The 288,358-nt window shown below is 41.6% G+C and overlaps 5 protein-coding genes across 14 annotated transcripts; 2 read left to right on the forward strand and 3 right to left on the reverse strand.

The window, feature by feature from the left end:
* Positions 1-3,345: 3,345 nt before the first annotated feature.
* Positions 3,346-50,103, reverse strand: PDE6C (phosphodiesterase 6C). 2 transcript variants are annotated; one of them, XM_072131124.1, is made up of 22 exons: positions 49,438-50,103; positions 35,389-35,541; positions 35,186-35,275; positions 34,339-34,479; positions 33,948-34,022; positions 33,305-33,369; positions 33,154-33,220; positions 31,977-32,024; positions 31,545-31,694; positions 23,328-23,471; positions 23,173-23,238; positions 22,403-22,549; positions 20,278-20,385; positions 19,739-19,848; positions 19,563-19,650; positions 18,569-18,669; positions 17,149-17,256; positions 16,219-16,282; positions 12,787-12,861; positions 12,355-12,438; positions 9,421-9,577; positions 3,346-3,627 (listed from the first exon to the last, which is right to left on the reverse strand). In XM_072131124.1, the coding sequence occupies exons 1-22, from the start codon at positions 49,912-49,914 to the stop codon at positions 3,566-3,568; spliced, it is 2,580 nt and encodes an 859-aa protein (XP_071987225.1). In that variant the 5' UTR covers positions 49,915-50,103; the 3' UTR covers positions 3,346-3,565. The 2 variants fall into 2 exon arrangements, with proteins under 2 accessions (XP_071987225.1, XP_071987224.1); XM_072131123.1 differs by having other exon boundaries at positions 3,349-3,630; positions 49,438-50,102.
* A 5,968-nt stretch (positions 50,104-56,071) lies between these two features.
* Positions 56,072-64,286, forward strand: RBP4 (retinol binding protein 4). Its single transcript, XM_072131125.1, has 6 exons — positions 56,072-56,227; positions 56,362-56,518; positions 59,469-59,605; positions 60,483-60,589; positions 61,095-61,307; positions 64,012-64,286. The coding sequence occupies exons 2-6, from the start codon at positions 56,393-56,395 to the stop codon at positions 64,020-64,022; spliced, it is 594 nt and encodes a 197-aa protein (XP_071987226.1). The 5' UTR covers positions 56,072-56,227; positions 56,362-56,392; the 3' UTR covers positions 64,023-64,286.
* A 2,322-nt stretch (positions 64,287-66,608) lies between these two features.
* FFAR4 (free fatty acid receptor 4) lies at positions 66,609-80,262 on the reverse strand. Its single transcript, XM_072130525.1, has 3 exons — positions 79,478-80,262; positions 69,714-69,842; positions 66,609-68,332 (listed from the first exon to the last, which is right to left on the reverse strand). The coding sequence occupies exons 1-3, from the start codon at positions 80,039-80,041 to the stop codon at positions 67,940-67,942; spliced, it is 1,086 nt and encodes a 361-aa protein (XP_071986626.1). The 5' UTR covers positions 80,042-80,262; the 3' UTR covers positions 66,609-67,939.
* An 8,003-nt stretch (positions 80,263-88,265) lies between these two features.
* Positions 88,266-104,710, reverse strand: CEP55 (centrosomal protein 55). Of its 3 annotated transcripts, none has more exons than XM_072131259.1 (8): positions 104,558-104,710; positions 101,843-102,010; positions 99,827-100,057; positions 94,928-94,987; positions 92,234-92,378; positions 90,845-91,155; positions 89,874-89,999; positions 88,266-89,061 (listed from the first exon to the last, which is right to left on the reverse strand). In XM_072131259.1, exons 2-8 carry the CDS (start codon positions 102,005-102,007, stop codon positions 88,858-88,860), a joined length of 1,242 nt encoding a protein of 413 aa, XP_071987360.1. In that variant the 5' UTR covers positions 102,008-102,010; positions 104,558-104,710; the 3' UTR covers positions 88,266-88,857. The 3 variants fall into 3 exon arrangements, with proteins under 3 accessions (XP_071987360.1, XP_071987359.1, XP_071987361.1); XM_072131258.1 differs by lacking the exon at positions 104,558-104,710 and adding an exon at positions 104,474-104,552; XM_072131260.1 differs by lacking the exons at positions 99,827-100,057; positions 104,558-104,710 and adding an exon at positions 104,474-104,544.
* Positions 104,711-114,037: 9,327 nt separating this feature from the next.
* Positions 114,038-230,373, forward strand: MYOF (myoferlin). 7 transcript variants are annotated; one of them, XM_072131255.1, is made up of 54 exons: positions 114,038-114,117; positions 136,538-136,593; positions 140,440-140,531; positions 151,336-151,444; positions 153,702-153,795; positions 161,177-161,331; positions 161,587-161,715; positions 162,999-163,061; positions 163,171-163,221; positions 165,569-165,599; positions 165,697-165,812; positions 166,214-166,340; positions 169,876-169,979; positions 170,059-170,127; positions 170,211-170,254; positions 170,922-171,004; positions 173,662-173,700; positions 178,716-178,837; positions 179,872-179,985; positions 180,093-180,270; positions 180,973-181,097; positions 181,878-181,984; positions 183,509-183,701; positions 184,833-184,988; positions 187,943-188,074; positions 188,749-188,912; positions 189,740-189,854; positions 191,398-191,503; positions 191,760-191,902; positions 193,484-193,657; positions 194,207-194,318; positions 198,221-198,298; positions 198,929-199,110; positions 199,203-199,361; positions 200,298-200,396; positions 200,485-200,646; positions 200,866-201,031; positions 201,797-201,873; positions 206,469-206,480; positions 214,944-215,042; positions 215,398-215,523; positions 216,086-216,241; positions 216,324-216,415; positions 217,703-217,873; positions 218,901-219,049; positions 220,590-220,729; positions 221,661-221,749; positions 222,649-222,744; positions 223,982-224,123; positions 224,980-225,079; positions 227,343-227,518; positions 228,979-229,088; positions 229,397-229,544; positions 229,863-230,373. In XM_072131255.1, the coding sequence occupies exons 1-54, from the start codon at positions 114,090-114,092 to the stop codon at positions 229,899-229,901; spliced, it is 6,099 nt and encodes a 2,032-aa protein (XP_071987356.1). In that variant the 5' UTR covers positions 114,038-114,089; the 3' UTR covers positions 229,902-230,373. The 7 variants fall into 7 exon arrangements, with proteins under 7 accessions (XP_071987356.1, XP_071987352.1, XP_071987353.1 ...); XM_072131251.1 differs by lacking the exon at positions 114,038-114,117 and adding an exon at positions 119,241-119,445; XM_072131254.1 differs by lacking the exon at positions 114,038-114,117 and adding an exon at positions 126,526-126,580.
* The last annotated feature ends 57,985 nt before the right edge of the window (positions 230,374-288,358 follow it).

Consider the following 288,358-nt stretch of genomic DNA (forward strand, 5'->3'; position numbering starts at 1 on the left):
ATTGTCTAACCAGAAATAATTCTTGGCACATGTAATTGGCGCAGCATGAGTTCTACGATCCATCTCTTTCCGTTAGCCCTCTCCGTCTGCTCTTTATTGACCTGGAGGCACCTGGTAAGCATGTTACATTTGTAAAGGGGTCAGCGAGACCCTTTAGTCTTTACCTTACCTCCTATAACAACATACATTTTGTTGAATCTTCTTCTTTCCTTTTTGTAACATTTTCTTTCCTATGTGAATAATGATACACATAATGATTGCACATAATGGTGCAAAATAATACAATAGTGTAAATATAAAAACAAATTCCGTTCCAATTATTTCTCGATTTTGCTACAGTTTCCACCAGATGGGGACATGTTCAGAATAGTGCAATTTTCAGTAAAGGAATGTCTGTCTCTAAGGAGAACCTGAGGTTAATTCTCGAAAGCCCTGTTAAAAGCCAAATCCAATATACAACAAGCAGCTTATGTTTATGTAAGTCGTCATCTCCAGCTCCTTGTACAGCCAGGCCCCTCCAGGTGCACTGCCGAGGAATGGAAAACACATATATAGCATTCCCTTAAGTTCTGCTTCTACGCTGTAAATATTTATAGGTAAAGTTATATGATAGAGATCTTGTATACTGTGTGTTGCAATTGTTATGAAGGCAAATGTTTCTCTCAACTTGTGCAGAAGTAGCACATGCGAGGTAGATATTACACAGTTACAGTAGATGAATAGATATATACATAACATACACTTAGGTGCGAGACATTCCATAGATATTACCTATTCTTGAGACTGTTGGAAGCACATATGAGATGAAACTTGTTGAGGGGTATTTCAGGTTTTAGATATTGATGACGTATCCATAGTGTCTGTGACCCCCATTGATTAGCTGACACGGGCAGCCATGGTAGCAAAAGAAGCAGAGGCCTCCATCCACTGGAGATCTGTAGTAATCAGTAACAGCCATTACATGATGGACAATGTTGTCTGATATTAAAGTCGAAGCTAATTCAAGGTGTAGGACCTGAAAGGAGGAGCATGACTCTTTCATTTTATTCTTGTTAGAACCTGGAGTCCTGCTCCTCCCTTGAGGCCCTGTGCAAGGTATAATTCAATGATTGAGGCCCTCCAGAGAACCTGATAATTATGGAGACATCCAACACCACATGGGAACTAGCAATCCGACATAAAAAAACATCATGGTTTCCAAGAGAAGATGACCATCGAGCAAAGTTTGGCTGGAACCTCTATACCTAAAGGGAACCTGTTGCCAGGAATGTCATTTTGAGCAGGTGACAGGTTCCAATAGTCTCTGCTATGCTGATTTAAAAAATGCCTTTGTCAGCAATCTGAATCCTTTGAGTAGTTTAAATCACATCACCTAGCTCCCTGCCAGCAGCATTCTGTGAGTCCCTGGGTAGGAGGCAGCTGCTGCCTGTGTGTGCCTGTTTCAGTCTCCTCTAAACTCATCCAGCTCCCTCCCCACATGTGCATTGAGCAGGCAGGGGAGGGAGTGGGACGGTGTGGAGGAGAGGGAGAATGCATCCAGGAGACTCAAAAAAGGCTGCAGCTGCCAACTCCCTGAGACATGCTGACAAGTACTGAAATGATTGAGAATGCTGACAGAGAAATTTTTAAAAATTGGCATAATATAGACTTTTGGAACCTGGCACCTGCTTAAAATGACATTCCTGATGATAGGTTCCCTTTAGAACCCAAAATAAACGGTTATTCTAGTTGGCCTACATAGTAGCTGTATAAATTTGATTTATCAACATAGAATTTCCTCACCTTGGAACAGTTCACCCAAATTTTTTTCTTACCCTAGCTGAAATCTAGAAACTGACAGAAAAAGTTGACTGATCATAAAGTCCTTGACCTCTCAAATCCATTAGACTCAGCAATTGATTATAAAATATTTAAATGGTTTTCTTTCTGGATGTGAATGTGGTTGAAATGAAGTAACCCCTCAGACTAATACGTATTTTTAATGTGTTTTACAAGTTTTCATTGCACAAAGTTGTGGATGAGGTAAAGGCATATGCACTGCTATCATTTATAGTAGTGAAAAAGAAGGGGATTCCCATCTTTAGAATTAAATACATAACATTAGGATTTGAGGGTATCACTCCTGGGTGGATGAGGGTCACACTGATATAATGTGCACTGTGTTTTTTTTTTTTTTAAATATTCTGAGACTTTTGAGTAGTATCTGAGGTAAAACTGTTCTAATTTCTCATGGCATCCAGTCAGAGCTAGTCTTTCATTATATATACTGCTGTTGTAAAATGAAAGCTGAGCTCTGATTGGTTGCCATGAGAAACCAGAACAGTTTTGCCCTCCGACACTTCTGATAAACCTTCCCTCAAAGTGGTTGACCACTTTACCTCATGTTATTTGTAATGTGTGTAAGTGTGAGGGGTGATTTACCAATATACATCTATTAATAGTTTCTTGATATGTAAGGTGAAAACTCCTGTCTTTTACCTCATCAGTCAGAGATTCCTGTCCATAAAATGGCTGGAACTTCCGGCGAGGAACTTAATCTTATATTCATGAATGCTATCATAATGTCGTGGCAGGGCAATTCTTCATGGACAGTTAGAGATCACATGACCCTCCATCTGCGGCCATTTTATTGATAGGACTGTCTGGCTGATGAGGTAAAAGACTGGAGGCTTCACTTTACATATCAAGAAAGTGGAGCAGAACTTTTACTAGATGTATATTGGTAAATTACCTAATATCCTCCCCCCCACACACACACACACACACACACATTACAAATAACATGAGGTAAAGTGGCCAATCACACAAACACTGCCCTACTTTGGACCATGAGTTGAGTGTGATGTCGAACTTCATATTGTGTACCCATAGGGATTCTTCTTTAGGATGTGCCTTAAAAATCTGATATTTTTGTATCTCACCTGTTCCAAAATGGGATCCTGAGGCGATTTTTTATTTTTTTTTATTTTTTTTTTTCCTGTACTTTCTATACATGTGAATGAAGAGAAATTGCATGTACCTAGATATAACAACGAGCAAATTGGGAGCCCTGTTCTGACCTCCATCTTATAGCTCGTGTCCATATGCCATAACTTGCCAAATTGGGAATACTCCATAAAATATGCCTTTTTTTTCCTATTTATTAATGAAAACCACGCTTTTAAAGTATGGGGCATCGTTCCCATGTCCTCATTATGCCGGTTGTCTCTTCACTTCCCTTTGAATAGCCCTGGGGTATTTAAAAAAATACCCAATTTTTCACAAAAAAATAACAAACCACTAAATTTTTGCAAAACAACAGACACAGTTGCATCCAGAGACTGAGAGTTACTCCCTTTGTGGCTCCCTTTTTTGTGCATTTATTATACAGAAAAGATTTTTCGCTGCCCCAAAATACAACTCCATTAAATCCTTTTTAAGTGACCAGTTTTTTAATAGCGGTGACACCCAGTACATAAAAATAGGTTCCTTACAACTATGCTAAATTCTAATTCCATCACTTTCCCGAACTGGGGGCATTGTCGTCATGGTGTCAGTCTCTTGTAGTTGTCTTTGTGGTGTTTTTCTACAAAACTGTACATGTTTTAGATTTGCTTGGTCCATTGTCTTCACCTCCAGCTTCGCCGTCTGCTAAAAAAAAAAATAAGATATAGGAGGAAAGTTAGGAGCAGCTGAGGGGTCCACATTCTGTATATTCCCCTTCCCTCACTTTATGATTCCTAAATGAAAAAAAAAATTCTATACTGTACTGTAGCAATTCTTCCCTCTGCATTTCTTCCTGACAGAATATAAAGTCACATACACAGTATACACGGACATTGAGTATACTCTGATTGATATCTATTACTGCTTATCCTCAAGCAATGATTAAATGTTACAGAAAAATTTCCTTCGGCTACATTCACACACACGTACACATGTACATTCACACATGGGAACAGTACAGTACAGTGCAGCACACATACGGCACCGTGCCGTGCGCTGTATATGCCTATGGAGAGGGGCGGGGAGAGCTGCGCTCATCCCCTTCTCCTCTCCGCTGCGACGATGTATGGACGCTGTACTACGGTACGGCGGGCATACATTGTCTGAATGTAGCCTTAGACATCAGAGTGAATTGGTCAAGTGTTAAAGAGAACCTGCCATTCAAATTGACCCCCCCCCCCCCCCAATAAATACTCAGAAAAAATGATGATGATTAAAAAGCCCTGCCCTTATTTCGAGGCTAAATTCACACTATCGTTCCTTACCTTCGTAAAAAAAAAAGTAAAAAATCCCATTGACATCAATGTAAATTTTATGTCATCCATTATGTTCTGATTATCCATGCGTTTATGTTAAAAGTAGGTTTAACATATCCATTCTTTCCTTCTTTAACAGAGGGAAGGAACGGTAGTGTGAAATGATCCCTAATCAGTGTGTAAACTTATTTGCAACTTACCTGGTGAGTCCAATGATATTAATGGGGTCCTGCACATGCAGTGTTCCCTGTCTCCCTTGTCCTGATTGACAGGTCTCACTGCTGCCAGTACTTAGGGACCATCTACCAATATTCAACTACAGACACATACAGCTCTGTAGGAAATACTGAGGCTCATTTACTAAGGGTCCACGGCCGCACTTCAGATTTTGCAACGTTTTCAGGATTTGCGCCGCTGTGACGGGTATTTAGCAGGGGATTGTGTCACACACGATCGAATTTTGGCGCAGCTTTCATGCGACAGAAATCGAGGACTGACAGTCCGACTGATTCGGACTGAGCACTTACACGCACCAGGAAGAAGAACGTTACATCATTCAGCACTTCATGTCATGTGATGTCATCTAAGGTCCAGGGGTGCTCTGGTAAAACCCCCAGAGCCCTTATGGCTCATTAGCATGATTTTTAAAATTCATTTTATAAGGAATGGGTACCATGGATAACAAATAACAGTCACAAAGCCTGAATCTATAAGTAAGTGCCCCTCGTTCATCATGCTTGATCTTCTTGAGATCTTTAGATTTACTTTAAGTTAATATCTCACAAGCGTTGAGTCTCAACAAACTTGGTCCTTCATGTACAAATTAAAAAAAAAAAAAAAAGTAGCCCAAATATTCAATATACAAATGAGTGTGACTATTCTCTTTGACAAAGAGTCTTTGGTGGCACTACCCTTTTAATGGCAGAACCCAGTTGTTGTCCACCATCATCCATATTATTTTGATTGTATAAGCTAGTGTACACAGCTATGGCCACATTCGTTTTTCATGAGATTTGATTGGCCAATGTTTACTGCGTATTCTCTGCCAGAACAATACACCCAGGTTGAGGTGACCTGGGCAGCGTGACATTGGCATATTAAAAAAAAAACTAGTATGCTAAAAATGCTTTTAATTTTATTTTTCACCGCCATATGGTCACTATAGGGATCAGTAAACATCCTCTATAAGCCCAGCATTCTAGTCCTAGAATACAGTTGACTAGACAAAGAAAATATAATAAAAATATCCTAAAATAAAGACCAGCGTGTTCTATTTGGATGGTTTCTATTAAGTTAAGCCATTATAACGCTTGAGTTTAAGAGACTATACATAACAAATATATTGGCAGGATAAATCTGTTGAGTATTGAGTTTTAGACACTTCAGCTCTATTATTTATGATTGTTTGTGATCTGGTGTGTCTGCTACTGAGAAGAGACAGAGCTAAACGTGTCTGTGGAATGTAGGAAACATTCCTCCTTGAAAAGTGAAAAACAAAATACTAAATCGTGTGCCATTCACGGGATGGATGGACTGCCAGACCCAGACCCAAAACTTTCAGTCAAAACTTTCAAGTCCTTTCCGTTTTACATGGGCCAATAATTGATCATCCAAAGATTGGAACCTGAAATGTGCTCCTTGGTGCCATATCTTGGCAATATACCATAAAAGGCTTTTGAGTTATCAATCACAATTAATGGAGCCACTCTTTCCACTGTTCCAAAATAAAAAGTGTAGAGCCTTGGACTGACCTTTGACTCTGCCCTATATTTTTAATGTCAAATCCAAGTCCTTCATCTTTCTCCATCTAGAAAACATCTCCTGTATCTGAATTTCCCCCCTTCCTCAAGTTTACAAAGTTACTAGTCCATGCCCTTCTTATCTCCTGCTTGGACAACTACAATATTCTTCTTTGTGGTCTCCTAGCAAACTCTTCCAATCCATCCTAAACTCTGCTGCCCAGCTCATCCGTTTCCTCACTTCTCCTCTGCCTCTCCTCTCTACCAGTCTCTCCACTGGTTGCACATTACACAGTAAGTTCAGTATAGAATATTAACCATGACTTACACAGCCGTACACAACCTGTCCTCTCGTATATCTCTGACCTCATCAGCCAATACTGTCCCACATGTAATCTCTGATCTTCATGAAACCTGCTTCGCTCTTCTATTTTTGATTCTTCTAACAACTATCTCTGAAGACATCTCTGATTCTCTGGAACTCACTACCTAAAACTGTCAGATCGTCCCCTAACTTCCAAACCCTGAAACGTAACTTGAAAACCCACATGCTTAGAATTGTCTTCACCGCACAGTTACGCCACTTGCTATCCTCCCTCATCGAATGTCCCCATCTACCCTCCCATATAGATTCCTCATGAGTTCTCCTTCCTCTAGTGCCTGTTCAGTCTAGTGTTGTGTCTCTTTTGTACTTTTTTTAATGTTTTTTTGTATGTTTTTTTAATTTCCTTATTAATATACGTGCAAAAGAGACAATTACCAAATTACATCTGTTTTACAAAATAATTACATTGTCTTCATTACATTGTTTTTTTTATATGTTTGTGAACCCCTTTTCACTGTGGGATTATTGCTGCTTTATAAATATTAAATTACTTAAGAATTCCATAAATGGAGTATAGAATGGATTTCCTATGGTAAGTGGTAAAAATGTTTCATACACCTAAAGCTTAGCCATAGAAAGTCATTTGCTGATTCCATTTTCCCCAGACCATCAAACACTACGTGAACTGAGTGTGGGAAACTATTGGCCAATGAATTGGCTGACATTAATTAAATTCAGCCTGTGATTCCTTTAAATGAATGTCATCTAGACTACTGTAACTCCCTACTAATTGGTCTTCCACTCTCTAAACTCTCTCCTCTACCATCTATTCTCAATGCAACAGCCAGGCTTGTCTTTAAAACCAAACGCTACACGGATGCCTCCAGTCTGTGCCAATCACTGCACTGGTTGCCCGTCTCCTACCGAATACAGTTTAAGTTAATAACTCTCATCCACAAAGCTCTGCATAATACTGCACCCCCCATAACTCTCTTCTCTCATCTCAGTCTATTGTCCAACCTGTGCTCTCTGATCTGCTAGTGATCTTAGATTATTCTCTTCCTTAATTTGAACTTCCCACGCACGTCTCCACAAGTTCTCCAGAGCTGCACTAATTCTCTGGAATGCCCAACCCCACTCTATCACACTAATACCCATTACCCAATGCTTCAGACGTTCTCTTAAAACTCATTTATTTAGGCAGGCCTATCACACTCGCTAAGAGCATGCAACTATAAATCTTTATTAACCAATTCTGGGTACTCCCCCTGTCTGTTATCCAGAAAATGCTTCTTTGCAGTCTCCCTGACTATGGACTTTTGTATATAAGATGGCGACTGATGGCTGGTTTAAGCAGCAGCATTTTTTGATTTATTAAATTATTTTTATTCCATTCACTCATAAAAATGGCTGGACCATTATACAAGCTCTTAAACCTCTTTTGGCACCCCCTCATCCTCATAGACTGTAAGCTCTTGTGTCACCCTCTCATCCTCATAGACTGTAAGCTCTTGTGTCACCCCCACATCCTCATAGACTGTAAGCTCTTGTGTCACCCCCTCATCCTCATAGACTGTAAGCTCTTGTGTCATCCCCTCATCCTCATTGACTGTAAGCTTTTGTGTCATCCCCTCATCCTCATAGACTGTAAGCTCTTGTGTCACTCCCTCATCCTCATAGACTGTAAGCTCTTGTGTCATCCCCTCATCCTCATAGACTGTAAGCTTTTGTGTCACCCCCTCATCCTCATAGACTGTAAGCTCTTGTGTCACCCTCTCATCCTCATAGACTGTAAGCTCTTGCGAGCAGTGCCCTCACTCCTATTGTTTTACATGACTGTTGTTTCTATATAATGTCTTATTTTTTTTGTATGTGTCCCCAGAATCTGCGCTACGGAATTTGATGGCGCTATATAAACATTATTATCAATAAATGTTCTGGAAGCATCTGAGGCCCTCAGCAATGATAACCAAGTGGTAATAAGTTGTTCTTATATGTGAGACATGTCAATGTTTTGACTCTTTTATCAGTCACCTAATCTCATTCTACAAACATCATGTATCATCTGCACGTTGGACTTTGAGTCCCTTTCATGAGATCACTTGTTATTTAGCCCACAACCTGGATTCATGTTCTCTTGTTACCTAACCAAAATCAATTCAGACGCCCACCGATGAAATATCGGGGCGGAAAATTAGTTGCTGATGCAAGACCATGTCTGATGAGATGATTCTTCTTATACTGAAGGTTGATTGTACTAGTACATATATTGTTACACCAGTGATGGCTAACCCTATTATTCCATGGAAACTTGTTTGAACCATCTCGAGTAAAGAGGATAGGAGACTCATGGCTGGACTGAACAGAGAATTGTCTTTAGATGTTCAACATTCCCTCTTCAGGTCTATAGGATTGCCAAAAATACCCAAGCAAACAGCCTGAGAACCATAGTGCTCGCAATTAATGGTCCTTATGGGAAAGTCCCCTTAAAGGGAGCCACCACCTTCCCATACATTATACTCTGCTGGCAGCTTGTTATAAAGAAATGCAATGCGATTTCAAAAAATACCTTTATTATTTATGTCCATTTATCCATTTCCAAGAGATTCCCATTTTAATCTATATGCTAATGAGCCAGTTGGTGCACCCGGTTGTGTCCTGTCTGGACCACTACCATCTAAATCAGAGAAGCAGGAGACATGGCCTGTTGGAAGAATGGGGCAAAACAGGAAGAAGAGGGAAGCGATTTAAGCAGGAATTTTAGTTCTATGGGTGCAGTAGACATGACCCGGGTGAACAACTGCCTCATTAGCATACAGATTACAATCTGAAATTCTGTGAAACTACAAAATGGACAGAAATTATAATAAAAGCTATGCAGGAAGTCATAGTGCATTTCTCAACAATGTGCTACCAGCAGATTATAACGCTCCAGGGTGGTGGTACACTCCCTTTAAGGGCAGGTTTTTCTGAATTTGTTTTGGATATGTGGTAGGTGTATCATTTCATGAAGCGTTATGGGAGAAGAAACACAAGTATATGATTGAAGTGCATACAAGGTAATGCTTTTAAGAAACCTCTGTTGAACGTTGTACTGATATGAGACCCTAGTTACCTTTCTTCGCTCCCACATCATTTTCATGCTTCTTCTGCTGTTCTTCTAGAGCCTTCATCTTTTCATCGTACACATCAGCTTGGGTTTTCCATTGGACTCTGTTATTCTGAAGTCCATCAAACATTGGTGTGATTTCTTTATGAAACCGTGAAAATTCCTAGAAGAAGCGGTAAGTAAATAATTATAAAGTTGCTGTGTAATCACAAGCCCCTAATATTGTGCGACCACCTTCAAATCCCTCAGACGTGAGATCAGAACTGAACATAAGATTACCACGACCTGCCTTAACTACATTGGTAACAACCATAGCAAATGCTATGGGACCCACAGTGTATTGGGTGTGTATATGCTGTGTGTATATACTATATGTATATTCTATATACCTCTATATGCTGATGTGTATATGCTATTTGTGTGTTTGTGTGCTGTGTTTATAAAGTAGGGTATGTATTTGTTTTTGTTTTTAACTTATATTTACCTCCTGGGGTCTTAAAAGACCCCAGGGGGAAATTTCCACACTTTTTATTTTAATTTTTAAATTTCATCTATAAGAGCCCCAGTTACGAGGCTGATGTCTGATCATAGCTGTACTGAGTCTGATCCAGCAGCTCCGATTTATCCCCTGAAGAAACAGGGATCACACGACCACCGGATCTATAGAGCCGGCGGCAGCTTTATGTAGTGGAGGAAGTAGTGGTAATAAAACTTCTCCATGGGGTCTCTAGCTGAGCCTGGCTGCTCTTAGCATGGGAGCAGGAACTGAAGAAACGTCGAAAAAAGTTTGTTGTCAGTGGGAGAGGGAGAGGTAAAAGAAATTTATCATCAAAATCCATTATGGATAAAGCAGTGGCATTTTCTCATAGGTTCAGTTACAGTGACTGTGGTAATCGTCTTATATTTGTAATCCATGACCTCCTTGCTTCTAAAATCAACTTTTATAATTATGCTAATGAATCGGGATGAGCCATGGATAACAAGATATTATGGTGCTTGCATCTATAAATAAGTGCCCCTGGTTTATCATGATGGATTTTGATGGTAGATTTCTTTTACCTCAATCCTATCATCCCACTGACGAAATGCTTCTTTTGATGTTTTTGATGGTAGATTTCCCTAAATAAAGTTGAAAAACATGGCTGCTGTCATCCATCCCTGACCAGGGGTATTGCATCTTGGCTCCATTAATATATATAAAGTCGCAATACCAATACAAATGATGGTCCGGTGTGGCACTGTTTTTGAAAGAAGCAGCCGTGTTTTTCAATCTCTGGATCAACCCTTTAATTATGCTGTTATGGGGGCACCCTCCTGTTAACTGGAAAACCCCATTAAGGGTAAGTTGCCTTGTGAGGCTACATTACTGCTTCGATCTTTTATGGCAAAAATCTAGCAGCATGCTGCATGTTTCTTTCCTCAACTTGTTGGGAAACACAATGGAACTCTATTACAATGCGTCTTATATCGCGTGGAAGCGACGACTCACATGTGAACTAATAAAAGAAAAACATTTCAGATTCTTATATAAAAAGCAAATTTGCAATGAACATAATAACATCGAATCTGGTGAATGTAATGAAGTGACATTTTTCGAAAACCCGTACTTCCCGTATGATTCATAAAACAACTGCAGGGCATCTATGAGTAGAATTACATTTTTATCAACCTTTTAACGTAATAAAGCATTTACCTGTAGGGTATTTTTATATATAGATCAGGGAAATGATTTCAGCAATTTACAGTTACTACCTGAAAAACTGCTTTCACAAGTAAGTGCAATTCGGGTAATAGAAGCCCGATCCTCTCCGTGACGTGGTCAGAATTCAGATCTCCATTTACATTGTTTTGTTGCTCTCAATAAAATGAAAGTTAGAAAGTTTAGATGTTGTTGAAAGGAAAACTGTGGTATTTACTGGGTAAAAGTTGATGGCCGTAATGGCTACTGAAGAAACTGCAAAGCACTATTAAGGGAAGGAACCGGGGGAGCGGACACTCACTACTGGATGTAACCCAGTCGACAAGTTGGAAGAGAAGACAATAACTGCTTGGGAAAGGAGTGCAAATAAGTTTTCCAAGGTTACATAGAAAACAATACCTCCTTTTGCTACCTTGAAAGGCAGCCCCCTTAACACCAAGTATGACCTACAAGAAATCTAAAACATGGTGTGGGATTAAGCCAATCCAGTATATCTATTCCATAAGGAACAGACTCCCAACTGTAGACAGCACTGTTTCCACCTGGTTGGGTCTCCTCAGTACAGTGTAGGGAACCGAGTACACTACATTGTACTGAGGAGACCCAACCAGGTCGAAACAGCGCTGTCTACAGTTGGGAGTCTGTTCCTTATGGAATAGATATACTGGTTTGGCTTAATCCCACATCATGTTTTTAGACTTCTTGTAGGTCATACTTGGTGTTAGGGGGCTGCCTTTCAAGGTAGCAAAATGAGGTATTGTTTTCCATGTAACACCTTGGAAAACTTATTTGCATCCTTCCTAGAATTCCCTAGTGGAGCATCTATTGCTTTAAGTCTCCACACGCCTTTAAGGTGGCCTTAATTGGCAATGTCTCCTTGGGGAAAGGAGTAACAGGCTCTGCTGTGACTGAAGGAGGATTAGGGGAAATTTACCAATATATGATAGGACAAGAGGCGTGACCATGAGTCGTAGTTGTAGAACGGTTTTTGAACCAGTATTTGTTAAAGAATGCCAAGTGAACATACCCATAAAGAGGTCTGTTTCTCATAATCTTTGGCGTGTTCCATATACCCTACCTCAAATTTGTACAAAGGTCTGAAAGACAAGCCCCCATGAAGCCGATATGTGGGTAGTGATATAGATTGGATGTGTTAAGTTTTTAGCTCTTGGTTTATGTTTGTCATTTTGTGCTTTTCTGACGGAATTAAAATAGTTTAACAATTTACATCCATCGCTTACCTTATACACAAATGTACATACAAAGTCAATGAAACCAACTTGAAGCTTGGGCAGCTCTTCCGCTTTGTTTCTGTCCATCATTGGCTGAATAAAGAAAAAGATCAAAGCTTTAAAAAAATAAATGTAAAACTAGTGTATTACAACTCACTAAGTAAAAAAAAATTATATAAATTGCACTTTATCTAAGACTTTCTATAAATTGTTACTAAAATAACAAAAGAAAACAGTGAAACTGTTTGTGAAGTTAAATATAATTAGGGAAAAGAAAATTACATAATAGAGAAATTTCCATACATATACTCTGTAGTTGTAGGTATGTATCCCCTAATACGTAATACGGAAATGTATAACTTGACATGCAGTGAAAAGAATGCTCAGTAATAAGATTACAAGATGACGTCAGGGAATCAAATAAGAACTTTACAATCTTACAATCGGCTGCTGTTGAAGAACTGTCCTCTCCAGGTCTCCTTGTTCCCAGAATTCATTAGCCACCATAAGAGCAACCTAGAGGCAAAAAGAGTTCAAATGATAAACTGCATGGTGGAAACCGTCAGAACAGTTCCAGAAAGTTGCAGAGGGTATTTTTGGTAAATATTTTCATAGGTCAATACGGTAATAGAGTATCATAGAGTATCTGTAAATACAAAAAGAAGCTAGACATGCCGGCCCAATCCAGTTTGACATGGGCAATATCATAGTAAAATTTAGAAACTCCAAGTCCAACCTATACATTGGGGCTAATTTACTAAGGGTCGCGCTGCTCACTTTCTTCGGACTGTGCCCCGTTTTTGGGAATTGCACGGCTTGGACGGGTATTTAGCAAGTGTTTGCACTGGGATTTTGGTGCACGCGATTGTCTTTTGATGCAGCTGTGCCGGCTTCCATGCGAAACAAATTGGGGGTCGTGCCATCTGACGATCCGACTGATTCGAACTGAGTGCGGGATTTAACTTTCAAATTGTGTTGCAAGCCCAAGCACTTACATGCACCACTTAAAAAAGGTGAACTCTGTTGCACCTGAGCGGGGAAGCGACATTTGTAGAATATCGGGCGTGCGATCTTAGTGACTCGCGGCAGAGTGCATTCTCATCGTACAATGCACTTTTGGTGAACTCCAGTGGCCTGGTGAGTAAATGAGCCCCATTTATTGCGTTGATCGAGGAGAAGGTAAAAACCATGCAAGGTTGATGCTTATTGGCCCAAAGCAGGGAAAAATTCCTTCCCGACCCCTAATATGGCGATCAGAATAATGTATAAAATAAACCATTTACCATAGTTTTTCTTTGGTATACTGTATGGTCCAAAGCCACAGTTTATATATAGAAAAAAGGTGTCAGCTCACCTGGATATCGTAGAGCATGCGGCAACAGCGTGGACGTCCGTGAGCACGGAATACTGTGGCTCTGAAGTAGTGTGCAGACAAAGAGGAAAGAAGAATCCAGCTTCAACGGAACCCACGTAAGTATAAAAGTCAAAATTTATTCGGAAATTTCTAAAAAAGGGGAAAAATCGGCATACAGCAAAAGAGCTCAATAGTATGTATACAGGGTAGTGGGGAGACCAACAATCGCCTACGCGTTTCAGAGATACATCTCCTTAGTCATGGCTACTGTGGAAGCATAAACGGGAAATAGATATACTCGTTTTCCCCGATCACGTGATGTGGAATACTGTGATGTCACACCCCACGTGTATGCTTCCATTTGATTGACAACCCTTTCAAATCAGATTGATACATAAAAGCAAACAATTATGATTAAAAATACAAGGCAGGTATTTGTATACACTATGGGACATATTTGATGATGGCATGCAAGTAGAAAGTATGAACTAATATTGGTGAATTACATCTTGCCTCTTATTCAGGCCCTCGGGAACAGGTGTCTGCAGTGTAAAGATCCAGAAGGTTTCTCTATTGAGAAGTTTCCTTCTGTGATTGCCTCCCCTGACAGGACGTGTGACTTTTTCTATAGCGGTAACAGATAGCCCTAAGCAGTCGCCCTTGTGGATATTTTGAAAATGCCGGGATACCATAAAAACATTAATGGAATCCTTTTTACCCGCATCTGATATGTGACGACGTATTCTTGTTTTGAGTGAGCATGTTGTGCAGCCAACATATTGCAGAATGCAAAGAGTACAGGTAATAAGATATATAACAAACGTTGTATTGCAATTAATGTACTTGTGTATTTTGTATCTTTGTTGTGTGCGCGCTGATTCAAATTGTTTATTTGGTACAGAGTAATTACAACACATACATTTCTTGTGTCCACATTTAAAAAAGCCTGTGACCTGAAGCCACCTATCCTGAGACCCATGCTGGGAGAGAAATAGACTGGGGGATAATTGCATACCAAGTGTGGGAGCTCTTCTGGCCACACAGTTAATTTTGTTGGGAAGTAAGGACCCCAGATTGTCCTCCATGTGGAGTATAGGAAAATGTTTATTAATGATCTGTGTAATCTCACGAAATTGTAGGCTATATGTGGTAGAAAATGTGATTTGTGACATACATTTGTTGTTAAATCTAGCCTCTATTTTGTCTTTTTCTTCCAATAGCTTCTTTCTGGGGATGTCCTGTACTATTTTATGTGCTCTATCTAGCATCCAGTTGGGATAATCTCTTTGTTTGAGATCTCCTTTCTTTTTGTCGATTTTGTTTTTTAGTGTGTTCTAGTCAGTACAGTTCCGTTTAATGCGGACCATACTAGTATACATACTATTGAGCTCTTTTGCTGTATGCCGATTTTTCACCTTTTTTAGAAATTTCCGAATAAATTTTGACTTTTATACATACGTGGGTTCCGTTGAAGCTGTATTCGTCTTTCCTCTTTGTCTGCAAAGCCACAGTTTAACTAAATTTTAGGGAGGGGGGTGGGGAAGCAAGAATACCCCCAATAAGCCTTTTTGAGTTAATTCAACATATTTTCAGGAGAAAATATTGCCCACATATGCTAATGACAATATTAGGTTGCATTCACTTTTTTCTTTTGAACACATGTATTGTGTATGCCAGATAAGCTCCTGGTGTATATGTCTCCTTTTTGCCTTGGCTCAGTTTGCCTTTACTCATTATATGGTGTGTCCACTACGAAACGCTGGATAAATATGCCGCAGTATGCTCTAGATCATTCCTGCTTCATCATTATACACTCAGTGAAGGCCAATAGAGTCTATGGGGGATGGATGCAACTCTATGGCAAATTGTGTAATTTGGGAGTCATCCGGGACTGAACCAGAGATTGTATCCCACTGAATGAGATGCATGCGCTACAGCCTTCTATTGTAAGGTTACGACGGGAATCATGTTGTATCATTATAATGGTGGAAAAAAAATATTATGTGAATTTTGCTTTAGGTTCTGTGTATACTCCATCTGAGCCCTATACACATCCAATTACCCAGCAGAGGCCCAAAGTGTGAATTTTCAGCTCCTACCGGGAATGTATATATTAGTATTATTTCTATCTGCGATAAAAGACAGCGCCACTCTGCTTTCATATACAGTGGATCTTCGCAAAAAAAAACACAAAAACACGTCTGGGAGATATATGCAATGGCACGTCCAAGCAGTGACATCCATCATTGATACATCTTCTAAATATATACAAAACATCTCAAGGAAGACTAGAACACCACCTAAGGGTCATTCCTTTCACTTTGTATAACATCTGTTAAAAAGTACTGTATGTGCTTTACACAACTCGAAGAACTTTGGTTTCGAAGAATGCAACATTTAGTCTCTTTAGAAAGAAATAATTTGGAATGAGAATTGAGGAATTGTTCCAGTACAAACCCTGCAGATTTGTGGTGTGGTATCTGTAGAGCTGATTGGAGTGCAGTACAGGGATGACCTACCTTACTTTGTACTTCCCAGGGCTTTGTAATGGCGGACAAGTCACATCCTGTCATCATCATGGCCCTGCAGATATAGAAACATGGCTGATAAGTCGAGATAGCCGACAAAATCTATCACATATAAAAATATATAGATGTAGCTTGAAGTAATTGATCAGATAAGGTACTGAGGGGCCAACGACTTATCTGGAGAGCTGCCAAGGATACACATTCTCATATGTCTATGGACAACTTTAGTTTGTCTTGTGGATCAACTCAAAGTGGTATGGATCCTACAGGTGTGGGGTATGTAGGTGTCTTATAGGAATATGAAACTACCTGAATGCCTCCAGTGGTCCACTGGAGGTGGACCGAGCAGAGACAGACCATCTACTCCACCAGTTTATTCACATGAGGCACTTGTTTACTCTTATTCCCATGACAGCTTAGGAATATAACAGTCAGACCCCCAATGATTAGAGACCTTCCTTATCCTGGATACCATCAGTACGTAGTAGTAGTACGTCATTAAATGGTTGGCTATACGGTGTCCCACAGAATGAGCACAAACATGCTTGTTTGTGACACAGATTTCCAGGATGATGGCCCCTTATGGGAAATAACTCTTCAAACAGTCTAGGTGGTGGATGTGGATGGCCACAATGTTCTTCAACCTTCTGTAACTTTTCTCTAACCTTCCACATGAGCTACAGAGCTGCCTATGCAGGCTGCCTGGACAGCAGTCTACAGAAAAATCAGGCCAAAGGTTGATCTGCCTTAACTTTGGTTAAAATAAAGTACTGGTCCTTGACCCTTGCACACAGGTCAATGAATGTTTGTTGTCCTTTTCCTTTTGGAGAAGATTGATAGACCGTATACTGTGCACTTTTTGAATGTCCCTTTTTATGCTTTGGTGACTCAAATTTCATGGATTCAGTCCGATGCACTCACATGATAATTTCCTTTTTTGTTTGGTCGGTGATAATATATTTTATCACTTCCTCCTCTGACTTCATCTGCTCTGCCGCGTCCACTATCTTCTGAAACATAGTCCTTTTCCTGTGTTCAACCAGAATTAGACAGTGTCATTGTATTTAGCTAGTAGATTTGACAAAAACAACATATTTTCACTTCACTGGCACCATCTCTGTATGTAGGCATCAACACTGATACATGGTAGGCGATCGGTATTGAAGTTGTCCCCATACTTCTGCTTTTGATAAATTACTGAATATAAAGCATTTGGTTCTACCTTTTCTCAATAACAATCAACGTATACAACGGTGTACAATCTGTAAAGGCCCTGCTATGCAGACAGACACTAAAACGTAGTTATAGGTCAATGGGTCATGAGGGTCACAGTCTCTTCCCTCTCTTACTGGCAATGGTTGGGAATCAAATATGTATCACGTGGAACCATTGACCACCATAAACAGATATATTTTAATAAAACTAGTCTCTAGTCAACTTTCATTGCACTAACGACCAACACAAACTGGCCAGGATTAGCAAAGAGATTATAGAGACCTGGGATTAACACAGATTAACATAGCTATTAAGACTCACTCTCTACCAACTCTTTCTATGCAAAGAGGTCAGTAAAGGTGGTTATGTAATCAAGGACTCTTTGGCCAGTGGTCAGTCACTTCATGGGTCCAAGAAATTTAGGGCATTTTAACTCAATTATCCCAAAAATATGCCCTTACCTATAGTAAATCAATATGACTTAATAACCTCCTGTCCTTCACCCCATCAACCAATCGATTATATTGTAATGGAATGGCTATTGAATTTGGGGTAGGAGTTGACATGCCCGATTGTGATGCACAATGTGGTGCCCTTCTCTTATCGTCTCTTTACATGACGGAGCAAGGCAATGATCATGAATGGATGTCTCTATCAGCAAATATGGCTACCGTATGGAGTCGAAGGAATTGTGCACTATTTTACAGTTTAATTTTTGTTGGCAAAACATTTGCCGATGCACACAGGGGGATGTGATTTCGACAAGTTCCATCTAGTTAGCCCAATAGTCGGCCAATGCTGAGGGTGTTTAGGCGCCTGAGAACATTTTACTATATAGGACTTAAATATTTTAAATGGTGCTACAGTAAAGGTTAACAACCCTCAAGAGCTTATTGTGTAGGAACCTGCCTGTATCTAGTCCATATAATATATGTGTCAATACCCTTGATATGCATTATACATCAAAGGTGTCACTTTACAGATCTCGATTGTGCAAAAAATACTTGTTACCTAACGTGTTATCAAACCAACTGCACTTGTACCCGAGCCAACCAGTCAGTCAGCTGGCGTGCACGTGGTAACTGGCACTATAGCCTGGCGCAAGCTCTTGGTCACAAAAACTCACTTGAAATACAGTGCCAGGTCGGTTGCTATGATCGCGACTTCAAACAAATGAATTACATTCTCAAACTGCCTCTTGTTTAGATTCTGGAAAATGTTTAAACTCTGAAAGATAAAAAGTTTGTGTTATCGCTGCTCAGGATGAGAGGCTAAAGGGTCCAACTGCAGAACAAATATTCCCAGGTAGTAACTTCCTGAACGATGGTGGGGAGGTGGGGGTCTAATGAACACTAGGATGGAAGATGAGGATGAACACTATCATGTTTGAATGGAGAAGCAGGCTGAGCATGTTCAATGCCACTACATTTATTGCTATGTTTATCTGAGCATTTTGTAACCCCATAGACATTACGCAGCTACATGCATGTCCCATTCAGAATGGAAACTGGAACCCCCCCACCTTTCGCAGCTTTAAAACTCGAGCCAACTCCTTTAATGAGTTATAACCGGTTGCAAATAATCTAAAATATAACCTAATTTCAGCTAATTTCCTTGGCAAATTATCCTGTTTTCCCTCTCTTTTCAACCAGATGGGATTAGCCTCCTCTATTTAGAATATAGCAGTTTGGTACTTTTGGGCTCGGAATGTCTCACTACCCTATTCAGGGGTATGCAACAGCACTTGATTCCTTATGGAACTCATGGTCCCATTCTCGTGATCACGGAAAGTCCCAGCAGTCGGAACCACTGTGACTGGACATTCTATACCACGTTAAGTCCTGAAGGATCTTTGAAATTGACCTAAATTCTTGGAGTCCCAATGGCCCCACGGTGTGTTGGTGGAAGCACAGGTGGGCCCTGCCTCCTTTCAGTTCTGACCCCTGTCAACTGCTGACTATGCCGCCTGACAGCTGTGACAAGACTTGAAGTCTATCTGTGTCAGAGGGGTGACACTTCTAAAATACAAGGAGAAATTGAAGGATCTGGTAATAACAAATAGGTAGAGATAAAATTGTTGTCATCAACCAACATATGCAAAAAAAGTAAGATACCCTTACCTCATCTTCCAGTAGAGTTTTGCTAAATTCTAAGTGATGTCGCTCCAAAATAGAAGACCCATGAAGTTTTGCAAGGGGGGCTGCTGACCTGTATGAAGACAGAACATCTGTAATAGTTGACAATTTATGATTTCATTGGAATTTACAGTAAAATGAATTAAAACCACGGCGCTTACTTCATTTGGTACAAATTATTGGTTCCTCGATGATCAATATCATGGCAAAAAGCAGCAGCCACCATGGCAAAGGCCTCCAGATCAGAATAGTATTTCTTGAGTTTACCTGTCTTTTAAAAATTAAAGGACTTTTATTAAAGAGCATCTGAAGCTAAAATTTTATTTTATGTATCTCTTAACCAGTCTTTATAGAAAAAGATGATATACAATACATACAATACAATGAATTGTGGTAGCTAGGCCAAAAATATCTTCACCTTCCCCGAACTACAAACTAACAAAACTATATGTAAAAAAATTGCCTTCAGCTATCTATGTAGTCATTAGACCCTTACACAGGGTGTGAATGACAATCACCTCTGTATGCAAAGTGATAGAAGTAGGGGCTTTAATCACCTAAAGTATTGGTCATCCTGAGATGCACATATCTGGACATCCAGCCAAAAGGAAATAAGGGAGGGCATCTCTGTGTGTTTGGTTGGCCATATCTTACTATATTGAGATACATTACAATTACACAGCACAGTAACATTACATACCATTAGCAGGGTGAACATTGTCTGTCCCACATTAAATCCATGCCGCCAGTTGTGATACGTGATGTCCCGGTAGCCCTTTCTCACGGTGTACATCCATTTTGTCATGACCTAGTAATGGAGTCAAAATCAGTACAGTTGGTAAAATAGGGACAGACTGACCACAGACCTCCTCTTGTATCACATGCAAGACCCCCTTTTCTGATAGCGAGTTACCAACAGTTGCTGGGGCCCCCTCTAAAATATAGGAACTATTGCATCTAACTTGGGATTAGTTGCCAACAACATGGTCAAAACTTGATATTAAACTCTAGTTTTAGTCTAGATGGTTCCAATTTTCCATTTTATAAATATTCATGATAAGCTTTAATAATAATACTCCTAATAGGAGTATGATTGTGTAAGAGTGATGGGACATATTATGATGCTGAGGTATAACCCCTTAGAAGAACTTATAGTAGAGGGGCAGCACGGTGGCTTAGTGATGGCAGTGGCATTACAGTCTTGAACCCTTGGGACCTGGGTTCAAGTTTCAGGGTCAATAGCTGCAAAGAGTTTGTATGTTCTCTCCGTGTTTGCGTGGGTTTTCTCCGAGTCCTCCAGTTTCCTCCCATACTCCAAAACATACTTGTAGGTTAATTAGATTGTGAGCCCCATAGGGGACAGAGACCGATTTGGAAGAACGCTGTGCAGCCCCGCTTAATTTGTGTGTGCTATATAAATAAATAATAATTATTAATTAATAATAGGCATATAGAGAGAACCTCAATAAAGTATTGTTATCAACCACCTGCCAGTTTATTGTCGGGCCTAACTGTTAGGCATGATCAGACCACAAAGAGTTTTTTGTAATCTGAAAACTTGGGAAATACATAGGTCTGCATAAGCACTGCCGACACAACCAAGAGGATTTTTAACAAGAGTATTCATAATAAGAGCTTCATTAAAAAATGTCTGCAATACTGGACCTCTTAGGTTTCCAGGTTCTCTTTTCTTTTAGCTATTTTTCTGTCTATGCCAGTTCTTGCTTTTAGCTTTCAATATAAATATTAGGCAGAAGGCCCAAAAACGAGGAGAAAGTAACATCCCGAGGCTGCCAGTAAGCTGATTTTTTTGGATCACAGAACTGCCGATCCCTGTCCTCAAGCCATTCTTTTCAGAGACGACTTGACATGTCATTAAAAAGACTTTTGCAAACTTTTCTCTCCTTCACTCAACGCAAGTAAAATCAAGAAGCAGAATAAAGTTGAGGAACCGCAGTTTTCTGGCAGAGTAGTAATAACAGGGCAGTTATAACTTCGAAATACTTGGGCTCACAAAATACCAATTCTCCCCCTGAATACTGATGTCCTATCCTTAGGAAAACCAACCACAATTGCTGGCTCTCTAGAATTGGTGCCCTGCTGGTTGTCTGGTAGCAGCAGGCCTGGTGCTCCCTGCTGTGGATTCAGTAAGACTGGCATTTTAAACAGCAGTCTTATAATTCTTTAGTGCTCCAGTGTACTTATCTACTACGAAAAGAGTAGTAGATAAGTACCTATTAGTAAATATGAGCCCCTGTCTGCGCACCGCCCTCCCCACCCTGACATGCCCGTAGTGGCTTGCATGGATAAGCCAGCATCTCCCCCAAAGTTTCTTCATCCAGTTATCATATATTGATGACCGGAGGAGTCCTTTATATTACAGTCCCACAAAAAGTGTACAAAAAAAGGATTTTTCTCCATTTCTTCCCCCTCATCTTCTCATTTTGGTTCTCTTAACTGAAGAAACTAAGAAATCTCTACAAATCTTCTCCAAGACCATAAATAGCTATGCGGCAAGCGGTAGGAGAATACCACAGAATATATCCAAGGGGTTTTTCAGATAATTTTAAGGTCAAACCCTGCTGATGTAATACTGATGACCTTTCTTATGAGTGTTCAATGATCTTTTGATCTTGGAACCCCTTTACTTCTATCCTTTTTTACACATGATGAGCAGATGAACTCAATGGTACACCAAGTAGTAGACAAGAAGTCCATGACAAGACTAAGGTTGAGACTAAGTAATTATTGAGACTCTATAACTATATAATAACTAATATTATAACAGTACAAAAAGAAGGCAGTTTCGGGGTCAGATGACTCACCTCTGCGGGCACCTTAAACTTGTCCAGAGCATTTAGTTCTACAAAGAGTCGTATCCCGCTCTTGATAAGCTCGTGCTCGGACACCGGCAGGTCACTAAAGTGAAATTCATAGAGTTCCAGCGCCGCTGGATCTGGCAACTCTTCTTTCTGTTCAAAGGAAGATAAACACTTGTGAGCACATGGATCTGATTAGTTGGGTCTAAAACTTTTCCTAATCTATGGATTTGTTTTCCAAAGGTGCTTTTGTAGGCAGTTTGATAGAACAGAAAAAAACCCAATAGGCTTTAGGGTGATGCATTGTGAATTTATACAAGATGTTTTAGTTAAAGAAAAAGACAAAGCACTATATTTATTCTTCACAAATATGTTCTTTTGTATCATATTTTCATAGCATTTTCAATGTAGCAGGAAGATCTTTCATCTCTCTGGCGAAATTTGTAATTAAGCATTTGCAGTACTTTTTATATTTCCTAATAACTTTGCGGTCACTAAGAAGGCGAATAAAACATAAATGACTTGAGAAATCAAGGGCTATCCCGGGGAATAAAATACAATGGAGCCACTAAAATTATAAGAAGTTACTCACCTATCCCAGATCCCCCACTGCTCTAATATAGATGTTGTTGAATAGGCATCTACAACCATTGCCTGTCTATGTTTTGGGAGAAACCAGGAAGTGGGGCACTCATGTTTCTACATGAGGTCAGCATTGTAGATTAAGTAATATCTGATAAATGTAGGCACAACACATGTTCTTGTAGACATCTTACCAATATCTTCATCATCTCTTTCTGCTCACAGTCGTCTACATTCTTATTTAACTTTTCGTTAGTTTTCTAAAATGAAAATAGTGGCTTGGTCAAACATAACTTGCTAATGTTGTTCAAAACTAAAAAAAAATATATATAAGCTGTAAGTCATTTACCAAAATACTCTGAAGTTCTTGGGGTGTGCACTTCAGGTGGTGCATCAGCATCTCTTGGGCAATGTCTTTTCTGTTTTCTAGTTTATTCATCTTGTCATATGTATCAGTGTTCAGAACCGACCATCCCAGAAACTGGGTCAGGGTCTGGAACAGAAAAAAGACAGTCAGTACTGCCAAAGACATTGTAACTGCATCATGCAGTCATCTACCTTCTAAGAAAATATCAAAAACCTTGATCAATTAAGAATTTCCGAGTCTCCTTAATGCTGTCCTAAAACAAAAAGTCAATGGAAAGTTTCTGGTACCGATTGCTCCTTGCAGATATCCAACTGGTGTAGTAAGCCTTAAAGGGGTTGTCCAGGTATTTTAATTTTTTTTTAAATATTTGACTGGGGGCTTTAAAAATAATAAACAGCATATACTCACCTCTCTCCCTGCTTCCTTTCAGCTGTGGTGCCAACCATCACTGCAGGGTCTCTGTTTGTTCGTAGAGGCCGGCAGTGCACTCCTGGCCACAGCTGCGCTCAAGGCCGGTACCAACCTGTACAACCCCTTTAAGTCCCTGCTTCTTGGGCAAAAAATGCATCTCAGCTCTTATTCAGAGAAATGGACCACAATGGTTAATGACTGACTTCTTTTTTTTTTTTTTTTTTTTAATAATTTTTTTATTTTCCAAATTCATGATACAAAAATGTATTCTACAGACATTATTACAAACATTTCTTTAAAAACAATAGAGAATACAATCAGAATTATTATTATATCCCCCCCCCCCCCACTTCTTATTATTTATACAACCATCATAGTGCTTTTTAATAATCAATTACGATCGGGCAGACATGCAGTCCAGCCAATTTATAAACTCATACCCATAATTAGCACATATATAATACCACCCTTTACCCCTCACACAACCCATGCTGGAGATAGTCGGGGATAAAACAAACAAACCAAAACAACAACAAAAAAAAAAAAATTTGAAAGTCAATTTCCTCTATATCATTATCCTATATTTCTCTTCCTCCTCATAACTTCCAGAGATCCCATAGATCACATAGACCTCTTCCCCTTCTATAACGCTTTTCATATGCGCATTCATATGTCTTTATACGTTCAACTAAATGATGCCATTCCTTCACTGCTGGAGCCTTATCGTCTTTCCAATGTTTAATCAGAACCAGTCTTGCCAAAAATAGAACCTTTAAAACCAGGTCTCTTTTACATCCCGAGCCTATATTAATTGGAATTAATCCCAAGATACCAAGGGTTGCTATACGTGGTAAAGAACAGCCTATCTGCACCTCAACACACTCAAAGATTTCATTCCAGTAGTTCCCGATCCTCGGGCAATCCCATAGAACATGGAGAATATCAGCGTTGTTCATCTTACATCTCATACAATTCGAATTATCCTTTAACCCCGCCTTAAACATAATTTGTGGAGAAAAAAGTGTCCTATATAATATATTTAATTGTGTGCATCTATGATTTAAGTTAATAGTACTCCTAATTACATTCTTGTAAATCTCCCCCCATTGTGTTTCAGTAATCAGTCCAATCTGATTGGACCACTTAACTTGACTAATGTGACCCATTACCTTGTCAATATTATTCCGAAAAAAACGATATAGCCTAGCTAAATTTTTTGGAATTACTCCTAACTCTATCAGTGACGTGAGATTGCTACTCCCCTCTACTTTAAATATGTCTTGATTTTTTTCACTTCTATATGCGTGAGCAAACTGCCAATATCTAAATAAATCCCCTTCTTTAAGTATACCCTTATCAACCCAGTATTGAAACAAAGGTAATTCCCCATTCCTCCCCAAGTGCTCCAGAGAGGTAATATTCCTCTTTTCCCAGAATGCCACTTCCTCCATTTTATACAACTCCGGCATATTAAGATTTCCCCATAATGGTGTAAAACTAAAACCCCCGTGAATCCCTAGGCTCCCCTTCACCGCTTTCCATGCATTTATCATTAGTGCTATAATTGAAAGTTCCCTCCTATTGAGCGGCTTCAATTGACCTGACTCCAGCAAGGCAAAAATAGATTTAAATCTTCTCCCCACCATACTAGAAAGTAATCCGAACAAAATACTATTATGATTATTTTCAATTAGAAACTGGATCTGAGCAGCTAAAAAATAGTGATAAAAAGACGGAAGAGAGAGACCTCCTTTACGCTTATCCCTCATCAAATTTTCTTGTTTGATACGTACTTTTTTCCTCCCCCATAATAATTTATTAATAATGGCCCGAATAAAAGCAAACCATTTCTTATCAATCCAGCATGGGCAGTTACACAGCACATATAATAATTGTGGTAACAGTATACTTTTTGTTAGAGTAACCCTCTCTGCTCTATTCAGAGGCAGGGAGCTCCACGTATTTACCTTACACTTCAACTTGGTCAGTAGAGGGACCAAATTCAATGCTATGTAATCGCCCACCTTGGTACCAATCTTTAAACCTAAGTACTCCATAACTGGAGAGACTTTCAAGTCTACTTGTCCTAAGTTAATTAATGAATCCTCATCGAGGGGCATCAATATAGATTTTTGAACATTGATCTCAAAGCCGGAATACCTACCGAACTCATTGATCAATCTCAATACAGACGGAACTGATTCCATCGAATCTTTAAGACAGAGGAGAATATCGTCGGCATAAAGCATTATCTTATCTTCTGGGCCTCCAACCCCTGCCCCTCCAATCTCTCTACTAGCCCTGATCTTAATTGCCAGAGGTTCAATGAACATGGCGAATAAAAGAGGGGACAGGGGGCACCCCTGTCTAGTGCCCCTTGTTAAGGAAAAGAAGGAGGAAAAGTCTCTATTTATCTTAATACAGGCTCTAGAGGGGGAGCGTAACGGCATGACGTAGTCACGCTGCACGCCGGTTCCCCGCCCGCTCTCACCTCCCCGATGGCCGTGATGAGGGAAGATAAGTGAAGGAGCCGACATCCTGGGGACGCTCCTTCGGCTTTCCGATTGCCGGCTACATTTGTCTGATGCCGTGGAGGACACGGAGGCCGGTGTATGTGATGTCTTTTTCTGTGAGGAGTCCCCTGGAAGAGCTTTAGAAAGGAGCCTGGAGAAGCTGTGGTGCTTTGCGGTGGGAACGTCCGTGCGTCCGAGGGAGCGCTACCACGTGTGGAGGATCCTCGGGTGCGGCGCAGGAGCGACGCGACCGGAGGAGGTTTCCACGAGGTCGGTGTGACCGGACCGCTGGGCGGTATTTGTTCTTATTTACAAAATTATTGCCAGACTGCTTATTGCCTGCCTATTGCCTGCTCACAGTGAAGACCCGGATCAGCTTGGAGTGGTGTACACACAGAGTGGTAAGATGGCTTGGCTTGTTACTCTCTTACCGTGTGGCAACCATTAATTTGAGAAATTGGACACTGGATGGGGGCTCCTCTTATTTACGTGTTGGAAATTAACCAGCTTAATACACATTAACGTCTCTTGTGTGCTTACTACTAACTTTTACTCCTGTACGGATGTTCAGCTTTGATACTCAGCGTTGAGACCGCTCTATGCCTTGATGCAGCCGTGTCATTAATTACTAATTCGCTAACTACTAACTTCTTCTTTTGTGTGGATATTCAGCTTTGAGATCACTCTTTGCTTTGATGTAGCCGTGTCATTAACTACTAATCTGCTAACTATCAACATCTTCTCCTGCGTGGATATTCAGCTTTGATATTCAGCCCTGAGACCGTTTTATGCCTTGATACAGGAGTGTCATTAATTCACTGATTCGCTAACTACTAACTTTTTCACCTGTGGTGATATTTCAGCTTTGACATTCCGCTTTGTGATTGTTTTATGCCTTGATGCAGCAGTGATTTTTATCCACTGAACAGTTTCATAGATTGTTATCAACCTGTATCAATCAGTATCTGTTAACATCTAATAACTTCTAATAACTTCTGCAATATATTGCTTACTAAAGAGACTAACTAAGCTTCTTCAACGGATATTCTTCAACTAACATTTGTCAAGGCCTATTAATTGGTTTACGGCAATAGCGCTTACTAAAGAGCCTAAACCATCTGTCCTTTCCGTGAAATCTATACTCTCTTGGTGGCTAAAATCTGTTTTCTTCTAATTGTTGTACCTGTAATAATTTGCTGTTATTTCATCTGTATCTCGGGTAAATTCTGGGTAAATCTATTTGTGATTGACCACCTGATTGTATATGAAGTATTTCACATTTTTAGATCTGTCTGTTAACATAGGATTTCTCTGTGTAAATTAACTGGTTTCTGTATATAGATATTTTTAATACAGTCGGTATATGGTATTGGGATTATAGGTGGCTTGTGATCTAGGCTATTAAGTCAATACTAGATTATTTGTATTGTATTATCCGCATTGTAGACCCCTTCTGTGTCTCCTGGGAAGGGGGTTAGAATGGGCCCCAAAAATGCATCAAGGAAATCTCTGGGGTCACCCTCCCCGAAAGAGAAGGGGGGCTCAAATAAAGCTGATAATTCAGCAAAAATAGACAAATTATGGAAATCTCCATCCGTAAAAACAAGAATGGTGGTAAAAAATCAGGGAGTGGAGGGTCAAGACCCTAGAAATAAGTCTCAGGGCTCGAGATTTGCTGTATTAGAGGGAGAAGAACAAGGGGAAGAGGAAATAGAGATGGGAGCTGAAAATGCAATGTTAAAAGAAATACTGGCTTCCATCAAGGTTTGCAGCAATGCAATTGGAGAATTAACAGAACAGGTTGGGGCCCTAAGAGGAGATGTATCCTTGCTGAGAGAGGACCTTAATAAGGTTAGAGAGAAACAAAAGCTGTCAGAAGAGAAAATAAACAAAATAGAAAAAGAGGTGAACGCTGTAAAGAAAAACGTGTTTTCTATGGAAAAAGAGAACACCTCTCTTAAAAACAGACTGACAGAGTTAGAGGACAGGTCCAGGAGGGCTAATCTAAGAATGGTAGGGGTCCCGGAGCGATCAGAAGGGGAGAACATGGTCAATTTTGTTAGGGAATGGTTTATCGAGAAAATAGGCAAAGAGAATTTATCAGCCAATTTTGATATTGAGCGGGCACACAGAATCCCGACGATGCTGAAAGTTCCAGGGAATACGCCACGAACAATTATATGTAAAGTACTTCTTTCAAGAGACAGGGACACGATACTGAGACGAGCACGCGACCATAAAGAGCTCACGGTTCATGGCGTCAAAATTGCGTTGTATCCTGATTTTTCTAGGGACACCTTACAAAAAAGGAGAAGTTTTTTTGAGGTAAAAAAAAGGTTAAGAGAAAAAGATATTATTTATTCCCTTCTACACCCGGTGAAATTAAAAATTCTATATCAAGAGCAGTCCCATTTTTTCAGTACTCCTGAGCAAGCCTCTGATTGGATGGATTCGAAAGGGCTGTGATATGGATAAAAATAGGTTCAGTTTAGATATGGTATCACTATGGGGGGAGTCGGGGAGCGGGTGGGAACGGGTTAGTGGCTCAAGTAGGTAGAGTTCTACAATGGTAGGACAGTTAGTAGGGAAGGGGGGGGAGGGGAGGGGAGGGGAGGGTGGGGGGGAGGGCAGCTGGAGGTAGAAAGGGTTTTTTTTTTTTTTTTTTTTTTTTTTTTTCTCTCCTCTCTCTCTCCTTTTTGAGAAATGGGAATTATTAGGATTATCTCATGGAATATAAGAGGGTTGAAGGACCGGTTGAAACGGTGTATCATTTTTGATTATATCTGTAAACAACTGCCCGCTATTGTTATTCTGTTGGAAACACATCTCAATAAAGACACTACATATCTAATGGAAAGAAGATGGGCAAGCCAAATTTATAGCTCGGTTTTTTCCTCCTTTTCTAGGGGAGTTACAATTTTGATTCATCGGGCTATTGAATTTAAAGTAATTGATTCCCAATGCGACACGGATGGGAGATATGTTTTCCTTCATGGAATACTGGAAGGTACTAGATGTGTTGTGGCAGGGATCTATATACCTCCCCCTTTTAGATATGCGGTTCTGTTGAGTCTATTACGGTTCATGGAGAAAGTGGGTGAATGTCCTATCCTGGCGTTAGGGGATTTTAACTCAGTATTCTCCGACAGGGAAGATCGACTGGGGAAAAGTCAGTCTGCAAAATTGATTGCTAGGGGCCCCCCCTTCTCTAGATTTTGTCACGAAATAGGGTTGCTAGACGTATGGAGATTGTTATATGGTGATAAGCCAGCTTATTCCTGTTTTAATCGTGCTCACGAGTCTTTGTCTAGAATAGATCTTGCCCTTGTGAATGAAGCAGCAGGGGCCTGGATTAAAAAGATGAGATATGATAATCGCTCGATATCAGACCACTCCCCGATAGTTCTGGAGTTATCAGGCTCAATTGAACCACCGTGTCGATTTTGGAAACTTAATCCACACTGGTTATCTCTGATATCGAACGAAGATAAAATTAAGAAAGAGATCGGGTATTTTATTGAAGTGAATAAAAGTGGTAATAATTTAGCCCTGTTATGGGACTCATTAAAATCCTTTTTGAGGGGCATTCTTAATTCGGAGGTGATATTTCTACGAAAACAGTTTGTAAAACGGGAAAGACAGTTAATGGAAGAAGTTAGAAAGAGTGAGAAGGATTTTCAGGGGAATAGATCACAAAGTTTCTTAGATAATTATAAGCAGGCACAAGAACGGTATAACAAATGTATCTCTAATAAAGCAATGCAAAAACGTCTGCGAGAGCGGGTTATCATCTAAAAGGCTTCTACAGAAAGTAAAAAAACAACAGGAGGTAAATAGAATACAGGCAATTAAGAATAATTCTGGGGAAATAGTACACAGTCAGAGTGAGATTAAAGAGGCATTTTTGCAGTTTTTTCAAGGTGTATACACCTCTGATTTGGAGGTTTCTAGGGCTAACATAAAGACATACTTAGATAGTATTGGTATACCTAAATTGCAAGCGGATAAGAAAGATCAACTCTCCTCCCCAATTACAATTAAAGAGTTAGAACAGACAAGATCCTCTACAAGACGTAGTGCCTCACCTGGTCTAGATGGATTACCATTAGAGATATATGAAAGATTTGGCGCTATACTCCTTCCTCTCATGGTAGAGGTATGGGAGAATGCACAGGTTGAGGGACGATTCCCTGAGTCCTGGTATGAGGCAGGTATTGCCCTGATCGGGAAAAAGAATAAAGATCCACTAGAAAGAGAATCCTACCGCCCTATCTCGCTCTTGAATGTTGATGCAAAATTGATGGCCAAACTACTGTCCAATAGACTGAAAATGGTGGTCCCATTTTTAGTACATCAAGATCAGTGTGGCTTCGTGGGAGGGCGCCACATTGGGACTAATATTAGGCGGCTCTTTTTGAGCCTGCAGATGGGTAAAGGGGGGTCCCGCTCCATCCTGTCGTTGGATGCTTCGAAGGCCTTCGACAGGGTGGAGTGGGACTTCCTCTGGGAAGTATTGGATAGGTTTGGATTGGGAGATGGATTTGTGGAGTGGGTGAAACTGTTTTATGTAGATCCTAGAGCCTGTATTAAGATAAATGACTGACTTCTTAAAGAACCGTAATGGAAATAGGAACAATAAAAAAAGGTTCATCGTAGAACATCCGAATAAATCACGTTGCTTTATTTCTCATTCATTTAAAAAAAAAAGTACATCAGTGTACATTGTAAGTACAAACACCTATGTGTTCTGGCTATATAGTAAGCCTTAATCATGGATGTACAGTAGTTAGAAACCAAGTCAGACTCGGTTTGTTGGCAGCTGTTTTGGGAAAGTCATGGAACAACGCTTCTTTGAAGTTGGATCTTCAGTGCTACCCTCAAAATGGTGCGGTTAGAGGCATAGTTTTCCTTCTCTCCATTAGGAATAAATTTTATAAATATTTTTTCCCAAAAACTTAATAGCACATGAATCGAAAACTACAGACACTTTCAAAGGTGGCTGACATATACAGTCTTCAGGCCTAGTGCGGCTGATATCCTTGGTAGTTTTTTAAGACTCTTAGTGACTTACACGTCCTACAGATGATATTATTATATAAGTTTCCCTACATTCAGAAAAAGAACTACAACAGACATCGGGAAATTCTGTCATCTTCATAATTTTCTAAACTTACATTATAAAGCTCAACCAAGATATTTACCTACAAAGATATTTCCAAAATTTCTAACTCTTCCCCTCTAATGTCTATCTGTCTAATCTAACAATATGACTTACTTCAGTAATTTGCTCGTCATACTCATCAAATGGTTTTCCATCCTTCCTGTTATAGAATGTAGCCACACCCACAATCTCCTCCTTTTTGTTCACAATCGGCAGAGACAAAACATTTTTAATAGTCCATCCCGTCTCATCCACCGGCCCTTTCTAAAAGAACAAAGCAAAATGATTATATTACTGTGATTTTTTTGGGTAGAAATCTACAGAAAGTATATAATGATACAACTGTAGGAAAACTAGGGGAGTTGGCTTAGTATGTACAAGGCAAGGCAGGGTGCAGAAGTAATAAATGTGATCTTTGCCATTTACCAGTTGTGGGACAAATTGACAAAATTCTGATTCACTTTTAGTAGTGAATCTATAATCATGGTCAATAAACCAGAATTGTAGAAAAATTGAAGGAAATAAAAGAAATTATATTTTTCTTACCTGAAACTTAAAATAATCATCTGCGGGAGCATTCATCATGTTGCAAATCTACATGGAAAAAATGTATTTAGGTAAAAAAATCTACTAAAACTAGATACTAAATATAGTCAGTTCGAAAATGTTTTTGGGAAAATTTGATGACTAGTACAAAGTAGACTTAATCTAATTATTGATGAAATTATATATTTCCTATAAACTGTATACAGGCAGTCCTCTACTTTTGGACACCCAACTTACAGACAACCCCTAGTTAAAGATGGACCCCTCTACCCACTGAGACCTCTGGTGAAGCTCTCTGAATGCTTTACTATAGTCTGACTGCAATGATCAGCTGTAAGGTGTCTGTAATGAAGCTTTATTGATAATCCTTGGTCCCATTACAGCAAAAAATTTTGAAACTCCATTTGTCACTGGGGCAAAAAAAAATTTGCCTGGCTCTACAATTATAAAATATACAGTTTCGATTTACATACAAATTTAACTTAAGAACAAACCTATGGAACCTATCTTGTACGTAACCCGGGGGCCCTGTATAGTACTGTTCCTCTCTTATTTGTTCTAAAAGTTGACAACTTTGTGTAAGCAGTAGGTTGGTGTCCCTTTAAAATCTGACTTTGTCAAACAGGACTACCCTTGTCAGACTATGTAAGGACACACCCCTAACTGGTAAGACACTGTCCAATCAGTCTGAGAGGGCGTAACGGGACAAGGAAAATTGTACCACCCATGAGGAATAACTGAATACTGATTTTATGGTGAATGTGAATATTATATTAAATTTAGGCTGGCGCTGGAAGTGTCTACATGTGCCATCCTCAGCAAACATCACAGATGCCTAAATGGTTGTGCAAATGTGGTGTATCTGTCCAGCCAGGCAGTGATAGTCAGATCATACTGCGGAGTCCAGTCTGAGGGGGGAAAGTTTTAGGAGTCTAAAAGGCCGGGAGGAGGTGGGGTAGTTTGACTACACGGACGGGTTCCCCCACCTCCTTGACTTAGCAGAGACAAAACATGAATAAAGGTAATTTTGGAGAAATGCTGGATTGCAAGCTATAAAAACACCTAGGTCACACTTGGAAAGTAGCGAATAAGGTTCTCTATGAGATTCGTGGGGGTTTCTGATGTGACGGGGTCCCTTTTAAATATGTATTTAAATATAGGCTAATATGCAACTTACAAATCCATTTTCAGCAACATAGGTGGGCAGTCCGCTCACAAGACACCAGTGATCCTCAGGGGGGGAGCTGCAATGACAACACATAGTAATAGTGAATGACGGCATGATCATAAAGTAACAGTCATTATGGTACAAGGGGTTATTGTCTTACGGGATGACTTTGATTTCTTCTTTCCCATGTAAAATATAATCAATAATCTTGTAAAAATTAACTTCCTGAGCAAGAAAGAGAAACAGCAGTTGAGTTTTGCTCATGACAAAAAGTATAAGAAATTAGTTTATGTTCAAATCTATCCTAGTTTGTGTATGTGGGATTATAATCTAGGGAATTGATCTTTAACATTTGGATCTCGAATTTGGGGTCGTCCATTACTTGATCAGATCAGTAATCTGATCTGGAGCTAGAGTATTATTATATCTGCCCCAGAAAACATCATTAGACCGAGGCCACGTGGGAGGATGACATGGCAGAATTTCAGGTGGTTTTTACTCTGGCTCCTATTTTTCTGGTGACAGGTTTTTCCTAATTGAGTCCATGAAGACCCATGTCTCATCCATCACAGGCATCAGATCTTCTAGTAAGGTGGAGTGTTCCTCACAAGAACCTCCACAGAGGAGACATAGACCCCTATCATAGTTACTAATGATAAACCCGTTCCTGTCACACAGAGCGTCCCTGACTATATACTTATGGTGTGGAGAATGTAGATGGAGAGGAAAATCAAAAGTGCATTCCCAAATAGCAGAGATGGTTCTGGGACAAAATAAAAGAATAGAACAGAAGCCTTACAAACCCTTCCATCAGGGGTCTTTGGTCCTTTATAAGGTGGTACTTCTCCTAGCAAGATTGGCCATTGTTCGTAGAACTCCTAGATAAAAGAAAAATGAAATGTTAACGGGAAACATGGGTGAAGGCAAATTATATATATATGTGTACATGTATATACGGTATATATATGTGTGTGTGTATATACATACATATAGATGCAAAACTGAAGACTGATTGCATAAAATAAGCCGTTACTCTATATGAACACCTACTATGATGTAACATCTGACCTGAGCTTCCAGTAGTTCAACACTATGAATATGCCAGTTACGTGTGTGTGTGTGTATATATATATATATATATATATATATATATATATATATATATATATATATATATATATATGCAGAAATTACCTTCTCTTTTGTCATGTCCAGCAATGCCACAGAGTAACGTTCACAGTTCAGATATATCCTGACAGTATAGAGGGCCTTGTGAAACTGACGCTCAATGTCAGTAAGTTCCTCAAAGACCTTGTTGGCGCACCAAAGCAGGATCTGGAGAGAAGAAGGAAACATGGGCATTGGTCACTGTTATATGCAAGACCTGACTGATCAAATTTAGGTTCATTGCCGATATATTTTGCACATCGGAAGGGTTACCACTGTTAGTTTCTGATATATTTTGCACATTTGAAGGATTACCCCCTGTATTGTGTCTCAGTAATTAACTCAAATACTTTTTATGGAAAAAGTGATTTTGTCATCTAGATCTTTTTTTGCCCAAAACATTTTTAACAGGATTCACCTATGACAACCCCTTATCACCTACTCGCATCATAGATAATAAGCACCCGATTGCTCAGGATTTCACCAGTAGGAACACCAATAATTACACATTTATTATTACACGTCACTGTTATTATCTACCCACTCTGCACAATGGGATCGAAGGTACTAAAAAAAATGAATTAGTCTTGGATAGTCTTACAGACATGATGTCAATGGGTTTAAATGATAAAACTTTGGTTGTTTGCTACTACCACTAGGGGGAGCTCATTGCATACAGATTTCTATAGCTCCATTTAATGTAATAGGAAAGCTGTCTTCAGAATAGTTAAAAGTTAAATAGTTTTGGAACAACCTAGACCACCCATTTATTGATATACCGACACTTAATGGAAATTACTTTCAGTAAAATCCATTAACAACATGTAATGTAGCTAAACATTGGACAACCATCACCTATGATTAGTCTTCTTACCTGACTTTTCCTGGATTCAATGCCATGAAGGTAGTTGATGTGATAATGTTTAAGAGCAAGGGATATAAAATCTAGATACTTGGTGAAAACCTGCAAGAAATGGGAAAGATATACTATGTCGCATTTCTATTTATGATATATTATAGGTGTCTATTTACATGGGTATATACTAATGAAGATATGTATATGATTCCGTATCATACCACTTCATCTTCCTTGCTAAAGGCGGGGGCGTTCTGTTTGTTGATAGCCATTACGACCGCTAGAACCTCCTTTCCATACATGACGGGTGTGGCCAGTAGATTGGTTGTTGTAAAGCCAGTTTGCTTGTCCACAAAGTCGGAGAAATGTGAATTCTGCAGGAAGACACAAATATACACATATATATGTTGTTTTTTTAAATGTATCCAAACCAAAGCCTAACCCCTGGGACTACGCAGAAGATTCTGTCAGGGTGCAAGGTAAATTATAACACACATTTATATTGTAATGCAAATGCTTATAAAAGGCATTTTTGCACTGCAGCTGTAATGGGCTTCTGCAACCTGTCAACCTGTCAGCGAAAATGAGGTCCCTGGTGACAGGTTCCCTTTAAAAGATAGTGAAGTACTCATCATGGGGGGCATCAACTACCCTGATATAGACTGGGGGGCAGAAACCTGTAGATCCTTCAAAGGCAGAAGGTTTTTGGCATTGGCAAAAGACCCAAGATCCAACGGGGGGAAAGTGGGGTGGGGCAACAGGAATTCTGAACTTCAGAAGAGCATATTTTGAACAGCTAAGGTCATAAACTGGAACAATGTCCTCAAAAATAAAAGCATCTGAAAATAAGTAGGAGGTTTTAAAACATATTCTAAAAAGGTCAAAGACATATAGTCAAAGACAAATAGCATAAAGGAATAAGCACAATAGAACTGAAAAAAACCTATGTGGTTAACTAGTACTGTGAGGCAGGAAGTAAAAGAAATCCCAAATTATTTAAAAAAATTATAAATAGTAAAAAATTAAAAAGAGAGTGTGGGTCCCATAAAAAATAACCTGGGGATCGTGGTGGAGGGACATGAGGAAAGGGCCAGTCTATTGAATGTCGCCTCTTCAACCCTCTTTACCTGGGAAAATCCCATGGTGGAAGACATGATGAGGGATAATGTAAATCTTCTATTAAATGTCAACAGTTTAACCAAGGAAGAAATATGGTGCCCCCTCAAAACCGCTAAAATGGACAAATCAACAGGCCCAGAAGGTATACACCCTCAGGAAACTGGAGTTCTGGGCTAAGAAATGGCTAATGAGGTATGACGCATATATACGCCACACTTCGGCTGCGGATATTCTGAGGGGGCTCACAGGCTGCAACTGGAGAGTGTTTGCTGCATATTGCAGGAAACACCCACTGGCAACACCACTATTGTGCAAGCACCGATTGCATGTGTTAACCCTGCAATCGCCAGCAAAAAGCCAACATCGCCATTTTGGCATTGATCGTTGCTCCCCATGACGTCATAGGGGAGCAACGATCTGTCACTTTGTAAGACCCAAGGCTGTATGATTTCTTTGCATTTGTTACAATGTACCAATGAGTAGTAAAATCCCAATATACTTCCATACTGTAGTATGGCAGTATATGGTAGGATCAAGCAGACAACCTAGAGTTAAAGTACCCTATGGGGTCTGATAAATATAAAAAAAAATGTTTAAAAGTAAAAAATGTATTAATTTAACCCCTTCTCGCACCTTGAAGTGATTTTACATCATAGGGTGCTTGTAGTTCCCGCACTTTGACGTAGAATCACATCATGGCGATCACCAAGGCTCAGATGCTGAGACCATGCGACCACCGCAGGATCCGGACTGTACGCAGCAGCGGGTATTCTGCAGTAACAGTCGGGATCATGTCTATCGCGATCCTGGCTGTTTCACCCTATAGTCTATAGTGCATTGGTGCGACAATCGGGACCCCGATAAGGACCCTATGGCTGCCTTCAGTAGCAGCCTGTTAGGATCCTGCACTCAGGATCCTAGCAGTGCTAATGTCAGCCTATGCAGAATACATATATGTAATATGCTGAAATACATTAGTGTTGCAGCATATGAGATCAAATGATTACTTGTTCATGTCCCACCCTGAGACGAAATAAAACCGTGAAAAACTGTTAAAAAAAAGTGCATTTAAAAAAATTATTCAAAAAGAATAAAAGTCCCCTGAATTCCCTTCCCATGCAATAATCAAATAAAACATAAAAAGAGAAAGTCACCAAAACAACACAACATATCACCCCGTCTGTAACAACCCGTACTATAAAATTAAATTGTCACTGAACCCATACGGTGAACTCTGTAAAAAAAAAAAAAAAAAACCAAAGAAAGGCACAAATTTTCACATCTGACCTCATAAAAAAGCGCATAAAAGTGATCAAAAAGTAACATTTAACATAATATCATGAAAAAGTACAGCTTGTCCAGCAAAAAATAAGCTCTAAAACAGCTCTGTAAACAGAAAAAAATGTAAACTTTATTTCCATTGTTACACAGTGATGCAAAAACAAACTAATTTCTTAAAAAATGGGTTCTATATTCTGCAAAACAAGTTAACCATAAAAAGCTATATAAATGGGGTATCGCTGTAATCACGATGGCCCATAGAATAGAGATAACACATTATTTGTATGGTATGGTGAACGTCCAGGAAAAAATGATAAAAACCATAAACAAGAATTAATGATTTTTTTAACCACCACTAAGAAAGAGTTAATAAAATCTGATAATTAGCTATTGCACCCCCCAGAAATGATGTACCTGAAAAGTGGATCTCATCCACAAAAAAGTAATCCCTCGTGTCCAAATTACAAAAAAATAAACATTTTATAGCCTGTAAAATGTGACATTGCAGATCTGCTCTGAATGGCGCATCTTCCATTCTATGCCCAGCCGTGTGCCCATACAGCAGTCACCACCACATGTGGGGCAGCCTCATACTCGGGTATCAAACTCTGTGGAGTTTTTTGTCTTTTAATACTTTGTGACGGTTAATTTTTTGGCCAAAATTAATATATTGTCTAAAAATAATTACAACTTGTAAATTGCACCTCCATTTTGTTTTAACCCCTGTGAAACATACAAAGGGTTACCACACTTTTTAAAGTTTATTTTTCACACATTGAAGGGTGAAGTTTGTAAAATGGCGTCATTTACAGGGTTTTACTGCTATTTAGGCCTTTCAAAGTCACTTAAGGCTAAGCAGTTATCATAAAAATGAGAAAAATTGCACACAAAATTCTTAACCTCCTAACAATGTAGAAAAGAGAAAGGATGCATAAAAAGCCATAACAATATAAAGCAGACATTTGGGAAATGTTAGTTATAAAGTTACTTGGGTGCTATGACTATCTGACTGAAAAGCGGAAAATTTTGAACTTTGAAAACGAATAATTTTTAGAACTTTTTGCCAAATGTTTCTATTACTTTGAAGTACAATGTGTGACGAGAAAACATTCTCAAAATCCCCTGGTTATGTTAAAGCATTACAAAGTTATAACCTCCTATAATGACACAGGGCAGATTCTAAAAATCACACCTGGTCCTAAGTCCCAAAAATGGCTTAGACATTTAGAACTCCCCTCCCCTTCCCTAGAACTGATAAATATAAATAAACTTTTCGAAATCATAAACATGTTGGGTATCGCCGAGTCCCTAAATGTCAGATCTATTAAAGTATATTAACAGTTATTGCAGCATTTAGCCCCATAACGGAAACTTTCGGCCGAAGTTGAAACATATAATATTTTTTTTATAAAAAACGATCAAATGGCCATACAGTCCTCAAAATTCTAGCATTAAAAATGTCATCTCAAGTAACAAAAAATGACACCACACACAGCTCCAGTATGAAAAAGTTATTACAACCAGAAGATGGCAAAATAAAGATTTCTTTTTTTGTACATGAGGTTTTAATTTTTGTAAATGTATGAAAACATTGTAAAACCTATATAAATTTGGTATCCCTGTGATCGTACCAACCCAAAGAATAAAGGATACATGTCATTTTGGGCATACAAAGAAAGCTGTAGAATCCAAGCCCACAAGAAAATGGCGCAGATGTGTTTTTTCACCAATTTGAATGCATTTTTTCTCACTTCCTAGTACATGACATGGAATTTTAAATGCTGCCATTATGAAGTGCAATTTGTTATGCCGAAAAAAAAAACATACACTAAAATAAGGAAAACAATCAGAATGAATAATAATGGTGTATACTGTATGAATGTACATGGTACAAGATAGGTTCCATGGGTTTGTTCTTAAGTTGAATTTGCATGTAAGTTGGAACTGTATATTTTATAAGATCCAGGAGAGACTTAAGGGAACACTCCAGTCAAATACTTGGTGAAGGGCCTGGGGGGAGGAGGAGGACTCATTTTTATCGTATTCCTAGAGCAAGGTGTTATGATCCTCTCTTCAGGCAATGCACAAGGTATAAATTAATGAATTGGCTGTGATTGGAGGATTGAAAAACATGGCTGCTTTCTTGAAAAAACACTGAGGTACCTGACTGCGGTTGGTGACTGTATAGAAATGAATGGAGCTTAGTGACAGAACCACACAGCTGTTTTTGGAGGAGAGCAGCCATGTTTTTTCAACCTATTTCAGGGCACACGCGTTGTAGAAAGTGATTAACCCCAAGAGGATAATCAAGAAATTTGCATATATTTACGCCTACTCTGAAAGTAAGTTTTATTGTTGCTATATGTTCCTTGTATTGTTATAGGGGAATTGTGCCGGATTTGTTTCACGGATACACCTCGTGCACCTTGACACAACACTGTGCACCTAAAGGGGAATTCCAGTGTGGATTCACACCAGGCGCTACACTTATGTCAAAAGTCTGGACATAGACTGCGTTCTAAATCAATTATAGGTAAACAGTACAGTAGAAAAAAATACATATTTTCACGACAAGTTCAACCGAGTAAGTGATGTAAGGGAAACAATTCTATAGAACACTACCATAATTGTTATTTTTTTCTAAAAAGGCATCTAGACTATTGTTGAAGCTCTCTGCTGTTACTGCTGTCCCAGCTCCTGAGCACGGCTATTCCACAGATTCACTGTCCATACAGTGAATGTCCAACGATCATGGATTGTGGTGCGATTCACTACGAGCATGCGCGGGATATCCTGCATCTGTCACTCAGCTCTGCCGGACCTTGCGACACAATTTAAATGTTAAATCCCATGCTTAGTCCTAATCAGTCACATCGTCCGACGCTCCACTCCCCCATTTGTGTCGCATGAAAGCCAGCAGAGATGCGCCAAAATACGATCGCGTGCGCCAAAAACTCCTGCTAAGTGTGAAAATAAGCCCAAGTGTCGCTTTGTCTTTTCATTTAACCTGGAACAACTTTCCACTATATTTTTATATATTTTTATATAAATGAGTCATGACGCCCTTAGTCGTCTCTTTTTGACACTAAATCGCTAAGTATCCGGAGAACAGCACAGTTTAGCTGATGGATGTTTTCCCGTAAAACATAACAAAACTTGTGCAACTCAAAGTTTATGTAAGGATAACCAAAACCAGAAAACATCACATGTCACGGAAAGGTAAAGACTTGATTTTTTTTTCTCCAACCTGTCTCTATCAGGTCCTGGTTTACACAATTTCAGTTGCCCCTAGGCACGACCCTGTAACTTCTGACATCAGGGTCCGGCCACCATCTTGGATTCCTGTGTGACGACCGCCAGCTGAGTTTCTGTGTCTCTCTGCTCTAAGTCTGTAGCCACGCCCCCTGCACGGAGCTCCAGACACTCCCTGATTCACTTCCTGTCAGAGAGAAGCTTCAAACTACAAGGAGATAAATTATCCAGGGAAAGGGGGAGGCAGGCACATATCAGGCTCATTAGGCTTCGCTCACTAAGAAGAGGCGGCTCTTCGGGCTCCTGAACGGCTCCCTATTCAATATATAATAGGGAGCCGCAGGCCAGTCAATCACCCCACGCCACTCCAGTTTTAATACGGTTGTATCAGGTTAAAGGAGGCTTGGTGAGCCGGTTAGGTGCAGGGTTAAGTGAGCCAGCTCAGGTCATTCGCAAATGACACATCACTAACACAGATGTAGCAGAGCTGATAGTGTTTAATAGGTATCTCATGCATCTCATCTCTCTCTATGTGTCAGTGTGTTGGTACAATGTCAGAGGCCAGATGAAAGTGTATATGCAAATGTACCCTGATAATGTAACCACATTGTCACCCCACAGAACTAGATGCCCCGCCCACACCCTGTAATTTTACACTGAGCAGCCTAGGGAGAGATAGGAGCTAAAACAGCAATAAAACTGAGTAAAATTGTTAAGTAAGGGGTTAAAATGATCTTTATTGTGTTGACATCACTAGATGATTGAGATGTGAGAATTTTCTTTTGTGGGAAATCTCCTATAAGTTGAACTTGGATGTAAGTCTGAACTGTAAATTTTTAATTGTCGCTCCAGGCAAAAATATTTTTGTCCCAGTGACTATTAGATTTTCAAAATTCTGTTCTTTCATGGGAACAAGGATTATTAATAAAACTTAATTACGGACACCTTACAGATGATCATTGCAGCCTGGGACTATAGTAACATCCAGAGAGCTTCACCAGAGGTCACAGGGGGCAGAGGGGTCTGTCTGTAACTAGGGGTCATCTTTAAATCAGGTTCCTGAAGTAGGGGACCACCTGTACTTATAAATGTGGTCTGATTGATATCTATATCTCTATTATAGGCATTACAATCTAAAAAGACTTCCATAGTACAGGGAGATAAAGTAAGTGACCCCTTGAGTATTTATCTGTAGATCTCCTTCTAGCATCGGTCACCTTCCTGTAGCAACAATAAGGATATGAATGGAAATTGAAGAGAAATTTTTGACCATTCAGTTAATCAATATTTTTGGGATAACTTGAGCACACATCCCTATTTTGGTAATACCATTTTTCAATTTTTACATTATTCTATGGGCTGTTGTCTTTTTGCATAACTTAGAGTCTCATTAGCTTGTGGTAACTGATGTCTTCCCTTATATTCTCGTATAAAATACGTCATATATTCCTTAGAAATTGAATCATAGTTTTCAGGCCATGACGCAGCAAAGTATCTTAAACCCTAATGCTCCCTCTATTATGCATCACAGATGGAAGGAGGTTTTAGCGTTCATTGGCGCACTTCCCCAGTCCTGCGGAGTTCACCAAAGTGCATTGTCCGGTGATAATGCACTGTGCCACGATTCACTAAGATCGGGCGGCCCATATCCTGCATGTGTCGCTTCCCCGCTCAGGTCCGACAGAGTTCACCACCTTCTACCCGGTGCATGTATGTGCTTAATCTTGTAATTGTAATTTGAAAGTTCATTCCCGCACTCAGTCTGAATCAGTCGGATCATCTGACGGTACGCCCGAATTCTGTTGCATGAAAGCAGCGCCAATCGTGAAAAGTTGGAAAAACGAGGAAAGTGCGTCCCCGAACCCCCATTGTCTTCTTTTTCCCCAAAAAATATTGTTGTGCATTATTGCGAAAAAGTTACATTTTTAACACATCTGGTATTCTCTAAGAATTTTTATGGATCATCCAGGAGGTCTAGGACAGACTTGAGATGGACAGTAGCAGCTTCTGTTTTTATGTTCTACCTTGAATATTATTTTGTTCCGTTGCCCAAAAAAGTGGGCAAATTTTTCCACGCAAGAATCTGTGTCAACTGTCTTTTATTGTGCATTAACTGTCTTTTGATAGGTCTTTTGTAGCCCAGGATTGTCCATAGTTTTTTCCTGGACTCATCCAGTCAGCTCCATAGAGATGAATGGAGCAGAATGGTTTTGCACGGCCGTCTGCTCCATTACACTTCCATAGCAACGAGGGGTCCGACTGAGGTAATTGGGACCCCATTGGACACCTCGTTTTCGGGATCTGTGGGGGTCTCATCACTGAGACCCCCACCGATCAGCAAGTTAGGTCATAACCTGTGATTCGTGGGAAAACTCCTTTAAGACAGTTTGAAAATCGCACACAGAGGAGAGGTTTCCCAACGGTGGGGGGTGGAGGGAAACTACTCCTCTTCAGACCCGCCCAGGGGGCGACTTGACTAGTTACAGAGCACATGTCATTTTAAGGTAATATATAACTTATCTTTTGTTCTGTAAAACAGATTTTTCATACAAAAAATGGTCAGTAGTGTATTTACAAAGCTCTATGGTGACAGGTTCTCTTTAAACGAAACACTTTTTACCAAATATAGTTATGTGCACAGTTTGATATACTTTTTCTCCATCATTTTCAAGCCTCATGCACACAACGGTTTTTATGACTGTGAGTTGGCCACACAAACAGCAGCGAGCTCACGGTCCCACAATCATTATGCGGTACGGACGACGTCCCTTTTGCACACATTTTCATATACAGTACATGACGTCTACAGTACATTAGCCATCAGCTATAAGTCCCCAATATACTTGGTAAACCAAGAGGGAGAGGGGAGTAACTATCTGCCATATTCCTCTTCCTTAAATACATAACATTGGGTTTATGACCCATGATCTGTTATTGCAGGAAACTTTGTACACCCAGATAGTATCAAAATTGGTAAGTTTAGGCAATGTTAGGCCCCTTATACTGAATCAAGTCAAAAGGCAACTTTTTATTTCACAAACGAAAAAGCAAATTACATATTTGAATAACCAGGAAGTAATGGGTGATGAGGCCCATCTTTTATGCTATGTCTGTAACATGGCCGCCATCTTGACCGCTGCAGGCCAAGGGCAAATTTGGCCAATGGGAAGGTGGTGATGTATCATATAAAAGAAGACCGCAATTGTCTCAGAAATTGGTTCTGCATTCGGATTTGCTACATCTCTTGTGGTTAAAAAGTTATTAGCACAGGGTTTCTCTGGAAACTCTCATGCTTGTTCATAAGAAATTGGATTCTGTTCTGTGTTCAGCACCAGGGAGAACGTCTGATAGCTGTGTTTCACAGGGAATATCTCTGGTTGTTGTAGCAATTTTCTAAGTTGACCACACTCCCATGATCCAATAACTTGCCCATGATCCAATATAGTGGGGGTCATTTACTAAGGGCCCAAATCGCGTTTTCCAACGGGTTATCCGAATATTTCCGATTTGCACCGATTTTCCCTGAATTGCCTTGGGATTTTGGCAGTGGCCGTAAGAAAACCCGGTGGATTCGTAAAAACTGCCGCATTTTAAAAAAAAAAGTGTCGCTTGACATGCGCTTACCTGCACCCAGCGTAGGACAGTGAACTTCAGTGCATTCCGATTAACTTCAGCGCAACAGTGACACCTGGTGGACGTCGGAGGAACTACCTTAGTGAATCGCCAGAAGACTCGAATCCTCCGCAGAGAACGCGCCGCTGTTTCACGAATGGACCGGGTAAGTAAATGAGCCCCAGTGTCTTTCAAGATGACGTGGACCATGTTCCAGCCTAAAAGATAACCCCCTCTCATCCACTCAGATGTACAATGAAAGGGTGATTATTCATTGAAAATAAGCATGTATTTTGAAAATGATAAGAAATTGATAGAGAATGTGTAGTGGAAATCAGTATAATTTAAAGGGGTTGTTCAAAGGTTGGATTCTTTCTTCCAAAAACAGCTCCCCTCCTCACCATGGTTTGGGACGGTACTGCATCTTAGGTGTATAGAGATGAATAGGGCTTAGTTGCAATACCATTCTCTACCCACAATCAGACGAGGAGCTGTTTTAGAAGAAAGCAGCAATTTTTTAACCTTTGGACCACCCCATTAAAAATATGATTTTTTTTCTGACTATGCCTTCAATAGAAAATGTAATAAACTTCCATCAGATTCATTACTAAGAAGAAGATGTCTATCACGCAGCCGGTCATACATAACTGAAGAGCTCCGGCAGAATCTGGGATAATCTTTATATTACTAGGATTAGCCGCAGTTCATACGATTACCTTGTTATCAGATTTTATACCTGATATTTAGTCATCTGCACAATTTCCCTGACGGGAGAGACGCAGGAATCTGGTCAGATGATATCATACTAATTCTGCTAGCAATAATTAAATGCGACCTGATTAAATTAATATAAGAGGGGAGCGATATATAATCTACAGTCAGATTACATCATGTGCATCTACTAATTAATGAAAGAGGAGGGCAGACAACGATTAATTATATGAAACGTCTGTGCTGAGGACTGGGTGACGTAAACCCAGACCCTTAAAGGGGATGAATGTTGGACTGTAGGGGGTCAGTACCCCAGTGGTCATCAGAATGGAGTTCTGCAAGTCCCTTTAATCTATCTGTACTACAAAGGACTGCAAGGATCAGCTCGTACTGTTAAAAAATCCCAGAAAATCCCATAGAAATCTATGGAGCACAAGACAAACTAGTCACAAAACACAGATTTCAGGAATAATCACCCTCCCCGTCACTGAAGATTAGCATGTATGTCTATACATATATGGGGATAGGTATAGACATACATGTGGAGATTTAGCAGAAGTGTCTGAGAACAGGACTGTTGCTCATTGGGAACCAGGGGGTAACTAGAGGGGGTGCAGAGGTTCCGGTCGCATCCGGGCCGAAGAGGTTTAGGGGACCCTTGGTGTCACTTTCCCATAAGAGAAGACTATTACTATAAATCATACATTATAGTCGGGGGCCTGGCACAGACTTTGTACTAGGGCCCATCAGCTTCTAGTTACAGCACTGATGGCAAACAATTATAGCTCAGATTTCACTATGCCACATCAGTTTGTAAAATGAGATCTGAGCTCTGATTGGTTTCCATGGGCAACTAGAAGCATTTTACCTCAAGGTCTTCTGATAAATCTCCCCCGATCTTGTACATAGACATACACATGGGGCAAGAGGGATGCTTTTACTTTCAAAAACCTGACAATCTGCCATATTGTCATCTACTTGTGTCACCAGGTTTTAACTTATTAAACTAGAAGCCCCCTCAGAAGTATTCCTTTCTAGAATTCCCTCTTGTGAAATTTAACCCATTTACTTATAAAACAGGTCACTCTAAATGACACCTCTGCTTTATTCTTTGGGTCGGTCACAGGGATATTTATATAGGTTTTAAAATGTAAATCTTTTGTACAAAACAAAAAAAAATAAAAAATTCTGAGTTCAATAACTTTTTCACTCTTCAGTGCACGGACCTGTGTAAGGTGTCCATGGCCGTCACTCGGTCTACCTGACTGGTATTCCTTCCTACACTGATACATAACATTATACACAATTTTTTTATGGACCAAAATATTTTGAGCCATGACAAGCTAGACAGGTCCCTACTCTACTGTACATGCCAACTCAGTATATAGGTAGCCCCTGCATGTGCCCACTCAGTATATAGGTAGCCCCTGCACATGCCCACTCAGTATATAGGTAGCCCCTGCATGTGCCCACTCAGTATATAGGTAGCCCCTGCACATGCCCACTCAGTACATAGGTAGCCCCTGCATGTGCGCACTCAGTATATAGGTAGCCCCTGCACATGCCCACTCAGTATATAGGTAGCCCCTGCACATGCCCACTCAGTATATACAGAGCTCCTGCATGTGCCCACTCAGTATATAGGTAGCCCCTGCATATGCCCACTCAGTATATAGATAGCCCCACCAGTCCACAGTCAGCCCCCCCCCAGTTCACAGCAGATGCCCCCCTTTAATGAAATGTCCTGCCAGAAGCCTCCTTTATACTGACTTTCCGGCTTCATCTTCTCCTCGCGGGGCCGGCGGGGAGAAGATGCTGGAAGGTGAGTACAGATTTTTCTTTTCTCATATATGTCCCAGGAATGGTGGGTTTAGTGGGTACTGTGAGCCCCCGGACCCCCCTTTTGATAGGAAAACAGGGGGAGGGCTGAACCCAGTCTGACTAGATCCCCCCATGATGGCAGCCCTGATGGTGTCATTTTTAAGGTGTCATATCAACTTGGGACCAATATGACGGTTTGATCATTATTTTATTCCAATATTTACAGATGGAAAAATTCCCAAAAAAAGTGTCTGATTCAGACATTTGAGCCCTATTTTCCGTTACAGTGTTCATGGCCGGGAATAATCTTTATATTTTGATAGATGGCAACCAATCGGTGTCCTCCAAGATGGTGGCGCCCACCAGCAACGCTTTGAGGTGCCGCGGTAGGTTAACCTCTGCAATTGGTGCCAGCACCAACCAGGGCAGTGTGAGTTGTGTTATGCCGCCCATGAGCTCTTCCCATACATCCCCCGCAGCACCATGAAGTTATACACTGCACAGATTCTACTTGATCTTTACTCCTATAATCTGCCTTATGCACTTATCAGGATTATCTGCGCTTGCCATGTGCCAGGGGCCAAATTACGACAAGGACTTGTGCACAGAATATACCAGGAAAAACGGATAAATGTATAATTACATGTATATTGGTATCATCATCCTGACATAGTCATAGATAACAGCTTTTACAATAGATATACAGAGAACAATGGTACAAGGCTTCCTGCTCTATAACATGCTGTTTGCAGGTAGGACGCTATGTACAATCTACTCAGCTCCTTCCAACTTGACATAACACAAGATGCTGCCTGCAGATAGGACACTATATAAAGTTTGCTAAGTTCCTCCTGCTCTGTAACATGCTGCTGGCATATCTGACACCTACTTAGAGATAAAAGGTTTTCTTTTCACTTTCTTGGGCGGGAGGATTGTCAAAGGCACAGGTATAACAAAAGTGTGCACAAAAACGTGTGTATGAACCCAGTTTTTGCGCAGAAACGTAACTTTTTGCACACCAGCCACTTTTACAAAAGGTGGGTAGAAGGGCATAATGGGGCAGGAGGGGGCACGGCCTGCAGTGGCCTAATATATTGCATTGCACACATTATTCATATGTTTTATTTGTCATTGTAGAGGACACAAATATTTAATATCTTGTCTACAAGTTACCTCAAATAACCTGAGGTTTATCAAATGAAAATGAACATTTTGCAATACATTGCATCAACAAGCCCGTTACAGACACAATATTGAATTTGATACAACAAAAATAGGTGGATTCCAATTAAACAATGAAAAATAATATAGTGGTAGCACTGCACAGACTAGAAGCATAGTAGTCACTAGTCACAGGGAGTAACTTGGTGGATACATGGCATTACTTATCTGGTACTTGTTACCCTCTGTAGGGCTGCATTCACATTCTGCAGATAGGACACTATGAACAATCTGCTCAGATCTTCCTGCTCTATAGCATGCCTCCTGCAGATAGGACACTATTTACAATCTGCTCAGCTCCTCCAGCTCTATTACATGTTACCTGCAGATAGGACACTATGTAAAATCTGCTACACTATGTAAAATCTGCTCAGTTCCTCCTGCTCTATAACATAGCAGCAGATAGAATACTATGTACCATCTTCTCTATAACATGCTGCCAGGAGATAGGACACAATGTACAATCTGCTCAGCTCCTTCTGCTCCATAACATGCTGCCTGCAGATAGGACACTATGTACAATATTGCCCAGCTCCTTCTGGTTTATGAAATGTTACCTGCAGATATGACAATCGAAAATCTGCTCAGCTCATCCTGCTCTATAACATGCTGCCTACAAATAGGGCATTATGTACAATCTTCTCAGCTCATTCTGCTCTATAACATGCTGCCTACAGATTGGGCACTATGTACAATCTGCGCAGCTCCTCCTGCTTTATAACATGCTGCCTGCAGAAAGGACACTATATACAATCTGCTCAGCTCCTCCTATTCTATAACATGCTGCCTGCAGACTGGTCACTATGTGAAATTTACTTTAGTTCCCCTGCTCTATAACATGATGCTTTCAGAGCAGACACTATGTGCTGTCATCTTATAATTTCCTAGGAATATGATCTATTTGAGAAGCAAAGGAACTATAAACATTTAACATGGCAGTAACTTTAACATGAAGTTCTTTCCATCAGGAAGTTTCTTATCTTTCTTAACTTTTTCAAGTTAGTAAAATATTGGCACAATCATCATCCAACCAGGGCCACATGGATATAGTCAAGGAACCTGCATTTTCACATTGACCTTGTTGCTAAACTCAAGACCTGACAGTCAGGTCTGTATCTGAACAGCCAATCATTTCTGGAAACGTGTTTTTGAAGGACATTTGGAACTTTTTTTTAAAGTCAAAAAATCTAATTGGTTTTGGTTGTATTTATAAGTAACCTATGGATTTCTCATCATTAATATCTCTCACTTACCTTTTTCACATCAGGGACATTGAAAGTCTTCTTTGTATGAGCCACCCACCCCACAATACCAATATCTAAGGGAAAAAATATTTCACTTTCATGTGCTACAAGGTTATCTTCAAATTTGGAGTCCTTGGTGACATTGAAGAGCCTGGTGGCCAGTTCTGGAGTTCCGTTCCTGGATCTATAGATAAACAAGCTACAATAACTGGCTTGTAGGAAGAACGCCAGCCTTTGGAGGACTTTATGAATGGTCTTCTCCATGTTACTGTCATCTTGGATCTCACGCACCAACTCTAACAACACATCAGCCTCTTCTAGTTTCGTTAGGTCATGAAATGACACCCCATCTTTTAAGTCCAGCTGCTTGTTGTTGAACAAAGCTCCAACAGCTTCACTTCTCAATTTTTTATCAAAATAATCCTTGGCAAATTGAGGGTTGTTTTCTAGATATTTCTCCACATCTTCTTTCTTCAACTCTCCCATTTTCTCGATGACGGTTTCCTAACAATGCATATTTTTGTCGGCTAGAAATATTTCTGAATATTTTTGGTCATAAAAGACATGGCCAATTGGTCATTCTGTGGACTCTCTCTATGAACACTGGTCTATCCTTGAGAGCTTAAAAAATCCTCGCCAACCTTCTTGAGGTTTGACAGAAGGCACTAGCTTAGTGTCTTCTTAGCCTCGGATTCTCAAGACGGCTAATTAAACAGATGTCAGGACACTAAACCCCTGGCATGCTTTTAGCTTGTAAATCCTACAGGAACCATTTTAGACAAGGCAATCCATTTTGAGATCACAGCTCCACTCCCCTTTAAGGTACCAAAGTAGAACGTGCGTCTACAACGTTGAGTCCCGTGATTTACTTACGTATTTGTGAATGGAAGAAGTAATCACATATTAGTGGAGTGAATAAAGGTTGATGGATCTCTAGTTTGACATGGTTTGTCATGATGATAAGACTCTACATTGTCAACTACGTTGCGTGTATATGTTTGAAAAAATGCCGAAAATTTATGCTGGAGACACATGTTATGTTATGACTGGGTGTGAGGCTGCAGGAGTAGGCAGATGCTGCAGATCTCCATTTTCCTGCCAACCCTCAAGGTCCACCAGGTGGAATGAAGGGCCAGATTTATTTAGCTGTCTGGTCTCTTGACTACTTGTAGATTTACTATTTTATAAATGAACTCTGTACACATATCCACATTTCATCAACTGGCATCGACCCCATCTAATTGTAGAAATAATTAAAAATGATGCTGGATATTTTACGCTGGTAGGCATATCTGTTCTGACAGATCCATCACCCCACCCAAAGCAGAGCAGAGATGTAGATCTACCAGAATAACATAAAATAATGTATTGAAAAACAAATTAAGGGGTTTTCTGTGCTAAATAAAAAGCTATTAGTGGCTGAGGGAGGTGCAAAGCAAAAGAGAAGTCATAGTCGGCTCCATTTCACCGGTGGGGCCCATGTGTCCCCTACGTCTGGTCTTCTCCTAACTGGAAATGCTTTCGGGACCATTAATGGCCAATCTCTGGCCCAAGTAGTCTCATGTTTACAGAGATGGTCCCACCGCTTCACTGTTTTGCATATAAAACGTCAGACGTATTTCAGCACTGGCCACATGGAATAATAATAATTTGATGACCCTGACAAAAACTTCCGACAAAAATGATAACTACCGTAGTACCGCCGCCTAACCATTAATGGCATCTTGTATCTCTGTGTACACTCTGTGTACACAGGATTGTAGTGAATAAATCCTTGCACCGTTATGAGCATGATCTAGGCATCTCTTCATCTGAGGACTTGCAAGTACAATTTAATATGCAGGAACCATCAGGTGAGTTGAATATAAGTTTACAAACTGATTTTTGTAAAATTGTAGCCAGAGAAAGGAACCATTTAGGGATAAAGGCAATGCTTTTTAATCCAAGCTTTTAATGAAGTATTTAACCTTTGTCTGGAAGAAGTTAATTCACACTGGATTCACACCCGGTTGGGATCACACACCAGTAGGAGCAGGGAGTAAGAGTTCTCCTTAAAGGCTACATTCACACGAACATATGGGGGACATATATACGGTGTATATATGTCCCCCATACACTTCTATGGGCTCACGACCCTGTACGGGAGCGGTACGGTGCAGCACTTTCTATCCTTTCCGGAATACTGCACCGTGCACTGTGTATTCCTATGGAGAGGGGCGGGGGTGAGCTGCGCTCATCCCCTGCTCCTCTCCGAAGCGCCGATGTATGCCCACCGTACTACGGTACAGCGGGTATACATGATGTGAATGTAGCTGTCAGTTAACAGCCGTTGTGGGTATGTATATACACCCCCATAAACAGCTATGGTGACCCGGCATGCTCTCTCTTTCCCTGTACGTACGGCCTGGCAGCGCTATTTCCTATGGAGAGCTCAGGGGTAGGCAGCACACACCCCTCCCCCTCTCCAGCTTGCCATAGCCGAGCAACCATACGTGCATGTAAATGAGGCCGCCTTGCAGGTGTGTGCAGACTTATTGACATTGATGCTCCACTAGAGGATTATGGGAAATATACAAACACTTTTTCTAGTATGGGACAAGGAAAACCACGCCACATTTGCGACCTTGTAAAGCAGTACTTTTATCATTAAGCATGACTTTCAGGAAGCCTATTGACATGATGTGGGATTAAAGCCAAACCAATATATCAATTCTACAAGGAACAGATTCCCAACTGTAGACAGCATTGATTCTATGTGGCTTCGTCTCTTGAGTACAGTGCCGGGAACTGGTTTAGCGGAGTAAGAGGATTTTTGACTTGGGTCAAGGAATCCCATCTAGGAAAACTTATTTGCGTATATATCCCAGAATCCCCTAGTGGAGCATCAATAGCTATAAGTCTCCGAATGGCTGCAAAGTGGCCTTAATTGGCAGTCTCTGTAAAGAGAACTCTTACTCCCTGACCCTAGTCACAAGCCTCTCACTCAGCCAAACTAGTTCCCTACACAGTACTGAAGGAACCCAACCAGGTCTAAACAGCACTGCCTAGAGTTGGGAATCTGTTTCTTCTGGAATAGATGTACTGGTTTGGCTTTTATCCCACATCATGTCATTAAGCTTCCTGAAGGTCATGCCTAAAAGTGGGCTCCTTAGAAGAAAACCAGTAGGTAGGACAACAGGCATTTTTACTATACATTTAATTTGCAATGGTAGTGGGTGAACACAAGAAAAGGCGGTAGTTGTAGCAAACCTCGAAGCCTCCATTGATCTCAGAAAAATATGCACATTGCACAGCACATTCTGTAAGTGAGGGGTCAGGGCTGAAGGAGTCTGATATGTTTCTGTGTAATATCAACAGTAAATAGCTAGGTGAGCATGGCCTCTGCTGTATCAGTCTCTGGGCTGTAGCTCTCAGGACGCACACTGCTGTATCAGTCTCTGGGCTGTAGCTCTCAGGATGCACACTGCTGTATCAGTCTCTGGGCTGTAGCTCTCAGGATGCACACTGCTGTATCAGTCTCTGAGCTGTAGCTCTCAGGATGCACACTGCTGTATCAGTCTCTGGGCTGTAGTTCTCAGGATGCACACTGCTGTATCAGTCTCTGGGCTGTAGCTCTCAGGATGCACACTGCTGTATCAGTCTCTGTGCTCTAGCTATCGGTATGCACAGTGCTGTATCAGTCTCTAGGCTGTAGTTCTCGGGATGCACAGTGCTGTATCAGTCTCTAGGCTGTAGCTCTCAGGATGCACACTGCTGTATCAGTCTCTGAGCTGTAGCTCTCAGGATGCACACTGCTGTATCAGTCTCTGGACTGTAGCTCTCAGGATGCACACTGCTGTATCAGTCTCTGAGCTGCAGCTCTCAGGATGTACACTGCTGTATCAGTCTCTGTGCTCTAGCTCTCGGGATGCACACTGCTGTATCAGTCTCTGAGCTGTAGCTCTCAGGATGTACACTGCTGTATCAGTCTCTAGGCTGTAGCTCTCAGGATGCACACTGCTGTATCAGTCTCTGAGCTGTAGCTCTCAGAATGCACACTGCTGTATCAGTCTCTAGGCTGCAGCTCGAAGGATGCACACTGCTGTATCAGTCTCTGGACTGTAGCTCTCAGGATGCACACTGCTGTATCAGTCTCTGGGCTGTAGCTCTCAGGATGCACATTGCTGTATCAGTCTCTGAGCTGTAGCTCTCAGGATGCACACTGCTGTATCAGTCTCTGGACTGTAGCTCTCAGGATGCACACTGCTGTATCAGTCTCTGAGCTGTAGCTCTCAGGATGCACACTGCTGTATCAGTCTCTGGACTGTAGCTCTCAGGATGCACACTGCTGTATCAGTCTCTGTGCACTAGCTCTCGGGATGCACACTGCTGTATCAGTCTCTGGACTGTAGCTCTCAGGATGCACACTGCTGTATCAGTCTCTGTGCACTAGCTCTCGGGATGCACACTGCTGTATCAGTCTCTGGACTGTAGCTCTCAGGATGCACACTGCTGTATCAGTCTCTGTGCACTAGCTCTCGGGATGCACACTGCTGTATCAGTCTCTGAGCTGTAGCTCTCAGGATGCACACTGCTGTATCAGTCTCTGTGCTCTAGCTCTCGGGATGCACACTGCTGTATCAGTCTCTGTGCTCTAGCTCTCAGGATGCACACAGCTGTATCAGTCTCTGTGCTGTAGCTCTCAGGATGCACACTGCTGTATCAGTCTCTGGACTGTAGCTCTCAGGATGCACACTGCTGTATCAGTCTCTGGACTGTAGCTCTCAGGATGCACACTGCTGTATCAGTCTCTAGGCTGTAGTTCTCAGGATGCACACTGCTGTATCAGTCTCTGGGCTGTAGCTCTCAGGATGCACACTGCTGTATCAGTCTCTAGGCTGTAGCTCTCAGGATGCACACTGCGGTATCAGTCTCTGGGCTGTAGCTCTCAGGATGCACACTGCTGTATCAGTCTCTGGGCTGTAGCTCCCAGGATGCACACTGCTGTATCAGTCTCTAGGCTGTAGCTCTCAGGATGCACACTGCTGTATCAGTCTCTGGGCTGTAGCTCTCAGGATGCACACTGCTGTATCAGTCTCTAGGCTGTAGCTCTCAGGATGCACACTGCTGTATCAGTCTCTGGGCTGTAGCTCTCAGGATGCACACTGCTGTATCAGTCTACAGACCTACAAGCCATTCTTTTGTATTTAAATGTTGACTAATGCAACTAAACTCAACCTTTAATGTATTTTACTTTGTTTTTATTCCAAATAGTGTAGTATGCACCACACAAAAGTGCAAAGGGATGTGGTCCATCACCAGGTCCACTATTAAAAGAGATGGGTCCCATTCAAATATTTCCTATTCCTCCAAAGCCGGAAAGCTTGATTATGTTAATATTATAATTTATTACTGGTAATATGACCAGTGAGCATAGCCACGGGCAAAACTGTTGGGGGGGAGGGTATTGTTCGGGGTCAACAAGGGCATAATCCTCAGTGCTGGTCGTCATGAGGGAGCCAACAAATAGACAAAGGGAACTGGACCTTTGACCCTGATGAAGGAAAGTCTAGCTACAGCTCTGGCTTGGCGTATACTGAGAACATTTTCACATGCACGAATTTTTGGAAAATGTTTAACAGAAGGGCAAGAACATTGTATGACATGATGAAACAAAAAGCAAATATTGACCAGGAGGCCGGTAGAGGAGCTACGAGAGTAGGATGAACGTTGATTTATACAGATTCCTAAACCTTGTGAGCAGAAAAGTGTTGAAGAATAAGGTCACCTTAAGTTCCCACAACCCCCAAAGCTTCAAAAATATTCTTGGTAAGATCTTCTCCAAAATCTTAAAGGAAGACTTTTTTAAGGCATGGGAAGAGGTCCAATGGGCGTTCTCATTCAATGGTTAGCATTCTTTCCACCCACAGAGGTCACTCATAAGAACCGCCCAATGGACTCTAACTCCCAGAAAACCCATGGATTTTGATCAATAAACCTCTAAAATTGGCTCCAAATTGGGTTGTGTACTAATAGTTTGTCACAGCCTGGGTCACCCGAGGGTTCTGCAGTACACTGCTCCAATGGCATGGCCAAATATTGGATGCATCTTCTTGATGTCATATTTGCATCATGTACCTTTTATGTTTCTCCGTTTTGTAATTTCTGAATATATATATATATATATATATATATATATATATATATATATATATATATATAATTATTTCTAACGCCACTAGCGGCCCATCACGAGGTTCCAATTAATTTGGGGCTGACACCGCGGTCACAGAGAGACCTAGAATTTTATATGTCTTAGATTAAATGCCAAAACAAATCTTCCAGTAAAAAGCTTAAACTTGTCCTGAGAGGAGGCAGGATGATGGAAAGTCGTGTTTGTATGTGAAGAACAGGACTGCACATGAATGGAGTTTGTGTGTCCTCCCGGAGAGCTGGGTGACTGCCAGACACCTCCGAGCCACAGACTACGCTCCTAAATATGTTTTGGCAGATCCTTCTCCCCCTCTCTATGTGTTCTCACAGGGTGTCATATTTTCTCTCCTTATGAGATAGCTTTAGGGTTTTTGCTTTTTTTTGTCGGGAGTGATGGGTTGGGGGTCAAAGTGCACAGTTTGATGTTATGCAAGTTTGTTGAAGTGGGCCTCTATCCAGCTAGGACTGGATGCAGGGGCAGCTTAAAACATAGGTCTTTTACCTTGTTCTGATGCTGTTACGAAACCGTGTGACTGCGGGGCTGTATATAAACCTCCCTGACGCTGCATTCCAGGATTTCTTACATCTGGAAGCAGCAGGATTCTCTGTAAGCTCCTTCTCTATCTATTGCCTGAACCATCCGGATGAACATTCATCCACCTTCCACATCCATATAGATTTTACATTACAGATATTGTTATTGTATACCATTTAGTTTACTTTTTTATCTTTTCCATACAGTTTCTACAGGTGGTTACGAGGAGCCACAAGGATGGACCTTAAAGTTTTTGGGCTGTTTATTGCCCTGTGCTATTTTGGAAGCTCTGCAGCCTACAAACACCACAGAGACTGCCGTGTCAGCCACTTCAGAGTGATGGAGAATTTTGACAGACTTCGGGTATGTGCCAGAATCAGTTTTTATGATTTTTGCAGAAAAAATATGTTTAGTCTACAGTTATGTAAAAAGTCAGGCAAAAGAGGTTCAGTCAGATGTGGTTTAGGGCACCACCAGTGATGAACGCGATGAACTCCTACAATTTGATAAACCCACCTCTCCTGTCCCTCGACATACATTCAAGCAAAATGTATGTCAGAATATTCCACGCACCCAAATTAACAAGTCTCTGTTATCAAAATTCAATTCTTTAATTTGAGACAGGAAAACACTTTTCGGGACACTATCGTTCTCTTCTTTAGGACCAGTCACACACGGTAGTTTCATGTGTATGTAGGATGTAAAATGTCTACTACTGCTCACAGTCCCAAAACACCTCGCCCTGTTTCAAATTATTCTTTTGGATGACAATGATTAATTTGGGTGCGCATACTAATTGGGGTTAGTCTGATCACCCACCAGTAGGGTAGGGTCAGGATGGTTGTTACAACAGTTTTTTTCTTATTTATCCAAGTACACCTCAGTGCTCAGTAGCATTGTGCTGTTATAGCACATCCTGGTAAATTAATCAATCTGCTCCTCTTCCTCTATAACATGTTACCTGCATACAGGACACTACATAGAATCTGCACAGCTTCTCTTGCTCTATAAAATGCTACCTGCATATAGGACACTACATACAATCTGCTCAGATCCTCCTGCTCTATAGCACACTACCTGCAGATAGATCACTCTGAACAGTCTGCTCCGCTCCTCTTGCTCTATAACATGTTGCCTGCTGATAGGACACCAAGTACCATCTGCTCATTTCTTCCTGCTCTATAACATGCTGCCTGCTGATAATACCCTATGTACAATCTGTTCAGCTCTTCCTACTCTATAACATGCTGCCAGCAGATAGGACCCTATGTACAATCTGTTGAGCTCTTCCTGATCTATAACATACTGCCTGCAGATAGGAACTATGTACAATCTGTTCAGCTCTTCCTGCTCTATAACATGCTGCCTTCTGATAGGACACTACATACAATTTGCTCAGATTCTCCTGCTCTATAGCCCACTACCTGCAGATAGAACACTCTGAACAATCTGCTCAGCTCTACCTGCTCTATAACATGCTGCCAGCAGATAGGACACTATGTACAATTTGTTCAGCTCTTCCTGCTCTTTAACATATTGGCTCTTTAACATCTTCTCAGCTCCCCCTACTCTGCAACATGCTATCTGCAGATTGGAGACTTAAACTTAAGCTCAGTTTAAGTTGGTAAGGCTACTTAAGAAAATTAAATAAATGTTGGGCGAATTCTCAGTCAGCTGACAGCTTTTTCTTCCAACACCCCCATATACGTGTATGCTCGGTCTCATCAATGAGTTGTGGAGAGAAAGCTACTGCCAGACTTCTTTTACTGCTGATTCTTTCCTCGGATAACAAAGGATTGGATATCTTAAGGTCCAACAGCCGAAACCTTCCTCCTCTCACCTACCATGGGGAAAGTGTAGACCCCTTTTTACACATCATAAGGCCATTAGTCCCGGACAGGGCAGTCATCAGGGGAGGTTTAGTGTTACTGTGTTCAGGGGGCCCCAAAGTGGAAAAGGGGCCCTAAGTCGCAGAAAACCCTCCTCCCTTTCCAGGTGCAGGGAACTCACTGTGTACACAGGGGTGGATGATCATTGTGTGTGAAGGCCCACAAATTTGCCGGTCAGGGGCCCCAAACTTTCTAGTGGCGGCCCTGGTCCCCGGATAACTTTAATCCACTGTATATGACTGGCCATAGAGCTGTTCTGCTATCTAAGTCCATGTAACCATCAAAGTCCCATGTGTACAGCCTGGGACATAATATATTACTGTTATCAGCTGGGGCATTTGCATATTTATTACCTCAATTATAACAGTCATTTAATACCTCCATTATATTAGTTATTTTGCACATGTCATGGTGAAATCCTACCTGAGGTTTTCCATAAAACTGCAAGTCAGGTCAATCCAATGACAAATACATCCCTGTAGCATCTCTAGACTTGAGTATATGTAGTTTAATCACATGATCTGATGAACTTACTTATTGACTTCTCAGTAATCTTCTATTATTACATACCAAGGGGAAGCAAAGAGCAAGAACCAACAGGAAACAGAAGTTTTTGATAAATCTTTGGAAAATCAGTCAACGCCGCTTTATACCATTTCTTGTGTACATTTCATGTAGTCTCTGGATTTTTTTAAGTGGAATAATTTTTTTTTTTTTAATTTCCTCCTTGTTCATTTCAGTTACACTCTTATTATAGCGCTTAATGGTGTTATTTTCATTTCCTCTCAGAACGTCCACCCAATGTGTGCTGTACTGGTGGTCGCTCATGCTCAGTTTTGTTCATATTAGTTAAATACTTCTTATAGGACCACCTGGTGTTATTTTGGATTTCCTCTCAGAATATCCACTTCATAAGGGGTATTTATCAGGACTACTATGCCACAAAAGTGGCATAAAAGCCCTGAAATAATTGCAAATGCTTGCACATCGTTAGAACTTGCCATTATTTTCCCCTTTCCCGCCACCTCCACACCAGGTGTGAAGCCAGGCGGGGGAGAGGGCCAGCGCTGCGCGTTAACTTTTCACACTTACTTTATACATCAAGAGGTGGCGTATGATAAATAACCCCCATTGCATCCAGTGCTGGTGGTCGCACATGCTCAGTCCTACCAAGGAAATTTTTATGAAACCTGCTTATGTCCTGAACAACCTATAAGAATCTAAGAACCTAAAGCTGTTTCTTTTCCTATGTGCTTGACACCTTCGAGGGAATTTAAGAAATTTTCCTATATTTGATGGACATGTTAGTCAGGGACAAATGTAGAACATAGGAGTTAGCATGACACTGACTTGCTTACTAGAGCTAGAAATTTCTTGTATAAACCCTGGACTTGGTGTATATGTTACATGCTGTTCTTTTTCAGTATTCCGGGACTTGGTATGCAGTAGCAAAGAAGGACCCAGAAGGACTGTTTCTTATTGACAATGTTGTGGCCAAGTTCAATGTTGAGCCTGATGGAAGAATGACGGCAACAGCCAGAGGCAGAGTTATGGTTTTCAGGTAAGAAATTCATGGCCTGTCTACTAATGGTCCATGCAGTCATCACATACTACAGTATGCAGGGTTCAGTATCTGCTTCTCATACTACTGTAAAGAGAACCATAGATTTTGTTACTACTTTTGGTAGCTGTAAAGAATTTTTGGCTAGATGCAATGTATTTATTAGTTAGTATAGAAAACCCATCACAGTTAATAGAGAAGTGGGTGTCCCCTAATCTATACCCTCATATTCTACATAGAGTGTCTTTCTCATGTACATTACATGGGCAGCATATACATTTCAGATGTGTAATACTTTATTTCGCCTGTGGGGGTGCTATAGGAAAGTTAAATGCTTCCTTCGTTAATCATAGATTATCACTAGTGGTTCTGGCAGTAAGTCACCCTCTAATATGATTTCTGGGACTCCCACTATACATAATAACTAGACTGTTTGGTCCCCTGTAGGAAAAATAGCAGAACGTGGAGCATATACTGTATATTGAAAAACCATTTATATCTATAAGACTAATGAAAATAATAAAGAGTATATCACTTGTCTATCTTCCAGTGTTGGACTGGAATGACAAAGTTACCAGATGACCTTCTAATGGGCCCAGACTCTAACCCTATATTGGAATTCATATGTCAGACAAAAGATTTTGGGTATATTTTCTATTATTTGATGCAGAATGGGCCCCCCTAGAATAATTTTAGCAGAAGAGTCCAACAAGCCCCAGTTTGACATTGCTCTATTTATTCTGGGCCTCCATTTTTGTGTTCAGTGGGGTCCCTGGGGTAAATCCAATTTATCTATCTTAAAGGGGTGACTTTCTTTGATCCATTCCATTAATTTTGCTTCCGCTATTTACTTTTACGTTTTTTCCTGTCTTTTCAGAGGAGTGAGTACATGTGCCGATATGGTTGGCAAATTCCAAGAGACCGATGATCCCGCTAAATTCAGGATGCAGTATTATGGTGTCCTCTCATACCTGGAAAAGGGACGTAAGTAAAAGATTTTCGGAGAATTCCAAAATACCCAGGGAGGCGGGGGGGTTTGGGAGGGGCAGGAGTTAAAATTAGTTTTAACTATTTCCTGCTTCAAATTCCGTATCCTGCATTGTGGCCAGGGTAGATGTGCCAGCCGTGATAGGACATGCTACTGCGGAACCATTCTGGTGATTGGTAAAGACACGTCACCTAAAATCATACCACTCTTGACAAGTGGGCTGTGTCTTCTCATTCAAATAAGAGTCCTGACCTCTAATTCTATATACAATATAGTCTGTCTAGAAACGATTTTCTTCAAATTTCTAAATAATTTGCTGGTCCCGTACTGTTGTTTTTTTTTTTTTTATTGAACCATAAATGAAAATGGTTTAGGACCTGCACCAACCATGAGCACCTGCTCAATCTGTTGTGGGGTAATGATCCTGTACTGTATATATACGTTCACATACTGGGATGTAAGTCTCCTGTATAAATGTGACCACGTCCTCCTTGCTTCCAGTTGATGACCACTGGGTGGTGGATACTGACTACGACAACTACGCCGTTCACTATTCATGCCGGGAGCTTGCTTATGATGGCACATGTCTGGACAGCTACTCCTTCATCTTCTCCCGTGACCCCACTGGCCTGACTCCAGAAATACAAAGAATCGTCAGAAAAAGGCAGGAGGAACTCTGCTTGGACCGAAAATACAGAGTCGTTGTCCACAATGGTAAGGAGAACTCATGTCCTGTTATACGGCACATAGGATCAGTAATAATTTAGAGACAACCATTGTACATGACAGAAAAGCATGAAAGGGGCCGATCCATGGGAGTAACATAAAACTACAACATCATAGTAGATATCCATTGCAAAAAATGAGCATGTTTGTTTGGGCCAGAATAGCTCCACCATTGTTCCAAGACTTCATCTGGTATTGCAACTAAAGGTTATTCAATGTAATAGTAAGGAGCTGTGATACCAGATATGGCCAATGGATGAGTGTGGGGCCGTTTCCTCTCTATGAAACATTAAAGAAAATCTACCTGTTGATTCATACCTTATAAAGCAGCATCACTGACAACATACACGTTTAACCCCTTAACGACCAGGCCCTTGTTTAGTTTTTGCGTTTCCATTTTTCACTCCCCACCTTCAAAAATCTAGAACTTTTTTATTTTTCCGTATAAAAAGCTGTGTGAAGGCTTGATTTTTGCGCAATTCATGGTAATAGTATTTAATATTCCATGACGTGTATTGGGAAGCAGGAAAAAAATTCCAAATGCAGAGAAATTGGTGAAAAATGCATTTGTGCCATTTTCTTGTGGGCTTGGATTTGACTGCTTTCACTGTGCGCCACAAATGACACTTTTCCTCAATTTCGACTTTGGGCACTATTTTCTGTTACAGAATTAAACACCTGGAATAACTGTTATTATATTTAGATAGATCAGACATTTTGGCAGGTAGCGATGCCAAACATTTTTGTGATTTTTAATCTTTAGTTATATTTATATCAGTTCTAAGGAAAGGGGGTGATTTGAATTTAAAATTTTTTGTTTTGTTTTGTTTTTTTTGTTTTTACTATTTTTCAGACCCCCTTGGGTCTGTCTGATTGATCCTACTATCTATGGCATTATATGGGAATTTACCACATCATCTACTACAAAGTGCAAACCAGAGTAAAAACCAGACAGCCTCCAGTCTTTGTGCGACCTGAGACAGATCGCTGCTCCCCGATGACGTCACGAGGAGTGACGATCAAAGCCAAGATGGCAGCACCCTTGTACTAGCATCGATTGCGGGTGTTACCGTTGGGTCTTTGCCGCAACATGCAGCAAACACTCATCGGCTCTGTAGAGGGCTCAGCCCCACAGCCGACGTGTGATGTACTACGTCACACATAGTTAAAGGGTTTAAAAAAGTGAACAAAAAGTAGTACAGTCTTCAAAATGGTAGCAATGAAAAAGTCAACTGATCCCGCAAAAAATGACACTGTACACACCTCTGTACACATATGAAAAAGTTATTAGCTTCAGAATATGGCAAAATTAAGAATTTCTTTTTGTACAAACGATTTACATTTTAAATCTACTTAAACATAATAACAACCTATATAAATTTGGTAACTCCATGGTTGTACTGACCCGAAGAATAGAGGAGAGGTGTCATTTGGAGCTCAAAGTGTAAGCTGTAAAATTAGGACCCAAAAGAAAATGGAGCAAATGTGGGGTTTTTTTGACAATTTTTTCCAGCTTCCCAGTACACGGTATGGAATATTGAATACCATCAGTAGGAAGTGTGATTTGTCATGCAGGAAACAGGCTTTTTATACAGTTCTGTATGCGGAAAAATAAAAAAAAGTTTTGGAATTTTTAAAGTGTAGAGTGAAAAATGGAAACACAAAAATGAAATGTTAGGGGTTAATACCAAACACAGGAGAAGGACAGGGGCCACAATATGAGGGGGATGGAGGAGAGGGGCCACAAAGTGCAGGGCTTGTTATATCCCTGGTCATGTGATGTCATACAGGTGCACGGCTCATTAGTATCACAGAGAGTAATCAGAGACACAAACAGCTGGGTGACATCACATGACCACGGAGCAGTGTTTATCCACAGGAAGTAATCATAGAAGCTTCCTGTTGAATGACAGCAAGAAAACATCTAGAAAATTGTGGGGAATTTATACATAAAGTATGTTGGAAAATTGTTATTGTTTGCATGATAACAAGTAATACACTTTTTTGCTAAAACGGGAAAACCCCTTACAGGTGTATAAAAAAATAAAGAATTTTATATTAGTGCAGTGATTACTTGGTTATTTTCGGAAGTGACATAGAATTGAACATAGCAGCCCTGCATTCACATGAGAGTAGAATGTATAACTCCTACAGAGGTTACAGTATTTAAAATTACCTGATGCTGTTCATGAGTGTTAAGCCTTTAAAGGGGTTTTACAGTCATAGCAAGTTGTCCATAGGTTAGAACTTGCTGATCGGTGGGGATCTCAGTGATGGGTCCCCACAGATCTCAAGAACAGGGTCTGTTGTACCCCCCCTCCCCCCTTAGTACCCTAAGATGAAAAAAACAAGCCAGTCGCACATGCCCCAGTAGCTAAGTTCATCTCTATGGCGCGGCGGAGATTGCCAAGTATCATAATCAGGAATCAGATAAATAGAGCAGCCGGCGCATGCGCGTCTGCCAGTCCCCTTCATCTTGAGAGCAACTGCGTTAAAAAGGTCCCCCATTCTCGAGATCCATGGGGGTCCCATCACTTAGACTGTGGATAGGGTCATATTTGCTATGATCGGACAACCCCTTTCAGTGCCGTGATCAACTGGCATCTCTCACCCGCTTGTTGCCCCCCATAATGTATGTTGCCCAGACAGCCAGGAGCCTCCATGACTGACTTTCTTGTCTCCTTCCTTACAGGGGATTGTTAATCTCACATTATATCTACAAGGAGCTTTTTGATTTCCATCTCTTAAGAAGATCCTTCTTCTGCATCTTACTTTTTTGGCAAATAAATCTCTAATGGAAGCGGGATATGAAGCGACGTATTGGGATGATTATAGCAGCAATGTACATATTTTCTACGGTTTAATTGTATGATGTTCCTAGCCCTGCACACATGAGCTGTCCCAAGCCTTTCCGTGATATATTTGATTCACTATTTCCAGATATTACGAAATAAAGATTAATTTCTATGGAAGGTCTTTTATTTTCACGTCTCTACTTCATGCGCTGCACAATAACCTAGATTTACTGAGACCTGAAATAGACTCCTGAGGAGCTGGCAGCGTGAGGTTTCCAATGTGGAAAATACCTGCTTTATGGAATTTAAATGATCCATTCCAAAAGTTGGCAGCAAATTTGGAACAGAGAGCCCAGGCCTGGCATAGCTGACCAACGTCTGCCTGAAAATGAAAAGAGATCCCAAATGAAGCAAATGTACAAATGTGGTGCACATTCCAGGGTCTGCAGCCTAAAAGGGGGTAAAAGGGAACCTGTCAGCAGACCTTGACCCAATAAATTACTACTAGTATGTTGTAAAACGAGTTAACACCTTTCAGTTCATGTGAGATTTACAGTCTAGATGCAGTGACCCTTTAAAAAGTCTTGTCTTTCGAGGAGCAAACTATCTGATTGGTGTTAGCTTCCAGTCAGGCCAATATACTAAAGTCAAAGTCATGTTTCTGCCATGAACCAGTGTGGTGGCATCATTCAGGAAATCTATTCTGAAGTGAGATTTAAATTGGATGTCTAAAGCCAAGAAGTCACAGTAAGGCCTCTTGCACACTAGCGTTGCGTTTCACGTGCGGGTGCAATGCGTGAAAAACTGACGTTTTTGCTGCGTTTTTGTTGCATTTTTCCTTGGAGTAATTTGCGTTTTTTTTGCGTTTTCGGCGCATTTTTGACGCGCGATTCAATGGGAGACTCGAGCATATTTCAAAGGGACCATGGTTTGGGATTAAAATGTGTTATTTAATTGAAAAATAATGTCTTCTGATAATTTGCAAACATCTGCGATCTATTCTTCACTGTTCCGCGCGTATATTATCTCCCGACAATTTAGCAGATGTGAAGAACAGTGAAGAATAGAATAAAAACATTGTACACAGTGAACACAGTGAACACAGGATCATTTAAGATAAAAACACAGTGCAGAACACAGTGCAGAATAGATTACAGATGTTCGGCACATCTGCTTACTTGTCGGGAGATACGCGCGGAACGGCGCGAACAAAATAGCATGTGAAGAACAATATATATGTGTGTGAAGAACAAATTGCAGATGTTTAAATACATCTGCAATGTGTTCTTCACACATATATATTGTTCTTCACATGCTATTTTGTTCGCACCGTTCCGCGCGTATCTCCCGACAAGTAAGCAGATGTGCCGAACATCTGTAATCTATTCTGCACTGTGTTCTGCACTGTGTTTTTATCTTAAATGATCCTGTGGTCACTGTGTTCACTGTGTACAATGATTTTATTCTATTCTTCACTGTTCTTCATTGTGTTTTTTTAATTAAATGCTCGATCGCGAGCAGGGGAAATAATGTTATTCTGGTCACCTAGCAACCCTTACGTTTAAAACGCATTGCACTCGCATTGCACTTGCAATGATTGCGAGTGCAATGCGTTCTTGATGCATCTCCATAGACTTGAATGGGGCGTGAAAAACGCGCGTGACCCGCAAAAATAGAGCATGCTGCGATTTTGACGCGCGTGCAAACGAACGCAAGCACGCGCGTTAAAAACCACGCTAATGGAGAAAGACCCATTGAATACAATGGGACAGAGTGCAATGCGAGTTCTGAGCGTCAAATGCACGCGCAGAACTCGCGCGTGAAAAACGCCAGTGGAGAAGGGGCCTAAGAGGGGAGCTGCTAGGGAGACACAATAGAGGTGGCTTTAATATGAGAAGAAGATAGGGACACAATATTAGAGAGGCGATAATGTGACAAAGAGCTAGGGGGACAACATTTAAAGGGAACCTGTCACCAGAGACCTCATTTTCACTAAGACAGGATACAGAAGCCCATTACAGCTGAATTACAAGTATGTCTTTCTGCTTTTTCCAAGCATTCACATTACAATATAAGTGTGTTTTATAACTTACCTTGCATCCTGGCAGAATCCTATGTGAAGTCCCAGGGTTTGGGCTTTAGTTTGGATGCATTTAAAAAAAAAACATGTGACTTGCCAATGCTGCAGACTCCTCAACTCTCAGCCCCCACCTTTGTGCTCCTACACAGCTCCTCCCTCTTGCATAGAGCTCTCAGCCTGGTGAGCTGACATCAGTGAGGGAGCTTTACAGGTGCACAAAGCTGAGAGCTGAGCAGTCTGCAGCATAGACGCATGTTGTTTTTGGAAATGCATCCAAACCAAAGTCCAACCCCTGGGACTACACAGAGGATTCTGTCAGGGTGCAAGGTAAGTTATAACACAACATTATATTGTAATGCTTATAAAAGGCAGAGAGGCAGATTTGCACTGCAGGTGTGATGGGCTTCTGCAACCTGTCTTTAGTGAATATGAGGTCCCTGCTGACAGGTTCCTATTATGGTGGAGATAGGGGGCACTAAGGGGGAAATTATATTTGTGTGGGTAGATTAAGGTATGGCTTAGGGCACAAAAATTTACCATGGTGCGCATAGAGTGCCACATCTTTTGACCCTCTTTTTCTGCTATGGAAGTTGAGAGGTATGAATTACTGTTATCTGCACCAACACCTCTGTGTCCATGTCTCCTTGCTTGGCTTCCTTCTATTCTTTTCCTCTTCATAGGTTTTTAGAAACGACATCAAGTTGGGCAAATAACAGGTTCTGGCTAGAAATAAAGGGAATGATTGGTCCTTTAGGACGTGCCGAATACCAGTAACATTATGAAGCTTATGACCGTCAGTCTTAGGCTACATTCACATAGCCACATGGGTGGCGTATATCGGGCCGACATATATATACACACATCATATATACGTCCAGCATAGACAGCAATGGGCACACAGCGCCGTATTACAGGGAAAGATAGGACATGTCTCCCGTACAGCCATTGCCGTCTATGGGGGACGTATATGCGGTGTATATTTGTCGGCTGTGTGAATGTAGCTTAAGACTGAAAGGAGACATGTCCTATCCTTCCCCGTAATATGGCGCTGTGCACCTGACATTACTATTGACAGGGGCGGGGGTGAGCAGTGCTCACCCCCTCCTCCTCTCCCAGGCACAGACGTGTGCCCGCCATGCTACGGTACGGCGCCACACAGTTGTGTCAAAGTAGCCTTAATGTGATCTGGCTACACCTGCGTTTGTCAAGCCCATGCAAAACATCACCAAACTTGTAGTTACCAGAGATTCTATGACCTCTACAAATAAAATGATGGGAACCAAGGTTAAAGGGGTTGGCCACTCTATTTACTGCCTTAATACTTATCCCTGAATGTTCAGCAATGGATGATTTTTTTTGTGCGGTTTCTGGATTTTTGTGAAAGTCTATGGTGACAATGTTGGGACAAAGTAAAAAAAAAAATCCACTGTTGATCAAACAGAAGGCATGACAGCATTATAGAAAACCCAACATGTGTTTTTCACCCTATAGAACAGCATAAAACATTATTGGATGGTAGAAACATGTATTGAAACTCTCTTAGAAAAAAAGTGCCTATACCAAAAGCTTTTGCAAAAGAGTAAATGAAGCATAACCCAAATCTATGTACAAGGATAAGTCATCAAAGTCTATAAGGTCTCCTAAGTGGTTATACCCATAACACCTTTGGGGCATCTCATTTCAGCAACGTGTCCTTTGGATTTTGGCATGTACCCTCAGAGTCCTTTGAGGCAATGTCCAGATTTTTATTTACTATCCGTTGAGGCATTTTGGTTGCCATTGCGCTTTGTGGTGGTGTCGGTATCCACAATGTCCTCAGAGTTTCCACAAAAGACGACCCTCCACCATTTCTGCCTGAGCAAATTAATGTTGTACAAAATTGGGTTAACTATTGAGTTGCAAAACGTAAACAACGTGATCCAGAAGAAAACAGTTGGCGACAAGATAAAGTTCTCTTTCAGGTTATGAAGGAGGAGCAAGAGAACAATTATAAACACGGGGGTCCACATGACAAAAAAAGAGATCATGAGAATGAAGAGGGTCCTGAAGAGTCTGTAGTCTCGCTTGGAGACCCGGTACTGGTGGACTTCAGAATAAGCCGTACTGCTGATCATCCGCTCACGGATTTCCTTTGTGATCTATCAAAAATAGAAATGTGATAATATGTAAATTGCTTCTGCAATCATTAAATGGTGCAATATAAGGGTAATAATAATAATTCCTTTATTTATATAGTGCACACAGATTACGCAGCGCTGCACAGAACTTGCCAAATCAGTCCCTGTCTCCTGTCCTCACAATCTAATCAATTTACCAGTATGTTTTGGAGTGTTGGAGGAAACCGGAGGACCCGGACGAAACCCACGCAAACACGAAAGCTGACATAGAACCAGCTTGTATCTATCCTACAGAATTTATCATGTCTGTCCTCTTCACTGGTTATGTAATCAAGTGAATGTATAGTTAGAGTTTAGACTATCACAACTGTTGCTGTTAAAGCATTGGATTGGTTTCATGAGAAGAAGCAACCCATAACCAAATTTTATTTGGGTACAGGAGGTCCAGCCACATTCGATGCCATGTTTGAAAGGCTTGGATAAGAACAACTTAAAAATAAACATGCAAAAGGAAAAAATGCAAAAAAAAAAATCCTTGTCTTAACTACATTTTAACCCCTATCCACAGAATCGGCAATAATATATGATCATGGAGGGTCTCAGCTGTTGACAGAATGGTGTATCACAAGGTTCCCTTTTTAGCTCCATAGCGCAGGATCTTCCAGGTTTCAGCCAATCCAGAAGTCCCATATGAGTCAGTGGAGCACAGGATAGAGAGGTCCGTCTATTCAGCTAACAGAAGGACCAAATCTGGATGTCCAGAACAGACATGGGAAACTTCCCCGTTCTGCTGACTGCGGGCTGTCCAACAGCCAAGACCCTCCGCAAACATTTATCTATCCCCTATGCTGGGAACAGGGAATAGTTATTGTTAATGACACAACCACTTTAAAAAGAGTTTCTTTGTTATTTCCCAATTTGTTGTTGCTTGAATGTGCTCACAAAGTGAAGTGATGGTTGGGGGGATCAAATTTGAGAATTTCTGAGATGGCTGCACATCCTAATCTTACTAGTGGAAAATCCCCACAGTGATCCATTAGATATTGATTTAGTAATTGATATTAAAGCCCTCTTATCTGTTTTGAATCAAAATGAAAAGATCAAAAATGAAAGAAGATTATTAGAAGAACAAGTTATTTGTCAGACTTCAAAATAGCATCTTCTAGAGTGTGTTTTCAACATCTTGTATCATATTCATTAAAAAAATACTGTGAAAAATACAAAATATCAGTCTCCTCTTTGTCGCTATCATATTATTATATTATCATATATTCCATCAGCCAAACATGGAACAGAATAGCAGAAATCTGTTTTTCTCCCACAATTCTAAAACCTACAAGGTGCCCATAAAAGTCATGAGTGGATGTGGAGATAAGGAAACACGTTTTTGATGTTCCATTACCTTATAGATTTTCGTGTAGCTGACTATAATACTTAATCCTGGTATCAAGAAGTCCAAAACTATGAAAGAAATATCCCATGCAATTTCTTCTGTAATTGTTGGCCACACGAGAGTGCAGACCTGGACATCCTGATGGGAGGAAAGGAGAATTTTAGGTCATTGTAAATCAAGCACAATTCTTAAAATCCTGACTGTATTGAGTGAAGGTTCATCTTTATATTTATCTGTTTATGTTCCTCTGGTCATTGTGGGCCTGAAGAATAAGAAGCTATTAATGAGTTAACAGGAACAGGAGTCTAATTAGGAAGCTCCAAGCAGAAATGGAGACTTGTGGTTCTTGTGGGCTACTGCTTATTTTAAGGATTTTAACCCACAATGACCACAGAGCCCTGCTAATGATATTAGCTACCATACAGACATATGAGTCATTACAAGGTTCCCTAAAAAGTACCTCGCACTGATGACTGTTTTCCTTTCCTTATTTCTATTTTTTAAAAAGATTCCTGATGTAAAAGAATTCGTCAGAAAACTTATTGGGGCACATTTACCATATTTTTCGGACTATGAGGCGCACAAAAAATCCTTTGATTTTCTCAGAAATAAGGAACCGTACTTACAGACAACAGCTGCCTTGAGCTGTGCTCAGGTCTGCCACCTGCTGGTCATTCATCCTTATAATCAGGTGCGCCTTATATATGAACCTAGACGTTTTAGCAGGCATTTATTGATGGTGCGCCTTATAGTCCGAAAAATACGGTACTTACCCGTCCCCGAGGTGCGTTTTCCGACGACGATTCAGAGATGCCGCGATTCACTAAGATCGTGCGCCCGATATCCTGCATGTGTCGCTTCCACGCTCAGGTCCGTCAGAGTTCACCATCTTCTTCCCGGTGCATGTAAGTGCTTGGCTTGCAACACAATTTTGAATGTTAAATCCCGCGCTTAATCCGAGTCAGTCGGGTTGTCCGACAGCCACGCCCCCTGATTTGTGTCACATGAAAGTCGGCACGATTGCGTCAAAATCCGATTGCGTGCGCCAAAAACCCCAGTTAAATGCAGCGCAAAACGGAAAAAGACGGGAAACCCAACGAAAATGCAGTCCGCGGACCCTTAGTAAATGTGCCCCATTGTTACATTCGTGTTGCGATCTTTTGCTGTTCAGCTGAGAAGGCGCTGAATTCTATTCAGTGCTTTTAAGTCAGCAGTCTGAACTGCGCTCTATTGCTGGATCTGCAACTTTACACTCTTTCTCACATGGAGATCTCGGATTTAAGCCCTGTGTGTGTGTCATCTTTCCTTGCTGATTAAACAGTTGTCTGCCTAACTCTCCGTCTATGCAATTCTTGCTTTCTACTGGTTATTTGATATTGGCTACATTCTTGACTATTCTCATGTCTTTTGGATTCTGTACTTTACTTGCTATCTAGTTGTGACGATTGTTGACCTCCCCTTTGTATTTTTTTCTGTTTCTCTGTTTGTTTGTCCTGTTTTGTGTAGATGCATAAATATAAAGTAGATCATAGATGATATAATATTGATAGGTAGATTGATGGTAGAAGATAGATAGATATGAGAGATATAAATAGGAGATAGAATAAATAGGAGATAGACAAAAAAATAGATAGATAAATGGTTAGCTAGATATATAGATAGAAAATGGACAAATTATAGGAGATAGATAACCAGACAGATAGATGGTAGATATATAGACAGGGGATAGATAATGAGCATCTAACCCAGGCATTCAACAGGTAATAAAAGAGCAATACATTCTCTGCCCACAAAAATTCACACACAGGAGGCCCCTTTCGGCAGGGGGCCCTGGGCCAATGCCCAGTTTACCACCCCCTAACACCATCCCTGCTGGTAGCATGGAAACACATAGGATTGCATTGGAAGAGTAGAAACTAAGCAATGAAACACTACTAAATTGGCAACACTGCTTAAATTTTCATCTTGGATGTATTGGAATGTTAAGAATTCCCAGTTCTTCTTTAAGCAATGATTTTAAATATTACAAGTTCCTATAAGCCATCTCCACCGCAGAAGACATCTTTCTGTCTTTTTGTAACAAATTATGATGTTTGAACACCAGAAAGAGGAAAGGTAATTTTCCGATCAGAGGATTATGTCTTGATCTTTTTAATACTCCATAACACCAGGTAATAACCATGCAGATGATCATTTGTTAATGAGATTTAGGTGCTGAGCTATAGAGAAACATGAGGATTCTCCCCTGTTCTGTAGATTTAGCTATTACTAAAGTCATGACTGCTGTTAGCATGTTGTAGAGAAATGCACCTTTATCAATTATGTTTTTTCCAAGATATTCCTGGTTTAATCTGTACGCTAATGAGGAAACTGCTGCAGGGTGTGTCTTTAGCAACTGGAATCACTTCCCTCTTCCTCCAATGTTGCCTTATGCTTCAAATCTCCCTACTTCTCTGATTGAGAGGGTAAAGGTTCTGACAGGTATAACAGTTCTCCTGGACATGAGGACACAAACTTGCCTAATTAGCATAAATATTAGAATGGAAATTTCTCAAAATGGCATAATTGATAGAAATAATAAAGGTAAAAAAAAATATGGCAAGCCTGATATATATGTCTCATATAGAACTAAAAATTTTTTAATGCATCCTATCATTAAAAGTGGGAACATACAACATTATAGGTATTTTAGGGGTGTGAAATATTGAAGAACTATCTTTGGCATAGGTGTTCCATATTAGAAAAGTAGGTGCCTAACTCCAGTTGATGAGCTGTATGAAGTGGCAGTGAATCATTGGTGTCCCCACTTCTTCTTCACAGTCGTCAAGACAGAGAAAAAGTGTAAGTCTTGCACTTCCCATAACCTTGCTGATGAAACAGTTGTCTGCCTAACTCTCTGTCAATGCAATTCTTGCTTTCTACTGGTTATTTGATATTGGCTATGTTCCTGACTATTCTCATGTCTTTTTGATTCTGTACTTTACTTGCTATCTAGTTGTGACAATTGTTGACCTCCCCTTTGTATTTTTTTCTGTTTCTCCATTTATTTGAATCATTGGTGTCCCCACAGATTCAAGACAGAGAAGAAGTGTAAGTCTTGCACTTCCCATAACCTGTGTCAATGCCTAATTGCTGACCATGAGCTAAGCCACTGTCAACAAATGATTCGTAGTCCCTACCCAGGATACATGCACAGAATAGTAAGACATATAAACAAAGAAAGAATAGACAGATAACAGTCAAACCAAGTCAAAAACTTAGATTGTGGCAAGATACAAAATTGTAAGGTAAAAAATAGTCAGAAACAGGCAAAAGGTCAGTATCAAAGTTAAACACAGTAGATATAGCACAGTAATATAGATCTACACTTAGTAATGTCAGCAAAGAGATGATGGAGGCAATGAAAGATTTTATACAAGTTGATTTTAAGGATTTCAATTACAGGACATATTGTCCAGACACCCCCTTTATTACAAAAATTAAAAGGAAGATCACATATCTGAAAACCCCAGCAGGTTATAGGGTGTGAGACTATCTATTGTACTATGACCGGAACATGGTTACTATATTGAATCAGGAGCAAATTTGTCTAGTGAAAATGTGATCATGTATAATATCAGGGAAGACCTGAATATTCTCAGAAATTGCCTGTGATGCACAGATGGATTTGTTGTCTATGGTGGTGCACACAGAGCTGAAGGCACTGGATCCACTTGTTATGCATCTCATGAGAATCGCTGAAGAATCTCTACGTTGATAACTTTTATACCTCAGTTCTTGCCAACTACGCCATTCCTCTCTAGCTACCTAATGCCACCCTCACCCATTTTCATGTCATACATTAGGAGAGATAACAATTTATAGTAAGGAGTGAAGTATTTATTCTCTGGCTTTATGATCTTTTCCCATGTGAGATGACCTTTCAATTGATTTATATGTTAGATTTTATCACGCTACATAATAAAGAACTGATTAGGAGATACAACCACCTCGGACACAGTCCGTAACGCCCCGACGCGACGGTAATGTCATCTCTTGTGATCTCTAAAGATCTATGTGACGAATGTCTTTGAAAAATAAACCTAAAGTAAACCTATTCCTCATGAGTCACTACAGAAAGCCTGCAGATCAGTAAATGGATTTATATGGGCTGTGTGTACTGGGAGAACAATGTGAGCAAATAGACATTTTGAAAAGGAGAACCCCCAAGCTGTGTGTGACTTGGCACCAGTACATATAGTTTAGTATGTGTCGCTATCAGTGAATGTGTCTTGTTTCCTGATAACTGACATGCTTGTAATCCAAGCCACATCTAGTGTTATTGCACTTAACCCTTTCGTATCATGGAGATTTTCTCATGCACTGCAACATGAGGATGAGATATTTTGCTTCAGATGATGTGTGTGTTGTCCCATTCACTTCAATGCGCTCCAATACCAGACAAAACCCATGGACAGTGCTGTGTCACATAAGCAGATTTACAGTAGTAGTATTTATGTTCAGTGCCTATATATGCAGGCTCTGTGACCACTTATAGGAAACATCACTGTTATTACTGGCTACTGAGGCAGGCTCTGAGACTACTGGTGGGGGGGGGGGCACGCTCTGTTTCTACAGGTTGCTGGGGACAGGCTCAGAGTTTACTGGGGGCATCACTGTGACTACTGGTGACTGAGGGCAAGCTCAATATTTACAGGGGTATCACTGTGGGGACAGGTACTGGGGCAGACTCTGTGCCTACTGGATACTGGGGGCATCACTGTAAGTACTGGCGACTTCACTGTGGACTTCAGGGGCATGCACTGGGACTATTCAGCTTTATATATTATATATCTACCCTTGAAAAATGTATTTTCAGTACAGACAGGAAGAAACACTGTTTTCATGGAATAATACAATTACTCTTCCCATGTGCCAGGTTGTAAAGTTGAAGCATGCACTTGACCGTGAATTTGTTTGCATACGTCCTCGGCCTGTTGCCATCACTGCAAATCCCTCACTACCATAGTCTGTTTCTTCCATACATCATTTGGCTCAGTAATTACCCTGTATACATCTGTCATGCTCCATTTCATCCCATGCATCAGCCTGATGTCTTTATCAGTTTATTATTTTACATTCTGGTTGCATTTACAATGTATCTAAGCTGTTCCCAGAATAAAATGAGCGTCAACCAATAATAAAAATATTTATTAGCTGCTTTCATCCCCAAACCTCAAAAATTAAGGTTTCATCTGTATTCTAGGAACCTTTCTAGTAGTCACTTGTACTATTGATTTATACAAAGCTTACTGACCATTGGATAGCCATGTTTCAGAATGTTTTTCAGTGCAAAGTCAGACAGAAAACTGCTGCAAAAACTTTGAGGGCCCATGTGTGCTGGGATCATAAGAGCATGTAAATCATCAATGTTTCCTCATGTTTAGGCTAAACGTGAGGTTTTTAAAGTGTGTGTGTTTTACTTGGAAAACCCCTTTGAAGAACTATATTTAGGATAGGCGATCAATATTTAAGTCAGGAAAGCCCCTTTAACTCATATTGGCTACAATTCCCTTTTAAAGAGACCCTATCACCCAATTTTCCCCATTAAACTACAAGCCCCACTCAGGTAGGGTAGGAAAAATCATTTTTCTATGTAAAATCCCATTAACCATAAAAAATTCCTCTGAATTATGTGAGCAGTGAAAAGTCATGTTTTGCTTGAGATTAGTCACTTTTAGAAGCTGCAGTGGCGGTCTTAATTAAAGATAAGAGTCTCATCTTTCACATTAGATCACATCAGGCTTGTGATTCTGTGATCTATAGAACCGGAAACACAGGCAGATAAAGAAATGGATAGGAACTGGATCTTTATCTGCAGGTCACATTTACAACTAGGTCTTTAACTGCTTGTATTTCCAATCCTGTAGCTCACAGGACCACGAGCCTGATACAATTTGATATGAAAGGTGAGATTTTATCTTATCTTTATTGTGACACCAAAGGCAGGTTTTTAGGCAATATAGAACCCCAGATAGGTGTGTCGGAAGTGGGCATCCCTCTGCAGCCTTTAAGCACGACTTATCTCAGATAAAATATGGAATTACTGGTTGTCAATGGGAGGATTTTTATCTATGAGCTTCACTAGAGCCTCCATAGAGTTACACAAGCTCAATGCACTGGTATATAGAGATGTATCTTCTCAGAGCTCTCTCTATATATCACTATGTTATTTTGTTTAAAGGGCACCTACCTACCTACAATTTTACCCCTCACACCAGTAATATCTTCTGGTAAAGGGTTGAAACTCTTGTCACCTAAAATGATCTGCCAGTGAGGCACTGTATCTTAAAGTGCACCTACCACCCCGATTCCACCTATAAAGGTAGAAGGGGTGGTAGGTGGATGAATGGGACGTGAGGATAGCCCTTTTTGGGCTAATCCTCACGTCCCAGCTATCTTTTAGAAAACTTTATTGCAGGCATATGCAAATTTATTTATGCAGCTACTGGGGCGTGGAGTAGCCGGGCATGAGGCTACTAGTTGCGGCTACTCCACGCCCCTGCGCCGAAGATGAAATGGTAGGCAGAGTAATAGTAGGCGTCCTAGTCCCCTGCGTTCTGTCGCGGCTGCGCGGCCGCGGCTCCAGGGCCGGAGCTACTGCGCATGCGCAGAAGGCCGCAGATGCCAGGGGACTCGGACGAGGGCGTGCATCTACGAGGAGCTGCGCAACGAAGATTACCTGGTAGGCGAAGTACCGTGGCTACTGGGGCGTGGAGTAGCCGCGACTAGTAGCCTCATGTCCGGCTACTCCACGCCCCAGTAGCTGCATAAATAAATTTGCATATGCCTGCAATAAACTTTTCTAAAAGATAGCTGGGACGTGAGGATTAGCCCAAAAAGGGCTATCCTCACGTCCCATTCATCCACCTACCACCCCTTCTACCTTTATAGGTAGAATCAGGGTGGTAGGTGCACTTTAAAGTATATAATTAAAACAGTTAAACTGAATTAATAACAATACTGTATAAGACACTCATTGATACAAAAAAATCACACTACAAAGCTATTACTAAAGATATTAGTATATATAATAATAGCTACATGTCATAAAATATAGTTATCTGCCCTTTATACCGGCATTACTGTACATAGTGAGAACATCTATTTGGAAGTTATGTGTATGCAAATAGCAATATAAATGGCCGTCTGTCTCATGCTGGAATCAGATTTGTATACAGGAAGCCAATGTTTCCACAATGAGCTCATATTTTTTCCAAAATGCTAAATAGAATATGTCAAACTTCTTAGAACCCAAGTTATGTGTGATAAATGTGCTATTAGGTAATGGGAGGTGGAAAACTTAGGGGATAGAGGTGAAGTGCAGAATGATAAGACACAGAAAAATTATTATATAGTCATTATAGTGGAGTTAGTGAGATGGCACCTGGCCTCATCCACACGAAAGTTGGGGACCGTTGATCACAGCCCCCGTAGACGTCTATGGTACCCGGTCACTGTGACCAAGCCATCTTTCAATGGAAAGGAACGGGGGGACACATAGTTGACTCCAGGTTTCGGTAGGCCCCTGGGCGACAGAGCCTCAGTAGGACCCTGTGCAGTAAACTTACAAGGTGGCATTAAAAATTCTGAAACTAAAACAGTCTCATGTTTCCTAAAATATTCCCTAGTTTATCATCCCAAACAGCCCCCCTCACCTCCTATGGATTAATTTGAAACAGCCTTATGTGAACCCCCCCTATCCCCAGCAGCTCTGGGTCCGGCACTTGCCCGGGTATGCACAGTGCTGGCCCTGGGTGAGGAGCACCCGCGGGAGCATAAGTTCAAGTGCATGAGGCCTTAGAGATAGACATCTACAGTAAACATTACACAAGGGAATCATAGTATCATAGTAAAAAAGTTTAGGCAAAGACATCAGACCATCACGTCTAACCCATTAAAGATAACCACACTTCTAGATGACTGTAGTTGTATTTTCATGTGTGTATTCTGTACATCACAGCTTCACCCCAAAAAACACTTTTATTCAGCCTGTTTTGCAGTCACGTATGTGGGAGACCAGTCAAGGTCTCTCTCGCCCCCTCACAGCCACTGTGTCCGGTAAACCCACCAAACCACACGTCCCTCGGTACTGCTCCCTGTTCAGGTCACTGCGCTTGAATTTGAAAACTGTCGCATGCGCGGCGCAGCTTAAGGCGGGCGGCTTGTCCACAGCTGTATCCAGAGCTGGAGTAGTGTGGGCAGCGCCAGGTAGGTGTAAGTGCTAGCTAGCTGTGCATGGCGAAGCATGGCCAGCTAGTTATAGCGCATACACAGAACCGCACGCACTACTCGAGTATGCGCCATACAGCTCTGGTTACGCTGGGGACAAGCCGCGCTACTCATGCGCAGAGTTTTCAAACACAAGCGCTGTGACATGTACAGGCAGCAGTGCCGAGGGACATGTTTATGGTGGGTTTACCAGGCACAGCAGCTGTGAGTGGTGGGAGAGAGCTTGACTGGCCTACCGCCTCCTTGACTGCATTGATGATAGAAACCAGGCTGAATGAAAGAGACGAAACTGCAACATACAGAATACACAGAGGAACCATGGAAATACAATGACAGTAATCTAGGAGATCCTGTTTGGGGTTTATAGTGCGGTTCTGTGGTTTCCTTTAAGCAGTGGGATTCTGCAGTGAATGTTACTGAAATTAAAAGTTGCAACTGAAAGAGATTTTTTTCACCTAAAAGAGGGCATTCAAGAAAGGACATTTCACGGGGTAAATCTGAGTCCCTTTAAGCAGTGATCAGCCTCAGTTGATTGGAGATACACAGTTTGGGAGAGCTCTTATATGTTCAGTTGTTTGCCATTACTTCTAGTAGCTTCATGTGAAGTGTAACATGAAGCAGAGGTTATGATAGATCACATCACAAATATGATATTTTGATATTTTGGCACAAAGGAGAAGAAACGAACCAAAGGGGAGAGCAGTACTGGGTGTAACACCAAGGGGTGGACAGGGAGGGTGCAGGTCTTTATCCTACTCCTTCATGGTTCTCTAAACTCCAGCCAGTCCGGGTGAAGTTAGATCCATCCCTGATCTCTGGTAGCCCACTCAATTACTGTGGATGTGTTGCAAGTAAAATCTGCAACAGTTATTGTGGCACATTTACTTACCCGTCCTGTCACGATCTCCGAGGTGCGTTGTCCGACGAGGATTCAGAGCTGCAGCAATTCACTAAGATCGTGCGCCCGATATCCTGCATGTGTCGCTTCCCCACTCAGGTCCGCCGGAGTTCACCTTCTTCTTCCCGGTGCATGTAAGTGCATGGTTTGCGACACTATTTTGAATGTTAAATCCTCCTCTTAGTCTGAATCAGTTGGGTTGTCCGACGGCCACGCCCCCGATTTCTGTCGCATGAAAGTCACTGCGATTGTGCCAAAATCCGATTACGTGCGCCAAAAACCCCACTCACAGCAAGAGTTAACATCTCTGAATCCAAGAATATATTTGACCGTCAAACAGAAGTTATTTGCTACTTACAAAGAGCAAATGCAGTGAAACAGAAACATTGGGAGGACATATAAATTCCATTTTGTTGCCCTTGTTTGGATTTGAACCAAGAATCTCAACATTGCAGGAGAACATTGGGAACTGAGCCAACATGATGTGACCAAGTAAAGAAGACGGTATAAACCCTCAAGTAATTTACTTTTTTTTTCATATTTAGAGTTGAAATCTCTAATCGGTAAAGCCAATATTGGATTATATATTATTAAAGGCACTTACCTTGTTATTGACTCTCTGCGTTATCACTTTGAAGAACAGACACATGGGTAAGGCAGTCATGGCTGAGAAGCTCCAAATGGTCACAATTCCTACCGTCACCACTTTTACATTACAGGTGGTGGCTTGGGACACCTTCATGATACAGATCATCCTCTCCAGACTTACTGCAGACAGGGAGATCAGGATAACGCAACCACTGAGGCAAATTACATAAAAAAGCAGATGGCAGAAGAAATCGCCCAAGATCCAAACCTCCGACCAACGGATGACCAATATGAGGGGTATCATGCTGATGAACAGCAAGTCTGAACAAAACAGGTTCAGTACAAAGCAGTTGGCAGTCACCACTTTCTTCTTCCGGACCAGTAAGAATATGGCAGAAATGTTTACAAAGCAGGAGAATAAGAAGACTATGGAGAGCAATATGGTCTCCACCACTTTCACCACCAGGGTCTTGTCAAATTCAGAATAAAAGTTGAAGTAGGTGAAGTTGCACTGTTCTTCAAACTGACACGATAGAAGCAAGTAGCCCATTGTGGACAGGGGTGATGAGCCGGCAGCCATATATGAAGCACATAAAGTGTGACTACATCCAGCGGTGGTCAGGTGGCCTCACACTTCACCACCACTCTATATCCGTCTGGCATGGCTGAGGGGTAAGGCAGCAGTACAAGCTCTCTGTGGCTTTCTAGAGTCCTGCAGTCGATCCCTCTGTGATTTGAAACAAGGAAGTTACACGATATTCCTGTAAATATCCACCCATCTAAAACAAAGATGAAGGTGTCGTTCCTTTACGATGCCAGCTCTTGTATTAGGAAATATTAGCTATGTTTCAATGTCTCCTGGAATATTTACATAGTAAAAGATTCTCGTAAAATTGCCTGTTCTTGCGTTCACAAGTGAAAATAAAGAGATAAAGTGTTTCCTGTTCAGATACCGTTTCCACATCTGTCTACGGAGAGAAGCCACTAGTGCGGCAGCTTGAAGATTTTATCTTTTAGATCAAGATTTATAAAGAGTCTAACGTTACCAAAAAAAGACAAAGCAATAATCGCCTAAAATGGAATACAGAAAAGTTCACGCCTTACTGATGCAGCTTTTAGCTCTTGTAAAAGGGGTGTTCCAGTCATTAAGTTATTAGCATCCATTATATACAGTAGGAAACAACCTGAACTACAGAGGTCTGAAAGGCATCATTCCCTTGAGGAAACAAATGGGCAGGTTGTGGATGTGTGTGTGTATACAAATTAAACATCAAATAAATAATGGGAATAGACAAGTGCGGTATATGACACAATGGGGGTACGAAGAATTCCCCTTGTTGAGTTCAGCAGGGGCTTCACAGACTCATAAAATACAGAATTGCTGAATTTTACCTGAACGCCTTAGTTAAATATGATTTTATGCCTCATGAACTAAAATAAGTTGAGCAACTTTGTAAATAGGGCATTGTACCCACCCCTTTAAGAATGTGACTTCCTGAATAGCCCAGAAAAACTACAGCCAGCAGGGGGTAACATAGTGACCATTCACATGACTCAATTCGGGATGGGTTGGGGGTACCTCAATGGATTCGATTTGTTATAAGAGGCCAATTGGACAGTGACTATCAATCAACAGATGTTTTTTTTCCATGAAACGATTAGGTGAAGCTTTGTGTAAACTCTCGAGTCTGGAAACTACTTTTTTTCAGCAGTCCCAGAGGTAGATGTCCACAGATGAGCCACATGGGCTATCTTTAATCATTTCTGAGCTAGCTGCTGGTAACTACACCGTGCAATAAACTTTGTTGCGTTTTTATGCAAATTACCCTCAGAGGCCATCGCTAGGACTGCGGTTGCAGACCAGAGGGAGCTTCTGCGCATGCTCCTGGTCACCTTGCACTTGGGTGGTCGATGCTTCCACAGACTCCGGAGTTCACAGAGGCTGCTCCATGTCCCAAGTAGCCTCAGAAGGTAATTTGCATAAAAACAAAGTTTATTACACGATATAGGCAGCCAGTTCAGAAATTATCATAGATGTCCACAGATGAGCCACTGTGGAACCTCTGGAAGTACTGAAAAAATGGGAATTATTCTCACCGTTAATTCGGTTTCCATTAGTCCACCATGACGGCCCCACTTGGAGGATGACCCCTTGACCTCTGTAGGGACAGGAAGCAGAGAAGTTAAATACCCCACCCCCGGCATCCATACTCCAGTGACTACCAAATAACTACACCGGCAGCGGATGCAACTCTTTTATTGTATGTTAAATCACACACAATTTTTCCATAAAGTACAGTATAATATACATGGGTGGGAATATATATGGGCCGTCATGGTGGACTAATGGAAACCGAATTAACGGTGAGAATAATTCCCATTTTCCATTGCGTCCCCCATGACGGCCCCACTTGGAGACATAACAGATTAATTTTTTTCAGGGAGGGACAACAGCTTGAAGTACTTTTCTGCCAAATGCTAGTTCTTTTGTACTCTGTAGGTCTAACCTATAGTGTTTTACAAACGTCATTTGACTAGACCATGTTGCTGCCCTACAAATTTCATTAATGGAAGCTCCCCTTTTTTCGGCCCATGAGGTTGCCATGGCCCGTGTGGAATGAGCTCTAATTGTTCCAGGTATAGACATATTTTGAGCTACATAGGCATTTTTAATGACAGTTTTGATCCATCTCGCTATAGTGGATTTTGAAGCTCTCGTGCCTTTGTTTTTCCCGCTAAACTGTAGAAGGATATTTGAGTCCCTTCGCCATTGCCTTGTTGTTTCTAGGTAGAAGAGAAGAATCCTTCTGACATCAAGGGAGTGCCATTCTTCTTCCTTCGGAGTTTTCGGATTTCGACAGAATGTAGGTAAGATAATCTCCTGGCTTAGATGGAAGCTAGAGGACACCTTGGGAATAAAATTTTTATCAAGCATTAATGTTATTCTATCTTCAGATACTTTCAGGTATGGTTCTTTGATAGATAATGCCTGGATTTCTCCTAGACGCCTGGCTGATGTTATGGCAATGAGAAAGGTTAATTTGAGCGTCAATTCTTTAATATTTTTTGAGTCTAATGGCTCAAATGGAGGACCGGTAAGATAATTTAAGACAACAGATAAGTCCCAACTTGGGACAGCTATTCTTACGGTAGGTTTTAGTCGGGAAGTAGCTCTTATAAATCTCCTTACCCATTGGTGATCCGCTAGAGGACTATCGAAGAAGGCACTCAACGCAGATATCTGGACCTTCAAAGAGCTGGTCTTCAGGCCCTTGTCAAACCCTGCTTGGAGGAAATCCAATACCTGGGAAATATTGGGAGAGTTCTGGTTAGGAATCTCAGGTCCACAGAATGTTACAAACTTATTCCATATGCGGAAGTAAATAGCCTGAGTGACAGGTTTCCGACTCGCCTTTAAGGTGGAGATAACCTTGTGGGACAAGCCCTTGGTTTTTAGCAATTCCCTTTCAGGATCCATGCTGATAATTGGAGAGCCTGGGGATTTGGATGTAGAAGTGGTCCCTGGAAAAGTAGGTCCGCACGAGGAGGGAGGTGAATAGGTTCTTCCAGAGATAGCCTCCTGAGTGATGGAAACCATACCTTCTTTGGCCAGTAGGGCACTACGAGGATTACTTTTGCCTTCTCTCTTTGGATCTTCTGAATCACTCTGGAGATTACTGGTATTGGTGGGAAGGCATACATCAGTGCCGCATTCCAGGGATGTCTGAACGCATCTGGTTGGCTCATAGGTGTTGAATTGTCTAGCGAGAAGAAAAACTTTGTCTTTGCATTTGTGCGGGTTGCGAATAGATCTATTTTTGGAACACCCCATTTTAGGGTTAGATGTTTGAAGATCTCGTTGTTCAGGCACCATTCGTTCTGGTTGATGGTCTTCCTGCTTAGGTAGTCTGCTACCGTGTTTTCTTCTCTGCAGATAGGGATAATATGTTCTGTTCTGACCAACTGAAGATCTTTTCTGATAGAAGAAGAAGATCCAAATTCCTTGTGCCCCCCTGGTGGCGTAGATATGCTACTGTGGTGACATTGTCTGAGTATATTCTTAAATGATGGGATTTCATTAAATCTCCGCTGACTTTCATGGCTTCCCACACTGCTCTCAACTCCCGGTAATTGGAAGAACGTTTTTGTATGGATAGAGGCCATTTCCCTTGAAGAAGGGATCCTTCGAAATTTGCCCCGCATCCAGACCGGCTTGCATCTGTCTGGAGTGACCACAAGGGCAATGGGTGCCAGGCTATCCCTTTTTGTAGGTTCTCTTGATGTGTCCACCAGGCTAAAGCTTCTTTGACTTTTGCAGGGATCTCTATCTTCCAATCTAGATGAGTCGGATCTTTGTCCCATACTGATAGGAGCCAACTTTGTAATCTGCGGGTATGAAACTGACTCCACTGTACTGCTTGGATACATGCCGTCAGTTGGCCTAATAACTTCATCACATCTCTTATGGAACAGTTGACTCTGTTCTGAAATAATTCTACTTCTTGACAAAGTTTTGATACTTTTCCCTGAGGAAGGAAGGACATCTGGAGTGATGAATTTAGAGAAATCCCCAGGAACGTAATAACCCTGCTGGGATTCAGATTTGATTTTTCCCAATTTATGATCCAACCCAACTGTTTGAGGGTGGTAATTGTGAAATCTCTGTGATGTATTAGCTCTTGTTCGGATCTTGCCACAATTAGTAGATCGTCCAGATATGGGATTATGATTATCCTTTTTGTTCTTAAGAAGGCGACTATTTCGATGATAATCTTCGAGAATGTCCTGGGAGCTGAGGATATTCCGAAGGGAAGTGCCTTGTACTGGAAATGACTTATGATGCCTTCTGGGTTGAGGACCGCAACCTTGAGAAATTTTTGGGATGCTAGATGTATTGGCACGTGATAATAGGCATCCTGCAAGTCGATTGTGCACATGAAGGCCTCTGGGGGAATCTGGGTGATCGCCGAGTTCACAGTCTCCATTTTGAATTTCCTGTATAGGATGTATTGATTCAGGTCTTTCAGGTTGCATATCATCCTGAATGTCCCGTTGGTTTTTTTTATTAGGAATAATGGGGAATAGTGACCTTCCCATATTTCTGATTCTGGAACCGGAATGATGACATCCAGATTCAATAACTTCTGAATTTCCGACCATAACTGAAGAGCAAGCTCTGGAGACGGTTGTCTGGTGAGGAAGAATCTTTGGGGAGGAAGAGATGTAATCTCCAGCCTGTATCCATCTTCCAACATCGATAAAATCCATGGATTCTGTGTAATTTTTATCCAATGTTGGTGAAATTTCAGGAGTCTTCCCCCCACTCTGGCGTCATTTCCTAAATGATGGGGTGGTGTTGCTTGAACTAAGGAGGAACCCCCTTCCTCTACCCCCCTTTGGGTAGCTCCATTTCCCCTGCTTTCCTTTCCCTCTATAGGGAAATCTCTTTTCTTTTTGGTCCCGAAAGGGCTGCTTCTTCTGAGTTGTTTTTGCCTCCGGAAAGCCCTTCTTCCTATCGGCTGCCTTTTCAAGAATGGTATCCAATTCCTGTCCAAATAGGTATTCCCCTTGGAATGGAAGGCCACACAGTTTAGATTTTGACCTGAAGTCTCCTGTCCACTGTCTTAGCCACAGTGTTCTCCTTGCCGAATTGGAAAGTGCTCCTTCTTTGGCGCTAAACCTTACACCTTCCGCTGAGGCGTCCGCAACAAAGGCTGCTGCTGATTTAAGTACAGGAATTGTTTCTAAGAGAATTTCTCTCGGTGTTCCATCCTTGATGTGATTTTCTAGCTCAGATAGCCAGTAAAAAAGGGTACGAGAGACTGACGTAGTGGCGATGTTCAATTTAAGATTCCACATAGACGATTCCCATGTCTTTTTCAGCAGGCTGTCTGCTTTGCGGTCCATGGGATCTTTGAGCTGAATAGAGTCTTCAAAGGGGAGATCGGTCTTTTTCGCAATTTTTGTGACCTGGACATCTACCTTAGGAAAGGAATTCCAGATCTTTGATTCTTCTTCCCCAAAGGATAGACGACTCTTAAACTCTCTTGATATAGAAATTCTATTTTCTGGTTCTCTCCATTCTTCAAGGATTAGATCCTTCAGGGTCTTATTGATCGGAAAGACGCGTCTCTTTTTAGCCTTAAGGATCCCAAAAAGCTCATCCTGAATAGATGTTGGTTCTTCAACCTCTTCAATCTTTAGGGTGTCTCTCATGGCTTTCAATAGAGGATCTAAATCCTCGGACATAAACAGGTATTTGGATTCCATTTTTACTGCTGATGTAGATGGAATTGAATCTAAATCTAAGGAGTCCTTGACCGAACCCTCTAGTGATTCTATATCGGACTCTGATTGATATTCAACTCTCTGTCTTTTTTGTACAGGTTCCTGAGGTATTAGGTTAGCTAGAGATGAAGCTAACGAACACTGAACCTCCCCTTTTATAAAAGTCCTCATTTCGTCCATAAAGGATGACTTTTCCTCTTTCAAGAGGCTATCAATACAGTCCTTGCAAACTGCTTTTTTATAATCGTTAGACAATTTGTAAAAGCACATGTTGCATCGACGGGAGGTAATTTTTCTTTTCCCCGCATCTTTGGGAGGTGGATCCTTAGATTCTCTATGCTTCTCCTTCTCTTTCGGTTCCTACCAACAGAGAAGGAGAACAGTGTTACTATCTAAGAATAGTAATACTAAATCTTTAGGCATAAATAAATTTGTGTATGTTAGGATATGACCCACAGTAACACTTAGATACCCCGAAACCACTCACAGGAGCTATAGGCGGGGGATCTATAGACACAGCATCCATAGTACAAGATTCCACGTTGCCAATGGTAAAAAACGGCACCTATGTGTACACATATATATATATTAGCATATTTCAAATAAACGTCATATATATATATATATATATATATATATATAATGGACTGCTGTTCATACTTGCCTTGGACACACAAGATCGTGAGGTAAGGCAAAATTTTGGCCCAATATGGTGGTGCCTGAAAAATATACAGCCCATATATAATACTGAGTCATTGTATATTAAATGTCTCAGGCCGAATTTACAATGAAAATACCTTAATAGACCGCAGTGGAGGATATGGTGCGCCGGAATACAGGAGCATTAGACCTCAGATCATTGTGCGTCCCCGCCAGCTTTAAATCTTACCGCTCCACGCACCTGTTTCCGGACCGTGCGACAGATTACCTTACTTCCGGTGCGCCACCGGAAGTTGTCACTGGCGTCCGTGTCAGGCACGCCGCCGCCATTTTGTTGAAGTGCGGGTGTTGTTAACCTCACGGGGTCGCGGACAGAGCCGGAACTACCGGCCCCAACATGCCGACAAGGGAAGGGTCGTATGCACCGATCGCTGTCCTGGACCGCAGGGGTAAGAGGAGGATCCCCGCGCCACACAAGCTCCCCTCTCACTATCCCTCTTGGATGGAAGGATCAGAGGAGAGATCTTCTCTACAACCTGCCCTGTGTAAGGACAGGAAGACACTGGAGTATGGATGCCGGGGGTGGGGTATTTAACTTCTCTGCTTCCTGTCCCTACAGAGGTCAAGGGGTCATCCTCCAAGTGGGGCCGTCATGGGGGACGCAATGGAAAAGTTGTTTCCAGATGGTAGATTTCCTTTAAGGAAAAAGTTGATTACCTTTAGACTTCTTCAATCTGTGAAATAGGCATTAGTAGAATTATGGTCCCATTAGGACTAAGGACTCTTTCACATGACTGTATATGGCAGCTGTATATACGGGGACTAGCATACTGCCTCCATTGCCGCAAAAAAGATGCTCGCTCTTTGGCTGCGAGTACGGCCGTGCTGCACTGTTTCCTATGTAAAGGGAAGCAGCACCTCTCCAGCCAAACATGTGCAATGCCCAAGTCCCGGCCGTATCACCCATCAGTGTGAAAGCAGCCCAAGGATGAGCAACTTGCCCAACAATGCATCAGATTAATTACACTTCATCTGTACATTTTTGAAGGTTTGTTATTGAAGGATACCTACCACAAGGGTGAAGGATTGTAAACCAAGCAAAATCGACATACTGGTGTGTGCCCCCTGTGGTAGGATCTGCCATTCTTTTTGCTTTTTAGACCCTGGTTTTACCAAAGGAAAAAAAGGCTTTATAATTATGCAAATTTTCCTCCCTCCATAGGTGTTATTTGAATAATTTTTAAACCATTTTTGTAAAAACAAGGGCGTAAAAAGCTAAAATAAGTGCAGATCCTACCAAAGGGGGCACACACCAGCATGTCAGTGTGCTTGGTTTACCATCCTTCATCCTGGTGGTAGATTTCTGTTAAAGCTTTGGATTATGTTGTGGTTGCGCTGGGAACAATCCTCCTTTTGCTTCTCATATATCCTGAAGTGCCATCCATTTTGGGACATTAAAACACCTTCATGCACTTATGGACTGGTGTTTAGGCTCCATGCACATGTCCGCATGAGCAGACATGTGCTGTGAGCCGCAAGCTGACTCCATAGGAAGTCGTGTAAATGGGCAACAAATTGGGCAGAAATAGGGCCTACCCAATCCTTTGCGGTGCCTGGTAGCAGTGTGCATGTAGTCTTAGTCATAGCAAGCATTCCTGTGGTTGATTGTGGTGTTGTGCTTTCTGTATTACCAATAAGAGAATGTGGCTGATTTGCTTCCTCATGACTTTCTTCAGAAACTGAGAAAGTCAAACAGGATGTCTAAGATTCAGATCAGAATAATATCTCTTCACCATATTTCAAAAAAACAAAACACGAAAAAACACACCAAAACCACACACACACCACAAAATATATAATCTTTTTGCAACTTTTATTACATCAAATCTCTCATAGAATCAATCTCCATGTTAAAAGTTAAACACCTCAAAATGTTACTGGCACCGAGTTTAAAATATGGCATGTAATACAAAATAAAGAAAAATATATTAAAAAAAAAAAAAACTTAACATCTCAAGAACAGATTTATCACAAAAAAAGGAAATAAAAGTGCAATGTTAAGAAAAGCAGAAAGTTCATCATTCAGACATAGATCAGTGCAGCAGGAGGGATTTGTTCTTTCGAGGCTGGCGACTATGTGGATATTCTTTACAAGTGCAAAATGCTAGCCAGAGCTTTGTTGTGTCAGTTCAGTTAACCCCAGTGTGGTTGGGGCAGGTCACCCAGTGTAGACCCTACAATTCATTGCCACATTTAGACATGACAATGTAAGATTATAATGACCAACCTGGGACAGATGATCTCTACAGTACAATATACAATGTATGAAAAACAATGACCTATTAAAAGAATCGAGTGTCTGCTGGTAGAACACAATTTTACAAACGTAAGGTGGAGGGGTGGAGTGTAGAGGAGACCGGTCAGTCCAGATGTAAACATAAGACTTCTTCAAACGGTGCAGAAATCTATGTGTGCGAGGAGCTCGCGGTGCTGGCTGGTGGGGTACATGACCCGACATCTGGGACACTCCAGGAAGCTCTCATCTAAGACATTTCTCTGCTTCGGAGATTGTTGCTCCTCTCGAAGGCTCATCTTGTCATTGAAGTCCGAAGCAAAGTTGTAGGACGAGTCAACAAAGTATATGTCCCGTTTCTGTCAGAGAGAATTTATGAAAGCATTACATTATAGATCTACACTTTATTTAGTGGCCATTATGCAGAGTTTATAACCTTTAAGAGTGGGGGTACCACTACTATGGCCCATTCTGACCAGCTGATGATCAAAAGGAACAGCTCTTCCCGGCTAACCTCGCTGGGGTGATTACAACACTAGAGGCCCACACAGATTTGATAAAGATAAACTACCCTCATGTGCATAGAGCTTAATTAACCTGGAAATCCCAACACAAAAGGAGTTTTCACGATATTGATAACCTACCTATAGAACAATTCCTCCATTTCGGATTTGTGAAGGTCGAACAACCAGCACCAAACAAGAAGCAGGCAGCTCCGTTCCCTGTGTAGTGGCTGAATCGATTAACTGCAGCCAAGCATCCATTCAAATGCAGTAATCAGGATTTACCACTACACATAGAACGGAGCTGTCCACTTCCTATTCCATTCTCTATGTGCCACAGATGATCTGTAGTGGTGCTGGATGTGGGAGCCATGCTGATCTAAAATTGTGGACCTATTTTATAGATCTGTTATAAATAAATATAATGCTCAGTGCAGCTGCCAGCATATCACAGGACTTCTTAGAGATACATTGAGGACATGACATCACTGCCCATACCAACTACAATGTGTGATCGGACAATGGGCATGGATTGGATTAAAATTCAGAAATCTTGTATGGGGGGAGGGGGTGGGTTATAGAAACGCATATACATCAGCCCAAGAGGTTGGATGTCCTAGAAGAAGAATGGTACCAGTATGCATCCCATGTACAGCTACTGGACTTACTGCAGGCTCCAGCTTTGTGATTTGTTCCCTTGTTTTCCTCAGTTCTTTCAGGACTTTATTCAGTTGCTGTTGTACATTTTGTTGGTCAATCTTCCCGTTTTCTAAATCAGCAGTGCACCTCTGAATCTGGACAAAAATATATGGAATATCAACAGTATATATCAATAAACATGCACAATTCTCAGAAAAAAAAAGGTTCAAACCCGTTCAAAGGCTCTCAGCCGGAATGATGGACATGTACTGTATTCTTTTTAAGATGTGCAAACAAAAAGCAATTTTAACTAGAGAAGATCACCAAGTTATTGTGCTGGATTAGACTTTTTTTCCTTGTGGGTCTATACCAATAAATGTCTAACTGAAGCAGATCCCAACCCCTGGAACATCTTCAAAATGGACCTACCAGTTGGAGAGCTGCTGTTTCCATCTCACCTTGTCTGATCTGATAAGACAATCGAGTCCAGTTGGCAGCGGGAGACTGCTGTCCCCATACGAGTCTAAAGGACATCTACCATCAAAATCACCAATGGTAGATTATTAGTACTCACCTCCAGGTCCTGGCCCCCTGTGCTGGAATTTTTGTTTATTATTTGCTGGAACAGCCACATTTTTAATAAAATCTCTGTATAATATGGAATTTAGGCTGATGGGCTCTGCATAGACCCAGGGATTATTCACCCCCTAGTCCATTATTGCCTTGCATAGAGAGCCGATGACGTCACTGGCTCTCTGCAAATTTTGAAATCCTGTGCATTAGGACCACCGTAAAAATACAATACGGTAGTCGTTCAAGGAAATCTACCATCCAATTCAAACATGATCAACCAGGGACACTTACTCGTGGATCCAGGCACCATGACTGTGGTAAACTTTCTATATTCGTTATCCATAGCCGGCTTCCTTTAAAATTACGCTAATAGGCCAGAAGGCGTGTGTTACCAGAGCCCCTCTGAGCTGTAGCTTTCGTGTTGTACCTGATTTGAAAGGTCCCAGTTTTTCTTCTTTTCCTCCTCATACTTCTCCCGATACAAATCGAGTTCACCCTTTAACCTCAGCATTTTCTCCTTAAACCGCCTGCGGTCATCCTCCCGCTGCCCCTTCTCTCCTTCTCGCAGTGAGGTCAGGGTGGTGGATGCATATTCCAGCTCTCTCTTCTGCTCCTCGTACTTCATCCTCATGGCAGAAAGCTCAGAATTCAGCTGAGCCGTGATCTGCCTCTCCCCTTCCAGGTCTTTCTTGGCAGTGAGCAGGAGCCGGTCATAGTATTTCTGTTTATCTTCTTGTGCTGAAATCATCAATATAAGAGGGTAAGATTGAAAGGATGCACAGTTTAAATACCCAGTGCCCTCCCTTTTAATTTATTGGGTACAGCTAGGGCGGGCTGTTTAAAAACAAAACAAACCTGAACTTACTCCTGTGGTGATCCCAGACTCATGTGCCGTGGTCAGTTGGACCTATGCCCCCGATACAGCTCCGGCAAAGAAGGCGTGGCAGGCACAGCTCTGATGGAACACGGCACGGAAGCCCAGGAGCACCAGAGGATGCAAGTACAGGTTACATTTTTTTATTTTATTTTTTGCATATAGTGGGACAACCCCTTCAAATTCAATTCCACGTCTAGAGGTCACTAAAATTTTTCTTACCGTATTTTTTCCCACCAACAACAGAGGAGATAAAAGCATAATATTTATTTGCATAATACTTTATCAAGGAGTAAAACCGTATTTGCATGCGACTACAACACTTGTACAGGCGTAAATGCAAGTGCTTTACCCATCTCGTTCATAATTTGAGCCGAAAATCTAATCTAAGGGTTCAAGGCAGTTTAGAGAGACTTGGCACATAGTAATGGCCTCTTAACTAAAAAACTGCTGTGCACCAAAAATGCCCCAGAATTTTGCCACAATTTTCTGCCACAAAGTAAGCCCCAAATAATAAGAGTTGCCAAGTGCGACAGACCCGCATGGATCACAAGAACGGGGGACTGTTGTACCCTCAAACCAACAGAGAAGTTGGTGGCTCCTGCGCCTGGTGCTTCATTTATGCAGAGATGGTTGATTGCAGGACTTGCTACGTCCATCAATGGACCGGCAGTGCACATCTCCGACTTGTTGCTTCATGCATTTGGGGTACAATGGATCCCGTTCAAATGATCCGTGGGGGTCACACAGCTGGATCCCAATGAATCAGCAAGTTATCCCTTATCCTGTGGGCAGTGGAACAGTCACTGCAAATGGACAAATCCTTTAACTAACCAATGTACCTTCATAGTCAGTTTTTTTTTGCAAATATGGGAGTCCCTTCAACAAGCAAATTAGTGGCCCTAATAGGTAAAATGCAAAAATGAAAACTGCACCACGGACCCTCTGACTTGCTCTCTTTGACTTGTTGAGTTTGCTTGGCACTGGCCACTTGCTTCTCCAGCTCCGCCATCCGAGCCATTAACCCTTGCACGTACGCTTCTCGTTGCTGGTCATACACCAACCACTGGCCGTTCTTTTCCAAGGCCTATATGATATAAAGGTAAATACCTATTAGTACATTCACTTAGACTGTATATTCCATACAGCTCCTTACTAAGTGACTACTATGGCTTCTCTGCATAACTAGGCCACAATATACCAAAACATCACTAATCTCTTTGTATTTACTACAATGACAGAAATCGTCATAGTATCCGAATGAGATGACGGCCGCTGCAGGTGACAGCTGGTCGCCTTATCACCAGCCTTTATATTGCAGGTATACATCTATGGTAATTTAGCTTTATAATGAGCTGTACACATGACATGATGACCTGCAATATCCTCTCCCCGCTACTTATCACTGACATTTAGCGCTCATACAATAGCATCTGTTGTGGAGAGGCTAATAGAAGGCATAACAATTGCCCTGATGCTGAGCAAATATCATTACACCAGGGGCAGAGGACAGAAGTCGGGCGATTCAATTACAAAAGGACGGAACAAAACCTATAGTTTTCTCACTGTACCCTGGAGCATGGATGCAAAGATGAAACAGGGATCTGTAGATAAATTGTCCTAATGATTGTGTATCATGTGAACTGGAGATACCGAGCAAACTTGTGACAACCCCTTTAACAACCAATGTTAACCCCTTCCCGACGCAGCCCTTTTTAGTTTTTGCATTTTCATTTTTCACTCCCCACATTCAAAAATCTGTAACTTTTTAATTTTTCCCATGTACAGAGCTGTGTTATGGCTTATTTTCTGCGTAACAAATTACACTTCATAGAGATTGTATTAAATATTCCATGGCGTGTACTGGGAAGCGGAAAAAAAATTCCAAATGCAGTGAAATTGGTAAAGAAATGCAATTGTGCCGTATTCTTGTGGACTTGTCATTTGGGGTGCACAGTGAAATCCGTAAAATCCATGTCTACTTTATTCTTTGGGTCGGTACGATTAGGAGGATACCAAATTTGTATAGGTTTTATAACGTTTTCATACATTTAAAAAAATTAAAACCACCTGTACAAAATTTTTTGGGGGGATTTTGCCATCTTCTGGCGCTAATAACTTTTTCATACTTTGGTGTTTGGAGCTGTGGGCGGTGCCGTTTTTTTGCGGATTTTGATGACGTTTACAATGTTATCATTTTTAGGACTGTACGACCTTTTGATCACTTTTTATAGATTTTTTTTTTTTTAAATGGCAAAAAAGTGCAATCTTCGACTTTGTGCGCAATTTTCCGTTACGGGGTTAAACGCAGTGAAAAACCGTTATCATATTTTGATAGATCGGGCATTTTCGGATACCTAATGTGTTTATGATTTTTACTACTTATTTATATTTATGTCAGTTCTAGGGAAAGGGGGGTGATTTGAATTTTTAGGTTTTTTTATTATATTTTTTTTTTAAACTTTTTTATTTTTACTATTTTTCAGACTCCCTAGGGTACTTTAACCATAGGGTGTCTGTACGATCCTATCATATACTGCCATACTACAGTATGGCAGTATATGGGGATTTTACTACTCATACATTACAATGTGCTGATAGCACATTGTAATGTATGAGTTAACCCGAAGTAGCTTCGGGTCTTCGTGAGACCCGAAGCTACCATGGCAATGGATTGCCGTTCCCCGATGACGTCACGGGGAGCGACGATCCTCAGAAAGATGGCAGCGTCACCATCTTTTTGAAGCCGCCGGCACCTTTGCCGGCGGCGATCTGCAGGAAAACACCTGCGGTCGGTGTCGACACAGATTGCAGGTGTTATCAGTAAGCCTTTGCTGCAATATGCAGCAAAGACTTACCAGCTATGGGGAGGGCTCGGCCTACGAGCACTCTCCATGCACCGGGTCCCGACATGTGACGTACTATTACGTCACATGTCAGTAAGGGGTTAAAGGAAATCTACAATTTGATTTCATGCATTATTAACCAAACATACCTTGAGAATGCTGTAGCCACACTGATGCAAAAACATATATTGTTCAATACCCGAGTTGAATGGTTTTACTGAAAAACAATGACGTTCAGGACCTTGGGAAAGCTGGATTGCATGCTTCTTGCAGTACATTAAAAACATTACACCAGCTGTCTGCACTGTCCAGACAGGACTAATCAACCTGAGCTGGATCGCTCATACACAGCAGCTGGGGGGGATGGCACAGCGATTGATTACTTCTGCCTGTCAGTGATTACATCATTCTCCTGAGCAGCATAAGAAGAGAAGTGTTGAGCCAGGCAAAGGAGCGACAGACTCACTATCCTGAATTTTATAATTGTTTTTTGAGCAAAACCACTCAACGCAGGGATTAAACAAGATATGTTTCTGCATCAGTGTAGCTACAGCATTCTCAAGGCATGTTTGCTTCATAATGCATGAATTCAAATGGTAGATTTTCTTTAATGGCCAATTATTGACCAAAACTGGACAACCCCTTTAAAGGCAGTGCTAGAAGTAAATAAAAAAGCTGGCTTTAATTTAAATGAATAAGGTTTTTCCCACCTTATTTTCCCTGTGCAAAAAAAAAAAAAAAAAAAAAAAAAAAGAAAACCCCTGGACAAATACAAACAAGTGATACCCACGTCTTTCAATTGCGCCTCCAGGATGTGGAGTCTGTTCATATCTTCTGTCTTGGGTACATTCTGGAAAAGAAAAAAGACAAGATCCCATTATCCATGACAATCCATATGGAATTATCTCAAATATCTATCCAATCACTGACAAGGCCTGCAGACAAACAGCCATAGCAAGGTAATAACCTGTATACTACCTATTATATAAAGGGATGTGTTTTATTTGATGCATTGTTCAAAATCGTAACTAGCTTGCTACTGATGAGCTGCTGAAGTCTCCCCTGTTATCTTGGGACCATTTTTAGTTTTTGTCTAAATCAATGTTTGCATTAGTTTTAACATATATGAAATAAAAATTTATAATGTTTTTAAATGTACTATTCTCGAGTTCCCCTTATTGTAGGGTATTTGATTAGAGGTTAGGGGGGAATTCACCCTGACTAAACTAAAGGACGCACTAAGTTTGGGTTAGATACTATAATCAATCCTTATCTGCCATTAAAGTCCATCATGATAAACCAGGGACTTACTCGTCGGTCCAGGTAACTGTGGTAATCTTATTTTTGTTATCCATTACCTCCTTCCTTCTAAACTTTTAAAATTATGCTATGAGCCTGATCATCTGGGTCATAGGGGTTTTACCAGAGCCCCACTGTGCTGTAGATTCACTGGCTGTTGAACTGTGCAAGAGCACTTTCCCCTCCCCAGTCTTATTTGTAAAATCAATTTTAAAAAATTATGCTAATGCTCCAGGCCCCGCCTGGTGGGGGTGCTACAAGAGCCCCGCTGTGCTGTAGCTTCACAAGCTGTTACGCCATCTCACCCTTCCCCCTGCTCAACCACTTCTCCCCCTCCAACTGCCTCATATGATCTCAGGGCAGCACACAGTGTAACAGCCTGTGAAGCTTCATCACGGATGGCTTTGGTAACAGCTTCCCCCCCCTCCAGGCACTTTGGGCTCATGATTATAAATTTTTAAAAACTTATTTAAGAAAGGAAGAGGCCATGCATAACAAATATAAGATTACCAGTGTCACGGTGCTTGGATTTATGAGTAAGTGTCCCTCATTAATAATGATGGGGTGTGGATACAGGAGATAAGACTGTTGTGTGGATTGTTATAAAAGATTATATTGAAGAGCTTTTCCAGGAAATTGAGAAAAACTCTGTGTCATGGAATCACTAGTAAGAGGTTTGTCTATGATTGCCCTCATAAAGATACACCACACATCCATCCACCCATTCCATATTCTAATGTCAGATGGCCCAGGGCTGGTTCCATGGACACAAAAAAAAAAAAAAAGGGGGGGGGGGATTTTTCAGCATGTATATATTGTAATGTGAACATGGTCCTGCATAGTAACTGTGCAACAGCATCCTGACCTTTTCTTCTGTCTATTCTTTTAATTATTGATTTTGGCACACACAAAGAACTCTGGCTTTTCTCCAAAAACAGCACCACAGCTGCCTATTTGTTATCTGGCACAGAAGCCGTTAAATAATCGCAAATTCATGTGTAGTGCAAGAATTTGTGATTAAAATAGAGAACATGTTACCCTCACACTATCATTTAATCAGACAGTGGAACGTCGCCATCTTGTGGATGAAGTAATAATCATCCAGGAATACGGAGACCATAATCATAATCTGACCATTTACACACAGACTTTGTTGGCAGTAATAAAAGTGCTTTTTAGTAATGACTTCAAGTTGCTGCAACTACTACTACTTCTAGATTTGTACCACTGCTTTCATTATTTCTGATAAAGGCAGCACAATAAGCCTCTCAGGCTCCATGCCCACACACATATCAGGGGGCAAACATCTGACCTATGACATCCAGTGTTTGTGGTGTGTGTAATGGCCATGTGATATCCCCCTCACCACTGCCCAACCTGAGAACAGTGGCAGAGATAGGACCTGCTCCAAAGCCTGTGGCTCAAGCAAATGGCCCACATATGTAGATGTGTGAATGAGCCAACAGAATATCATGGGGAGGTGTGCTAGCCGTTAAAACACACTGCAAAAAATACGTAGCCTAATGCCTCTTGCACATGGATAGTTTTCCCCCATCTGGTAACATTTTTATATGGGTAGCACATGACCACCTCCACCTCGGTGAGAAACACACTCTTCCATATCGCTCATCGCACCGTGTCAGCCACTTTATCGCACCCCTCGACTTCCTATGTCGAGGGATGAGGAGCACTCAACCTCCCCCTCTACCCCCAGCCATTTGCCATGCCCAGGAATAATAATACAGGCGGTCCCCTACTTAAGAACACCTGACTTACATACAGCCTCTAGTTACAAACGGACCTCTGGATATTGGTAATTTACTGTACTTTAGCCCTAGGCTACAATAAACAGCTATAACAGTTATCACAGGTGTCTGTAATGAAGATTTATTGTTAATCCTGGTTCTTATGACAACCCAATATTTTTAAAATCCAATTGTCGCAGAGACCAAAAAAATTTTGGCTGGGGTTTCAATTATAAAATATGCAGTTCCGACTTACATACAAACTCAACTTAAGAACAAACCTACAGACCCTATCTTGTATGTAACCCGGGGACTGCCTGTAGTTTATTTATATATACGACACAGATTACACAGCGATGAACAAAGCATGACAAATTGGTCCCTGCCCCCAATGGGGCTCACAATCTAAACAACCTACCAGTATGTTTTGGAGTGTGGGAGGGAACCGGAGGACCCGGAGAAAACCCATATAAACTCTTTGCAGATGTTGACCTACCCCTTTGCAAGGGGCCAGCTGTGTGTAAATAGATAATGTCTCCCTCTATCCCCCCATTCCGCATGCAGATTTTTCTCAAGCAGTCTCCCACTAAAATGAACAGGAGGCAGATTTCGGACACTGAATTTCCATATCAAGATGCATCCATTTTGACACTGAAAACATATCCCCTGTAACACTAAAATTCATTATCTTATGTCTGAAGCATGTCCTTGTATATCCATCACATGTACAACAAAATCTGCATGGAAGATTCAATCTTGTTACTAGCAGGCCAATACAGACAGTCCCAGATTATGTACAAGATAGGTTCTGTAGGTTTGTGCTCAAGTGGAATTTGTATGCAAGTCGAAACTGTATATTATAGAATTGCAACACCAGCCAAATTTTTTTTGGTCTTTGTGACAACTGGATTTTAAAAAAGTTGGAACCAGGATTAACAATAAATCTTCATGCAGACACCTGTGATAACTGTTACAGCTGTTTATTGTAGCCTAAGGATAAAGTACAGTTAATTACCATAATCCAGAGGTCTGTTTGTAACTTGGGGTCGCCTGTAAATCAGGTCTTCTTAAATAGGGGACCACCAGTACTGTGTGTATTTTAACCGGTTCGCGCCCGCCGTGTATTCACGGCAGCGGTCGGGTCGCACTGTACTGAGAGGGCTCACGGGCTGAGCCCTCTCCAGAGCCAGCAAGTCTTTGCTGCATATTGTTATCACAGCGATGGCTGCCGGCAGCCCCAAAAAGATAGCGGCGCATGGGCGCCGCCATCTTACCTGGGATCGCCGCTCCCCTTGACGTCATCGGGAATCGGAGATCCGTCTCCATGGTAGCCTCGGGTCTTCTGAAGACCCGAGGCCATTTCGTTTTAACGACTTCATTACAATGTGCTGATAGCACATTGTAATGAATGAGGAGTAAAATCCCCATATACTGCCATACTGTAGTATAGCAGTATATGATGGTATCGATCAGACAACCTAGGGTTAAAGTACCCTAGGGAGTCTGAAAAAAAATTATAATAAAAAAACCTAAAATTTCAAATCACCCCCCTTTCCCTAGAACTGGCATAAATATAAATAAACAGTAAAAATCATAAACACATCAGGTATAGAGGCATCCAAAAATGCCTGATCAAAATATGATAACGGTTTTTCAATAAGTTTAACCCCGTAATGGAAAATAGCACCGAAAGTCGAAAATGGCACTTTTTTTGCCATTTTGAAAAATATTAAAAAATCTATAAAAAGTGATCAAAAAATGTCGTACAGTCCTAAAAATGATATCATTGAAAATATCAAATTTGCAAAAAAATGACACCACCCACTCCGTACAACAAAGTATAAAAAAGTTATTAGCGCCAGGAGTTGGCAAAAATAAAAAAAATTATTTTTGTACAGGTGGTTTTAATTTTTGTAAATGTATGAAAACATAAAACCTATACAAATTTGGTATCCCCTTAATCCTACCAACCCAAAGAATAAAGTAGACATGTCATTTGGGGCGCTCAGTGAAAGACGTAATATCCAAGCCCACAAGAAAATGGCGCAAATGCAGTTTTTCACCACTTACACTGCATTTGGAATTTGTTTCCCGCTTCCGAGTACATGGCATGGAATATTTAATACCATCACTATGAAGTGCAATTTGTTACGCAGAAAACAAGCCGTCACACGGCACTTTACGTGTAAAAATAAAAAAGTTATAGATTTTTGAAGGTGGGGAGTGAAAAATGGAAATGAAAAAACAGGAAAGGGCCTTTTGTACTTTTCATTTAAAAAAAAAAAAATCCCACTTTTCAACGACCAGTGCAGTAACCTTTTCGCACAATTGTCAATTGTCTTCATCCCTCCTTTCCAGATATACAGTTCCCGTAGCAAAGCCCCTTTTGCCTAAAAAGTATAACTGCGACACAGGACACTGGGTGATTTCTGATCTCTAGCTGCAGACGAGGAGGGGAGAGCGAGCAGCACTGTAGTTGTTGTGGAGCAGGGGTGATTTTGGCTAGATAGAGGTTTAATGGTTCCTGCAGTGTTATCACTATTCCTATTGTGAGCTCTTCTTTAATCAATCCATCTAGTAAGTGGACAACCCCAGAACAATATCACCGGGATGAAACAATATACACTGGTCACTGCTGGGAGTACCTGCTCATCAGATCTGCTAGCTGGCCACTGACCCTTACGATGTAGAACATCTAGAAGCTCCTTCCAGATCTCTGCAGAGATTTCTTCTAGTCTCTTGGCTTCCATCGCTAACAGCTGAACCTGTCCGTTATTTCTAGCATTGAGGACGTCACTGAAGTTCTGTATCACTTCACCTTGTCTGGCCCTATCATCACAGTCTTTCACATTTCGGGTTTCCAGGTCAAGAATTTTCTGCACCCAAGGAATAAAACTGTGTGACCATTATTGACATTCTGTACAATTCAATACTTGTACCGGCATTAAAGAAGCTCTCGTCCTGTCTCAGTTGCAGCCATATATTTCGGGAACTCTTACTAGGGGCAGGTGGGTCACGTGACCCTCAGTCTGACCATCAGTATAGTATATGCTCTCCTGTACAGGCAGGTGCAATTCTATACTGGTTTTATCTGCCCATTCAAAGAGGTTGTTCATAACTTCCAATAATAAGCTCTGTCCAAATCAGAACCAGAGATTTATGCAGCATTTGTGTGAATTCTGCCTTCTACTTGGAAGAACTAATAGGAAGAATCCAATCATAAGCAGGCGGCAGGGGGGTGACAGGCTGAAAATGAAAAATAGAGGTTCTAGTTCCCTGGACCATTCTCAACATTAAAAGAATCTTGTTAAGGGACAATAAGGAATGGAGATTGCAGACAATGATACATGAGGACATTAACTAAAAGATGGCCTCAACATTTTTTTTATATGTACATAGGCCAAAAACAGGTAGAAAGCTTCTTTAATCCAATGTACAATTCTATGATAACAGACATTTACTACAGCAGATTCACTAAATCAGAGGTGGACAATGGTCAAAGATGTCATATCGATAGCATCCGCCAACAAGATTCTCTACACCTGAACCTGTGACGGGTCCCATGACTCATCAACGCTCATTTATTTTACTGATATTATCCAACATGGGTTTCCATGTTAACAAAATATGATTGTTCAGCCAGTATTACTGCTAACAGGGGACAATGCAATTGTCTGACCAACTGTGTTGTACCTCAACTGATCCGACATGCATTATAGCCTAAGGACTGGTAACCGATAAACACAATTCTGGAGGGGGAATTGTGTAATAATCATTATGTGTGTTAGTAGCAGCAGGATGGTTCATACATTTATATCCCAGGATTGTAGCTGGACTATGTACAAGTGTATAATAAATCATCTCTCTAGGACTGCTGGCTTACACGCTCTGTAGCTTTGTATGGTCAGAACCACCAACGACTCCCATAAAAAGAAATATCATTCAGGAGAATGGTCTTAGTCTAGAGAGTCCGGGCACACTCAGCAGTATGTATCCGTAGCACATATGGATTAGATTTGGGATTATACCCCTTTTTATGCTTGAGTTGCAGACTTTTCAGGATAAGCTGCTGTGTGTTTAGGTAAATGAGAACACACCGTTTCTGGTCACGATTTAACTTATTTAACATTTTTTTAATCTCTCCACAATACTTCTAATGCTCAGTTTTAGGTCTTAGAAAGTGGAAACAAATACCTATGATTTTGCCCATATGCTGCTCAAAATCTCAGCCCCCCCCCCCCCGGTTGTAGCATATCATCAAAAAGTTAAGCAGCATAGAGGACATTACACAGCAGTAAGGAGCAACATCACTATTAATCCAGCACTGGATTACAATTTCTAACACATAACAATCTTTTTTTTTTTTTTTTAAATGGTCAGATAAAGATTTTAAATATAATCATTTTCAATTCAGTTCAATTCTCGTAAGCAGAATCCTCCCCATAATTTCCTATTGATAATGTTACAGGAGAATTGTCTTTATTGCACGCATAGGTATTCAAGGAGAGTCAAGAATTTCTTCATATAACACAACGTGTTCCAGAATCATACAAGGCTCCTTTTTAAAGTGAGAAGAGACTGAAGCCCGGACTGCTTAGAGAGGTCCTGTCTACAGACAGCACCAGTTGGTCTCCCCCCTACAGCGCCAGCCACTAATTTACCTCCAGCAGCCGGTTCCTCTCAGCTCCTGATAGTTTAGATTTATTCGCTTCTTCTACTTTCTTTTTCAAGATTGCGTTTTCCCTCTTGAGTTTTTCTAAATCACTGTCCACTTTTGGGGCGGCGGTCCTAAGGGCAGGCTTGTTGGCGCCATTTCTGGAGGTCATTTTCTATAAGAAGAAAAAAAAAATAATACTAAATGAACTCCGATATAGAAAAACAAGGTATGGGTATATTTAAGGTTTAAACATCTATTCATCATGCTAAGAAAAATATGTAGAGACACCTTCATATCCTTGTCCTGCAAACAGCAACAGCAGAGGAAAGAATCAGTAAAAGGGATGATTCTACAACAATAGCTTTTAATCGTCTGGGGTCCGATCCACTTCAGAAGCTCGTGATCAAAGTGTAATGGATTAACACCCGTGATGAAAGGAACATCTGATTGTGGGAGTTAGAGGCGAGTGTCAGCTGTAGTATAAAGCTGACACCGGCTCCGTAGTAGTGAGTCACATGTCGGAAAATCACTGCCAATTGTGATGTACTACTGAGTCCAATGTTGATAAGGGGTTAAAGAGAACACGTCAGGCAAAATAACCCCCCTAAACTAAATATATTTTCACAAACTGCCATTAGAGAGCATTGCCTCTATCCCTTCATTGTCCCTCTACATGCCTGTAACCCTAAGCAATGAGGTCCTAAAGCTGTATGCAAATGACCTGTGAAATGCCCAATGAAGCATTAGCATATTCAAGCTGTTCACCTTCTTCATGAGTGGGAGGTACAGCCACACCCCCAGTGCTTGACTCACAGCCTGTATAATGATGTGAGGTATAATGGTGTAATGTTTCCATGTGCTTCCTGGTGCTGGTGGCCATGCCCCCTGCAGCCTGTGTGTGTATAGGAGAGATACAACAGCTCCAGGATGCAGCCATGTTATAGCAGAACATGTCAGGTACTTGTGTAGCTGATGTCTGTGTCTCTGTGTATTAGGAGGATGCAGCATATCAGCAGATGCAGCACAGACACCAGCAATGCTTTACTATACATTACACACAGACATGAACAGGGGGAGGTGAGGGGAGGGGGAACAGGGGTGACATCACTGCCTCTGACCATGTGACCAGCCTCATTTACATAACAAAGAATAGATGATTTTATAATGATTAATGTATGAAATAACTAGATAAAGGCTGGGGTGGATCCTTGTGAGCTGCTCCAACAAGTAGAGGTGACAGGACAAGTGACACAGAGCTGATGACAGGTGTCCTTTAAGGGGATACTTTTTATTCCAACCCCTGGAAAACAAACAGTCATCACTTGTGAATAATGAGGCTCTTGACTGCAAAACACGGCAGCTGTGAGGAACAGCTGAGCAGGAGAACAGATAAGTCTTTGTAGTAAATCCAGTAGATTGCAGCCATCAATGCTGTATCTTATATAAAAAGCGTATGTTTAACATTGTGTCGAGAATGTTGTGAACATTTTTGTAATATACAGGCAGTCCCCAGGTTACATACATGATAGGTTCTGTAGGTTTGTTCTTAAGGTGAATTTGTATGCAAGTTGGAACTGTATATTTTATAATGGAGACCTCAGACAAATTTTTTTGGTCTCTGTGGGAACTGGATTTAAAAATTTTGTGTTGTGATCAGAACCAGGATTAATAATAAAATCTTAATTGCAGCCACATTTAATAACTCTTACAGCTGATCATTGTAGCCTAGGACAGTAAATTACAAACATCCAGAGGTCCGTTTGTAAGTCAGGGACCATCTGCTCAGTTTGTAAAGAACCAGGATGCAAAGTCCCTCCTTAGTAACAGTTTTATCTCAGTGTTGATACAGATATCCAAATACAGGCTTATTACTGCTCTCCTTGTGTTTGTCTATACAGCTCCCTTTGTGCTCTCTACGTGGCTATAATAATATTCTATAAGCACTATCTTCTAACAGAACTGTTTATGTCTCTCTGCTCTGTACTTTTTAACTCATCTATCGTTTCTCCCTGAAAATAAGCCAAAGTATGATTACAGGGGAAGGGGGGCTAGGTGTCACAATAGAGATGATATGACTGTTTGAAATGTGCCCCCCTCCAGCAACATGGAGAAGGAGGGAGCTGACAGATGCAATGGCTATAAGCAGCTACATGCACAAGAGGGGTCCATACAAGAAAAGTGCCATTGCTAGCCATGAGAAACTGGGCCCCGCTACAGACAATAATAATAAATCTTTATATAGCGCCATCATATTCTGCAGCGCGGCACAGATCACGAGGGACAATAGAGTCAAAGGAAATTCAGAGGATTCAGGGTTTGGAGAGTTATGATGGTGATAGAGAAGATAGAATAAATTTGGATTTTTTTTCATTAAAAAAAAATACAGAAAACTAATTTTTTTGAGGAACACTCGTAGCGAAAAGTGAAAGTAAGAGAGGAGGAGAGACGAGTGGCTCTGGTTAAAAAATGCTGAACAGAAACCATGTGCGATATATCCGACAAACAGACAACTAGAAGGACATATAAAAATACACATATAACTATACACACTATGGTGTAAGAGCTAAACAAGACACTATACCCCCCACTACTCCTCCCCCCAATATACAGTCAGCCATGAATACAAGATACGCACAGACATTATTGGGAGGACTCAGGATAGGAGCCCGTGCACACAGCCCGCACCCGCATAACGGAGAAGGGACACCCCGGGACTGACCTGAGGACGAGCAGCGGAGACACCTGCCGGGGAGCCTCCTGCATCACATCTGCTACTCACTTCCGGGCTGTTTGAAAAACGCGCCGTACGCGGTGACGTCACCTGACAAGGCGGCCCCCACACCAACACATTCCAGGGGCGGTACGGTGCAAGGGCAGGGACAATCTTATCAATATGCGTTCAAATTATCGCGCTGTGTTGGTTTGCCAGAGTAGTAACAGGAGACGAGCACAACCTGCATGCTCTGCCGCCGACGATGCTGGAAAACGGCTCCGCTAAGGGGTTATAAATAGCAATTTTAGTGCATGTTGGACCTCATTCACATGCGGCTTTCATTTCAGAGCGGTAGTTCGTGAAGAGTGCCCTAGGGCACGGTGAGCGCGTGCAATTGGGTCTGTCAGAAAAACAGTTTATTATATTAGATTATTATAGTTATCGTAATAATAATAATCTTTATTTATATAGCATCATCATATTCCGTTGCGCTTTACAAATCATGGGAAACAAATACAAATGTAATAAAACATGACAGAGCACAAACATTCGTATGGAACAAGAGGAGTGAGGTCCCTGATCACAAGAGCTTACAGTTTATGAGGAGGAGTGGGGAGACAGAAGAGGTAAAAGAATATATAATGGTCAAGCCATTCTTCTTAGGGAATAGAGCAAAATATAATAAATGGAATTGCTGTCGCCTGAACCACTCAGCCGTCATCTTATATACCAGGTCCAGGGTGAATGGGACTGCAGAGAAATTTGGTGGATAACAGATGTATAGCAGACAATGCTAAATACAGACATTAGAATATTGTTCTTCAATGATTTGACTGAAAACTGCTTAAAACACACGGAGACATTGTAGGTTTTGCCCTTAATACATTTGCTAAATCTTAATACGTAACAGTGATGTCTTGAATTGTCCTTTTTTTTTATTTGCTCAAACTTGTGGGTTGAATTGCATCAATTTGCACATCTTTATAAAGTTACCTTTGATAAATTGGGTTTACATGAACTAACAGGGTGTACACACCTACTTTTGTATCCAGTGGCATTAACCCCTTAAGGACGCAGGGTTTTTCGGCTCATTTCTCGCTCTCCAACTTCAAAAATCCATAACTTTTTCATTTTTCCGTGTACAGACCTGTGTGAGGGCTTATTTTGTGCGTAACAAATTTTACTTTCCCGTAATGTTATTTATTTTAACATGCCGTGTACTGCGAAGCTGAAAAAAAATTCCAAATGTGGAAAAATTGAAAAAAACGTGTCACGTTCTTGTGGGCTCAGTTTTTATGACTTTCACTCTTTGCTCCAAATAACACGCCTACTTTATTCTTTGGTTCGGTGCGATCGCGGTGATACCAAATTTATACAGGTTTTATTGTGTTTTAATACATTTTCAAAAATTAAACGAATGTGTACAAAAAAGGAAAAAAAATTTTTGCCATCTGACGCTAATAACTTTTTCATACTTTGGCGCACGGAGATGTGCGAGGGGTCATTTTTTGCGAAATGAGGGGACGTTTTCATTGCTACCATTTTGAGGTCTGTGCGACATTTTGATAATTTTTTATTTCATTTTTTATGTTATGTAAAAAGGTGTAAAAGTCGCATTTCGGACATTTGGGCGCCATTTCCCATCTCGGAGGTCACCGCCGCCCGTAACCGGTTCTATATTTTGATAGATCGGGCATTTTGGGACGCGGCGATACCTAATATGTTTGTGATTTTTACTGTTTATTATGTTTTATATCCATTCAAGGGAAAGGGGGGTGATTTGAATTTTTAATATTTTATTAATTTTTTTTATTTTTTAAACTTTTTATTTCACTATTTTTTAGACCATCTAAGGTACATTAACCCTAGATAGTCAGATCGCTCCTACCATATACTGCAATACTTCTGTATTGCAATATATGGCATTTTTGCAGCACATTCATTACAATGAGCCACTGGCTCATTGTAACGAATCTGCAGATGCCAGATAGTCTCGGGTCAAACGAAGACCCGAGGCTACCATGGCAACCGATCGCCGCCCCCCCCCCCCCCCCATGACGTTCGGGGGCGCGGAGATCGTAATAAAGATGGCGGCGCCCGCGGCGCCGTCTTTAAATCGCCGCCGGCGACTTTGCCGGCGGCGTTCAAAGGGTTAATAGCCGCAAGCACCGACCGCGGTTATTAGCGGTGGGGGTTTGCTGCAATATGCAACAACCCCCACCTTTGTATGAAGAGGACTCAGCCCGTGAGCCCTCTTCATACATCCCTTATACCTCTGCGCCGTAGAGCTAAGGCGCAGAGCGTTAAGGGGTTAAAGTGTAAAATTTGGTTCCAAAACACAAAGAACTTGTATTTTGTAACATTTTTACTCACAAATTCACCCCATCATGGGGCAGATTTATCACGCTATCTGAAAGTCAGTATATTTCTAGTTGCCCATGGCAACCAATCACGGCTCAGCTTTCATTTTACCAGTGCTCATGAATATTTGAAAGGGGAGCTGTGATTGGTTGCCATGGGCAACTAGAAATGTTCTGATTTTCAGACAGATTGATAAATCTGCCCCTATGTGTCTCCATGGGAGAGAAAGTTACTGGCCCATGGGTTTTGGGCACCGTTTTTTAAGGGCCCTTTCACAGTTTTCTTTAATATTTAGTTTAGTGCCGGGCCGACACCAGCAATGGAAATATCTGGGCAAGTGTCGGGCCCCAGAGCTGCTGGGAGGAGGGCCCACATAAGGGTGATGCCACACATGGCGTTTTGAACCCGTTTTGGTCCGTTTTTAAGCAGTCCATTTTTAAAACGGCCAAAAAACGGGTTCAAAGCTCGTGGCATCACCCTAAGTCTGTGTGGCATCACCCTAAGACTGTACATAACAAATCCATGGGGATGAGGGGGACTGTATCTAATGAATCCATAGGGGGTGCTGTTTGGGATGATAAACTTGGGAATATTTTAGGGAACAGGGGACGGTTTTAGTTTCTGCATTTGTAATGCGCCCCACATGAGTTAGCTGCAAAGGGACCTACTAAGGCTCTGCCGCCCAGGGGCCTACTGAAATCTGGAGCCGGCCCTGGTATAGTATGTCAGCTTTTCATGAACGAATTTGATCTGTTTTTACTATGTTTCTCAGGCACATGGAAGAAAACTGGTGAATGTGGTCTATGTTCCACTATGATTTGTAAAGCTACGTAATATGATGACGCTATACAAATAAAGATTATTACTAGAAAACGCATTGCGCAGGCATTTCTGTCAATGGGGAGAATTTATTAACACATTTGCACCAGACCTCTGGCGAATTTGCTCCAAAACAAACTGTCTAGAATGTCTTCCGCCACATTTATCGGGTCTTTTAGAACTTTTTTTGGCACTTTTCTGACTTGTTCTATCAAGGGGCGTGGATATCTGAAAAAGGGTGTGGTCTACTGGAAAAAGTCTCTGCGCCCAAAATTCTAGAGGACAGTTTAGACCAACTTAAACTAGGTACCGACAGTCTTCTAATGCGCCAGAATTAATCAACACAGTGCTAAACCTGGCACCGCAAAAGACTAGTGTTTTCTAGTAAGATAATGGCGGAACAGAGACACATTAAAATTCTGTCCCTATAGACTTGAATAGTCTGCAACTTTAACCGATATATCCGATTCTTTGACACGATAGTGATAGCATTTTAATTCCATTTTGAGATGGAATGGAAACGCACAGGGGCTGGCCACTGCCAAATATGTATGCGTTTCAGTGCAGACTCGTGTGAACGTCAATAAGCACCCATTTAGACAATTTTGCCATTTTGAAAAATATAAAAAAAATCAATAAAAAGTGATCAAAAGGTCGTACAGTCCTTAAAATTATAGCATTTAAAAACTTCAACAGAAGTTGCAAAAAAATGACACCACCCACAGCTCCGTACACCAAAGTATGAAAAAGGTATTAGCGCCAGAAGATGGCAAAAAAAAAAAAAATTCTACACGAGTTTTAAATTTTTTGTAAATGTATGAAAACATTATAAAACCTATACAAATTTGGTATCCCCATAATCACACCGACCAAAAGAATAAAGTAGACATGTCATTTGGGGTGCACAGTGAAAGCTGTAAAATCCAGGCCCACAAGAAAACAGAGCAAATGAGTTTTTTCACCATTTTCACTGCATTTTGAATTTTTTTCCCGCTTCCCAGTACACGGCATGGAATAATAACTATGAAGTGCAATTTGTTATGCAGAAAATAAGCCCAAACACAGCTCTGTACATGGAAAAATTAAAAAGTTATAGATTTTTGATTGTGGGGAGTGAAAAATGGAAATGAAAAAACAAAAAAGGGCGAGGTCCTTAAAGGGTTAATATGACACCAAAATTGTGTAATTAGGTGCCTTGTTTAGGCCCTTCTACACTTACGTTTTTCACGCGTGTGTTCTGCACATGCTTTTGACGTGCAGAACTTGCATTGCACTCGGACCCATTGTAATCAATGGGTTTTTTCAGACTTACATTTTTTTCCATGCACACACGCGCATTTTTTTCAAGGCGTGTTTAAATCTCGACATGCTCTACTTTTGCAAGTCATGCGCGTGAAAAATGCACCATACAAGTCTATGGAGATGCATCAAAAATGCATCGCACTCTGAGACACATGCAAGTGCAATGCGTTTTTCACGCATCAATTGCCATAAAAGAGATAGAGCTCCGCATTGAAATTGCTGAGACACTGAACAAACTCTGACTGAAAACTGATTGAACTCCGATGAAAAATGTCAGTTTGTCACTGACCAAACCCTGATCGCACCCTGATCAAACTCTGACGTGATCTGCAACGCAAGTGTGGAAGGGGCCTTGGTCATTCTAAGGGGCTATTGTCATGAATTCTGCACAGATGCTATATCCACAGGGTATGTGCAATTAGGACATATATAACTGTAAGATAGCTGCGTAGAGGTTAATCTTCCAATATAAGCGAAATACGCATTTAACCCCTTAACGATGCAGCCCTTTTTTGTTTTTGCATTTTCATTTTTCACTCCCCACCTTCAAAAATCTATAACTTTTTTATTTTTCCATTTAGAGAGCTCGGTGATGGCTGATAGCACATTGTAATGAATAGGTTAACCCGAAGTAGCCTCAGGTCTTCGGAAGTATATACGTCGCCCATACGGCCGTGTGAATGTAGTCTAATAAATGACAATGAGCCTTATGATGTTATGTAAATGCTCCCAAGGAACACAACCATTAACTATTTTAGCCACTAGATGGCGACTGTTCATTTTCACACTGTCAGTGTCCTTATGATAAAAAATGAACAATAAAAATCCATTTTAGGGACACATTTAGGGAATCATCTCAAATTAGCATCAATAAATCTGAAGAATGAAAAAATAACATGACAAACATTGTGTGGAAGTCTGTATTACAATGTATGAGTTCTCTTTACCAATGTGTGTTGTGTTCTCTATAGTAAGTCACTCTCCACATTTACTCTCCATTCATAAGCCAAGAAACATTGTAATCTCTAATGCTGCTGTATATACTTCCATCTACCATTGTAGTGTTTTTCTGCATAGTTTATCTCTGCTGTAGGGTGAAGCCTATCCAATGTCTAGGCCAGACTATATCTCTAAAATATGTAGAAAACCGTATGCTATCATCATGATGCAGCACCATGACCTGTCAGTCTAATGGCAAAGACATGATTATTCATTTCCTTCTGGCTTTATTTAAGTGCATGATGGAAAGTTGCAGAAAAAATTAAGTTCTAGAGATTGTGAATTTCTCCATCGTTTGTCAACTCTTGAACAGCCCATAAGTAGGGATGAGCAGACCCGATTGGGTTCAGCCGGACATAGAAAGAATTTTTGGTTTGGTTTCTGATAGAATGGTTAGGGAATTACCTCTGGGGTTAATTCCACAGTCATTGTGCTATGTGTGTAGTTAGCCTAAGGGTCCCTTCACCTTGGGTAATGTATGTGAAAAACCTGCTTTGGATTACCATTCACATAATCCTTGACATTGCAACGATACTTTGCACACCATGCGGAATGTTTGTGTATGGGAAATGACATGAACTACAGACCTTAAACTCTTTCTATTGTGGAAGAGAGAAGAGTAATCTCTGCACTATCTGCTCATATGGTGCAGCCACACGTTCAGTTTTTCAGATGCAGTGTTTGAAGACAAAAGCAGGTGTGGATCACAATGGGTGAGGACTTATCCTTAAGAAATGCTGCTCCTCCTCTATTTTCACTCCACTCCTGGTTTGGGCAACAGAGACTGCATCTGAAAAACTGGATGCATCCTCAGTTTTTCACCCACATCTGTATTTGGGTTCAAAAACTGCATCTGAAAAACTGAACATATGGACGCACCCTGAGGGCACCTTCCCATGTGGTGTTTACGTTGCGTTTTTAAACGCATCCAAAACGAAAGTGGGAGGGGGTTTGGGCAAAATGCATATACATTTGCAATGAAAAGCATGCGTTTCAGGCAGGGCCCCCTCCCATTTGCGTTTTGGAAGCGCTTAAAAACACAACGAAAACGCCACGTGGGAAGGCGCCCTCAGGGGATAATGGTCAGATATTTCATACAATCCTATAACAGTATGTCCATTACAGTTTCTTTTACAATATGGCAGGGACAGAAGATGACAACCTTAGCAAGAGCTAAACAGATTGAAAGAGAAGATGACAGGGCACCATTGGCAGGCGACTAATCATACAGGTAACATATGCAGTTGATAATGAATGCAGTCAGTAATCTTCTCATTGCTCCATGTTCTCTCTCCTGTATAGTGCTATTTCCAGTTTTGTGCAGCTCCTCCTTAGTGGCATTTTTCTTTGAGCCTGGTAAGTAAACTCCGGGAAGATGGAGGAGGGAATTCCTTGAATTTGCCACTTCATTAGGTTACATGAAATTCTGACATCAAAGGAGGAATGAGAGGAACGTTCTGTAAGTAATAGATGACTAGGTCCTTAATGGGGAGTGTTTGGAAATATGTCAGAAACAGCCTGTAACTCAATCCTACCACTTCATGAATATAATCACATATTTCTTACGGCTTTTTACTGCAAATTGGGCAATAGGATGAAGTTCACCAATCCGCAAATATAGTGACATTAAAGGGGCTTACCAAGCTAAAAATAAAATTAAAGGCCAATGTGAGATTGGTTTCGGTTCAACAGCCAGCCCCTACACAGATCAGCTGCAGCTAAACAGTGAGCCCCACGCAGCACTTCTATCCCACCCACTGCCTCCTCCAAAGCTTCTCATAGCAGGTGACATTACCAAATCTCGTGTGGGATTTGCTTTGAGAATGGTAACATCGCCTGCTATCAGAAGCTTTGCCGAAGGCGGCGGATGGGCTAATAGTGCATGGGGTGTAGATCAGGCAGTGAAGCCATGGCACACAGGGGCTCTGGTAACACGCCCCCAAAGCACTTCTGCCTAATTTACATAAATATAAAATGTAATAGCATAAGAAGCATTTAAATCATCAGTGAAGCTAGAGCACATAGGGTCTCTGGTAACACCCCCCTAAGGGTGATGGCACACGTGGCGTTTTGAACACATTTTTGACCCGTTATTAAGCAGTCTGTCAAAAACCGCATGCATTAAAAACGCATGTGTTTTTTGAAAACTCATTCATTTTTGACAGGTTTGACCTATTATCTTAATTGAAACTGGTCAAAAACGCATGCGTTTTTTGACGGACTGCTTAAAAACGGGCCAAAAACGCATTCAAAACGCCATGTGTGCCATCACCCTCAGCACTTTTGACTAATGACATAAATATAAAGTAAAATGTAGTAACGGAAGAAGCATTCAAATCAGCATTATAAGGATAATAACCACTACAAAGCAATGGTGGGACAATACTGTCATTTGTTTTATAGTTTTCTTTTTTTTCCTCTTAAGATACAAGACACATCATGGGATCAGAAGAAATGAAGTGAGTAGGTTGTGAGATTTTTAAAAGATTTTGCTATAATTTTGGTTTACTGTTTTTTCTTTATTTGGGGGCCAATCAGCACAATTTCTGTAATACACTGCGCCCACCGCCAGTTGGCTATTATTTTATCGAGCACAACAAGTGACTCAAGAAGTCTCTTGCAGCTTAAAATCCAGGGTGAAAACTTACACAGTTATTAATAATAATCTTTATATAGCGCCATCATATTCAGTAGCACTTTACAAATCATAGGGGAAAATATACAAATAAAATAAGACATTAGAGAGTAAAAGTTTCAGTCTGCTCATGCCAGGAACTGGACAGCCTCCGTCAGCTCCATAGAGATGAACGGGACAGCCCTGCCATGCGCTAGCGGCTGCTCCTTCCATCTCGATGGTGCTACAAGGGCACATGAAACCCCATCGGACCCCCATCAGTGAGACCCCCACCAATCAGCAAGTTAGACCTTATTCTGTGGAAAAAGGGGAAAACCCCTTTAATATCCTTTCACATGTCCGTGAGAACAAGCAGCAGTGGAGAGGGGAGGAGTGAGTTCTGTTCACCCCTCCTTTCTCTATAGAGAGCTGTGCAGCCGGGCAGGAATAGGTCCTGTTCTATCTGCACCACACCAGGTCCTGCTGCCACATGGCTCGGACATGGTGCAGTGAGATACAGTCCACCGCACCACGTCTATGCATAATGCACATCTATGGCGGCCGTGAGATAGTTGCCATTTTTGCGTCCAGTCCACAGGCAATATATACGGACGTGTGAAGGGTGCCTTAGTTGTGCACCTTATGAACCAGTGGTGTAACTTGAAGTTACTGGCTCCTAGTGCAAAAACTATATCAGACACCCCAATAGTTTATGGTACTAACTTCCTAATACATCTGTATAACTAAGGGATCTATAAGCTCCAATTTCCACCTACAGAATTTAAAAGAATTCTTTGACAGCAGGTAAAACAGATGCATCATTTTAGTGGTGATACTTTTCTTCAACTATGAAAATCTAATGTTTTACTTAAAGGGGTATTCTCGTCTGGATATTCACATTCAGTTTCATTAATCTGCCATAAATAAACATTTCTTCAATTAGATGTTGTTAAAAAAAATTTACCTGTGTGAAGATAATTTCTCAGAAATGTAGTCAGTCCCTTAGAAACAAGACTGTGTCCTTGGATACGATCACCTCTTCTGGAGGGATTGCACAAAGAAACAAAAGGTTTTTGTATATGAAATATCTGGGAGTTACTGTATGTCTCATAGACGTCCTATGGTAATGAACGGTGAAGCCATGTGGCAGGACTCAGTAGCGCATGTCTGGCCACCGCTGCCAAAATGTGAGGTGGTCGTATCCAAGGAAGCTATCTGGTTTCTAAGGGACAACATGACTACATTTATGATAAATTTTCTTCACACAGGAAAATTGTTACAAAATGTTTACATATGGTAAATGAATTAAATTAAATTAAATGTGAATGCCCAGATGGGAATACCCCTTTAACTATTAAGTTTCTATTATTTTATTATGCATTTTTCTGCAGGTCTAGAAGGATTAAAATGCACTGAGGATCACACCCTGAGTAAAATGACGGGATGATAGATAGACCTTCAGGCAATGCAGGTAATTACACATCTGTGTACATACACACTAATAAGAAACCGCAGTGATGGCTTCTCAGGCCAGTATAAAATAGCAACTCGTATAATAGAGAAATTATTATTTTCAATTGTCAGCGGGAGTATAAAATAAAGCCTTATGGGCGGATGCATGTGATGCATGGACGGTACACAACTGCAATAAATGTAATACTGTATAGTGGACCGATACACTACATAGTATATATATCCTAGTCAGATCAGTTTTTCATGGTTTACGCATAGAGATCATGAGGTTCATTTCTTCAGTGGGGATTTTCACAAGGATCGTCTGGAGGTAGCCTGAGGGCGCCTTCCCACGTGACGTTTTTCTTGCGTTTTTAAAAGCATCCAAAACAAAAGTGGGAGGGGGGTCTGCCATTGCATATGCGTTTTTAAAAACGCCACGTGGGAAGGCGTCCTCGGGGCACAGTCACACGTTCCGCTAGTGTTGCGTTCACAACGTGATGCTAGCACATATGCGATCAGGCCGAGTTCCCACAATACTAGCAGAACGTGTGACTGCGCCCTGATGGTGGTGGCACATGTGCCATTTTGAACCCATTTTTAAGCAGTCCTTTAAAAAACACATGTATTTTCAAAAAACGTGGAAAGTCAGTGGAAACGAGATGTAACCTCAGCATGTGATCAAGGCTGAAGCCATTGAAATGCGTCAAAACGCATCAGAAAAATGTGACGCAACGCATCGTGTGAAAGCGCCCAAAGCATGTTAACATTATTCAAGCTTTTGGAATGCATCAAAAAGGCAGCAAATAGAGCGACACAACGCATCGTGTGAACGCAGCCTCATTTACTAAACGCAATGCAAACACAAACTTACTTCAATAGATGATCGCAGGAGAAAGGCAGCGCAAATGCCGAGTGAACATTGTGGATTATGCACTGATTTACGCATTTATAATACAGTAGAATTGAAGTGAATGTGATTTTGAAAAAAATTATTTATTTACTAAGAGTCGCGGTCGCACTCAATCGGATTGTGTCGTAATCGTGGCGGCTTTCACGCAACACAAATTGGGGGGGCGAGGCCGTCCAACGATCCGACAGATTCGGACAACACGCAGGATTTAACATTTAAAATTGTGTCGCAAGCCGAAGGACTTTCATGCACCAGGAAGAAGAAGGTGAACTCCGGCGGACCTGATCAGGGAAGCGACACATGCAGGATATTGGGCGCACGCTCTTAGTGAATCGTGGCAGACTTCATCCTTATCGGACACCCTTACAGGCGCATTCACACGATGCGTTGCGTTTTTTTGATGCATTTTTGAGGTGACCTGAGCATGTGATCAAGGTTGAAGCCTTTGGAAAGTGTCAAAAACGCATCAAAAAACATGACACAACACATCGTGTGAATGCGCCCTGAAACTATCAGTATCAGCTTTTAGGAAGATTCTTAACCCCTTGAGATCTTCGAATCAAAATGGAGATGAAATTTAGAATGGTCAAATTTTGTCGGTTATACGCTCCTTTAGCCTTAAAATGTACACATTTCCAAAAGATAAGAGAAAACCCACAATACAATTTGTTCTATAATTTCTCCCAAGTACAGAGACCCCCCACATGTGGTCGTGACTTGTTTTATGGGGGCACAGCGAGGTGCAGAAGGGAAGGAGCGCCCTGCAGCTGGCAGGATTTTAGTTTCCTCATTGGCCCCATTTACAGGCTGTAAAATTTTCGCTTTTTCGTTATTGGGGCCATGTGACGGCATTTTTTTTTGTGGGAGTAGATGCTTTTTCCAGTGTTACCATTTCGGGTTTGGTATCTCCTATTGTTGAGAATGTATGAATTTTTTTTTGAGGGCAGGAGTAGAAAAGTATCAGTTCTGTAATTACTTTTTTATCTGGTGTTCACCGTATAGCCTAATAATCATGTTATCTTTATTCTATGGGTCGATACAATTATGGGGATACCAGACTTGAATATTTTTTCTTATGTTTTACTAAATTTGCTAAATAAAACGCTAAAGTGAGGAAATACTCATTTTTGCATTGCCGTCTTCCAAGTGGCATAACATTTTAAAATTTTTGGCTACTGAGCTGGTTGATGGCTTGTTTTTTGTTGGACATGTTGTACTTGCAACAGTATCATTCTGGAGTGCATATTTATTTTTATCACTTTTTTGCATTTTTTTTTGCATTTTTGTGTGATTAAATAGGTAAAAATCATAATTTTTGGCAGGTTTCATTACGTTTTATTTATGGTAATTCATCGTAAGGGTTCAATAATTATTTACTTTTATTCAATGGGTTGTTATGGACGCGGTGATACTATATATGTGGGGTTTGTGATATGATTTAGACTTTTTTGTGCATTATATGTCTCTTTATATGTTTTAGGGCTTATGGGAATTTTTATTACATTATTTTTTTATTGAATAACTTTTTTTTTTTTTACTTTTTTATTAGTTCCACCATGGGACAGGAACAAGCAATCATCTGATTGCTTGTTCATGATAATACTATGCAATACTGATGTATTGCAATTGCAGGGTATTAGCAGTGTCAGCCTATGCACATGAATAGGCTGACACTGTGCCTTTAAGATGACGTCATAAAAGCCATCTTACAGGCACGGGCTGCCATAGGAACGAAGATGGCACAGGGGGGCAAGTTAAATGCCAGCGCTGACAGCGGCATTTAAAGAGTTAAACACCCACTTTGACCGGCGACTCCCGGTGCCGACTCAGCTCCGCTGCAGAGCCAAAGTGCCATCGGCTCAGCGTCCTACTAGTACTGCGCTGAGCGCTAATAGCGAGAGCCCGCGCAGTACTAGTACGCACAGTACTAAACGCACATGCGTTTTCCAATTGATAAGTCGATGGAAACGCATTTGTGTTTGAGCCGAGGACCGCCCCCTATGCGCTAGCTAGATTTGCGTTATGAATGGTCGCCTAGCGGTACGTGTGGCTGCGGCCTAACATCACAGCAGCTAAAAACTAGTGTTGTCTGACTATTCACTGTCAGACATTAATACATCTTCCCTAATGTGTTAACACCATGTTACATTAGTGTTTCGTAAATGCAATGTTAACAGGATGCTAACACTATGTAAATTAATATGGTAATAACTCTGATCCCAGGTGTTTAACCATTTACATGGCGCGGTAAAGCATGACGGTTACGCGGCGTGTAAGTGTCCCCACCGTGGATAGGACCCCCTCCGGTGTGCATACCAGGGGATCCGATCCCTCCTGCTGCAGCCCCGGGTTCCGACAAGTGATCCGAGGCTGCCGGCTTCTCTCCCTGCCTCGTTCCGCTTCCTGGCAGGACCCGGCTGTAAGTAACTGAGCATGCTCAGTTACTTACACTGTACACTGCAGTGTAAAGGCTTGAACAAGCGATGAGATGAACGCTTGTTCAAGCCAAAAGGTGGAAAATGTATAAAAGTAAAAAAAAAAAAAAAAGATTGTTATTTTATAATCAGAATTAAATAATTGAAATTAAAGTCCCATAATCTCCCCAGTTACACATAAAATGCAAATAAAGTATATAAAACACAAAAAAAGTACATTTTTGGTATCACCGCGTCCATACTAATCTGTACATAAATCTAAATCAATATTGAACCCGCTCAGGGAACGACGTAAAAAAAAAAAACCCCGTAATATACAATTTTTCATCAAACACCATCACAAAAAATGTTCTAAAAAGTGATAAAAAAAATTACGTTCCCTAATATAATACGACAGAAAAGAACAACTCTTTACGCAAAAAATAAGCCCTCAGATCTGACAACAGAAAAAATACAGAAGTTATGGTCCTAAAAATTTGTCGATTTTCGAGTAAAACTGAGCAAAAATAAGAAAAACTATATAAATGAGGTATCCTAATGAACCAGAGAATAAAGCTAAAAAAATATTTTTACATTACGGTGAGCGGGGGAAAAAAAGTGCTAAAAATCCATAATAAAAATTTATGATTTTGTTTGTGTCCCCCTTGAAATGGTTAATAAAATCTCACTAATAAGACCCCACAAAATAATTATCTATACATTGTATCTCCTCCTGCAAATAATAAGCCTCATATTTTCGCATTACCAAAAAAATTAATTTTATAGACTGTATAATGTGACAATACAAATCTTCTGTGAATGGCGCTGCTTTCATTCTATGCCCGGCCGTGCGCCCGTACAGCAGTTTACCACCACATATGGGGTATCAGTAAACTCCGGAGAAATTGGGCATCAAGCGTTGCAGTGTGTTTCATCATTTAATTTATTCTGAAACTGTGAGTTTTGGCCTAAATGAAAGTATTTTCCAAAAAATTCAAAAGTTTCTAAATTGCAGGTCCATATTGTTTTACCCCACGTGAAACACCTAAAGGGTTAATCGACTCAATAGAAGTTGTTTTACATACTTTGAGGGGAGAAGTTTCTATAGTGGGGTAATTTATGTGGTTTTACTATTATTTAGGCCTTACAAAGTCACTTGGAAGCTGAGTTGTCCATCAAAATGTGAATTTGGGGGATTTTCATGAAAATTAGAAAGATCGCACCTAAAGTTCTGCGCCTCATAACATCCTAAAACAATGAGAGGACCATAAAATATCATCTCAACATAAAGCAGACATTCCGTAAATGTTAATTATCAAGCTTTTTGGGTAGTTTTACTTCCTGTCTGGAAAGCAGAACATTTCAAACTTGGAAAATGAAGAGTTTTTACAAACTTTTGCCGAAATTTTCACTTTTTTTCAGACCGAAACGCAAAACTTATCACTTAAATTTTACAACTAACATGAAGTACAATGTGTCACGAGAAAACATTCTCAAAATCACCCGGATATGTTAAAGTGTTCCGAAGTTATAACCAATTATCGTGACACAGGGCAGATTTGAAAAATCGAGTCTGGTCATTGAGCTGAAAACTAGTGTCGGTGATAAGGGGTTAAGTGACATGTTATTGCCTCCAGGGAGGTCGCAGTATATACCACCGCCTGCGATGTAAACATAGGAAAATTGTGTCTCCAGCTCAGAAGTTGACAGGCTGGGACCTGCGGACCTGAGCTGCATGGAGATCATTTTACAGGTATTCTGCAACCTCCTCTATGCAATTGCTCATAAGATCCACCCAGCTTTTTTTTTTCCTTAAAGAAACAATCCCTTTTGTGCAGAAGGCAGCAGCTTCCCACTTGTATCATTGCCTGTAGATGAGCAGGGAGCTCTCTGCAGCTGAAGTCACTAACACAAAGTCAAAGCTCTGCAGCCATGCTGAAGGTATTTGTGGAGTGTGCGTATAATATCCCCAAAACCAAGCTTGGGAAGCCGGATCCTATAGTGACCGTCAGCTTCAGAGGTAAGACGTGGACCAAATGCTTATATATGGACATCCAGCCACAGCATTCCTGACCGCCGCTGCTTTCCCTAAGTGCCATGTAATAAGCTGTTTCTTCCTCTAGTCAAGGACAAAACTGCCTTTGAGCTGTGAATAGTAATAGGTCTGGTTATGCTTCAAGTAGCATTACATGGGGTGTCTGCACTCATCTATATAGTATTGGCAATTATTTATGGATTGGTGAACCATAAGGCACAGCAAACCTTCCAGCATTCTGTGTCTCGGTGTGCACTAATAACGCTACAGGTTTGTAAAGAGTTAACATCTTGTTACTTATGGAAATATGTCAGTATACATGTATCACAGTCTTTGCTGTAAACTTTCCGTGTCGCCAGGCAATATGTTTTATACATTTACTTTTTTTTTTAAGTTTCTTCACCTTTTTGGGTTCAAGTGAATGAGCATCGCAGGGCGTGGTGAACATGTGGCACATGCTGCTACTAATGGAGTGGGGCTTATGTATCGCCATGTTAACTCCAGATGAATGGGGCAATGATGTCAGTTCTTTGTGCTCAAACATGCCCTAAAGAATGTTGAAATATTTTGGAAACAAAGAATAAAATGCCAGAACACATAGTGGCAGACACATCAAAAGTGCCTCAAAGTAGGACCAGACATTCTGGTACCGTGTCAGGTGTATCATTAGGTTGGTGGCACACGTAGCGTTTTGAACCTGTTTTTAAGCAGTGCGCATGCGGTTTTTGAAAATGCATCTGTTTTTGACCGTTTTCTCAAATTATCTTAATTAAGATAATTGGGAAACGAACAAAACGGTCAAAAAACGAATGTGTTTTCACTATGTCTAGTATCACTTTGCACCTCCTATTAATTGTTTAAGGCAAAATTCTAGTGGATCTGCATTATTTTTGATAACTAATCAAAAAAAAATCTTAATAATAATTCCTTTATTTATATAGCGCACACAGATTATGCAGACCAAATCAGTCCCTGTCCCCAATGGGGCTCACAATCTAATCAACCTACCAGTCTGTTTTGGAGCATAGGAGGAAACTGAAGGAACCTTAGGAAACCCACGCAAACACAGAGAGAACATACAAACTATTTACAGATGTTGACCTAGATGGAATTTGAACCTGGGACCCCAGCACCGCAAGGCTGTAGTGTATAACCACTGAGCTGCCCTCTTAAGGGTACGGTCACACGCTGCGCAAGTGCATTGTTCCGAACGCAGGGGGGGGGGGGCGCGTGATTCGGTCATGGAACAGCCAATCTGGCGAACTTATGCCCCTAGAAAGTAGTGATGGCTGCTTATTCTAGCAAATACTTACTATCCCCATAGTTCCTATTATGAATAGCTTAGTCCTATTAACCCCGAATGATCTGTTCTGTTTTGTTTATGCCAAAGGGAGGTTTCATATTGCTGGTTTGCATGAAGTCCACGCAGGCGTTCTGTATATATACAACATAACCAGATGTTTGGGCGACCTGTGAGATGCACAGTGATCTGCGAGCACTTTCTTAGAGGTTTTTCTTCATTCACAGCGAATAGGAGTACCAGAGATATCTGAGTGTTGTACCGGTAAATATGACACTCCCTTAGAATTAATGAAGCACCAATTAGTGAGAAGAAGACCCCTATTCTGATTCACTATCTACTGAATTACCTAGTGCAACATCACTAAACTGTAATCCTATTTCAAGTATGACGCTGGAGTAAAGAAAAGGATGGACTCCTTGCATCATATATAACTATGGGCCTTGGCCCTGGCACAGTGTTCAGGTCACCACCCAGTCCGAGATTAACAGACCTTCGCTTTTGTGTGTTTTAGCCCATAGGGTTCATGCACACAAACGTATGCAACTCCAGCCAATGGGCTGTATGTTGGCCCTCCTGTAACGCAAGGACTTCCCGTTTACCGGCCATAACATTTAATACAGTGCTGGTTCGGCCAGCAGATGGGATCTTCTTGCATTATATTTCTGTCTTCTGCACTATGTACAACCCATGGGATCGGGGCAACACACGGTTCCTGTTTCCATGGCTGCACATGTGTTTGTGTGTGCATGAACCCTTAGGCCGGCAGCACACGTAGCATTTTTAAGCAGTCCGTTAAAAACGTATCCGTAATTAAGATAATTGGTGAAACCGGTCAAAAATGCAAGCGTTTTTCAATAAGCATGTACTTTTTAACGGACTGCTTAAAACCTTCTCACCGTGGCTTCTCACGGTAACCATCGATTGCATAGTAAAGACATTGTCATGTTTTTGATTGACTGATGGGACCCTTGCCAGTTTTGGTAAATGAAGTCTATTCCCACTGCTTGTATGGGGTCTTGTTGCAATTGCAAAACAAGCTCTTTTAAGCTCTGCATTAGCAGAAACCGTAGCATCACTGGGGTAAATGGAAGCTCCTGAATTGGTTACCATCTATATTACAAATTATGTGACAAAGAAAGCAATGGAATCCTCATGGACCCAATTATGAGGTCCATCAAAAACCATCATGGCTCTCGTAGATGGAAGCCATTGTATTAGTTTGCCCATAACATCTTTATTCGTGTTGACGTCATTCTGTCATGTATTCGGCACTGGATATGCTCTTGCATGGACTGAATCACTAAATCTGGAGAATGTGAACATCTGGACCTGATTTGTGATGCAACATAAGTTTCACATTACAGATTTAGCCTCTGAGCTCACAACTTTCTTTGAAGTTTTTAGAGCTGTAACTAGCAGCGGTGCTGTTGGACCCTCTATTAGAAAGCTATAGGCTCAGGGGGGCTGGATCATCTGTAAAAGGTGCCCCATATGTCAAGGGTTGTGTACAGAGGAGAGGGCTGAGTACCACATATAGAGAATATAGTGATGAGCAGGATAATCAGAACCAGTTTTCTGCTATTGACCAGTGTGATGGGCCCAATTCTCAAATTATGTTTTTTGTTGTTGAATTTTATGCCCTGTGTGTTGTTTCTGTGGCATGTCATGACATTGCTGAAAGACGGACTGTTGAATCATGTCCCTGATTACAATCTCTGTCAACCCCCCCGCCCTCCTACACACTCACAAAAGCATTTAAGTTGTATTTCAAAATGCAACACAAACTCTGTGTGTGAATGTGGCCTTAATATCCCTTGATATTAACTCGTTCACACGTTGCATTTTGACCTGCGTTTTCATTGCGTTTGAAACGCATATACAACAGCTGAGGAGAGGTGATTTGCCTAATTACATCACTGTTAACATTTCCGTTTACAAAATGCATCCTAAACGCGATGTTAACACACACGTTAACACATGCGTTTTGTTAACGCATGCGTTAACATTGTGTTTACAAACGTAAACGGTAATGTAATTGGGCACATCACCTCTCATCAGCTGTTGTATATGCGTTTCAAACGCAATGAAAATGCAACATGTGAACGCGCCCTAAGGGCTTGTAAGATTTCTATTGCTGCAATCATTGGGTTGGCTGCTCTTGATCTAACCTGTATGTATAGTACAAAATAAATGTATTAAAAGGGAGACTATCTCCTCCCATAAGTTAAATCAATATTGTGCAGGGCACTTCATCGCATTTCCCGATACACCTATCCTTCCAAGCAATTTTTTTTTTTTTTTTTAGGTTTTATTGTGTAATTTAGTGTATAGATGCACTATATATGTCTGCCGGTGCACTTGTTTTTATTCTCTTTATTCTGCTCAACAAAATTTATTTCACAGAAAGAAGGTGTGGAAGAAATTGGGTGACCCAGTAGTCACAACCTCATCCCTCTGGCACAAAGAAGCTCATCTGCAGAAATATAAAAAAAAATATTTTCAGACAGCATATACTTATTGCTAGGAAAGGGGAATAATATAACTAAAATGCTTATATAAAGACCTATATCAGATATCTATATCAGATGTGCTGACATGCTGGGAAACTCAGGCCGACGACACACAACTGTGGTCGGTCTGCTTATTATGGAAAGGGCGCTGGCTTGATTTCACGGGCCGACCATGGTGCAGAGGACGTGACTCCAAGCGTCATAGTGATATATGATACACATAGGAAACCTACCATTTGATTTGAGGCATTATGAAGCAAACATTCTTTGAGAATGCTGTAGATACACTGATGCAGGATCATATCTTGGTTAATCCCTGTGCTGCGTGGTTTTGCTGAAAAAACAATTATAACATTCAGGACCTTGGGAAAGCTGGGTCAGACTGGCTGCCTAGACAAACACATTAGACATGAGCTTGTAATTACAAATGGAGGTTAGTCAAGACATGACTGATCAACCTGAGCTGGATCACTCATACACAGCAGCTGGGGGATGGTGCAGCAATTGATTATTCTGCCTTCAGGGATTACAGCATCCTCTCCTGCAGTCACTTGCTAGGAGAAGCGCTGAACCCCAGCCACAGAAGGGAGAGAGCATCATTATCGTAATGTTATATCTGTTTTATCAGCAAAGCCACTCAGCACAAGGATTAACCAAGATATGCTACTGCATCAGTGTAGCTACAGCATTCTCAAGGTATGTTTGCTTCATAATGCATCAAATCAAATGGTAGGTTTCCTTTAAGTGTACCTGCCATGGGCATACATGCCCTATAGACATGATATGGGGCTGCCATAGGGCTTTTGGAGATATGGCACCCAACACTTGTTTTCATTCCTTTTGCTAATGCTTGGTAAAAATTTTACAGGACTCGACTCTCCATGAGAACACAATCAGGGTGTAGGAAATGTATCCAGGAGTCTAGGGAAAGCGGACACCAGTCCCTTTTTGCCTCTATAGTTGTTGAAAGTCTTCAAACTTCATCCCCCGTTACATGTTGAAATCTAAGCCCATTCTGGCAGACTTCATATCCTGCATAATTTTCTGTTGAATCACTGGATTTTTTTTACATGGCTTTGACTTGCAGGGGAGAAACTTCATGACTCACTCCTGGCTTAAGTGAAGATAGAAAATATTAACAGCATTGTATCTGGTGGGAGCAGGAAAGCTGTGCAGAGTCCCCCTACTTCAGAGCCTGATGATCAGTGCTTGTTTATATAGTTGTACAAAGTGAACTTCCTGCACATGAAATACAACAAGTAATAGACATCACAGAACAATAATTGTTAGCGGATGCAAAGCGAGCAGGACGGTGGGGGAGGTGATTATCCTCTGCCCAAATAATCTGACTGATCTGTTGGATAACGCACCTAGTGCAGGGGATAAATATTACAATGCAGCAACAATTGCCTCCAAAATTTGCAGACTGACTGTCGTTGCTGAGCACTCAGGTGGCAATGTACTTGGCATTATCCTATAGTCCAGGGGTAGGGAACCTACGGCTCGGGAGCCAGATATGGCTCTTTTGTTGGCTGCATCTGGCTCTCAGACAGATCTTTAGACTGATCACTGGACACAGGCAGCGATGTTACCTCTGCCTATGTCCTTTGTACGACCCAGGTCTACTGGCGGGCATGTGCTGTGGCTACCCATCTACTGGCGGGCATGTGCTGTGGCTACCCATCTACTGGGAGGCATGTGCTGTGTCTACCCATCTACTGGGAGGCATATGCTATAGCTACCCATCTACTGGGGGCATGTGCAGGGACTACCTATCTACTGGGAGGCATGTGGTGGGTGTCAAGATTTGGAGTAGTGTACCCTCTGGACCACCATGAATGATGATGATGTAAGCAGACACCTAGGACCGGAATCTAAGTGGCACCCGGTCTTCGCCAGAGCCCGCCGCAAAGCAGGATGGTCTTGCTGCAGCATGGTACCCCCAGGTCATTCCAGAGGCGCCCACGGTGGCAGCCACGGTTGAGGTACAGGATCAAGACGTAGATCGCAGGGGCACCTGTGACACTGGGACCAGCTATCTACTTGGGGCATGTGCATATTGTACGGCTCTTATGGAATAACATTTTAAAATATGTGGCGTTCATGGCTCTCTCAGCCAAAAAGGTTCCTGACCCCTGCTATAGTCCCATGATATTTAAAAGGACGGCAGGATGGATGGTGAGGGGCTGCTTCACTCAGTTAGTGAGAATTGCAGTCGGACCCCCACCGGTCAGGGTGTTATCCCCCATCCTTTGGATAGAGGATAACAATCAAGTTTGGTACAATCCCCATCAATGTTGTTTTTAACCTGCATGGGTTCTGGGTGGCCAATCAGCTGCATAGACACCTTTTGGTGACTCCGAGGCATATGGAGGAAACCACACACAAAAAACATCAACAAAAAATGTTGACTTCTACTGCAAAAGTGTTTGTGTTGGGGACTTTTGAGGACTCTGATGGCTTGATACAACTTTATGAAATTGGTGTTGCATAAGCAACAGATACAAAGTAAAAATTCCCAAAAGACTTTTTTTTTCTCACATAAATCCATGAGAAATATCTTCTATGTGCCATCTTATAAAAAGCTCTGAAGACAATCCATCCCATTACGAGCTATATGTACCTAGCTATGGAGCCATACCTCCATGATGCAGAATATAGTAGTGACATTGTATGTGGATCTCCAGATGGAATTAACATAATTTCTAAGAGTTTCTGTATGTCTGACATTGGTGCTCTGTGTATATAGCACATTTAGACATTTTGTCATTTTGTTCCCGGCACCCTTTTATTGCTAATATCTTCTACAGATGCTGCACCACCAGGGGGTCTGTCCTGAATTTATTCAATATGGGTCACCAAGGAACCATATAGCGTATATTAGGCAATACACACAACATCTGCCCTCCTTATTAGTTGTCTCTGGGATCCAAACCTCCCACAGGTTTGGTTGAATACAAATTATCTTGTGTCCTGTGTAACAAGGAATACAGCAGGCTCATAGTTATACCTGCTGTATTCATGAGGAGAGTGCATTGATACCTACCTCACGCTTTCTCTGATGGTCTCATAAAGGGGTTAAGAATTTATTTGATATTGCATATTTCTGGGCGGTGCTACACAGGACACGGGATGAGAGCGGTCGCTTTAAACACTTTTGTTTTTCTATGGCCCCACCTAGAAAAAAACAGGAATCTCCTTTTCCCAGAAAACTCCTATAATTCTGCTTGCCCATTTCAAGTACTGTTACGCTTGGATGAACTGTACATGTGTTTGGGTAGGTTGCCGCAGTCAGTTTTCTGGTATGGTAAGCCTTACCTATTTTATTGTTGTGTTTTATGTTACTATGTTATTGCTGTTTGATACTAATTTACTTCTGCTTCTAACCATAAATTATACCAAGTATGTTACTGACAGCAGACCTGTTCCACCATGTGGAACCAGTGCACAATCCGTGATTCATGGATCACCCATGGCCTTGTGTTTTAGTCCTAACTAAGATTTGTTTTTATTTTCCTCTGACCTTTTGAAACATATTTAATTTCAACAATGCCTTTAAGATTGTAGTGTTTCCATTCAGTATATCAAAATCCCTTTCATGTATATTTTTCAGGTCTTGCATACAGTAGTCTCCGTTTACTCCTGTAAACTTATGTAGCAATAAAGTAATTCTGATAATATTAGCCACAATGTATCTCCCTGAAGAGGTTTGGCACCTGTTCAATCTTCATTCACCAGTCATAGCATGTTCTTACTTCCTGAAAGGAAACCTAATGCTAAGGTAAAAAAAAAAGTGATACAATTTCCTAACCTAGTCTTCCTTTGAGTTTTCCATCCATACCAGTATTACAGGAGAAAGTCAGGAGAGGGGACAGCACCTAGGACACTGGCATACCTAGGTGGCACTTAGAGCCCCCTTTGTGGGCACCATAGCCACCAACACGGCACGGAGCTCTCCAGACAGAATCATCCTGGCAACTCTGGAAATCCTGCTCTCAGGGCTATTTTATAGCAACACATTCTTGGACTGCAGAAAGAGGTAGAACATGTGGAAAGAGGCAGATTATCTTTGGAGCCCCTACTGGCCCCACGTTTCATCCCGATCAGGGGGACCCTCGCGAGAAGCTACAATGACAGTCCAAATCTTCCCTCCATCTTTCAACTGTATTGCTGTCCTCAAGAGGCCGATATGATTGAAAGGTGTGGCAGGACAGGTAGCAATAAATTACTACTTTAATTGCCGTGCTGGCACTTTGCAATAAATAATTGAGTTTTGGCTGTAGTTTGGGCACTCGGTCTCTAAAAGGTTCAACATCACTGACCTAGGAGATATTTTATAATCTGTATGAGATCAGACCCTTTCCTCTGGAGTTCTGCTACAATGGGGTACATTTACTTACCTGGTCCGCGGAGTTCACCGAAAGTGCATTGTCCGACGATAATGCGCTCTGCCGCAATTCACTAAGAGCGTGTGCCCGATATCCTGCATGTGTCACTTCCCCGCGCACGTGTGCCAGAGTTCACCTTCTTCCCAACTCCTGACCATTGTAGCTGGTGTCCTTCCACTTCTATTGCTGTCTGTTGGGATGAGCAGAAAAATGTAGCACAAGGCACTCTCTTATAGACAGTAAATGAGCAAGCTCGACATGCCGCTCCATTGATAAGCGGTTACAGGACCCCGTTCCTGTTATCGGTGGAATCTAGCAGTGACCTCAAGATCGGAATATTCCCTATACTGCGTATAGGAGAGAAGAATAAAACTTGGGACAATGCCTCTTATTGTGATCACATTAAGAGTCCATATTACGGGGGTGTTCCCATAAAAACGTTCTCAAATTCTTTAATCTTTATGGATCTTTAATTCCCTAGCAATGTTAACACAATAAAGATAATTTTATTTTTTTAACCCCTTACTTTGCAATTTTTTTTTTGTTGCTGTTTTTTGGTCCGATCACTCCCTAGACAGGTCAGTATAAGAATCCAGAGTGTGGTTGGAGACTCTCTAAGCATACACTTCATGATTTCTCTGTGCTATGAGATGCTGTGTGCTGACAATGTGCTGAGATTATCAGGGTACAAGGTTTATCTGCAGTTTTATTTAGCTTCTGAACATTCTACTAGTATGTGACACAAAGTAAAAGAGCAGTTAGACAGATCATAGATCTGAGAGATGATGAGATCCATGAGATGGATATATAGCACAATGACAATCTCGCCTCTGCTCCCTCACCTAATCAATAAAACAGTCGGATCTGCTATAAATACCTTATCTGTCTGTAGCTTGTACAATAAGTCTTTGCTTCCTGGCCCAAAGTTCCTGTGTCTGAGCTGGTCTTGTAATGGAGAGGCTGAAGGCAGAGAGCACTGCAGTGTGCAGACAAAAGAAGCTATTCATGAGAAGAATCCGACCATAGTCAGAAGATTTACGGTCGGATCCAGAGGCAACCAAAATTGTGTACACCAGGAATGATAATTGTAACCTGTCTCTATATCTGTGAAATGCTTTATTTTTATTAATAACTATGAATTTGAGATTGTGTTTTGTTATCCAGAGTATATGTAAGATTCTTGTCTTCGTGGGAATGACCCTTTAAATCTGTTTTATGAAAATTTCATTCAAAAAATGTTTTTAAGCATTTGTGTCGTAATACAAAGCTTGAAGTAACTTTTTGCTGCACTTTTTCTCTTTCTTGTTAATGTACAATCAGGCCCCCACTTTATAAAGTGCTGTATCTTATGCAACCTATAAAGCCCATCCCGTCCTATGTAAGTGAATAGTTTCCATAAATAAGGCTGGTATTTACAGTACCTCTTGTTACCGAGCTCATACATCTTGGTGTAAGTGCTCAGCATTTTAGTGCTGCTTTGGGTGTTGGCTGCTTCACAACCTGTTTTATATCCTATGGGCATGTAGAAGTCTACCTGTATAATAACACCTTCAGACACGTTGTGCTGTAAATACATGTTCCACGGATTGTCCATTAAACTTCTCTGAGCTTTTACCTGCATTCTGTAGGTCAATGACTAATTCATGGTTCTCCTTAGTCTTGGAAATTTCTATCCAGCCTACATCCCATACAATGAGAATATTTACAACTCGATTCACATACATACACGGTTCCACAAGTATTTCCCCTTCTTCTGTGGGAATCATTAGTATGTCACATGCTGAAAATGTGGTTCCAGGATCCATTTTTGCTGTAGTTCTACACTTGGCGAATTGAGGAGGTTCTTAGAGGATGGTGGGACGACCCAGTTTCTGAACTGTTTAGGGCAAGTAAAAGTTGCTGCAAAGGAACGATTCTGCATCATATACTGTTTTGTGGGAAATTCTTGCCTTTGACATGACTTTAGCTTATGAGGAAACGGCAAAATGTTGCCAACTTTTCCAAGCGCCGCATTCTAATACTGTACTTGCTACTATAAATAGAATAACACTCTCATATAATTATGCCTAAGGGAACTCTTCTTGCTTTATGTCCCTAAACCCTAAAATATTAGTTTCTTGTTATTCCACTTAAAGTTCCAAGCAGGCAAATGAAAAGATGGGAAGGTACAATGATCTACTCAAAATGGTCCAGTGACCCCCCCCCCCCCCCCCCCTGTAATGACCTACACGTTTCGAACTATTACATTTCATTTTTAATCATGGTCTATGTCAAAATATAATATACTTGGATTTATGCATCATTTAGGAATAGCTGAGATTTCAGTTTTGGCCGCTGTGTATACTTTTTGAAGGGCACCTGTTATATTGAACATTCCATCTGATCTGCAGGCAGCATATTATAGAGCAGGAAGACACTCTGCTCAGCTCCTCCTGCTCCATAACATGCTGCCCACAGATACAAACTGATTGTACATAGTGTCCCATCTGCAGGCAGCATGTTACAGAGCTGGTGGAGCTGAGCAGGTTGTACATGGTGTGCTTTCTGCAGGCAGCATATTACAGAGCAGGAGGAGGTGCGTGATTAATATGTAGATTTTTGAGAGACAATTTAGTATAACTCAAAAGTTGTAGATCCAAATAATTTTATCTCCTGGTTGAGGTCTTGGCATTTAAACCCCTGAATCTCTTAAACACATCTTCTTTCCTGCGGAAGGAGGCAAGTACATGGGGAAAATCCTTTTAATCTTCTAAAGCTTCAGCTCCTCCTGCTTTGTAACATCCTGCCGGTAGATTGCACAGCCTGACAGTGACAGGTTCCCTTTGCACCTATTTCGGGGATGGTCGGGGGTGGATGACTCCTGCAGGCAGACGGAAAATGATTCTTTTTCTGAAGCCCTTTGTGACTCAGCTTGTAAACTTGGTGATTTGTTATAGTGGTTTTCTTGTTTTACAACTGTATGTGATTGTGTATCGTGTTGTCAAAGCAAATTGTGGAGATTCCCTGTTATCTCCGGGGATATAGAGGAGGGTAGGTGGACATTTCGGGTGTTCCTGTCATCCTCTGTAGGGTTGGATATCCTCACATTCTCCAAGTATTTGCCTTATATCTGAAAGAGTCATCTTTTCATTGTATGTTTATTTATCGGACAATTGAGCTCTATTTCCCTCCCCTGTGTAAACAGTGTTTCCTAACAGCCCACACTGAAGTATTGCTCTTTAATAGTCGCTCTATTGTGTCGGCACAGAGGGAAACCGATTTTAATAACCTGAATGACTACTTTGAGTAGGAAAAGGAAGGAGGTACATTAAGTTATCACCAAAATTGTGAAGTTTATAAGTTACTGATTGGTGGGTTACTGACTGCTAGGACCCCCCCCCCCGAACCAGTCAGAACAATGAGGGTCCCATTTCCCCCAACCAAGTGGAATTTCCAAAAAATGCTGAATTGTCTCAATATTTATATGGGGACATGGATTCCAACTGAGCTCAAGATACTGCTCCGTCTTCTGCTTCATTAACTTTGGTGAGACTTTTGGATCGCCTAACCCACAAGAGCAGATTGGGGGAACTAGCGATTTTCCCAATCTGCTAAGGAGGTGGGACCAACACCAGAAATCCTCCACTGATACATTTATCCCCTAACCTTTTGGATAGGGGATACCCATTATTGACACATAATTAGTATTATTGGCTATAGACACAAGGGCGGACTTGGAATTTTTGGTTCCCCCAGCATAAGTTTATAACTTGTGGTGCTCCTAATTGTAGACTGCACTCTTGATATGTCACAGTGCAGCCCAACCCCACTTATCTCCTCCTCTCAGCCTTGTGTCACCCCCCTTTGGGTGCGTTCACATGTGGCGTTTTGGTTGCATCAAAACACATTCGTTTTCAATGCGTTTTGCTACTTTTGAAAGCATTTTTCTTCATTGCTGGAAACATAAGCTGCTGTGTAAACCTTTTCACAGAAGCTTACACTTACAGCAAAGACGAAAAAAGCTTTCAAAGTAACCAAAATGCCACGTGTCAATGCAAGCTTCCGGTAGTACATAAATTGCATGTGATGTTTTTATGGACAAATCCTTCCCTATTTACTTATAGCTTTAATTTTTCATATTTTTCACATATTTGAGCAATAATTCTTTTAAAGCACAGTAAAAAAAATTCTATATTTATGTAATAATATCCAGATATTAAAGAGTTAAATGACGTATCGGAAGATAATGCAAGGATTTAAGTTTCAAGTAATTTACTATGGTTATGGTAATCCCAGCAGATTATAATAGTAATGATCTCCTGTGTACCTTATACCACTGGAGCACCAACATTTTTGAAACCTAATGTGAGGCAGGTGGTCCGTTTAATCCCTAAAAGCCATGTAAGGCTATTCTTATCCGTGCAGGATATGATGATTGATCGTAGAGAAGCAATTTTCCCAATCTGTATACCCTGTATACGGTACATTAGAACCACCACCAATTAAAAATTTACACTATTAAACCCATAATATGGATTTGTTGATGTGTCTGTGCTTTTATATGTATTTATATATTTTCCATAATATTTCTTCACCATCTAACCCCCAAATCTAATCAGAAATTCTGGAATTGCGGTAGAAGCCTGCAAACTTTAAATGCTAAGACTGCAGACACATGTGGCACTAATGCAAAACTAGCACCCGGGGGCAGCCCTCGGCCCGATCACATCATTAACCACCACCTGGTGTCTTTGTATTGTTTCCATTATAATGCATATGCAATTGGGCTGAGGCCCGCCCCCCCAGGTGCTTGTTCTGCATTTGTAATCCAATGCTAGAGCCACGTGTGACCACACCCTGAAAGTTTGCAGGCTATGGCTAGTGCGCAGCCCCGTTCCAGCCCTACACTGGCCCACTCTCCCACTGGCCACTCCCCCTCCACGTTCACATGGCTCTGACTTTTCGTGTATAGTTTTTCTTGTCTTATTTGTAACAGACTTTTAGGTCCTATAAGATTTAGAGGAACTACTACTTCCCTATTGGATAATATTAGAACAATAACTCATTTATGGAATAATCTGCTCACCTCAACCCACATTCTGGCACTAAATAGAATAATTATCACTATTTCCACCCAGGGATTTCCTGTGCTTTGTAGTGATTCATGCTACTGTGCTGTACAATGGCTGCATGGATGGGGTATTTGTCATAGTGTCATCCTTTTAGTAATCTGGGCCAACGTTCTTAATCAAACATGGTAAATATTGTCTGGGATTGGATGGTGACGGGAATGTTATAGTGTTGTGTCATATACTTATCTGACAGATTTCTTGTTCTTCTCTTTTACTATCTCAGAATTAAAGGAAAACTAAATCTCTGTATAATCTCGTCTGGGGGTTGTTAGAGGTTAAAAAAATACATGGCTGTGTTTTTCCAAAACCCGATGCCACACCTTACTATGGTTTGTGCTTGTATTGCAGCTGAATGGAGCTTGTTTTCACTAACCACTACCATGAGAGAAGCTGGAAGAAGGCAGCCATGTTTTATATGCTTTGGTCAACCCATTTAAATTAAATCTACCACCAGAATCAAGGATTGTAAACCAAGAACACTGATCTACTGGTGTGTACCCCCCCCCCCTTTAAAGGAAACCTACCTTTGATTTGATTCAATATGAAGCAAACATACCTTGAGAATGCTGTAGCTACACTGATGCAGGATCATGACTTGGTTAATCCCTGTGCTGAGTGGTTTTGCTGATAAAACTATTATAAAATATGCAAATGAAGCTATGTTGCTTCTATGGCTGGTTCAGTGCTTCTCCTAGCACTTTAGTTATTCACTGCTTCACTGGATGATGTAATCCCTGGGTTGTGCCTGAAGGCAGAATAATCAATTGCCCAGCTTTCCCAAGGTCCAGAATTTTACAATAGTTTTTTCAGCAAAAGCTGCAGCATTCTCAAGGTATGCTTGCTTCATAATGCATTTAATCAAATGGTAGTTTTCCTTTAAGCACTAGTCTGGGTGCTATGTTAATTTTTTGGGGTAATATTTAGTGCTCTTTAAAAAAAATATGTACATTATATTTGCTTTAACCCCTTCCCGACATTTGACGTACTATTACTGCCGGCTCCAGAAGCTGCGGGTGTCGGCTATATATTATATTTAACACCCGCGATCGGAGATTTCTCCGATTGCGGGTGTTAACCCCTAACACGCCGCAGTCGTGCTGACCGCGGCGTGTCAGGGGCATTTGGCTGCAATCTGACTCCCTCGCAGCGCTTGCCGGGGGCAGTCCGCTGCTTCGATCGCAGCCCCGGGACTGCCAGTGCCCAGGGCTGCGCGATCTGCTTCCTGGGAGCCGGGTCCTGCCTTCTGCGCTGCATGCTCAGTTTGTCACATAATACATAATACATCTGTATTAGGTGAAGAAGAGCATGAACAAGCGATCAGTGGATCACTTGTTCAAGCTAACCTGTAAAAGTAAAGAAAAATAGTTAAAAACACTAAATAAACACACTTTTTAATGTAAAGAATTAATTAAATAAAGTTAAAGTCCCCTAAACACAAACATTCCCTATACACATCTAATAAAGTAAAAAACCTGAAAATCACCATAATACCCCACATATTTGGAATCGCCGCGTCCGTAACAATCTGTAAAATAACTCAGAAACATTATTGGGCCCGCTCGGTGAACGCCGTAAAAACAAAACGCGAAAAACTCGCCAAAAATGTAAATTTTCATAAAATCCCTTCACAAAAATATTCCAAAAAGTGATAAAAAAAAAGTTATGTGCACCAAAATGGTACCACTGAAAAGGACAACTCAACACGTAAAAAAAAAAGCCCTAAACCAGCTCTGTCAACCCAAAAATATTAAAGTTAAAAGATAGCAATGCAAAAACAAATGAGATTTTCTTTATTTATTCGTTTTTTTTCCTGTAAAATTGTAAAATATATAAAAAAAAATATATAAATGAGGTATCACCGTAATCGTAGTGATCTATAGAATAAAAATATTATAGTATTTTTAGTGTACGACCCCCAAAATATACAAAAAAAAAGAAACCCAAAATTGACAATTTTCTTTTCCTCCATACATTAAAGAGTTAATAAAATCTCACCAAAAAGCTACAGACGCACTAAAATGAAGTATCTGTAAAGTGCATCTCATTTCGCAAAAAATAAGCCCTTATATGTCCAAATTGCCAAAAAAATAAAGATTGTATAGCCAATATAAAGTGACAATGCATAATCTGCTCTGAATGGCGCAGCTCCCCCCTCAATGCCCTGGCGTGTGCCCATATAGCAGGTTACCACCACATAGGGGGTATTGTTGTACACGGGAGGGATTGGGTATCAAATTTTGTGAAGCATTTTGGTATTTTATCCACTGAGAATTTGTACATTTTTATGAAAAACAAATTAATTTAGCCAAAAAAATTTAATTTCAAAATTGCATCCGATTTTGTTCTAACCCCTGTAAACCAATTAAAGGGTTAACAAACTTCATAAAAGTTGTTTTACGTACGTTGAGGGGTGTAGTTTCTATAATGGAGTAATTTATGGGGTTTTACTTTTATTTAGGCCTCTCAAAGTGATTTGAAACCTGAGCAGGTCCCTCAATAGCAGGATTTTGCTTTTTTTATGAAAATGTGAAAAATTGCATCTGACGTTCAAAGCCCCATAACATCTTACAAAAAATGATAGTATGTATAAAAAAACACGGAGGCATAAAGTAGACATTCGGCGAATCTTAGTTATTATGTTTTTTGGTGTAATGACTCGTGTGGAAAAAGTAGAACATTTTGAATTTCGAAAATTGAGAATTTTTCCAAATTTTCACCAAATATCTGATTTTCTCATAAATAAATGGAAAACATACCACCAAAATTTAACTAACATGAAGTAAAATGTGTCACTTTTAGTGACACAGAGCAGATTTGAAAAAATGGGCCGTGTCAGGAAGGTGAAAAGTGGCTCCGGCGTTAAGGGGTTAACAGTCTAAATAAAGTCTTAATAATATGATTTTCGGCCCACTTGTGCTTTAGTCTCTTGACTCTTCAGGAAGTAGTAGAAAAAAATCAAGCACATATTTAATTTTTATAATTTGTGGGGATTTAAGAATTATTGAAAAAATTTTTTGAGCATTCTCTAACCCATATTTTAACATGGACGTGACCTCTTAGATCACTCAGTCTCCTTTCTCTTGTGGGGTTTATGTATGACCGAACTGTTATACCCTGTTGTCCATAGAAAGCAATAAGTAGAAAAAGGACAAAACCAGGATCGAATCTGATGCAACATGTATAGATACGTTACATTTTTTTTTATCAGGTCCTGCTTGGCCTTGTAGTGAAACCAGGGCATGCATGGCCTTGTGGTGCTATCTGGTCATGGTCTGGTACTATGGGGTCATGCTTGGCCTTTTATAGCTGCCTTCTTCCAAAAACAGCTCCACACTTGACCATGGGTAGTCCATTGTATTGCAACTTGGCTCCATCCATTTCTATAAAACTTCTAAAATAATAATAATAATCTTATTTATATAGCACCATCAAATTCTGCAGCACTTTAAAATATTTTTGTAATGTTTTACAACCCTAAATCTGGCATCTATATGTAGGTCCTTGAAGTCCGGTGAAGCCCTTCAATGACCCTTACCTCTACTTTCTTCACAACATGATTATCTCTGGTTATACAATGCCATTCCTAACTACAACCGGCTGAATGTCACTACACAACACCACATTAAGTCTATTAGTTCCATCTGCTTGACTAATGTGGTACACAAGGGGTCTGCTTCCTGGAGGGTATAAGAAAAACGTAACTGTATATAGTCCAGAAAGATTTACTCCATTGACTCACAACTTCGTCTTTTATTTTCCTTACAGGGGAGAAAAAGAAAACCAGGTCCATAGACAATGAACTTAATCCAGTATGGAAAGAGGTAAGTGCATTGGAACCTTAAAAACATTCCCTTCAATTTAGCAAATTTTCTTGAAGGTTTTACGAGAACTAACGCTGGAGATCTTTGGGGACTAGACAGTCCCTTTTACAAAAGCCAAATAATACACTGTGGAAGTTGGCCTCTATAGTGGACTTGGCCTATTGTAAGGGCTGGGAATCTGCTAACCACCAATGTTGACCTTCATATGAGAAGGTTCTCCAAAAGATGACCGTTTCGATCCGCCCCCGACGCTTGCCGGGCCCCCGCGGCCTTCAACAGTCAGGCAGGAGCCTCCGTGAGGGGCAGCACAGGAAATAATTAATGGTGAGGGCAGTATACGAAATAATGAATTATGAGGGGCAGTATAGTAATTAATGGGGGGGGGGGCAGTGCATTCAATAATTAATGGAGAGGGGTCCCAGTATATTTAATAATTAATTGGCCCAATATATAAAATAGTTTACAAGGGGGTGCAGTATATTAAATAATTGAGGGGGGCCCAGTGTATGCGGATGTGGTCACATGTACCGCTATTTATTTTTAAACTTTAGTCCGGCCCTCCAACGGTCTGAGGGGGACAGTGAACAGCCCCCTATGTGTAAAAAGTTTGGGGACCCCTGGCTTATACTGTAGATGCTGTATTATTCAGCAAGGAAGCATAACAAGCACTGGAGGATGGATAATTCCCAGAATAAAAAAAGTAATCTTTTTCAACATAACACATTTTGTTCACGACAAAGACAGAAGAGCAGAGCGATGCATCCTGGCTTCCAGAAATATCCCCCCGTCCTCCCTTTTCAACAACAGAAATCAGGGAACCTATAAGGCCCAAGACTCAAATCCAGTCCTGCAGAAGTGATATGCTGCATTCACTTCAGCTGTCCTGAACCTTTGGTGGGCAAATGTAGGTTTTTGCAGAGTTCAAATAGGGGGGGACAAGGATCACCACAAAATCCATCAAGAACTAGTCCATCAGATGGATCCTATAAAAATACATCCATGTTGCCTGTTGGCATATGCTAGTACAATTATTGACTATAAAATTACCTTAAAGTAGCACGGCAGAGGCTAGGACAGTCTCAAACTTCCCACCAAATTATTCTTGGATGAGATCCATCACTATTGAGGCTGAGTTTCCTCTGTCTCAATCCATATTGGTCCCGAATTTTCAAATAATATTTTGTACCGTGGTTATAAATAATAGTTGAATGTGACCTCCTGGAAAATCTCAGCTTTGTCAGCACAACAAGGCACATTTTTCTTGTATTAGAGGGGGTCTCGCAGTGATTAGAGGCATTGCAGTGTTCATGTCATATCCTAATGATATTCCTCCAATGTCATAAATTAAAAAAAAAACTTATTTAAGACCCAAATGATTAAATCAGTGGGGGAGATTTATCACTGACTTTTTGGTGTAAAAAAGTGTTGTTGGTTTTTTTTTTTTTTTTGCATAATAATATTCTTTTATATAGCGCACACAAATTACACAGAGCTTGCCAAATCGGTCCCTGTCCCCAATGGAGCTCACAATCTAATCAACCGACCAGTATGTATTTGGAGTGTGGGAGGAACCTGGAGAGAACATACAAACTTTTTGCAGATGTTGACCCTGGGACTTGAACCCAGGTCTCCAGTGCTGCAAGACTATAATGCAAACTACTAAGCCACCATGCTCACCTACAAAAAATCGCAAGGGCCACTGAGAAATAGTGGGCTAAATATAGAACCACTGCTCGTGCAACACTAGATTTATGACATGTGATTTTTTTAAATAATTCAAAAAAAGTTGCAAGGTCACTCCACTCCCCTCCTGGCGTATGTGCTGTTGCAATTATTTTACTCTACTTGCAATAATTTAGCGATTTTATTTTTAAAGAATCCCAGAGAGATTTATATTAGTGCGGCACGGGACTGAGTGAGTAGCACTTTTGCCTTGCAGCGCTGGGGTCCTGGGTTCAAATCCCATCCAGGTCAACATCTGCGAAGAGTTTGTATTTTCTCTCCGTGTTTGCGTGGGTTTCCTCCAGGTCCTCCGGTTTCCTCCCACACTCCAAAACATACTAGTAGGTGGATTAGATTCTGAGCCCGATGGGGACAGGGACTGATTTGGCAAACTCTGCGCAGTGCTGCAAAATCTGTAGGCACTAAATAAATAAAGAATTATTATTATTATTATTAGGACAGATGCCAAGTTAATCTGAAAAGAACCAAAGACTGACATAGAATTATCGCAAGGACCTTATCTAATGATACATCTCCCCAAATATCTCAATATTTTCTAGAAAATATCCAATTTTGTAAAATATTTTACAGAACATTTTAATTGGCAATTAATCTTCACTTACAGCTGTTCTGACCCAAATGGATTTTACTAACTGAAAGAAGTAGAGTTTCCTAGTTGACTCTCTCCTCAAAGTTTATGAATCAGAAATGACTGTGTTTATGTTAGAATAATTATGAAAGGTCTTAAGAAATAGTGGCCGTTTATTTGTAGGCTGTTTTTAATTTCACAACTCGTTCACAATCCTTTTAACAGGAGAATTTCTTAATTTGTAAGTCCTATGTATATCAGTAAACTTGTATCAGTCTCTCAAAACCTGTGCTGCTATTCTGTGATGGGATGACCAAATAATGTGAAAATCCTGTGATGGGGTGACCAAATGCCCTTACTAAAATTGATGCATAGAAAAGGCGGACAAGGAAGACCAGAAAGCACTCATTGGGGCACATTTACTTACCTGTCCACGTCACAATCCCTGATCTGGAATACCCAACGAACATGGATTGTGCTGCGATTAACTATGAGCCTGCGCCCGATATCCTGCATGTGTCGCTCCCCGCTCAGGTCTGCCAGAATTCACCTTTTACTTCCTGGTGCATGTAAGTGCTTGGCTTGCGACACAATTTTAAAGTTAAAACCCGCAGTTTGTCCGAATCCGTCGGATCGTCTGGTGGCCCGCAATGCCCTTCTAAATCCCTGTTCCGGCAGCCTTATCCCCGAAAAGTCGGAAAACCTGACGGAAATGCTGCTGCGGGACCCTTAGTAAATAAGCCCCATAGAGTAGTATTTTGTAGTAATAATTTACAAAAAGTTGATGATTAGAGTGAGGCTCCCCAGAGTTGTGCTAGTACCAGGGGTACTGTATGGTGCTGTCAGTCGACTGGATCTTTAGAACACAGTAGCCACACCGGTCTGGATCAGATATAATCAGTAGAGAAGTGTTTGTCGATGCGGCACATACTGGTAGTGAATGGAATCCGGAGTAATCTTTTAAAAAAAAAAACTTTTTATTGGTATCTCAATAACACAACAAGTTTTGGAATCTCAAAGGTTTCCTTTTTACAGTGAGATGAGGATGGGAGCTCAGTGTTAGGAGGCTTGCCAGAGCTGTCCTACTAAAATTGACTTATTGGCTATGTGTTTACTCTGGAAGAGATGGGGATTATATGTCAGAGGGACTTCGGACATTGCTAATTCCTTGCTGTTGTCTGACCTGAGAATACGATAGGATTATATTATTTCCATATAGACCCCGTATGTGCCCATCATTAGGAACCTATAACCTGTTTTGTTGCTTGATAACTCCTAACAATGTCCCTGTTTTATTGTCCAGTGTTGCGGAGCTTTCTCTTTACGTATGGTTTGTGAACCTACAGTGGATGCAGTGTGTATGAAAAACTGTTTGGCTCTGGAACTAATTCGCCTGTAAGGGAACTAATAGAATTTAGATTCTCATGACCGGGGGTGGGGAGCAGACTTTATGTGGTGGCTTCTATCTCCGTAACATGAAATAGTTGTGGTTAATATAAAGCTACATATATCCTGTTTCACACTTTCTCTTCCAGCTTCTTGAGTTTGATCTAAAGGGAATACCCCTCGACTTCTCCTCCTCATTGGATATCATCGTAAAGGACTTTGAAACAATCGGAAAAGACAAGTAAGTAGTGCAAACTTTCTGCAGGGTTTTATCCAACCTGGTGTGATATGATGGATATAGATAGGGCAGTCGTAGGATAGTACCACCAGCATCAGTGTGTGCATTGTACAGGAAAATGAATTGGAATACATTGCTTATTCTTAGCGACCTGAAAATTTCATCTACTGCTTTGCACAGCTTATTAGAATTGTATTAAATCTGTCGTAGTATTCATAATTCTCATTGTATTGCATTGTTTTGGACTACCCATTACAGGCGGTCCCCTACTTAAGGACACCCGACTTACAGATGACCCATTGTTAATGACGAACCCCTCTGCCCCCTGTGACCTCTGGTGAAGATCTCTGGATGTTACTATAGTCCCAGACAGCAATGATCAGCTGTAAGGTGTCTGTAAAGAAGCTTTATTGATAATCCTTGGTCCCATTACAGCAAAAAATTTTGAAACTCCAATTGTCACTGGGGCAAAAAAAATCTACAATTCTAAAATATACAGTTTCAACTTGCATACAAATTCAACTTAAGAACAAACTGTGGATCCTATCTTGTATGTAACCCAGGGACTGCCTGTATACAGGTTTAGGTAAAGGGGCTGTGTCATTTTATCTTTATCCACAGGAGAGAAGATAACAATCCGATTGGAAGAGGTCCAACTGATAGGAACACAACTGATTATAAGATTGGGGGTCCCTTTATCACTAATTAATGCAGCGGGGGGGTCAGGCATGCATCCTGGAGATCCAGTCAATTGAATCATAGTTGACGCTCCCATGGTATTGAATGAAGAGGAAAGACACATGCTCAACCTACCTCTCCATCAATTTTTGAGAATGGCGCCACTATTCTCGTGAATGGTGGCGGTACCATTGATTGGACCGACCAATCATATTGTTATCCCCTTTTCTGTGCATAGAGGATAATATATCTTCACACAAACATTTTTAAACATATACATTTTTTACCAGAATTGGCCCAAATACGGGTGAGGGGTCTCCAAACCCTTATCCAACAGATGTTTTCTGCAGAAAGAAAGATCAGGCATGTTGAATCTCAGTGTCTGACCAGAGGTGCCTGGTAGAAATGTACTGCTCCCTCCATCTTGACGTCATGAAGTTTATTCTGGATAATTTGGTATAGATGTGCATCCTTATAATAAACATCCTAATAATAAAAGTATAGTAATAATAGTTTAGGATATGTACTTTCCCTTGTTGTTTTTTTCATGTTGCCTTACTTACCCTTTTAGGTTTGTTTGCATCTGTATTCTCACTTTTCCTTTTTTTCACTTTTAAATAGTATACATCCTCCTTCTTAGGAATATTTGTTTTAGTGAGCTTATCTTTTGTATGTATAATTAATATCAGCAAATAGAATGGGTGGGGTGAAAGGTTCCCTTCATATCTCTGTATAAGAAAACACACAAGCTATAGGCGTGGATGCCTTATTCTCACCGCCAGCGCCTTTCAGAGCCCATGTTTGTCCGTGAGTCAATATGTAACAAGGGACATTTAAAAGTGACAGAAGGGAACAGCACCAAGGAAGGCTTTAACTTACCCGTCTGACATCACTGTTTTCATTTACATAGTGAAATGAGAATATGCAAAAATACTTTGTACTGTGTAAAATGTGAACCGGTACCAGGCGTAGCTATTACAGGTCATAAGAGAATTCTTCTGGTTCCCAAATCTTGACATCAAAGCCACTAGGCTCAGGCATTTGTGCTCAATATCTGTTACTTAACGGGAACCTGTCGAGTAAAGCTCAATCAGAACTTGTATTACTCATTATACGTTTAATTAAAACACGGCAAATCTCTTAATACGTGTGATGTTTCATGGGGCCCATGGGGCAAGAAGAAGCGACAGGGGATGAGGTACAGTCTGTATGACCAGAAGCGCTCCCATCCATACAGACTCTTCCCACTCCGTTTCTTCTGTGTTTCTCCACTTTTCGCCCACAAGGCTACACTGCCCAAACGTCACATGTATTTGTATAATTTCTGTGTTTCAATAAAACCTATAATCGGATATATAAGGTGTGCTTGTCTTTACTGTGCAGATATTGATGTGGGTACATGGGTTCTATAGCACTAGAATTACATCGACATGCATATATACACTTTGTCCGCTTTTCTTGAAACTTGCTCAGTGCTTTAAAGAAACTTGAAACCTATACATCAGTTTCACTGTGTATACACAGCAGGGTCCGATGAATGTGCAGTCGGTCTGGGGTGTACTGACCTGCCTTCATTGAACCAGTGCTCCACATAAGTTTTTGGTTTTGTTTTTTTGTTTAGAGGACATCTACCACCAGGATGAAAGACTGTATGCAAATAAGCCTGAGGGGCTCCAAGCTCCATTAACACCTATGTATACAGTCCTTCATTCTGGTGGTAGATGCCCTTTAACATGGTCACACACAGTGCTTCTATACAGTAGGTTCGTAGGAACCTGTGGTTATCCCCAATCATTTGGACAGATGTTCTTTAAAGGGAATCAGTCGGAGAGATTTGGGACACCAAACCACTAGTCTGTAAAGAAAAAAAACAAACTACACTTCCCTTGACCTGCTCTCCGCACCTCCATGCTGATACATAGGTCAAGTGCAAAATAGCCAGGGTGTTCTACCTGGGCTTCATTGAATCACTTTGCAGCCGCGGGGAGCACTTAGAGTTTAGTCCAATGTGTCTTATCTCTAGGTAAGTACAAATATTTGTTTGTTTTTTAGCGCTCACAGATAAAACTCATAACTGGATGATGTGGGACACTACATCACAGGTCCATAAGGACCTGTAGTTGGGTTAATGTTCCAATGTGCCCTGACAGGTTCCATTTAAAGAACAAAGCCTTAGCTATTTATACCTGTTGTTCTAGTATTATGTAATATGAAAATAGGGAAGCAGTCATGGAAGTCTGCCGGTAGTAATTGTATTACCGTATATACTCGAGTATAAGCCGACCCGAGTATAAGCCGAGGCCAGTAATTTTACCACAAAATATTGGGAAAACCTATTGACTCGAGTATAAGCCGAGGGTGGGAAATGCATTGGTCACAGCCTCCCCAGTATATAGCCAGCCAGCCCCTGCCCCAGTGTATATAGCCAGCCAGCCCCTGCCCCAGTGTATATAGCCAGCCAGCCCCTGCCCCAGTGTATATAGCCTGCCAGACCCTGCCCCAGTGTATATAGCCTGCCAGACCCTGCCCCAGTGTATATAGCCTGCCAGACCCTGCCCCAGTGTATATAGCCTGCCAGACCCTGCCCCAGTGTATATAGCCTGCCAGACCCTGCCCCAGTGTATATAGCCTGCCAGACCCTGCCCCAGTGTATATAGCCTGCCAGACCCTGCCCCAGTGTATATAGCCTGCCAGACCCTGCCCCAGTGTATATAGCCTGCCAGACCCTGCCCCAGTGTATATAGCCTGCCAGACCCTGCCCCAGTGTATATAGCCTGCCAGACCCTGCCCCAGTGTATATAGCCTGCCAGACCCTGCCCCAGTGTATATAGCCTGCCAGACCCTGCCCCAGTGTATATAGCCTGCCAGACCCTGCCCCAGTGTATATAGCCTGCCAGACCCTGCCCCAGTGTATATAGCCTGCCGCCGCTGCCGGACAGATCGCACAGAAGATATACAGGGGTCACCGGAAAGGTGAGTTTAGATATATTTATTTTTTTGACTCGAGTATAAGCCGAGTTTGGGTTTTTCAGCACATTTTTTGTGCTGAAAAACTAGGCTTATTCTCGAGTATATAAGGTATCTGTATATCTTATTGCCAACAGGATAAGGTTTTACAGCAGTATTTGGACATGCACCACACTGCACCCTCATGCAACTTCCTAAAGCTAGAAACCTACTCATGATAGAGATTGAGAGGGAAAAAATTTTTTGAAGCTGTTGGAAATTGCCCAAAACTTTCATTCTTACGAAAAGACCAAGTAAAAGTATTGTAGCTGTGGCTTCCTCCCCACTATCCATTCGGTCTCTGCTAATTTCCATGGCTGGGAACTCTGTAGATGGGCGTGGAGCAGGTTAGATTGGCATTTACCGTGTTCCCAATTATTAAAGTGTAGTGGCTTAGCCACATGTGCCTTTCCTGGTTCCCCTGGCAGATTACCACACTTCACAATAAAATTTCATACTTAATAATCTGCATCAATTTAAAGGGTTTCAATGTGGACATTGAAGGATATGCAACCACTGTCCTATTCGCATAGGTCTGGCTGCAGTAGTGGATTATAATTTAGATGGTTTGGGCGGTAGCCCGGGCCCATGGCCACCCAAACCAACCACCAAATTGATACTGAGAAGGAACTTCAACCATGAAATACTCCTGCATCTTGTCCTGCTCAGTACACATGTACACTAGAACCATTTCTGGACCTCTTAAGGTCCTGAAAACGCAGATTCAAATCAGGCAGAAGGGACACCAACTCCATTCCCCAGGAAACTTGATTCTAGTATTAGATGTAGGAAGTGATTCCAGACTTTTAGGGACTATAATATTCATAAATCCCAGGACGCATGGTAGTCGTAATCCACTCCTGGTCTGGTTGGAAATTCAGTGGCACATGATAGACTAGTGATGGCGAACCTTTTAGATAGAGTGCCCAAACTACAACCAAAACCCACTTTTATGTCGCAAAGTGCCAACATGACAATTTGAGTAGTAACCTATTGATCTCTGCTGTATCACAAGTTTCAATCGTTTTGGCATCCTGAGGACACCAATACAATAGAAAGCAGGAGACATTTGGATTGTAGCTACCCTCCAGGCTCCCCTGAAGAGGAAGCAGTAGCTCTAACGATAATCCATCTCTGTCTACACTTTCTCGCTCCTCCTGTAGTCCTGGCAGCCAAGTAGGTGTCACTTTAAAATAGCACTGAGCGTGGTGCACCCTGGGCTGTCTTGAACTGAAGGAGGAAGCCTTGAGTCCTATCTGGTAAATTCTGTGCTGGGTGCCCACAGAAAGGGCTCTGCGTGCCACCTCTGGCACCCATGCCATAGGTTCGCCACCACTGTTATAGACAATGCAAAGCATTGAATATAGTTGAATAAAGATTACAGTATATGGTGTGAAAAGTACAAAAGTTCTAAAATTCTGGTTCCATTAATATGGGTTTGACATTCTTGTGGGTTATTGACCATCATCTGTAGTTGAAGTCAGATTGTCCTAATCCACAATCTATGATTAGTTATTAGAAAATTCAGTGATGCACCTTTTATTTTCCATAATAGCTACTTGTTCTTTCTGGTCACATGACTGTGAATGGACACTTCTATACAACAAGTAAAAATAACATAGACATAACATAATGGTGGATGTGGTTTTCCTGATGCTTTATGTGTAACTGCATTATTCATTGTATTTCATTTACGCACATTGAAGCAGATCTCCTCCTCCTCCTCCTCCTCCTCCTCCTCCTCCTCCTCCTCCTCCTCCTCGATGTGCAGTATAATAGAATATAGTTTTGTCTATGGGTAACACATGTGGTTAGTGGCTTCTGTATCTCATACCACTAGGTTGGTTGGTTGGTTTCCTTGTTACTGTTGTACACCCCTCTCCTAGGTCTTATGTCTGCACATTCCTATGTTACTCATTATTTCCTGGCTGAGTGAACTTTGTGAGTTTTCAGTATACATGGAAACTTTCCAATGACTTTCTTTGCGCTGTTTGGGATTGGGAAGAGATGTGCTGTTTATCCACTTTTACAGAACTATTGTGATGGCAATCGGGTTTCTCACTTAAGGGACTTCTACATTAATTCGACCTTTGTTTAGAAGGTCATCTTTCTAGTAGATTTTTCAGATGGATGAGGAAACCCCCTCAAATAATTGTCAGCGTGTTTGGTTTACAATCCTCCTGGTGGTAGAAATCCTTTAATATACTGAAGGAATATTCTGAAGTTGTCTTTGTGCACAGTATACTTTTAATTGAGCAGGCTCTTGGTAGAGAGAGGGCTCCCTTCTGGTTCATGTCATTGCACACCTTTCATACTCTGGAAAGCTCTCATCCCCCTTCCCCATTCAGCCACTTGTAGTAGAGAATAGAAAAGTGAACTTTAGATGCATACATACTATAGTTAGTCTAGGGTTGCTTCGCATGTGAAAATGTGGCTCCTTACATGCCCAGGTTTAAAGGCTATTCCAGAGAACTTCTTAGTTATTCTTGCCTTTAGACAGGCATCATCTGTACTGGCATCTTCCTTGCAGTATCCAACACCACATCACTCATCACCACATAGCTATTGCCGAGCCTGCTCTATTCACATCACTGAGCTGTGGTACCAGGTACAATGTCGGGGCAGTGCCTTAGGGGGTGCAGTTGTAATAGGGCCCAAGGGGCATAGGGGGGCATAAGGTGTCACTTTTGCATATGAGAAGACTAGTCCTATAAATCGTACATTATAATCGGAAGGCCTGGCACAGACTTTACACTGGGGCCCATTAGCTTCAAGTTACGCCGCTCCCTAAGGATAAACATAAAATGCTATAAACCTTAAAGTTAAAGGGTTTGTCCACTTTCAACAAATAATTGATATGGCTTGAGTAAGGAAAAGTTATTTTCTGTAGCTTCTAAGTTTACTTCCAGTAGATATAATCTGTCCATGTGATGTGATAGACTTACAGGAGCTCGAGCCATTCTCATCACACAACTCCTATTACTCTCATTGATGATAACTGCTCATGTACCTGCCTGTCCATCACATACGCATGGACAGATTATGACCACTGGAAATAAACATTGGAAGCTTTCTATAGAAGTACAGCAAGCAGAGATCTAGAAAACCATGAGGAATTGATACAGAAAGTATATTGACAAATTGTATACCGGTAACTTTTCATTACACAAATAATATCGATTATTTACTGAAAGTGGACGACCCCTTTTAATGGTTCTAAAAATAGGAATGTACAGGATCGGGCCACTAGGGTAACCAACCCCTTGCTACTTGACTATGCAGACTCCATCCATGGATCTTCTGGTTGATGATACCCACTCGTATACTTGGGCACAATAGGTTTAGTCTTTGCACATAGAAACGTGTTTGTGAAACGCTTTGAAGCAAGGGACAATTATTGTCTCTTTTTTTGCTTCTAATTGACATTGTGCCATATCTTGTTGACCTTGAGTGCGCAGCGTTGGGCTCATGTGGAGGAGTTCTCTCTGTACACACCGTTACTCCGTCACATTTTCCTCTGCTCCAGGGATCTCCATATTTTATGTGCGTACAGTTAGTTATTTTGGCTGATTTCCCAGACTGCTCTCTAAAGAAAACGCGACTTGCTTCAGCACGATCTGGGCAATAGTTCAAGTTGCAATCTTAATAATCTTTTTTTTTTTTTTTTTTTTTTTTTTTTTTCTTTAAGTAGTTTGCAATCTTTCCAGGCTTATAGGTCTGTCTTCTTCTAATGTCTGAAGCACAACAAGAAGCCCACTGATTGAGGAACATTTCATAGTGTGAAAATGTAGCATTTTTTTTTTTTTTTTTGGTGTTTTTTTAAATTGATGATTTATTCTTGGGATAGTTCATTAATATCCATTCATTAATAATAATGAATAATTCATTCATTAATATGTTGTAGAGATCACAGCATTTACAGTCTTTGTGCTGTGGATGGTATAGTGCAGTGATGGAGAACCTATGGCACGGGTGCCAGGGGTGGCACTCTGAGCCCTTTTTGTGGGCACCCAGGCCTTCACCCCAACACAGAGTCTGCCAGCTAGGACTCAAGGTTTTCTTCTCTGATCCAATACAGCCCAGGACGTGCCATGCTCAGCGCTATTTGGCTGCCAAGACTAAAGGAGGAGCAAGAAGGTGTGGATAGAGATGGATTGTTATTGGAGCTCCTGCTCTGGGTCCCCTGATCCTTCCTCTTCAGGGCACCCTGGAGGAAGCTATAATCTAAATTTCTCCATCTTTCTATTGTATTGGTGAACTCAGGACGCCAATACGATTAAAACCTGTGATACTGCTTAAATTGTCATGTTGGCACTTTGCAACATATAATTGGGTTTTGGTTGTAGCTTGGGCACTCTGTCTCCAAAAGGTTCGCCATCACTGGTATAGTGAATGTGGTATTGCAGCTTGACACCATTCACTTGAATGGGGCTATGCTGCACACAGGCCCCATAGGCCTGGGATGAAGAAGCGTTGCCAGTGTAGTGCCATGACCACTTCAAAATTGCTAATGCATGGGGGCTCCGCCAATCCATTATTGATATACAATTCAATCTATGAATGATTTTTCCCCTAAGGACATGTTATGACTAGATTATTTGTCCACACTGACAAGGTGATCCGTTCCCTAGGATCTGATGATGGAATTAGTTCGCCTCCGAAATGCGTAGTAAAATAATAAAAAGACATCCTCGCTACTTCCAAGTTGGGACTCCCTATCTTAAATGCTGAAAATGATCCAATTTCTGATTCGGGCACAATCTCATCTTTTCATAGAGATGAAAGAGGGAGTCTTTTTCTGCAGATAAAGTGCACAGGCCATTAGGTGAGCAGAGCCTCTTGCCTCAGGCAGCACCAACTAGAGCAAGATGAGGGGCAGCACCAGCAGCGCAATTAATTGCTACAATGCAGGATTTGACACTTTGAAATAGAGTCTCTGTGCCTTATGTCAGCATTCATGTGTAACACTACATGGAGTAGTGTCAAGTAACCTGATATTTTACTACTTGACGAGGCAGAAGAGGCGCCATTGGTTGTGTCTGATATTAACGCTAAGCCCCATTCACTTTGAAGGAGGACTGCAGTAGTAGATACAGTTCACAGATAAAACTGACCCCCTTTTCTTTACAATCCCTTGAATAAGTGTGGATTACAGCTATACATTTTTGAAATGGTTTTATGGCGCCTATAAACATTATAGAGCCAGAGCATCACTTATCACATGCCTGCGTTCAAAATCCCATGGAATGGCTTTTAGATATGGCGATCAACTTCTATAAATAACTTTCCTGTTTGCAGTTGATACTTTGTTCTGAAGAATAATGCATTTGTATACATTATTTTACGAACCATGAATTCTAAGGATATTGCAATACTCCGTTGCATAAAATGTGTTCTTTTAGTTCATGGAAGTTCATGGTTTAGGGATTCTGGTAATGTCCAAAATAAACTCCTTATTCTGCTCATATTTGGTTCCAGTGAATGAAGTGCTTTAAAATTTTACCATTTGTGTTATCATCTTTACTCACTACAGTACAGACAGTCCCTGGGTTACATACAAGATAAGGTCCATAGGTTTGTTCTTAAGTTGAATTTGTATGTAAGTCGAAACTGTATATTTTATAATTGTAGATCCAGACAAAAAGTTTTTTGCCCCAGTAACAGTCAGTTTAAAAATTTTTTGCTGTAAGGGGACCAAGGATTATCAATAAAGCTTCATTACAGACACCTTACAGCTCATCATTGCAGCCTGGGGCTATAGTAAAGAATTCAGAGAGCTTCACCAGAGGTCACGGTGGGCAGAGGGGTCCAACTTTAATTAGGGGTCGTCTGTAAGCAGGTGCCCTTAAGTAGGGGACCACCTGTATTATATGTACAGCCAGCAAACTCTTAAACATACAGATTGCAGAATATACTAGAGCTACATCCATATCTAATTTTTATGATATGCTCCATGTATATGCAGGGAAAACTCCCTTCCTTTTTGCCTCGTTCTGAGTTTGTTACATACGGTGGGAAAGTATATACTAAAAAAGACAGGGGTCTTAAAGTGCATTCCCATTTTAGACAATAATGCACAGGATATCCCATCAATATAAGATAGAGGTAGTTATCACACAATTTAGTATTCTACTAGTTACCGCGAGATCCTATCAGTAGATTTTGCTTCATTGAACTTTCATCCCTCGCAGGTACGGTCTGACCTGTCCTTTTTAGAATTCCCTCTTATATGTGAAATCTTGCCTGTAAAAAAAATAAATAAATAAATAAATAAAAAGTCATGTGGAAATGAGCAGAGAAGAGTCATATTTGCCTGAGCTAAGTCACTTTTAGAGACTGCAGTAGAAGAGTCACTTCAGATCTAATTGGTTGTGTAGTAGCTAGAAATATGTTTTTGGTTTCATATTAAAGATAAGAATTTCTTTCAGATCACATCAGGCTTGTGGTTCTGTGATCTACAGAACCAGAGATACAGACAATTAATGAAATAGGTGGCAACTGGATCTTTATCTGCAGCCTGTGTTTCCAATTATGTTTTTAACTGCCTGTATCTCTGGTTTTGTAATTCAAAGAACCTTACCTTGATATGATCTGAAATATTTTACCTTTAATATGACACTAAAAGCATGATTCTAGGTACTATAGAGCTAAAGTGACACTTCAGCTTCAAAAGGTGACTCCTCTCAACTGATTTGCATGCGACTTTGGAGGTAATTTTTTTTTATAGGTATGGGGACATTTCGTACCCTAGCTGAGGGTGACTTTTGGGGTAAAATCTGGTGACTTTGTGGCCCTTTAAGACAGAGATAGGTGGCCTCAACTAGGAGGATACTCCGTCATAGGTGACGGCTGCACACTGTTGCCCTAAAACCACTTTCTGCATAAGACGTAAAGAAAAGTCTGCCCTAAATTTTACAGATTATACTTACTAATTCACTATATGATGGTACTGAATAATATATGGTGCAACAAGGGCTCGTATACTGCTCCTGCACATGGATCCTCATGTGCCTGTGTCTGCATGATACCCCTGCATGTATTTAGCTCTTTGCTGAACTATACAGGAATTTTGGAAACATTCCATGATCTGACACTAATGAAGATGTGGTTTGTGTTTCATCAGATTAATTGGAAGTACTACTATATCCCTCAAGGAATTCGCTGGAGGAGCAGGTCGATCCCTTCCGTTTAAAGGTTTAGCTCTGATGAGTGACAAGGGGCAGCCCACCGGGGTGAGTTTCTTCATGTTTGTTTGGGTCAAATTCACAGAGAGCAGTTTTTATTCCCAGGATTCTAAAGAAAGAACAAAGAAAAGATGTATTTTTCTCTTGTTTTGATTGACTAAAAATGATAGTTGTGAATCGGGCCTAATGTTTGGCCTCTTTAATCAAGAAAAAGGGATTTGGTTGCCACAAGGGGAGTTTGTGATAGAAAAACTGGCAGCAGATCACATAGTGATTATCGGAGAGGAAGTATTTACCCTTCTGTCCCTCTGACATCTGTCTCATATGAACCAGTGTTCCACGATGGGGAATGTAAGTATTCACTAAAACATTGTCCTTTTCCTCCTGATATTATGGGCATTGCCATTCTCTGCAGCGTTGAATTGTGCCCCTTCACCGATTATAAAGGGCCATATCCATTTGGCAAGGTTAACGCCATAAAACTGGAGTCATTTGCACCTGGAATGTCATGTGCCACGTTTACTGAAGGTTTTAGACCATTTTGTTCTTCAAGAAAGCAGCGTGTCCTCAGGAAAGGGGATAGTGGCCAAGCAAGAAAATTCAGTCCGTGAGCCAGAAAATTCAATATCAGGGGGCAGAAAACTAGACCAACTAATAGAAGGTGCAAAGTATAACTCGCCAGTCTTGTACTGCACCAAATTAATCATCCAGCATCAGACACAGGGATTAATCTGGGGCAGAAGAGAAATGTCTAGTTTTACTCTGCACTATTCTGATGACTGACTTATTAATACATCTCCCCCATAGGGCAGAGCTCTTAAAAAAGAGGCTCCACCCCTTTGTTTAGTCAATTCATAAACAATACCAAGTTTTTTTTTAGAAATGCAACCAGAATCCGTATTTTCTAAATCAGATTTGGCCAGGAGAGAGATGACAGGCCCTCTTTTAAAGAAAATCTACTACCAGGATGAAGGATTGTAAACAAAGCACACTTACACGCTAGTGTGCCCCCCTCCCTTTCCTGGCAGGGACCACTCTTTTATGGAGCCCTGAGCGCATCAGGCTAATTTGCATAATGATTAAAGCCTTTTTCTTAGCCTGAGGGGCTCTAGGCTCAATTAACAGGCTCATCTGCATAATTTTGAAATACTTTTTAGTAAAAACAAGAGTTTGAGAAACTCAAAGAAGAGCGGATCCTGCCAAGGGGGGTCACACACCGGCATGTAAGTGTGCTTGGTGTGCGACCCCTGATACCAATATGTAGAGCTGCCTAATCTGTGAGCACCATATCAATATTTATTTATTATTATTCTGGTGTTAGGTAACCGAACAGAACCATTTCATGTTATAGAGACTATAGATCAGGGGTAGGGAACCTATGGCTCGGGATGTGGCTCTTTTGTTGGCTGCTTCTGGCTCTCAGGCAGATCTTTAATAAATAGTGATGGCTGCTGTGTGTCTTAGACTGATCACTGGACACAGGCAGCGATGTTACCACTGCCTATGTCCTTTGTATGACCCAGTAGTGAGTGTAGTAGTATAGTGGACCCCTTGGACCACAGCGGACAATGATTTAAGCAGACACCTGGGACCGGAATCTAAGTGGCACCCGGTCTTCACCAGAGACCGCCACAAAGCAGGATGGTCTTGCTGCAGGGTGGTACCACCTGGTTGTTCCACAGGCGCCACTTATCTACGGTGGCAGCTAAGGTCAAGGTACAGGATCACTAGGCAGTCTCATGTTCAGGAACAGGCAGACGGTTAAGTCAGGTGGCAATGATGTGAGGTCGGGGACAGAGCAAGAGGTCAGGGCTGGCAGCGAAGGAGCAGAATCAGGAACAGGTCCGGGGTCACAACGGGAGTTCAACACTTGGGAAGGAAACGCTGTGGAAAGCTGCTTCATAGGCATGAAGCACTAAGATCTGGGGGGGGGGGATGCTTGGAGCCACCGGTTTTTATAGGAGCCCGGGAAGTGGGTTGCGCCAATCAGTGCTGGCCAGCCGGGACGGGAGCAGGAACATAGACAGGTGAGTGAGCTCAGTAAGGGGCACCACCACGGACAGAGGCATGGGTGTGCCTGCAATCCGAGACGTAGATCGCAGGGGCACCATGACAGTGGGACTACCTATCTACTTGGGGGCATGTGCATATGGTACGGCTCTTACGGAATAACATTTTAAAATATGTGGCATTCATGGCTCTCTCAGCCAAAAAGGTTCCTGACCCCTGCTATAGATGTTTCTGTTATTCTGATGTTTTTCTCAACAAAAGTTTCTGTTCTCAACTCTCTCCATCACTTTTACAGGCGTCTATTGATTTAATGGTCTCCTACGAACCTCCTGTGTCTCCGAATAGCAATCCAAGTGATCCAGGAGGGACAAATGTGCCAACCGAAGCAGGTATACATTACTGTATATTGAATTCCAAATGACACCATTTGTGTGTTGTTTAATTTCCATGGTGTACGCATCCTTATTACCATCGGTAGTATACAATACTAATTTCTTTCAATAAAAATGATCTCATTCCAAAAAAAATCCTTTAACCTGGCATAAGTGGTACATGATAAATCCATATTATCAGATACACACTGGCATATCGAAATGGGTTGAATAAGGGTTAAACCAAGTGCTGAAAGTTTCCCCCATACAAGTATACTGACGAAAACTACCGTATTTTCTGGACTATAAGGCTTAAAAGACTTAAAAGACTTGGATTTCCGTGGAAATCCAAAGTGCGCCTTATAGTCCGGTGCGCCCTATGTATGGCGCTGGGCAGCGGACCCTACTTACATAGGTCCCCGCTACCGGAGACCGGAGACAGCAGATCTCCAGCGGGAACTGCAGACCACGCGGCACAAACAACTTCTGCCGCGTGGTCTGCAGTTCCCGCTGGAGATCTGCTGTCTCCGGTAGCGGGGACCTATGTAAGTATGGTCCGCTGCCCTCCTCCACCTTCCCCGCTCACCTTCCCCTGGTTCCCCGTCGCGTCTCGGCATCGCGTCCCGTCGGGTTTCCGCTCCGCCCCCGGACCTCCGCCACGCCCCCGGACCCCGCGCCTTATAGTCCGATGCGCCTTATATATGGAATTATTACATATATAAGGCGCATCGGACTAATGCGCCTTATAGTCCGGTGCGCCTTATAGGGCAAAAAATACGGTACATTTGGAATCCATAGCAATTACATAGAAGCATGCTAATGGTGTCATATTAAAGAGGAGCAGTATTTTGCTATAGGACCTCACCAGCCTGCACGTGAATTATGTTTCGGTGCCTATAAATTGACATGTAAAGGCCGGGGGCTCAATAATTGTTAAAGGGAACCTGTAATCAGAAATGGGTCTAATAGACCACAACCAGACCAATAGAACACCTTCCAGATCATGTTTCTTTCATGGCTCAGCATGGTTCCATCACCCAGAAAATCAACTTTTTGAAGTGAGAAGTAAACTGGTATAAAGTCAAGGAGGTGGTGAAGTCAAGCTCTCCCCACATCCTCCCATGTGATTGATATAATGCACTGGACTTCAGGAGATCTGGTTAGGGATATTTCTGAAATAAGGACTATCAATTACAGTGAATGGGGCGTTCAAGCCAAGGAGAGCTTGACTTCAGTGCTAAATTCTCTGCCTCCTTGACATTATACAACTGATTTCCATCTCACTTCAAATCTGATTTTCTGGTCGATTCCCCCACACTGGACCATGAAAGAAAGATGATCTGGAAGGTGTTCAGCTGCATGGCAACATACTGCAAGTGGTTTATTAGGTCAATATTAGGTCAATATCTGCTGATGGGTTCCCTTTAATTAGTAAATCAGCTGCTGTGACTTTGTTTAATCAAACGTCTTTCATCTCTGTTTTCTGCGCTTAAAAATGTTCCCTAATAACACTTGGCGTTGATGTAGGGCCGGGCAGGAAATCTCACCAGCGTAATCTTGTTCTTGTGTTTTATTGTGTGAGTGCAAGGTCATTTGGTTACAGTGAAGCTCTGGATACACTGAACACCAATCAGTTATAATAATAATAATAATGAGAGACACTAGTGTGATGGGGGTTTAAAATATTTTAAGGGGATCTTTAGGGGCAGGTAGAATAATAAACGGTACATGCGTATCACCAGCCGTCGCACAGTAAACGCTAAGGCAGTCTGCTCGGGCCAATCCCTGATCACAGATGAGTCCTGCCTCAGCCAGTGATTGGCTGAAAGTCTTCCCTAGTTTTTTAAAAATTTTTATTATTTTATTATGAATGATTTAATTTTATAATTTTATTCATTGATGAATGACCAGCAGGTGGCAGACCTGTGCACAGTTCAATTCATGTATAAGGCGCACTGGACTATAAGACGCACCTCTGATTTCTGAGAAAATCAAAGGATTTTTTGTGCGCCTTTATAGTCTGAAAAATACGGTATTATTATGTTATTTCCTCCCCTGAGATCAATTTTTCAAAATATCTCAATCAATTCCTTAAAAATGGGTATCTCTTAAAGACCAATCGCTATCCATATGATGGATAGTGGGCCCCTTTCTATATGTCTCTCCATTAGTCTTTGTATGTATTTTAGATATGTGTTGTTTAATTTCCACTGTATAAGCATCATTATTACCATCAGTCCTTAATTTTGGCTAGAGTTGTCCTGCAAAAGGGGCTAGGTCCGGCCCTCCTGATGTATTCATCAGCTGTCTACGCTGTACAGCTCTAGGCAGGACATGGCATAGAATTGCGCTATTACCAGTGACCATTTAGGCTTGAATGGTCGCAGGTAATAGTGAGAGTGCAGGAATGGGGAAGGAATGTTCCATGCCGACCCACTCCATCACTGGCTGTGCACCCCCTCCACGCTAACTTGGCATGGAGGTGACATAAATGGGAAAATAATCTCAACCCCCTTGTGACATTATTTTGGGGTTTGTACATGTGAAAAGTGGCATAAAAGCCCTGATAAATGTCTCCATTGAGTGGGTTTAAAGGAAACCTACCCCCACGGATCTACCGATTTTAAGGTAGATCCGGTGGTAGGTTCCTCTAATGTATGTAAGGATAGCCGTTTTTAAGGGCTAATCCTTTAGTTCCCTTTATCTTTTTTAATCTTTCATTGTGGTAATATTCTAATTTTTAAAGGGGCTACTGGGGCGTAGAGTAGCCAGCCGGAGCTGAGGCTACAAGGCCCATGCACCTTCTGGTTTTGGCTTCTGTTATGCTCTCCTAAAACGGTGATTGTAATGGAAAGACCCAAAGCAGACATGAACTGGGTCTTAGTTCTTTATGGGAAAGATGTCTATGACCTCTAGGTAAGGTATAATGGCGGCCATATTGGTTGTTACACCATTTGATAGAGGCATGGGTTTTCATTTGCCTTATCTACTGCAGTGACAGGTCAACTCTCAAGTTCACTTCAAGTTTTGCTCTTTTCAACAGCTGTAAGATATAACCAAGATTATTTTTTCCTCATTAAGTTTCTGAGTCGCCCCGGGTGCCCCATTAATTTACAGCGTGGCTGTCCCTCAGATGGCAGCTGGTGAGAGAACTTACAAGGGGCAGGAAATTGGTGCCGCATTTTCCAGCGAGATAACAAAGTTGTAGCCACGTCGATGACTGTAACGATGTATTGTCATTTTATTATAACTACAGACGTTTTCCTGTCATTGTGCGTTTTTTTTCTATAACCCAAAGAGGAAATATTTTTGAAATGACAAATTCTACCCTCGCTCGTTAATATCTTCCTCTATAGTTTTCAATGTTAGAGAACTATAGGCTCCACCACTGATGACATGATGGACGTTTCCCATCTCTATTAGCAGCAGTGTTGTCATCTGGACTGCTTGATTCTAAATCTATAACCACGTCAATACCAACACCACACACAAAACCACCACTGATCCAGGTAGTTATGGTGTAGATTATGTTGTATTGGGGTTGAGTGGACCATACAAGGCCTCCATGATCATATCTGACCGGGATCAGTAGGTGTTATTGGAATCTCATAGATGCCTATTGATGTTCTCCAAACTTCAAGTTCACATACTCTTTCTCATCTTGGAAGATTGCAAATTCGGTTTATCTCACCAGGGGCCTTGCCATGCCTCCATTCATTTGCTCTGCACTGCTCCATTTCATGATTTCCACTACACAGCCTAGAGTCCACGACACCAGGGCCAGTTTAAGACTAAGTTGGGCCCTGGGAAAAACTAAAAGTGCAGCCCCAAAATAAATCTATTTTATGAACAGTCGCAGTCAGTAAGGGGCTCCTTTAGTCCTGCACAATAATAACACTTTGTAGTTACACACAGTAGTAGGTAAGGGAATGTGTAATATGGGGCTGTAGGAGAATGTTAAAGGACAGTGGTGGCGAACCTATGGCACTGGTGCCACAGGCGGCACTCGGAGCCCTCTCTGTGGGCACCCAGGCCATCACCACAGCATGAAGTTCCCTAGACAGGACTCAAAGAATCTGCCTACAGAATCTTCCTGCAATGATAGGCGAATTTTCCCTCCTCTTTTCAACTGTGTTGGTGTCTTTAGGAGGCTGAAGGATTGAAGGAACAAGGAGAAATAAATTCCTGCTTAAATTGCTGCGCTGGCACTTTGCAATAAATAAGTGGCTTTTGGTTGAAGTTTGGGCACTCAGGCTCTAAAAGGTTCCCCATCACTGTTATAGGAGATGGACAGATGATGGGGAGATTGATGATGGAAGATAAATATGAAAAAATATATAGATTTATAGATGGACGATAGATTTATAGAAGCATAAATATAAAGTAGATAAATGGGTAGATGGATATGAGAGAGAGATGGATAGATAATAGATAGGAGATGGGTAGGTCGATGGATATATACAGGAAGTCCCCGGGTTATGTACAAGATAGGTTTGTTCTTAAGTCGAATTTGTATGTAAGTGGGAAGTGTATATTTTATAACTGTAATCCCAGCCAAAATTTTTTTGGTCTCGGTAACAATTGGATTTTAAAACTTTTTGGGTTGTCATAAGAACCAGGATTAACAATAAAGCTTCATTGCAGACACCTGTGATAACTGTTATAGCTGTTTATTGTAGCCTAAGGATAAAGTACAGTAAATTACCAACATCCAGTGGTCCGTTTATAACTAGAGGTCATCTGTAAGTCGAGTGTTCTTAAGTAGGGGACCGCCTGTAGTTAAATAGACAAAAAGCGATCTAGATAAATGGTTAGACAGATCTATAGATATGAACGAGATAAATAACTGGACGGATAGCTATATAGACGGATGGATGCGCCTTATCGGACCGATCTCTAGGTAAGTTTTTTTTTTTTTGTTTGTTTGTTTTTTTAATAGTGTGCACATAGGGACAACATAAAGGGCGATTGATTTGATCCCAAATTGACCTGACAGGTTCTCTTTAAAGGGGAATTTATCACTTATGGGGGGATGTCCTATAGCAGTGATGGCTAACCTATGGCACTGGTGCCAGAGGTGGCACTCAGAGCCCTTTCTGTGGGCACTCAGGCCATCACCAGAGATGACTCGAGGTATCTTCCTGCAGTCCCAGGCAGCCCAGGACCTGCTGTGCACAGAGCTATATTAAAGTGACAGCTCTACCAGAGTCTATTTTCTGCTATATTGGTGTCCTCAGGTGCTGGTATCAATGAAAACTGTGACAGAGAAGGGAGTATAAATCACAAATTAAATTTCTGTGTTGGCACTTTGCGATAAATAAGCCGGTCTTTGTTGTAGTTTGGGCACTCGGTCTCTAAAAGGTTTGCCACCACTGTCCTATAGGAATACATGGAGGGAGCAGCGCGTGCTCAGCCAAAGAGTGTATTCCCCTTCACAAGTAGATGGGTCTCCTAAACCAGATTTGTGAATGCAACTGTTATTAATCATGCATGTAGACTGTAAAACAGTCCTATTGAAAAAGGAAACCTCTGTGCACTTACGTATGCTTTCAGCTGTTTATAGATTGTTTTAAGGTGAAACAAAACCTTAGTTTACAGCGGTCTAAACCTGTTCTTCAAGTTGGATGTAGATGAGGCATCACCGTTCTCTTCTTGCCAACCATGTCGGTCCGGGTGTGGTCAGCCAATGCGTGACGTCAGAGTATACAGTTACTTTAGTGACTGACCTTTAACAAGGGACTACATATAAATAGCTGTCACATATACTCCTGCACGTTGTGTATTCTGCTAATCTCAAACCGATACACTTAAATAAAGCATTTTCTGACCAAAAGCAGTAAAACAGACTCCATTCTCTGTCAAGTGAATGAATGAACTGATAAGATCTTTCCATCATTTACTGCGGCTATCTGGAAGTTACAGAAGTTAAAAGTAATCATTTCCAGATTAAAAGGTTTATGGTATTCAAGCTAATTAAAAAGCTGGGAGATCTAAAGAGAACATAGAAACATTTTCTTAAAGGGGAATGACAGTAATTTAAAGGACGTCTACCACCAGGATGAAGGATTGTAAACCAAGCACACTGACATACTGGTGTGTGCCCCCTCTATCAGGATACACTCTTCTTTTAGCTTCTTATTCCTTGATTTTTACGGGGGGGAAGCCATTATAATTTATGCAAATGAACCTGAGGGGTTCAGGGTCAATTAACCGCTATAGAGCCTAGACTCATTTGCATAATTTAGAAAGCCTTTTTAAGTACAAACAAAGGCATAAGAAGCTAAAATAAGAGTGGGTCCTGCTAGAGGTGGCACACTCCAATATGTCAGTGTGCTTGGTTTACAATCCTTGATCCTGTTCCTTTAAAGTATAGTATTCTATTTGCATTATGAAAAGTTATATATTTGTCCAGCATCCTCAAGATCACTGCTTGCTATCATTGAGTAGAAACCTTCACTGAATGCTAATCTGGTTATGTGACAGACATTTATCAATATTGTCGCAGTGCCTGTGTATTTGGGGCGCGAGTCATGCATTAAATTACACTGGGATGTTAGTCAAGACCATTTTTGCTCATTGGCAAAATCTAACTCCACATTCATGAAGGTGAACTCAAACTCTGTAGACTAACTTTTTGCAGTTCTAGGAGAATGCCAAAAATTGCCCCATAAAAAAAATACGTTTCTGGACAGTAGAAGTGCGGGAAAGTGTCACACCCAAATTGTGTGTCCAAAACAAAAGTGTGAGTGTCAGAAAAGGACCAACATTGTGGAGCCGACAACCCAAACACAAATATGGTGCACAAGGTGCAGAAAAAATCTGCCAAAAAACTATCAAAAAGTCAATAATAAATGTCCCCCCATAGGCTCTTATCCTTGGAATGTGGTGGGTTCAGTTCATGAAAAGTTCCTGTTGAAAACATGGCAAAATGAAAGGGAATCTACCATCAAAATAAATGATCAACCAGGGACACTTAATCATAGATCCAGACAGACACTGTCCAGGAGCAGATCTCCACTTCCCCTCAGCACCTTCAGCACTTCTTGCACAGTGTAACAGCCTGTGAAGCTGCAGCACGGATGGGCTCTGGTAATGTTCCCCAGAGACCATTCTGACTCATTAATTTAAAAGTTGATTTTAGTAGAGAAGAGGCCATGGATAACAAATATAAGAATATTACCACAGTCACGGTGGCTGGATCTATGAGTAAGTGTTCTGGTTTATCATGATGGATTTGGATGGGAGATTTCCTTTAAGGGGAGGGTCATTGGTTGTAGTGCAGCAGCCCCTGGTACACAGCTATGGTGGTTTAGGCCTATCAGAAAGTTATGGTATAAATCTAAGCTGTTATCCAAGTTTATGTGAATGTAAGTGCTGTTTTTGATCACCACCTACTTAGATAACGAAGATGAAGAAGATGGAGATGTCGTGGATTCAGGATTCAACCCATATATGCCAGCAGTTCCCGGTCAGACTGAAAATCAAATCGCCCGACGTCTTACTAAAGGAAAGAAAACCAGGAGGATCATGTCCAACAAAGCCCAAGATTTTCAAGTAAGGCCGAATTCACACCTGCATTACTGCTTTTCGCTCCTCTTTAGCCTCCTCCATTTTATCAGAGAGTAACAATCTAAAAACGGACGTTGAGCGAAATGTTCCGTTCCCACATAGACTCTAATGTATCTCAAGTGTGAATTTGGCCTCATTTTGAATACACATACTAGGAACCTTACGAAAAGCCTCTGATATAATGATTTTATCATGAATCTGGGAAAAAAAACTTTCTGCTTTTAATGTTTTCCTTGACAGATCCGAGTTCGAGTAATTGAAGGGCGGCAGTTGTCTGGAAATAACTTAAAACCCGTGGTGAAGGTCAGCGTCGCCGGGCAGACCCACAGAACAAGGATCAAAAGGGGAAACAACCCCTACTTTGATGAGGTCAGTGTTTGCTAAATTTTCTTGCTATTTTTGCGCCCCCTAGTGGCACAGAATCCTAGTTACTGCTTTGGATTACTAAAATGGCAATGTAAACTCACGAGTTATCAAGATAAGTTCTTTGCACATGTATTTTATTAAGTCCAGTCATTGTGTTCTTTGTGTAGATGTAGCGAAACTTATTAAAGGGATAGTCCAAAACTGTGCCACTTTCATAGTAAAAAAACAGGGGCACATTTACTTACCTGGTCCTTTTGCGATCCCTGAGGTGCGTTGTCTGACGAGGATGATTCACTAAGATTGTGCGCCCGAGATCCTGCATGTGTCGCTTCCCCGCTCAGGTCCGCCAGAGTTCACCTTCTTATTTCCGGTGTATGTGAGTGCATGTTTTGCGACACAATTTGAATTTTAAATCCTGCGCTCAGTCCGAATCAGTAGGGTTGTCTGAAGACCACGCCCCCCAATATGTGTTGCTTGAAAGTCAGTGCAATTGCGGCAAAATCTGATCGCCTGCGCCAAAAACCCCTGTTAAATGCGATGCACATCGGAAATAGTCGGGAAACCCGATGGAAATGCGGTCCTATGACCCCTAGTAAATGTGCCCCACAGTGTTCATCCAAACCTGATTTTATTAGTGAATGAATGGTTATTAAAGAACAGTGAGTTTAGGGGGATACCCAGTTCCTGGTGTGCTCTGTGTGGATAGCTTTAAACTCTGAAGTTCCTATGCACACCCTCCATGTTTTTCTTAAATCACACATAACACACCCTGGACTTGACTTGATCTTGTTCCTCACTTACTGGAGACGGCACCAATGGCACCAAAAAATACACTAGAGGTGATTTATCTGCAATTTAATGTATTTGAGCTCTGCACACCACTTGGGGTGTGGAGCTGAATAGGTGAGGTTGTGAATTTCCCAGACCACCGAATTCCCTAAAGTCTCAATCAGAAAGTGGCAGAGATTATTACAAGCTTTTAGACAAGGTGTGACTTGGTCCAAAGCGATGAAACCTGGTGGCCGGAGCCAGTCTTGATTAACTCCTCACTGAATTTGAAAACCATATTTAAAAATGGAAAAGGTCCTGCTCCTGCGGACTAAACACAACTGTGTGAACCTGTGTGTTGGCTTGTATTGTAGGCCACTGATTGGACACCACAACACTATGCCTTGTATTCTGCTTAGGAGTTTTATATTCTAGGATAGTATCTGATAAATCCGGTCTTATACTGCGCTAATGAAATTTTCAGTTCCCCTGCCGATCTAATGTCTCTTTTTTTTCAGATTTTTTTCTATAATGTGAATATGACCCCATCAGAGCTGTTTGATGAGTCTGTAATTTTGCGGGTAAGCGGTTATAGCTATGGTGTGTGTGTGTGTGTGTGTATAGATATCCTTAGCAAGACTTCCCATGTCATGGTTTATTATAACGCGCTGTTGTTTTGCTATTACGCAGTTGTTCAATTCTGGGACGATAAGAGCGGACAGCATGATAGGAGAATTTAAGGTAAATGGAATGGAAATAAATATTGTATATTATACACTCACCGGCCACTTTATTAGGTACACCATGCTAGTAACGGGTTGGACCCCCTTTTGCCTTCAGAACTGCCTCAATTCTTCGTGGCATAGATTCAACAAGGTGCTGGAAGCTCCTCAGAGATTTTGGTCCATATTGACATGGTGGCATCACACAGTTGCCGCAGATTTGTCGGCTGCACATCCATGATGCGAATCTCCCGTTCCACCACATCCCAAAGATGTTCTATTGGATTGAGATCTGGTGACTGTGGAGGCCATTTGAGTACAGTGACCTCATTGTCATGTTCAAGAAACCAGTCTGAGATGATTCCAGCTTTATGACATGGCGCATTATCCTGCTGAAAGAAGCCATCAGATGTTGGGTACATTGTGGTGATAAAGGGATGGACATGGTCAGCAACAATACTCAGGTAGGCTGTGGCGTTGCAACGATGCTCAATTGGTACCAAGGGGCCCAAAGAGTGCCAAGAAAATATTCCCCACACCATGACACCACCACCACCAGCCTGAACCGTTGATACAAGGCGGGATGGATCCATGCTTTCATGTTGTTGACGCCAATTTCTGACCCTACCATCCGAATCTCGCAGCAGAAATCGAGACTCATCAGACCAGGCAACGTTTTTCCAATCTTCTACTGTCCAATTTCGATGAGCTTGTGCAAATTGTAGCCTCAGTTTCCTGTTCTTAGCTGAAAGGAGTGGCACCTGGTGTGGTCTTCTGCTGCTGTAGCCCATCTGCCTCAAAGTTCGACGTACTGTGCGTTCAGAGATGCTCTTCTGCCTACCTTGGTTGTAACGGGTGGCGATTTGAGTCACTGTTGCCTTTCTATCAGCTCGAACCAGTCTGCCCATTCTCCTCTGAACTCTGGCATCAACAAGGCATTTCCGCCCACAGAACTGCCGCTCACTGGCACTTTCTTTTTCGGACCATTCTCTGTAAACCCTAGAGATGGTTGTGCGTGAAAATCCCAGTAGATCAGCAGTTTCTGAAATACTCAGACCAGCCCTTCTGGCACCAACAACCATGCCACGTTCAAAGGCCTCAAATCACCTTTCTTCCCCATACTGATGCTCGGTTTGAACTGTAGGAGATTGTCTTGACCATGTCTACATGCCTAAATGCACTGAGTTGCCGCCATGTAATTGGCTGATTAGAAATCAAGTGTTAACGAGCAGTTGGACAGGTGTACCTAATAAAGTGGCCGGTGAGTGTATTTTAACATAATTTTCTGTTTTTAGTAGTTTTTATGGTATTTATTCGCCTATTGCCTATATTTTATAAAAGGGCAATATTTACTAGATTATCTTGAGTGGTCTGTTATCTCCTACAATTTGTATTTGTTGTAGTATTAAATAAGCAATTAAAAAATTACAGAAACATCGCCACTCTTGGTAGTGGTTGTATGCGGTATTGCAGTTCTGCTACCTCCACATGAGTTGCTTTACAAAATGTCTACTTGATGTCTCTCAAGAAGCTTTTGGCATAAATTCACAGGTTACCAAAAACACATTTTACCTCCCAAAGAACTCTTCCATTAACCCAAAACATCCCCAGATTATCTGACATTTTTTTTCGGCAACACAGATTTAAAATCTTTGCTAAATTCTCTCTCTGGAAGATGAAATCTACTGAAAAAATTTGCATAGACATTCTCTTTAAAATATGCAACAGATTATTTTGCTGCAAAGAGCTGTGTGAACCTTGCCATGCACAAAAGATTTTATTCCAGGGCATCAGGCCTAATATTGTTCTCGGGCCAGTGACAAGGGAAATAATCTGCTGGCAGAAGACTTTACAACAGATTGTAAGCAGTCCCTGGGTTAAGGACTAGATCGGTTCTTTAGGTTTGTTTTTATTTGTATGCAAGTCGGCAATGGAATATTTTATAATTGTAGCTCCAGACAAATTTATTTTCCCTGTGACAATTGTATTTTCAACAAGGATTATTAATAAAGCTTCATTACAGACACATTACAGCTGATCATTGCAGTCTGGGACTATAGTAACATCCAGAGAGCTTCCCCAGAGGTCACAGTGGGCAGAGGGGTCCGTCTGTAACTAGAGGTCGTCTGTAAATGGGGAGCTGCCTGTATATTACTTGAGAAGAAAAAGATCAGTCATGATGTAATTCAACATGCCAATCCTTATTTTTCCCAACATGGAACAAACCACATGTCTAAATATATACCCACCTTGAGGCCCTACATGCTCTGCTCATCCTATAGAAATATACCAGTTAGTAGCATTAGACTGATTTATTTACATTGCATTTAATTAACAGTGTTTTGTGTGTATTTTCTTTCTTTTAGCTTGATATTGGCTTTATATACGATGAACCAGGTAAGGGGCGTGCTTTATAGGTTTGATGTATAGTCCTCAGGGTAATAAGAGATGTAGCTCAGTGATCTGTATAATGGTTTCGTCTTCCGGTTTACAGCTCACGCCGTCATGCGAAAATGGGTTCTGCTTAATGATCCCGATGACCTGAACTCCGGAGCAAAAGGATACCTAAAAGTCAGCATGTTTATCATCGGCACTGGAGATGAGCCCCCTGTGAGTATAGACTTCTATATACCATTGAAAGATTCGTATGTGTCGGACGTTGAACCTGCAATGACAGAATATGGTCACTGTGACGCCCACTATTGTACTGTGGAAAAGATACAAGAAAGCTGACACTTTTCTTAGAAGTGAACACTTCATCCCAACGGACATTCTATGGTGGGATCTGAAGAGATCTATACATACACAAATCCCCGCAACCCTACAATGCAAACGCTGGATGAAAGTAGACTGGAAGGCCAGTTCTACCTACTTTGTGTAGTGTGAAAAAAAATCTGTGGTCTTTCTTTGTTCCATTTTCGTTCCAAAAATTTTTTTTCATTATTTTTTAATTTTTTTTTTTTTTTTTTACTATAGTTGTTGACAATTTATGCAAATTTTATATTTTTTAGACGGAAAAAAGAGATAAAGATAGTGAAGCTGATGATGTGGAAAGCAATCTCCTCCTCCCTACAGGAGCGGCCCTGCGGTGGGTGACCTTCTTGTTAAAGATCTACAGAGCTGAGGATATCCCACAGAGTAAGTCACATTACTCCTCTTACCAACGCTCAATCCCATCCATCCACAAATGTTACCGTGGTTGGTAAAATAGGGCAGATCTGGGACAAGTTGTTTGGCACAGGCATACAAGCTATTGGGGCAGCCAGTGTAGTCACCATGTGGCCCCCAAATAGGGACGTAGTCCAATACTTTTTTTTTTTTTTTTTTAGTTTTTTTTTATTTAAGTTTTTTTTGTGTATCTTCGATGTTCTTTGTACAGTATAAGGCTGCAATTACACGAACGTATGCCCCCAGCCATATGAGGAGGGGTGATCCCACCCCTCTCTATAGTGATGCATGGTGTAAGGGAAAGATGGGACATGTCACTGTAGCAGTCTGTACACCCATTGCCGTCTATGGGGGACGTATGTACAGCCGCAAGCTTGCTTAGCCTAAGGCTACATTCACATGACTGTATGGGGGATGTACGTACGGTCGCAGGCTTGTACCGCTCCATACAAGGGTACATATCCATAGGACATGTCCTATCCCTGTGTGCACGGCCGTGCGCTGTGTATCTGTATGGAGGGGGGGGGTAACCCCTCCTCCTCCTCTCCAGTGTGCCAGACGTATGCCGGGTGAGCATACATTTGTGTAAATGCGTCCTAAACTCTGTTTTATAAGACTGTTGTGTGATAAGATTTGGTAGAATTATGTCAATGTACTTGTCTGATAAAAACATTTTTGTGTTTGCATCGCTGTGTGTATTATCCCTGTACTGTGACATCACTGTGTGTATTATCCCTGTACTGTGACATCACTGTGTGTATTATCCCTGTACTGTGACATCGCTGTGTGTATTATCTCTGTACTGTGACATCGCTGTGTGTATTATCCCTGTACTGTGACATCACTGTGTGTATTATCTCTGTACTGTGACATCACTGTGTGTATTATCTCTGTACTGTGACATCACTGTGTGTATTATCCCTGTACTGTGACATCACTGTGTGTATTATCCCTGTACTGTGACATCACTGTGTGTATTATCCCTGTACTGTGACATCACTGTGTGTATTATCCCTGTACTGTGACATCGCTGTGTGTATTATCTCTGTACTGTGACATCGCTGTGTGTATTATCCCTGTACTGTGGCATCACTGTGTGTATTATCCCTGTACTGTGACATCACTGTGTGTATTATCCCTGTACTGTGACATCACTGTGTGTATTATCCCTGTACTGTGACATCGCTGTGTGTATTATCTCTGTACTGTGACATCACTGTGTGTATTATCTCTGTACTGTGACATCACTGTGTGTATTATCTCTGTACTGTGACATCACTGTGTGTATTATCCCTGTACTGTGACATCACTGTGTGTATTACCCCTGTACTGTGACATCACTGTGTGTATTATCCCTGTACTGTGACATCACTGTGTGTATTATCCCTGTACTGTGACATCGCTGTGTGTATTATCTCTGTACTGTGACATCGCTGTGTGTATTATCCCTGTACTGTGACATCGCTGTGTGTATTATCCCTGTACTGTGACATCGCTGTGTGTATTATCCCTGTACTGTGACATCACTGTGTGTATTATCCCTGTACTGTGACATCACTGTGTGTATTATCCCTGTACTGTGACATCACTGTGTGTATTATCCCTGTACTGTGACATCGTTGTGTATTATCCCTGTACTGTGACATCACAGTGTAAATGCTTGTCCTGTGACATCACTGTGTGTATTATCCCTGTACTGTGGCATTACTGTGTGTATTATCCCTGTACTGTGACATCGCTGTGTGTATTATCTCTGTACTGTGACATCGCTGTGTGTATTATCCCTGTACTGTGACATCGCTGTGTGTATTATCCCTGTACTGTGACATCGCTGTGTGTATTATCCCTGTACTGTGACATCGCTGTGTGTATTATCCCTGTACTGTGACATCACTGTGTGTATTATCCCTGTACTGTGACATCACTGTGTGTATTATCCCTGTACTGTGGCATTACTGTGTGTATTATCCCTGTACTGTGACATCACTGTGTGTATTATCCCTGTACTGTGACATCGTTGTGTATTATCCCTGTACTGTGACATCACAGTGTAAATGCTTGTCCTGTGACATCACTGTGTGTATTATCCCTGTACTGTGGCATTACTGTGTGTATTATCCCTGTACTGTGACATCACTGTGTGTATTATCCCTGTACTGTGACATTACTGTGTGTATTATCCCTGTACTGTGACATCACTGTGTGTAATATCCCTGTACTGTGGCATTACTGTGTGTATTATCCCTGTACTGTGGCATTACTGTGTGTATTATCCCTGTACTGTGACATCACTGTGTGTATTATCCCTGTACTGTGACATCGCTGTGTGTATTATCCCCTGTACTGTGACATCGCTGTGTGTATTATCCCCTGTACTGTGACATCGCTGTGTGTATTATCCCTGTACTGTGACATCGCTGTGTGTATTATCCCTGTACTGTGACATCGCTGTGTGTATTATCCCTGTACTGTGACATCGCTGTGTGTATTATCCCCTGTACTGTGACATCGCTGTGTGTATTATCCCCTGTACTGTGACATCCCTGTGTGTATTATCCCTGTACTGTGACATCACTGTGTGTATTATCCCCTGTACTGTGACATCCCTGTGTGTATTATCCCTGTACTGTGACATCACTGTGTGTATTATCCCCTGTACTGTGACATCACTGTGTGTATTATCCCCTGTACTGTGACATCACTGTGTGTATTATCCCTGTACTGTGACATCACTGTGTGTATTATCCCTGTACTGTGACATCACTGTGTGTATTATCCCTGTACTGTGACATCACTGTGTGTATTATTCCTGTACTGTGACATCACTGTGTGTATTATCCCTGTACTGTGACATCTCGCTGTGTGTATTATCCCTGTACTGTGACATCACTGTGTGTATTATCCCTGTACTGTGACATCACTGTGTGTATTATCCCTGTACTGTGACATCGCTGTGTGTATTATCCCTGTACTGTGACATCGCTGTGTGTATTATCCCTGTACTGTGACATCACTGTGTAATATCCCTGTACTGTGACATCGCTGTGTGTATTATCCCTGTACTGTGACATCTCGCTGTGTGTATTATCCCTGTACTGTGACATCACTGTGTGTATTATCCCTGTACTGTGACATCACTGTGTGTATTATCCCTGTACTGTGACATCGCTGTGTGTATTATCCCTGTACTGTGACATCGCTGTGTGTATTATCCCTGTACTGTGACATCACTGTGTGTATTATTCCTGTACTGTGACATCACTGTGTGTATTACCCCTGTACTGTGACATCACTGTGTGTATTATCCCTGTACTGTGACATCACTGTGTGTATTACCCCTGTACTGTGACATCTTTCTCTGCTCCCTGTCTGTCATTAGCAATACTGTCAGTTTACATCCACAAGTGTATAACATATGTATGGGTTATAGCTGTCTAGTGTTCAGTGCCCCTAGAATGTATAAAAATGTGATAAAATGTCTCTTCTCTGGTGTTTCTCTCTTTAGTGGATGATGCGTTTGCACAGTCGGTTAAGGAAATTTTCGGAGGAAGCTCTGATAAGAAGAATTTAGTTGACCCATTTGTGGAAGTCGCTTTTGCTGGAAAGAAGGTAAAACTTTCATAGCTTATTGATCAGATCATAAATCCTGTACATGAGTCGCCTCTCCTGTAACACATTTTTCTTTCAGGTCTGTACAAAAACCATAGAGAAAAACGCTAATCCAGAATGGAACCAGTCTGTCAACCTGCAGATCAAGGTGAGATTTACTAAACTGCATAGAAAAAGCACAAGTGCAATGTGTGTGCACAGACCTGTAATACTGGAACTTGTCTCCCACAGTTTCCCTCAATGTGTGAGAACATAAGACTTACTGTATATGACTGGTAAGTGACTGCAAACTATTGGAAAAGGTCGTCTTAGGATCTTTAGAATAAATGAGGTTTTAGATTTTGTTATTGTGACATCGTTATGTAGCAGTTATATCTTTGTGTTAGGTTTCGTATCCTCTATATTTTCTAGAAATAAATATTGTAATTATATAATATTAATTTAAAGGGGTGGTCCCATTTCCGCAAATAAATGTTATTGTTTGGAAAATTATATAACTCTTTCATTATACAATCTACATTCTATATCAATTCTTCACGGTTTTTTAGATCTCTGCTTGCTGTCATTCTATAGAAAGCTTCTATGTTTACTGCCATTGGATAGAAATCTGACCATGGTCACACAGGTGCACGGCTCGTTATATCACACAGCTCTGATTACTCTCTGTTATGGTGACGAGCCGTGCACCTGTGTGACCATGGTCAGATTTCTATCCACTGGAAGTAAACGTAGAAGTGTCTTAAAAAATTACAGCAAGCAGAGATCTAGAAAACTGCATGGAATTGATACAGAAAGTATATTGGGAAATGGAAATATTTTTCATCATGCACACAATAATATTCATTTGCCGAAATGAGAATACCCCTTTAATATTCAATATTAATAAATATTTATCTCTGATAAATTCCTTTTTGTATAACTTGACTCCATATCTCTGTTCAGGGACCGACTCACCAAGAATGACGCCATTGGAACAACTAATCTGAGTTTGTCTAAAATCGCTGCCCCTGGCGGTGATCTGGAAGGTGAGACAAGCTACTTCTAGATGGATTCAGGATGATTTTAGATGGGTTGGCTTAGGCGGAGATCAAACTAAATGCAAAATGCCCCTCTGTATTTGCCTTGTTGTTACAGTTTTTGTAAGTTAAGCCTATTTAATGTGTCATCACGATAAACCAGGGACACTTACTCATAGATCCAGGCACCGTGACTGTAATCTTCTTATATTTGTTATTCAAGACCTCCTTTCTTTTAAAAATCAACCTTTAAAATAATACTAATGAGCCTGAAGGCCTTGGGAGGGCTTCACCGGAGCCCCTTTGCTCCATAACTACTCCCCCCTGCCTGTTTGTAATCTGTCTGCAGCATAGAAAGTTTCAGCACACAGTGGAAGGGGGATAACCAGTAGAAATAAAAAGCTTCTCTGTACGGCACTTCAAAAGTTCTTGTGGCGGAAATGGAAAAATCAGGCTTAATAAATATCGCACATCAGGTACATAGTTATCCTACGAATGACGCGTTTCGACACGTAGCATCATGATCTGAACCTGTGAAGTTGCAACACAGCTTTGGTAAGGCCCTTCAGGCTCATTAGCATAATTTTAAAAGCAGATGTTAGAAGGAAGGAGGCCATGGATAACAAATGTAAGAAGATTACCACCGTTACGGTGCCTGGATGAATGAGTAAGTTTCCATGGTTTATCATGATGGATTTTGGTGGTAGATTTTTGGAAATTCAAAAAAGTTACAACATTTTAAGCACTGATGTTAGTGCTGTATTCTTCGTGCATTAATGCATCCAACTGCTGCCTTTCAAACTAATGCTATACAGTTACAATCGTCAGATCCGATTGACGAGTCAGTCACTTAGTATCTATTATATTGGCAGGAGGTTGCTGCACTGTTAGGCTATATTCACACGGCCGTATGGGGGACATGTATATGGCCGATGTGTATATATACACTCACCGGCCACTTTATTAGGTACACCATGCTAGTAACGGGTTGGACCCCCTTTTGCCTTCAGAACTGCCTCAATTCTTCGTAGCATAGATTCAACAAGGTGCTGGAAGCTCCTCAGAGATTTTGGTCCATATTGACATGATGGCATCACACAGTTGCCGCAAATTTGTCAGCTGCACATCCATGATGCGAATCTCCCGTTCCACCACATCCCAAAGATGCTCTATTGGATTGAGATATGGTGACTGTGGAGGCCATTTGAGTACAGAGAACTCATTGTCATGTTCAAGAAACCAGTCTGAGATGATTCCAGCTTTATGACATGGCGCATTATCCTGCTGAAAGTAGCCATCAGATGTTGGGTACATTGTGCTCATAAAGGGATGGACATGGTCAGCAACAATACTCAGGTAGGCTGTGGCATTGCAACGATGCTCAATTGGTACCAAGGGGCCCAAAGAGTGCCAAGAAAATATTCCCCACACCATGACACCACCACCACCAGCCTGAACCGTTGATACAAGGCAGGATAGATCCATGCTTTCATGTTGTTGACGCCAAATTCTGACCCTACCATCCGAATGTCACAGCAGAAATCGAGACTCATCAGACCAGGCAACGTTTTTCCAATCTTCTACTGTCCAATTTCGATGAGCTTGTGCAAATTGTAGCCTCAGTTTCCTGTTCTTGGCTGAAAGGAGTGGCACCCGGTGTGGTCTTCTGCTGCTGTAGCCCATCTGCCTCAAAGTTCGACGTACTGTGCATTCAGAGATGCTCTTCTGCCTACCTTGGATGTAACGGGTGGCGATTTGAGTCACTGTTGCCTTTCTATCAGCTCGAACCAGTCTGCCCATTCTCCTCTGACCTCTGGCATCAACAAGGCATTTCCGCCCACAGAACTGCCGCTCACTGGATGTTTTTTCTTTTTTGGACCATTCTCTGTAAACCCTAGAGATGGTTGTGCGTGAAAATCCCAGTAGATCAGCAGTTTCTGAAATACTCAGACCAGCCCTTCTGGCACCAACAACCATGCCACGTTCAAAGGCACTCAAATCACCTTTCTTCCCCATACTGATGCTCGGTTTGAACTGCAGGAGATTGTCTTGACCATGTCTACATGCCTAAATGCACTGAGTTGCCGCCATGTGATTGGCTGATTAGAAATTAAGTGTTAACGAGCAGTTGGACAGGTGTACCTAATAAAGTGGCCGGTGAGTGTAGGTCACCCATAGATGGCAATGGGCTCAGGACGCCGTACGGGAGCAGTACGGTGCAGCACACTTGGGCCCCGTAGCCGGATGAAGGATAGGACATGTCCTATCTTTCTCCGTAATACGTTGCCATGCACCATACATTGCTATGGAGAGGGGCGAGGGTGAGGGCGCTCAACCCCACCTCCTCTCCCGGGTGCCGACGTGTGCCTGCCGTGCTACCGGACAGCGGACACGCATTCGTGTGAATGTAGCCTTACTGACAAAAAAATTCTGTTTCTGTAGGGTGACTCCTAATACAGGCTGTGGGGTCTGACGAAGTTGGTTGCCACTTTCGTGGAGTTTTCATTTGTATTTTTCCTTTTAAAAGTCATCATTTTTTTTTTTCACCTCTTCTTCCACAGTTTTCAAATACATGTTCCCTTTTCTTCCTCTCTCAGGAGATGTTATTGCTTTGTATAGAATGTTTTCAACATTTGCTATGTAACTTTTTTCTTTTTGTAATATAGACAGTGAGACTACGGGAGTTGGGTCTACGGCATTGGAAGGTGTATTTTGTGGTGTGATTTTGATTTGCATGTGTTTTTTTTTATTTTTTTTTCAACCCACTGCCCAAACTGTGATTCCATCTTTGCATGTGAATGGAAACCTAAATTAATTTTAATATATTTTTATAAGTCAGCAAATTATAATTTTTTCGGGTTAAAATACAGTTTTGGCACTGGAACCTGCATGACTTGCTGCATGCATGATCTCTCTATGTTGTTGCCATATGACTTGTCATGTAGCGGTCAAATAACTGACTGGATCATGTAGTGCGCAGAATACATGGTGTGATTGTAGTCCTAGTAATTTGTACGTTGTTCCCTTCCAACCTCTTCAGCCTTGTTATTAGTCAGTGAAAATTGCCATGTCCTGTCCATTTTTAGAATGGACAGTACACGGTTTCACTAATTGCAATGGACCTGTGAATGGATCAGTACCCATGGCTGTTATTTTAGCAGAAAATTGCGACGGATTGATTAAAACGTAGAGTACATCCGCATTGGGACCCTTTCTCATAGATTGTAGTTTATGAGAATCAATGAAAAATGGATGTCGAACTGATCCAAATGGACCAAAAAACGGAGAGACCCTGAGACATAACTTTTGTTAGATTTTTTTGCATAAATTTCTGTGACTGAAAATGCGTTCCTTTCATCCGAATTACATTTTCCAGCATCACATGCTTGGATTCCTGCGATTTGTATTCTGATGAAAGGGACAGTCACAACATTTATGCTGCATAATGGAAGGATGTATTCTATACATTTTAAAGCCAATGCATAGAAAAGGAATGCTTGAGGATCCAGTTGAGTCAGTGCTGTATGCGTCTTGTCTGTGTAAACGGTCTCTACTAATCACTGATCCTAACAATCTAACGTTTCCCACAAATGCATTGTAAATCATGTGATTTCAAACTACAGAAAATCTTATGTATTCCCAACAAAGGTGCTGTAAAGAACGGACTGCTGTTGTACTGACCACAGGGGATGGTGAAAGTCACCGTAATGTTTTATGTGCCAATGCAAATTGCCCATATTTTATAGAACAGTTTTATATAGTATATTATACACTCGTTGCAGAGCTTGCATTAAGCTTTATCATTCAGCTTTATTTACAGGGATCTTTCAATGAGTTCAACACTGAACAGGGGATAACTACTAGATTGGTGATGATCTGCATTGATCAAAAGAAAAGCGATCTTGAAAGACCCATACAGGCGAATGGATGAGCAGAGCTCCATTCAAGTGGAACTTGGCACCCCATTGTTGTAATCAGACCCCTTCTAGTTAGTGAATAGAGAATAATTTATTATTGTCACTAAAGATGAGTAAATTTATCCTTTTGGAACTCCTGGAGCCGATTCCTTCCGGTTGCAGAAGAATTTCTGCCAAGACCAGGGAGCTCCTAAAAAGTAGCCGCTCTCCGGCTCCTCCTGCTCCCAGACTTCCAGGCAGGGTGCCACCTGATTCCCCACCAGGAGGACCTGCTGCTACTCTTCGAGAGACTCCCGGACTTAGCAGAAATTCTTTCAAGTCCAAGGCCAGGTGAAGGGGCTTCAAGAATACAGTCATGGCTTTCACTACCTCCCAGGCAATTCAGATTTGTGCCAGATCAAATTTTTCTTGAAATTCGGATTGGATTCAACTTTTTCGATTTCTATTTGCTTTTTTCTAATTGCCACAATACTCCCAATATAGCCGGGTATGGGAGGGAGGGGTTGGAACATGCCTCACCGGTCAGGTCATGAAATGGTAAGATACAGCATATTCACTGGACCATGACTGGGTGCCATAGACCTGTATGGGTGCTGTCGACCAGCCACATATGGTGCGGCCTGATCAGGGGACCCCATACAGTCTTGTGCATGAGGCCTAGGTGTAAGAGGGAGAAGATGTCAAAATCCTCCCCTCCCAAACTGCTGGGGGCCATGGAATAGAAAGTGTTTCTTCTCCAAGAAGTGATTGTGGTTGCATAAAAAAGACTTTAGGTGGCTTTTGGAATAGTCCAAATTAAGAACAATGAAATACCTTGTTTTCCCGAAATTAATACATTCCCCCTCCCCCACCCCCACGAAAACCTGGTCAAGAAGGGTTCATTGAAGGAAAGTGCTAATCATAAGGGTGCTGCTACACATCGTGTTTTTGGCCGACTGAAAACGCATGCGTTTTTAAATTGATGGGTTTTGTAAGCTCACCATGCGTTTGGCTGGTTTTAATCTGTTTCACAGCTGCCAAACGCATGGTACACCTTCAAAAACGCATGCATTGTTAAACGGACTGAAAACGCGTGCGTTTAAAACGGTCCATAAATGCGACATGTAGCAGCACACTAAGAGATGGGGATCGATAATAGAAATGCAGTATGAAATTCAGAGTTTGGAGAGTCCTAAAGATGTTAGAGAAGTTGTTGATATGACTGTCCATAAATAAAAAAAATTAGCTTTTTGTTCATAAATACCGTATTTTTTTGACTATAAGGCGCACCGGATTATAAGGCACACCTTCAATAAATGCCTGCTAAAACGTCTAGGTTCATATATAAGGCGCACCTGATTATAAGGATGAATGACCAGCAGGTGGCAGACCTGTGCACAGCTCAAGGCAGCTGTTGTCTGTAAGTACGGTTCATATATAAGGCGCACCTTTGATTTCTGAGAGAATCAAAGGATTATTTGTGCGCCTTATAGTGCGAAAAATACGATACTTGGATCATTAAATGTACCATATATTGTTGTACGTGGAAATAGTCACACGACTTTCTAGATGGAGTTGAGATGGTTATGCTAATGTATGTGATGACATGACTACAATATTTTAATAAATATTGTTTTGTTTTGTTTTTTGTTTAACAAAAAATTTAAATTATTGTAGATGAAAAATAAGGCATTCCCTGAAAATAAGACCTAGTGCTTCTTTAGGAGTACAATACAGGAGTCTGGTTTATCCTACTGTATAAGGCTACATTCATATTAACGTATGCCTGCTGTACCGTAGTATTACGTTCACCCCCGCCCCCCTCTCCCTAGTAATATATGGCGCACGGCGGCGCATTCCGGCGAAAGATAGGACATGTCCTATCTTTCTCCCGGCTACGGAACAGTATGGTGCCACAGGTGAGCTGCACCGTAACGATCCTGTAGGGCACCGTGCGCCCATTTCCGTGTATGCGGGACATAAATACGCTGTATATACGTCGGCCATATATATATGTTCTCCCTACGTTCGTGTGAATGTAGCCTAAGGCCAGTGTCGCGTGACCATGCTCGACGGAAAAACCAGCAAGACGGGGGACTATTTGTATAATAGTGAAACGTGATGCAAGGCTTCCCTGCTTGTCGGCAGAACAGCAGCGCCAAACCGTAATCCTGTGCAACATAGATTTGTATAGAACTTTAAAATAAAAGCACCTTTCTTGGAAATACCAGAAAATTATTTATATATGTATATCTAAATAATTGCAAGGAAACTAAATCATTAGTAAATGAATAATTAATAATTGTAGTAATAATAAAAAATCTTCTTGTATAAATTACAATAGTGTAAGTGATATCTGTATTTTCTAGGAGCCTTTCCATATTATTCCTTTTTTTATGAGGAAAAGTACAGATATAATTTTATGACTACAAATTTTATGCTTCCTATTTTTTTGTACTGTTTCTCTTACCGTACTTAAAGGGGTATTCCAGTTCTAGCAGCTAAAGGATATATTTTGTATGTTGAAGCATCACACAGTATATTAATATACTTTCGGATAAAGGTGTTTTATTATGCAACTTAATTTCTGTAGGTGGATTGCCCCTTTAACACTTTCCTTCCCCCTTCATGGATACAATGCATTCCCTACAGTTAATATGCGACTAATCGTTTCTGCTGTTCCAATTTCCGCAATGGAAAAGAGCTGATACTGCTGCACGCAAGATTTAACCCTGTTCATTTAGTGCACATATTAATAAATAAATAAATAAAAATTAAAACGACTAATTAAATGTTAATCTGAACACAGAATAATCTGAAAATGTCTTATTTCAGGCTATTTTATTCTGGGTTAAACAGTATTGCCAAGTAAAGCGAGTTTAGTAATTGAAAGATGAAGGAAAAGTACAAAACAGAATAAAATAGCCTTTGTTTAAGGGAGACTATTCCTAAAATATGAGCTGCTCTTGTGTGGGCAAGGCTATCAATCTATCTAGTATTTATCTGTTTCATATCTGCACAACTATTCATTATCTATGCAATATCTATCCATCTAACTCAAATCTGTCTCATATCCATCTCTTATTCACTTATCCATCTATTATTAATTTATCTCCTATTCATTTGTTTCCTACCGATGCAATACCTATCTATCTATCTATCTATCTATCTATCTATCTATCGTGGCATAACTAGAGGAAGCAGGGCCCCATTCAAACTTGTGAATGGGGCCCCACTTACCCCTCAAAAATATACATAAAGTATATACACACATACATACAGTACCATATATACCCCTGCATCATAAAAATTCTGATGTAAATACTGGTACTTTTGTGTGAAAACTAGTGAAAAACTAGTGAAACTTGTGTGAAAAAAGTATTTACATCGGAATTTAGATTTTTTTTCTGGCTAACACGGTACTTCTACTATTTTCTCAATATACCCTGCATCATAAATGCAGACAAACAGCATATACACATCACAAATATACACATACAGCATATTCACTTCCAATACCCCAGATGCCGGGGGCCCCCTGATGCTGTGGGCCCCCTAGCAGCTGCTATGGCTGCTACCTCTGTAGTTTCGCGTCTGTCTGTCTATCTCTTATGTATCTATCTCCTTCTTCATTTGTCTTTCTCCTTTCTATACAATATCTATCAATCCATCTCATAGTTATCAATTTCATATCTGCACATGTATTCATTATCTTTTCAATATCCATCTACCTCTACGCTCACTGTAAGAAGCAGCTTTTTATTTTGGTAGTAGTCTTCCTTCTCGCCTTATTTTCCTAATCCACGTCTCCTCTTTCCAAGCAGTAGGTACAGACAAGGAGGTTGGATTCTTACCCACTTTTGGTCCATGTTACGTTAATCTCTATGGGAGCCCCAGAGAATTCACTGGATTCCCTGACCCGTATGATGACCTCAACTTCGGGAAGGTACTTTAAATCAGTAGTTGATAATATAATAATATTCATGAGGAGGGGAAAAGGTGGGAATAGGAAAATAGCTCCCCACTAATCTTGCCTCCATGTATGCCTCAAAATCCATTATTTCCGCATAGCATTTAGGAAATCTAGGTGCAGACTGGCACAGAGCTTCCTGAACTGTCCAGACAGGACTAATCAACGTGAGCTGCATGCAATTGATTACTTCTGCCTGACAGGGACAACACAGTGATGACTTATTATCTTCTTATGCTGGGCAGGACAAAGCTGGAGCCGTGCCTGATTAGGGTAAGAGGAGGGCGCTGGGGCAGCCTCAGGAGCAACAGAGCCTCATTATTATAATTTTATAATTTCTTTTTTTGGCAAAACCACTCAGTTCAGGGATTAAACAATATATGTTTCTGCATCAGTGTAGTTACATCATTCTCAAAGTATGTTTGGTTCATAATGCACAAAAGCAAATGGTAGATTTCCTTTAATCCTTTTATTCAATAAAAGTCCAGACTATGAGTAAGAACACACTGTGAAATGCATAGGTCATTTTAGGACCTATAATACTGTGTGTACATTTATAATACTGTGTGTCCATGATTATAACATATGACAATGTAAATAAAATGGACCTAAATGCAGTATTATAGGCAGATTGTGGGTCAATAAAATCAGCCAATAAGTTTGATACTGTCTACTAGAGAGATTAAAGAGGGAGCTTCATTACCAGCTCTTGGCACGCTTGTACACAAGAACCGTTCAAGGACCTTTTTGAAGGTTCTCCAAAGGTCCTTAAACTTTAGAACTAAAAGTCAACTGAAGAGTCCTTCTTTCCTAAGAAGCTTGGTACTGGTACCCATTAAAGATTAGGCTCCCACAATGTTCATGCAGCCCAGGGTCCAGGGCAGACTCCCTTTTATAGATGGGATAATTTTCTCTGGGGACACACGGGACAATATTTCTTGGTGACTTTTACAAAATGTTTCTTTTTCATTTGATAGAGGTGATAAAGTGTTTTTTTTTTAATGTTGCAGGGAGAAGGGGTTGCCTATAGGGGACGAGTCCTTGTCGAGCTAATCACCAAACTTGACGGCACGCCGGGTAAAAGGATTGAGGATATCCCAAATGATGACTTACTTGTTGTAGAGGTAAGTGTGTCCATACTCCTTATGTGTTATTGAATGGTAGAGAATATTATTTGTCAAGCTGAGTATAATGCCAGTGTAAACCGAGACTTTCCAATTCTCATCTACAGAAATATCAGCGGCGGAGGAAGTTCAGCTTGTGCGCCGTGTTTCATTCAGCCACCATGTTGCAGGACATTGGTGAAGCCATACAATTTGAAGTCAGCATCGGCAATTACGGCAACAAATTTGACTGCACCTGTAAGCCTCTCGCATCCACGACTCAGTACAGCCGCGCAATATTCGATGGTAAGTGTATACACAAATATTACATGCGTAACTATATGGAATACTGTGTCTTCCTGACCAAAAAACTCTAGGTCATGTTATGTAAATTATCTGAAAATCTTAAAGGGGTTTCCCCGTGAAGCAAAGTTCTTACATCTTTACCCCTTAGTGATATTTACACAATAAAGATAATTTTTAACCCTTTAATTTACAATTTTATTGCTGTTTTAGCTCCTATCACTTAGTGATGGTCAGTGTCATATTCCAGAGTGTGGGTGAGGACTCTCTAAGCAGACACTTCATGATCCATCTAGTGCTGTGAGATGCTGTGTGCTGACAATGTGCTTAGATTATCAGGGTACACATTTATATAGACTTTCATTTAGCTTCTGTACATTCTACTAGTATCTGACACATAGAAAAGAAAGTGTAGACAGATCAGAGATGAGAGTTGATGAGATCCATGAAATGGATATAACACACAATGACTCTCCATCTCTGCTATATCTCAGCCATAACACACACAGTCTGCTATTCTCCTTCCCCTGCTATATAGATCTTATCTGTAGCTTGTAAAGTAAGTGTCCTTACACTGCTGCTTGTTAATAACAATGAATTACAGAATTTGTGTTAATTTGTTGTCCTGAGTATATTTAAGAATCTTGTTTTTGTGGGAATACCACTTGAAGTCTCTTATCTTTTACATATTTACTACTTTTACAGGTAACCTCTATTACTACCTCCCATGGTCAACCACTAAACCAGTGGTAACACTAACTTCCTATTGGGAAGACATTTGTCATCGACTTGATGTGGTCAATATGTTGCAGGCGATGACAGAAAGACTGGTGAGTAAATTGGATCGCTTTAAGTCTAGAAGCTTTTTAGTTTCTGTTGACTGGTATGATGACCATTTCATAGAAGTCTTAATTTTGACCATAAAGTATATAAAATAGTGTAAAGGAGTTGTTTCAATCTTATTGCTACTAGTGCAGCTCCTGAGGAATCCCTCTGGATTAAATTTAATTTAACTATTTAGCAGTGACCACTACAGGTGAAATGTAGTATTGCATGATGATGGCAAACAGTCTATATGCTTTAAACTGTAATTGGTCCTTAGGAAGTCGATATGGGTTCAAGCTGTTTTAATTCCTAGCTGAGTTGGTGTTCCCAAAACCATCTTTTCACATGGCTCATATTGTACCATAGGGCCAGTGGCGTAACTTGAAACAGATGGGCCATATTTCAAAGTCTGTGCAAGACTATAATGTATGGTATATAGTACTAGTCTTCTCATTTGGGAAAGTGACACCTTATGGACCCCCTAAACCTCTTGGACCCGGTTGCGACCGCACCCTCTGCACCCCTCAAGTTACGCCCCTGAATAGGGCAAACATATGGACCCCTTATAAGAGCTAAATAAATTACTAAAAGAAACAAAAACGCTTTAACAGATAGATTGGGACAATCTTGGTGAAACCAATATTTTGGAGAATTAATCCCTCTGTCATGTTCTGCCCCCCTGAGACCTTGCACTAGACATAGACGCAACAGTAAATTTGAGCTTTGTTACTTATAAGATTGACATGACTTATAAACGTATTTCAATTTGTCTTTCTGTTTTTCAGCAATCCAACATCTCAGCACTTAAATCTGCGATACAAGCAAAGATTCCTGAGACCCGACTGGCAGAAATCTGGTTGAAGCTGATTGATCAGCTCATTGAAGACACATTGTATGTATTTAGTGTGTTCTCTAGCTATGGATGTATATTTATAACCAATCTGAAGCTCCCATACAGTAAAGAAAAAATGTGGGTGAACCTGCCTTGTATATTGGCCTTTTCCTGCAATAATGATGAGGGAAGGAGGGATTGGGAATGTCATGTTTTAAGGAAATCTATTATCAAAATCCAGCAGGATAAAGAGCACAAGTCCCGCTCTCTCCACGCCCCAGCTCTGACATCACACCCATGCTTGGGGCATGCATAAATTAAAGCCTGTGGATACTGAGAGGCTTTCGGGTGCCATTACAAAGTTATTATTTCGGCAATAAAGAAGTCGAAATGCATGTAAAATGCGGTCCCCCCCCCATCCTCTAGACCAGTGGTTCTCAACCTGTGGGTCGCGACCATAGTGGGGGTCGAACAACCAAAACCAGGGGTCGCCTAAAGCCATCGGAGCCGCAATTTTATTGCGTTTTTAATGCAAATCGCATGGTTTGGGGTCATCGCAACATGAGGAACTGTATTGCGGGGTCACAGCATTAGAAAGGTTGAGAACCACTGCTCTAGACATAATGAACAGTCTATTTAGGACACCCTACCACCAGTAATCTGCCGTAGATGTCCTTTGAGCCAGAAGCAGAGGGGTTTGGAAGCAACATACTCGTTTTTACTGATGCACATGCATGCTCAACTGAATTGTGTGTGCATGTGTATCGGTTTATAGTGAGGAATAGCTGACAGTTTTTATAGATGTAAGAGAAGAGTCAGACTAGCAGTAAGGTACAAAAACAGGATCAATCCAATTTTGTAGAATTTCTATAGGTTACTTTATTGTTCTTTCTATCTTCCTTCCGTTTTTCTACATCTCTATCTGTATGTCATGTATTTTGTTTTTTTTTTTCCTTTTCTCTCACTTTCTTGCCTGTAAATCTGTCAGTGGATGGATTCTCTCTCATATCAACAACAAATATCTGCAGTAGTGGATGGAAAACCTCTATGAAGATGGCATGATCACTTGGTATGCCTGTATGACTGAAGATGTATAGTTTAAGGAGTAAAATATCTCACAAATATCTGGGGCTCTGCAGAGAATAGGATTTCACATGTCTTGTAAACCGCTCCATAAAAGTCGATGAAGTGCAGGGTGTGTCAGTGCTCCATTGATGAGACATTTATTCAGGGGCGTATCTTGAGGGGGTGCAGAGGTTGTGATCGCACCTGGGCCCAATAGGTTTATGGTGTCACTTAGAAGACTATTACTATAAACCATACATTATAGTCGGGGGCCTGGCACAGTCTTTGCACTGGGGCCCATCAGCTTCTAGTTACGCCACTGCATTTATCCCAACCACTGGGACCCCCGGTGATCGGCACTGTAGCTCTGCCTTCATCAGTCATGTTGTCAGAGGTGGATACAGTAAATCCAAGCATTGTATTCATTGCAACTCCCTCCTTATGGCAATGCTCCTGTATTTCCTTTCCTTAATCACAATGCAGGCAGCGCTAATTTCACTCTGTTTTAACAAATTTTAGGAAACCACTACCTTCTCTGGAAGGGAAGTCCCACGTCACGATGCTGGACATGCAGCTTTATAAGCTCAGACAGACATCCCTCAAACTGATCGGGGAGGGGGCTGTGTGCATGAGGGGTGAAGCAACCGATGTCAAGTCCACCCTGTCGGAAATAGAGGACTGGCTGGAAAAACTGCAACAAATTTCAGAAGAGGTCAGTCCTTTTCAGTTTCAGCAAATAAATATTAAATATTTTCCAATATACTTTCTTTATCAATTCCTTATGGTTTCTACATCTCTGCTTGCTGTCATTCATTATTTACTTCAAGTGGATAAAATGACCATGTGATGTCACACAGGGGCACGGATTGATAAAGTCACAGAGAGTAAAAGGAGCTGTGTGTTATAATTAAGCATATACCCAAAGGGCATCCACTTCTATGACTATGCCAGTCTCTGCATCTGTGTTACAATCTACTGATGACACTCTGTGACCTCAGGGACCCCTTCCATCTGAGATCATCCTACTTAAAGCCTCACAATGTTGTGGTACTGTTGATCAATTCTTGTGCCTTATTGTCCTCATTAGGTCAAAGTATGAACAACCTGATAAGGAGGACTGTTTAAATACCACTTGTAATTAAACCAGGATATTTATTTTTTAATGTAACTTTTTTAATTGGGATTTTCAAAATCTTTTTTCCAACATACACAAAGGCATGTGTAAGTGTAATATACGGAGCTGCCATTCGGTCTTACAGTGCCGATTCGGGACGCTGCTTTAGCCGTCCCTTTTTTGCATCTTCAAAAATCATCCCATTGTGCCCAAATGGGGTTGAATTGTTCCATTTTTATTTTGCAAGAGTGAAGTTACATGTCCCATTGTGTGGATCTCCTGCACCCTGGAACAGTAGTCAGACTGGGAGGGAGGGGCAGATGGCTTCCATCTAGATGATATAATGCATTTGGCTGCTGTAAGGAGGGCTAATAACAATCTTGTTGGGTGTTTACCCAAATTGCCTGGGAGAGAATTCAAAAGGTAGATACTGGGTACCCGCAGTCCTAGCCCTGTTTCTACTCTTTTCTCCACCGTAGACCAATAAATGTGGATGTGGGAACATGACCAAAAGATATGCGGAACATTGGCTTTTCTAAAGCCACATCCAGCATTCATCTGGGAACAGGGAATAGTCTGTGTAATAAGTCTGGCGTTCGGTACCACCACATCAGCACTTTTGATTAGTTTTCTTTATACTTCACACATTGGCTGCCCTGTCCCAGATTGTATGAAATCTACTAGACTTGTGTTATGGTATTTGAATAATAACATAAAATTCCATTTCAGCCTCAGAACAGTATGCCAGATGTGATCATCTGGATGATTAGAGCCGAGAAACGGCTGGCGTATGCCCGTGTCCCAGCCCACCAGGTCCTCTTCTCATCCACCAGTGAAGAAGCCTGTGGGAAATACTGCGGGAAGACTCAGACCATATATCTGCAGGTAAGAAATGAATATGAAATGATTGCTGTAATAGTGCCCACTTTCTGTAATATTAAAGTGGGTATTCTAACCCCATTCATTAACCGATAGTGGATTACGACAAAGGCTATTTGGGTGGTAACCCAGGGCAAAGCCTTCTAGGAGGCCCATTGCCACTCATCCATGAAATCCTCATACATCTGTTCCTGCTTTCAATAACCATGTACACAGGAGCCATTTCGGGGCCTTTTGAAGGTCCTCTAAAGGTCCTAAAACCGTAGTTTGAAATCAGGCTGATGGAACGCATCCTTCATTCGTTCCACAAGAAGCTGATTCTAGTATCATATGTGGGAAGTGATTCCAGACTTGTAGGGGCTATAACATTCCTATAACCTAGGTTGCAGGGCCCAAGGCAGTCTTAAGCCACCCCTGCATGGTACAGCCACAGGATAAGCTCAGCTTTTTCCTTGGAAGTGAGTGTAAAGATCTATACACTTTCATGATTACCTCTCAAGGGACCTCACCACTGCCAGAAAATACCCATTTCATTTTAAATGGGTTTTCTAGAAATATGATATTAATACCTTTAAATGGTGACCTGAAGTACTCTGTTACTAACACTGAACATGCATGTCCTAATTTGCTTCCAGAGGTAACCAAGACCAGCTTACAGGAAACCTACTATGAGGAATCTATTGTCAGAACTAGATCTAATGGTAGATTCCTCCTGCCTGCCTTTACTCTAGGGCGTTGATTTTTCACGTCCATGGATCAGGGATTTCCAGGGATACCTTACAAAGCCATTGATTTCTATGCATGTTTTCACACTGGCTTGTATTTTCACTGATCCGTTGTCTCTGGAAAACATTATAAAACATCCTATTTTTTTGCATTGATGCGGATAACGGAAGGCAATAAAAGTCTATGGGTCCGCAAAAAAACGGATGAAACGTCAGTCTTTTTTTCACTGATGAGGCTGAAAAACCAGGTGTGATGTTTTCCAAGCAAAGTTAAACCTTCAGTTTTTTTGCGGACACAGGGGGATATTTATCATACGCTGGCGCTCGTGCGCTTCTGCCTCTTCATGTATCGGGCTGCCAGCTGCGCAGCGTTTTTCCTACGCCAGGCAGGGCCTGGCGTAGAAAAAAACGCGACTGGCGACTTTTCACGTATGAAAAGTCGCCGGCAGCACAGAGTGCGCAGGCGCGGGGACAGTAACGCCCCGCGCCGGCCCACTCCAGTCCGGCCGCGCCCCCCGCTCGGCCGGCCGCGCCCCCCCCCCTTCACGCCCCTTCACGCCCCACTGGCGTGAAGGTGGCGGATTGAGAAAAATAATCGCAAAAGCTAGCAATAAGCTAGCATTTGCGATTATTTCAGGGCCTCTGCGCCATTGGCGGTGCGCAGAGGTCCTGATAAATATCCCCCACAGAGTCAAAACGTATGCATCACGGAGACAAAACTGAAGAAAAACTGAGACACAGCAGAGACAAAACAAAACGGATGCACAACTGAAGCTGAATATCAACGCCAACGCGAAAGAGACCCTCATCTGTAAATTAATAATCCTGGAACCTAACTTGTTAAAAAACTTTATTTTAGTAATATGTAAATTAACTGCAGAGGCTACTGGGGCGTGGAGTAGCCTTAGGTCCCAATGCCCGACCAGGCTAGTACACACCCCAGTAGCCTCTGCAGTTAATTTACATATTACTAAAATAAAGTTTTTGACAAGTTAGATTCCAGGATTATTAAATAACAGATTAGGGCAGAGGCAGGAGGGAGGGATCTTCCATCAGATCTACTTCTGATAGCTGACACCTCATGGTAGGTTTCCTTTAATAAGGGGTGCTGGATTGCCACCTATTTGCTATCAATGACCTATTCCATAAATAGGGCATCCATATCTTATTCCATGAAAATCTTGTTAAAAATTTTATTAACTTGAATTAGGGGAAAAGAATATGGCCATAGGGTAGTGGCGCCTGTTTTCCAGCTCATTCAAACTTTTAATTATGTCTATTTAATTATTAAAAATGTTTTTTATTATCCGTGATTGTTATGTCCAAATACAATCACAGAATCCATAAACAAATGCAAACCTTAGATTGGACCCTTAAACAGAGACTGTGCAGTTAGTGCCTTGACGTAAAGAGGGCAATGGAAATTAGGAAAGGTAATGTAAATCTACCATTAAAATCCCTCAGCGGAAATGACTCATAGATCCAGGCACCGTAACTGTGGTAATCTAATTATAATTGTTATCCATGCCCTCCTCATTTCTAAAATCAACAATTCTGCTAATGAGGCAGAAGGGCTCTAGGGGTGTTACTAAAGCTCCTACATGTTGTAGCTTCACTGCAGAGTGTCAAACTGACTCCCCCCTCCCCATGCCTGCTGTAATCTCCCGTAGTGGAAGGGGGGGGGGGGAAGTGCTCCTCTACAGTGTAACAGGAAGGAGGACATGGATAACAAATCTCATGATGGATTTTGATGGTAAATTTCCTATTAAACGTGTTCTTACTGTGATACTGACCACTTCCATACTGGAAGTCTGCAATGGTTTTAGTTCTGCACTCCATAGACTTCTGTGGCACGTCTGGAATGGTGGATTGGGCTATGGGAGGATTGCACCTTCTTGTTCTGCTAGTTAGACCCCTCACAATCAGACATTTATCCCCTTTGGGAAAAGCCCCTTGAGCTGGTGCTGTCAGGACATGACTTTCCTGCTTTTTCTGGGAGTTCAAGGGGTTTCCTTCTTTTGCCTGTGTGTGAGACGAGAGGCATGTATGGTGTACATGAATTCCCCAGGCGATGACACAGCATCCATTGGGGATGGAATCTGTCAAGAACTCTTTTTGAATGTTACACTGTAATTGGCTTCTTTCCCTCCTCTACGTTATTAGTTAGAGGCAAAGTGCTGTGTAAGGAGTAATATTGAAATATCTTATGATTTAATATTCTCATTTGTGCCCTAGTATCCAATGGATAAAACTAAAGGAGCAAAGATCCCAGTGCAGTTAAGAGTCAACATCTGGCTGGGACTCTCTGCGGTGGAGAAGAAATTTAACAGCTTTGCAGAAGGGACTTTCAGTGTGTACGCGGAGATGGTAAGACTGACCTACTGATTCTATCATTTTGAAGCTGCAATCTGAAGTTAGAACAGTAAACTTGTTGGCATCTTGTGTTTTATTGGGATGACCAAGAAATGACAAAAAGTGCAACTACAAGTTGTAAAATTACTCTTTAGAAGCTTGTAGTAAATCTGTCACTTTATTATTACATGGATGGTAAAGATGTCCCTTTACTGTCATTGCTGTGACATTTTTTTCTTTATCACTTCCCATTGCCACCACTAGAGGGTGCTCGTGAGTATATGGAGTACTAATATACATTTAAAGGGATTGTCCCACCATTCCGGACCACTGCTCATCCTGGGTTTTGTACTATTCATGGGGGAGATTCAGGGAAACTTTCTGTTCCCCAATTTCACAATTGCATGGGGTATGATTGACATTGGGACTGTGAACATAGTTGCAATAAAACATAGTTGCTTTATTGCAAGAGTAGATCCATATCAATCCATGGGTTGATGACTGGTGCTATATTTGGAAGAAAGCAGCCATATTTGTCCAACGCTCTAGAAACCCTTAAAACAAATGTAAGTCTAACAAGTTGGCTGGGACATGATTGTAGACCTAAAACATAATGATGCAAAAGGCATCAACTCAATGTAACTATGTGAAGTTTGCATATTAAATCAATTTATTTCACTTTTGACCAGTATGAAAACCAGGCTATGATGTTTGGGAAATGGGGAACCACTGGTCTGCTGAACCGCCCCAAGTTCTCTGATGTCACAGGAACAATCAAACTGAAAAAGGAGAGTTTCCTCCCACCTAAGGGCTGGGATTGGGATAACGACTGGTTTGTGGATCCTGAGAGGAGGTGAGAATTATAATCTAATTACCAAAGCACCAGACTTCAAATCCACTCCAAGCCTTTTATCTTCGTAAATAAGAATGACCTAATGAACAAATTGTCTGCAGCAGGCCATGAAACCGCCTTTAAGTGAATTGTCCAATTACTTTTGGTTCATTCATAAACAGGGTGGCACATGTTAAAGAGCTGAAACTCCCAAATTTAATGTAGATATCCTAAGATGAAAGCTTAAAGGAAACCTAGCGCAACGGATCTATCTATTAAGCTGGAGTTCTGCGCATGTGCTGTAGCTCTGGCCTTGAAGCCGACATCGCGTAGCCACTGGCCTGTGTTCTGTGCATGCGCAGAACTCTGGCTTTGCGGACGAGTGTGCGCAGCTCCTTGTAGATGCTTGCTGAAGATGTCAGGGTAGGAAGATCAAAGAGGCTACTGGGGCATGGATTAGCCACACCGTGTACCCTCCGCTCCAACTAAATTTGCATATTAAAAAACACTAGTTTTGTGTCAGGTCCATAAATATTTGGATATCTGTATAACACAATCGAGACAAAAGAGGTAGAACAAGCAGCTAATATGGTCTATAGCTGCGGAGGGCTGTAGGGACACTGTGCTGGCATCCAGGGATGTTGAACTAGCTGGGGTACTACACATGAGAGAAGTGTGATGTGGAGACCCTACACTCAGACTTGAATGCTTATTGACTGGAGTTCGCTACATGAGATGAGAAGTTCACCACACATTCCCTTCTGTGCATTGTCCTGTTGTCCCAAGTGTTGTTACTGTACAATGTGTTTGGTGTTATAGTACACAATTGTTTCTGTATATTCCTACAGTTTACTGACAGAAGCTGATGCTGGTCATAGTGAATTTACTGATGAAGTTTTTCAGAACGAGAGCCGATACCCAGGTGGTGACTGGAAAAAAGCGGATGAGCCGAACACGGATGCGGTGAGATGTAATTCATTTTCGTATTGCCGGTTACCTCTTTTGGGCACATGAAAATCAAAAGGAGGACATCCATCACCCACACAGTATTTCTCTTCCTGCAACTAAATACTGAAAGTATACTAAATTCTGATCAATAAATAAGGAATACCCTGGAGCAGAACTGGGAGAGACTATCTTTTTCAAGAGTAATCAAAAGTCAATCAAAAGTCTCATAAATATTTGTATGCTCACCATCGCACCCATTTATACATACATACATACATACATACATACATACATACATACATAATAAACAGTGCAGTGCACTACAGAGTGCTGCTTCATCGCTGTTTATTAAAGATTGCTGTGGATTTAGTCAGACTTATTTTGAAGACCTGCACCCAACATGCATACATAAATACATACATACATTTTATACACACATACAGTATATACTTGAACTCATACAGCATATACACATCAAATAAACACACTTGTAGTATATGTACAGTATACTTTATATTGTATTATTGCACTTACAGTATATATACATATACCGTATTAAGGTACCATATACACACATACACCATATACACACATACATACAGTATCATATACAGACATGCAACATCTATAAACATACAGTAAATATACACCTTTGACAAATCCCATATACACACACACACAGAGCATATACACATTTCTTATACACTGTATAGATCTACATCCATGTAGCCCAGTAACTGTAGACCACATAAGGAAAGTAGACAGCAGGAAGTAGAGATGAGGGATTGTCCCTGCTATTCTACGGTGCCCTTCCCAGAAATTTCTTAAATGAGTTACCAGCTGTGTACTGTAGAATATGTGCATGGTTATATACATATTATGTTCTACAATGTGCAGCATAATCTGTATATAACAGTGCACCTCTTTCCTTCTTTAGTGTGGCCGGGCCCCCTGACACTTTGGGCCCCGTAGCAGCTGCTATGTATGCTACCCCTGTAGTTATGCACCTTCATAAAAAAATCATGCTTACTTCTCTGGAGGGCTTCCAATGATCCAGTAGTGGCAATCAATCCTGTTATGTGCATGTAACCACTGAGCCAAGCCCCCTGGCCCCAGCAGTCATGTCTGCTTGAAGGACACATAAGTGCTGAAGCCATGGGAATTACTAGATTTGCACAGATATGGGACGACATAACATCTGGTCAAACAGGACTAGAAACCTCAAAGACCAAGAGCTGCTACTGGAGTTATAGGGGCCTGAGAGGTAATACACTGTCCTGGTAATATACCAAATGGAAACAGGTCAAGCTCTAGTCTAGTCATGTGGAGGAGCATATGTTTGCCCAATGCTCAATGTAGACGTCACGTCTGAGATTCACAATGTTCGAGTTGTCGATCATAGCATCCAGCCATATAATTGGATCTTAAGGATGGCTTTTCAGTTTCTCCAAGTTTTTACGTAACATTTTTATATGAGTGCTCAGATCAGGTTTTATTCTTTGTGTCGGTCTCTTCTGGTTTGAGATTCACCCTTGTAAAATATGGCTATTTTTTCCAGAATGGAGAGAAAAGCCCTTCTCCCGAGGAGTTTGAATGCCCATATGGTTGGGTATGGGAAGATGATGCCTGGATCTATGACATTAATAGGGCTGTGGATGAGAAGGGTAGGTTATGTATATAAATAGATGTGGTCAAACCTTGTACACACTGTAGATCAAGTCTTGTACATCAATCTGTGATAGATAGAAGTGTGACTCATAACTGGAAGCACTCAATCCCCAGTTTTCTAATTCAATGTTGGATTTGATCCCATTGCATTTAGAAGTCCTCTTCAGTTGTATCCATTTACGTGCATAGTCTTATAAATGAGGCCACTGTCATTTGCCCAGGGACTTACCTGCCTGTTATTTCTAATGTAAGGTTGGGAATATGGAATCACAATTCCTCCAGACACTAAACCCAAATCCTGGGTGGCTGCTGAGAAAATGTACCACACTCACCGCCGGCGGAGACTAGTGAGGAAGAGGAAGAAGGATCCAACAGTCAGCGCTACCGCTAAAAAGGTGAATGTATATAAAAACGCATGATTTGTGTAGCACCAGAATATCACACATAGACATATAATAATGGGTAAGGATTAGAGATGAGCGAGTATACTCGTCCGAGTATACTGCTCGGTCGAGTATTAGCATACTCGGACCGGCTCGTTACTCGGACGAGTATCGCGCCGGCTCGAGATCGAGCAGTAAATTAATAAAATAAATTGAATAAAAGTATTTTTATTGTAAAAAAAAATATTACACATGTTTGCAGATGTTTTACTTGTAAGAACACATTGAAATAACACTATTCTTCACTTTGCAGGTGTTCGCGCGTGTCTCCCGCTAGGTTCGGAGATGTTCGGAACATCTGGAATGTGAAGAATATTGTTCTTTCAATGTGTTCTGGACTTAAATGGTCCTGTATTCACTGTTTTTAATGTTTTAATTCTATTCTTTACTTTGCAGCTGTGCGCGCGTATCTCCGAACCTATCGGGAGACACGCGCACACCTGCAATGTGAAGAATAGAATTAAAACATTAAAAACAGTGAACACAGGACCATTTAAGTGCAGAACACATTGAAAGAACACTATTCTTCACATTCCAGATGTTCCGAACATCTCCGAACCTAGCGGAAGACACGCGCGAACACCTGCAAAGTGAAGAATAGTGTTATTTCAATGTGTTCTTACAAGTAAAACATCTGCAAACATCTGGAATTTTTTTTTTTGCACTGTTTTTTTTCTGTTCAGTTTTATTAAAAAAATGCTCGGGTCTCCCATTGACTTCAATGGGGCTCGTTATTCGAGACGAGCACTCGAGCATCTGGAAAAGTTCGTCTCGAATAACGAGCACCCGAGCATTTTAGTGCTCGCTCATCTCTAGTAAGGATCTAAGTTCTTCAGTATGTTTGTTATATAGCTCTCGTATAGCGCACCGGGCTTGATTCAATGGGGGTCATTTATTAAGGGCCCGATTCGCGTTTTCCCGACGTGTTACCCGAATATTTCCGTTTTGCGCCGCTTGTACTTAAATTGCCCCGGGATTTTGGCGCACGCGATCGGATTGTGGCGCATCGGCGCTGGCATGCGCGCGACGGAAATCGGGGGGCGTGGCCGAACGAAAACCCGACGTATTCGGAAAAACCGCCGCATTTAAAAACCGAAAATGTGTCGCATAAGGACCGCTTACCTTCACCTGGTCCAGCTCGGTGCATTCCGGCGCGATGAGTTTACTTTCAGCGCAGCAGCGCCACCTGGTGGACGGCGGAAGAACTACCTTATTAAATCCCGGCCGGACCCGAATCCAGAGCGGAGAAGCCGCCGCTGGAACGCGAATGGACCGGGTAAGTAAATTTGCCCCAATGTCTTGTCCAAGGATTTTGGGGAATTCTGATTTCTTCACTCTTCTTCTGCCAAATGCCCAGAAGAGGGAGCACTTGGTATGCTTAATGCATTCATGAGAAAGGTCTCCTGTAATTGCAAATCTCAATCTCTTCTTCGCTCTTTAGTTGGTGACAAATTATTGAGCATCTTGTAGTTAATTTTTTTTAAAGTTATTTATAATATCATTGATATGTTTTTTTTTTTTGCATCTTTACAGGCAACACTTACCCAGCAGGAGCAGGAGGGCTGGGAATATGCTGCCCTCATAGGCTGGAAATTTCACTTAAAGGAACGCAGCTCCGACACCTTCCGTCGAAGACGTTGGAGAAGGAAGATGGCTCCTTCTGACAGTATTGGCTCTGCTGCTATCTTCAGACTGGAGGGAGCCCTTGTAAGTAGATGGATGCTGGAATTTATGTCAATGTCTTCGTCATCCACATTATGCCACTACAATGGCTCTTCGGAATTTATCTATGTAACTAACAGTAGTCCAGGTACTGCTGGTTATTATGTGGACTTTTTTGAGATCCTCCTTTGTCAACTTTTTGAAAGTTTGGTCAGAAACCTGCTTATTTAAGCTGGTAGATATTAGGGCTCAGAGTTGATGTTGACACCTCAAACCTTCTTGCGTAAGTATGTATTGATCTGCCATCCACTTATCAAGAGCTGAAGTAGCTGTGCAACCTCAATGACCTGCTGCTATCAGTAGCGACCAGGAATAGAGAAAATTTTGAGTTGCATTGTGAAATAGAGGCGTTTCCATAATAATGCCTGATGCAACAATTTGCCGGAAGTCAATTTCGATCAACGCTTGACTATGTGAACCTAACTAAAAATTTGACCACAAGTATTATTTTTTCGTTTTCTATGGAATATCTGTGTAAATTGACTTGTTTGAAAAATGCTTCCTTTTACAATATTATGTGATTCCTCTGTGTAGGGCTCTGATATGAGCACCGAGGAGGAAGAGAAGAAAAGTTCTGAAAAAGGGAAGGAGTCTGCAACCAATATCTTTGGAGCAAATACACCCATTGTGTCCTGCACTTTTGATCGTAAGTGGCACCTCTAAACATCAGAAATGGGGCACATTTACTTAGCCCGTCACCGGAGTTCACAGAAAGGGCATTCACTAAGATCGTGCGCCTGATATCTTGAATGTGTCGCTTCCCAGCTCAGGTCCGATAGAGTTCACCATCTTTTTAGTGTTGCATCTATTGGTGCATCCAGGGCCGATTCTAGCCTTTTTGCTGCCTCAGGCGAAATTTGAAAATGCTGCCCCCCCCCCTTCCGCCTCACGCGCGCACGTGCGTGCCCCTGGTGATGCTACCTTACACACTAGTAGTCATTAGACACAGATATTAGTTACCTCTAGTACCTTACAGGTGACCATCTACTCCATCCGAAAGGGTACTTCTTTACGCTTTCTTCCGGCCTTAGTTTTCTCTGCATTCACAAAGAAATGTTTTCAACTCCATGCAGCACAACTCCCCATGGCGCCCCTAAAAATACCACAGTCACTTACAGTATAATGAATTGTGATTATAATATATATTATCCTCACAACATGACTGAACAAACTATTCCCAACATAAAACATCCTTTAGTCACCCAAATTAGAGCATATATAGTAATTAAATTAGGTGCCCTAATTTAGGCTCCCCCTATATTGAACAGTGACCCCCACACCCCACCATATACACAGCCTCACACACAGCCCCCCCAGTAAGTACTGTGCCTCACACACAGCCCCCCCAGTAAGTACTGTGCCCCACACACAGCCCCCCAGGAAGTACTGTGCCTCACACACAGCCCCCCAGTAAGTACTGTGCCTCACACACAGCCCCCCCGGTAAGTACTGTGCCTCACACACAGCCCCCCGGTAAGTACTGTGCCCCACACACAGCCCCCCGGTAAGTACTGTGCCTCACACACAGCCCCCCCAGTAAGTACTGTGCCTCACACACAGCCCCCCCGGTAAGTACTGTGCCCCACACACAGCCCCCCGGTAAGTACTGTGCCCCACACACAGCCCCCCGGTAAGTACTGTGCCCCACACACAGCCCCCCGGTAAGTACTGTGCCCCACACACAGCCCCCCGGTAAGTACTGTGCCCCACACACAGCCCCCCGGTAAGTACTGTGCCCCACACACAGCCCCCCAGTAAGTACTGTGCCCCACACACAGCCCCCCGCTAAGTACTGTGCCCCACACACAGCCCCCCGCTAAGTACTGTGCCCCACACACAGCCCCCCAGTAAGTACTGTGCCCCACACACAGCCCCCCGGTAAGTACTGTGCCCCACACACAGCCCCCCAGTAAGTACTGTGCCCCACACACAGCCCCCCGCTAAGTACTGTGCCCCACACACAGCCCCCCGCTAAGTACTGTGCCCCACACACAGCCCCCCAGTAAGTACTGTGCCCCACACACAGCCCCCCCAGAAAGTAATGTGCCTCACACACAGCCCCCCAGTAAGTAATGTTCCCCACACACAGCCCCCCAGTAAGTAATGTCCCCACACACAGCCCCCCAGTAAGTAATGTGCCTCACACACAGCCCCCCAGTAAGTAATGTGCCTCACACAGCCCCCCCAGTAAGTAATGTGCCTCACACAGCCCCCCCAGTAAGTAATGTGCCTCACACAGCTCCCCAGTAAGTAATGTGCCTCACACAGCTCCCCAGTAAGTAATGTGCCTCACACAGCCCCCCACTAAGTAATGTGCCTCACACACAGCCCCCCAGTAAGTAATGTGCCCCACACAGCCCCCCAGTAAGTAATGTGCCTCACACAGCCCCCCCAGTAAGTAATGTGCCTCACACAGCCCCCCCAGTAAGTAATGTGCCTCACACAGCCCCCCCAGTAAGTAATGTGCCTCACACAGCCCCCCCAGTAAGTAATGTGCCTCACACAGCCCCCCAGTAAGTAATGTGCCTCACACAGCCCCCCAGTAAGTAATGTGCCTCACACAGCCCCCCCCAGTAAGTAATGTGCCTCACACAGTCCTCCAGTAAATAATGTGCCTCACACAGTCCCCCCAGTAAGTAATGTGCCTCACACAGTCCCCCCAGTAAGTAATGTGCCTCACACAGCCCCCCCAGTAAGTAATGTGCCTCACACAGCCCCCCCAGTAAGTAATGTGCCTCACACAGCCCCCCCAGTAAGTAATGTGCCTCACACAGCCCCCCCAGTAAGTAATGTGCCTCACACAGCCCCCCCAGTAAGTAATGTGCCTCACACAGCCCCCCAGTAAGTAATGTGCCTCACACAGCCCCCCCAGTAAGTAATGTGCCTCACACAGTCCCCCAGTAAGTAATGTGCCTCACAAAGCCCCCAGTAAGTAATGTGCCTCACAAAGCCCCCAGTAAGTAATGTGCCCCACACACAGCCCCCCCAGTAAGTAATGTGCCTCACACACAGCCCCCCCAGTAAGTAATGTGCCTCACACAGCCCCCCCAGTAAGTAATGTGCCTCACACAGCCCCCCAGTAAGTAATGTGCCTCACACAGCCCCCCAGTAAGTAATGTGCCTCACACAGCCCCCCCAGTAAGTAATGTGCCTCACACAGTCCCCCAGTAAGTAATGTGCCTCACAAAGCCCCCAGTAAGTAATGTGCCTCACAAAGCCCCCAGTAAGTAATGTGCCCCACACACAGCCCCCCCAGTAAGTAATGTGCCTCACACAGCCCCCCCAGTAAGTAATGTGCCTCACACACAGCCCCCCCAGTAAGTAATGTGCCTCACACACAGCCCCCCCAGTAAGTACTGTGCCTCACACACAGCCCCCCAGTAAGTAATGTGCCTCACACACACAGCCCCCCCAGTAAGTAATGTGCCTCACACACAGCCCCCCCAGTAAGTAATGTGCCTCACACACAGCCCCCCCAGTAAGTAATGTGCCTCACACACAGCCCCCCAGTAAGTACTGTGCCTCACACACAGCCCCCCCAGTAAGTAATGTGCCTCACACAGCCCCCCATGTTCTCCCCCTCCTCTGTTATGTCTCCCCCCTCACCTCACAGATGCAGGTCTCGCTGTGTGGTCACTGCTTTCCCCGGCAGGTCATGTGACCATGACATCACCAAAGGTCCTTCAGCCTTCAGCCTCCGGGGAACTTATACTCCGGGAGGGTGAAGCTACTGCTGGGGAAAGCAGTGACTGTACATGGTCTCATCGCGATCTGTGTCCTGAGGATACACATCGTGATGAGAGGATGTTGTAGCGATCCCCCCTACTGCACTCACCATTCAGTGCTGTGCTCCCACGCAGCTCCCTCGTCTTCTCCAGCCAGCAGCCGCTCTGTGAAGGGACACGGGTCGGCACGTGGTGACGTCATCACGCCGACCTGTGTCCTGCAGAGCGGTGCGCACAGGCGGGATGTGCTGCACCGCTCTGCCTATAAATTACATCGCCGCCTTAAAGGCGGCGATGTAATTTATTTTACAGGTGGCACGGACCTGCCAGCCATTGGCAAGTCTGTGCTACCAGCGGCAAAATGCCGCTTTTAAATGGGGTCCGCTATTTGCCGCCTGAGGCGGGGACTTCACCACGCCTCATGGCAGAAGCGGCCCTGGGTGCATCTAAGTGGTTGGGCTTGCAACACAATTTGAAAATTAAATCCTGCGCTCAGTCCGAATCAGTCGGATCGTCTGATGACACATCCACTAAATTGTGTTGGAAGCCAGCGCAGCTGAGCCAAAAAAAGGGTCGCGTGGGACAAAATCGCAACGCACTCACTACTTAAATACCTGTACAAACCGTTTTCCCATTGAAGATAGGGCACAGTCCGAAAAAAGTGCATCACAAAGCCTAAGTAAATGTGCCCCATTATGCTGCACATAACCACCTTGATGGTTATGGAATTAACCATTTTGCTTGATCAGTCTTCATATAATTATTTTAGTTGTTTCCTGTAAATCATATATTATATATTGGAGGTATTTTGCTTCCTCCGTAGGCGTCTTCACATATCATCTGCGCTGCTATCTGTATCAAGCCCGGAATCTCACACCCATGGATAAGGACAGCTTCTCTGGTGAGTGTTTTAACCTCATTGTGCCCATCATCTGTATATAGACATCCAAAGGTTACATTTAGATAACATTTTTTGGATATATTCGGCATATCCTTTTCTCCTCTGTATGCACAGCATAAGTCATATCCAGCAGATAATACTGAGAATAATAATGTAGCAATCTGTGTTTTTTCATCCAGCTTCCTAATGCCCAGTGATGGATATGCTCAGCAGAGGCCGTAATAAGCCTATGGGAGACCAATGCAACTGTATGGTATTCATCCCCGGCCTCCGCTGAGTGATTACTTCACTTGGGAGACACCCAATCACTGGCTGCTTCCAACCAGTGATCACTCCTGAATGTTCATTCCTCCTCCCGTTTCAGGAATGTATAAGCATATTGTGGGATATGTACAACAGATGGCTGAATTAATCTAAATATAGACTAATTGTTGATTTACTATGCAGATAGGATATACAGTATATACTCAAATAGACAAGTGCTCCATATGGTAGAACTTATTGTCCCATAATGACCTTCAATCAACTCGGTGTTTTATACTGTTTCTTATGTTGGCATAGATTTGATGGACTTGCTTTGGATCACTTTTGTACACATAAACCCCAACTTTTTTTTTTCTTTCATTTTAGACCCCTATGCACATGTATCGTTCCTTCACCGCAGTAAAACCACCGAGACAATTCATTGTACCCTTAACCCCACCTGGGACCAAACACTAATCTTCAATGAAGTTGAAATCTATGGAGATCCACTAGCTGTAGCGCAGCACCCACCCAATGTGGTCATTGAAATATTTGACAGTGACCAAGTGGTAAGTGTGTTATGTTACTAATGTATAACACCGGGCTGTGCGATAATTCTTTGTTTCATTTTGGATTTGCTCTTCTTTGTTGCTCATTTTAGGGGAAAGATGAGTTTTTAGGCAGAAGCATATGCTCACCTATAGTGAAGCTGAATCCTGGAATAGACCTCACACCAAAACTTCTCTGGTATCCTGTGATGAATGCAGAAAAGAACTGCGGAGACATCCTGGTGGCGGCCGAACTCATCCTGCGTGACAAGGTCTCATTGACTTGCTTGTCATAAAGTAAAATTAGTGATCAGGATAATTGGATAATTTCTCTCTAAAGCATTTCTAAACTTTCAACAATGTGCTTGCATTAGATATAGAAATAGTTATGATATAATTTATTACATGATTTAAATTTAGCATTTATAGCAGTTGTGCCCTCCGCAGGCGATGTCCAGGGGTGTAACTACAGTGGTAGCTGCCATAGCAGCCGCTTTGGGGCATGCAGTGTCAGTGGGCCCCGGCATCTGACCCAACACTAAGTAATGGAGGATGTGCACCATTATTTACATATTATTCTGCACACTGTACAGCATAATATGTATATATAATATATGTGATTTATATATGGTGTATGGTGTGCATATACTGTATGTGTGTATATATGCTGTACGTCTGTATATGACACTGTATGCGTGTGTATATGTGATGTGTATATGCTCTATGTGTGTGCAAGTGTATAAATTGGTGTATATGAGTACATAGCCCCCCCTATGCCTTTTATTTCTCAGTATTCTCCGAGCTTGTAGGTGCAGACTTACACACTACTCCCCAGGGGCGTAACTTGACGGGGTGCAGAGGTTGCGGTCGCACCAGGGCCCAAGAGGTTTAGGGGGCCCTTATGGTGTCACTTTCCCATATGAGAAGACTATTACTATAAATCATACATTATAGTCGGGGCTTGGCACAGACTGCGCACTGGGGCCCAGCCTTCTAGTTATGCCACTGCTATCTACCCTCTCCCATCACTCTCTGTATTGTAATACCTCTGAGTCAAGTCCCTCTTGCTCCAGCAGACTGTTTTCGTATATTTAGTTGAACTATTGATTGAAGCAATATTTCTTGGCAAATCAGAAGTTGCTTATAATCCACGTTAAAGTTCCGGATATTGTTTACCAATGCCATAAATATATTTCTTGTACATTTAGGATGGGTCAAACCTGCCAATACTGCCATCCCAGCGTGCTCCAAAGCTTTACATGGTTCCTCAGGGCATCCGACCAGTGGTCCAGCTCACTGCCATAGAGGTAGGCATCTCTTTAATCAGTTTTATAACTTTATTACCATTGACTCAGTTCATGCCCAAATCATTCCTAAATCTCTCCCATATGATAGATCCTCACATGGGGATTACGTAACATGAAGAGCTACCAAATGGCGGCTGTCTCATCCCCCAGCCTCATCGTTGAGTGTGGTGGAGAAATTGTTCAGTCTGCCATTATCAAGAATCTCAAAAAGACCCCTAACTTTTCAAGTTCTGTTCTCTTCATGAAAGTGGTAAGTCAAGGGCTTCTTGTAACCTCAACTATCCAAAATTAATTTCCATGTGTAATGTGATGAAATGCATAGGGAAACTATTGCCAAAATTGCAATCTTCCTTACGAGTCAAGCTGATGAAAATACACCCTGTATTGTCCAGTCCATGGACTTTTAGCATGTGATCTGTAAATAAAATACTACATATTCTTTATTTTATTTATGTATTTCTCTTTACAGCTTCTACCCAAAGAAGAAATGTATGTGCCCCCCATCATCATTAAAGTGGTCGACCATCGGCCGTTCGGAAGGAAGCCTGTGGTGGGACAGTGTACAATCGACACACTGGAACACTTCCGCTGTGACCCATATGCTGCAAGAATGGACGAGGCTGCTGAATTAAAAGGTACATAAAGGTTCATGGAGTTTTGTATGTTTTGGTACCTTTCATGGAGCTTACAAGATGTGTATACTCAACTACTGCTCTATGCAAATTTCTCATCATTTCAGTAGTGCTGGTGAGGAGGAAAAGGATTTGGGGCTTGGGACTTCCATAATGATGATTGAACAGGCCTCTACCAATGCTTATTACTTTTCTTGTGTACTTGGAACCTATACTAGTTATCAATGCAGACACCAGCCATCTAACATTTACCACATGCTATGTGGAGTCAAGACCACCCATACTTCTAATCTGAAATGCAATGTGCAGGCAAAGTAGTATATGTGTCCTGGATCGGAGAGCGGATGCCTAGCAGTGACATATCTCCCTACAAACATAAGGATTGAATGGTTGAAATTTGTCTTTCCGATCCTTATCTCTGTCCGGTCAAATTTGGAAGGTTCAGCCAGTGTATGGGCCACAAAAACTTTAAATCCATCCTATGAATTAATGATAATTGTAGCCCCTGAAACAATAATATCATTGCCCCGGGTCCCACACATTCCATCCTGGATTTTGCCAAGAATTTCGCCATCAGCAGCCTCTACAATGTAAAAATAGTGTTACATGGTGGCCATTCTGGTTGGCTTGAGGACATCTTGAATCTATGAAACTGAGAGCCACTTCTTCAGCACAGCTCATATGGGCAATGGTTGTCCTCATGAGACTATCCTTATTTCTCTGGTTGAACATCTTTTCTAAATTTATTCATTCTGGTTCCTCCTTCAGTTGCTCTCCTGGCTTCTTCCCCTCCTCGTGATGTAATTATTGAAGTGGAAGATACCAAACCACTGCTGGCTACTCAGGTAATATTTGCTTTGTTCAGATTCTGTTATTGCATGAATTATGTCAATGTCTGATATTGTGCCTTACAAAACTAACCAAGGTTACTGTCCACTCACTGCACACTGTCGTCGTCCTTGCTTCTGAGCACCAAACCTTCACAAGTGTCGGGACCAGTGGTCACCATAACCAATGTTCATCTTTTGTTTTACCAACACCAACCCACCTTGTGCCAGTCAAACGTGTCTTCTAGCACTAGGGCTGTCCATGTGTAGTAACCTCAGGACTTATCAAGTAGTTGGTGAAAACCCAATGTCTTTAATTCAAACTTAATACATTCGTGGTTTATTCGACCCCCTTAGAGCTATTCAATCCCCCTTATACTTTCCTTGATACATCTCTGTGTATATTAATGGTCCCATGCCAACCCATCTTACAAACCCTTTGTCACTAAAACCAAGGTAACCCCGCCGTGTAATAAACCTTGCACATACTTATCATCTCGATGGCCTTCTTCTACAGCAGAAAGAGGAGAAAAAGTGGGATCTATTTCACCTCAAAAAGAGCAGTCCAGAAAAGGTAGTAATGTATACAATTGTCTGTCCCTCTGTGTCAGTCTGTCATCCTAAAACAACTGGGTAAAGGGCTTCTCTCTGCGCTTAGTTCCATATTATATACATTTTAGAGCAGGCCTTCAGGGTGACCCCATATAACCAGATATAGATTGGCCAACCACTTCTCAACCCCTATATTACAAAAGACTGACATGACCATGCAATCCTTCCGTTGTGTTTGTGAACCATGTAAATTGGATGACATTAAAGAAATTATGGGTTAAAGAGGACCTGTCACCCCGAAAAAGACCCCAACCAAATGTGCCCCCCATAACCCTCTCCCTAGCTCCTTTCTCCCCAGCCAGGTTTTTTTTTAAATTTATGCTTGGAAAGGAGGTTTAAGCAGTTCCGACCTCTTACCAAATAAGAGGTCGGATCCTCATATCTTGTACACTGCAGTCGGGTTTATTCATAAGGGAGTGGGCCGGCACGCCCCTCTAAGCAGAGACCTATAGGAGAAGCTGGCAGCATCACATAGATTGCGTAATCGCTGACGGCAATCTTCATTAGAATGTTTTTCTATGCATCAGGTCCTTATTTTTCTTCAAAAATCATGTCTTTTGGGACATGGATTGTTCAGTTTCAAATGAAGCTCCTTGATGAGGACCAGCAGATTGAGGCCTTCAGAACATAGTCTTCATATAGTTTCCATTTTAGCCTGGACCTGCATGGCCATTTTGCGTACACAGGATACTTGCATATGGAACTACCTCAAACATTAAAGCCTCTCGAGACATTCTGGCAATATTACAAGCCACCACTGTAGAGGCAAGCCCAATGGAACATCATTTAGCTATAGTCTGATATGTCTCCCCTAATCTATATAATTGATTGTATAAGTGATCATTTTGGACATACTTTAACTAGATATGTGCCCCCCCCCACATTAGGAAAGTACACAATCCTAAAATGTATTCAGCCTAGCTTCTACGTTGGTGTTGGGTTCATGAATGTTGGTAACGCATTCATGATGTGCTTATGCAGAGATGGTCTTCTAAATGTGTAACCAAGATTTTTGGACACTGAAGTATACAATATGGTTACCTTCAGTGGGAATCGCTATGTACCCCACAGCTGCACTGTGCCAGGGTAATTCAGCATTTAATCTGAGCCTTTTCTAGCTGCCTGCATGTTTTTTTGCATCTAGATATAATAGATAATTATAATAGATGTAATAATTTTTTATGTGGAGACCGGTAAGTATTTAAAAGCAAAAAAATTTTGTTGGAATCGCATGTGGAAGAACAGCATGGCTGTGACATTGCTGTGTACAACTCGTATGTGGGAGGCAGAGCTGGATTATAGGGAGAGCTCCAGGAGCGCGCACCCCTGGGTATCCACCACTTTACTCATAAGGGGACCTCAACCAGCATTGTGCGGCAGTCAGCTCTCACATGTGACCAGTTTAGGTTTACTTACTTACAGATCACTCCTAACCTGTGAGAGGAAAAGAGGGAACACTCAGGGAAGAGTGGCACGTGGGACTTGGTGGGGACTAGTAGTCAGTACTACTGCCACTGTGCCAGATAGGCCAGCAGCGCTAAGACCTCTGCCACATGTATGTATAGAAAGTTTAGAGTATTAATGATAATTTAGAATAGTAATGTGTAGCACTGCCTGGGCTACATAGAGTGGGCCCCCCGCCAGATTTTGGATCCAGGGGTCTCCACCTACCTTAATCCTGCCCTGGTAGGATGCAACTGTGTGTGCGTGTGTGTATGGCATACATGCCAATGGTCACAAATTTGACTGTGCAAAATATTTTGTCAACATGTCAATATTTTGTCCCACATGTCCACAGGCAAAAAGTTTTGTTATATTTTGTCATATTACCTTATATACTCGAGTATAAGCCTAGTTTTTTAGCACCAAAAAATGTGCTGAAAACCCAAACTCGGCTTATACTCGAGTAAATAATATATACATTTTACCAGGTTTTTGTGGTAAAATTAGGGGCCTCGGCTTATACTTGGGTCGGCTTATACTCGAGTATATACGGTAATTAAGGGAATCTGCCAGCTGTTGTATCCATGAAAAGCTGCACACAATTCTAGTTAGGAACGCTGGAGAATGTCTCCATCATCCTTTGTGTATGTAGTTGGTAGCAGCAGGATTGTGAATAATGGATTGATATTTAAGTAATTGGTCTTCAAATGTGTAATGGGGCGTGTCCTCACACTACTTTGCTCTGTGTATTGAACTGCTGCACAACCCCGCCCCTCTTCCTGCATAAGTGCTGTAGGCTCTAACTTTACACAGAGGGGAAGCGCTGTGTAGTAGTTGAATTGATGATTGAGATTTTTCTGATTAATTTATCCTTCAATTTTTAAGTTGTAATATTCAGGTGTATCAAAAGTTTCACAAATCTGTTACATATAATTTTCAGCTGTTAAGCAGCATGTCAACCGCACTTGGAAAAATGACCTCTCCAACCACAGTGCATGTATGTATGTCACAAGAAAGATGCACTGATTGGTGATCTCCGGGTTCATCAGGATTACTGATTGGGATTTTGCGGGGAAGAGATTTTGGAGAGCAACTGCTCAGTTATGAAAAAACTTTTAAAACATAAATTCTTTATTTTATTAGCATATTATGGTATCTTGATATATATTCATATTTATCTCTCCAAAATCTCCACAATGGGTTCAATGAAATACATCACTTAAAAAAATGTCTAAATTTCATATCTTAAAAGTAAATGGCCTCCTCGACCATTTTGTTTAATTTTTCTGTACATGTTTATACAATATTTGCAGTAATTTACTTTTGAAACTGATGCATTCACATAAATCTAAAAGATTATGTGATGGCTACATGTAGCTTCCAGTAGAGGGAGCTGTTGTGCATTAAGATGTATACTGTCTGCAGTAAGCTCCCCCACTCCCCCTAGTGGTGGCTCTTAGTAGCTGGCATGTTGTATTTTAAGTTGGAGGAGTTTTCTTTTTTAGGATTGGTCACTGATCTCCAAAGATCTCCAAAGTTTTGGCTACCAAAACACCCACTGAAAAAGCAAAGCTGATTGAAGGGTCCATGAAGGTCATACAATTTCTGTAACCTTGTAATTGTATAAAAATGAAAACCTCGAGGTGAAAGCAAAATTCCTCCTTTTATTTTCGGAGCATGTACCAAATCAAGTATACACAAGTCACGCAGTAAAAAGTTTTTCGGCTCTTTTCGCGTTTTTTCGGCGTTTTACTGTGTGACCTGTGTATACTTGATTTGTTACATGCTCCGAAAATAAAAGGAGGAATTTTGCTTTCACCTCGAGGTGCCGGGATTTTTTCATTTTTATACTGTTCAAGTATATCCACGTGCACGAGGGAAAGGAGCCGAGTGCCCAGCATTTACTGCATATACTTGTAATTGTATACCAGGCCCAGTATTCTACACCGTAAATAATGGGCACAAAATTGGACCTAAAATGTTTATGAACATGATGGTAAAAGGGGGTCATTTACTGTAGGTAGGTAGTGTCACCCTGGCATAGCAGATCCCTATATGCACATAAAGTATATAGTAAATCATGCACCAGGTGTAGCATGCATTTTTTTAAGTGATATAAGAAACTTCTGTAATTTGTGGCGGACTGTGTGTATTTCACATATTTTCTGTAATTCTTTATAATTGGGTGGCTTCATAAGGTAGGTTTCTCTTAATTTCTTCTTTTGGTTCGAAAGAAAATTTGTATTTTGAATTTCATAATGCACGTTTATTACATACGAGTTACAAATACTGAACAAATTAAACCGAAAAATCAGGGTTTTTTTGTATATTATGCATAACATGATTATTACCGTTCAGATTAGCAGTTTCCGTATGTAATAAGCAGAGGAAGCTAACAAAGTTTTAAATCTGTGTGTACTTGGTGACATTGACTCCTATTCCTATACAATACATGTAATTTAATATGTATTATATTCCGAAATCATCTTTGTTCTAATGTGTTTTTATTGTACTTTTTTTTTTTTTTTTTATTTACTCTTATTTGGTGACCAATCAAGCTTCAAGAAAAGGTAAGAATCGCTGTTATACAAGTAAAAATGTAATGCAAAATAAAATGATCCATGGAAAAATAACCTAGAACGAGTTTTTCTTGTAAAATGTCTCATTGATTTCTATAAAGAACTAGAAGTCTCCCATGTGGTAACAGGCTACAAACAAACTCTCTTCTACCTGCTTGTATGTTGATGTCACATACACTGCTCAAAATAACATCCATCAGGACAAATGGAAAACTGTATGACTGCGAGGACTGACTACATGGGGTATGTTTGTAGTCTGTAACCATGGAGATACACTGAACCCACCACAGCTAGACATGATCAGTACAGACACTTGGACTCTGAATGTAAAACTATATTAGACCGTTCCATATGGCTTATTATGGAAAGCAAGTATTGATTAGCTGCATCAGTCACATGGCCACTGACCAACGCAGTGTGTCAACAGTCACTGGATGACGTGCCGTGCTAATGGAGAAGTGCAGAAAGTAAGGATTTTTTTTCTCCTCCCCCACAACCCTTGGGATTTTCCATTTTGCATTTTGGCCCAGCACCTATGGTAACAAGCCGCATGCCATTTTGGTGTACTCAACAAAAACACAAAATATTCCAAACCAGAGAAGCCTTTTTTCCCCCCCGAGGTGTCTGGTTAAGGGTTTTCCTGATTAATATTCATGCAGAGGAAACCAAATCTGACTTGTGTATCCAGTGGTTTCTCGTCTGGCAGACGCGCAGTTCTGTGGGCCTGATAATTTTTCCAGTGTTTGCTCAGGGACTCTTATTGACATATGATCCCACATAAAGCAGATTTCAAGTGTCTTTAATTGAGAGACTTGGGGAGATTATGGTAGAGGCAAAAAGGCCAAGTTATTCTTATCTGGTGGTAATGCCCAGATTTTCCTGGCTGCCGAAGCTGATGAGTAAATTTCTTTAATATTCTAAACCCGGGAGAGAGGGAATTCCTTCAGGAGGTCGGAGATTTCTTAAGATCTTGATTTAAAGAGTTTATTTATTTGGATTATATTTTCCTGCAGAGATGCTGAAATGGCTGACTATTATGTGTCCTGACTAATTCATTTTATCGTATAAGAAGGATTGTTAAATGGGTTGCCCAACCAAAATTTTTATGCAATTTATGCATAGGCTAAATTTTAAAAAATACTTCCAGTCCCCCCTATTCCTGCATCGGCTTTCCTATTCAAGCTGCTTCACCAATTCATCTACGAGAGCAAAGAGGGACAGTAATATGCTAGATTTCCAAAAAATTACCTTATATACTCGAGTATAAGCCTAGTTTCCCCCTCTCACCACGACAGCACCCAACCAGAGAGAGGGATCCGCCCCCAGGGACAGGAAACCCAGACTTCAAATTCTGCGGTACGCCCCATCTCCTTCAGTGGTTTCCTGTCCCTGACGGGGGATCCAGTGAGTCTCGGTGAGGCTCAGGAGTCGCGGTGAAAGGGGGGAATGGGAGTCCCAGGTACCCCCAGGTGGCTGCACAGGTCCCCCGCCGAGGCTTACCGGAGGGTGGTCACTCGGCGGCGGTGGAGAGGTGAATGCTGCGAGGTGCAGCGCAGTCTGTGGGTGCGGGCGGACTCCGGCACGCCTCCGATCCGGAGTGGAGGCGTGTGTGTGGAAGGGCGGCTGAGCGCTGGCCTCTTCCTCTGCGATGGTCTTCCCCAAAATGGCGCCGACTCCACTTCCGGTGAGGACCGGAAGTGACGCGCCGCCCAGCGTCCACATGGGAGATGACGTCAGACGCGGTAATTTTAAAAGGAGATCCCACACAGGAGTCCTGTGTGTTGTTTCTAGCACCCACAGCCAGCCACAGGAGTTGCTCCAGTCGTGGATGAAAACGGAGCTGTATCCTCACCACTGAATAAGATGAGTTCTAATGAAGGTGGTAGAGAGTCGGTGGACACCGCTACGGTAAAGTTTGAGTAGGGGGATAGTCCGCTGATTGGTGAGTGTGGCCTTACCATGCCTTTAAACTGGTTCTGATGATGTCTTATGTGATTCTTATTTTAGAGGGAAGAATCTCGTAAGGGGAAAGCCACTGTAAAGTCTAAGCATCATGCATGTAGAATCTGTGGAGATAATCTGCCTGACTCTTATTTAAAACCTAACTGTGACCAGTGTGTTCAGCGCCTGTTAGCACAAGAGCAGTCGACCTTGTTTGAATCCATGCGTATGCTAATCCAGCAGGAAGTGCGTAGTTCTGTGCAAGAAATGAGGAGATCCCTCAGGTCAGAGAATTCCCCAGGCACTTCCAGGCAACTTGAAGATTCTGGCCCTAGTTCGGGAGAATCATCTGAGTCAGAGGAGGAGGACAGGTCAGGCAGACCCCTGTTTCCTATAGAAGATATTGATCATCTAGTAAAATTAGTAAGATCAACTATGAAGTTAGAAGATGAAAAAGAAGAACGCTCTGTAACAGACGTTATGTTCCAGGGTCTAGGAGAAAAGAAGAGAAAGGTTTTTCCTATCCATGAGAATATTTCCTCCCTTATCCAGGCAGAATGGCGCAAGGCAGACAAGAAGGTTTTTATCCCTAGAGCTATGAAGCGGAAGTATCCCTTCCCTGAGAAGGAGACAGAGATTTGGGACAAGGCGCCAAAAGTAGATGTTGCCGTGTCTAAAGTGTCTAGAAAGAGTGCGCTTCCAGTTGAGGATTCAGGTGTGCTTAAAGATCCTATGGATAAGAAGGCAGATGGCTTCTTAAGGCGTTCCTGGGAGGCAGCAGCGGGCGCATTCAAACCCAATGTCGCGGCTACATGCGTTTCTAGGTCTCTTTTTGTTTGGCTTTCTCAGCTGGAGGAGAAGATTAAGGCTGGTGCATCCAGGTCACATCTCATCTCGGAGGTTACCACTGCACAGAAGGCCTCTGCCTTCTTAGCCGATGCCTCGGTGGACGCCTTAAGGTTATCGGACAAGATCGGTAGCCTTATCTAATTCTGCCAGAAGGGCCTTATGGCTGAAGAACTGGACAGGTGACCTCCCATCTAAAAGTCATCTATGTAGTATTCCCTGTGAAGGGGAATTCTTGTTTGGGTCTGCACTAGACAACATATTGGAAAAGGCAGCTGACAGGAAGAGAGGTTTTCCTAGTACAAGGCCTCAAGAGAGGAAGTTTTTTCGCCCCTCACGGCGATTTAGATCTCCTCAGAGATCCGGAGACAAGAAGGAGGGGTGGCGACCCTCTAGGAGGTCTAAGGGATTCATGTTTTCCCGGCCTCAGGATTCCAGTAAACGTCCCGGTCAGCAATGACGCCAGGGGTCCTGTGGGGGGAAGGCTCTCCCTGTTCAAGGCGGAGTGGAGCAAGATTTCAGGGAGCAAGTGGATTTTGGGGATCATACAAGATGGCCTAAAATTACCTTTTCTATCCCCTCCCCCACAGCGTTTCAAGATAACCTCAGTGGCCGGAAGAGCAGAAAGACAGGCTCTAGAGACCGAAGTAAGATCCCTATTGGAAAAGGAGGTGCTACGGCAGGTGCCACTGCAGGATCGAGGGACAGGATTTTATTCAACCCTGTTCCTTATAAAGAAACCGGACGGAACATTCCGGACCATTATAAATTTAAAACCACTAAACTGCTATCTAAAAGTGGAAAAGTTCAAGATGGAATCGATAAGGTCAACCGTAAACCTGCTCTTTCAGGATTGTTTTATGGCTTCCATAGACTTAGCGGATGCTTATTACCACGTCCCTATTCATCCGGACAGTCAGAGATTCCTGAGAGTGGCGGTGAGGATGGACGGCAAGATAGAGCACTTCCAATTCAGAGCTCTGCCCTTTGGAGTGGCGATAGCACCGAGAGTTTTCACAAAACTAATATCGGAGGTGGGAGCCTACATACGGAAATATCAGGGCACCTTTGTGCCATATCTGGACGACTTCCTGCTGATAGCAGGTTCGGCAGAAGAGTTGCAGATCTTAATAAAGGTGGTGATGAAGATCCTACATCGCCTGGGCTGGATGGTAAATCTGAAGAAGTCCTCCCTCACTCCGGCCAGATCAAAGATATTTCTCGGCATCACATTAGATTCCACTCAGCAGAGATCTTTCCTTCCTCAGGACAAGGTGGTGAAGATAGTAGCCTCGGTGGAGAGGCTGTACAGACAGCCATCCCCTACCATAAGGGATATTATGAGGACTCTGGGTCTCTTTACAGCGGCAATCCCAGCGGTGTCTTGGGCGATGTATCACGCAAGGCCCTTACAGCTCTTCATGTTGGAGAACTGGAGGGGGGACCAGTCCTCCTTGGACCAGAGGATTACACTTCCTCAACAGATCCTGGATTCCCTGAGATGGTGGCTAAGAGAGGAGAACCTCCAGGCAGGCCGGCCTTGGAGAGAGGAGAACCCTCTATCCATGATTACGGATGCAAGCTCTACGGGTTGGGGAGCCCAGGTCAGGGGCCTCTTATTCCAGGGATCATGGAACGAAGAATCCAGGAAAAAGTCCTCAAATCACAGAGAACTAGAGGCCATCCTGCAGGCGATCAGACAAGCTCTGCCGATGATTCGGGGGACAGACCTGAAGATTGCCTCGGACAATGTCACAGCGGTGGCGTTCGTGAATCGCCAGGGAGGTACCCGAAGCGGGTCCTTAATGAACCTCTCGCATCAGATTCTAGAACTTGCGGAAGCCAATCTAAGATCAATATCGGCGGTTCATATAAGGGGCAAGGACAACCTGCAGGCAGACTTCCTAAGCCGTCATCTCTTACGTCAAGGAGAGTGGTCCCTGAATCGGAGGGTATTCTCCAAGATAACCAGGCTTTGGGGTCAACCAGAAGTGGATTTATTCGCCACAAGAAAGAACAGACAGGTCAGGCTCTTCTGCTCCCTAGACCCGAGAGACCGATCTTTAAGTCTGGATGCCTTCACAATCAGGTGGAACTTCAGCCTAGCATATGCATTTCCACCCCTGTCTATTCTTCCAAGGGTTCTGAAGAAGATACGGCAAGACCAAGCCAGAGTTATTCTTATAGCCCCCTTCTGGCCCAGGAGGGCATGGTTCTCAGTATTGAGAGAGCTATCGATATCAGACCCTTGGATCCTCCCAGAGAGTCACGATCTCCTCTCCCAGGGCCCAGTATTCCACCCGCAGATTACGAACCTCCATCTGACGGCCTGGAATTTGAGAGGCGCATCTTGAGGGAAAAAGGCCTCTCGGACAAGGTAATTACAACCCTGCAGAAGAGTAGAAAAGTAGTTACCTCTAAAATCTATTTCAGGGTCTGGAGAGTATTCTCAGATTTTTGTTCCCCAGATAAAATAGACTTAGCTCATCCAAATATAGCTAAGATATTAGATTTCCTGCAAGCAGGATTAGATAAGGGCCTAAAACCTGCCACCCTTAAAGTTCAGATCTCTGCCCTTAGCTCCCTGTTTGAGTCTCCTTTAGCCTCTCATCCCTGGATATCTCGGTTCATAAAAGCGGCATCTCGTATGACCCCCTTTAGGAGATGTACGGTGCCCCCCTGGGACCTCACTCTGGTATTAAATTATCTGATAAGAGATCCTTTTGAGCCCCTGGAGTCTTGTTCACTAAAATGGCTGACCATTAAAGTTGTATTTTTGGTAGCTATCACTTCAGCCCGTAGGGTTGGAGAGATATCGTCTCTGTCATGTAGAGCGCCTTTTCTCAAGATCTTGGATGATAGAGTAGTTCTGATGACAGACCCGGCCTTTTTACCAAAGGTAGTCTCTAGATTCCATAGATCCCAGGAGATCAGGCTCCCATCCTTCTGTAGTAACCCTTCTACGGATAGGGAGAGAGAGTTTAACAAGTTGGATGTTAAGAGGGCCATTGAGCTTTATTTGGATAGGACTAGAGATTGGAGAAAATCTGATAGTCTTTTTGTTCTTTTTGGTGGCAAGAATAGGGGGCAGAAGGCCTCAGCGGTAGTTATAGCTAGATGGATTAGGCAAGCCATTAGCTCCGCTTATTTAGCAGCCGGTCAGCCGATACCAGAAGGTCTAAAAGCCCATTCCACTAGAGCAGTTTCTTCCTCATGGGCAGAATTTAGAGAGGTGTCGGTTAATCAGATTTGTCAGGCTGCCACCTGGTCTTCTCCACACACTTTCTATAGGCACTATAGGCTAAATGTAGCAGGTGCACAGGAACTTTCCTTTGGGCGAAGGGTTCTTTCTTCAGTTATCCCTCCCTAAGGATTTCATCTATGTTATTCTCTCTGGTTGGGTGCTGTCGTGGTGAGAGGGGGAAACCGGTAATTACTCACCGGTAATTGTGTTTCCTTGAACCACGACAGCACCCTGGTTATTCCCTCCCTTGTAAATTCTTTTTCACACTTGGGTGTTCAGTGTTATGTGTGTGTCACAGAGGTGTGAGATTCTCTCATTGAAAGTGATACTGAATGACACGGTGGTCAGAATTAATCAAGAACATTAAGTCCCATACAGTCTCTGTAATCCACTGAAGGAGATGGGGCGTACCGCAGAATTTGAAGTCTGGGTTTCCTGTCCCTGGGGGCGGATCCCTCTCTCTGGTTGGGTGCTGTCGTGGTTCAAGGAAACACAATTACCGGTGAGTAATTACCGGTTTTTCAGCACAAAAAATGTGCTGAAAAACCCAAACTCGGCTTATACTTGAGTCAAAAAAATAAATATATCTAAACTCACCTTTCCGGCGAGCCCTGTATATCTTCTGTGCTATCTGTCCGGCAGCGACGGAAGGCTATATACACTGGGGCAGGGGCTGGCAGGCTATATACACTGGGGCAGCGGCGGCAGGCTATATACACTGGGGCAGGGGCTGTCAGGCTATATACACTGGGGCAGGGGCTGGCAGGCTATATACACTGGGGCAGGGTCCGGCAGGCTATATACACTGGGGCAGGGGCTGGCAGGCTATGTACACTGGGGCAGGGGCGGCAGGCTATATACACTGGGGCAGGGGCTGGCAGGCTATATACACTGGGGCAGGGGCTGGCAGGCTATATACACTGGGGCAGGGGCTGGCAGGCTATATACACTGGGGCAGGGGCTGGCAGGCTATATACACTGGGGCAGGGGCTGGCAGGCTATATACACTGGGGCAGGGGCTGGCAGGCTATATACACTGGGGCAGGGGCTGGCAGGCTATATACACTGGGGCAGGGGCTGGATGGCTATATACACTGGGGCAGGGGCTGGATGGCTATATACTGGGGAGGCTGTGACCAATGCATTTCCCACCCTCGGCTTATACTCGAGTCAATAGGTTTTCCCAGTATTTTGTGGTAAAATTAGGGGCCTCGGCTTATACTCGGGTCGGCTTATACTCGAGTATATAGGTATTATATAAATTTTTCAAAACTTTTAAAATTAGCATTTCTGCCCCTTTATCACAAAAAAATAGTGTAATTTCTATTGCTTAATGTAGGCTTGTCTGCACTATATTATAACGTAAGTTCTCCCACACAGTGAACAACATTGAGTAAAAATAACTTTTAACTAATTTTAAAGAGTTTCATGTCCTCCAGAATTGTTTTTAATCGGGCAGCTGTTATTTTTTTAAGTGTTTTAAACCTTTTATAAATTTAAAGTTTAGACAGATTTTCCCAGTCAATCCTCACAATTTCTAGTGTCTCGGTACATTAAAGGAAATCTTCCATCTGGAATCTACTTGCCCAACTAGATCCATGGTAGATTCCCAAGGGCACTGTGCAGTGGCTTCTGTTCAGGGATCCCCAAAGTTGGCGAGGCCACGGCGCATGCTCCGGCCTGTGACACTGGCTTCAGTCATTACAACCACACGAGGGGGGCGTCCAAACAGTGCTCAGGGGTGAGGGGAACACGGCTATAGCTCCAAGAGTTCCCAGTAGCAATCTACATATTATAGAACGTCTTCTTCTTGTTTTGCCTAAACAAGAGCATAATTGTACTAATCAATATCACCTGGAGAATCTAAAACTGGATCTATTTGGGGCAAGTAGTTTCCTGATGGTAGATTTCCTTTTAAATATATATACAGCTTGTCCCACAAAATACAAGCAAACATTATTGGGGGGGGGGGGGAGTCATATATCTTAGGATTTTCTCATTTAATTTTTTTTTCTCTTATATTTGAGACCTTTTTTGGCACATTTGTATATTTACTAGATCTGCAACTTTTTCACTCATCTAGCAGAAGAGTTCAGTGTTCAGATTTTTCAGTGTTGTACCTAAAATCCAGATGTGGGTGTATGAAAAAGTCATGCTGCAAATTGTGGTTAAAAAATTGCAAGTTATGCGTAGAAAAAACTTTAGAAGGGGTTGGAGAAGAGTTTTCAACTTTTTAATAAAAAAAAAAATGAAGTTGTGACTATTGAAAGATGTAGAGTAAGAGGTTAAGTAACATAGTGGTGTGGGGAATACCTGCATAAAATTGAAAATTTTCAGTAAACCGCAGTTTGCAATATATCCTGTAGGTGGCAACAAAGTATTTATCAATAACTGTATGTTACCGTTTTATGTTCCTTCATCAGGAAGAAGAAATTGTTGATTGGTGGAGTAAATATTATTCCTCGATTGGAGAACACGAAAAATGTGGCCAATATCTGCAGAAAGGTTACGATAGCCTAAAGGTAACCGTCTCATTGGTTTATATATTAACTTATCACTTGGCATTCGTGTTGGGTCATGAAGGAACTATAATCCTGAAGGAGCAGGCAGCGTTAAAGGGGTTTTCCCACAAAACAAATTAGACCTAATTCACAGGCCCTATCCGATGTACCCCAATCGGACCCCTCGCCCCTCTCCGAAATGAGCAGATCAGCCAGTCTCTGATCATTTCTATGGAGCTGACAGAGATCAGTGTGCCTTTTTTAAGTAACTGATAATCATATCTGGTGGTGTATAAATAGGGCATTTGAATTACTTTACTGAAAATATTTTTGTATATTCGTAAATATTGTAAATTTTGTTTCCTTCATGTTACAGGTCTATGACACTGAGCTGGAGGACGTTCCAGAGTTTGACGGCCTGACAGATTTTTGTGAAACCTTTAAGCTGTTTAGAGGGAAGTCTGAAGACAACGATGATCCTTCCGTTGTCGGAGAGTTTAAGGTACAAGGTTTTTAATCGGTGAATTTCTGGGGGATTCTGGTCTATGATTTTTGATACATGGAAGACTGTGTTCACTTTATAGTTAGTGGGATTGGGGAACTGCAATGTACGATGCCATCTGTTTCCAGCCCCAACCATATGAGATCCAAAGCCTGGAGTAACTCATGACTGATTCATTAGGGGGTCACAAAATTCATTAGGTAATCAACATTAGATCAGTATGGGTGCTGGGTAATTGATGGCACTAAGCTGTGAAATGATGCACAGAAACAACCAAATATACAGCAGTGTGCCTGATGCAGAGGTTACAATACCCACCAATTCAATTTCCTGATGTAGTTAGTGGGGACATCTCCACACTGGTAAGAAATGTAATCTCCCTTTAAGACTAACAGTATTGTGGACACTGAGATAATAATAATCATTATTTAGTGCCATCATATTCCGGAGCACTCTGGGGGGACATATACAGACAAAATAAGACATTTCAGAGTTATAAATAACACGTCATAGTATATATATTTTTTTGGCATTTTTTAAAATTTCTATTTCTTCACTTTAGGGATCCTTCCGTATATACCCTCTGTCTGATGACCCCAGCATCCAAGCACCCCCTCGACAATTCCGGGAGCTGCCGGACAGTGGACCTTTGGAATGCATTGTTCGTATCTATATAATCAGAGGAATAGATCTACAACCCAAGGACAGTAATGGGCTGGTGAGTGCTACATTGTACATCTCTCCTGTCACCATGACAATTATGAATGTAAAATGCATTGGCTGTTGTGTTTTACTTCTAGTGTGATCCTTACATCAAACTCACTTTGAGTAAGAAAGTTATTGAAGACCGGGATAACTACATACCCAATACTCTAAATCCAGTCTTTGGAAGGTATGTCATAGGATCAACTATATTTTAGTGTTGTCACTTGCTTTCACATGTGATCTTTGATATCCAGATTATTGCTTTTCCTCCAGGGTTCCTACATACTCATAAGGGGGGGCGCCCAACACACATTACCAACAAGACCTGTTACGATAGGAAAGCCATACAGATTCAACACAAGCTGCTGTGCTATTACGGCATGGTTCTGCCATTAGGTCTTTATCTGCAGAATTTCCCTATACCAAGCATCAAAAATAACTTGTGGGCATTAAGCCACTATCAATACTGACCATGGCATGAAAGTGGTTATAAAAGGCACAGGACACCCACTCAGTTTCGGTCTGCTCCTTGCAATACAGTTATACCGTGACCTGGTATTACCATCACAGCCCATTGTAAAATTTCCAATGTCAGACTTGACATGTAACAATTATATATACACTATATTAGTATTGCCACTTCTTTAAAAAAAAACTTGGAAAACATTGTTTAAAATAATAAAAATAATGGCATCAGTAAACTACAAGTCATCCAGCAAAATATCAGCCCTCTATGGATGGGAAATGTATGCAATGTTACGAGTCATTAAATGCAGCAACAGCAAAGCAATTTATTTTCAAAAGTGTGTGAAATCTTCTGTTTTCATGTGTCCCATCCATCAAGATGACAACTTTGTATGTATCCCTATATGGCACAATTTGAAAATGCAACTTGTCCTACAAAAGTCAAGACCTCCCATAGATCAAAATTTGTTCTTTGAAATGCTGCACTTTTAAAAGCTTACATTTTTAGAGTTCAAAAGAGGCAGAATCTTTACATATTAAGAGGTTAAGACACAGCTACATTTGTGGGTGTTATTGGGTGACAATATTCTTCTATATTTGTGTGGTTTAATTTTACCTTTTCCTGGTGTTTTGAGTGGATTTATTTATTTTTTTAAAAACTGTATATTTTACTGCATCCTATAATCCTAGTTCCCGTTTCTTTCTAAATATCAGGAGCAGACATTACTCATTAGAACCTCCTGGCGGCCAGCGTGGCCTCACTCAATATTCTTATTGTTGTAATCTCCATTCCCCACCTACTTACCATATTTTTCTGCTTGTTTATGCTCTTGGATCATATAGTGAGCTTGCGTTTGGCTGCAGAGCAGATCTTCTACATCTTGAAGCTGCATGAGCAGAAAACCAAATCTCCCATCTAAATGTGTTCCTGGTCTTGGAAACCCCTTTCAGCCTGTGTAACCTAAACATGTTTTCTTTAATTAACATTTTCTAATCCGTGTCCCTGCAGGATGTATGAACTGAGCTGCTTCTTGCCTCAAGAGAAAGATCTGAAGATCTCTGTGTATGATTATGACGCTCTGACACGAGATGAAAAAGTAGGAGAAACCACAATAGATTTGGAAAACAGATTCCTTTCACGATTTGGAAGCCATTGTGGGTTGCCACAGACCTACTGTGTGTAAGTCTAAATAATTCCATGCTGGACTTAGCCCTACTTAATTCTGGTCATGAATACAACCGTGCAGGGATTTATCTATCATTAGGATTTTGGGTGATTTTTGTTATACACTAGGTATTGTAATAACTGCATCTTTTGAATTCTGATTACCTCAACCATACAAAACCAACACTATGGGGGAGATTTACTGATCTAAATGTGCCAGAGGTAAAGGGGTTCTCCAGAAATCCTTCTTCCAGTTTGAGCGTCACAGCAACTTCTCCATCTGAGTCTGTGGTGTTGTTGGTCATGAAACCCACTGCAGCCAGTCGGTGGTGTCACTAGACTATGGTCATGTAGAACAGGTGAAGTCCCGGGACCCACTGAAGATATTGTTTGGCCAAAGCTCCGACAGTCCCAACTCATCCAGCAATGCCGGGGGACCAAATGCCACTGGAGCAGGGCAAGCTTTTTTATATATATAATTACATATGTCCCAGCCCCCCTCTCCCCCATCAATTTTTCCAAGAGTTTGAGCAAGGTTTTTATATATATATATATATATATATATATATTACACCTGGATTCTTAAAGGCTTCATTTACTCCATAAAACTATTTCAGACACTTGTGTGGGACTTCAAAGCTGAAAAGGGATTGGGCTTGTTGATAAGGGGCAGATCCAAAGATGCAAAACTTTGCTCCAGAATTGCACAGCATTTGTGGCAAAAAATATGTCCTATAATCAGGGGTGTAACTAAACGGTCTAAAAGAGTACCAAATTTATCACCCTAAATCAGGCCTAGTGATAAATATGGAGCATTTGAATTCTGTTTAATCTCTATTTACACTAAAAATTTGATAAGATAAGTAAATCTGTATTAAATTACATCAAATTAAGCACCTCTAAACTGGATAGGAATAGTCCTACTACAGAATTTGGGTAAAGAATGGTGTCTGAGTGATGTTTAATATGACTGAGTGAGCTCCATGGGTAGTGATTCTCGAGAAGTTGGAAATTGAATTTTTTTTGTTTCTTTATTTCACAGAACAGGGATAAATCAGTGGAGGGATCAGCAGAAACCCACTCAGATCTTAGAGGATGTTGCGAGGATTAAAGCAGTTTCTCCACCTGTGTACTCAGACAACGGAACAAAAGCCTCTTTTGCTGGACGGGAGTATTCTTTAGATAAATTTGGTGAGTCATCTGACCTGTTACATTGTAGCCCATCTTGTTCTCCTCACTGACACTGCCTGATGATGTCACCAACTACCTATTCATTAAGACTTGTGATTGGCTGAAGCATTACTCTGTAACTTCATGCTACAACCCCAGGGGCCGGTGAGAAGAACACACAGTAGCTATTTTTATATATATATATTATGAAAAAGTTCAAGTCCGCACAGTAAGGTGACTCCTGAGAAGGAGGGGTGCAATGCCTCCAAGGATTTCGGCTTGATCCTGGTTTGTAGTCAACGAATGGAAAAGGCTAATTTACTTTTTCGTTTCGGTATAACACAGAAAAAAACAAGACCTTGCATGGTTGTGTTAATGCAACAATAAATGTGTTCAAAATTCCACAGTGCCAATAAAACTGGGTGTCCAGAAGCTAGCTTTGATCCTACAGTAGATACAACAGCACTTTATGGCTTCTAAATGGCTTCTTCAGGCAATTATTGGGTAGTGCTCTAAAGATTTCTTGGAAACAAGGGACAGATTTGTCAAAAGTGTCTAATAGTCGGATAGTTTAAAATTGGAGACTGTTTTTATATTGATTTAGCGAATCCTGAATGATAAATTTAAGTTTATCTAATGTAACTTTGCACCTCTTATCAGTTGGCTTAGTTTGCCCCATTTCAACGAACACGTCCCTTTTATCATAATAGTCCTAAAACCTTCATAATATGGTTCATGGCATGTTAGACACAGAGCAGAACAGAATCTTATGCTACATTTGATGAATCTGCCCCAAGATGTCTTGCCACACGATGTACAAATCTTTCAGTGACGCAAGTCATTACAGATAAATGTGATTCCTTTTTAAGTTCGGGACTGGGATTCGGGTGCATCGCGTGTGCGACCCAGACATATCCCCAGATTAGCAGCCATGCAGGCAATCCAGAAAACATGGATGGATACCCAGCCAATCGCAACCAATGGCTAGTATGAAGGGATGTCAATTGGTCGGATTGCCTGCACACCCGGCAATATGTACAGGTAGCGTGGGACGCACCGAACTTCAAGTTGGCTCATTTCTATATGTCATATGACTCTTTCGAGAATGATGAATTCTCATGTGGCAGCCAAGTCCATTAGCCATGGACTTGTAAGTAGTTAAACCACTATAACGAATGAGTTACGGCTAGAGAGGAATTCCAGCTGCACCAGAATAAGTAGAGCGACACCATTTGTAGGACACAAGGAGCTGGTGTAGATGAATGTGGTGAAAGGTCCTCCTGTGTAATAGATGCCGTACTGTGCCAGATATCGATGTATATGCATAAATAATCTGAAATGAGGCAAATAATAAACCAGAAATATAGAGAAGTCAAAATCTAGCAATGCCAGAAGTGGATCTAGATTCCCAGAAAGGCGAGGTTCAAGAAAAGTTACTTCCTTGGTCCAAGCTGTTCACATTCACAAGGTCTTGATTGTAAAATCCTTCAGACAAAGAACAGAACATGTGTAATTCAAGAACCTGTTTATTAATAGCAGATTATCATAATGTTTTATGTAGAGGAGAACAAAAAAATACATCAGCACCTCGGACCTGCCAACGAGAGACTCGCTCTTTATATTCTTCGAGGCCAGGGTCTTGTTCCAGAACATGTTGAAACTCGGACATTATATAGCACCTTCCAACCAAACCTCTCACAAGTAAGTCTGTTTTCTTCTGGGTCTTCAGTGAGTAGCCTTTCCTGACTATGTGTATACCGCAGTAATATGAAAACCATGTCCATCTTTGCTCCATTACTTTTATTTGCCTTCACTTTCAATCCTGTCTAAATCCTGTGATTTATTTACCAATTGTGATCTCTCTCCGAGAGACTACTACCTCATATACCCCATAGACATTTTTGTGTTCCACTCTAACTTACTATATTCCCCCTTGTTCCTGCTTCTATAGATTTACCACTTCTATACCCCACTGCTCTCACTCGTATAGACCTTTAGAGTGGGCCAGGGCAGTGGTTGGCAAAAGTACACTCAACTTGCCTTGGCTCGAAGTTCCTGAACCTAACTGGGACTTACAGTCTTCAACTTCAGAACCTCTCTATAAGTGCCAGGGTGTCACAGGACCCCACTTGTGGTATCGGAGGAAAGTATTTCCAGTTGATTGCAGGTCTCATAAATTGGAAGTACTGATTCAACTGGACCAAAATTCATAGAAGACCCCATTAAGCAGAAATGACCCTGCTGCTGATGGCTCAGTAATTCAATACAATTGAGAATAGGTGAATCTGTAAGAATATATGTGTTGGGCTCTTTCATGTTTTTACGTAAAATAAAAAAGCAACTAAACTATCATGGACATCAGTTTAAAGGGATGTGTACATCAAGTTCCCCAATATGCATCAGTAATGGGAGTTCAGGAGCATCTATGTTGTGCCGATCAATGAGAAAGTATTGAGAAATGAGAAAGCCGCAAGTATTTTCTACCTGGCTCATATAGTCTTCTACACACCCTGCCGAGGGGATGAGGCTCCTGCTCCAGCCAGTTCACTTACAGTCAGACACAAATCAGTGATTGGTACAACAATATGCATGGAATTTTTCTGACATAAATTGTTTACTTCACGTCTTACAGGGCAAACTAGAAATGTGGGTAGATGTTTTCCCCAAAAGCTTGGGACCTCCTGGACCACCATTCAATATTGCACCACGGAAAGCTAAAAAGTAAGTTATTAGAATGCACTTATATTAATAATATCACTTAATGGGGGAAGAAGATGTGCAAACAGATAATTCCGTCTTTTAAAAGGAATCCAGGTTCTCAAGTCCAAAATGGCCATTCTTTCATCTAGGAAGATTATGATTCTGTCTGTTGCCTTATTTTTGCTGATGATATATTGTATTTCCGAAAATAGATGGTTTTCTGTCCCCTATCTCCAACTATGGAAACATGCTTGTTTAGCTGTGTTGGCCTAGATCAGTGATGGCGAACCTTTTACAGAGAGAGTGCCCAAACTACATCCAAAATCCACTTATTTACTGTGAAGTGCCAGCATGGCATTTTATAAAGTAACTTACTGCTACCTGTTCTTCCACATCTTTCAATCGTATCGGCCGCCTGAGGCCACCAATACAGTTGACAGAAGGAAGGCAAATTCAAACTATCATTGTAGCTTCTCTCCAGGGTCTCTGTACAGGAAGAATGGTGGGTCCAGCAAGATGACCTCCAAAGATAATGCAGTTCTGTCAACCCCTTCCTACTTTCCCCGCAGTCCAAACAGCCAATAAAGTATCACTTTCAAATAGTGCTGAGAGCAGCATCTCATAAGTTGAAGTGTTCGGGGATCTCTGTCCTTGGACAGTGGCCCGAGTGCCCTCAGAAAGGGCTCAGAGTGCCACCTCTGGCACCCGTGCCATAGGTTCGCCACCATTGGCCTAGATCATCTTTTCTATAGCTACCATCATCTGGAAGAATTCTAGACCCTCCGCAGCATTCAACTTTTTTTACTTGTACTGGGAGTCATTGACTAAGCGAAACTGTTCCGCAGCCAGCTTCGATTTATCCAGTTTACCTTGCATTTTAGGCAGCAAAATCATTGATCCAACCTGTATTTTTTGTATAGCTATGTGCTCCGTGTTATTGTCTGGAATACAAAAGACGTCCTTCTTGATGAGAAGAGCATTACTGGAGAAGAAATGAGTGATATTTACGTCAAAGGGTAGGCTATTTCATGTGTCTGAAAAGGTGGAAGCAGTTAATATAATTGTGTTGCAAATCACCCATTTACTGTAGGTATGGATCCTCATGGTTTTACTGTGAAAGAACTAGTAGTTGGGGTCAAGTAACCTTGTATAGTAGAAAAATCCAGATCCAGCTCATTGACCACAGGAATGACCTCAAATAATATTGTAACATCTATACTTGCAGGTGACTAGCAGAAACAATCAACATATTTTGAGCACTAAATTTGCTCTTACTCATGACATTGTATGGGCAGCACAGTGGCTCAGTGGTTAGCACTACAGCCTTGCAGCGCTGGGGTCCTGGGTTCAAGTCCCACCCAGGTCAACATCTGCAAAAAGTTTGTATGTTCTTTCCATGGGTTTCCTCTGGGTCCTCCGGTTTCCTCTCACACTCCAAAACATACTGGTAGGTTGATTAGATTGTGAGCCCCATGGCAACAGTGATTTGATTTGGTAAGCTCTGTGCAGCGCTGCATAATCTGTGTGCAGGAATTTATTATTATTTGCAGTAGATGTGGATTTTCCAATTTATACCTTCAATGGAGGTCTTCACTTCATGGTAGAATCCATTGCTCACAGAAGTTACCACATGTTATTACCTCTTGGGTTGGACTGTATAAATATTTATGGCCTTTGTGCCGAGGGAGATCCTGGCCCATACACCATATTTATATGTTAGCACATAAATTTAGTTGTCAATATACTCTAATTTATAGATATGTAAAATCCGCCCTTGGAATGCAGAATAGTTTAGTTTAGGATTTACCCGTGCAAGTTGAAACCTTCGTTGGTTCTCCTAGTTAAGGGAAGAGGTTAGATTTTCATCACATGATTATGGTGGGTTAATAAGCTTCCTATATAAGGTAATGTTCTGTAATTGAACATGCAGGGAATAAATCTGGTGACAAGTTAAAAGGCCGAAACCATTTCTTAATAATGCAAGGTTTGCTGTTGTCTTTGGCTAAATGAGCACCACATGAGTGCCGGCAATTGGAGATCACTCCCGTTCCATGTCTACAGACTCGAGCTTCCTCTACTCGTTACTTGATTTCATGGCTGGTCTGAAAAGATCAGTATGTGAAATAAGGCTGAGCTGGACACTTTTATACACACACTCAGGGCTCGTAATCAGTACAGACTTTTTGGAAGGTACCAAAAGCGCCAGTTATCGAGGTCACATAAAACCCAAATATGTTTGCATATTACTTTCAGTTGGATTCCTGGCAATGAAGAAAATAAGCAGAAAACAGATGTGCACTATCGGTCACTGGACGGTGAAGGAAACTTTAACTGGCGATTTGTTTTCCCATTTGAATATCTTCCAGCGGAACAGCTCTGTGTTATTTCTAAAAAGGTGGGCCCGCGAAACATTGTCGTGCCTGTATTAAATATGTTGAGCGTAAAGCGCCGGATTTCTGTGTGCGGTAGACATTTAGTCCTGCAGAGGCCGGGATAGTTTAGTCAGGTTTCAAGTCTTCCTAAAAGTTACTTTGAGCTTAGCCAACTTTCCTAGAGTCGCATATTCTAGCCAAAGAAAAACGAATATTGTAAATGGAGAAGAGTTTTATAAAAGATATAATTATTCAGACCATCTCATTCACACAGTTAGTTATTGCACAGTAAAGTAGAGGTATATGGTAGATCAGTAGGACATGTCAACTCACTAATATGGAGGTGGTCCAATCTCTTGAACCTCCAGCAATCAGCTTTACAAAGAGCCAGTCCCTATCTAGTCCCTTTAAGTCCTCCAGGCTATCAATCCATACACAGCAAAGCGGCCTAGTTAGTGGTCCTCCGCCAATCACGGAGTGATCGGTCACAATATCTTGTAGTTGGAGTTCCATCCAGTAATTCGTATTCATCAACTTTAGACCCATCAGTGGAGATGATCCTGCATGTCCCGCCACAATCTAGTCACTATATATAGCTTTCCATACTTTGTAGCTACTGTCTTTAACCCTGCACACATTATCAATAGGAATTTGTGGATCCAAGTTACTGTCTATATAAAATAGTGTCCAAGGTTGTTTTGCCTTGTGATTCAGGCACATTATTTAGTAAGAACTCTTGGGTTAAGCAGATGATGATGGGCTGCTCCTGTCCTTTCTCTATACCCGAACTTGGACTGTTTTACACTTGTTTCTCTTCTGCGTGACCATGTTTACATTTTATTTATATGTTGCTAGTAATTTTTAACCTATCCATTTCAGGAACATTTCTGGAGCCTTGATAAAACAGAATTTAAGATCCCACCAAAATTGCTACTACAGATATGGGACAATGACAAATTCTCACTGGATGACTACTTGGGTAGGGATTTCTAAATTTCTGTTTCATTTAATGTATATCTTTTAATCCATTGACAAAATTTAGCATATACACAAGCATGGGGAAGTTCCACTATAAATCTTGCACTTACTCAAAAGCCACAGATTTTTAGGTGGGCTCGGGATCAGGGACAATGGAAACCATGATGCGGTAGACTCCTGAAGAGAGCAGTACACACGTTCAATGAACGCCCATTGCAAAAGAAGATTGAATGGTGCACGGCTCTTAGAGTAAATGATCAGGAATTTGCTTAGAGGGGTTGTAGAGGGACACTACTGCACATTGGGTGTTGCAACTGCAGAGGCAATCATACAACACAATCGTACAAATATTATGAACGAAGCATAATACAATTAATGGGACCTATGCCTGATACCTGCAAAGCCCTGGCAACTATACCTCCCAATGTCTTCATGTTCAATGTCGGATCAGATAGGACAGTGGTGGCGAACCTATGGCACGGGTGCCAGAGGTGGCACTCAAAGCCCTTTCTGTGGGCACCCAGGCCTTCACCCCAGCACAAAATTTTCTAGACATGACTCAAGGTTTCCTCCTGTGGTCCAAAACTATTCTTGGTAACACCTTCTTGGCTGCAAGGACTACACAAGAAGGGAGAAGGTGTGGATAGAGATGGATTATAGTTGGAGCTCCTACTCTGTGTCCCCTGATTCGTCTGCAGAACGCCAATACGATTAAGACTTATGATACAGCTGGGATAGGAGAACATTCCTGGAAAACCCTACTTGATGTTCTTTTTAGATAGATGAGAGGACCAGTATGCTTCCTCTATCATATTCTGGTTTTGGGAGCTGTAGATTAAGACGTCTAGATGACTACCTGGTCCAGAAGATCAGTTCTTGTAGAATAAGTCGGTGTGGGACTTGGTAGCCATATGCAAAATAATTATCAACCCTTCCTACATCATAAGAATTGTGGCCCTTGGTGGCCATGCTTCATACTTGTCATAGAGCGATCAGGGTAAGAAGGTCTCTACACATTATCGTTTCCTTCTTCATTTCTTATTCATGAAACAAAAGACTTCTTTCAATTTTTATGGAGATCAGCGTCTGCTTTTAATTTGTCAACAGTCGACTAGGTGAGGCTTGTGGTTCCCATTAGTGAGACACCACTGGCCTTGATCCTGATCATTTGCTCCACTAAAATACATGTATGGCAAACCATATGTTCTACACGCTTATGGAGGAGAAGCTGAGGTTCCCCAGGGAAAGGCTGTAAATTAGAAAAGACACTTTTACTAGTGTAGCACTGAGTCATAGAAAGCTTTTACCAAAATTATTATTTCAACAGTAACCTGTTAGTATGTCGATGTTTGACCGGGCCCACCACAAAGAGGTGCAGATAGCATCAATCAAAAGTATATCAACTAAAACATCCAGTAGAGCTGAGGGACATGGCAAAGGATTTGGGGTAAATGTAGACCTACAAAAGCAGAAATGACATTTTACATACAAATAACGATAAATTATAAAATTTTGCATCCTTGGTTTTGTGATTTTAGATGGCTCCTAGAATATGTATAATAAAAATAGTGACAGAATTAGTTTTTGACATTTTTGATGATTTCCTGTAAAATAAGATGGACATACAATGTAAAATAGTAAAAATAAATGTTACTCGAAGGTTGAGTAGGTTATCAATCACCGACATATGTTGACTGGGAGCCTAAGAGTGTTTTGTTACTCTATATAAGACCATTATTTCTTACATGGGTTTGTCTGCTGGGGATGATCTGTGTTTGTTGGAACGGTTCTTTGGCAAGGAGCAGATTACAAACTTTTACTGAGAGCTGTAGGAATTGGAGGTTATGTTTGGTCTGAGTAATAATATACAGGCAGCCCCCTACTAAAGAACACCCAACGTACAGACCACCCCTAGTTACAAACGGACCTCTGGATGTTGGTAATTTACTGTACTGTAGCCCAGGCTACAATGATCAGTTGTAACAGTTATCAAAGGCTTCTGCAATAAAGCTTTATTGTTTTTTATGACAACCAAACATTTTTAAAGCCCAGTTATCACAGAGACCAAACATTTTCTATCTAGGACTACAAATCTAAAATATACAGTTCCGACTTACATACAAATTTAACTTAAGAACAAACCTACAGAATGTATGTAACCCGGAGACTGCCTGTAAGAAAAAATAAAATTAATTTTGAACTTTTGTGGTATGAATTGCTGTATCATTGAATATGTAAACACATTGTATATGCTTTCCTTCTAGGTTTTGTTGAACTTGATTTACATCGCACAGTAATACCAGCCAAAACCTCCCAAAAATGCAACTTCGACATGATTGGACTTGTCAAACCTGCTAAGGTTGCATCTCTATTTGAACAGAAGTCCATGAGAGGGTGGTGGCCATGCTATGCAGAGAAGGAAGGACAACGTATTTTGGCAGTAAGAATTAAAATGTTGTATTCTAGTTAAAGGACATCTACCACCTGGATAAAGGATTGTAAACCAAGCACAAGCACAAAAAGAAATTAAGAAGAGTAGTGGATCCTGCCAGAGGAGGCACACACCAGTATGTCAATGTGCTTGGTTTTCAATCTTTCATCCTGAGGTTTTAAAACCGCTATATTGTAGAATTATGGCTTACCAAAGAAGAGTGTAGAAATCGGGTGATACCTTTCCGAGGCTTACTTAGTATATTTGATGGTGAGCTTTCGTTGGACATGATGTTACATAGTTGGTACAGTTGAAAAAATGTCCTTTAAGGTTGGACTACATTACCTACATTTTACCAACCCCAATTGGCTGCCCAGTTCACACCCGTGCTCAGACTGCCTTTTATTATCTTCTTTGACTAAAACAATAACCGGTAAAATGTCCATAGACTTTTAATGGCTTTCGTTCAATTTATTTACAGATCTGTTAGAATTCCCTTATTACCATCTTAGCGATGGAAGATAATAACAACAGGTCCAAATGCTGGTGTAAACTGATCCTATGATTTTTTAGTAATTCCACTATATTTTGGGCAGGTATTACCTTACTGAAATCATTTGTTAGGGGATGACTATATATGGCTTGGGGAGGTTGTCCTGTTTATGTGAAACAGGGGTTTGAGCTTTCAATTCCCATGGCACTTACGCCGTAAAAGCGTTTTCTGGGAAAAGTCACCTAAACTTTTAAATATCTCTGTTGCCAAAGTAAATCTCACAAAGTAAACCTTAATTAAAAGAATTCCCCACAAAGGAAATGTATAATCTTTTCAGCGAATATACAATAAATGTCTAAACTATGATGACCCCACTGCTACGACCCTGACCCTACATGAAAACAGAACAATGTATATTGCTACCTACATTTTGCTCCTTTAACCTTGACCTGGCTCCTGCCCCCATCCATACTGATTGAGAGTGTATGAGGGAAACTATCGACCCCCTTGGGTTCTAGCCATGGTACCCCCACAGTTATCAGACATTTATTGCCTATCCTGTCCATTTGAACTAAAATACATTTACCCTAATAAATATCTTAATTTGCCAAATTCGAATTATTATTTTTAAACTCTCAATTATCCAGATTTTAATATGAAAAATATTTAAGAAATAGCATAAAAATGAATCCATTTAAATCCTTTAGCTCATGGTAATCTATGTCCCACTAGAGCACAGTTGTTTATACATCCTTGTCTATGCGAAAAGATTGAAGAGGGCAATCTGAATAACCTGACGGCTAATTGGTATCGGTATTGTTGCCATTATCCCGACTATTGCTGCTCACACACACTCTGACCTCCAGGAGCCTCCAAAGGAGATCTTTACTTAAAAGCTAAAAAGCATTATTTTCTCTAAACAACCAGAACACGATGTTTAGTGAGATGTCATGAACCTGTTTTCATTTGCCAAAAGGGAAAAATCGAGCTGACGCTGGAAGTGCTAAATGAGAAAGAAGTAGAAGAAAGGCCAGCTGGCAAGGGACGGGATGAACCCAACATGAACCCCAAGTTAGACCCACCAAAGTGAGAGCTTTTCTTTTTTATTCCTGGAGTAACGTGCTCTGCATCTGGATCCTTTGCCAGACCCAAAGTTCAGTTCTGATCTAATAACACATTGTGGTCGCTCTCCGGGTTCCTGCTCTATTTCGTTTCCGACACTTTGCTCATTCCTCTTCTGTATTCTCGTCTGAAGGGTGACATTTGTCCCTATTCTTCCTTGCAGAGTTAATTATTAATTTTAGTTGCATTATTTTTCTTGACGTAAAATCCCAAACTCTTTCTCTGTGTTGCTGTTTGTTCGCGTGATTAATATTGTTTCTTTCAAAATGCAGCCGACCAGAAACCTCCTTCCTTTGGTTCACAAACCCATGCAAAACAATGAAATTCATTGTTTGGCGGAGATTCAAATGGTACTTCATTGGTTTCATCGCCTTGCTCCTGCTGCTGCTCTTCATCGGAGTCTTCTTGTATTCCTTGCCGGTAGGTTATACTGGTTATTGCAAATATGGACTGTAATATCATGCAGATATCTAATTTTTTTTATGTACCTATGCCCTGTGTTATTATATGAATCATTCAATTTCTTCCTTTCCAAAAAAAGTCAACATATTTGAGAATTTCCTTATCACGGTATCCATTCAATTTTTATTATCATATTATTATATTCGTTTTGAGTGTATTATACATAATTAACTTTTATCATAGATATTTATTTTTTTATACAGTTGACTTATTATGGAATTTTCAAAAGTTTTTAAGAATGTTTTACTAATTTTTCATTATTAATTAATATTATAGGGTTACATTTCCATGAAGATCGTGAGACCGAATTCCTAAATGATACAAACTTCGGCTGAACAATCTTGAGATCAGTGTTTGTCCCCCAGTGCTGGCTTGGATCCTGGAGGACCTTCCTAATAGATGTACCCTTGTTCTCTTGTCTGTTAAATGGATGAGACCTACAACCATGGTTAGAGAAGGTTCATGAGGTCATGACTTGTGTGAAGTCTATTTTTTTTTTCGAAATAGTTTTCATAAGTCCAGCTCAGGTATGGATTCATCAATTGTGTATTCTCCGCTTTCCCTTCAATGTCGCGTATATCAACTCATAACATTTTTTTTTACTGAGAAGCCATGGAGGCAGTGAAAGGATGGGATAAAATACTATTTTATGGTATAAAAGTGCAATAATAATATTACAACAGTTCATGTATACCGCACAGTTTATATATGTGTACTTTTTATATAGGTTTTTTCAATTGTAATAAACTGCTGTACACACTAAATAAAAATCACTATTTTCCACTTTTTCATGGCTCCACTTTTTTCTGAAACCTCCACAAGTCAGGATTTACCCAAAGTAAAAAAAAAAAAGTAAATAAAAATGGGCACATTGTTAACGTGACGTAGGTGTTTTTGACAGGACTTGCCTCAGAGCTCTGTGAAATAAATCAAATTAAGGTTCTAATCACACGACCACCTTGTCCAATTTTTGTTATTCAAGTCATGTCCTATTTTGTTCCTGGATCGGCTCCTAGGCTGTGTTTACTCATCGAAGGTGCCCATTTAAATTGAATTGGTCCATGAAATAAAAGTTGTCATGCTGCCCTTACATTTCAGCTTGGCTCCCCTAGACGATGGTTGGGTGTAATGCATCGGGCAAGAGGCAAATTCAGAAATAGTTAAGAGTAGAATTTTTACATTTGTACAGTCCTAAGGCCAGCTGCACACCAATATGTGCGGCCTGTGGATACCAACTTATATCTCACAGACTTCACACATTGCACAGTATGGGAGTCCTTGCATCATGCTGGCCAACAGCAGCGTCGGTACTGTACAAACTGTTAGTTTAATGTTCAGCCGGCCCTACAAGTACAAATGACCCTTTTATACGCAACAATTAGGCTGATGTTATCCTTGATGTCAATGAGTTTGACATCCCTACCTTAGTATATAGGGATGGAAATTCAATAGGCGTTTGTGGTATAAGCAAGAAAATTGATAGCACATGTTGACTGCAATTCTCATCTACTGTTCAAAGGATTGTCTAGGTCTGAGATCCCCATGTTACTTTGATATACACATTTTGCTATCAAATTAACAAATTGCTGTGTGTGCCATGTTATGTGTGACATCACAACAATTGCCCAACCAGGTTTTTCCAAGATGCCTTTTTACGAAGAAAGACTTCATCAAATATTGAAAAGATATTTCAAGTGAAAAGAGAATAAATGGGTAAATTTCTCGATTTAACAGGGAACCAATTTGCATGTACCACAGAGATGACATGCAATATCTAATACATGTAAAAGAAGAAATGTCCAAATTAAAATAATCATGAAATATTGTAACATAGTTAATAAGGTTAAAAATACCATCCATTTAATCTCTTACAGAGTTGATTTGGAGAGAGGAAATGCCAATTGCCCTTCACCAAACATGATTATCAGAATAAATCCCTCTAAAAAAACAAAAAGGCCCACCTCCATTTATGAATACCTTGTGGAGACTAGAGAAAGACTAAGGCTGCATTCACACAACCGCAAGGGGGACGTATATACGGCCGACGTGCGGCACCGTACTGCTCCGTGCCCCGTGAAAAAATAGGACATGTCCTATTTTTTCAGGGCATACGGCGCCGTGCGCCATATATCCCTATGGAGAGGGGCGGGGGGTGAGCAGCGCTCTCCCCCTCTCCCCATGCGTTGCCGTGTGCCCGCCGTGCTACGGTACGGCGGGCACCAGTCGTGTGAATCCACCCTAAGACTTGTTGAGTTCAGTGAGTAAAAGGTTTTTAAAGGTGTTGCTTCTCTTGTTGATTATGAATCATCCTCTCCAGATGGTCATACATGGTGCAATCTTTTGGACTTTTGAGAGACTTTTCCACCCTTTTGAACATTTGAGAGAGTTATGGTGGGATACAGATTTCAGCCTTATGCACATGATTTTGTGATTTGACTATAAGCTAGCCGCAATTGTCCCATTGCATGCACCATGTATTGCCTTGCAGGGAACATGCCAACTTCCTGCACTCCAAAATATAAGGCAGATTCTAATACTGCCAGGAGTCCCTTCCTATGACAGTGGTGGCGACTCTATGGCACTGATGGCAGAGGTGGCACTAAGAGCCCTCTCTCTGGGCACCCAAGCCATCACCAAAGAGAACTCAAGGTATCTACTTTCACTCCCAGACAACCCAAGACTTCTCACGCTCAATGTTATTATAAAGCAACAGCGCTGCCTGGGACTACAGGAGGAGTGGGAAGGTGTGGACAGATCAGAATTATCGTTGTAGGTCCTTCTCCAGGCAAAACATTTCTTCATGTTCTGGGGAACAGGAATAGTCGGTCCTCCATCTATCAACTCTGTTGGTGTCCTCATAACACTGATACGATTGAAAGTTACAACAGAGCAGGGAGGAATAAGTTACAGAATAAATTGCCATGTTGGCACTTTGTGATAAACATGTTTGGTATCAGTTGCTGTTTGGGAACTTGGGGCCACATGTATCACTCGTTTTTTCTGTTGTTTTTGCGCCTTTTCATTCAGGTGCACCGTTTTTGCGCCATTTTTGCGATTAAACGCCATACTAGCTGCGCAGCAAAAATAAGCAGCTTTCCCTCATCTATCTTACCAATCCAGATGTTTTGCTGCGCCTAATGATATTCATCACTTGCAACGTTTTCATTTAAGCGCAAAAACACTCCAGCCGGAAGGTGGCGTTATCTGAGAAGAAAGCACTGAGCCCCTTTGCAGAAGAGCTCATTTCTAGTAGCAGAGATCAGCCAGACACTGGAACATATAATAGATACATGAGATACTCTGCAGACAGGAGCTGCAGACTCTATTTACAGTTCATCACCTTCTATTTACAAAATATTCTGCAAAACGCTGAGCTCACAGCAAGAGCAAGAGAAGTTTGCACAAGTTTGCAGATACTACAAACAAGTGTCCCCCATGTAATTCTGCACAGTATCACCAGTGTGTCTGAGGGGGATATTGTGCAGAAATACAGGTGTGCAGCAGGAGATCAGCACTGGGGGATCCCCTCCAGGAGAAGCCACTGCTGAGGAGGTCACTGGGTGCTGGGTGTCACACACCTGGGTGCTGCTGTGAGTGTTATCTTCATGCTGGGCTGAAGGAGAAGCAGAGAGGAGCTTGTAGCAGGATGACATGTAAGTGCCCGAATCTAACATTGCGCCTAAACTGCGCCAAAATTGCGCCTAAACTGTGTTAAAGTAAAGTGATTAATAAGAGGCAGAAAATATACTTATCACAGATGGTTGTAGCTTGTGATAATTCTGGCAAAACAGTGCGCCAGAATTTAGGCGCAACTACTACACTTAGGCGCACAAAAGTGATAAATGTGGCCCTTGGTCTATAAAAGGTTCACCATCACAGACCTATGGGATTGGCGTTGTGAGTAACCCTTGCCAGTCAGACGGCTCGAAAACTGTGCACGTTTGTGTGCATGAGGCCTTCTGGTGAGGGTCCAGGACTCAAAAAACTCAGAAGTTGGAAGATTGTCTAACAAATAGCCAATTGTTTCTTCCTGCTCAAGAAAGTAGAAATATTCAACCCTTTAATTTATTGCGCCACCAACCAGATCCTAGAGGACAAGGCCCTGTTTGCTATCGATGTATAGGGTCTCCAGGAAATATATTTGATATAATTCATTCTAAGCCTATTGTAGAAAATTGATCCTTCATGACATGTAAAAGTTTTATAGAAACCCTAAGGTCTTCCATCTTTTACAGTTTTTTGCCTCCACAGCATATTCTTTCCAAAGAACGGTGGAATTGTGAGCGTTGCTCTTATTACTCGACCACCTTTTGACCTATAAATGAAAGGTAAATCTTAGAATCAAATGTAATCCAGATGGATTGTCACTGTATTATTGACAAAATTACACTTGGAGGCAATTAGCCATTGATGCAGTGGATATTTACGGCATTGATTAAGACATATAACAATAGGAAATTTATGGCAAATAAATATTTTAGTTTTATATTTAAATGTAGGGTTTCATATTGACTCCGAGGTTGCGGCCGGTGCTTACTTAAAATAAACTGCTATACTTTGCTGAGGAAAATTCATGAAGTGTGACGCCTCCTGGAACAGGGAATCTGAAAAGTTTATAGTGTAAAAAATAAACTTTATGCTATATACTGGACATAAATCAGAAAAAAAATCTGCTATATCCTTTACCGTACAGTAATATTTCCATAAGTTTCATACATTACCGAAAAGTTCCATCCAAAATGGTCACAGCATGAAAAGATGAAGTATTTTATATTTCTTTCCAGATTCCTTCTTTTTTGTCAGTATATATTTATAAATGCTATACTTTTATGGAAGGCTTGTCCTAACTAGGAATTACTTCACTTGATTCACTTTGGCACTGCGAAGGCAGTGAGAGATGGCTCCTTCCTATAACATTCAGAATCGGGGCACATTACGTACCTAATGCGCTATATAAAAAAAAAATAAAGAATATTATTGAGTTACAAAGAATTGGTCCAAATACAGATATGAACGGAAAGAAGATATGCCTAATAAATGTTACGTTTTCTATCAAAGTTTGTAGACTGTTTGTAGACTTCCCGTAACCACCAAGTAATTTATAGGTCCCAATGGGTGGTGTTTTGTTCACTTATGGTGACAGTCACTAATGCTAGACCCCTCTTATTTAGATATGCCGTATATGCTCGTGTATAAGACAAGATTTTCAGCTGGAAAAAATGTTCTGAAAACCTCACCTCGGCTTATACACGGGTCAATAAAAAAAATAAACTTACATATTCCCTTTCCGGTGCCTTCGATGCTCGGCGCGGATCCTCTTCAGTCTTCTCTGCGATGCTCTGGTACCTGTGGCTCCTCATCTGTCTCCTGTAACAGCCAGAAGAGATGCATCCAAGCACTCTGCCGGCTGGTGCATACTATGACGTCATGGCCGCGTCTCTGCCTAGTGTTACAGGAGATCGAAGATGAGCCGCGGGGACCGGAGCATCGCAGAGAAGACAGAAGAGGAGCCAGGCCAAGCATTGGGGAGCCGCAGCGAACATCAGGACCATCCGAAAGTGAGCTTGTAAGTTTATGTAAGTGATGGGCAAACTGGGGGCTGACTGGCTACTAAAGGGTGCTGACTGGCTGTATGCTAAACGGGGCTGGCTGTATACTACTGGGGACTGACTGGCTATATACTACAGGGTTCTGGCTGGCTATATACTGGGAGGCTGTGACCAATGCATTTCCCACCCTCTGCTTATACTTGAGTGAATAGGTTTTCTCAGTTTTTGGTGGTAAAATTAGGGGCCTCGGCTTATACTCGAGTATATATCGTTCATATCGAAGTCATAAGATCCTTTCATACAGTTTCTTATGTTTTGCGTTTCAAGGACTTGCAAGCTGATGATGCCATTTGGCTGGAGCTCTGAGTTTGTGTATTTGGTCCTAAATATTGAGTGTGTATTTTAATTTTTTTTACAGAATATAGCCAGGTCTTTGTATATCAGGGAAGAATGAGGTTGCGATATTTTGTGTGGAGCGTATAGAAGGTCTTGGGCACCTTATAGAAACCTTATCTGTGAACAGTTAGAAAACACAGCACCCACCCCCATCCTGAATGTAGACCTGTAAGGTGATATTCATTAGTGTTTTGTACTTGTGTTATCTTCCTTGTAAAACATTGAGGTTGTGGCTGTGTCTTGCAGAAAACGGGTAGTGAACCACAAAATCTTGTAAGTATGGCATTTTTCAGTAATATGTTTACCTTCTAAAACCGTGCTGAGAGCCTATGGAAGATTAGTGGTAAAAGTACTGGAAATTTTCTTCCATTTCCAGATGAACCACCAGACACCTTATGTATCTTTTAGCAGATTTAAAAAGTAAGACAAGTAATGTTTTATGGTTTCAGGAAAAACAAAAATACTGCCGAATGCTTCCTAAATATTACCTTAAAGGGGATGTCCACTTTCAGCCAAAAAAATGTATATTGTTTGTGTAATGAAAAGTTCTTTAATTCTCCAATATACTTTCTGTATCAATTCCTCACGGATTTCTAGATCTCTGCTTCCTGTCCTACTGTAGAAATCTTTTGTGTTTACCTCCAGTGGATAGAAATCTGTCGCTGGTCTTGTGATGGACACAAGTCTTGTGCGTGAGCTCTGCGGCTCTGATTACTCTCTCTGCAAGTCCATAACAAGACCAGGGACAGATTTCTATGCACTGGAAATAAACATAGAGGCTTTCTATAGGAGGGCAGCAAGCAGAGATCTAGAAAACCTTGAGGAACTGATATACAATTTTCCAATATACTATTTGTAACTTTTAATTACACAAACAATAATTTGTGGACAACCCCTTTTAACTATTTCCCAATTGCCCAATGTATATTTGACGGATGCTTTGGGTCCCTAAAGACTTTTTCCATTATTTTTCGTCCATGTTTAGTATGTACTCATTACAAATTTTCTAGTTTGAGGTTCTTCAGGTAGTCTGGAAGTATATGGAGTTTATGCAGGGAGCCTGTGAAACTGTATGGAAGCAGCTCAGCTTTCTAGTATGGATGGATATATCCTCCGACTGCTGCCAGGCCCCTCTGGGTCCTACTTGAAGGGAGCAATGTATGAAATGGTTTCTGCCATTAACTTTAACAATAAACTCATTTGGAGAAATTAGATAATCCTGCGTTCTGTTATACAAGAACATGCACAAAACATGTCCCACTGGTTCCGGTTTTGGAGCTGAGCCCTAAGCTGTGTCTACTGTGGGCCTATTACCTCATATAATATCTATACTAATCAACTACAAATTATTAACGAGGTCAAACATCAGGCAATTCCTCTCCATGTGGTTTCAGACTGAAGTTCTTGCAATAATCATCCAAGCGACTAATGCGGCTATGTTCATAATCACCTGCAGATATGTGCGTATGTCACTTCAATTAAAGGGGATTAATCCAAGAGCTGGTAACGCATGAAATTACACCTGGATCTCTTAGCAGTATTTAATTTAAGACGCCTTTCTTATGAGAAGTAACACTTTTCTCTCATAAGCAAAGGTTTGCATCATAGAAGTCAGACAGTGAAAGGTGAAACTTGAACCTCATGGACCCCAATCAAAGATCAGTATTGGGGTCCACTACCATTTATCATCCTTATGTATTCTTGCTGCGTTTCCTCCATTGGTGGCACACTATCTTCACAGATGAGCATGTCACAATAATCATATGTGTAGCTTGTGAAAGAGGGTAATGTTGAATGTAATGCTGCCGGTGTTATCATCCAACATGAGCGTTGGTGGAAAAGTGATGGTCTGTGGAGAGAGAGCCTTGGAGGATTACAGAAACATAATATCTGTTATTGGATACCAGGATGAAATCCCCCAAGTCATTATGTAATTGTAACAGGTACAAGGTTCTTGGCTTCGTGTGGCCTGAGTGTGTAGGCAGTTTCTGGATGATAGAGGCTTTGATGCAATGAACTGGTTTTCACATTCTCCAAAACCAATCGAGAATCTCTGGGAAGTAATCTGTCAATCAATAGATCCAATGCCATCCAAGAGCTCACAGATCCAATGCCATCCAAGAACTCACAGATTCACTGCCATCCAAGAGCTCACAGATCCAATGCCATCCAAGAGCTCACAGATCCAATGCCATCCAAGAGCTCACAGATCCAGTGCCATCCAAGAGCTCACAAATCCAATGCCATCCAAGAGCTCACAGATCCAATGGCATCCAAGAGCTTACAGACATAATGCCATCCAAGAGCTCACAGACATAATGCCGTCCATGAGCTCTCAGACATAATGCCGTCCATGAGCTCTCAGACATAATGCCGTCCATGAGCTCTCAGACATAATGCCGTCCAAGAGCTCACAGATCCAGTGCCATCCAAGAGCTCACAGATCCAGTGCCATCCAAGAGCTCACAGATAAAATGCCATCCAAGAGCTCACAGATATATTGCCATCCAAGAGCTCACAGATCCAATGCCATCCAAGAGCTCACAGACATAATGCCATCCAAGAGCTCACAGATCCAGTGCCATCCAAGAGCTCACAGATCCACTGCCATCCAAAAGCTCACAGATCCAATGCCATCCAAGAGCTCACAGATCCAGTGCCATCCAAGAGCTCACAGATCCAGTGCCATCCAAGAGCTCACAGATCCAGTGCCATCCAAGAGCTCACAGATAAAATGCCATCCAAGAGCTCACAGATCCAGTGCCATCCAAGAGCTCACAGATCCAGTGCCATCCAAGAGCTCACAGATATATTGCCATCCAAGAGCTCACAGATCCAATGCCATCCAAGAGCTCACAGATCCAGTGCCATCCAAGAGCTCACAGATCCAATGCCATCCAAGAGCTCACAGATCCACTGACATCCAAAAGCTCACAGATCAAATGCCATCCAAGAGCTCACAGATCCACTGCCATCCAAAAGCTCACAGATCCAATGCCATCCAAGAGCTCACAGATCCAATGCCATCCAAGAGCTCACAGATCCAATGCCATCCAAGAGCTCACAGACATAATGCCATCCAAGAGCTCACAGATCCAATGCCATCCAAGAGCTCACAGATCCAATGCCATCCAAGAGCTCACAGATATAATGCCATCCAAGAGCTCACAGACATAATGCCATCCAAGAGCTCACAGACATAATGCCATCCAAGAGCTCACGGATGTCATGATGCAGAACTAGGAAGGAGAACACCATCTGCTATCTCATCAGGAATATGGCCAGATCCTGTGGTTTGAAAAACTAAAAATATGTGTCACATGTTTTTCACAATTCTATCCAACTACACCAAACTAGGCTTCTGAACCCCGCCCCCTGGAGTGGGGTACGGTGCAACTTTAAAATCTTAAATCGGAACTCCCATTTTTATTGCTGATTTGGATTCCCCAGGAAGATCAAAATGGGTAAAAAATATCCAGAGAAATACAATTGAAACAAAAAAACAAAACAAAGTGACAAATATTTCTTAAAAATGTATCCATAAAGACAACCCTGGTATGGTAGGGGGAATCTAATTTTTTATGTAGAGACTGCATTCAGTGTAACCCAGGAACAATGACGTGGATGTAGTAGTTTTCTGTTCTCTTTGGGGGCCGTTGTAATGCGAGTCTCCATCCCTCGGAAGATTGGGATTTTTCTCTTAGCCTACAAAGTATTCAAATATCAAATGCTCTACATTAAGTGCTGGAATTTGGTAACATTGGGTAGCTTTTAGAAAAATATTGCATAAGTCCATCCTCAGATTTTGGCTCTGATGTGTATTTATTGAAATACACCATTTTTCAATGTTTTTGGACACATTTAGATTTTTGGCGATTCTAGCTCCATCTTTTACCAAGACTGGGATCAAATCAGAGTAATGTTTCCTGTTCCTTTCCTGTTAATGAGGGTTTCTTGGGGGTGGGGGTAGGAGGCCAAGTTTGGTATTGTTGGATATATTTTTGAAAAATATTTGACACTTTATATTTTTAGTTTTTTGATCCAATTTGTATTTTGCAAGACATTCCACAGTCCCGACCTTTTTTGTTGTACCCTGTATAATATAAGATGTCTCCTATCTCTCCCGTCATATTTTTTACCTCATGTTTTCCATTAGACTCTGTTAAAGGGGTTCAACATATGTGGCTGATTCTACCCTGGAGGCTGGAATGAATCATCTGGTCTCTGATGCTCTATTACCTAGGTGAGAACATACCTGACGTGTACTTGAGAGAACAGATGGTTAACTTTAGCCTCAAGGGCAGACGCAAGGAAATATGCTGAACCCCTTTACTATCTAAATAGTGAATACTGTGTGCATTATAAATCATTTTTTTTTTAAATTAAATTGCAGAGAAAGATGACACATGATTTAAAAGATCTCATCAGTCATACAATACATTATACAATCCAATACAGTATATTGTGAGGGATTGCTATATTGCAGTCATGGGTACCCCTGGTTTTGTAGCTCCTCACCCATACAGCCACTTTGATGTATTCAACTAATTACTTGTAATTCTGATCATGATGAGATAATATAAGCTTCTGCTTCTACAAACAATGAGACTTAGGGAATGACTGCACAGACCATGTCCTCTCCAGGTGCGGAGATCACTGCAAAGGACGGAGGCATCTCCTCCCTTTTATCCAGTGTCCCTCATGTAGTTATCACTCACAAAGAGGATGTGGAGCTGATGCTATCAGAAGGTTTTCGCTCTTCAAACCACTCAAGCATCTTGTCTGTCCCCATGACCCTATGTAGTGTCGGCCAATACTGGCAGGAGCACAATCCTCGAAGACAGGAGCATCAAGAAGCCCGAAGATCATAAACAGAGAAACTAGAGACACCCAATGAAAGGTCTTCTTTGTCACTTCCTCTGACTCCCTCGCACTGTAAAACCAGGTAACATCTCAAGTAACCTCGTGTCCGCATCCCTGACCGTATAAACCAGCACATGACATCAGGGCATTGACAACAACCTGTGTCTCGCTTTTCGCGTGAAATCCTTGGAATCCTATTACCCTGGAGATCGTGTTTTGTATTACTGACGTACTTTTGACAAATTAAAAACATTTTCTCCTAAAATGAAAACCTCCCCGCTATAAATGCAATCAGATGTGGAATACGTCAGAGTCAATGGACTATATCAATGACCAGGATTTTTATTTTATTTTTTTCAATAGGGTTCAACCAGGGTTTGTGTGCCTGAGAGTGATTTACAAAGTCTATTACTAAGTCCCATGCTTAATGTTAGAAGACGTCTCCCTTACCATTACCTCCTTACCCTTACCAAGACTTGAACCCAGGACCCAAGTGCTGCAAGGCTGTAATCAGGTCTGGAATCTGGATACTTCCTGAAGTTGAACATGTAGATCCATGATTTACTGTGTATCATGGGCGTGTGAAGTCCCCCAACACTGATATGAGGGGTAATAAAGACTACCCGAACCACAAACATGGACAAGAACATAGACAAACATAAGTTTTGGGGGTCAGCTGGAGCCCACGGAAATTAATTGGTCCATATGCCATCAGTTAAATTAAGGGGTAACACATAGACAGAATACAATGTAGACCGTAGGTACTCATAAGTAATCTCATTAGTCACACATACAAGATTATGTTTGTTCTTAAGTTGAATTTGTATGTAAGTCGGAACTATATATTTTATAATTGTAACCCCAGCCTAATTTTTTTGGTCTCTATTACAATTGGATTTAAAAACTTTTGGATTGTCATAAGAACCAGGATTAACAAAAAAGCTTCATTACAGATGCAGGCAGTCCCCGGGTTATGTACAAGATAGGTTCCTTGGGTTTGTATTTAAGTTTAATTTGTATGTAAGTCGGAACTGTATATTTTATAATTGTAGCTCCAGACAAACATTTGTTTGGTCCCAGTGACAATTAGATTTTTTTACATTTTTTTTCTGTAACTAGACCAAGGATAATTAATAAAACTTTGTTACAGACACCTTACAGCTGATCATTGCAACCTAGGACTAAAGGAAAGCATCCAGAGAGCTTTACCTGAGGTCACAGTGGGCAGAGGGGTCCGCCTTTAACTAGAAGTCGTCTGTAAGTCGAGTGTCCTTAAGTAGGGGACCGCCTGTACCTCTGATAACTGTTATAGCTGTTTATTGTAGCCTAAGGCTAAAGTACAGTAAATTACCAACATCCAGAGGTCCCTTTGTAACTAGGGGTCATCTGTAAGTCGGGTGTTCTTAAGTAGGGGACTTCCTGTATTATGTACAATTTTGAGCCACAGTGTGTATAAAGGACATAGTAAGATTAGAGCAGGTACAAAGAAGCTAATTAGCGGAATGGGCGGATTGGTAAACATAGACAAAATATCAAATATGTTTGATAGAAACAACATTTACGGAGTGATCTAATTACAGTGTGCATCTTTTGTTTTTTTCCTTAAGATATTACTGTGAATCTTGTTGGCAGCCATGACAATAATACTTATTAGTGAAGACAATGTGAAAGGGGCAGGTAAGTTTAGCTGTAATGTCCTTTTCCGTTTCTATGGCCAATTATGTAAAGTCTCTTGTCTTTTTAGGGTTCATTGTTATCTCTTCCTTTATTATTTCTTTAGAAGTTAATGAATGAATTGACAACTGGGTGTTACCTACCCACTGGGGGTGTGTAAAATCTCTGTCCAGTAGGTGCTGATGCTACAGGGACACACCCCTTTGTCAAAGTATAATCTCAATGCTCAAATGTCAATGTCTACATTTCTTGTAGGAATAACAATGCAGAGTTATAACTAAATTTTTCCAAGAAAAATAATTTGATTGGGGAATACTAGTGTTTAATGAAACCGAGAAGTCTGTGACGGAGAGGTGTCTGATCTGCTTTATTGCAGGGGCAACAAGACCTTTAAAAGCCGGAGGAGAAGGTGCATTGGTGCCCATAAAAATATATACAAATTTGCAAGAATCCCCCTATTGTGGTGTGGAGTCTAAGGCATTCCCACCAATTAATTACTTTAACTACAACACAGATTTAAGAATCATAAGGTGCAAATAAAGCACTCCTCTCCAGCCTTAAATTCCTAAATTTAAAGTAAACCTACAATGAGAAATCTACCATCAGAAGTATGTCTAATGGTAGACCCCTCCCTCCCGCCTATGCCCTAATCTGTAATTTAATAATCCTGGAACCTAATTTGTTAAAAACTTTATTTGATTAATATGTAAATTAACTGCATAGGCTACTGGGGCGTGGAGTAGCCTTAGCTCCCAGTTCCGGCCAGGCCAGTACACGCCCCCGTAGCCTCTGCAATTAATTTGCATATTACTAAAATAAAGTTTTTAACAAGTTAGGTTCCAGGATTATTACATTACAGATTGGGAGAGGCAGGAGGGATCTACCATCACATCTACTTCTGATATTAGATTCCTCATGTTAGGTTTCCTTTAATGCTCATCATTTAGTGGCTCTTAAAGATCTGTCCAGAGCCGCATGTAGGACAAATTAGAACACGTTCCGCCTGTAACTGAGTAAATATTTGAACGTAAAAAAAGCTGCATCTGGCATTCCCAATTTAGATTTACAGTGTAATGACCATGAATAAAAAAAGTTCAAATTCCTTAAAGCAAATGGTCACGACCTTTAAGTAAGCCAGTGAAATCTAATTACTACATCTTTGTTTCTGAAAGTGTCTCTCGCTCAGCTGAATGGAAGCAGTGAATGACTTCCTTGCTGGCTTCCTGTACTCTGCCTATCCCCTGCCAAGACAAGTGGGGATAAGGTGAAGTTTGTTTTGAAGAAAAGTAATTTTACCTCTGATTTGTTTGCATAGAACGACAGGGATCTCAGTCTTTGGGGGGGGGGTCTTGGACCTGTCCACCAATGCCCTGGCGAGCCAGCAGGTTATCTTACGAGCTTTTAGCTGCGTTCAAGGAACCATACGGTAGCTTGAACAGATAAATGGGATACAAGGCTGAGGCACTAATATGTCAATGAACTATGATTTACCCTTCTGCTCTTTGTGAACTTCTGCTCGCTGGGTGACCTGATCTTATCTGTTGCTTTCCCACTCAGTGCAGCTTCTGGTTGTAATTACCCCATTTAAGAAACATCCTTTTAAAATAGCTTACATGTTGGGATTCTCTTTAGATAATCATATTAAGCACATATTGGTGCAGGCCAGGAGGACAAGACACTCAAGTCTAAAGACTTGCTGGTAAGGATAGAAAACAGACTGAAGAGGGAGGAGAAACTGGATTGAGACTAAATATTGCCAACATTTCCAAAAACAGAATACCAACAACTAGACAATAGTGAAAACATTTTACAGAGCCAAAAAGAGGGACTTTTAGTAGCCACCACCAATGGTAGCGTAGAGTGCAACTTTACGGCCAATAGCATGCTCTTCTTCAGGCTGGATTTCCATAGTGTAGTGAATACATTATCATCATATTAACTTTATTTTCATCATTTGTGTATTCACATTCGTGAATCGAGGACCGTTAAAAAGCTACTTTTAAAAAAGTTATATTTTAAGAGAATTGGGCCAATTTCTCGAAATTCACTTTGGTTCTCAGGTTTGCCATTCTTTGAATAATCGTTATATTGAGATGTCTGCAATAAGTACTAATATCTGTTCCTAATTCATTGAAATGGAGAGACAGGCAAACAGTATGAGCTGTGCCTATTTAGGCTACATTCCCACCAATTTTTAAGCCCTCGGTTGTAAGGATACGTTCAGCGGATTCCTGATGTGTAACAACAGAGGGCTAGGATGTTTGCGTCTGTATGCAAATATCCTAGTGGGGTACATCATCCCCTTCTGTAGGAGTTGCACCTCTGTTGTTACTTTCGCAGTTACATCTCTGGTGACCAGAGACCAGGGATGGATGCGATACTTTGCACCCGTCCTCCATACACCATTATGACCACCAATGAGGTTATACATCACTCAGCAGGAGGAAGCAGGTGGTTGGGTTTGTTGATGATCTACACAGTTTCTGTAACTCCCGTAGAGGTAACAGTGAGCTACTGCAGTTCTGTGACTCCCAGGATTACTTTAGGGTTTCTAGAGGCTTGTTCTGAAAATGGCTTGACAAATAGTTGGTACCTAAAAATCATGGGTTGAAAGGAAAGTTTGGGCAAAAGTGACTCTGGCATAGTCTCACTTCCATTGGTGGGATAAAGCTCTTTTCGTAAGAGAATTTTCAACTACAGAACCACACAATGACCAAAAAATTCAACGCAACTTCTAGGACATCCGTCACTCTAATTCATGTCGCAGAAACCTGCCAACAGTGGCCTGAAAATGGACTCAATCAGCCATTGCATATTCAAAAAGTCTAGCACCATCATCACCGACTACTTGTACCATCTATTTCCATGATGAGAAGTAGTACTCAGGCCAATATACACATATTACATGTATAATACATATATTATAATAAGACTGTTTAAGGTTTGACTGCAGGGACCCCAGTCTAATACAACGACAGGGGACCATGTACCTGATACCAACCTAACCCCAATACACAACTGGAGCAAGGAGCAGGTTAAATGTCAAGGTTGGAAAGATCAGAATGGTGGATAGTGAATGGATGCTATGGCTGGAGTACCCTTAAATGGGACAATTCCAAGAACAGGGAATTTCTGTATACACGGGTCCCTTTAATAGGCCCAATTGGGTCTACTCATATATTTGTTCCCAAAAATTATTTCAGAAACTATGTAATATAATTAATATTTATGTGAAATATACAATTGTACATATCACAACATACAAAGCCCATTTTTCAGAATTACTTATCACCAACAATGATCATCAACATAAGTCTAATACATTCATATAGACTCTGGTAGAACATAGTTCAATTCCATTCCCAAAAACTTGGTGGCATAATGTACAATATTGTGGGGGAAGTTTCAAAAGCCTAATTCTAGACCCGTACCCAAGGGGGTTATAAAGATGTAAAGTTCTAACCTAAGAATTCATCTCACTCTTCTTCATGGGAGGTTAAGTTTAAGAAGCCGGATAAAAGGGTCTTCAGAAGACAACTGACACTTTGCAAAATATTTAGAGAAAAACAAAAAAGAGAAAAGAGGTGTTTTTCTTCAAACAAATGAGAGGTCAAAGAGCTGGAGGCAGATCAGCATGGAGAAAGAGGGAGCCAAAGGCAAGAGGGGCTCAGCAGGTGTCATATAGCAGAAAGGATTTGGCAGGTGAGCCCTCAATGAAAGCCCTGGCGCTCAGGTGATGCCCATTGTTCTGCTCCCACACTCCTATGGATTATTTAAATGAGTGACATCTGCATTCCTCTCATCATCAGCAAAGTGCCCACTCAGTAAGTATCTGCTGTATAATAGGTGATAACAAAGTCTGTTCCTGGACCATGTCTTACAACAGATTCTACTTATATGCCCAATAATTTGTGAAAACCTATCAGTTCCCATGTCACATAGTGAGAGCAAAAATATTTTTTAAATATTTCCAAAGGTGATAGAGATGATACTCCCCTCCAACTTAGATTCTACTCACTTTATTAAATGTGTTTAAAGGTTTAGGAATTACTGAATATAATATATCTGGTCGTATAAAATGAGAGAGAAGGTAATGCTTTGTAGCTCTGGTGATTATAGTCTGATAAATTAGTTATTGATACACATGGTAATCAAGAATAGTTATTGGTTAATCTCTTTTATTTGAAGGGTAGCACTTAAAAGTATGTTACAGAGCAGTGTGCTGCAGGCAGTATGTTATAGAACAGAAGGAGCTGAGCAGATTGTACATAGTGTCTTATCTGCAGGCAGCATGTTATAGAGCAGGAGGAGCTGAGCAGATTGTACATAGTGTCCTATGTGCAGGCAGCATGTTATAGAGCAGGAGGAGCTAAGCAAATTGTACATAGTGTCTTATGTGCAGGCAGCATGTTATAGAGCAGGAGGAGCTGAGCAGATTGTACATAGTGTCCTATGTGCAGGCAGCATGTTATAGAGCAGGAGGAGCTAAGCAAATTGTACATAGTGTCTTATGTGCAGGCAGCATGTTATAGAGCAGGAGGAGCTGAGCAGATTGTACATAGTGTCTTATGTGCAGGCAGCATGTTATAGAACAGAAGGAGCTAAGCAGATTGTACATAGTGTTCTATGTGCAGGCAGTATGTTATAGAGCAGGAGGAGCTGAGTAGATTGTACATTGTCCTATCTCGAGGCAGCATGTTATAGAGCAGGAGGAGCTGAGAAGATTGTACATTGTCCTATCTGCAGGCAGCATGTTATAGAGCAGGAGGAGTTGAGCAGATTGTACAGTGTCCCATCTAAAAGTAGCATTTTAACGTATACAGGATGAGGTGATCCGTAGATATGATGGAGCTGATGACCCCCATTAGTAAATAACATAACTAGTGAGCTTCTCTATAAAATCTTGGTTTTGGGCACATATGTTATAAATTCTGTGTAGTGAGCCATCTTTTTTTGCTCCTTATCTGATGCTAAAGTGAAGGTTCAACATTACATGAGACAATATTCCTACATACGCAGATTCGCAAAATAATATTCTGGAAATCTTGTACAAAATTCATGGAGATGTCTAAAGAGAATGCGAAATCGCAGCACGACACGTCAGACACGTAAAATGAGACTGATCAGTTGTAGCAGGACAGAGCTGCTCCATCATCTTCAGACAGAAGGTTCCTTGACCTGTGGTATCTCCTTTGATAGTAAACTCAAGCTATAAATCACCAATTGGTCAAAAAACCCCATTGCAGGTGTCAGTTACTTCTCAGAATGAAGTCTTTCCAGTTGTGTTGAAATTACAGATTCTCCGTTTTTCAAGTATCAATTTAAGTTGAAGACTGTCACTTTCCTGCATTCATTGCACCACAAAAATCTTTAGGTGTATTGTTGTTTCTTTCCAAAACAGTGGCACACTCGCCCATAGGTTTGGAGGGGTTAATTGCATATGTTGCCATGTAATTCTAAATCAGAATCTATTCGGCCATGTACATAAAAAAAAAAAAAAAACGAACTGAGAGAGGCGAGGTCTAGCCACAGGTCAATAATATTAATAATTCCTTTAGTTATATAGCGCACACAGATTACGCAGCGCTGCACAGAGCTTTCCAAATCAGTCCCTGCCCTCATGGGGCTCACAATCTAATCATTCTACCAGTATGTTTTGGAGTGTGGGTGGAAACCGGTGGACCCAGAGGAAACCCACACAAACACGGAAAGAACATACACAGGGACTTGAACCCAGGTCCCCAGCGTTGCAAGGCTGTAATGCTAACCACTAAGCCACCATGCTGCCATAGTGACAGTGTTTATACGGTTGAAAAAAAGACACATCTCCTTCAAGTTCAACCAAGGAAGGAAAGGGAATGGACAGGGAAGGGATTTAGGGGAAACAATTCTATATAACATAACAGTCAATGTTACTTAGGTGTAAAATGGCATCTAGGCCCTTTGTAAAGTTTGACTCCTTTACTCGACTGAAATCAAGGTAAATGCGGAGATATCGTAAGACTTTTCATGTTTATTGCCTTTCCTCCTCAATAAGCTAATCGGTGCGTGTGCCAAGAGTCAGGATCACCAATCACACTGATGGCCCATCTTAAGGGTGGTTTCACATTGGCACAAAATTTGAGCAAAATAAAGAACAGATTCTAAACTTTCCACTGATCCGTGAAAAAAGACTGAAGTGTGAAGAAGGCCATTGAAAAGAATGGGTGCGCACGGCATCAGTGAAAAATCACTGATGCCAGTGGAGGACCCTCCACGGTCCTGAAATGGCTCCCGTGTACATGTCTATTCAGAGCATGATACGATGTACAAGGATTTCATGGGTGAACGTCCTTCTCAGTTTAAAATATGGTAGGTAGTTTGGGTGGACATGGGCCCCCTAAAAGGCCTATATTATAATCCACAAGTGATAAGGCCGTATAAGGGGCTTTATTTTTGTGTGGACCTCTAAGGGACAATATGTGTGGTACATGAGTAAAATTGCCGATATTATGTAGGGACCTGTGTCGGACCAATGAGGAATTGGTGTGGTTAAAGAACAAATTTGTTGTGTTGCAAGCTTCTCTTCTACGAATTTGACAAATGTTGAAAAAAATTGGGAGTTTTATCAGAAAAGATATTAGTTTGATGTGATAATAGAAGGGAGAACATACTAAGGTGTCTGATGGGGGAAACACTGGTTGACATCCTGCCCAGAATGGTCCTTCACAGCTTCAACTAGGATGATAACAGGTTTCAGTTGGTCTCTTCTATCTGGTTCCATCTTAAAATATAGGAATTCCCAAGAAATGTCCACCATCCTGTCACCGCCTGAAGAAGGCCACTACTGTGTCTAGCGATTGGCTAAGCAGGCACTTTCTGCTATATCATGTCTGTCAAGATCATGAGATTATGAAGTAGAGGCCAACAGAAACTCGGTAAGCATCTAAGTGGGATAAGTGATATTGACCTGTGAAGGAGAGATCAACAGGAACCAGTTGAGGTAAGTTCTGTTCACCTCGTTATAATTTAAACTTTTTCTGAATCTGTTTTTGAAACTTTTTACCTGCCCTAAAGTCGTTTAATAATATATATTTACAAACAAGATAGGGTTCCTCCAAAAAATAGGGATACGTTGTAGTGTATAGTGAGGAGCATTGAATTACGAAAAGGTTCTGAAGGAAATTGCCACGTACAAGCCCCAATAGATGTTTTAAAAAGTCAAATTGTGTCCACTAGAGGGCCTTTTATGTACGTAGCTTGTGTTATGCCAAAAACATCTCACATTCACTAGATCTCATTTAAGAGAAGACAGACGGGCTGCCTTTGAATCATCCGTACATCACAAACCGTACGAGATGTATTCTACAAACACCTGCCAGTCACCTGGTCCGCCTGGATAATGCTATAAATAACCCACCATTGGATGAGGATATGGATAGTCTAAAGTATCTGCGTGTCTGCTATTAATCCTAAAATATCTTATACGTACAGATAAGGAAGGATTAACGAAGAATGCAAACTCGTTAAAACCCAACAAATAACGATTAGAGCTGAAAGACAAAAAAAAAATTACTATCATAATTGTAGAGGCTACGCCACAAAAGCCTAAGGAGATAATTCCTCTTCCATTTTGACAAGTTAGTGTTCAATGAGCAGACACTACCATTAATGTAGGCTCCTACAGGTCTCCAGGGAACATGCATGGTCTTGGATAAGATACTATGTCCCAGGACAATCCACAGAACGTGTCCTTCTATATTTAGTCAGAAGAGATAGTTCAGTGAAGCACATGCAAAGCAGAAATGATGGAATAGCCTCTTAGTTCATAGCCATGAAATCTGATGGCCAAATATATGTTTGCCATAAGACATCTACGTGCTAAAATTTCCATTTTTTAAGCTTCTTGTCACTTTTGAAAAACTTGACGAATTTGATATTGGTCAAGATATTTCAGATATTATAACTGCTTCCAAATGTAGATGTAAATTGTCTGCTGAAGTTAAGGGAAATCTACCATCAAAATCCATCATGATGGGACACTTATTCATAGATCCAGGCACTGTGACTGTGGTAATCTTCTCATATATTTGTTATCTATGATCTCCTTCCTTCGAAAATCAACTTTTAAATTGATGCTTATGAACTAGAAGGGACAGACCCTACTGGTCAGCAGGTTGCGGTACCATTATGTCATTTTACCAGTTTGGTGTGGGGTTAATCTTGAGTGTTTTCAGCCTTAAACAAGAATCGGTATTGAAGATAATGGCCCTCCAATGAAGGAACACAAGAACCCGGTGCAATGCAACAGCAGGAAAGACCTCAATAACAGCAAGACAGCAGTTGTCATGCCCACCATGTAAGGTAATATCCACAGGGGCGGATAAAGACTGCCATGGGTCCTGGACTGTAGATATATTATAGCCCCTACAAGTCTGGAATCATGTCCTACATCTGGTACTAGAATCAGCTTTTTGGGGAAATGGAGGATGCGTCACTTCTGCCTGCTTTCAACCTGCGGTCGCAGGACCTTTTAAAGGTCCTGAAATGGCTCTTGTGTACATGTGTATTGAGAGCAGAAACAGATGTAGGAGGAGTTCATGTGTGAAGGTCCTTCGCAGTATAAAATTTGCTTGGTCGGCCATGGGCCCCCTGGAAGGCTTGGGTCCGGGGCTACCGCCCAAACCGCCTATGTAATCCACTACTGGTTGCAAGCAAAAGCCTCAACCATAACTATGAAACCAGTCTACGTTTATGATGCCTTTTAGTAGCAGTGCCATCTATGAACCCATCAGACACCATGGTCCAGAAGCAATGGGTACCACTATACCCGATGTAGCATATGTCACCCTGAAATAAGAAGAGCACTGTAGAGGGGAGCCGGGGCTGCAGGCAGAACACTGACCCTGATTTACGGGGGGGGGGGGGGACTTGTATTTTATTCCCTTAATCCTGCACTTATCTGATCACTCTGTAGGGCAGGAGAAGTGACTAAGTATGCGCTGCTGGTGCTGGAGGAGCATCGGTGACGGAGCCAGTAACGTTCCCACCTGCTGGGGACGATGTGTACCTCTAAATATCAAGGTCTGAATAGTTGCTGTTAAATTGAGGAAGTGTCTTACTCCTGTACCAGGGGTCACCCTTTTAATGAACCATGGATTCAATCGCACGAACAGCTGCTTCTTTTATAAGCAAAACGGGTTCATGTACAGTTCAGTGTAACATAATAATTTAAGGAACGAGGATGCACCTTCCTCTCTCCTTATTTGTGAGCCTGGGCTACAAACTTTCCGCCATCTGACCACCTGTGGCTGAATTTTCTGCACTTACTGTGAATGATCACACACAGAAATGATCATGCACGGCATAAATAAAGCCGGAGATGTGTGATATGATTGCATTACAGCCATTTTATTGCACCGTGCACCCAATGACTCCGTCTTAATGTGACGCACGATGAAAGCCGACTCACATTTTTGGTTGAAAATGAAATGCGGACAATCGTTTGCTTTACATCCTTATAAACGAAAACAACAATGGGCTCAATGGGAAGGTCGTAACAAGAGCGGAGCACCTGTAGTCTAACCATTTCATACAAAATTCTTTGTTTTACTTGCTAAGTTTAAGGGGGATTTCTTATTACTATTACATTCTAATTGTAATATTAAGAAGTTATATAAGTTTATGCTATAAAAAAGTACAAACAACTTGGTAAGCCGAAACTGCGATCACATGATCATGGAAGAACATTAGGATTAAGCATCTATGTGAGAGGAGCACAATAATGGGGCAGATTTACTTACCCGGTCCTGTGGCGATCCCGCGGTGCGTTCTCCGACAAGGATTCGGGTCTGCTGCGATTCACGAAGATCGTGCGCCGGAGTTCCTGCAACCGTCGCTTCTGCGCCGAGGGCCGCAGGAGTTCACCTGCTTCTTCCCGGTGCTTGTAAGTGCGTCTTGCTGGGACCTCATACGTTGAAGGATTGCCATATAGGTTGATAACCTGTTCCTTTTAGAACGGCATCCTAGAATATTTTGGCACAACCGGATGGTGGAAAAGTTCTTGTACCTACCCCCACTTAAAAGTTTTACTTTTAGTGGAAATTACTTTGATTTATCAAAAGGATACAGCCAACCAACACTGGTTCACCCTTCCCCAGTGAGGCACATGTTCAGCCCTGAAAACTGACCTGTAAGCTGGTCTGATCCCACAAACTGCACACATTGCGCAGGATGGGAGTCCTTGCATCATCCAAAAATATGATACAAGGACTTCCTGTCTGCTGGCCAAACTACAGCACAGGCACTGTAACATAAGTTTGTCCTTGCATCATATTTCTGTGTGATGCAATGACTCCCGTTCTGTGCAATGTGTTCAATCCATGAGATCAAACCAGCAAAGGAGTCCATTTCCCTGGGTTGAACACGTTTGGGAAACGGCAGCCTTAACCCCAGAAAATTATATGACTATTTTATGGGAATAATTGAAAAAATATATATGATAAATTATTGATATATTATATATTTAAATATCCTACATTTCTCATTAAGATTATCATTTACAGATTAGCAATGTTGTAGAATGACATTAGCTTTGTACATACTATTTGTCTTAAAAACATTTTTGGCAAATGATGTGATTGGAGATAAGGAATAATCAAAGATTTCTTTCATAGAAGTTTCACCAAACTTTTCAAATCATTTGGTTCGGGTCCTGTTAGCTTTGTGCTGATGTTGCTCCAATTGTCCCGGAAATTGTGTATAATCCTTATTCATGATAATCTTAAAAATCTTATTAATGTTTGATACTTTTTCACCCCCTTCATCCTCATAGACTGTAAGCTCTTCTGAGCATTCAGTGTCTTTATTTTTATATGTCCCCCATGATTTGTAAAGCGCTACGGAATATGATGGCGCCATATACAGGTAAATCAAGATTGTTATTATTACTTTTTACCATTATGCTCACACGTTCCTACGCCCTCTGGGATGAATGACCGCAGTATTTTACAAAATTTGTCCAAAGATTCAATTCAGTGCCTGAAAAATATCAGATTCTTACTGAATCTACAAGACTGTAGATGTTATAATATTTAGCGTTTTAAAATAATGATTTTATGCATTATTTTTTTTGTGATTTTGTGAGGTTTTCTAAATTGTAAAAGATAAAATTGTAAATTATTATTTTTCTATTAATCTTTTTAATATTTTAATATTTAATTTTTGCCGGGATCACACATTTTCCTTTTAAAGGAAAACTACTACTAGAGATCTAACTGTTAAGGTAGATCCGGTGGTAGGAGCCTCTAACCTATGTAATTATAGCCCTTTTTAGGGCTAGTCCTTTACTCCCCTCTATCTTTGCTAAACTTTAATCAGGGTAATATACAAATTTTCTAAAGAGGCTACTGGGGTGTGGAGTAGCCGGAGCTGAGGATACACCCCCCCCCCCAGTATCCTCTTTAATCCTCCTATCCAGACATGTTCAGCCCGCAGCTACAAGGAGCTGCGCACACTCGTCTGCGAAGCCAGTGTTTTGCGCATGCGCAGTAGCTCCGGCTTTGAAGCTGAGATCGCGCAGCCACTGGCCTGTGTTTTGCACATGCGCAGAACTCCAGCTTCGCGGACAAGTAGGGTAGGAGGATCAAAGGAGGCTACTGGGGCGTGGAGTAGATGTGCCATGTAGCCTCAGCTCCGGATACTCCACGCTCCAGTAGCCTCTTTAGAAAATAAGCATATAACCCTGATTAAAGTTTAGCAAACATAGAGGGGAGTAAAGGATAAGCCCTAAAAAGGGATATCCTTACATACGTTACATACACCTACCACCGGATCTACCTTAATAGTTAAATCCGTAGTGGTAGGTTTCCTTTAATTTAAGCAAAACAGAAAATGATTGTACAGGCGGTCCCCTACTTAAGAACATCCGACTTACAGACGACCCCTAGTTACAAACGGACCTCTGGATGTTGGTAATATACTGTATTTTAACCTTTGGCTACAAGGTGTCTGCAATGAAGCTTTATTGTTAATCCTATTTCTTATGACGATCCAACAATTTTAAAATCCAATATTCACAGAGACCAAAAAATTTTGACTGGGGTTACAATTATAAAGTATACATTTCCGATTTACATACAAATTCAACTTAAGAACAAACCTCTTGTACGTATTATGAATTTGAATTAGTTTATATTATTTTGTATCACTTTAGCTGTTACTTTCTTGGCATCTCCATGTGATCCATGCACAAAGCATAACAGAAACTTATTATATCCACAACTATAGTATATTATAAAGATATATGGTGGCCGTCACAGAAAATAATAATCCAGAAACGTAATCCCGCCTGTGCAATGCAGCCTTAAAGGGCTATAACATATAGTTTGTACAACATCTTTTGAGGGAATGTTTTTCTCCCATATTTCACGTGCAGTCAGTGAAAAGCAAGCAGTGTCTGTGTGGTAAAGTATGCTGACAGTTTTAAGGTGAAGTCTGGGTCACATCTCTGATACTGTAATTTTACCACTTCACTTTCTTCCATAGTTCAGTGCTGCAGGGGACTAGGTTTCTACAGAAGATAAAAGCACATCAAGGTATTTTACAAGCCTTGCAGATTTAGCCAGAGCAAGGCCAGGAGTATACAAAGTCCTTCCGAATTACGGATTGTATTGAGCCTCACAGTTAAAGGTGAAAACTTTTTTTTTTTTTTTTTTAAATAGTGAGTTAATCAATTTATTGATTTCTGGCTACAGTGTGGTGCCTTAAAGGAAACCTACCATTTGTTTTTATGCATTGTGAATCAAACATACCTTGAGAATGCTGTAGCCAGACTGATGCAGAAACATATCTTGTTTAATCCCTGTAGTAGTTTTCCTCAAAAGACAATTATGAAATTCAGGACCTTGAGAAAACGGGGTTGCATGCAGGCTGCCTTTCATAAACACATTACACGGAGCTGTCCAAACAGGACTAATCAACCTGAGCTGCATGACTCCTACACAGCAGCTGGGGGATGGTGCAGCGGTTGATTATTTCTGCCTGTCAGGGACAACACAGCGATTACATATTCTTGGCTCATGCTGGGCAGGACAAGGCTGGAGCAGTGCATAATTAGGGTAAGAGGAGAAGCTCTGGGCCAGCCACAGGAGCGACAGAGCCTCATTGTCATAATTTTTATACGTTTTTTTAGCAAAACCACTCAGTTCAGGGATTAAACAAGATATGTTTCTGCATCAGTGTAGCTACAGCATTCTCAAGGTATGTTTGGTTCATAATGCACAAAATCAAATGTTGGATTTCCTTTAAACATGGTGGCCCAAATAGCCCAATCTCTTTATAGATTGTATTAGTCCATTGACATTTTTTTTTCATCTTCAAAAAGTTAAACACAAAAGTCCTAAAAATACCAAAACGTTATACTTACTTTACTAATCTAGCCCCAATACCGCCCAGGTTCCCACTTGTCTGGTGCCTCTCCAAACATGGGAAATGCTTGGATATGTGGCTCAGTAAACCAAGGCACGATCTGTGTGTGCTGCGTGCAGATTCTCCAGTGTATTTCTTTAAAGGACATCTACCATCAGGATGAAGGATTGTAAACCAAGCACAATGACATACTGGTCTGTGACTCCTCTTGTAGGATCTGTCCTTTAAAGGGGACCTACCACCACGATTCTACCTATAAAGGTAGAATGGGTTGTAGGTGGATGAATGGGACGTAAGGATAGCCCTTTTTGGGCTAATCCTCATGGTCCCGGCTATGCTTTAGTAAACTTTAATCAGTTGATATGCTAATTTATTTAAGCGGCTACTGGGGCGTGGAGTAGCCGGACATGAGGCTACTAGTCGCGGCTACTCCACGCCCCAGTAGCCTTGTTCCTCCGCCTACTATGTAATCTTCGGCGCGCAGCACCTCGTAGCTGCGCCCTTGTCCGAGCTCCCGGCGTCTGCGCATGCACAGGCGCTACAAGGAGCTGCGCGCCGAAGATTACATGGTAGGCGGAGGAACAAGGCTACTGGGGCGTGGAGTAGCCGCGACTAGTAGCCTCATGTCCGGCTACTCCACGCCCCAGTAGCCGCTTAAATAAATTAGCATATCAACTGATTAAAGTTTACAAAAGGATAGCCGGGACGTAAGGATTAGCCCAAAAAGGGCTATCCTTACGTCCCATTCATCCACCTACCACCCCTTCTACCTTTATAGGTAGAATCGTGGTGGTAGGTCCCCTTCAAGCTTCCTATGCCCTTGTTTAAAAAAAAAAAAAAGAAAGAAAAAAAAATTATGCAAATTAACCCAGGGGGCTCTGCACTCAATTGACTGCTATGAAATCCAAAGCCCCGCTGGCTCATTTGCATTATTTTTAAAGCCTTAAAAAAACAAAAACATAAGTTAAAAGAAGATTGGATTCTAAAAGAGAGGCACACACCAACATGTAAGTGTGCTTGGTTTACAATACTGAATCCTGGTGGTAGATTTCCTAAGTTTTTGTAAGTTTAACCCCTTCACGCTCCGTGACGGATATATCCGCCACGGAGCTGTGAAGGTTGTATGAAGAAGGCTCACGGGCTGAGCCTTCTTCATACAGTGATGGGCTTTGCTGCATATCGCAGCAAAGACCCATCGCTATCACCCGCGGTCGGTGCTTGCACCGATCGCGGGTGTTAACCTCTTCTTTGCCGCCGGCAAAGTCGCCGGCGGCACTTTAAATTTGGCGGCGCGTGGGCGCCGCCATCTTACCTCCGATCGCCGCTCCCCCGAACGTCATCGGGGGGCGGCGATCGGTTGCCATGGTAGCCTCGGGTCTTCGTTTGACCCGAGGATACATGGCTTCTGCACATGCATTACAATGAGCCTGTGGCTCATTGTAATGTATAGTGTGCAGAAATGCCATATACTGCGATACAGTAGTATTGCAGTATATGGCAGGAGCGATCAGACCATCTAGGGTTAATGTACCCTAGAGGGTCTAAGAAACAGTGGAAAAAAAGAGAAAAAAAAAAGTTTAAAAAATGTAAAAAAATAATAAAATATTAAAAGTTCAAATCACCCCCCTTTCCCTAGAACTGATATAAAATATAATAAATAGTAAAAATCACAGACACATTAGGTATCGCCGCGTCCCAAAATGCCCGATCTATCAAAATATAAAAACGGTTACGGGCGGCGGTGACCTCCGGAACGGCAAATGGCGCCCAAATGTCCAAAATGCGACTTTTACACCTTTTTAGATGACATAAAAAATGTAATAAAAAATGATCCAAATGTCGCACAGTCCTCAAAATGGTAGCAATGAGAACGTCGGCTCATTTCGCAAAAAATGACCCCTCACACATCTCCATGCGCCAAAGTATGAAAAAGTTATTAGCGTCAGAAGATGGCAAAAAAATTTTTTTCTTTTTTGTACACATTCGTTTAATTTTTGAAAATTTATTAAAACGCAATAAAACCTATATAAATTTGGTATCACCGCGATCGTACCGAACCAAAGAATAAAGTAGGCATGTTATTTGGAGCGCAGAGTGAAAGTCGTAAAAACTGAGCCCACAAGAACATGACGCACATGCAGTTTTTTTCAATTTTTCCACATTTGGAATTTTTTTGCGGCTTCCCACTACATGGCATGGAATAATAAATAACATCATGGGAAAGAAAAATTTGTTACGCACAAAATAAGCCCTCACACAGCTCTGTACACGGAAAAATGAAAAAGTTATGGATTTTTGAAGATGGAGAGCGAGAAATCAGCGAAAATACCCTGCGTCCTTAAGGGGTTAAAGCTTCTCGTTTGTAATGAAAACATTAAGGAGAAGAGCGAAAATAACCTTGTTCATCATCAATATCCAGACTGTCTAGGCTCAGTCTGGCCTACAGGTAAAATCCTTGGTGGGACTTTAAGTTAGGTGAGCCCCCAAGCCTGCATACATTTTACATGATAGAATAGACACAATGGGGCACATTTACTTACCCTGTCCTGTGAGTTCCCCGATCCGGAGTGTCCGACAAGAATGCACTGTGCTGCGATTCACTTACATTGTGCGCCCGATTTCCTGCATCTGTCGCTTCCCCGCTCAGTTCCGCCAGAGTTCACCATCTTCCTCCCGGTGCATGTAAGTGCTTGGCTTGCGACACAATTTTAAAGTTAAATCCCGCGCATTGTCCGAATCCGTTGGATCGTCCGACGGCCTGCCCCACGATTTCTGTCGCATGAAAGCCAGGGCAGCTGCGCCACAATCCGATCGCGTGCAACACAATGACCTCCTAAATACCAGTCCCAGCAGTGCGAAAACGACAGAAAACCCGACGGAAATGCGGCTGTGGGACCCTTAGTAAATAAGCCCCAATGCACTTCATACAGATATTCAGAATCTCAAACAGAGATACCATGTAGCTACAGTGTCTGGCCAATCCCTATCCTAAGGTACCACCTGTAGATCCCACATCTCCAGTCACCTTTCTCCTGATGGAGGCCGGCTGATGTGCGGGATTTTGTTCCTAACTCACATAAGCAAAAGGATCTCAGTTCAAGTCCAGTAGACTACAGGTAGGGGTCCCGGTACCAGACAGATCTGAGGCAAATGTTTGAAAGCAAACCACTAGTGAAAGATACAGTATTTGTGTCAGCTATGTTTTAGGAATTTGTTAATGGGTGTTAATAATATTTACATGCAGGGCTGGCGCAAGCACTGGGTATACCCGGGGAAGTCCTGGGGCCCAGGGCTCCTGGGAGGCCGACATAAGGCTGTACATAAGGAATCCATGTGGGTGAGAAGGGCTGTTTCTAATGAATCCATGGAGGTGAGGGGGGCTTTATACAAAATAACCATGACGGGGCTGTTAAGTATGATAAACTAAGGAATATTTTCGGGAACAGGAGACTGTTTTAGTTTGCGGAATTTTTAATGCTGCCATGTGAGTTCACTGCAAAGGGGCCCTCTGAGGCTCTGTCACCCAGGGGCCCACTGAAGCCTGAAGCTGACACATGTAGAGCCACATTGGTGGGTTCCAAGAATGGATTTCACTAGTGAATCTGACATGAAGACTGTCCATGACGGAATACTTTCTATGCAGGCGTTGGACCATAAAACCTGGTTCCTTATCATAGATTCATACAATGCACCATCTGCATCTTCCTCACACTGCAGTAAAAGAAGGGCAGGATAGAGGAGGCAGTATGGATAGCACTGTATAGCAAGGTGGTGCTATATAAGGCGGACCAGGATGGGGGCACTGTATAGCTGAGGTTGCAGTAAATAGGGAGAATTAAGAGGGGTGTTTGGCTAGGATATGCTGTTCTGTTTAGAGGGGGCAGGTAGCTGGGGAGGTTCTGCAAAAATTGGGGCATTATGGGGGGCACTGTATAGTTAGGTGGTTCTGTATAGAATAGGACAGGATGTTGGGGCACTGTAAAATGGGGGTCTGTATTGAGGTGGGCCAAAACGGGAGCATTGTATACCTAGGTATTTGTTGTATAGAGAAGGCAGAATGGGGGGCACTGTAGGCTGTAGGTTCTGTATAGATAGGCATGAAAGGCAGCTGTGTACCTGGCAGGTGGCATGGTATAGTGGGCAGTGGAAGGAGACTTTGTAATGGATGGGAATGCTGTAAATTAAAGAGGGCACTGAATAAGAGAGGAGAGATGTATATAAATGGGAGGTACTGTGTATATGCTGGATATACACTCACCGTCCACTTTATTAGGTATACCATGCTAGTAACGTTTTGGACCCCCTTTTGCCTTCAGAACTGTGTCAATTCTTCGTGGCATAGATTCAACAAGGTGCTGGAAGCATTCCTCAGAGATTTTGGTCCATATTGACATGATGGCATCACACAGTTGCCGCAGATTTGTCGGCTGCACATCCATGATGTGAATCTCCCGTTCCACCACATCCCAAAGATGCTCTATTGGATTGAGATCTGCTGACTGTAGAGGCCATTTGAGTACAGTGAACTCATTGTCATGTTCAAGAAAGCAGTCTGAGATGATTCCAGATTTATGACATGGCGCATTATCCTGCTGAAAGTAGCCATCATATGTTGGGTACATTGTGGTCATAAAGGGATGGACATGGTCAGCAACAACACTCAGGTAGGCTGTGGCGTTGTACCAAGGGGCCCATAGAGTGCCAAGAAAATAATCCCCACACCATGACACCACCACCAGCCTGAACCGTTGATACAAGGCAGGATGGATCCATGCTTTCATGTTGTTGATGCCAAATTCTGACCCTACCATCCGAATGTCGCAGCAGAAATCGAGACTCATCAGACCAGGCAACGTTTTTCCAATCTTCTACTGTCCAATTTCGATGAACTTGTGCAAATTGTAGCCTCAGTTTCCTGTTCTTAGCTGAAAGGAGTGGTACCTGGTGTGGTCTTCTGCTGCTGTAGCCCATCTGCCTCAAAGTTCAACGTACTGTGCATTCAGAGATGCTCTTCTGCCTACCTTGGTTGTAACGGGTGGCGATTTGAGTCACTGTTGCCTTTCTATCAGCTCGAACCAGTCTGCCCATTCTCCTCTGACCTCTGGCATCAACAAGGCATTTCCGCCCACAGAACAACGCACCTCGGGGATCGCGAAGGGACAGGTAAGTAAATGTGCCCCCATATATCAGATAGTAAATACCATACCAAATGGGAGCACTGCACGCCGAAGACCCCAAATCGTGTTTCAATGTGGTGCTTTATCAAGGGGAGTATTTAGCATTGGAAGTGTCTGTTATTTAAACTACCTCTGGCCAATGGTGGAGCTCCGGTAATCATGTGCATCTGAGTTGCTAGCCGTTCTATTAGCCTGCATATGATCGCGATTCTGCACGTCATAGTTGCGTGCGCCCAATCGCATACCGCATGACCAAAATACAGGCCGCGTATCGCCGATGGTGTGCCCATGCGCGAGAACAGCATGTTATCGTGAAATTACTTGAGTATGGGACCATCGCTATATACCAAAGTGCACGCACAGTTAAAGTATGATCGCGCACGCGCAGGATAGCACAAAGCTCCCCGGGTAAGGTGAGAATGAAACATGAAGATCGAAGTTACATTGCACAATCCCTGGTAAAACTGAAGAAGAGCCACATATTTAATGTATTGCACATGGCCCACTACTACCTGATCAGACAATGGGGCACATTTACTTACCTGTCCGACGAGGATTCGGATCTGCTGCAATTCACTAAGATCGTGCATCCATTTTCCTGCATGTGTCGTTTCCCCGCTCAGTACCACCAGAGTTCACCATCTTCTTCCCGGTGTATGTGAGTGCATTGTCTTTTAAATGTTAAATCCTGTGCTTAGTCCGAATCAGTCGGGTTGTCAGACGGCCACACCCTCAGATTTATGTTGCATGAAAGTCGGGAACCCAACGAAAATGCGGTCCGCGGACCCTTAGTAAATGTGCCCCAATATATACAAAAGGGCACAATATAGTGTAAATAATTGATGCTGAATAAGTAAAGTGCAATATATATATATATGTGGTTGACAATGCTAGTGTATTGCACATGAACCCAGTACTGCCTAGTAAGACAATATATATATATATGTATATATATATATATACAAAAGGGTATAATGGAGTGTAAACAATTGATGCAGAATGAATAAAGTGCAATATATAAATATATGAATTACAACATGGTGAAATAATGATACCAGAAAAGTACAAAACGTGCAAAAGTGCATATTCAGTAAGAGGTAGGGTACACAGTTGGGCACATAGCATATAATGTCATGAAAACTGTATGGGCAATATATTCCAGGAATATCAGCAAAAGATAATAAGAAAACAAAAAAATTGAAAAACTAAAAACATAAAAAAGATAATCAAAATAATATTAAAAACCCAAGAAGTAGGCTACTGTAGATAGTACTGTATATAGTAGCAAATCACAGACAATCAAACGAGAAAACTGTAAGAATGGCGCAAAGCTCAAATTTTCATTTAAATCATGTGGCGTCACAGTGTTTAGTAAAAAAATGATCACTATCAGTAAGGTGGAATTATGAAGTCACTATGTACAGGTAGTGATCATGGTCTGGGGGTCATATCTGGATCTTGGACAGCTGTACCATTTATAATATCATTTGCATTGTGGTATTTGTACAGTTACATTAGAAAGGTAAATGTCGAAAAGAATATAGAAAACAGGTAGATCTCGTAAAAACAGCTTAAATTTTTTTTTTCTTGGGGTGGTGGGCCCAAACTTGGCCCGTGATTTCTGTGTATGTCCTGATGAGACATTTTTACCTAAACAATGTATCAAAAGTGTCCTGATGAAAAGAGACCAAACAAGTAAATATATGTACAGTCGTCACACCCACATGTTCAGGACTTTTTAGGATGTAATAACCCTGTAGTGACCTTTTGCCCTCATAGTTAACATTGTGATTGCTGCAATAAATTGAAACGTTCTTTAGAAAATAGGGTTACTCCCATTTAGGGCTCTATAGACTGATATACAGTAGCCGTGATTATACGTGGCCATGAGGTCAGTTAAGAACTTCAAAGTAAATGGTTCTCAAGATAAAGTGTAAATATAACAGCAATTTAGTGTGAATTATCACTGATAAATTATTTAGGACTTGGGTATTTGCTTGCCTCTCAAAAAAACAGTTTACCTTCACGCTAGGTCCATTAGACAAGACAAGACGTCCTTTCATCACTATAGATGGACAGCTTAAAAAAACAGATTACGACCAGCCAGCTGCACCTTCTTTGGGCCATGAACCAGCCTGACAAACTCTGATCAATGATGGATTCTGTGGAAAACTGATTTAGGCTACATTCACACTAACGTATGGGGGACGTATATATGGCCGATATACGTCCCCCATAGGCAGCAATGGGCGCACGGCACCCTATGGGAGCGGTACGGACCTGTCCTATCTTCTCCCGTAATACGGCGCCGTGCGCCATAGGTTGCTATGGAGAGGGGCGGGGGTGAGCTGCGCTCACCTCCTCCTCCTCTCCCCGTACACTGCCATTGCCCGCTACGGTACGGTATGGGCGGGCAACGGCAGTGTGAATATAGCCTTAGTGTGTTTTTTTGGGTAACTGTTGGTTGTTGTAGTGTAGCTCATGCAGAATGGAAGGCCAGACCAAGCCAAGGATTGATCTTTCCGTTGTTGATTTCACTTGTGACTTGTGACATTGTCCAAGATCAGAACCTGCCCAGACTGACCATGAACAAGTCATTCCAAAACTGCCTTCACATTGCTCTCACCATTTCTACAGAATGATTGTTGTTCCAAATACTTGACAATATGAGAGTTAATTTTTATAGAAAGCTCTAAAATAATTAGCGTAATTTGGTCTGATCACTTTAACTTACCAGATTTTTAGAAGAGGGAATGCAAGTACTTTACCTCAGCCCAAGCAATATATGTTCACTGGTCCATACAGACGTATGAAGTGGGCGACCGGATGGACAACCACTGCTGATTTAAAAAATTTCCCCTATAGAAGTAATACATTTTGTCCTTCTGAATATCCCTCTAATCATTACAAACCCAAAAAGAAAATGTATATAATCATCAGGAAAAGTTCAAGGTCGGTGGAGGCCCCTGGGTGCAAAATCTGGTGGAGCCCCCACTGAATGTAGCCCGGGCAGTGGTACACATTACTATTATAAATTATCATTAATATTCTAAACTTTCTTCTACTTAATTGTTAGCCTAGCTGGCCTAGTAGCAGTAATACGGACTACTAGTCCTAGTCGCCAAGCCAGTCCCACACACAGCTGCTTCCCTGAAAGTTTTTTCTCGTCTTCTCACAGTACTGTCTAAGTCAGGGGTAGGGAACCTATGGCTCGGGAGGCAGATGTGGCTTTTTTGTTGGCTGCATCTGGCTCTCAGGCAGATTTTTAATAAATAGTGATGGCTGCTGTGTGACTTAGACTGATCACTGGACACAGGCAACGATGTTACCACTGCTTACGTCCTTTGTGTGACCCAGGCGCCACCGCCGCCATAGTCTAAGCCAGGGTCAGAGAGAAGAGCATGGGAGCGATGAGGAGCTCAGGTGGGTGAATACTCTTTAATAGCTGTGAGCTGTGAGTTGACTGTTGGACATTGCTGGAGTGGGCCCCCTTAAAAGTAAAGTGGTGGGAGCCCTGGGGTGCGCGCCCCTGGAGCTCTCCCTATTAAATGGTCCTGATCATCATGGGCAGTTTTATGTTGCTGCACAATCATTTACATGTTTGTCATACTAATTTTTTGGGCATTGTCGGTGCATATGCAAGAACAGCAGAAGGCATGAAAACTAATTAAAGTTCCCTATTCCTACTACTGCTATCAGGATCAAAGATACAGTACCAGAACGTTAAGGTCCTTAACAATATCATAAAGAACAAGGGGCGTACTGTGGTGATAATGAGTTATCCTTAAGTCTGCCATGTTTGTACACATATTGCTCCTTGTCAGGCAGAATACCTAGGGCAGCACAGTGGCTTAGTTGTTAGAATTACAGCCTTGCAGCGCTGGAGTCCTGGGTTCAAGTCCCAGGGTCAACATCTTCAAAGAGTTGTATGTTCTCTCTGTGTTTGCGTGGGGGTCCTCCGGTTTCCTATCACACTCCAAAAATGACTGGTAGGTTGAATAGATTGTGAGCCCCATTGGGGACAGGGACCAATTTGGCAAACTCTGTGCAGCGCTGTGTAATCTGTGCGAGCTATATAAATAAAGGAATTATTATTATAATTATACCTATACTGATAGGTACGATATTTAGTAGTTCCAATGCAGTGCATTGTGCAAACAATAAGGCACATATAACTTAAAGTTACCAAGTGGAACTAAAAAAAGAGTAAAGACAAAATCCAACAACAAATTTTATACATTTTAGAAAAATGCCACCATTAGAGCAGATAAGTACATAATCATAAGTACCGTACTATAAAGTTATTATGTTACAGACTCCACAAAAGCTAAATAAAAATTGCATTGGATTAAAAGGAGATTAAAAAAATGTATAAAACCAATGAAAATATTCATTCATCCCACAAAAAACAAGACATTTCACACATCCATCAACACGGATATAAAAAAAAAAAGTCATGGCTTTCAGAATATTAAAAAGCACAAAATAAATTATTAATAAAAAAAGTTAATCATAAAGATTTATTAAAATGTTGTTCTAACTGGCAGCAAAGGTAAAAAGTATAAATGAAGCTATAAAAAAATGAAACCCAATAAATTATGCAGTTGCTTTTTTTTTTTTTTTTGCATCCCTCTTACCAAAAATAAAATAAAACTAAATGTTAAAATAAACAAAGTTTTAGCTCCAGAAATGAAAGGATAAAGAATGTAATGATACATCACCAGGTCCTCACTGAAGTTCAATGTATCCAGATTTTTTAGATGTATTTTAGAGACAGTAAAGCTATGTAATGTAGGATGTATCTGTGCTATATACACAGAGCCAGTTCCAGGTTTACATGGGTATGTCACCTATTTATACCTTCTTTCGTTCACCCAGTTCCGGCTAATAAATGCAGCATTTATTCCACACATGTGGCTCCCTTTGTGGACAGATAAACAGATAACTTACTTGTGACAGTAAAACGGTACTCTGTGGGAGTGTAAAAAATTACTGTAAAGTAAGAATTCAAAAATAAAAGTTTATATTTAGCTCAATTTTTTATTTTATTTTCATTATTATTTTCATAATTAACAGCATCAGAAATCGGCAGGGAGGTTGTTCCAAACATCTTGGAGAACATATTGCAGGTCTGTGCCTTCATGTAATCAAAGGCAGGTCTAATGTGGAGATCAGGCCTTTGTGGAGGCTAATAATCACTACTAGGACTTGTTTTCTCCTTTAGGCTTGCTCAGTCACAGTGCGGTGAGGCTGCCGTGTCTTATTGTACCATAACCGGATTGGGCAGCCACACCACAAATTATAGAGCACTTCCCATTTGACTAACTCCTATAGAGATGGGAGGGCTGAGCAGCACACACTCCTCCCATCTCCAATCTGCCGAAATGGTCCACAAACTTGTCGTGTGCAGGAGACCTTCCACTGAACATAGATACACATTGGTTGAAAGCAGGGCCGGCACCAGCACTGGGCATACCTAAGCAAGTGCCGGGGCCCAGAGCTGCTGAGGGGGCCCACATAAGGCTGTATATAAGGAATCCATGGGAGTGAGGGGACTGTATCTAATAAATCCATAGGGGCTGAGGGGGCTTTATATAAAATAACAATGAGGGGGCTGTTTGGGATGATAAACTAGGGAACATATTAGGGAACAGAAGACTTTAGTTTCTGAATTTTTAATGTCGCCATGGAAGTTACTGAAACCTGGAGACGACCCTGGTTGAATGATTAAGGTTGTTGTCCTTTGTAACACTTCTATTGTGGCAAACATTCTAACTTTTCCTGCATTTTTCTACACCTGCCTAAAACTTTTGCACAGTGCTTGTATATCTGAAATCACCTCCTTACCTGACATTTTATACGTCCCGGTGCGGAAACGACCTTACATTTTATTGAGATCTGGTTATCTGGATATATATGTTTTTGTGGTTTAAATTGCTTTATTTTCACTTTCCCGGAGACTGCTAAAACACCTGCAGTGAAGCCAAGCATTCAGTTTTCCATCGTCGCTGTACTATTTAGGAATGAAGGACTGCGATTCATCGGAATGAGCGGGCCTGTGTGACATAAGGATGAACCCAATGAGTACGGAAAGTAAAACAAAGGGTGCTAAAATTGGAGTTAAATGTTGCAAGGAACATTTCTCCTTAATGAATTATAGGGAGATTTGTAGCAGTAGGACAGTCAGCGAGACGTCTATCATCATGTGCGAGCAGAAGTGTCAAGTACTAGCTGCACTATATCCTTATTGCCCTCTCTGTGAACTGGACAGTTTCCTTTCACTTAGTTTATTTTCACTTGTAATCTGGCAGCTGGCTTCACCCTGTACACATTTGTTTTAAATAATCTGCTACTTGTTTTGGAATCCTTGCCAGCAGAAAAACCGGGGAGCCAAGCGCCCCGTGCAGGACCGCTATGTAAATGACGCAGCAATAAAGGGTTTGTCTGGTCATGACTCGCTCCCAGCATCCAACGGCCGGATAGGATTAAGAGATTCCCCGAACTCTATGTATGAGTTCATTTTAGAATATGTGACCACAGGGCACGTAATCTGAAGCATCCAGTCGCCTCAAAGCCGATGCGGTTCACTGGTCACTAGAGAACATCAAGATCTTTTTTTAATTATCTGACCTATAAACATGAAAAGAGAATAACTACCGCATCTGGAAAGTGGATAGATAGGAGTTTTACAACTTATTGGACAGGGTTCTTTACAATAAGAGCGGCGAGAATATGGAACCTATGAGTGAGGTTAGCGGTCAGCTGTGTTCTTTGTATTGTTAGGGACGGAAGTAAGAGTCCTCCTTACGGAAACTTTGCCAATTAAGGCCATCATGTAGGCATGTGAAGTCTTATTGCCATGAATGTTCCACTAGGGGATTCTGGGAAAATATGCAAAATTTTCTAGGATGGGATAAGAAAAAACCACACCTCTTTTAGATACCTTGTAAGGAAGCTCCCTTGACATCAAGCATGACCTTCAGGAAGCCTTATGTCCTGATGCAAGATTAAAACCAACCAGTATATCTATTCCAGAAGGAACAGACTCCCAACTGTAGACAGCGCTGTTTCGGCCTGATTAGGTCTCCGCAGTACAGCGTAGGGAACTGCTTTGGCTGAGTGAGAGGATTGTGACTAGGGTTGGGAAGATTTACGGAGACTGCCAATTAAGGTTGTTGGGTAGGCGTGTGGAGTCTTATAGCCATGGATGCTCCACTAGGGGATTCTGGGAAAATATGCAAAGTTTTCCAGTTTTCCTATATCGTTAATGTGCTGATGAACATCTTGTGGTGATTGCGAGATTTTAGAAACAGGAAAGTGTAACGCCTTTTAATTGGAGCATCAACCCAAGAAAGAACAGGACAGGGATATTTTCACCAACCTACAGCTATGAGCAGCAACTGGAGTGGTACAGCCTCGAGATTCAAAAGGTTCATGTAATTGACACTCAAGATGGACTCAGCAATAATGGAACTAGTAGTGGATACACTGGCCATGCTGCTTTACATCTGAGTAAACAACTTTTTAGAAGTTTTTAGAAGAGCCTACACCATTCTTGATTCGGGTGCCTTGACATATCAGCCAAGAGCCTTTACATTTGGCAAGGGTTCACCCCATGACAAAATTGCTCAGGTGAGCCGCTAACCCAGGAGTCATTTCCAGTTGTCATACTTGGAGTCTGGAGTCTTTTTTTTTGTTTTAAATAAAATTAGACATGGAAAATCTTAAAGAAAAAATCCTTTCTCTTTAGGGTTATTGATAAAACTTGATTGTGCCTATATTGACCCATAATTAGGCCGCCTTCACTAGCCAATGGAAACAGGCCTGTATGTTGGCCCAATCCCACAGACTATAAACCTGCACAGAATCGGAGTCTGTGCATCATACAGAAATATCATGCAAAGACTCTCTGTCTACCACCAGTAGGGGTGCACAGGCCATGAGGCAAGTTGAGCCTTTTGCCTCAGACAGCCGAACTTGAGGCAAGATGTGAGGCACAGTCAACTGCTAACACTTAAAAATAGTGTCTCTTCACACTATTCACACTAATGGCCGCACGAGTATTAGACACTACATAGAGAACCTGATATATTACTACTAGATTGGGTAGAGGGGGTGTCATTCTGTAGCTCGTTTAGGTTCACCCCTGACCCGCAAGCATGAGCGACAATACCAATGGCGCTGCGGTTCTGCCGGCAGATCGGATTGTCCCTGCATCAAATTTCTGAATAATGCAAGGACTCCCATCCAGTGCACAGTCCGTTTCTACAAGCTGCATGCGATCATGTGCAGCTGGACTTATTATGATATTGTGGCAGTAAATGTTGCCATCCAATAGATTTTGGATTTGTCTTAACTTAATCCAATATAATTCATAAAATATACTTGGGTGTATACTCAGATTTGCTAATGGAAAGCTATTGATTGCCATGTTAAGGTCTACCCAAAATAATTTAGTCTTATCTGTGATCCCATAGGCAGAACTCAAATTCTAAACCAAATCACAGATACAATGACGCCCAGATCTAATGTAACATAGGAACAGTAAAACAGAGTTCAGGATTTGGACACTAAAACCCAGGGGAAGCGGTGGTATTCTAAGCACCACCTGTTACAAATGATATGTTGAAAGATTTGTAGCACTGAAACTGAAATACCCCCGTGGCAACTTATGCAACACAGAGGAAGTCAGAAGTTCAGAGATACAGGTGAAAATCACATTACCATGACCTCTGTATAATATATTGGCTCGCATATCGGAATCTTCGACCTTCTAAACAATTCCAGTCAAAGATAGATGAAAGTACAATTTATATAAATTGGTTGATGTCAAAGCGTCTGCTCCAGACAGAGGAGCTATTTATTTAGAATATATACTCAGAGACATATTCCTTATGGTATTCATAATACAACTTACAGAAAACAGGTTTCAACAATGTTGCACTAGGGTTCACGCATACCTTACACATATTTTAAGACCGTTTTATTATGTTATTGCCCTGTTAAGTCAGTTGTTTTTCTTACTTGCCCTACAATGTGCCCAAGGCAGGTTTTAGTGGACTAATAAAACATGTCCTGGAGTGTCTTATTGCAGCTGATAGGGTTAGTATGTCAGCTCTTCGGTCAGGCTCCCAGAACTTTCCTACAGGAGGTCTTTGAGATGTAGTTAACAACCCTGTGCAAGAAACATAAACCTGTCCATCCTGACCACCAGTCAAAGTGGAATTGAGGCTCCCAAGGTATAAAGGTTGAGTACTGTACTTTTAATATAGTGTTTATACAACTTTCCCCCCATGATATCTCGGCAAATCAGCCATCTTTACAGAAAACAGTGTAGCCTCTGAAGGTAGATACCTTGAAAGTCAGTTTCTGACCCATTAAAGAGCCTTCGAAACAAAATTTGGATGCCGGTGAAACCAGAGACACGTCTATTTCAAAATTCTTACCTGTCACTTGTGGAGAAGGAGTCCTGGTGCGTTGAGTGTGTTGTCTTCTATTTATTGGTTCTCGTTCCATCGCTCCATCTGGGTAGGGTATAACTACCAGATTAGTTTTTTTTGCTGTGATCTGGTTGGTGGAGGAACACCAACGAGATTACCCCAAAAACAAGGGCGTAACTTGAGGGGGTGCAGAAGTTGCGATCGCACCCAGGCCCAAGAGGTTTAGGGGGCCCTTACGGTGTCACTTTCCCATATGAGAAGACTATTACTATAAACCATACATTATAAAGGGAGCCTGGCGCAGACTTTGTACTGAGGCCCATCAGCTTCTAGTTACGCCACTGCCCAAAAAGTAGCCCACCATCCTGCTCCAAGATCAAACTCTTTTCTCTTCTAAATGAGATGAAAAGGATGTATTACTCCTTATTTATCTAAAGTTCTGTTCACATTTGCATCAAGGATTCCAATTTTGAATATATTTGGGTATAACAGTACAACAGACTGTATCAGTCATATATGAGAGGTACCAGTCATATATGAGAGGTGTTATTCCATCTGTGACATAGTCCCACCTGACCTGTTCTTCTTCCTACAATATATTGCTTCTTGCTGCAGGGTTATGGTTTGTCAAAAGCAGTAAATGCCCTAGGCACCACCGTGAGTAAGGCTCTATAAAGACACATAACATCTTCTTATCTTTATAATATGTCGTAACAGAAGAGATAATTGTATTGCAATGCCATTTTCACTATTACCCCCACAAACAGAACTGCATAATCACACTATTGTTGTATATATCTCAGTTTAAAGGGCTTTCCCGGAGGTTGTCACTTGCTCTATGTCATTATGGCTGCTGAGGCCACTTATTGGACACATCGTGGTCTGTGACCCCTGACACTTCCAGAGCACCAATAACCACCTCAAAGGAAATCTCCCATCAAAATCCATCATGATAAACCAGGGTAATTACTCATAGATCCAGGCACTGTGACTGTGGTAATCTTCTTATATTTGCTATTAATTTTTAAAATTATGCTAAGAAGGGCTTCTGGGGGTGTTACCAGATCCCCTCTTTGCTGCAGTGTCACAGACTGTTACACTGTCTCATCCTTCCCCTCTACCTGATTTAATCTCACTGCTGCAGAAGAAGTTTCAGCACACAGTGGAAGTGCTCCACACACATCACAGTGGAGGTCTGGTAACAACCACAGGAGCCCTTCAGGCTCATAAACATAATTTTTTAAGTTGATTTTAGAAGGAAGGAGGCCATGGATAACAAATATAAGAGGATTACCACAGTCCCGGTGCCTGGATCTATGAGTAATGTCCCTGGTTTATCATGATGGATTATTATGGTAGATTTCCTTTACCTGTGAACAGGTTTTTTGCATTCACCTGCCCTCTACTTATAAGGTTCCAGGCGTCCTGGAAAGCCCCTTTTAGTCTAGACCATAAATATCAAGACCTCTGTGTAGACTAAATGGGCAAAGGCAACAATGGTAACCAGACCCGATGACTAAGTTCAGGGTTCAGCAAAAGATCACTCACAAAGATTCCAGTAGGTGGCTTATAACAGAACACCAAGCATGGATCCATTGGTCACTTGAAAAAAAAATTGTCCCTGCATTGACTTACGACTGATGACACTAATTTAGACTTGAAAGTAATTTCTTAGCTTGAAAAGTCCAACGTTTGCCCAAGGTTGTTAGACACAACACACGTGAGGTCATCAGTCCTGACGACAACTGTATCTTCCAATATGTTCCGATATAGCTTTATCACAATAGCCAACACTTCCAAATCAGGTGGGTACACTCTACTGGGTGTAAATCCATTAATAATACTAGACATCAGTGTTAAATGAAGGATTCCTAGTAATGGACTCTCATGACTTTCCAGAACAAATGGACAACTACTTTTAATATCAAATCCTCAAGTCCCCCATACAAGTTACAGTAAAGCGATCCAAACCTGGTATCAAAAGGAATCAGTTGGGTTTCCCTTTCATGGAAGAATCCGGTGTTTAAATTTCAGTGCCCAGTTCTTTTGTTTTCTAGGGAAATACCGTTATGAAGTATAGCGGCTCGAGAGGAATCACTGTTGGCTGAGCAACCAGAAGATCTTTCACCACCTTCACCACCTCTACCTCTTTGCATCTAAGTGTCGCACCACTGATTCCGGGACAGTTGTAATTTTCCTTTTTTCCCCCTCGGTTCCTACATTGCCATTAGTTTTGGTATCCAATATGCTAAATATGCCTCATACGGTCAAGTGGGCAGTACTCGGTGAGAGTCTGCTAGCACCCACCTGACACTAGACAACCTACTAGCATATTGGGTGATGAAACGGCACATTCCGGGTTGCTCCTATAAAAGTTTCAGAGAGTTGGAGTTTGTGGAGTTCATGAAAGGACCATTTTATCCGGCATTCACCGACCATGTGATTTCTCCAGTCCGGTATTTCTGTGCTGTATGAATCTGTACATTTGTGACGTTTGTCGTCTGTACACGCACGTATGTCACTGTAGCCGTATTGTATCTATAGGGCCGACAAATGATGGCTGGCTGACTATTGGCTGGTTGACAGACCACCTCCTACTGGTCTCAGTATACATACTATATACAACAGTATACGGCGTCACCGGCCACTTTATTAGGTACACCTGTCCAACTGCTCGTTAACACTTAATTTCTAATCAGCCAATCACATGGCGGCAACTCAGTGCATTTAGGCATGTAGACATGGTCAAGATAATCTCCTGCGGTTCAAACCGAGCATCAGTATGGGGAAGAAAGGTGATTTGAGTGCCTTTGAACGTGGCATGGTTGTTGGTGCCAGAAGGGCTGGTCTGAGTATTTCAGAAACTGCTGATCTACTGGGATTTTCACGCACAACCATCTCTAGGGTTTACAGAGAATGGTCTGAAAAAGAAAAAACATCCAGTGGGCTGCAGTTCTGTGGGCGGAAATGCCTTGTTGATGCCAGAGGTCAGAGGAGAATGGGCAGACTGGTTCGAGCTGATAGAAAGGCAACAGTGACTCAAATCGCCACCCGTTACAACCAAGCTAGGCAGAAGAGCATCTCTGAACGCACAGTACGTCGAACTTTGAGGCAGATGGGCTACAGCAGCAGAAGACCACACCGGGTGCCACTCCTTTCAGCTAAGAACAGGAAACTGAGGCTACAATTTGCACAAGCTCATCGAAATTGGACAGTAGAAGATTGGAAAAACGTTGCCTGGTCTGAAGAGTCTCGATTTCTGCCGCGACATTCGGATGGTAGGGTCAGAATTTGGCGTCAACAACATGAAAGCATGGATCCATCCTGCCTTGTATCCACGGTTCAGGCTGGTGGTGGTGGTGTTCATGGTGTGGGGAATATTTTCTTGGCACACTTTGGGCCCCTTGGTACCAATTGAGCATCGTTGCAACGCCACAGCCTACCTGAGTATTGTTGCTGACCATCTCCATCCCTTTATGACCACAATGTACCCAACATCTGATGGCTACTTTCGGCAGGATAATGCGCCATGTCATAAAGCTGGAATCATCTCAGACTGGTTTCTTGAACATGACAATGAGGTCACTGTACTCAAATGGCCTCCACAGTCACCAGATCTCAATCCAATAGAGCATCTTTGGGAAGTGGTGGAACGGGAGATTCGCATCATGGATGTGCAGCCGACAAATCTGCGGCAACTGTGTGATGCCATCATGTCAATATGGACCAAAATCTCTGAGGAATGCTTCCAGCACCTTGTTGAATCTATGCAATGAAGAATTGAGGCAGTTCTGTAGGCAAAAGGGGGTCCACCCCGTTATTAGCATGGTGTACCTAATAAAGTGGCCGGTGAGTGTACATGCGATAATAGGGTATGCTCTATAAATTTTTTACAATATGGGTGTTCAATGGAGAGCCGTATTGCCTATTGAAATTAATGGGAAGTATGCTACATATATACAGGACCACCACTAGGAAGTTTGCCCCTGACTGGCAAATTTTGTCGCCCCCTCTTCTACAGAATGATAATCCGGCCGTGTGCACAGTAAGTTCCCTGCACCTGGGAAGGGCGAAGGGTTTTCTGAGACTTGGGGCCCCTTCTCCTCCTTGGGGCCCCCTGAACACAGTCACACTACACCCCCCTGATGGCAGCCCTGGACATATATATGGCTGTTTTCATACATTCATGTGAATGCAGCCTGAGTATGTATGGGCACCCTTAGGAAAAAGACTGTGGAAAGTAATTCTTCACGAAAATCGGTTGTTTTCTGTTGGTCATTGGCCGGACATTATTAAGCCTGAGCCCAGTGGAGCACCAGTGGATCTTCTCGTTTTCCGGACAGGCCAATTAGGTCTCAAATAGCAGATGAGTACATCATACAACATAGGTTAGAAAAATAGACACTATTTATCGTATGCCGATCAGCCAAAACCACAACCTTCCGGATTCCTCATTGTCCATTAGTGAGGACAATCCTCCTTATGTTTATTAAAAAAATATAGTTGAGAAATTACGGCGACCATATCCAACAATCCCACCTGCTACAAGAGTGATCCTCCAGCTGCATGGCGCACAGTCTATACTGGCTTTGAACTAATAAGATATGGGTCATAAAAAAGATGTATGATGTTATTACTGTAAAGTCAACACGTAGTCCATCAAGTCTGTGTCACGCGGTGTGCATGGAATTTAGCGTGTATCTACATATGTATCTCCCGTGGTATTACTTTCCCAGCAGATATCTTCCTCCTGATACGTGCAACATGTCTGCAAAGCTAAATTCTTGTTATTATTCATCTCCCTTTATATACATCCAGTGCCAGGAGAAGAGACAGCGCACGGAACGGAGAGGAAGAAATGTACAAACACTATGGAAACTCCGTTAATCAGACGAGTGTTTTTCCGATGAAGTATATAAAAGGCGATGTGAAGGGTTCATGCAAAGTACAACTGTCTAAAAATAATGATGCTAATACTGGGCCATTCAAAACTATAGAGCCTAGAAACGCAGTATTGTTCCACTTAATGGATAGTTTTTTCTTAGTGCTTTCCATAAAATACTCCATATACTTACAAGTCCCACGAGGAAGATTGTGTATCCATAGCTAAACATCATTGATATTGACATTAAAGGGTTTATTGGACAGATTTCTGCTTTTCCTCTGAAGAAACAGCGCCACTCTTGTCCATAGACCGGGTGCGGTATTGCAGCTCAGTCTTACTGAATGGTTATGAGCTGTAATGTCAGTCCATTATAAGTAGGGAGGATGCTTCTGAATAAGAAACAATGTAAACCTCTCCCATTAATGTGTCACAAACAGGGGCAGATTAAGACACCATGGGCCCTGTGTGAATATTACAGCCCCTGCAGGTCCAGAAATTACTTCCTACATATGGGACTAGAATCAGCTTATCAGGGAATGGAGGATCTGTCCCTCTGTCTACTTTCAATATGTGGTTTCTGGACCTTTGGAAGACCTTCAGAGGTCCTGAAAGGGCTCTTGTGTACATATGAATTGAGAGCAGGAACAGATTTATTACATGTGTGAAGGTATAAAATTTGGTGGGTGTTTTGGGTGGCTATGGGCCTTGCCACCCAAAACGCCTATATTATAATCCACTACTGGTCACAAAGTATGAAATTCTGTATGATATATATTAATTTTTTGCTGTTGCCCTGATCAATAATAATTCCTTTATTTATATAGCGCTGCACACATCAGTCCCTGTCCCCATGGGGCCCACAATCTAATCAACCTACCAGTATTGGAGTGTGGGAGGATATCAGAGGACCCAGAGGAAACCCATGCAAACAAGGAGAGAACACACAAACTGTTTGCAGATGTTGACCCTGGGACTTGAACTCTGGTCCCCAGCGCTGCAAGGCTGTTCTGCTAACCACTGAGCCACTGGGCAATCAATTTAGTTTTGTTCTCTTAAAATCTTTCAACTGTTCCAAAAAAATACGGTCCTAAGAAATTTAGATGTGAATACGCTCAAAATAGCCAAGTGGGTGGTAACATATATCTTCACAAAGCACATACAGAGACACACCCTCAAAGAAAGTACATGGTTACCCTCCTCCCCCTTTAAGTTATTCACATGTAAACTTTTGGGGGCCATATTTTTGAAACAGGTGGATGGATTTAGAAGAAAACAAAAGCCAAATTGAGCAGGGGGAACATTGTCGATGGGTTGAGGTATGTCATTCAGTTCTGTACTTGGTGACAGGTCCTTGTGAAATGATGTGCATCTCTCCTGGCCCCTTCCTACTCACCTTGGCGTAGCAGTTTACCATCCTAATATACTATCCCCAGTTTGGGGCTCAGTAGGCTATAGTTCACAATACTAGCAATATTCCATATAATAGTGTCTAACAAGAGATATAGTATAAGAACCGACCTCCCCATCGTGTCTATAGTTTGGAATCTTAGGGTTTATTCACACTGCAGTGTTTGTTGGCTTTATGCACCCGCAAAGCTCCTGCTCCATATGTCATATTGAAGGGACCAGTTATTTAAAGAGGAGACAAGCCTTCCTCTTCTTTCAGTATTTAAGGTATCGCAAAGAGGGAACCACCTCCCCAAACTCTTTAAAGATTTCATAGATTTTGTAAGGAATGTAGCAGGGGTTTAAAGGGCCGCCATCAGGGAGGGTTATTGGTGCTGTGTTCCGGGGCCCCCAGAGTCACATGAGAGTAGTGGGGCTGCCCCAGTCCATGCTACACAATCAGCGCTCCTTTCATCTCTTTTCACTGCAGCAACTGGTGATGTTCTGCAGCAGCTGAGGTGTGTATTATGAGGTTCTGTGGCAGCTGAGGTATGTAAAATGAGGTTCTGCATAAGCTGAGGTATGTAAAATGAGGTTCTCCACCAGCTGAGGCAAACATAACGAGGTTCTGCAGCAACTGAGATGTATATTATGAGGTTCTGCAGCAGCTGAAATGTGTATAATGAGGTTCTGCAGCATCTGTTGTGTGTATTATGACATTCTGCATCAGATGAGTTCTGTATTACTATGTTATGTGGCAGCTGAGGGATGTAAAATGAGGTTCTGCAGCAGCTGAGGTATGAATAATGAGGTTCTGTAGCAACTGAGGTGTATATTGCAGCGCTGCGTAATCTGTGTGCGCTATATAAATAAAGAATTATTATTATTATGAGGTTCTGCAGCAGATGAAATGTGTATAATGAGGTTCTGCAACAACTGTTGTGTGTATTATGAGGTTCTGCATCAGATGAGTTGTGTACTACTATGTTCTGTGGCAGCTGAGGGATGTAAAATGAGGTTCTGCAGCAGCTGATGTGTGTATTATGATGTTCTGCAGCAGCTGATGTGTGTATTATGATGTTCTGCAGCAGATGAGGTATGTATTACTATGTTCTGTGGCAGCTGTCAAAATAACTTTGGGAGGGGGCAGGCGAATTTTGAGGTTGAGCATGGGAAACTAATGTGCTTAGAGAAGGGGAGGCCCAGAAATTCGTAGTGGGGGGTTCTCTTCAAGAGAAAACCTTGAATACATCAAAGTAAGTAATCCATACTTATAACACAAGTATGGTATCATGGAATCATTGGGAATGGGAACACACATGGGCATTAAAAAAAAAAAATTCCCAAATTTTCTCTCAAGATTCACCATTGACCAGACAACGAATTTCCCTTTTGGAAAATATTTTGTGTTGAAGTCGAAAGTTGAAAACAATAAAGTAAAAAGTGTCCGACTTCTCGAGCAGCTGCTTAAACAAGAAAGAAACATTAGCAATATCCTCGTATTATAAAAATTCATCTCCTTACACATCCAGAGCTGACACTTGTGCCATTTTATTTTCTCTCCGCCGTTCTTCGTCCTAATAGTCTCCTGCTTGTTCCACAATTATAAAACACTTATGGAGCTGGAGGAAGGCAATCTGGATATTATATCTGATGTGTAGGTGATAGGAGAAGAAATAGTACGGGTTATAGAAAGTTCAGCTAGACAGACAGGGCAATGCTGACTCTGGGAAATAACTATGCATTTCAGTCAAAGAATACTATAAAAAATATTGGACGGGTTTCAAATGCCGAGAATGTGTAAAAGGGACAGATTTTTTTTTCGGCTTAGATTCCTGTGTAAACTCTCTCATGCCGTTTACACAAGAGTTGAAGACTTTGGCAGATAGTTTGCATAGGAAGTTAAGCCTACGAAATCCAGCCCTTTTACATATTTTTAAAATGTGATACCTACTCACAATCTGTCTTTGTCACATGCAGAGAAAAAAAAATAAAAATGTAATTAACTGTATGTTAATCTGGCAAATGCCTTCTGCTTCAGAAGAACGAAAACTTCCAATGTTAAAAGTCAGGGACAACAGGAGTGTCGGAAGCCAGATCTTAGAACGGGGTCGGAGTCAAAAACAAGAGGAAATCAGAAAGGGTTTTTAATTAGAGTAATTTGCCTGGTATGATATTAATTGTATACTGAACAGACGCTAAACCATACGCGCCATATGTGCCAAGAGTGTAAGTGCATCCTAGTCTTATTTCTACCAGTCGTAACCTCGTCTCCTCTTCGCATAGAGCTAAATAATGTAATAGGACAGTGTGGTGGCTGAGTGGGTAGCACTTCTGCCTTGCAGCGCCTGAGTTTGAATCCCACATCAACATCTGCAAAGAGTTTGTATGTTCTTTCCATGTTTGTGTGGGTTTCAGCCGGGTGCTCCGGTTTCCCCCACACTCCAAAACATACTGTTAGGATGTTTAGATTGTGAGCCCCATTGGGGACAGGGACCGATTTGTCATGCTTTATGCAGCGCTGCGTAATCTGTGTGCGCTATATATATAAAGAATTATTATTATAAGTCACCCTAGTGTGTTATTCAAATAGTTTGTGCCCCATTACTGAGGGCATACAGTGCACCCTTTCCTCTAGCTACAAACTTTGGTATGTGGTTGTCAACTGGGTACAATTTCTAATCCTCCTGTCATGGCCACGCTTCACCATAAGTAGAAAAGTGTAATACATTACCCTAGCCATTATCAAAAGAGTTTTGGACCAATTACCACATTAGTACCCACTTCACTAGTCCCTCTTGTTACAAATCTGGATAAGGGTACTGTAACGCTGGAGACGGGTTCCACCCTTTGTCGAGGTCCCCATCGTAGGCTTACCTTCAGCTGCCGGGTCCGGTCATGCTCCAGCTCCCTTAGGGTGCAGGCGGCTCCTATCTCTCCTTCTTAAAGGAACACCTTCTGCCAGCATGCCCTACTCTCCGTGCAAGTTTGTTAGTTATTTGCTGTATGGTTTCTGTTTCTGTTTGTCTTCCCGTGTGTGACCCTGGCTTATCCTCTGACTGCTCTTTTTCTGCTCCGTGTTCCCTGGTATCTGACCCCGGCTTGTATCCTGAACCTCTGCTGCCTGCCACGACCCTTTGCTTGTCTACATTTCTGCTCCTACGCTGCCTGCCTCAAGTCCAGACTAACTTTGACTACCCACTCTTTCTGACCCCTTGATACCACGTACCATCTCTCTGTGCCCGGGGTGCCCATTGTCCACATTAAATGGGTCTAAAGACTTATAAGGGCAGATAGAGGTGTCCTTTTTGCCTCCGTATGCTCAGTGTACGCTATGTCCAACTGTTACTGAAGATAGAACTAGCCAAATAACGACAGTCAAATCATTTAGTAGACCCCGGGAACATCAGCAGTAGGATATCACTACCTGCTGCCAGTGTTATCTCCCCCGCCAGCTTTTAGGAAGGGGGTGAAAGAAGAGGACACATCCAATGTGTTGTGAGGATAAGTTAGGAGGATCCCAACAAAACATGGTCCAAATATAGCCACAGCAAGATATAATTGCTACTTCCTTAAGCATCATTGCAAAGCTATCTTGCATGGCAGCCACTTGGAGATTCAAAAGACATGAGGAGATACCTCTTTTTGGAAGAGCATGCATACATGGTTTTCTAGAGTTTTCAGAAAGCCTCAGAATTGGTGGGTGTAACACCAGTGCCAAAGTCTTTACCTGTCCGCGGATAGTGGGGTTCATTTTCCTCTGTATTTTGTGTGTGTGAATTATGGCTAAGGTTGCTGCTGTATTGGGACTGATTTAACCACATCTAGGTCCTGCAGCTCTTCTCCTTCCAGCAAATGATTAACTGTGACAGTTACCCAGTCCAGTCAGCTGCTGAGTCTGGTGTGCAGGAACTGCCCAGTTCCATTACACCTTGCTGATTTTACTAGTCTCCTGACACTTGCTGTCTGTTTCCCTTGCTATTGCTTTTTCTATACTATGTATCTGACCTCTGCTACATTATTAGACCATTCGCTGTGGGTTAGTCCAGGGCTTGCACCCCCTTCTCTACCTTGACAGTGGGTTTGAGTAATTTTTGAATTCTTTTTACAGACAGCTTAATGGTGCTCATACAATTAAATATTGTCTGAATGCCACAACTTGCATGAGACCAAACATATAGGGGCACATTTACCTGATCCTGTCGCAATCCCTGATACGGACGGTCCGACGAAGGTGAAGTCTGGTGCGATTCACTAAGATTGTGCGCCCAAGATCCTGTATGTGTCACTTCCCCGCTGAGGTCCGCCGGAGTTCACCTTCTTCCTGGTGTATGTGAGTGCATGTCTTGTGACACAATTTGCAATGTTAAATCCCGCACATTGTCAGAATCCGTTGGATCTTCCGACGGCAAAAATTTGTGTTGCGTGCAAAATCCATTTGCGTGACGCGAAAACCCCTTCTAAATGCGCCACACATCGGAAATCGTCGGGTATTCCGATGATAGTACAGAACGTGGACCCTTAGTAAATGAGCCCAATAATGTTTATGTTGATGTCTTGACTGAATTTGAGAATACCTGATTCCTTGTTGTCAGGAAGCCTACTACCCGCTTCACATTGAGGTGTGCAGAGATGTTGGCAAAGCGCTCTAAAGTTTGACCAGCTTAGGTAGAACATAATGCCACTTGTTAACATAATGGCCATGTCTAGACAGAGATGTGGCCACTTTTTACTCTTGATAAGAGTGGGGCTCATTTTAAATTTAGCATGTTCCAGAATGTGATTGCCCCCAACCAGATGGCGAGCCGAGATAAGGACATGTGTAAAATTGTATTTAGTTAGTACTTCATTCCGAACTAGGGTCATAGATTCATATATCTCAAGTTTTGACCTGTTTGCAAGTCTACCTCAATGAAGCAAAGTCCAGGAAACCCTATGAGTGAAGCCTGGTAATATTACCTACAATATTTGCCAATCTGTGAAGCTTTTGATAAATCTCTATTAACTCACAAGGGGGTTGGATTTTCCTGTTGTCATTACTGAATTCTTTGGATGCAGAATAAGCAGGATCATGATAATGGTTGTTATAAGATACACCTTATATAAGAGACTTCTGGTTACTAGTGTAGGACCTGGTTAGGAAAACATATAGGTTACATCCACATGAAGTGTAATTTCCAAGAGCTGCTTATAGCAGCAGAATATTCTGTTATCTTTATAAATTACCCTTAAATGTACCTCATTGTAAAACAAAGTCTTGGCCAAAGACTCTACCCCTCTCCTTTCAACATAGGTGATTGCAGGATAAGGATATCATAATTGCTGGAGTCTATTTTTGAAATGTATCTTAAAGGGTTATTCCAAAATGTTAAGCTATACAGGCAGTAAGCAGGTGGTACTAATTTGTTAAAGGGGAAGTACTGCTTCCCTCGATATTTTTACTCTTAAATTCAATACTCTTCCCTACTGGGAGCACAGTGTCTGGTACACAGCCAGACAAAAATGTTATGTTGAGGGTGAGGAGATGATTTCAGGAAGAGGGACATACAAGAAGCTTAACGATTTGTACAAACAGATTTGTCACTGTAGGATAGTATGAGATGATGTTAACCCAGCATTTTTATGATGTGACCTTGTTCCTCGTGAATTGTTTGCGGGCCCATACTTAGGGAACAAGACTAATTCTCCAATTTAGTAATGCAATTGAGGAATTTATTTTACATATTGGATCTTAAAGAGGTTTTCCAGAATTCATTGGGAGCTGGAGGTGACCAAAAAAAACCTCAAAGTGTACTTACCTTGTTCGAACTCCCACATCACTCCAGTATTTCAGGTCTTATTCATATGTCCCAGGGGGTCATGGCACCCACTTTGTCCAATCTGTGGACTCATCATACATGATGTGGACATCCCCTGATCCGAGGAGACCACATAGTGGCTGACGGTTTATGTGCCGTCAGATATAAAGGAAATCAACCACTCTAAAAACACGAAAACACCTAGAAATACTCACCTCTGCTACTATTCATCTTGATCCTGGAGCTGTCTGTAGCTAGTCTTGACACACCTATAAATGAAATTTATAATTAGCAGCATGGAACACAGGGACAAGATGTCCGGTGCTCCGGGCTGCTAGTTCTGCACTCCCCCGCCATCTCCCTCTCGCATGCAGGGAGGTGACGTCACACATATTTTTTTGAGTGATTAATTTCCTTTAAGTGTTTATTAAAAGTCAGCAAAGGTATCTGACCTACATTTTTTTTTCCGCTCTTGGCTTTTTCCATTTGTATATATTCTTAAGGGAATATATAGTTTTCAAACTTTATACCACTATAAAAAGATTGACTTCTGTGTAAAGTATGCAGCACAATTGTTATATTTTTTTTTTTTGTCCTATATAATGCCTCATCAGTTAGTGGCCCAAAATGGTCTGTTTTAGTATGCTGTCCGGGTGATGATCTCTAACTGCTGGTTCCAGGACTAGAAATAATATTCCATCTATGGCCTCTTACCTAGCAAATACAGTTCCCTATACTGTACTGATGAGAAGCAATGACATGTCATTCCTTCTGGAAGACATAATCCCAAATCATGGCAAAAAACATCTTAAAACATTTATGGGAAGCTGCCATTTTTAAGGTGCCACTGGAGAAAATGTATTTACATATTCCGTACTCGAAATCTAATTTTACAATTTGAGTGCTGCACTGTTACTTAGTGAGTGATACATCTACAGCTTTCTTTCAGATTTCTCCTTAAAAAAATTTCCTTCAATGTATGATGTTTCCAGACATTAATTTTTCTGATCATGATGCTTAGATACAGCACCATACTCTGCTGGGCGGATGTGGCTCCAGCATTTGGCTGTCATTCAATTGGTTGGTTAGTTGTTGGTAACCAGATGCCTCCTCCTCTGTTCCCACTGTGAGCCACAGACTTCCTGGATCCAACTTTGGTCCTACTCTTTACCTTGGCCTGCTGACCTGGAATACAAGGTTTTAGCTGTTCATTGAGGTTCTTCAAATTCTAAGTTCTCATTTGATACAGATCCTGATTTTTACTACTAAATGACCTTGGTCTTCACCTGAACCTTGATATCTCAGGTGTCCATCTCCTGCCTCTGACCCTTGGTTACATTCTCGCTCTCATCTTGTACATCATACTTGCTCCCTTACTGATGACCCTTGGCTCGTTTCCTAACTTTATCAACGCTATTGTCACCAATCCTTGACTATTCTTAAGACTGTGACCTGGGGATCTTCCTCAAGAACAGTACAGATGTTTTTGCAAGCTGAGGTGGAAGATTTGACCAGTTGAGCATTTGGTGACCATATGACCATCTTGAAACTTCATTGATGATATGTCCTGTGTTCATGTATATGATAGTATCAGGAATTATAACAATAGTACGAATAAACATAAAGATGGAGTTGGGTCCCCAGAATTACTATCCTAGCAGCTCCTATGGATTACACGTCAGGTATAATCCTGTTCAAGTGAATATCAGTTTTGTGGTGCTCCGAAATGGAGCTCCATTGTAAAATTCTTGAAATAAAGCATAAAAATCTTTTAAAATCACAAAAACCTTCCGTAAGCAAATAGAGGTACAAAAAAAATCGAATTTTTGCACATAACATTGAGTACAACCCGGACTCTCAAGCCTACGACCTACTACAGGCGGATTGTAATTTTCCACACGTCTAATAGACCCAAACAGTACAACAGTGGTATTTGTGCACTTATTGCATTAGCTGTATAAGCATAAAAAACAGCAGATGTTTGTTTTCATTCCTGCAAATTTGGGGATCAGAACACGCTTGTATAACCTGGTCAAGAGTCTGTATCACAAGATGACAAGTATTCTAACTAAACAAATACATAAAGTCATGACCCATTTGTTTTCATATTCTCGTTGTTCCAGACAACGAGAACCCCCCCTCCTACAGAAACCATAAGGCATACAAGACTTCACAATTTATTAAGTAGATTAGTTTCGTTTAGTTTGTGCACTAATGATTAGTTGCTGAATATTTGTTCGTGTCAACGCCGGGGTAAGAGAATAGGGAATATTTCCATGAATTCTCCCGATCTGGCAGTGCTGACTTCTACTCTGCTCCTGCCTCGAGTCTCGCTTGTCGTTCCGTGACGTTTTTTTAGATACACAAAATGCAAGAGAAAAAAAAGAAAAGAAAAATTGACAATATTCCTCTTTTTATATTCTCCTTTTTTTTTGCTTGCTTTAATCTTATATTTGCTCAGATGCCTGCTGTGAGATGACAAAGTTCATGGTTCAAGTGAACTTTTGAACCCAGGGGAGTATTTGACACAGCAAAACAAGCTAAATGGATGAAACACAAAGTTTTCATAGTTTAAAGCGAGCGTTTGGGCTTTTGTCTATGCCAATTGGTAGCAAAGTTCTTTATTGATGTTGTAAAAACCCACCGGTTTAATAACAGGCAGATGGGAGCGGAGGGGTGAGGAGGGCTCAAAACACCTTCGAATTTCTCAAATAGTGTTGATGTGCTAGTTCATTGAACTCTACCTGACCCCAGCATGGAGGCTTCCCCGGGACAAGTTGTTACAGCATCTGTGACAAGACTCAAGCTTCCTATCTCGTTTCATATGCTCAAGGGCTGGGAGGTCAAAGATAGGGATGTCTCTTACAATGCACACTTGTTCCAGAGCGAGCGCTACCCTCCAGATGATTCCCATTTATTCCATTATAATATGTATCTATTGCGTAAATGTTTTTCTTCCAATAATAGAATAATAATAATCTTTATTTAGATAGCGCCATCAAATTCCGTAGCGCTTTACAAATCATAGGGAATGTATATAGTAATAATCAATAGTCAGATAAAAAAAGTATCAGAAGGATTTTTCTTTTTTACTTAAAACCTTTAAAGGGGACCACAGATAGGCAGATGAATTAGGAAATAAAGCGGTGGAGGAGTTTACCGAAAGTGCATTGTCCAACGATTGTGCACCAAGATCGTGCGCCCGATATCCTGCATGCATCTCTTCCCCGCTCAGGTCCACTGGAGTTCACCTTCTTCTTCCCGATGTATGTAAGTGCTTGATCTTGCAACACAATTTGAATGTTAAATCCCGCTCTTAGTCTGAATCAGTCGGATCATCTGATGGCACGCCCCCAATTTCTGTTGCATGAAAGCCAGTGTAGCTGCGCCAAAAACCGATCACATGCGACACAATTCCCTGTTAAAAACCTGTCACAGCCGTGCATTCCCCGAAAATGACAAAAAATCCAACGAAAGTGCGGCCACGGACCCTTAGTAAGTAAGCCCCATTAGCTAATTTGTGAACCAACTTAAGAACCTCACAAAACTCCTTTTTCCTCCTAGGTGATGGGCACTGCAGGACCTCAACCTGAGAAAAATTCAGAATTTACCTGCCTTTATGAAAGTAAGTGCCCTTTGACTTTATCTTAATGGATCGTTCAGAGAAAAATGTAACAATTTTTGTAAAACCTAACAACAATGCCAGGTCTGAGGTCACAAGAAATACTGAAAATTTCCTCTTAAAGAATTGGTGGGGGTCTTAGTGATGGATCAAAAGTCCGTTGTACTCTTGTTGTAGCCCAAAAGATGCGTGCTCCCGCTCCATTCACTCTCTATGGAACTGATGGATATAGCTGAGTACAATGCTCTGCTATCTGCATCAGCTCTATAGAGATGAATAGAGCAGCCGACGCTTCCCTGGCTCCAGGTTTTAGTAGGCCTCTTGGCAACAGAGCCTCAGTGGGCCCCTTTGCAGTGAACTTAAGTGGCGGCATTAAAAATTCTGAAACTAAACCAGTGTTGTGTTCCCTAAAATATCCCCTAGTTTATCATCTCAAACAGCAACCTCATGGTTATTTTATATGAAGCCCCCCTGACACCCTATGGATTCATTAGATACAGCCCACCTAACCCCCATGTATTCCCTATATACAGCCTTATGTGGCCCCCCCAGCAGCTCTGAGCCCCGACACCTGCCCATGTATGCCCAGTGCTGGCGCCGGCCCTGATCCCGTCACTGAGACACCGCCCCCCCGCCCCCATCAATCTAAAAGTTATCCCTGTGCTGTGAATAGGGGCTAACTTGTTGAGACTGGAGAACCCCTTAAAGTCTCATCCTTATGTGTAATATAATATCTAATAGAACAATAGTTTTTCACTACCATAAACTACTGTCCAGTATATCTTACTCTTACTACTATCAGAGTCAGTATGGCTCCATAAAATTACAAGAATCATTTTATTTCATCCTCATTTTCTTATTATATGTATTCTAAGTCTATATTATTATAATATACAATATATTCTTATATTATGTACTTTCTACTCCTCTTTTTCATAGTCATAAGATGGTTAATTTTTTTTTCCCCCCTCACGGCTTGTTTAATTAGTCAGTAAGTGCCGCTGTCATAGATGTAAGTGTATTCCTCCGGTGTCATCCGTGTAGGATATTTGATACGAGAAGACTGATACCTGTTCTTTTCATCACCAGCCCATAAGGCATAATCAATAATAGTCATTCAGATGGTAAACTAAGAGACCTAGTTCAAAGTCACCATTCATGTTGGGGCGGAGGATGAAAAAGATCAATTAAATATTTTCTTATGTGATCATGATAATTATCTACCAAGTATCCCAGACAAGAAGACATGCCTTAGGGATTCCATGAAAGAGAAACATTGGTGGGATCTGTACGTATAATGTGAGACGCCTAAATAATGATCGTCAGGTTATTTCTTGTTACTTTTCAGGAGAACCTCTTATGGCGGCTCATTTTAGATACATTTTTAGGTTTGTCGATTTTGCTTACTGAAAGGAGCTAGACCAAAAATACAGGACGGGATTATAGTAGGGATAAAGGTAATACTTGTAATGACTTAATCGCAAACCACCTAAAGAGTTGAAAAGTTTAGTAAAACCTATCTTTTGCAAGAAGGATAATTTTGCTACAACTATTCTATATTTAGACTCTAAGCCAATGTTTGGCCACTTTGTGTTGGTAGAATAAATCCATTGAGTGGCACTGATATATAGGAACAGTCAGGGGTGAACCTAAACTCTCTGCTGCCTGAGGTGAGACATAGAATAGTGCCCCCCTCGTACAAATCCAGTAGTAATGTATCAGGTTGTGGGGCTTATTTACTAAGGGTCCCGCGGATGCAATTTCGTCGGTTTTCCCAACTTTTCGGGGATCGCACCATGAATTTTGTCGTACGCAATAGTTTTGTGTCGCAATCGCATGGGCTTTCACATGGCACAAATCGAGGGGCGGGCCGTCGGACAATCCAACGGATTCGGACTGATTGCAGACTTTAACATTTAAATTTGTGTGGCAATCCAAGCACTTAGAAGAAGAAGGTGAACTCTGGCGGACCTGAGCGGGGAGCAACACATATGGGGCACACAATCTTCATGAATCGCGGCAGAGTTCATCCTCGACGGACAGTCCAGATCAGGGATCGCGCAAGGACCAGGTAAGTAAATGTGCCCCAATGTTTTAGTAAGTTGGTTCTTCATGCTGTGTCTCACGAGCATACTGACATCAGGTGACACTATATTTAAGAGTCAGGTCCTGCTTTGTAATAGGTGACTGCACCCCTGATGCTGCCCCCCATTTTGCTGTAGTGAGTGGCAACAGGCTCAACTCATGGCTGTTGCCTAACTAGGTATCCAGCATGATAAACCAGGGACACTTAATCATAGATCCAGGCACCGGGACTGTGGTAATCATCTTCTTATATTTGTTATCCATGGCCTCCTTCCTTCTAAAAGCATCAGCCTGCAAGGATGCAATACTCACACTTGCCATTCTACATGGTAGAATGTTACAATAACTACTATAATATTACTCTATGATTTAGTAATAGATACTTAAGATTACCTTAAAGGGGTTGACCACTTTAACAAATTTTTTTTGTGTAATGTGTATAAGTGTGGGGGGTTGGATATTAGGTAATTTAGCAACATAAACCTATTTA

This window comes from Engystomops pustulosus, chromosome 11 (assembly GCF_040894005.1).
Source record: "Engystomops pustulosus chromosome 11, aEngPut4.maternal, whole genome shotgun sequence".
Classification (NCBI taxonomy): domain Eukaryota; kingdom Metazoa; phylum Chordata; class Amphibia; order Anura; family Leptodactylidae; genus Engystomops; species Engystomops pustulosus.

Coding starts and splice junctions, on each gene's coding strand:
- RBP4 (XM_072131125.1), top strand. CDS start 56,393: ATGGACCTTAAAGTTTTTGGGCTGTTTATTGCCCTGTGCTATTTTGGA. Junction 59,606..60,482: donor GGCAGAGTTATGGTTTTCAG/GTAAGAAATTCA, acceptor CTGTCTTTTCAG/AGGAGTGAGTACATGTGCCG. Junction 60,590..61,094: donor CTCATACCTGGAAAAGGGAC/GTAAGTAAAAGA, acceptor CCTTGCTTCCAG/TTGATGACCACTGGGTGGTG.
- PDE6C (XM_072131123.1), bottom strand. CDS start 49,914: ATGGGAGAGTTGAAGAAAGAAGATGTGGAGAAATATCTAGAAAACAAC. Junction 23,472..31,544: donor ATGACGAGCAAATTACTGAA/GTAAGTCATATT, acceptor TTTCTGTTCCAG/ACCCTGACCCAGTTTCTGGG. Junction 18,670..19,562: donor AAACTCTACTGGAAGATGAG/GTAAGGGTATCT, acceptor TTTATCTTTCAG/AGTTTAAACATTTTCCAGAA.
- FFAR4 (XM_072130525.1), bottom strand. CDS start 80,041: ATGGCTGCCGGCTCATCACCCCTGTCCACAATGGGCTACTTGCTTCTA. Junction 69,843..79,477: donor CGCAGAGAGTCAATAACAAG/GTAAGTGCCTTT, acceptor TCCTCCCATCAG/GATGTCCAGGTCTGCACTCT. Junction 68,333..69,713: donor GCTACACGAAAATCTATAAG/GTAATGGAACAT, acceptor TATTTTTGATAG/ATCACAAAGGAAATCCGTGA.
- MYOF (XM_072131251.1), top strand. CDS start 119,358: ATGCTGAAGGTATTTGTGGAGTGTGCGTATAATATCCCCAAAACCAAG. Junction 193,658..194,206: donor TCAGACTGGAGGGAGCCCTT/GTAAGTAGATGG, acceptor TCCTCTGTGTAG/GGCTCTGATATGAGCACCGA. Junction 217,874..218,900: donor TTGCCACAGACCTACTGTGT/GTAAGTCTAAAT, acceptor TTTATTTCACAG/AACAGGGATAAATCAGTGGA.
- CEP55 (XM_072131258.1), bottom strand. Junction 100,058..101,842: donor AGAGGAACCGGCTGCTGGAG/GTAAATTAGTGG, acceptor CCTTGGGTGCAG/AAAATTCTTGACCTGGAAAC. Junction 91,156..92,233: donor CAAAGAGAGCAAGTCAGAGG/GTCCGTGGTGCA, acceptor TGATGATTTCAG/CACAAGAAGATAAACAGAAA.